Source organism: Canis lupus, chromosome 5 (genome assembly GCF_048164855.1).
Source record: "Canis lupus baileyi chromosome 5, mCanLup2.hap1, whole genome shotgun sequence".
NCBI classification, from domain to species: domain Eukaryota; kingdom Metazoa; phylum Chordata; class Mammalia; order Carnivora; family Canidae; genus Canis; species Canis lupus.
In genome coordinates, this window is record NC_132842.1 from 63,589,969 (window position 1) to 63,878,326 (window position 288,358).

Sequence of the window (288,358 nt, forward strand, 5' to 3'; positions counted from 1 at the left end):
CAAAAGATGTGGATTATGGGGGTGGGGGGTGAGGTATTCTAGGCAGAGGGACCAGCCAGTACAAAGGCCCTGCTTCATTTGCAGGAGCAAACCTGTTTGCTCTGGAAAACAGCTCAAGTGGAAGATTCCAGGAAGATGGCTATCACCTGGGTACTTCTTTCTGCCTTACGGTTATTTATCCCATAGTATAATTTTTTAAGGTTTTTCTCTAATTCCTAGAAATAAAGGTATTTTTCTTTTCCCCCCAAGAGATGGAATTTTGAGTTGGTTCATGATGCCTCCTTGAATAATATACAGTTTGCACTGTAGCAGAAATCCTTTGAATTTGGGGAGGCGGACGGCATCTAAGGTTTAGGGGCTGCTGCTGGGAGGTTGATGGGATGAAAAGAGGGATGTACCCCATATCCCACTGCAGAAGGTCAGGGATGGTGAATACACGGCATGAGTGCCCCGATCCCATGACAGATAACACTTGTTGCTTATGGTGCTTTTTCTTGCCAAGACTAGAGGCCACTTCAGAATCCTTCTTGACACTCCCAGTTAGTCATGATTGGACCCAGATGAAAGCTTTTAGTCATCCCAGATGATGGTTTCTGACAGTATGCACACAAATTGAATGTTTGCCTTAGATCAATGAAACTGCTAATAGGTAACTTTAAAAATATCCTTAAAAATGGAAATTTCGTGTGATTAAGTCTATTACATTGAACTATATACAACTCTGTTTACTGGACCTTTGATAGGAATTCTTTGGTTAAACGGAGATTTCTTGTCCTCTGTGAATGCTTAAACCCTAATACATACCCTACTTTACATATACTGAATTTTCTTAAAATGAGACCCCCTCATTTATTAATATCCTGAACATCTACCTTGGCACTAGCTCAATTTCCAGCTTTTGTCTATTTTTTTCATCTTTTGAGACTATGAGGTGGTTGAGCCCAAAAGAAGGAACCCCCCAAATACCAATAGGCCATAGCTTTTCCCTTTAGCTTCTATGCAATAGCTTGTTTTAGTGTTCCTCCCTGGAAGAGGTTTTTACTTTCCTCACACGTCACTATAGGGTTGTGGTGCATCCCTGTGGGAGAAGTGTACTCCCTACCCCGTTGACATCAGGCTTAGCTGTGTGACTTGCTTTGGTCAATGGAATGGGATGTATGATGCTATGGGCAGAAGCTCTAAAAGGTATTGCATGGATCACTTTTTTGTGCTCTTTCCTTCTGCCATGAGACCTGGATTTTGGGTTGTGAAGATACAGGGAATAGAAGTGCAGAGCCTCACCTTTGCTGGAGGGGATGGAGCCAGTGAGAAACAAACCTTTGTAAGCCACTGAAATATTGGGGATTGTTTGTAACTGTGACCTTACCTAGTCAAAGCTGACTAACACATTCGGGCAGCATTAGATACCATGTTAAGAAACAGCTTTCCTAGGGGCCTATTCTGGGTGAGGGTCATGTAGCTATAGAGTTCTCTTGGGAATGTTTCAGTTTACACACCCTTTAATTTTTTAAAGGAGATTTATTTATTTGAGAGAGAGAGCATGAGTGGGCGGGGCAGAGGGAGAGAGAATCTCAAGTGGACTCCATGCTGAGCACAGAGCTGGACAAGGCGCTTGATCACATGACCCTGAGATTGTGCCTTGGGCTGAAACCAAGAGCTGGACACTTGACTGACTGAACCCCCAGGTGCCCCACCCTGTTGATGGGCATGGAGGGTGTGGGGCCATCCAGTCTTCTGGACACAGCATATGATTCATGTGTCAGAATCTTGTAGTACAATGTATCCAGACCACCTGATCACAGATGCTTTGTGGGGGGAAAAAAGAGAGAAAAAGAGAAAATTTGCCTTCAAGTAAGTTTGGAAACAATGTGTTAAATGAAGTTAAACAGGTTTCTTTCTGGCAAGACTTTTCAAAGCTTTTAATATGCTAGGGTGCATTGTGAGTCTCCAAGGGAAGCGGCATATATAGAATTCATTGTTTTCCAAAATTGTTTGATCATGGAACTCTTTTTTTTTTTTTTTCATAGAGTATTTCATGGGCTTAGTGTTCTGAAAAAAAAAAAAGTAAGAAAGAAAAAAAGAAAAAAAATCTCAGCAAATGCTGCCTCTGGTGGTAGCAGACTTTGTGTATTTCTCTTGTATTTCCCCTCTCCTCCAGCCATCTGTCCTTCCCCCTGTCTCTCTTCTCCTTCGCCATTGTGTGTCTTCTCTGCGCCTTTGCACCTGCTTTTCCATCTCATCATTCTATTTCCCCCATTTCTCTGCCCTCCTTCTGTTCTTTCTTCTCTCCTCTCCTTTTCCCTCCCAGACCCTATTGTCCCCTCCTAGCCCATCCTCCTGGTCACTCTCCTCACCCTTTTCTATCTCTCTCCCCGGCTTTTCAAGAAACCAGAGAGTTTTCTCTGACTAGATGACCCAAGGGAGTGTCCTGCCTGATTGTCAAGTATCAGTCCTGAAAAGGAAAGCCAGCGATGGTGCTGCCCGCGTTTCCCAGGTGTGGTGTTAATTTTAAAGTGATGGGCTTTAACACCACATCAGCCTCCTTAAGGAGAGCTCCTTTGTTCTAGACTCAGACAAAGCAGCACAGTCAGCCTTAAAAGAAAAAAAAAAGCTGTTTCATTTTATATTGGAAAAATACAATGTGACATCTGGAGAATAAATTGTTCAGTCAGCCAGAAATACGCCTCGTAAAAATTGCTTAGGTTTCTGTAACAAGATTATTTACTGCGAGTGTTCACCTATAATACAGCACACTTTTGAAATGGACCTTTTATGAAACACATCAAGAACTGTAGAAATGTATTCAGTGCATTAATCTACAACACTGAACACTTTACCACACTTTTAGAGCAGATTTCAAAACTCAGACCATCTAATGAGATAGAAAAAAGTTATTCTTGTCCTATATTCATTCCAGTCATGTTCTATACAGAGCCCTTGGGATATTTAACATAATGCAATAGGTTTTTCAACATACACACACACACCCACACACAATCACACACACTGTTACACTCTCACACACAAACAAAATATATGACTGCTCAGACAAGTATTCAGTTTAGAATGCACTAGGCCCATATTTCAACAGCCTGTGTGCAAGGCAAAGGCTGGCTATTTTAGATACCAGAACTTTATAAATATTTAAAGATCTTGATTTAATCCAAATGAGAGATCGCTCAGGTGCTGTCAGTTACTTTCCATAACTCCTTCTTTTCTGATCAGGGGGTGACAGTTTGGATAGCAATCTCCTGGCAATTTGAGGAACAGCCTCAGTTAGCATCTGGCAGCTAGGACTGGGCCCGAGGTGGCTGAAGCAGGTGGATCGTGGAGAAGTGGGTCAGGCGGGGGAGGCAGGGAAAAGCATGCCCTATGTTGCCTGCTTCACTGACCTCCACTTTTTCTTTGCCACTCAGATTGCAGAAATGGGCTCTTCCAGATAGGCAGCTCAGGATTGGGTGATCTAGACGCTTCTGCTTCAGAGTCAACTCAACAACTCTCTTGGTTCCACGGTCATCAGTTCTAGAAGATCCAAAACACAGAAGAAACTTATAGAAAGAGTCTTCTATCAACCCAGTGAGTGGGGCTGGACTCTCCAAGTTCACCTTGACCCAGAGATTTTGGAGTTGCTGCTGACAGAATTAAACAAAAGGAAGAGACCAGTGTGGAAATCCTGGGGAGGAAAACAAGAGCTGCTCCAGAATTCTCTCTGGTGCCAAAAGTCACCTAATTTCTCCGCCATCACCTCCTATCCTTTTGGTACCCCCATGTAGTAAAGGCTGCATGGAACCCAAGGTAGAGCCAGGGGCAAGTGCACATCATCTGTGTCTTAGAGGATGGAGGTCTCTGGAGGAGTTGCCATGCTCTACATTCTGAAGGTCTCTCCTCTCAGACACCGAAGCTCTGGAGAATGCTTGCAGGGTTCTGACTGTTCTCAGTGCAGAGGGTGCCATTTCCTTCTACCACTTCTCATTCACTTTGCTGAATTTCAAGCCTCTCTTCTGGCTCACGTCTGCCCTCCTGGTCTGGCAGAGACTAAAGAATGACTTTTTTTTACTGCCTCTGCTCAGCTTTCTCAGATTTTTTTAAAGATTTTATTTATTTATTCATGAGACACACACACAGAGAAGCAGAGACACAGGCAGAGGGAGAAGCAGGCTCCCTGCGGGGAGTCAGATGTAGGACTCGATCCCAGGACCGTGGGGTCATGACCTGAGCCAAAGGCAGATGCTCAACCACTGAGCCACCGAGGTGCCCCTCAGATATTTTTTAATGGGTTTTAGCATTTTCCATTTTAATTTTTGACTAAGTCTCACACTCTAGGTAACTCACAGCCTCCTCGAGAAACTTTCTTCTACTCACTGTTTCCATCCCTTTCGTGGCAATGTTGTCTTTGCTCTCCATGGTCCATCCCAAGACACTTGTCATTCACCAAGCCCTCCATGACCCTCTAGCTCACACCACTTTTTCCCCTGTATCATCTCAACCAATTTATTGAACCATTAACAGTCAATCACGTATGGCCTCGCCTCACTTCATCTAATTTCCCGCTATGTGTTCAGCAGAGACATGGGAAAATGCAAAGACTAGCAGACCCTGGGTTAGAAAACCAGGAATTCTAACTTCATTGCACCATTGTGTATTTATCATGTCAATTTTGGGCAAATGCCTTGACAATTTTGAGCCTCGTGTTCCTTATCTACCAAATTGCCACCTCAAAAAAAAAATGCTGCTAATATTAAAAGAAGTGAGTGAAAGCACTTCGTAAACTGAAAATCCTAGAAATCTCAATAGTATTGAGCTTCTTGTCTTACAGTGGCTTCCATTTTCCCACAGTGGCCAAAAAAAGTGTTGAACACACAGTAGGAAATCAACAGACCTTCATCAAATAGAATGTTTAGCTGTTCTCATCCCCAAGGTGTCTTTATACATGCTAGTTTCTGGAAGTTCTACTATAAAGCATAGAGCAAATCCTAACCAGGATGAAAAGGAGTTGAGTGCCCTGTCTGTGCTTTTCACAAAGATGCAAAAAGCTGAGCTTAGATTGTCCTCTACAATTTTCTAGAAGCTGGGTTGAGAGTTTTGTCATAGAGAACTCTCTGGAATGTTGCTGGCAGAAAACTGAAAGTTTAGCACAAACCAAGATATGATTTTTTTCCCCTCCTTCTTTCAAGAACAGAGAATACTAATAAATTAGGACAGTCATTTGATAGGTCAGAGGTTGCTGAATAATTTCCTGTACGGAAATGAATATATACCTATATTAAGGAAAAGTGAGAAACATAAAGTCTTAGTGAGAGCCCATTTGATTAAGAATTTGGTTGGCTTATTTCTTGGTATTTCTCCCCAAATATCCTTTCCCTTGAGTTCTGAAAATGGCAATGGATTTGGCTGTGGGCAAGAAGGGATACCTTCTTTTCCTTTGTTTAGCTAGTGTCCCAGTGGTGGTGGTCGGGGGAGGTGGTGGAGTGTTGATTCTGGCTCTGACGGGCCAAAGCCACCTAGATACTTAAAGATTCTACCTTTAGGCTGAGTCTTAAAAGAAATGTGTGTTGGGGCACCTGGGTGGCTCAGTTGATTAAGCATCTGATTCTTGATTTTGGCTCAGGTCGTGAGCTCAGGGTCCTAGGATCAAGCCCCAAGTGGAGTTCCACACTTAGCAGGGAATCTGCTTGAGATTCTCCTCTTTCCCTCTCCCTCTGCCTCTCCCCCTCTCCCTGCTCATTCTTACTCTAAATAAATAAATAAATCTATTTCAATTTAAAAGTGTGTGCTATTCGTGGATATAATTTAGCTATTAAGATAGTAAGAGAAGGTGAATCCTTTCAGTCAGCTTCTGTGAGTTCTAGAATCTCTATGTTATTGCAATGGAAAAGGAACAAAGCATGGCCTCTTCCAAAGAGGAGAGACAGCAGCAAGTTTAATAGCCCCCATTAGAGATCCTGGGCTTTGCACCCTGGGTGAAGCAACCTGTTTCTCTTCCCTTATTCCAAAGCATGGAAATGTCTCTAAACTTCAACTTGACCTTAGGGGAAGTTGCAGGCTCTAAACTGTGGTCCTACCCACAGGAATCACTCCATCCCCTTCAAATGGTTTCTAGAAAGGCTTGAGAAAATCATATGTGGACACGGGCCTTGTTCATTGGTGAAAATTTCCCTTTAAAAACATTTTAAAGGCATTAATTGAAAAGCTTTTCAGGTTCAAGATCCTGTGAGGCAAACTGTGAGCTCAATGGAGAAAAGACACAGTCTTTTCAGTCATATACTATGTGCTGAGGAAGACCGAGCTGTACAGAAGCAATGATGGCATCAGATTGACTGTGGAAAGCACTGTAATATGTGTACAAGTGCTCACTGAAAGAGAGGGGAGGAAGACATCTATGTAGGCAGAAGAAGTAAAAAAGAAGAAGACAATCTAACAAGGGCTATCCATTGGTGATCAAACCAGTATCTTCAGCCATGGCTGAACTAAATATGCTTTAGCCATAACTTCAGCACCAGATTGATCAAAGAGGCATTTGTGCAGTCCTTGACATGCCACATTGTAGGAAAGGTTCTAGAAATTCAGCATGTTTAGGCCCTGTAGATGTTGGTTGGTGCATATTGCCACTTGGGATTTTTTTTTTTTTATCTCCTCCTGTATATCTACTTGGTCTTTATGATTCTTGGTGGCCACTAGCAGATGGGGATTTAGGTACTGTCAAAACTATTTGGAGTTCTAAGTAACATAAGCCAATTCAAGAGAGTTCAAGCAAAAAGGGGAAGGGGAATAGAGGATTTACTAAAAACTATGAATATCTCATGGAACCCAGGGGAAGAATATAGTTGGGTTGTAGAACAGAATTACTATCAGAACCTGGAAAAGTTGCTAGGGATCAAGGTAATGCTCCCTCTCTCTCATTTCTGCTTCTCCCTGAGCATCTTTTCTATTCTCTTTATATAGCTATTCCTATGCTTCTCAGTCCATGGAAAAAAATGGGCACCCAGATGTCCATGTATCCATCATATTCCATCATTCACACAAACTGGTTATCTCTGAATTCCTATTTCACATTCCTGGTAGAGAATCTGTCTGAAGTAATTTAAGCCACATGCTTCTCTTTGGTCCAATTAAATTTCTAACACCTAATTTCAAGCAGAAGGGAGGGGTTTCCCCACATATCCAAGGAATTCTCCAGCACCTGTAATAGGTGCCCTACAATTCAGTTCAATTCTGACACTATCTACCTGGAGGTAGCATCAGATTCCAAGGGTTGGCAGCTCAGTTCTACAAGATCACTTTCCTACTTCAGATGCTGATTACAAGTCCAAGTACTTCTTACCGACCACTTGTAAATGAGAGGTCCCCATAATCCCCTTTTCAGTTCACTTAATTTCCTAGAGTACCCCACAGAAATCAAAGAAGCATTTTACTTACTAGATTACCGATTTATTATAAAAGAATATAACTCAGGAACAGCCAAATGGAAGAGATGCATAGGACAAGGTATGGGGATTGGGCCTGGAGCTTCTAAGTCCTCTTCAGGCACACAAATCTTCCAGAATCTCCATGTGTTCAGTAACCCAGAAGCTCTCAGAACCCTACTCTTTTGGGTTTTTATGGAGGTTTCATTACATTGGCATGATGATTAAATCATTGACCATTGGTGATTGAACTCAATCTCTAGCCCCTCTCCCTTCCCTGATGTTGGGGATGGGACTGAAAATACCAACTGCCTCATCACTAGGTTGCTTCTTCTGTCAACCCTGGGTGCTTTCCAAAAGTCACCACATTAACATAACAAGAGAAACCTTTATAGCTCCTATCACAGGAAATTCCAAGAGTTTTAGGAGCTCTGCCAGTAACAGGAAAAGACCAAATATGTATTTCTTCTATAAACCTCAATATTACACCAATCAACTTTGCCTATAGGATTGGTCAAAGAGTAGAAACATAGCTGTCAAGGTCCCATCCTTTGGTAAAAAGAAGCCTCTTTAAAAAGAAGAAAAATGCTTGGAGACTGGGCAGATGGCTTTCCCATCCCCTACCTTTGAAAAATATATAGTATCTATGCCTTTCTAAGTGCCTGTGCAGCAGGAAAATAGCCAGTTTAGGGAAAGCTCATGCATAGGTAGAAATCAGAAGAAAAAAGAGCATTGTAAATTTTAGATGCCATCCTTCAGAAAACAGCGATATGAACCTAATCTTCATGACCTCAAGTTTTGACCATGTCAAGATTGTGTTTCTGGATGTTCCTGTAGTGATTACAAGTCTATTTTGTGGGATCTCAATAACTTTGCTCTTTACAAGGTGTATCATTCTGCATTACAGATGTGTATATGAAGCTTCCAAACAAGGCTGGTTCATGAAGGCCCTAGGAAGTCCAAACTCTTCGGTATTGAACACAACCCTTTAGACTCTGACTCCTGCTACTTCTTCTGTCTCAGCTGTCACCACTCCTGATCTAGCAGTTTATGTTCCAGACGTTTAGAACTCCTTAAGATTCCTGAAACAATGCATGGTCTTTGTGACTCCATGCCCCAGAACAACCTGTTCCTTTTTTCTGAAGCCTCTTTCCCATCACCCATTCATTTCACAAACTCCTATTTACTTGTTAAAAGTGGTTCACAAATAACTCCCTCCAAGAAGCTGTCCTTGAGCACACACACACACACACACACACAGCCCACTAGAATGGGATGATGAATTCACCTAACTCAACAAAAAATGGCACTCCAAGGTTGGATGCATAGCATCATCTCCAATCTTTCTGTTTTTTTCATCCATAAATTGTTCACATATACTAGACACGACTCTAAGCTCCCTTAGAATGGCTCCATTGTATTTATCTTCATATTGATTCCCCTACAAACATATTTTTGCACAAGAAAATAGTATAGCTTGGAGATCAATCACAGGAAATATACTGTCAGATAGACCTGCCTGGGTTCAAATTTTAGCTCTCCTATAACTCTAGGCAAGTTTTCTTATTCTCTTTGTCTCGTTTCCTCACCTATAAATGGGGAATAATCATTAAGACTTATCTGTAAGGGGTATAATAGGGTGATTTGATGAGATAATACATGTGACATAGTAAGCCTTCGACAAATGTTGGAAATTATACAAAAATCTTCTCAAAAGAATTTCTGGGTGGTTTCTTTTTTATAACTTAGAAAGTAGTTCAACAACAACAAAACATCTTGTGTACTTTGGAGACCTTCACTGAGAGTAATGATAAACCATTATTTCTTAAATGGGCCAAAGTACTAGTTACCAGAAAATGCTGATTTATAAATTCAGTTTCATCTCCCGCAGTTAGCTTTGATTCCATTTGCCTTTTCCTAGATGGCAAAGAATTGGAAGGACAGGCTGAGCTTTGATTTCACACTTAGGGATTCTCATCAAGAGTCACGAGGTTATTGAGATAAAATGTCCTTCCTGAGCTCTACCATCCATCCCATCCTTCTCCGGCTTGTCAGCCAAAAGCCTCTATCCAATTCATCCCCAGAAAAGTGTTCCTCTCAGGACAATAGAGGAGTTTTTGTAAAGTTCTAGAACTCTGACTTTCTCAGCCAGAACTCCAGGGGGAATAACTTTTTATTCTGCGAGAGAAAACAGAGACTGGAGGTGGGAGGGAAGCAAAAGAAAAGAAAGAAATTCTCTTTCTTATGCAGGCTCCCCCATGCATGCGTGGACACACACACACACACACACACACACACACACACACACTGTGAGCTGTAGGATTTTTGGATTTGTAAGAAAATACACATATTTTTCTAAGTCTGCTGGTGACAGCTCTTCTTTTCAAATCTTATTGGAGGCTGCTCTGTGTGCCCCGTGTTCAAGATGTGAAGACGAGAGAGTTGGCACGTCCCTGCATTTTGGTACTCACCTTCTCACACTTGCTCCCAACCACTCATGCACTTGATCCCGATTCTTTTTCTTCTTTGGTCTCTTTTCTTTCTGTGTTTCTCCTCTCTCCCTCCCCTCTTCTCCCCTTTGTTCCTCTTTTCCTCCCCCTACCTCTCTCCTCTGTTATTGGAGGAGCATAGTCATTCCTAGTCACATTGTGTTCTCAACTTTAGGAGATGAGATACATTTCCAGCTCCACAAAACCAGTCCCAGGACTGTGCTCATCACGCGTGAGTGCTGCTTTTGTGGGCAGGCACATGCCCGGAGGGATCCTGGCACCTGAACACAGCCAGGCAGCCTCTTGCCTTGCGCTATAGAATGCAGTCACTGTTGCTCCATCCAGAAGAGTCTATGCTTCCAGAGCCACTGCTTTGGCCGCAGCCAAGCTACTCTTTGAGCTCTTTATTTTAAGACCATTTCTTGTTGGATTCTGCTGCAGTCTGTCTCAAAGAACAAAATAAAATAAAATAAAATGCAAACTGCAAAAAGAAATGGACTTATTACCACGCACTGATTGCCTGGACCTGGAACATGATGGATCTCTGGAATGATGCAAATAACTGTTTTAAATCTGCTGCCACTTTTCTAAATATTAACATTGGTATTAAACAGAAATGTCTCCTGCCAAAAAAAGAACACTAGGTTTAGGGCCAAAGGGAGTCAGTTCTGACATTCATTATCATTTAAAAAAAATATTTCAATTTGGAGGAAATGAGATAGGGGATAACTGGGTACAGAAGAGAGTTGTGGGTTTTTTTTTCTTTTCCTTTCCTTTTTTCTTCTTTTGAGAGGGGGTTGGGGCTGAAGCTGTGCATGTCAGAGAATTTACCCAGGAGGATGGCCAACCTGCAGCAGAGTCAATTTAGTTACAAGATCAAAATCTCTTGACTCACAGGAGACAGTGTTAAAAGGTTGGGAACAGCTACAGATCTGTTAAAATCATGCTTTTGCAGCAAAATCAGATTCTGAATTGCTTTACAGGCTCTTCATTTATAAAGCTCCTTTCAAGCTGGCAGATTTTCATCCAAATAGTCAGGATGCTTAGGAAGCTGTTGAACCAAGGCATTGACTTCATACTACCCTCCTCCCCACCCCCACCCCAAAGCCCAGCCCCTACCTAGGTCAAGTCCAGCTGCTTGAGGGACAGGAAGAAACAAGTGAAGTCCCAGACTAGGCCTGGTTTTGCGGTGTTTGTGATCTAGGAAGCCACTGACTGATGCTCTCTTGCTGATCTTAATAACAAACACATTAACAACAACTACTGAGCACTTACTATGTGCCAGACACTGTGCCAAATATTTGTGGACAGAGGTCAGCAAACTACAGTCCATGGACGATTTCCAATCCACCACTTCCTTTTGTGCAGCCTGTGAGCTCAGAATGGTTTTGACATTATAATGGTAAAAAAACAAAACAAAACAAAAAAAAAAACACAACTATTTCATGACTCCTGCAAATTATATGAAAATCCAACTGTAAGTCTACAAGTAAAGTTCTATTGGCTCAGCTCGTGACCATGTCAAATTATTTATGCATTATCTGTGACTGCTTTGGGGTGGCAATGGCTGGGTTAAGCGGTGACAGTAGAAATTGTAAGACCCTCCCCCGCCCACCACCACCACCAAACCTAAAATATTTACTACCTGGCCCTTTACAGAAGTTCATGGACCTGTGTTTTTGGAAATAATCTCATTTTTACTGCAAACTTCCAGAGGAGAGCCTCTGGCTACCCTTATGGCTGTTGGGGGAAAGGGGAAAGAGATGCAGAGAAGTCATTTTACCTATGCATTTGGCATGACTTGCTTTTTTCAAAGTCACTTTTGATGAAATTTCTTTTAAAAGGAGGCACTTCTACAGGTGCTAGGGAGTCAGAGAGGAGTAGCAGGCAGTCACTGACTCTGGAGACTTTTCAGTTAAAAGTGGGAGCTGTATATATGTAGATAGTGTAATTCTTTGAATTCATAAAACACTTTTCTTTCATTTATTTATTTAAGAAACATGTATACAGCAATTGTTATGCGGCAGGTCCTAGTCTGAATGCTTGACAAATATTAACTCATTTAATTCTCTCAGCCACCCTATGAAGTAAATACTAATCCTACTTCCATTTTATAAATGGGGAAACTGGGACACATACAATTAGTTTAGTACTAACTCCTAGTCTTACAATTAGTCAGTGGCAGAAGCAGGCTTTGAACTTGTTGACCCTGGTTGGAATGCCCTTGCTCTGCACCAATGTACCATGCTGTTTTTTTTCTCTTAACATATCATTTGCTCCTATGGCAATCCTATGGGAACAGAAGTGGACCTGCTAGTACCACTTAACAGAGGCAGAAACTGAGGGCCTAAGAGGTTCAATGACCCATGGATGAGCACCTATTTGGTGGCAAAGCCACTCATGCCCTGCCATCCCCTGCCTACTTCACTTCATATCACCCTCTTCTTGCCTTTTTGCCCTTAAACACCATTTTATTTTCTTTGGAGTTCACTTCACAGTTCTTTCCTATGAGGTTCCCTCTTCCTGCAATACCCCTCCCCTGTACTCTTCATGCATGTGATTCCTTTTTATCTTTCAAATAAGGTGATCTTAGCAAAAGTTAGATCCTGCTTCTCCCGTGAAAAGATCCCCAAATAATAGCGTTTATTTCTCTCTCTTGCAAAAGTATGTGTAGACATCAAAGGCTAATAGGCAGTTCCATAATCATGAAGGACCAGGCTCCTTCTTCAACATGGCCCTATCTTAGATTCCAAAAACATTGCTGTAGCTCCTGCCATCACATGTGACTTCCAGTCTGCCCAAAGGAGGAAGAGAGAGTAAAATAATCCACCTCTCTGGCCCACATTCCATAGGCTAGGATTTAGTCAGATGGCCACACCTAACTGCAAGGGAGTTTGGGAAAACCAGTCTTTTTTCTTGAAGGCTTTATGCCCAGTGAGAACGTACAGAGTTCTGGTAATGAGCGAGGAAGGGAGAGCAGGCATGGGAAGACTACTGTTAAAAGTACTTCTTTACCTGTACTTAACAGTACTTCTCCAATTTATAATATGATTTAATTTGTGAGATTATTATTTAATGTCTTTCTTACTAAGCCAAAACTCAGACCTTTTTTTTCTGTCCTGTGTCTGCTATGTCCCCAGCACTTAGTGGAGACCTGGGCACATTGTAGCTGCTCAGGATTTTTTTTTAAGATTTAATTTATTTGTTTACAGAGAGAGTACATGCATGAGCAAGGGGAGGGGCAAAGAGAGAGGGAGAAAGAGAATCTCAAGTAGACTTCTCACTGTGCATGGAGACCGATGTGGGGCTCAGTCCCATAACCCTGAGATCATGACCTGAGCCGAAATCGAGAGTCAGATGCAAAACTGACGGAGCCACCCAGGTGCCCCTGCTCAGTATTTTTTGAATGGGTCCCCAGAAGGTCAGAAGTGGAACTCAGGACACCAATCTCTTGCCTGCTGCTAGAGCTCTATGTCAAGTCAGGCAAAGGATACCTTATCTTTAAACTTTAAGATAAGAGAATTTCAGGGATATTCCAGGGTGGCTCAGCAGTTGAGCATCTGCCTTCAGCTCAGGGTGTAATTCTGGCGTCCTGGGATTGAGTTCTGCATCAGGCTTCTTGTGGGGAGCCTGCTTCTCCCTCTGCCTGTGTCTCTGCCTCTCTCTGTGTGTCTCTCATGAATAAATAAATAAAATCTTAAAAAAAAGAGAATTCCAGGCAAAGAGTATAAAGGTAGGTGCTCTTTTCTTGACCCTCAGGATAAAGAAATATTGTCTGATCAGTGATTCATTGTCCAATTGGTGGGAGTAACACTCAGTGAACATGGGATACGGTGAACACATACACAGGTCAACACTAATGGTCTGACTCAGTAACAAGAGGACTGGTCTCCTGTGTGCAACCCTCTAGGTCATGCTTCCATTTCATGAGCCCCAGAGGATCAGGAATGCAACCATGAGTCCAATACTTGAACACAGTTAGGACCAAGTATCATACTCTCATGAAATTTCTGCTAGCCAAGTTCATTCATATAGCTTTCTCACCAAGGAATATCTTTTGTAGCCACTTAGAGTTTTCATTTTGCAGAACTCTAAGAAGAGATATCATTTGTCAACTGCCTACTATGTGCCTGGAACAACCCATCCCTTGAACATACATGATCAGTAAAAGCACTCAACTGCTATGAGAGATTACCAGTGTAGCCGGCGGAAGCAACAATGTTCTGTGTTCACCAAACTATTTCTTTTTTATCTCTTTAGCTCATAGAAAGGCTACATTTCTTACCTTCTCTTTGATGGGGGATGACTGGGGCAGGTAATCAGATCTGGTCTGGAACGTGGGTAGAAATGACATAAGCTACCTTGGGTCCTTCTTATCTATCTTCCCCTTCCATGGTGTGGAGAGCCATGTGTAAAGATGCTCAAGCTATAATATGGAAGAAGCCTGTACTTCTGAATCCTTGCATCTCCCTGTATGAGACATCACAGATGTACCTTTTTAGATACTCTAGGGTCTCACTTGTACATTATTCCAGCCACTGCGGTGGTGACCAGCACTTCACAGGTTCAAGCCTACAACTCTTATGTACACCATAGCTTCTTTGTAGATGGTTGATGCAGGATAAGTCAGAGGTGTGGGAGTGCAAAAGCCTCAGTGGGGCAAGTTTTGTTTGCTTCTTTGTTTTTTCCAGCTTTGTTGGGAAATAATTACCATACATCACTATATAAATTTAAGCTGTACAGTATGATAATTTGATTTACATATATAGTGGAATGATTATCACAATAGGTTCAGCCAACAGCCATCATCTCATATAGATACAATATAAAGAAAAGGAAGAAGAAAAGAGAAAAAAAATCTTGTGATGATGAGGGCACTTAGGATCTACTCCCTTAACAATTTTCCCATATATCACACGGTGGTATTGGTATAGTCATCACAGGGTACATTACATCTCCAGTGCTTATCTATCTTATAATTGGAAATATGTGCCTTTGACCTCCTTCCTGCAATTCTCCCTCCCCCTAAACCCTCTGCCTCTGGTAACCATGTCTGATCTCTTTTTCTATGAGCTTTTTAAAAAAAATTCCACATATAAATGAGGCCATACAGTATTTGACTTTCTCTATCTGACTTATTTCACTCAGCATAATGCCTTCAAGGTCCACCCATACTGTCACAAATGGTAGGATTTTCTCAATTTGTAAGGCTGAATAATATTCCTGTGTGTGTGTATCTCACAACTTCTTTTTTCCTAAGATTTGGTTGATTGATTGATCACAAGTTAGGGGAGGGGGGAAGCTGGGGGATATAAAGAATCTCAAGAAGACTCCACACTGAGCATAGAATTGAATGCAGGACTGGATACCCAAACCCTGAGATCATGACCTGAGCCAAAATCAAGAGAGTTGGACATTTAACCAACTGAGCCACCAAGGCACCCCTGTATCTGACAACTCCTTTATCCATTCATCCATCAACAGACACTTAGATTGTACTTAGGTTGTTCCTATGTCCTGGCTGTTGTGAACAATGCTACTCTGAACAGGGAGGTGCAGATATCTTTTTGAGTTAGTGTTTTTGTTTCCTTTGGATAGATCTCTAAAAGTGGAATTGCTGGGCCATATGGTAATTCTGTTTTTAATTTTTTGAGGAACCTCCATGTTGGTTTTCATAGTGGCTGCACCAATTTACATTCCCATCAAGAGGGCAGTAGGATTCCTTTTTTTCCACAGCCACACCAGCATTTGTTAGCTTTCTTTTCTTTTTGACAACAGCCATCCTAAGAGATGTGAGATGATAGTTCACTTAGGTTTTATTTATTTTTTAAAAAAAATATTTTATCTATTTATTCGTGAGAGACAGAGAGAGGGGCAGAGACACAGGCAGAGGGAGAAGCAGGCTCCATGAAAGGATTCTGATGTGGGACTCGATCCTGGGAATCCAGGATCACACCCTGAGCCAAAGACAGATGCTCAACCGCTGAGCCACCCAGGCGTCTTGCTCACTGAGGTTTTAATCTGCATTTCCAAAATGGCATTGAGCATCTTTTCAAGCACCTCTTGGCCTTTCATATATCTTCTTTGGAAAAATGTCCTTTCAGGTCTTGGAGCAAACTTTTGATCCATGGGGATGGGAGCCAATGGATAAATGCTTCACCAATTTTCAATCAGATACATACTCATAAGGTGCATTTCATGTCCTTAGATTCTGTTGGGATCACACACCCTGCTGCCCTCAGTGGCCTTACTGAGTCATTGGCTTAGCAAGGCTTCCTTGTACTGACCCTTCCTATTAACCTGCTTCATGCTGCTTGTTTTCACTCCTTCTGCCTGCTGTCATGGTGCCCCATAAAGCATTTGCACATCAACCTTTTGCCCAAGGTTTGCTTTCTGTGGGACCCTATTTAAGATACTCTGCTGGACTGGGAGTTTTTTGGGACAGTCACCCAACTGGGAACATCAATGTTGAATCTTATGTGAGCAAGAATTAAATAGAGATTATACCTAGCTATTGAAAATGGGTTTGCTTATGACAGCAGCAAATGCTAATTACCCTGACTCATATGCTACTCTCCTTTTCCAAATAAGGGAACTGAGTTCAGAAAATTGAAGTAACTTTCCCTAGTCACACAATTTGTATTAGAACTGGGGTTCAAATCGAGGTCCACTTAATTTGCAGTGATTTCTGGGACATCATAATTTACGTGAGCCATTGACAGAGTTTCCACAAACTGGTGATCTTTTAGCATCTTCCTCTTTCTTCCTTCCACCTCATCGAGTCCAATGGGCTAGGATGGTATCGTAGTTGCCTGGATGACCTCAACCCAAAAAGTACTAGTATAGGCAATTTCCCCCTTTCCGTCATTAGCATCCATGCCTACTTCTTTATTTTATTAGGTAGGGGGAGACTTTCTCGGAGGACTATGCGAATATGTGAGTAAGACATTAGAGAGGTCTCAGTTTCTAATTTTCCCCCTTACGATTCTTTAGTCAAGCAATCATCATTTATTATATGAAAAAAGCTTTTGTATGACACTTTGAGGAAAGTAGCAAAAAGAAAGTAAAATCACCTATAATATCAGGAATGAAATGAATTATTCAAAGTGAGAAGGAAAGAATTTTCGCCCTCCAACAAGTCCCCATACTTGACTATTGTCAGACTCACTTCCCAAAGAAGAGCTTTGTTAAGATTTTGGGGTAAAGCTATTCTATCTATCTATCTATCTATCTATCTATCTATCTATCTATCTATCATCTATCTATCTATCTATCTATCTATCTATCTATCTAATCTATCTACCTATCTATCCATCTGTCTATTCACATATATAGTTATGATCATTTTGTCCATATATACAGAGTTAAAAACAAAAAGAAATTGGATGTTATTCCATATGGCTGAAATCTTTCTAATTCTATATGATGAAAATTTTCATTGAGGTAATATTCTACAAATATTCAGCATCATTTATTAGGCAAATATTTACTGATCCCCTGCTGTGTGCTAGGTGCTCTCTTAGGCTCAGGAACATAGCAGTGAATATGCCAAGTTCTGACTACAATGAGTCATGCAATAAAAATTGACCTTATGATGTAATATTCCACTGCATAGAACTATCACATATCACTTAATCAATGACCCAGAGACAGGCATTCTAGATTGTTTCCATTTTATTTGTTGTTACAAAAAATAGTGTAATGAGCATTCTTGAATATATATCTTGACATACTCACGCTAATATTTCTGTGTAATAGAAGCCTAGAAATAGAATTATTAGCTCTCTTTTAGCATTGTAATAGATACTACTAATTTACCATCCAAAATATTGTATCAACATTTTGATAGAGTTTGAATCTGCTCTATTTTCCCTAGCCTCTCCTGCACTTAATGTTATCAGTGTTAGATTTTCTTTCCCTACCTTTAAGCTGAAAATAATATCTCACTATTGCTTTTATGCACTTCTTTAATAGGTGGCAAGGCCAAGCACCATTTCATGTGTTTGCTGGTTGAATGCATTTCTTTTGAGTGGCTGCTCATGTCATTTATCCACTTGTTTATTGTTTGTTTATTTCTTCTCGTGAATTAATGTTGAGATCCTCGTGTTGTGAATATAACAAATTCCTTCAAGGAGCTTCCAGTCCAGCAGGGAAGACAAACCTTGGACAATGGTTAAGATGAAACAGATGCATCCAATAAAAGTGTTGTTTCAGGTTCTGCAGGCACACAAAACAGTGTTGGGTGTGAGTCAGCAAAGAAGGCTTCCAGGTAGAGGAGATATTTATTAGGAGGAAGAATAGGCCATGTGCAAGTGGATAGCAGACTTAAATTCCAGGATAAGGACGCAGCAAGCATGATGCCCTTTAGGATCCTCAGATTTGGCTTTATTATTTACATACATATCTATATAAATACAAGCCCTCATATTCACAGACTGATAAGACCAGGTGATATTAAGTTTACAAAATAATTAGTCCTTAATAATATTAATAATAGTAATGATTAGTCAACATTACTGTCATCTGGTATATTCCAGACACTCCTATGAGCACTGCACATGTATTATCTCATTTAATTCTTTCTTAATCCCCCATATTAGGAACTATTTTATTATTCCCATTTTACTGGTAAAGAAACTGAGGCACAGTCAGGAAGTTGTGAGATCTGTTCTTGGCACTGGGGTAGCAGGTACTCCTTGAGTTAGTCTGTTTCTGTTGTCTTCCCGTTTGTATCCACTTCAAGACCTGGGGATTCACTAGGCTTCCATCCCATGGTTGCTTTGTGATGTTGGGATCACGATTCTGAGCTTCAGATTCTTCTTCTATAAAATAAAAATGGTGATAATGATATTTAACATTGACAGACCACTTTCTGTGTCAGTTAGATAAGTTGGTTACATCTCAGTTAAATAAAATAAAGCTTGTAATCACAAAGGATTATTTCTTGCCCATGCTACACCATAAGATGGCTAGGAGCTCTGCTCCACATCTCCTTTCTCTAGGACTCCATCATGGTGTGAGCGTCCACGGTCCCTGCAGTAGGAGGAAAGGGCATTGTAGTATTACAGTGTCTTCCACTAGCAGCTTCATGCTTTCATTCAGCAGTGGTGCATAGTCTTCCTCTTTCATGTCATTGGCCAAAGCAAATCATGTGGCCACACCTGAGCTCCAGCACCAGGAAAGGCAGTCCAGCCAGGTGCATGAAGGGAAGAATGGGACTGCGGATCAATTACCCTAATCCACGTGCCAACTCTAAGTGTTCTATGTGTTTTGCTGTAACAACTCTGTTTGCCAACAACCTGATGAAGTTACTGATTGCTGTGCCCATTTTAAGGATGAGGAAGTTGAGGCACTTGGCTAGTAAGTGAAAAAGCCAAGTTTCAACCTCCAGTTGTCAGTCCTCCCTGTCCCATAGTCTTAAACCGTCCATTATAGTTACCCTACAGGGTTATTGGGAGGATAATAGATAGAAAGAGACTTGAACAATGCAAATGACCATAAGGAGTATTTGCACTGTTGCTGCTGCTTCTTCGGTGTTCTGGTTTCAGGAAGTCCTTAGGCAAGGAAATTGACTTGACTCAGCCCCTTCTACCAACCTTCTCCCTCTCTACCACCCACCAGAAAGACACAGAGTTTTCAGGAGGCGCTGCTGCCTTTGCCACGAATGAGTCCCGCCCAAACAACCCAGCACACAATCTTTTTCCAGTCCAACTCCCATTAACCTAAAAGTCTCAAGCAAGCGCAGTGAATCAAATGAATAAATATCAGTCACCAAAGGGCCGGCTCTGTGAATAAGTCATGTAGCAGAATGTAAAGTGGGATAACACGTTGTAAATTAATGTTGTTAAAATGAATACTTGATAGTAATCCCAAGGAAGGCTATTTACCATCAGCACTTGAAGCGACAGGAGCAGCGTGGAAGCCAAAGCAATTTGCATCGCATGGAAACACTCAGGTTTGCCACTGCTGATGAATTATCAAACACTTTGGCTATTCTCCATGTGCAGCGCAGTTTAATGTTTACCTAAAAAACAATGGGGCAGGGAGGTGCTATGTGTGCCTTGCAAATGGACAATGATAGAGGTCAGTGGAGATGTGTGAAGCAAAGCTAAGGAAATCTGTTTGAGTAGCCATTCGCCACCCCCAACCCCTGGCTGCACACCTGGCTTTTATCCTCTCTTGAATTGGGTAGGACAGTTCATCCCGAAGCTAGGTAACAAGAGACAGGGCAGCCCCGGTGGCTCAGTGGTTTAGCGCTACCTTCGGCCCAGGGCGTGATCCTGGAGACCCGGGATTGAGTCCCACATCAGGCTCCCTGCATGGAGCCTGCTTCTCCCTCTGCCTGTGTCTCTGCCTCTCAATCTCTCTCTCTCTCTCTCTCTCTGTTTCTCATGAATAAATAAATAAAATAAAATAAAAAGAAACAAGAGACACTGTCAAGACATCACCTCTTTTGTGCTCTCTCTTTCCAGCCTCACTTTCCTGGCTTTGTTCCTCTGATGAGCAGCATCCAACTTTTCAGGTGCTGGGGTTTCCATATGCCTAAGCAGATAGCTAAAGAATGGAATTTTCTATTAGCATAAGTCTTGGGTATAAAAATGATGCATGTCTCTTTGAAAATCATCCAGCCTAGAGCCCCGGGATCCTCACAGTCACCCTGAATGACTTGGGTGCCACATTGAAAACGACACCTGTTACTGACCTTTTCTCCTTCATCAAACATTGCCTTGTACTGCATCTTTCGAGTCCTAACACTGCGTGCACAGCCTACCCACATCATAGGCACACTCATCTCAGGAGAACTCAACTAGAGAGGAGGCAACAAAGAGGAGGAAAAACATAAAGAGGGGCGAATGAGCTCACCCACACTTCCACTTCACAGGAGGCTGAGAGGGAGAATGAGAGCTGGGTAGTCCCGGTTCTTGTGGGCCTCTCCATAACGTGCTTGGCTCTCTCTACTGAACGCAAGGACTAGCTTTATACATACGCAATTTTAGAACGTGGTCCTTGACTTCTTCTTAAGGGATTGTAAGGATAATAACTTGCCTTTTATCTGAAGAGAGAGAACTTGCCTCCCCCCCACCCTTGACTGTAATTGAGGAAATAACAGTAACAAGTTCACACTATTTACACTCGTTCCTTTAAACCTAACTTTCAGCAGACTGAGAGTTGCTCCTTTTGGGACATGTACCAGAAAGGGCAGATGATTCCTTTCCCTGGTGCTCCTTCTCCCTCACCCCACCTTGAGAGGAAATTCATGTAGCGTAGACACAGTGGCCCATCACTTGATTTGTCTTTGGTTGAGAACAGGATTTCCCAAACTTGAGTAAGAGACAGACTTTTTTTAGAGGACAGTAAGCGTCAGGGACCCCAATGAGACTACAAATTGCTTTTATTAAAATGTTAATATACATAAAATGTGTGCTTATGGTTTTAGCCAATTATGAAACCAAAACAAAGTAGAAATTAGACACAAATATCACTGCAGATCCAATAAAATTCAAATTAAAACTATTACATATGATGGATTGTGGGTTTTTTTCCCGCTGGAATGAATCCTCTCATTGTCATACTTTCGTACTTTGGGCATTGGTGCAGGTTCTCCTAGGGTAGAAGACCTTAAAGACCTCTCTTTCTCATCACTTGGCACGAATTTATCATTTCATGTGAATTTGTGCACTGGATCCTTCTCTATTGTTTTCTGCAGAGAACAGAGGTAGTAGTACTCGGAGTGTGCATGGTGGTCAATAAAAATTTCAAAAGTCTTTTCTGAAATGGTGTGGCTGAACTTGATTAAGAAGGTGGTCATCAAAAAGACCCACAATATAGTTCTATTGATTTCTTTTTGCTTGTCATTGGAATTACATGTGACAACAAAAATTTCTTTTAGAGAGAATAAAGTCTGTGGACTCTCAGGGGCTATGAACTCTAATTTGAGCATAGAGGTCTAGACGAATTCTAGATGCTCTAGAATTCTAGATGTTCTAGTGTTGGAGATGGAAAGAATTCCATCTCCCTGCCAGCTATCCTTCTTTGCCCTATCAATCATCAGAATATGTTCGATTTAAAGAATTCAAGTGGACAATCAAGACACTTGGGTTCCAGTTCTAGTTGCAGCCCTAACTAGCTTAGATTCTGGCCAAGTCTCCTCTCAGGATCTCCATCTCTACCACCACCAACTCCTGCCCCCACTGGAATGGCCACCCAATTTGCCTACCTGCTTCCATTCCTGGCCTCTCTCCCACTAACACTTTACTCAGCAGTAGAGGATGGTGTCCTTAAATTATAAATTAATCATGTCATTTCAATGACCTTCCATTGGGGTTCCAATAATACTTAAAATAAAACACATGACCTATCAAGCTGTGTGTGATCTTGCTCTTCCTCTCAAATTCCATCCACATCTCACTCCCTGTCCCCTTCCATGACCCAGCCCCAGAGCTTCATTATAGTTCTTTGAACTGCCTCGACCCTTTAAATCAAGCTTTTAAGGGGGTTTTTTCTCTACGTGGAAGATTCTTGCTGCTTCCACCAATCACCCTTTCCCTCTCTGGTTTCTTATTATTCTCTAGACCCCAGCTCAACTCCCTGCTTTTCCAGGTGGATCTTTCCAGATCATACTGTCTGGATTAAATTCCCACAGACATTCTGTCTTTAACTTAGGTCAAACCTCATCACACTACAATGCAGTTGTGCAACATGGGGGTACTTTCCTCTTTGGGTCTGTCTTCCTCCATTAGGAGGACAGAGATACCATGTTCCCTATAATCTTGGCATTCCCCCATAACTAGGACAACACTGGTATCAAGTAGCTATTAAACTATTTGGTGAATGTTTCTGAAGGAATGAAAACCTTCCATTGGGGTCATTTTTCTGGGCTTCATTTTCTTTTTTTTTTTGAGCTGTAAAGTGGAGCTAATAATATCTGCTTTATTTGACATCATTCACTTAACATAGAAAAACTGATTTTGCAGTCAGACTGTGTGCTAGGTACCAGGGACACAGAGTATCTTGAAAAAGTTCAAGGGATCTTAGAGAGGGTCAAGTGCTGCAGTCTTGGTGTCAAGAGCTGGGTAGATAGAGGATGTATGGAGAGCTTCACCTCTCAGACACTAACAGCCCAGGTGCCTTCTCTCCCCCACTCCTGATGGGGCTGCCTGATTCAGAACAGAGTGTACTTTAGGTGTGTTTATTGAATGATCATGGTCATGTACTCTAAAAACTCTAAGTCTTTCTATTACTTGCCCACTTTGCCTCTTATTTAACATAGCTTCTTATATACCATATCCACATGTTTATTCTGGAGATCATGATGGACTGAATGTCATTTGGTTCATCAGCTCATTCATTCAATGAACACATAGTGAGCACCTACTATGTGCTGAGCTCTGTCCTAGGTGCTTCTGTGTGATTGAGAATTTTGTTTCTGCTGCCTCTTACTCTTATGTAGGTTTGGGATTTGGTGTGCTGGTTATTTTTCTGAAGCATATCTCCCTTACAGAACTCTGACACATAATGACGACGTGGTGAGGTGCAAAGGACACTGGAGCAGGACTTAGGATCTTTCCCTTCTTACCTCATTCTAGATTAACAGTGTGATATTGGGCAGGTCTCTTGATCTCTCTAAATCAAGGACTTCTTATTGTGTCAAACAGGGTTATAAATTCCTGCTCTACCTAGTATTTTTGGTCCCTTCTAGACTTGAAAAAGATAATGAATATAAGGAAGCTAAGATGGAGTACAGAGCAAAATGAAAATAGGATTAACTGAATTATACATTTTGCAACTGAATGGCTATAAAATACTAGGCAGAAGTAAGGAGAAAGAAATTAATGCTGATTACATATTTATGGTGTTACTGAAGCTGTGCTGGGCACTTACATACAACACTGGGACCTTCACACACACAAAAAAATTATGAAGAGGAAACTGGGACTGGGAATGTTTAGGTCACCTTTTAAAGATTGTACAGATTGTGAGCAATGAGGTTGGTCCTCAAACCAGATCTGGGGGACTTTTAAGGCCAGGATTCTCACTGCTCCAGGCAGGCCAAAGCAACCCAAACACAGTGCACCATTGTAGAGGGTCATTCAGCTGCTACTTAAATGCTTCCATATGTTTGTACTCTGGTTTCTTTGAGGTCCTGACCCTAAGGACAGGTAGGATGGATTCAAGGTTGGAACATCTCTCTATTGGTAGCGTTAGATCTTTTGTCCTACCCCCATCCAACTGGAGGTGCCCTCTAGAATTCATGAATTTGCAGGCAATGGGGAAATGTTTGAAAAATAAGTTTCTCCAGACAATCTGGGTTCCTCCAAGTCACTGTGGTGGGCTGTCAGCCTCCCTCTCTGCTGGAAACTCCATTGCATTGACAACTACTTTCTGAATTCTGAGGACAGCTCCTCATTCCATTGGTAATGGACTAATGGGGTCACGGCTGCATCGAGAGAGATGAAGCCTGCGGCAATTTGGTAGCAGCTAACACCCCAAATATCCTGAGCTTCATCTGTATTCATTCTTCCCCAGTGCCGTGGATGGCTTCTGCAGACTCAAGTTTATCTCAGCCTCAAAGCTAATAGAGTTAAACCAGCTGGTCAATTTAAACACGAGCAGAACCAGTGAGATGTTACTGTATTCTGAGGCGGTGCTAATAAACTTTAATAGATTTCAGCTAACAATTTGGTATAAATTAGACATTGCACTGCTGCTGAGGTAATAACTTTTGGCACTAAATAACAGAAAATCAAGCTCTGTGATGTGCTTCAAAAGCACCTTCATCGAGCCTCCCAGATTCAGGCAGATTTCACTATTGATTACCGCTTACTCTTCCCCAAGCTTTAAGAAAACAGTCAAGTGCTCCAAAATACACCCCCAAAGGAGCCCAGACTTTTTCTCCCACTGGTTCAATAGCTAATTTACATGTAGAAGTTTTGGAATCAAAATGGGGGACAAGGTAGCTGGGGGGCCTTTAATGGGTGAGTTAGGAGCCAAGTGGTTAGATATCTTCTCAAGGGCACGCAAACATTTCTTCATACTTTTTTGGAATATTCCAGAATGTTCAGTCTGAATTCATTTCAATTTTATCCTATTTACCAATATAATCTGTAATTAGCAAGTTCTATAATTAACTTGGGTTAGGCACTAGTCAATTGGGTGTGTAGCAAAAGGTCTGGACATGGTATTAGAATTGTTCAGGTTCTGGCTATGACACTAATTATCCATGTGACTTTGGGCAAGTCCTTTAACCCGCAAAACCTAAAGGCATTTAACTTTGCTCACCTACCTGTCTTAAAGCATTGTACTGTGGTGAAAGGAAATGTGAGAATCCCTGTGAAGTTATGTTGCAGGTAGGAAGCCCTATCCAAACAAGCTATGAAATGCAAGAGGCCACATGACCTTATGCAGGAGTTCTGAGGTTCAGTGATGCCATCATTGGTTTCAGAAATTGCTGTAATGTTTCCTGTTACAGATACACTATCCACTACCCACAGTTTCTGACACCCTGCTCTCTCCTTCCACTCTGTGCATGTGGGAACCATGTCATAGTCTTGGAACCATGCTCAAGGCAAACACTGTAACTCCTGTGTTGGTCTTCACAATGGTCAGGAGATTGTCCCAAGAACAGAACTCTGCATGAGATCAGTATTATTGAAACATTTACCACATTTCATTGCATCTAAGACATGCTTTCTTTCAGTTTGATACCCTGGGTTGGGATGTGTCTCTCCATCACTATCAGGTCAGAGTTTAATTAGTATCTTTTTCTTTCTTAGTGGTACACAGTAATGATGCATCTTACAATTGGGGTCATCTTAAATGTGATTATATATGGAATTGTGTGCCTGTTACAAGCAAGACTCTCTTCTGGGTGCTGCAGAGAATAGGGCCTGAGGCAGCATGTTCTTCTCTCAGGGTATTGACATCCTGCCACAGTGGAGAGGAGCAACCCAGAGAGCCGTCATTTGAACAGGAGAATTTCATACAGCATTGTGTTTTGGAAAAACTCAACAGGGAAAAATGATAAAAAAAATGTCTAGGGCCTTGGGCCACTATGGTGGGGATGGCCCATGAAGGTCTCTGAGGAGGTAAAGCTGAGTGCGGGAAAGGAAGTTACATGATCAGATCTGGGACGAGAGTTTTCCATAGTGAGGGAACAGCCAGGTGGACCCTGAAATGAGAACAAGGTTAGTGGGACACTGTTGGTATAGTTGTTCTGGGCATAATTATCTAAATACACGAAAATAGAAATAATCATATATGTTCCCAAAGACCTTGTCTCTCTGTCCTTGATTTGTTTTCACCAATTCCTCCATCTTTACCTTCATCTAGGACTGTATTAGTTTCCCAGGGCTGCTGTAACAGAATACCACAAACTTGGATAGCTTAAAACAAGAGATATTTATTCTCTCTGCGGTTCTAGAGGCTATAAGTCTGAAAACACGGTGTTAGCAGAGCTATGCTCTTTCTCAAGGATCTAGGTGAAAATATGTCCCATGCCTTTCTCTTAGCTGCCCTGACTCATAGACACTGCACTGTAATCTCTGTCTCTGTGATCTAATGGCATTCTCCCTGTGTGTCTGTATCTCTTTTATTCTTATATTGATTCCAGTCACATTGTAGGAGGGCCCATCCGTACAGCAGTATGACCTCATCCCAACTTGATTACATTTGCAAAGACCCTATTTCCAAAGAGGAAGTCATAGTCACAGGTTCTGGGGACTAGTACTTCAACATACCTTTCTGGGGGACACAATTCAACTCAGAGACATTGATGATGCATTTCAAGAAAATGTCTTAATGGAGGCTGGTGCAACTGTGATAACATGGGGATCAAACCTTCCTACCACCAAACAGATCTATATTTTACCTACTAAGGACAAGAACCATGACTACATTTTCAGTGTAAAAAGCTCAAATGCGTGGCTTACCAAGTGGAAAACTTTATTGGTAGAAACAATTTGATGTTTCTACAAACAATCTGATGACCTTCACTAACATCTCTAAATCTAATCATGAGTGGCAAAATTAATGTTCCTACCTTTGGAGTATGGGGATGGCAGCAATAGCAAATATAGAAGTTTCAAATAACTTAGTGGCCAGTTATGATCATTAGTATTGACATAAAAATAGCTAGTTAATTCCTCAGTATATTCCCTCTAGTATTTCCTGGATCTTTTGAAAGTTATCATAAAATAATAACAGCTAACATTGAGTGCTTACCACATTTTAGGGATTATGCCACCCAGTTTAAATGTACTGTAAGCCCATTCAACTCTTACAATAACTCCATGAGTCAGGAACAATTATTATCCTCACTTTACTTAGGAGGACACAGGTTAAGAGAACTTGTATGTCTAATCAATGGTCCCAAGACTGGTGAATGCCAGAGCAAGAGCTAGATAGTCTAGCTCTAAGGCTCATGGATATAACTACTCCTCCTACTTCTCTTCAGTGCAGCTCTCTCATTTCACACCAGAAATGTGAGGTCACACAACTAGGAGATACCAGAACAGGGAGAGGGATCCAGAATCTTGTGATTTCCAGTCCAGTGTTTCCTTTTCTTCCTTTTGTTTTCTCAAACTTTGTCAACATTCACAGGCCAGTGAAATTTTCCAGCTTGGCATCTGACCCTCACCCCAAGAGCAGACCTCAAGAAGTCTAGAGAAACTCTAGTTGTCAAAGGTTTGTCGAGTGATACTGACCCTGCTCAGTGGATATCAGCCCCCAAGAAGCCCAATCATTACTCAGGAGCATCTGGAGCATTGTGGGCACAGAGATGCCCATCTAATCGAAAATTGATATTATGGACCTATATCATTGCCACAGAGGCACATCTGCTCTGTCCCATCTGACCACTGGGTGATCAAGACTGGAGCTGGAAAAATGTTGGTGGACCACTTCTCTGAAATTGAGAGACTAGATTCTGCATGGGATATCATCTCCTGTGCCATGTCCTCTCAAAGCTAGAATATTGTCTGGGCACCCTTGGTCCTAGTCTGGGGAAGGGAACTGAGTGGCTGGGGGTCAGGGACAGGAGGGAGATTTCTCAAGTATAGATTTTAGTATTTTGCACCCTGTGAATGTATTAGATAATAATTTTTTTTAAAAGATCTGAAGCCTTGCTTTGGATTCATGAGAAAATACTGAATACATTGTAATCAATTAGTGGGGTCTCCCAGGCACACAGGATAAAGCAGTGTCTACACATGGGCTGTACTTTTCTTACCTCTAGACACTAGTCATGATATTCATAATTTACACTTCATGATGACAGAATTTCTCATTTCCCAGAAAGAAGATTCCAGGGCAGTTGTCAATGTTTTGCACATTCCCCCATTTTCTCCTCAAAGCTCACCATGACTACATAAGTGTCATAAAATGGGTTTTTCACAGCTTCTCAGTTGTAAGAGGGAGAAATACAGACAAACCCATGGGGTCTTCTTTGTGTTTAACCTCACTCCCTCCAGTTGCCTTCATTGAAAATAGATGTTGGTGTCTTTTTTGCCCCCCTGAGGGGAGTACTTATCCTTGTGCTCTCCTGAGCCACGCCCTTCTCTCTTTTGCAGGAATTAGATAGCAATTGTACAGGCGCCTCCCGGGACTTCAGCCTCCAGCCAGTTTTTAGACAGAAGAGGAGCACAGGTGTGGCGTCTCAGGATGAGCTTGTTTCGATGCTCCTGCCTGGGAAAACTGCCCTCAACAAACACATTTGTTGCTCATACATTATCTGCTGGCTATCTACCCATGTGCCCATCTGTCGAGATGGCAATGAGCCTGATCCCAGGCCCCAAAGCCAGCTCTATTAAACCTAGGTGCCAACCACCAGTGAGCTGGCTACAGGAGACTTCACCCTCTGGAGACCCCTTCTTCTCACCTCCCCCTGAGGATACTGAGCCTCCAGCATACTTCTAACTTTCTCACCTGGTTGCTATCTGGAGGTATGGCCCCCTTTGGAGACTCCAGCTTGGGATGAGAAAGGCCTGCCCCCTGGATGGTGAAACCCAGTCTAAGCTGAGCTGTGAGGAAGGGAAGAGGTGGTAAAATTGAGATGTGGGCATGAGTTGGGTGGGATATTGTCTGCCTGCCCTGGGAGCAGAAGGGGACATAAATGTAGAGTAATTAAAGGTACATCCCTTTCACTGAATCTCATTTGTGTGAGTGTGAGAGTGAGTGAGTGTGTGTGTGTGTGTGTCTGTGTGTGTTTTGGGGATGACTAAATTTACTCACATTGTCAGTAATAAATCAAACGTCTTTATTCCACTCCCTTGTTCCAAAATGGGTTTGAAGAGACAGATAAAATGCCAAATATCTGTAAAACCTGCTAACAAGGGCACATTCCCATCTCCCATGTTACATTTAGACCCCAAAAGGCACCTGGCAGGGAGGAGGAAGATGATTAACTATGGTTTGTGGCTGGCATAATATCAGGCACACTCAAAGAAATATCAGACACTCAAAGAAAGCTGTCGAATGAGTAAATGAATAATAGAGATCCCCTCACAGAGTAGTTGTGTGAATGAAATGTGATGAGTATGTCTACATTAATTTTTGAATGGTTACTATATGCCAGGCACCATACTAGGTTGTGTGGAGGTAGCATCAAGCAAGATAGACAAGATCCCTGCTCCTGTAGAGCCTATCTCCTATCAGGGAACAGACAAAAACAAATTCACAATGCAAACTGCAGAGCTCAATAACGTTTATTTTGCTCCTATGGAAAGCAGAAAAATTAAGAAGACTTGCCCATATGTATGTGATAAGGGCCATTCACTTGTATATGCCAAATGGTTTCCAAAGAAACTCTGCCTCCATAAACACATACTCATGTACATAAACATATAAAGTCATACACACACACACACACACACACACACACACTATCCTCTTGGACTTGGAATGCTCATGAATTTTATATTATTTTTTCCCATAAAATTTGCAAGATACAAACCCATATGACCTCACAGGAGGTCTAGACAAGAATCTAGAGATCTCAGGTTGTTTGAAGCCATTGTCAGGTCACTACTTCAAATCAGAACATACAGGCATTACTTTTAAGTCCTAAAACCTGGGTCTGATTCTGGCCGCATCTGGATCATGGTTTCTGAGTCATGTCCCACTGTGTATCTGCTCTAGAAAACTACAGAAATGGAGAATGACTACAATAGAATCAGGGCTTGTGAAAGATGGACATTGGAGAGATTCTTAGACAGGAGATGGGCTATATTCCATTTCCTCTATGATCCCATCTGCCTTACAAATTGTGGATTCTTAGAACATTCCAGAGCTCTGACCTTCTTAGGCTGATTTGGTGGTAGGAGTTGAAGGGTGGACCATTGTCCATATGGTTGAAGTCATTTGGGTGTCAGAGAGAGAAGGCCACTTCAATTAAGGTGCTACATTTAGGAAAACTTCATCCCTATGAGGTAAAGACTGAGTCTCTTCTCTAGCATATTTGGACCATTATGACAAGTCCAACACCAAAATTACTCACTAGTAGCCCATTGTAGTCTTGCCATAGTGACCGTCTCCCATTATAATCAGCAAGATTAAAAAGACAATATCTGTGAAGATCTCTATGGCTGACAAGTGAGTGCCCGTGGGAGAGAGAAGACCTTCTTCCACAATGTACTGGGATGGAGGCAGATCCTGAGCCCAGAGAGTCAGCCTTATGAATGGTGGCAGGCCAGGGTAATCTTCTCTATGAAAATAGGGATCTTTTCAGTCTTGTCCATCTCTGTACCATCAACAGCTATCACAATGCTGGTACAAAGTAGGTACTCAATAACATTAGATGAATGAATGGCTTCATTAATTAATGGCTGCAACTTTTCTCTTCCCCACAATAAAGTGAGTGTGGTAGGAGTATAAGCAGGACTGCTAACCCTAAAGCAGAGAAACTGGTAGTCTTGGTGGTGGTGATGGAGAGAGGATACTTATCACTAAGAGATAACATTACCATGGGCAGGTTGCAAGAGTCCAGCAAAAGTCCAGCATAAATCAAATTGTCAAAGATTAAAAAAACAGCTGTCATCAATAAACCACTTCCTGCAAGTTTTGTAGAAACATGATTTGGTACCACCTCTCTAGAGAAGAACGTTGGAAGTAAGTTTCAAAAAAATTTAAATAGGGATCCCTGGGTGGCGCAGCGGTTTGGCGCCTGCCTTTGGCCCAGGGCGCGATCCTGGAGACCCGGGATCGAATCCCACGTCGGGCTCCCGGTGCATGGAGCCTGCCTCTCTCTCTGCCTGTGTCTCTGCCTCTCTCTCTCTCTCTCTGTGAGACTATCATAAATAAATAAAAATTTAAAAAAAATTTAAATATATTTTAAATAGAAATAGTGTAGCTGGGCCCAGCCAAACTGGTGTACATAAACTAGTTTAGCAGTTTATCTTAAGGAGATCTCTGAGAATGTGCTTGGATGTTTCATTATTAGAGTGATCACAATGTCTTGTTTAACCTAGAAAAATGTCGGAAATAGCTTAAACATCCTACAGTAATGGGCTGGATGAGTAAGTTGTGCTCTTTCCTTGTCCTGGAATACCATGATGCCTTTTATTTTATTTTATTTTTTTTAAGATTTTATTTATTTATTCATGAGAGACACAGAGAGAGAGAGGCAGAGACACACAGGCAGAGGGAGAAGCAGGCTCCATGTAGGGAGCCCATGTGGGACTCGATCCCGGGACTCCAGGATCACGCCCTGGGCCCAAGGCAGGCACTAAACCGCTGAGCCACCGAGGGATCCCCCATGATGCCTTTTAAATGATGTTGTAGACACATACTTGTCAATACAGAAACTTGTGCATTCATGAGTATTAGGTTAGATTCTAGTAACAGAGACCCAAAAAAGTGTTGTTTTAAGAAATGAAGAGTTAGTTTCTTTCTTTCTTTTTTTTTATAAATTTATTTTTTATTGGTGTTCAATTTGCCAACATATAGAATAATACCCAGTGCTCATCCCATCAAGTGCCCACCTCAGTGCCCGTCACCCAGTCACCCCCACCCCCCCGCCCACCTCCCCTTCCACCACCCCTAGTTCGTTTCCCAGAGTTAGGAGTCTTTCATGTTTTGTCTCCATTTCTGATATTTCCCACTTATTTTTTCTCCTTTCCCCTTTATTCCCTTTCACTATTTTTTATATTCCCCAAATGAATGAGACCATATAATGTTTGTCCTTCTACAATTGACTTAAATTCAAGGCTATGATGAGGCTCTTCAGTCTTCTAGAGTTGAGCTTCCAGATTTCTGCTGTTTCAGGACTCATAAAAATCCTTGGGATTGGGTAGCTATCAAAGAGTTGTAAGTAGCATATGAATTTTCTCCGTACTGGTTGTTCTTTGTAATAATACCTTTATTCTATTCAACAAAATTTGGAGCTGTTCTTGTTTATTTGACTTGTACGAATTCAGTCAGTGCTTATGAAGACTCTAGATAAAGGTGTTGGGAACATGAGACTCCAGATGGTCATGGCTCTGTCTCATTGATTAGGCTACTTTAAATTTGTATTGGCTCTTTTACTTCTATTATATTTTCAATAAATAGCCAAAGTTTCAGGAAAACAATAAATAGGCAAAGTTTGAGGAAATAGTCAAAGTTTGATGCCACAATAGTAAATGAAAGGCATATGTGCACTCTAAGTTGGGCTTATTTTAGCATTTCCCAACCTAGCCCCATGTTTAATTATGTTGGATGATCTCTGAGACACCAAGAAGTGATTGTAAAGGTTTTCTTTATAAGCCCACATTTTCAGCCTTCTATGAAAGAGAGGCAGCATTTGTTCATTAGGATGGACCCTGTAGCAAGGAAAACATCACCAGTTTTACTGGAACACTCAATTCAATCAAATTAGGTGAGAGAGCATTACTTCAATACTAGCTTTGCAACGCCATGGCTCCAAGCCAAAATCACTGGAACTAAGTGTTGACTATGATTACCTCTGGGAGGCAATAGAGTTCTGGGAATCTGGGTGGGATATGGGAATCAGGGGGTCCCAAAGGACTTAAATCAGTGGGGATACAGTGACATGTTAATGATAGGCAGAGTATGAGTTAATGGGTGGGAAAGAATTAGGCACTGGGCCTGATGGAAGCCAGAACAGTTTATCACTTTATACATTTTTTCCAGTTTTATTGAGATATAATTAACACATAATATCATATTAGTTTAAGGTACAAAACAAAATGATTTGGTATATGTATACACTGCAAAATGATCACCAGAATAGGTTTAGTTCACGTTCATCACCTCACATAGTTACAATCATTTTTCTTATGATTCACTTTTCAGGTTTACTGTCTCAGAGGTGTACAAATATACAATACAATATCATTAACCATAGTCACCACAGTATATGTTACATGTTCAGAACTTATTTATCTTATAACTGGAAGTTTGTACATTTTGACCACCTTCATCCATTTCTTCCACTCCCCACCTCCAGTCTCTGCCAACCAACAATCTGTTCTCAGTTTATACATTTTTAAAAAGATTTTATGTATTTATTATTCATGAGACACACAGAGAAAGGCAGAGACATAGGCAGAGGGAGAAGCAGGCTCCCTGCAAGGAGCCTTATGCGGGTCTCCATCCATGAACCTCGGGATCATGACCTGAGCCAAAGGCAGATGTTCAACCATTGAGCCACCCAGGCACCCCTCAGTTTACATTTTTGATAGCACTCCCATTTTACTGATTTTTCATAGATCTCTTACATATGCATTTCAGAGGGGTTTAAGGTTAAAATGAAGATAAGTCAACAATGAGAGTGCTTTACTATATTAAGGGCTCACTGGGTTGCAAGAAATGGCAACCAAATTGAGTGATCTTATGTACAAAAAAACTTCTGTAAAAGAATCAGAAGTATCATGTAAAGCCCGGAGTAAGAAGTATGGGTAAAGGACAAGAGACTGGGACCAGGAATTGTAAAGCCATTAGGAGTCTGGCGAGCTTGACTGACCAGCTCTCTCTGGTTGCTGATGGAGTTTAAGGTCCAAGATGGCAGCCACAAAATGGCTACCCTGGCCACCCTCCAAATCTACAGAATGATGCAGTTTCAGCACCCAAAGTTAACTGATACTGTTTCTTTATGCTCCGATTCAAAAATCTGAAAAAAAAAATAGAATGTAACTGTCCAGCTTAGGTTACGGGTTCATCCATTGACCACTCAGCTGTAGCTGAGGAAGGAGGACTATGTCAGCAAAATATTTGAAAAAAGGTCAAGGGCAGATCCTCTAAGAAGGAATGTGGGGTAGGTAGAAATGATTACCAGCGAAAATGACTTGCATTTCTAATATATTTACCCAGAGGGAGAAACAAAAGTGTTGAGTTCAAAGTCTAGAGGGTAGATTCCTGAGACAGGAGTGCATGCTCTGTTTTCCCTCTTTGTGGCTTCTCCATTTACCTCTCTACCACTTTTCTAATTACTACCAGCAGAGCAATCAATACAAGGTTATCAACAATAGGGACAAGTTAATTAAGATGAGCAAATTAATCAGGTAATTAAGTGGCCTTTCCTGAGAAGGTGAGCCTGTTGAGATGTTAGTGACATTAGGTCATATCAAGTTGTCGTTATGCCATCTCTTAGGAATCATGGTGACTGTGGATCACGCCAGACCCAACCAAAAAATCATCATCCTCCTTAACAGTCACACAATTTCTCTAGTCTTATTCATAATAAGTCCATATTCCAATACTAACTCCCAGAGCCTTAGTCTCATTCTCAGATATGAGCCATTTGTTTCAGTGGTAGACATGAGTAGTTAATAATTCAATCCTTATTCCTGCCTTTGACCCAATAAACAAAACGCCAATCTATCCCTGGTGGCTCAGCATAGGGACTACATTTCCCAGACTCCCTTGTAGCTAAAAAACATCCAGTGAAATTAAATTTGGAAATCATTCAGTGGTTCTTCTGGGGTTCTTTGAAGGTGCTGACCCAGCTGGGAGATAAGCCCTTTCTATCCCTCTGATTGTATTTTTAAGATTATAATTTCTGCTTGTTTTTTCTTTTTTTTTTTTAACTCCTTTTTCTGTGCTGAGATTTTCTGTTGTTTTTCTTAATTTGTTTCAAGAAAACTTGTAGTTGATTGTTGAAACATTTTAATGATGGCTGCTTTCAAATCCTTGTCATATAATTCCAGTATCTGATTCAGCTCAGTGCTGGTTGTCTTTCCTTATTCACATTGTGATTTTCTTGATGCTTGGTATGATGGTTTTTTATTGTATTCTGGACTTTTAGCTGTTATTGTTAAAAGATGCTGGGTCTTATTTATATCTTTTATTTTAGCAGGCTCTTTAGGTTTAGCACGCAGGTCTTGGCAAGAGGTAGAGCTGAGATATGATCCCAGGATGAACATGTTTAAAAGCAATTTAATTTTCAGAGCCTTTGTGGAATTATTTTAATCTGCTTTTTATATCTGGTGGTGTTGGGGCTCCCACTGGTTTCTAGTAGAGCTACTTGAGAGTGCAGAAGGGTGGCACTTGGTGGAGGAGGAGAGTCTCAAGTCCCAGACAAAGAAGGTTCTTGGACTGACCTACTTGTTAGGGCTGGATGTCTCTTAGTGGGTTCAGCGAGTTTCAGGCTCTGTGAGTAAAGAGAGCATTTCTCCTGATTTCTATTTTGGGAGGAGCAAAAAGATAAAAGAAACCTTATTTTACAGATTGGAACCCACCATACCAGCATTGGACTGAACATCTCTGCTCTTTTCTTGTGCAAGAAAGAAAAAATTCTATAAGCCACTGTTATTTGTATTGTATGTAACATACAACAGAAGTTAATCCTAACTGACATAGTATCTAATGGAGAGAAGGATAGAACTGGTGGTCCTCAAAGTTGGCTGGGCTCCAATCCTCCAGACTGAACAATCTGGACCCCATGCCTCTGACCTCCTTGGCCACAGGCATCCTCTCCTCTGAAGAGTACCCTCTTGGGTGAAGGGACTCTGAATCCCAGCTTCATCATTTACTAGCTTGGTAACCTCCTGCAGTCACTTCAGCTACAACTATAAAACAGGGATAAATCCCTGTGATTCAAGGTTCTTGTGAAGATTAGTAAATATAATGCATCTAAGACGCTCAGCCCCATAGTTAATCATTCTCATCACCACTACCACCACCTTCTACCCATAGCAAACATTAAGAGTAATTTTATAAGGCATGAGTCACATGAAATGCAGCGTATCAATAATCAGAGCTAACATTTACAGAGCTCTGATCATGAACCAGACGCTGGATGTACACTTTGGGTTCGCTCATTTAATCTACACAAACTGATGAGGCTACTATCATAATCATAGCCATCATTTTCCTTTAATAAGTTGAAGAGACTGAGGTTCAAAGGCTAAGGAGTTTGCATAACATGGAGGAAGAAATGGAGCTGCGACATGATCCCAGGTCCATCTAACTCCAGAGTGAAAGATTTCATCAAGTGTGGAACCAGAAGAGGAATCTCAGAGTTTGGGGTTTGGACAATTAATTAACTCATTTATTCATTCACTCATTTGTTCAGCAGTTCAGGTACTATTGGTTCTCACGCTGTGCCAGTTCTATATTAGGCTCTAAATATACAAAGAAGGACAATGCATGGCCACGTCCTCAAGGGCTTCTTGTGTGATTGTAAGAGATAGACGTGTAAAGAAATACACACCATAAGAAGCTTTGAGTTGTGATGACATATGTATGTATATAGTGTTCATTTGGGGCACATAGCAGAAAGCAGTCAGTTCTAGGAAAGTGAAGGAATAGTTTAGCCTTCTAGCTCAGAAAGCCCAATTCTGCATTTCCTGAAAGATCTGTTTTCTAATAGAATTTTAAAGGATCTCTATTTTTTTGTTTTGCTTGTGGCAAAGAAGCACAACAGCACTTACCAAATCATACCTGAAAAGGACTTTTGTCAGCTGTGAATGAAAGAAACTGCTTGCTGTTGGTTTGAAGCCAGAAAGCACTAGAAGGTGTTTCAGCAGACATGGTACTTCCCTTCCTAGAGGTCAGAGGAAGTGCCAGAGCAGGTTAGTCTTTGTTTCTGTTTTTGCTATGGCTTCCTGACATCTCACTTGCCTTTTCTGCTCAGAGCTTCTACCAGTAGGTACCAGTTAGTTGAGTTAATGAGGAAAAGTCCATTTGACAAGAGAGATAGAAATCAAGTCAGAAAACTGGAGGCTGAGCTAAAATGGAAATGATCTTGATGATCTTGGTTTCTCACAAAACACCACTGGTCACTTCTTTTTATCAAGAACAAAATAAGTATAAAACCTCTGCTTCTTGAAAGACAGTATGAAGAAAACATGAAGAAAAGCCACAGGCTGGAAGAATATGTTGCAATTCACGTAATTGACAGAGACTTGTATCTAGAATATATAAAGAACTTCTACAACTCAATAATAAAGACAAATTATACAATAAAAAGTGAACAATAGACTTGAAAAGACAGATCACAAAATGAAATATGCAAATGATCAATAAGCACGTTAAAAGATGCTCACATTCTTAGCCATGAGGGAAATGTAAATTTAAACCATAATGACACACCGCTACATATCCTCTGGAATGGCTAAAATTTAAAAGACTGGAAAACCAAGTGTTGGAATAGATGTGGTGAGCAACTGGAATTTCCATCCATTGCTGACAGGGTTGTAAAATGGTATAACCACTTTGGAAACCAGTTTGGCAATTTCTTATAAACATTCACTTCTCTCATGATCCCACAATTCCATTCATGGATATTTACCAAGGCACATGAAAGCATGTCTACAAAAACAAAAACAAAAGCAAAAAAACTTGTGCAAGAATTTTATACTAGCTTTATTCATAATAGCACAAAACTGGAAACAACCTAAGTGTTCATTATCTGGTGGGTGGATAAATAAAATGTGATATAGCCAAATAGTGAAATGCCACCCAGCAATAAAAAGGGATCACCAACAGATTAGAGTAAATAATTGAGTAATCCATAGGTACACAGCACAAAATGAATCTTGAAAACATCAAGGCTGAATCTGTGCGAAAAGAAGCCAAACATCCACACTACACGATTCTATTATACAAAACTTAAAAAAAAAAAACAAAAAACTCTAATGTCTCTACTGGTTTGCTAAGGCTGCCATACCAATACCACAGACTGAGTGGCTTAAACAACAGACATTTATTTTCTCAAAGTTCTGGAGACTTAGTAGTCTGAGAAGGTATCAGCAGGCTTGCTATCTTCTGAGGCCTCTCTCCTTGGCTTGTAGATGGCCGCCTTCTGTCTTCTCTCTGTGCATGTCTGTGTTTTAATGTCGTCTTCTTTTTTCCTTTTCTTTTTAAAATTTTATTTATTTATTTGACAGAGAGAGAGAGAGAGAGAGCACAAGCAAGGGGAGAAGCAGAGAGAGGGAGAAGTAGGCTCTCTGCTGAGCAGGGAGCCCAATGTGGGGCTTGATCCCAGGACCCTGGGCATGACCTAAGCCGAAGGCAGATGCTTAACTGACTGAGCCACCCAGTCACCCCTCTAATGTCTTCTTCTTATAACAGTCTTACTGGGATAAGACCCATCTGTATAACCTCGTCTTACCTTCCTTAATAGCCTCTGGAAGGGCCTTATCTCCTAATACAGTCACATTCTGATATTGGAGGTTGAGACTTGAACATATGAATTTTAGGGGACATGGGTCAGCCCAGAAAGTTGCCTTAGAGCCAAAGGTGAGAAGGAGTTTGACTACAAAGGGACATGAAGGAACTTTTTAGGGTAGAAGTTATATAGGAATTCTATATTTTCATTGTCCTGTGTCTTAATTGTCAGAGACATGGGGCACATGTATTTGTCAAAACTCATTGAAGTGAATATTTAAGCTGAAAGCATTTAGTTGCATATAAATTATACCTTTGAAAATTGATTTAAAATTAAAATCTTCACAATATTTTTAGAATTTTGAATCATAAAAGTAGTTGTTCATGGCAGAGCACTGAGATGATAAAATAAGTAAGAAATAACCCAAATGACAATCACCTATGATTGCACCCCTGTCATAATTTTGTTATATGTCATTGAAATATTACATATGACATATTTGTACATGTATATCTCCTAATAGCAAAATACAACACATATTTTTGGCAAGCTGGCTTTTTCTTTTACTCACCAATATAAGCACCATTCATTGTCATTAAGTTTTATTACTTCAGTTTGAAAAATTTTATAAATTGTGGGCCATCATTTAATTAGCTGGTCTTAATTGTTTGATATTTAGGTCATTTGTGATATTTCTTTTCTTATCATTAGCACAGCCATGCATTCTTATAGTTAAATGTGTGCACAAATCTATAATAATTTTTTTTAAAGATTTACTTATTTGAAAGAGAGATTGAGAGAGCACATACAGGGGGAAGGGGCAGAGGGAGAGGAAGAAAGAAAATATTCAAGCAGACTCTGTACTGAGCATGGAACCCAACGTGAGGCTGGATCTCACCACCTTGAGATGATGACCTGAGCTGAAACCAAGAGTTAGCTGCTCAACTGGCTGAGCCACCCAGGTGCCCCTGTAATTATTTCTTTTTTTTTTTTCCTCCCATAATTATTTCTTAAGATACATTCTGCAAGTAGAATTTCTGGATCAAAGGCTAGACAGATTTGAAGGCTTTTGATACCTGTTTCAAACTAGATAATTGTTATCTATGGTATCACTTATTATTAGAAAAATCTGAACTATAATTGAGTGAGGTATTTAGAAATATTTGCCAATTAAGAGAAGGAAAATAGGATCTCTGTGTTTTAGCTGGTATTTCTTTGAATGCTCCCACCAACCTATCCTTCCAATCTTGGCTCTGAAGAGATTAGACTCACAAATATTACATGACTGAGTTCAAAGGATGGAGAGAGAGCAAAGATGGATGACTTCTGACTCTTCAAATCTCCCTGCCCCAGGGTCAAGCAGCTAATATTGGCTCTGTCGCTAAACAGATCCCTAGGCAAAGGGAATTTCTGAAGCACATTCTTAGTTCAATTACAAGCCTGACCACTGGGTAGGAAAAAATGCCTCAGTGCCCAACCATCCTGGTCCCACTTCAGGCACTTAATACGTAGGAAAAGTGAACTCATTCACACTGAAGGGTCATGAGCTAGTATGGCTGACACCCATCCCATCATCATCTCCTTACCAAGGGTAGACATCTATTAAGGCTTTCATCCAGTTACTGAGCTTTCCCTTGGGGACTCAACCACCACCACCACAACGAAAAGAAAAAGATCAGGACTCAAAAGAGCATCACTCTAAAGTGAAGGGAGAGTGAGACCAAATAAATGCTTTTTTAGTAATTATGGAAAAACAAAGCACTAACTGGTTGGGAGAGGAACAGATCTTTGTTTTCTACAACATTCCAAGCTCTTGCTCTCGCCTCTGACTTTCAGTCCGCTTTCCTGATGAGGGGGAAAGTCTGTTCATCCTCCAGTCTAGAAGAAAACCTTGAGACTGGAAGGCTCCATAAAGGCAGAGCTATTGGTGCTGGTAAAAGAACAATGTTGTATATTGTGAACATGAGAATTGATGAGGTCAGAACCACCCCCGGGACATGAAAATATATATTTATGTAAGAGGCAGTAAAATTTGCCTGCAATTAAGTTTTACCAAAACCCTCAAATCTGTTGTTTGGTTTTAAGCAGATGTTGAAAAGGTTTATCCTGGATTCTGTCTTTATTGATAGGATGTCTTTTGATCTGCAGCCAAATAAGAAATCTGGATGTTATTTTGGATTTGGAAATTTCCTTTAAATAAACATATTAGTTAAGTATGTAAATCTGCTTATCATCACTTTGGGCATATTGCCAGAGTAGGAAACATCTGGGACCTGGTGTCAGCCGACTTATTAATTCACACTTAGAGTATGTTTCACCCACGTTATTGCTGAATAATGTTATCTTGATTGCCTAAGTCAGCTGTGTCTTGACAACAGTTCGTTACAAGTTTGAGGTTTAAATTTTGACTCATGAGAAATCCACCAAGCAAGGCCTGTCTGGGCCCAACGATCTGGGCTTCCAGCTCCCTTCAGGATTGATTTCGGAAATTAATTGTTAACATTTTGGATTATGAATGGTGGAGATCTGTGTTATTTATCTGAACTGGCCAGCATGTAATTCCGGGAAGGGATTATATGACCTCCTCCTGATAAGCACTGAAGTGGGGTCATTAATACAACTTTCTGCCATAAAGCTCTTGCCATTTTATGGAAGTGCCTTTCCCTCCAGTTAAAACGATACTCAATCGACTTCAACCTTTAAGTCTAGAGTGAATCATTTTGTCCAGTGGGCTGGTAGATGATGAATGGCTGCAGCCCAGCATTCTCAGTAATACAGGTAATAGAGCATATAAATCCAAGGAGTGCTATGCTCCTCACACACTTCCAGGCCAGGAAATGAGCACCAGGGGATGGATGTGTTTGGAGATCACCCTAATGAATGAAGACTTTGTGCTCAGCAGAGAAAATGGTTTTAGCCTTTGGTTGATGGAGCAGCTGGAATTCATGTTCCAAGGCCCAGGAGAAATGAATTATGGGAAAAAGGAATTTCAGAGAAGCTGTGATATGTGTGTCTCCTGGTTGATCCTCACAAAACATCTGCAAGACTCCTTTGGTGTATTAGCTAGGGTGGGTAGTACTAGCTACTACAACAAAGACACCTCCAATTGCAACAACAACAAAAAAAAAAAACCTTAAGGGATGCAGCAAAAGCAGTAGTAAGAGGGATGTTTATTGCAGTAAGTGCTTACATTAAAAAAGAAGAAAGATCTCAAATAAAAACCTAACTTTACACTTTGAGGAGCTAGAAGAGTGAACTAAGCCCCAAGTTAGCAGAAAGAAAGAAGGAACATGAACAAGATGATTTTAGCTTGTGTGAAGAACAGTGAAGGAGAACATTCTAGAGTAGTGAGGTAGGAAGTGATGGGCAGCAGCAGGTCTATACTGGAGAAGATGATCAAGGATGACCTCTCAGAGGAGGTAACATTTGAACTGAGACTTGACAGATGGGAAGAGCCGGCCACAACAGGCAAAACAGCCAATGACAAGACGCAGAGGCAGAAACAAGTCTGGCATGTTGGAGGACATTAAAGGTTCATGCAGCTAGGAATAAGGGGAAGCCTTTTTAGGGAAGAGGCTGCTGAGACAGGAGGTGTCAATCACACAAGATCATAAGATGATGTTATGGAGTTTGCATTTTATAATACAGGAAATCGGGCAAGTGACAGGAAATGAAGCTCTTCGCTACTTTCTGCTTTATCACCCTACTTTGCATTATTGCTTCTTAGGTGTTGTCACTTTGCTGTCCCTTAGCTCCAGCTGTTCTCCCTTAGACACACCAGTTTCTCTGTCTCCTCAGAGCTTACCTGCCCCTCACCCCTCCACTCTGTGCATATATTTACCTTCTGAATATCTTCTCTTTGGCATTCGATTTCCCAATACAGTGTTTTCTCTGCTCTGCAGACTCGCAATCTAACAAGGAAGGGAGGTTTGAATGGTCTCCGGCCTCATTCTGACCATTGGCAACCAGCAGACACCACGCCAGTTGTCTAGTTGGAGGAGATGGACCAGTTGAACCAATGTCTTCCTTTTCTCATAAATGGTGTTCACTACTTAGGACTTTCCCTTGAGCCTTTAGGCAAGAGATGAGCCTCTGAGTGAGGAGAAGTGAGAAGGAAGGAAGGAAAGAGTAGGAGCTATCGAGGCCTGAGAGAGTTTAGAGGGAAGGGTAAATGTCAGCCAGAGATGCCCTCGCCTGACTCCTGGATTGAGAGAAGTTATCTCTAGCCACTGAGTATATTTCTCTTTTCTATCCTCAACAGAGTCTTCTTCCTTCTGACCTTTGCCTGTGGATTTGAGAAAAAGCAACCATTTAAGAACTTAAAATGTAAACTCACTTGGGATAGAGAAAGTCTGGTTATCCTCTGATTAAAGAATAAAAATAATGGTGTCCTTTCTCTCTCCCTACACACATGCACACACACACTCACTCATACAGTTTGTCAATAGTTTGTAAGAATTGGTGGGTGGATTCCACTCTGCCATAGACAGGTAGATTCCATCTTTTTACTGGAGTGGAATATGACTCCTCTGAAGTCCCTGCCTTAGTTTTTTTTTTTCCTTTTCTTTTTCTATTTTAAAGAAAATAAGTTATAGGAATAATGCATTAAGTTACAGCAAGGAATGGGTGGAGTCCTAAAGGAAAAGAAGGGCAGGTGGATTTGGGCTTCTTGCCTAGAAAAAGTACCTGCCTTTTATATTAGGAAGAAAAAAATGATACTTACTTTCAGGTTTCTATAGCAAGGAGGATAGAATGAGCCTTGGATTTTTCCAAATTCCCTTGAGGAAGATGGCTCAGGGTGGTTTGTTTCTTAGATACTGAGGATACCTTAGGTAGGTACTCAAGCTTACCTGTTTCCACCTATGGTGATGGTTGGAGAAGACTCATATCTTCCAAATTCCTGCTGAGGAGTTAGGACAAGTTAAGCATGATTCCCATACAGATGACTTTGGAGAATCAAGAACAAAGATACCCTTTGCTCTTCAAAATGTGATTTGAGAACCTGCCAATTATTACACAATCATTAAGAATGTATTGATCACTCACTCACTATTGCATCCCATCAGACAGACAGGATCCCTAGCAATGGTATCTGGTTGGGGAACGGAGCCACATCTTTACTGTACTAGAATTCCTTTCATTTCAAATAATGGAAAACCCAATCCTAACTGACCAAAACAAAAAGATAAATTACTGATTCGCGTTAAGTGAAAAATCCAGAGGAATGGTTGTGTATATTAGTTTTTGGTGTATGATAGCTCACCTCAACATATAGGAGCTTAACATAACTACTTATTTAGCTCAGAATCTGTGGTTCAGTAATTAGAGCTGGGCTCAGCTGGATGGTTCTCTTGGTGTCCACTGGACCCCCTCATTCATCTACTCTTCATTATGGATGGGCTTCTGGCAGGTGACTAGGATGCTTGGCTGTCCTCCACATCATCTCTCACCTTCCAACAAGCTAGCCCAGGCTTTGCTATATGGCAGCAGGATTCTGCAATAGAGTGATAGTGTACAACTTCACTTCCGCTGCATTGCTTTCACCAGAGCAAGTCATGAGACCAGCTCATATTCAAGGGGTAGGAAATAATCCCCATCTCTCGATGCTCTCAGTGAGAGAATGTGCAAAACCACAAAAATTTTGGATGCAGAGAAGTGTAGAAACTTTATAGTTTTCTCCAACCCATCCCATCAAGGTTGGCTTTAGGTAAGGCTATCTTGGGGGCTTGAACAATGTCATCATTCTACTGTGACATTCTTCTGTGGATTTCAACCTCAGGCTCCTCATTTTGGCTCAATAGCTCCAGCTGTCTAGTCTAGTGGAAAAGAACAGCCCATTTTTGATCATTCATTGCATCTCAGTCTTAGAGGTTAACTGACTCATGTGTATATAAATAACCAGTCTCTGGGGCCAGAGGGATGCAGTACATTGATTGGCCCAGGCATGGCCATATGTTCCATCCTTGCAGTGGGAATGGAGCCCCACTGAAAGTGTAAAGCCTTTGAGTAGAAGATGTTGGAACCTCAAAATTGATGGTTCTTGCCAGAAGGAGTAATGAGGGCTGCTGGTGAAAGTGATGATGGTAGAATGAGAACAGACATCCATAAAGTGCCCGTCATGGAACACAACACATTTGCTGAGGCTCCATTTGCTGGTTATATAGGATCATGCAGTAGGTTAGAAATGCATCGCGTTCACATCTGAACCCAGATCTTCAGATACCAAATCCTACATTTTAGCCTGAATTATTTTTCTCCTCGGCACTGGGCATAATTCTACATCATACAAGGAATAGATGCTCTTGCCTGGAGGGGCTTTTACTTTGTAATAGAAACATCACCCTGATGGCAGCCTTGGCTTTTCATGATCATCTTCTACATGTTGTGGGATCAATACACTTTCACATACTTGCCCATTCACTAAAGCATTATCTCCCCAAACTTCTTTGTCCCTGCTTATATTTGTCAACTTTACAATCCTTTTATTACCAGCAAAAGCTTTGGGAAGCAACAAATAAAAGCAGGGATTATAAAAGGATTCTTATTAAAGCATGCTTTCTTTGAGGCACAGAGTACAATGCCCTCCGTTCTCCCCTTGTGAAAAGATGTGTTTTCTTGTTTAATTAGAACAGACCTCCATTCCATTAGAAGAGGACAAGTAGGGCAGCAGGATTGAGACTCCAGGCCCCAAGAAAAAAAAAAGTTTATTTATTTCAGCTCCAGCCAACTTTAAGAGCGTATTGTAACTTTGTGAAATATTCTATCATATTTGGGATGAATGAATACATGTAAAGCACCACATCCCTGCCACATAGTAATTGGTCATAATCTCCATTTTTGTTGTTGGTTTTGTTTTTGTTGTTGTTGTTACTTTGCAATTAAAGCCTGTGTTGGAGAAATGCAAAGCCAAGTGCATCAATTAGGGTCCTAGCAGGAAACAGATGGTACACTCAATTTGGATAATTCGAGGGGAGCTTAGTAAAGGGATTGTTTGCAAAGATGCGAGCAGGGTTAAAGGAAGCCATAAGAGACAGGGTTGTACCCCAGAGTTAGCAGTGTGGGCAACTGTCTCATTTAGAAAGGGGGTTGGCAATCTATGGCCCATGGGCCAAATATGGCCCACTACCTATTTATGAAAATAAAGCTTTATTGAAACACACCTAATGTCTGCCAGTTACTTTCACAGTTCAAAGGCAGAGTTGAATAGTTGCATCAGAGACTGTATGGCCTGCAGCAGCTAAAATATTTACTCTGGCCTGTTACAGAAATATGTTACATCAGGGCCGGGATAATGCATGGACCCAAGGGTCCCAACTTCCTTGACTTTTGCACCTAGCCACTCAACTTGTCTTAGTCTCAGCCAGATTTGCTGATCTTGGATGCAGAGATTAGCTATATAGAAAAGGCTGCCTGGCAGGAGCTGTGACTTTCTGGAAAGAGATGTAACCAATACATGGCAATTCTGCAGATATGGAGATAGTGTATAAACCCTGCAGCCTGCCTCCAAATACTCAAATGGCCTCATCTGCTTGGAAGGCGCAGGGCCAGGGAGCTAGCAGATAGGGTCCATAAAGATCAGCTTCCTGGGGACAGGGTAGGTTGAAGAAGGGTGCAGGGCGTCCTCAGGGGCAAACCTGAGAACAGAAGTGAAGAAGAAGAAATGAAGAAAAGAGGTAAGTGAGAGAACTTGCTTCGAATCCTAAGGGGCCCCAGAATCACAGTCTGGGGCAGGGAAGGAAGATGGCCTCATTCAGCCCAAAGAAACTGATTATCAACACATCAAGTCCGTTTTGATATATACAATTGTTTTGATGTACACGATATACCCAATTTTGGTATGTAAATGGTACCTCAATAAAGCAGGAAGAAAAAAAAAGACATTATATTAAAAATTGCATCCAAGGGAGGAAAGTTCCTGGCTCATTTATTAAACAACACTTATTTTACCCTTCAGAAATAGGAAACCCTGACCAGTTCTGAATTATATGAAGACAAAGTGAACCTTCCTTTCTCCAACAACACATCCCAATTATCATTAAATGATGAATCTTTTGTATTTAAAGTCTGTTTTCCCAAACACTGTGGGCTTTATCATTACCTTGATCTAGCCCCACACCCAGTCCAGTGTGGCATATAGCAATTGTTTAAAAAATGTGTGTTGAATAAGTTCACCAAAGACAGAATATGTGAAATACTTTGCACCTAAAAATAACACAGTATGTCAATGGGATAAAGGGTATATGGGCAAATGGCAAACATGAAAAGCAGCAATGTGAAAGTTCTTTTATCAGAAGCAACTGGGACAAATAGATAAAGTTGAAACTTGGAATGATTAAAAAAAATATTGACCTTAAATATTTAACTTCTTTTTAAAAGACAAAACACATATATTATTTTGCCAAGCATATGATGTAGGATTTGGTCTCTTTTTTTTTTTCCTTTTATGTGGCTGCATCAGATCGCTGAGAATTCTAGATTATCCTTCTTGCGTAAAACTCATTCACAATGCATTATCTATGACTTTCGGTTTCATGTTCTCTAAAACGGTATGTGAAACCTTAGCAGGCTTAAAGAGTATTTTGATGACCGTTCCCGTATAGATCTTCACAATTTTCCTCATTTAAAAAAATATTTTATTTATTTACTCATGAGAGACACACACACACAGAGAGGCAGAGATATAGGCAGAGGGAGAAACAGGCTCCCTGTGGGGATCCCGATGCGGGACTCGATCCCAGGACCCTGGGATCACAGCCTGAGCTGAAGGCAGCTGAGCCACGCAGGTGTGTCTCCTCAATTTTTAATGTACCAACACTCCTTGTAGTGTTTTTTTAAAAAAATATTTTCAAAGCTTCCAATCTAGTTTTCACAGAAACATCCCTTTCCTTTGCTGTTCACATGGTATTAATATACATCATCACAATCACGTGTATAACTAGAAACTAAACAAGTTTGGGAATGGACTTCTAGTAAACACAGCACTCAACAGATGGAAAGCAGGACTAGGAATACACTGAAAAGTAACCCGCTGGCCATGAACTTTCCAGCCACTGGAGGCATGAGAAGTGTGTTTTACAGACAGAAGGGAGAGCGTGGTTAATTTGGTAAATGGACTAAGTAAAAGCTACTGAAGAGAGATTTTACTGTACGTAAATAGCACTAAATATTTCTGAGGTCACCTTACAAAGAATGATCCTGTCATCACTGACGTTTGCCCTTCTATCCTGCAGACAACCCAAAATGATCATAAGAAAGACAAAGCAACACTGCATAGTGGAGTTGCTTGCAGTTAACCACAATAAGGGTATCATTCTGGACTTTGCACGGTTCTTCTGCCCCCAGCACAGACCCAGGGCAGTCATCTGCAGGCAACTGCATGACCTGTTTTCTTTTGGACTGATTTTTGCCCAGTGTTTTGCATTCCCACTGAGTGGGGGATGGAGGGAAGCATGAGTACAGCACTAGATGTACTAACGTGGCCCTTGAGTTGGGGGAGAGGTCAGGGAATGGGGCTCTAGTCCTTTCTTGAAGGAAATGACCTGTGTTGAAAAAGATTAACCAGCAGGTGACCTATGCTCCAACCTGATGCTGCCACTTAGTAACTTGGTGACCTTGGGCAGGGCACTTACACGGCTATGTCTTCCATACATTATTTATAAAATAAATGATAATTAAGAATGATGTCATTAAGAATATCCATGTCTTAACTTCTGTCTTAGGAAGGCTGTGAGTCCTGAGTGGAAAAAAAATGCAGGGTTGTGCACTGAGGAAAGGGCACTTGCAGTGTTAAATGTTTCCCTCCCTCCTGCTTCTTCCAGATCAGCACTTGTAACAGTCAGGATAAGCTTAGTGATGCTGCAGTAACAAACAGCCTCAGATTTCAGCCGCTCAGAAAACAAAGGCTTATTTTTTAACTCACATCACAAGTCCATCACAGATTCGCAGGGGTCTCCAGTGAGTGTACTCGCTCATTCTGAGGTGTTAGCCACCCTCTTGAATATTGCCAATTGCCACAGCAGAGAGGAGGCGGGAGCTCTACAAGGTGCCCATTGGCAATGAAATGTCCGACCTAGAAATGAAACTTGAAACTTCTGCTGGCAGTTCATTAACCAAAACTATCCCCGTGGCCTCTGTCTACTCCCAAAGGGTAGGAAATATAATCCCCCTGATACCTCAGAGAGAGATCTGGAGATGTTTGGTGAGCAGCACTGATGACTACCGCACCACCCTTTGACCTCATGTTGTTCTCCTACCTTCCCTTTCCGGCCCTCCCTGGCCCTCCCCCTCCTTCCCTCATTTCCCCCCTCCCCTTCCTTCCTTCCTTCCTTCCTTCCTTCCTTCCTTCCTTCCTTCCTTCCTTCCTTCCTTCCTCTGACTTTCTTTCTTTCTTTCTTTCTTTCTTTCTTTCTTTCTTTCTTTCTTTTCTTTTTTTTTTAATTTATTTATTTATGATAGTCAGAGAGAGAGAGAGAGAGAGAGAGAGGCAGAGACACAGGCAGAGGGAGAAGCAGGCTCCATGCACCGGGAGCCCGATGTGGGATTCGATCCTGGCACCCTGGGCCAAAGGCAGGCGCCAAACCACTGCGCCACCCAGGGATCCCCTCTTTCTTTCTTCTTTCCCTTTCTTTCTTTCTTTCTTTCTTTCTTTCTTTCTTTCTTTCTTTCTTTCTTTTTCTTTCTTTCTTTCTCTCTCTCTCTCTCTTTTCTTTCTTTCTTTCTTTCTTTCTTTCTTTCTTTCTTTCTTTCCTTTCTCTCTTTCTCTCTCTCCCTTTTTTTTTTGAGGAAATGTCATACAGTGGAAGTGTAAACTTAGAAGTCAAACACAATTTCCTGTCACTTATAGGTGACTTTTGGCACATCACTTAAACCTGTTCTCAGTCATCTCATCTAAACAAGATATGAAGATTAAATGAAATGACACATGGAAAAATCTTCAGGAACAAAGAAGCTTAACACGTGTCCATTTCCTGCCATAGTTCCTCAGTTTCTCCCTTCTCTTTCCTCTCCATTCTTCTAAACTCTGCTTGAAGGCAGGGATGAGGGTTTGGGGGTCAGGTGTGCGACTTCAGAGAGAAACAATTTCTGCTTTTCCTACCTCCAGCTGTATCTTCAGGTGATCGGCCCAGTAGAAGCCAGAGTGAACAATAATCCCTCAAGGGCATCTCAAGGTCATCTCAAATAGTTGCTATGAGAGCTCCAGAAAAGCATCTCTTGGGGGGCACTGGTCCAGGTCTCTCAGCAAAGGCCCTGTGGTATCCAGCAGAGTCCATGTTTTACCAACTTCCACCTGCATCTGAATCATTAAAGAATCTTGGTAGATTCTGATTCTTCAGGTCCAAGGTGCAGTCCAAGACTCTCTACTTCTGACAACCTTTCAGGTGGTGACAACGCTGCTGGTCTTTGGACCATACTTTGAGTAGTGAGATTCCAGTGGGGGAAACATGAGGATATAGGGGCCATGGACTTAATAAGAATCCTGGATCTGCTATGGGTGAATTTCAAAGCTTGGACAAAATGCTTAGCAACTCAAAAAACTCCTTTTCCTCATCCATAAAGCAGCAACACTCATGATGCCACTGTTGTCACAAGACTTAAGTGAGACCATATATGCGAAAAACATTGTCAAATGGAAAGTGCTGTGAAGAGTGAGTTATTGGTAGCTCTTCAGACTCAAAGCACCAGGCTCTCCCTCAACCAGAAGAGAAGCACTCAGTCTAGACCATGTCCATTATATGTGGGCAGGAAGCTTAATGGAAGGGTTGGGAGGTGGCCCCAAAGCTAGGGAAAGTTGGTATGCATGGTCGGCGCATAGGCATCTTCACCAAATAGAACCTGTTAAACCAGGCCACAAGCAGTGAGACCCTATTTCTTCTTATGGGATGCGGTGATAAAGAAATTACATAGTTATTTGAGAGGAACATAAATAAAGATTAATAGGTTAATGAGTTATTTTCCTTTCATTACTACACTATTGTACTTTATTATAATTGCTTTGCACTCATTTAATTAAATTTGAACTGGGGCCAACACAAGATAATTTGTTTTCCCTGTACTGAACAATGAGTATGCAGATTGGATGTACTGAAGCAGTAATCAGCCCTCTGTTTGCAACACTTTTCTACTCTGAGTAGACATTATAATTGATAATTTGATTGTTGCAGCACTCTGTGCAATATATTTTAAAGCAACATTAACATAATGGAAATTATGTTGTGAGCTTAATCTCAGCTTTTCACTGAGCGGCTATCTGGCTCCTTGGTAGAAACCAGTGAGGGTCTGACAGCAGCAGATCTACGTCTGTCTCTCTCTCTCTGTCTCTGGGTCTCTCTCATTCTCTTTTTCTCCCTTCCCGCCTCTCTCCCTCTTTTCCCCTTTCCATTCTCTCCCTTCCTGCTCCTTCCTCTCTTCTTGGCCTCCTCCCCGTTCCCACACTTATTTCATTTCTCCTTCCCTTCCTGTCTTTTCCTTTCCTCCCTCCCCCCATATCACATCCACATCCTTTGCTTACCTGGTCCTTCTAGATCCACCAAAGAAGGCCAAAGGGTGACATAGCAGTGTGGACAGAAACCCCTCCCCAGCCGCATTTCCTAATTTTGAGATCTGGTTCACATCTGGGACATTCAGGAAAAGCCAACAGGGGGCCTTTCCCAGAAACAGCCCAATGAAAAATTATTCAAGGTGGTCAGCGACACAACAGCCAGCCCCGCACTCAGGGCTGTTGATGAACGTGATGGATCGATTCACAACATGGTCATGCGCTCTTCAAGGGCCGTGTTGCAAATTTTGGCAGATGTAGGGGGGAAAGCCACTGACGTTTCCTTTGTCTGAAAGCTATTCTTCCCTCGGAGCTGCAAACACTTTCTTGAGAAGAGACAGCATTTATTCTTATGAATACATTCTGGGAACAAATTCTCTCGGGGCCCCAGGGTTTCCTGTCCCACCATGGAAACTAGGTGTAACATTCTGGCTAATAATCCCAGGGCCAGAGATCTTGAGCACAGGTGGGGGAAGCTCTGAGTCCAGGTGACTTCTGTTGAATTTTCATAACTCTGTAAATATTTGTTTCTGTGTTTGTTTTGGGAGGAAAAACACCTGTGAGTGGTTGGAAATGACCGTGTTGGTTTTGGAAGAGCCTCAGGAGGGGGTTCTGAGTGTTCTGTGTGCTCCTCCAAACTGTCCAGGCCCCGATTTGTTACAAAATTTAAATTTCTTTGAAGGAAAGCTGCTCTTTAATCTCCTTGATTTTTCTAGGGCCTGGGTACCACCCTCTCCCACATTCTGGTCTTCTGTTATATGTTCAAACTCTGGGCCAGTGTGCAAAGGAAGGGTCAAACCGATGGTGTGTTTGTCTGGTGTGGAGTGACTTTCTGGGAGAAGGCACATTTGTCTCCATAATACATTCATTTTCTCCAGTGAATGCTTGAGGGTCAGTGCTGACTCTGAGGGTCTCGTGCGGGTTCCCCGCCTCCCCTTCTCCTTCTGTGTTTTTATTTTGCATGGAAAATTGCGCTAGAACTTGACTTATTCGCACGCCAATTGTGCCGAAGCAGCACTTCTAAATCCTCCCTTCCACCCCACCAACTCCTTATCTGGTCCAGGAGGGCATCTAATAGTCTTTCATTTGCATGAGACAGACTTCTCTCAGCTCAGTTTACTGTTCTAATTATTACGATCATTTATTTATTTTTTTTAATTACGATCTTTTAAAACATTTTTATCTTTTTACTGGGAAGGGGCCAAAGGCTGACATATTTTTCCATTTTTACACCCTATTATAAAGAAGGAGCAAAAGAATGGAGGGAAAGCTCCAATTTGCCTGCATGGAGTGTGCTTCTTCTTGTTCAGTTGCTCGTGTTGACGTGGAGCAGCCTAGAGACACCATCCTGGCTTCTTGCATCAGCCCACCGTGGCTCCTGGCCTCCAGGGACATTGCCAAGGAAGCTCCCAGAAGAGGACCTGTGGGCGGATTCGTGGAGTGCAGATCTCCAGTAGCCAGAGGAATAACAGTTTCCCACTGTGGGAAGCCAGGGCGAAAGGCCTGTCTCCGGGTGTCACCCATGGATTCTTGGCACCTGCAGCCTGTACAGACATCATAGCACTTTGGGGTATTCAGCTGGGCTCTTCGGTTTGTATCTGTCACAATTTGGTTCCTGGGAATAGGATTCAAGTGCAAGTAACTTCTTTGGAGACGATCCCAGGGAACCTCAAGGGGGGAATGGGGACAGGGTGGAAAGGCAATCAATGAATGCTGTGTCATCAAGCCAGTGGGCACCAGGGCTCCCTCCTCTTGGGGATTGCCCGGAGCTGCTCCAGAACGTGCACTGCAGAGTTATCCTGGGGAGCCGGCCCGGTGTTCTCGTCAATCACTGGTTGGGAGCTATTCCTTGGGCGGTGGCAGCGGGGGAGGCCTTTTTTCTCTGAGACGTGTGCCCTGCTGAACACGTGGGCAGAACAGACCCTAGATGCCAGAGAAGGACCCTGGGTGAGGCACAGAAGATGTTGGAAGGTGGGCCATTGGGAAGCACGTGAGCCACAAGGCTAAAGCCTGAGCGAATGTGCTTCACTTCCCTGGGCAGTAGCTCAGGGGGTTCTGTCTTTTTCTAGATTGTACAAAAGTCCCCCCACACACACACTTTCCTGTACTCGCTTCCTGAGGTTTCAGTTACCTGTGGTCAATCGCCGTTCAGAAACAGATGTTGTAGGCAGCCCAGGTGGCCCAGCGGGTAAGCGCAGCCTTTGGCCCAGGGCCTAATCCTGGAGACCCGGGATCAAGTCCTGCATCGGGCTCTGGGCATGAAGCCTGCTTCTCCCTCTGCCTGTGTCTCTGCCTCTCTCTCTCTGTGTGTCTCTCATGAATGAATAAAAATCTTAAAAAAAAAAAAAACAGATATTGCTCCTTTTGACACATATTCAGAAGGTCCAAGATGCATGATGTCAGGATGCCTACAATTCCCCTCACTCCACCTCATCATGTAGGCGTCTCATCGTGTCATATCTCAAGATGAAGAAGGGTGAGGTCAGCATAAGATATTTTGAGAGAGAGACCACATCACATCACTTTTAATTACAGCATAGTGTTACAATTACTCTATCTTCTTTTTTTAAAAAATTAAGATTTTATTTATTTATTCATGAGAAACAGAGACGCAGAGACACAGGCAGAGGGAGAAGCAGGCTCCCTGTAGGGAACCAGAGGTGGGACTCGATCCCAGGACCCCAACCTGAGCTGAAGGCAGATGCTCAACCACTGAGACCCCCAGACACCCCTACTCTATCTTCTTATCATTGTTGTTGACCTCTTGTTGTGCCTGATTGATAAACTACACTTTGGTGTAGCCATGGATGGAGAGGAAAAAACATAAAATATACACAGTTTGGTACTATCCTCAGTTTCAGGCAAACACTGAGGGGCTTGGAACGTATCCCCCAAAGGCTGAGCCCACGCATCGGTCTGGGCAATAACAGGTATCACCCATTCAGCACTCATGGTGCATGGAATGCCAAGCCCCTCACAGGGTCAGCTCTGCCAATCTTCACAACAAACCCACAAGGTAGGTACTGTTATCTACACCTCATGGATGAGGACAGACACACTAGAGTGTCAAGTACCTCGTTGACCTGGTGGATTCAGGATATTCAAACTCAGGCAGGCTGGCGCCAGAACCTACCCTTTGGGGTGCCGGGCTGCACCGCCTCTCACAGCTCTCCGCTGAGACTCTGGAAGCTCTGGAGACCACTGCTCTCCCAACCATCACCGTCATTTGTTGACAACGTCTCGTGTGCCTCATCCTGGGGTAGGTGTTTACCTTCATTATTTTGTTCTGATTGCCTCACTGAGGCTGAGTGGTATGCATTGTTATTCCCATTTCAGAGTTGAGGAAAAGTGAGGTTCAGAGAAGTTACATTGCATGGCCAGTGAGTGGAAGAGTCAGGGTTGAGACAAAGGCAGGGATACCCCAGACGGCTAAGCCAGGACTTCAAGATGATGCGCTTCCTAGCTGGGCCCCTGCAGCAGGTAGCCAGTGAGTGAGTAATGAAGGAAATTCAAGAAAGCTGAATTGACCCCCTGACTTGCCTCAGAGAAGGCAGATCGGTCCAGGGCCAGGCAAGGAAGATCCTCCCCAGACCCCATCCCACATTTTTTTTTTTTTTAGATTTTATTTATTTATTCATGAGAGACACAGAGAGAGAGGGGCAGAGACACAGGCAGAGGGAGAAGCAGGCTCCATGCAGGGAGCCTGATGCGGGACTCAATCCCAGGACCCCGGGAATCACACCCGGAGCCGAAGGCAGACGCTCAACCACTGAGCCACCCAGGTGTCCCCCACCCCAACCAATTTGTATCACGAATAAGGCACACTGAGGTAGGGTGTTTGCTGTTTTTTAATAACCTTTGATAATATCCAAAGTGCTTTACAATCAACTTCCCTTTCACCTAGTACACCGGCAGGGCTTCCAGAACAGATCCAACCAACCCTGCCAGGCTTTCAGAAGCCACTCCTCCAATCCTTCTTTAAAAACTCTTCCCTCAGTGCCTGAGATTAGCAACACAGCAACATGATGTCCCACAAGTTGGACTTTGGGGGTCGCATGCATTTTGCTCTGTGCCCGGGGACAACAGCCATACCTTGTTCAGCATGAATGGGGGTGCTGGAACAAGTGGGAGGAAGGGGTACTTGCCTGTGTTCCTCTGAAAGATGTGCTGGGCACTCACTAGGTGGTGCTAATCAAGGACCTTCCTTCTCTCTTCTCTTTCCTTCCTCCCTCTTTCCTTCTCCCTATTTCTTCTTCTCTTCTTTTATTTCGTTTCTAGAAAAAGGGAAGCCCAGTGTGATAGAATGGGCACTGCCCAGGAACTCAGGAGACCTGGTTGTAGCTAGAAAGAATGAAAGGTGCCTCATCCAAAGCGGGCAGCCCTACCTCTGCGCTTCAGGTGCTGACCAGCCAAGCAAGAAGCCTTCTTCATCTCTCTAGATTTCAGGCCCCAAAGTGTAAACACGGAGCAGGTGCACTAGGTTAGGGTTACAGCCTTTTTGAAAAGACAGTTATTTACAATTATTCACAAATATTTTTGAGCCAGTACTTTTGAGATGGTAGTTTTTGTGTTTTTTAAAAATTCAAGATCATTTGCCTTACTTGAAAAACCAGATCTGGGGGGCACCTGGGTGACTCAGTGGTTGAGCATCTGCTTTTGGCTCAGGTAGTGATCCTGGGATCCTGGGATCGAGTCCTGCATTGGGGTCCCTGCATGGAACCTGCTTCTCCCTCTGCCAATGTCTCTGCCTCTCTCTCAATGGGTCTCTCATAATAAATAAATAAAATCTTAAAAATAAAAGAAAAATAAAAACCAGATCTGGCCACACTGGACTTACACTCCTATCAGTTCTGAGTTCCTTTGCCTCTCCTAGGTGGAGTGTGCATTCGCCGCCCAGAGCTCACGTTCACTTGATCTTACACCCACTCTGAATCTGGGTTGGTTAGAGGCCTCGGATAGATATAACCCACAGGCACCTCTGAGGCTGCTAGAAATGCACATGGTTAGGGGATTCACATGCATTGCTTCACTGTGGAGAAATACTAAAAAGAAAGCAAAACAAAAGGCCAGCAAAAGGTGACACTGGCCTCAGACCGTGGCAGAAAAGGCTGTGTCCTGAGCACACAATTTTCTGGGTGCCTTCACCCACAGGAGCCCGTGGATTTTCCAAGCAGGAGAGGCACAGGTGCCAGGTTCTGCTTCACTCATTGCAGGATGAGGAACCCGAGGTGCGGGGAGGTGAGGTGACTGCCCTAAGTCACAATGCTGCTATTGTCAGTGGCTGAATCAGACTCGGGTTTGCATCACTCCTGCCCCATGCTCCTTCCCTCTACCAGGAAATCTCCTCGTCTCAGTCTAGTACTAGCTGTTTCCCCACCACTCTAACAACTTGGCAGGTGTGTGGGGCAGCTGCTAGTAAGCACACTCCAACAGATGAGACAACTGTAGCCCAGTGGGCATAAAGGAAAGGTAGCAGTTCTCTCCAGCACGATTGGAGAGATAATGGGAGGGATGAGTCTCCTTCCCTCTCTCTCTCCTCCCCTCTCTCTCTCTGGATGGGGAGTGGGGGGCCTTAATATACTCCCCCCACCTCTTTTTCTTGTTTTTTTAGGGGAGACTAAAGGGGTAAGGAAAAGAAAGACCAAAAAGTACCAAATACCAATCTTACCTGCTTTACAAATTTGGAAACCACCATCCTGAGTTCTTTTCTTGTTTTCTCTCCTCCCTTCCTTCTTTTCTTTTCACTATGAAAACAAAAGAGTTATCTAATAGCAGGTTAGAGTTTCAGCACACTACATGGATTTCCTGGCAATTCTTATCAGAATGTATAAAAGGCAGAGTGGAATGAGGACTTCTGTCTCCCACATTAGGATGCTGAATTGGCAAAGGAGCTGACAAGTCCAGTTTCACTCCCTGGTTTAGAATCTAGGCTCAGAGGGAGCCCCAGACCACCTGGGATCTCAGACTGAGCCAAGCTCAGTCTCTCGAAAGAGTTGTTGCTTCGGTTTTGGGAGCATCTACAATGTGCTAGGTATCTGCTGCGTGCTTCGGAGATGAAAATCTCATAAATGCACAACAGATTCCTCAGAAGGCATATTGGTATCTCCTTTTCCCCCCACTGAGGAGTCTGAAGTGGGCCAAAATGTCTAGAATGCTGCCCAAGGTCATCCTACAGACCTGGTTCTGACTCCAAAACACACATTCCCTCTTCTGCACTGAGTTCACGATAGAAAAATAAAAAATCCAAAATGCTCCCACCACCATCACCACCACTAGTCCTATGAGTCATGGCCTTTCCTTAATCCATTTATCCTCAGTGACCCTTCCTGGGTGTTTGGGGGTTTCCTATAGGTCCTCTGGGGCCATCTGAAGCATAGATCACGTTTGGTCCATTTTGCCATCAAAGAAGCTTCAACGATACAATCAAAATCCTACACAGTAGCCAGTAGTGCACTGGAGTCAGCTCTCCATTCCCTACTTGTCTTAGGCTGTCACTTTTCAAGTCCCCCTGGAAGAGAGTAAAGCCAGTTTAAACTGAGTAACGAACATTCAGGAAGCAAAAAGCCCATGCCACACCCTTGACGTGGTGTACTAGGGAGGAGGGAGTAAACATTAACCAGAAAGCAAATACGGAAACATCAGAAATGTGGTGCATGAAGCAAAAAGCAAGGGAGGCTAGGAAACAGTAGCCAAGCTGGTGGACTTGGAAATCAGCCAAAGTCTGGGTTCAAATCCCTCCTTTGATAGTTACTAGCTGCTTGGTATTAGGCAAATTACTTAACTGGTTTTTGCCTTAATTTTCTCCATCAATCTGGGGTGATAATAATACATTCCTCTGGCTCTTGTTGTACAGATTAAATGTTATAACGTATAGAACATGTTTGGGAGAGTGCCTGGCATTATTATGGGCTCAATGATAGCTTTTCTTATATGCAATCCAACTGCAATTAACCTATTTTCAGGCTGTCTCCTCTCAAATTCCTTTGCTATGCTCGTACTTCAAGAAAAAGGCCACATCAGAGTTTTGTTACAGTATTCTTTTTAAACTTCTAGAGCATGCTCTGTGGTCACTACAGATTCAGGCTAAATAGCCCACAATGTGACTCTATCAGCGTTAGCAACAAGAATGGCCCCTGTATGGTAAGCAGGTGAGGCTTTGTAAGAAGAAAGAGAGTGATGTGTCCATCGGACTCTACCTATGGGAGGAAAGTAGGTGGACGGGCAACCAACAGGTCTGAGGAATACATGCAGAACAGACTTGAGGGAGAATGCCAGCCACCCACCCATCCACACCCTGGTCAACTGATAATCATGCAGAAATGGGAACTGGCAGATATTGGAAACAGTAGCCTCAAGACTTGGAGACAAGAAGCCCCTGGTTTATAAGAGTCAGGATGAAAGTGAACACCAGTCCTTCCTGAAAAAGAGAAAACTAGGGTATCTGATAGAACGGTGCATGGTATCTGCAATCAATGCGGTGATTCTGGCTGTGTACAAAGGTCTACTGTGCCATTTGGGATACCCTGTTATGAAAAGGATACTGTGCCATCAGCAAGGCCTGGTGCAATGCAACCCAAGTGACCAGGGGCACAAAGATCCATGGGTATTTGAAAATGGAAGTAAAACTGAACCAGTGCTCTCCAGGAAGGAGAGACTGAGAGATGGGGATTCATGGAGGGACAAGGCATCTTGAAGTGAAAACAGAATAAAAGCTACAAAGGATACTGGAGTTTGTTGTCTCCCTGCCTCTCTTCTGCTTCCTCTGAATCTATGTGAAAGCAGGACCATCCAAAAGTGGTATTTATTAACAAGAGCATTTCATCTATGAGCATTTAAAAAGTACTAAACATTGGGGTGCCTGGGTGGCTCGGTTGGTTAAATGTGGGGAGTCTTGATTTTGGCTCAGGTCATGATCTCATTGGGATCCTGGGATCAAGCCCTGGGTTGGCTCTGAGCTCAGTTAGGGGTCTGCTTGAGATGTTCTCTCTCCCTCTGCCCCTCTGCCCAACTCAGGCACATATGCTCTCTCTCTCTCTCTCTCTCTCTGTCTCTCAAATAAATAAATCTTAAAAAAATACTAGACATTTACCTGGGAACCAAACAGAGAAAAGAGAGAAGGAGAATGCTGAGTTATGGACTTAGGGCAAAAAGTGCCTACAACAAGCATTCCAGTGACTTCAGAAACAGCATCACTTAGGTGGACAAAAGGACAAAGGAAACCGAGAGATATTGAGTGATTGATATGCTCCAGAACTGGCTTTGAAGTCAAGTACCTCAACCATCACTCCATAGCTGGGGGACTTCGGACAAGTCCCTCAACTTCTCTGAGCCTCAAAACCAATGCAACCTTGGACCTCACTGTGTTTTGGGGAACATAAGAAATAACCTAAAATGGGGCCCACCATGGATGGGGCCCCCACAGAGTGATGGTTGTTCTTACAGATATTATCAGTGTTGGTCTACGTAGCGCCCCTGAGGGGAAAGGTTATGTTTTGCATGTGAGGAAATCAAGGCTCAGAGAGGTTAAGTAATTTGCTCAAGGTCACACAGGCAGTAAATGGTGGAGCTTGTCCTTGATCCCTGGCTTGCCTGATACTCCCCCTCCCCATCCTGCTTCATGGTAGCTGATAAAAGGAAACACAAAATCCTTGTTTAATCTCTTTTTACTCCATGTTTCCTTCATAGATGATACATTTTTTCTTGGAACCTAACTCATTAGCACCGTTTATTGTGGTTTCTACACCTCTGGAAAGGCCACAGTAAAAAGTTGAATTGTATTTGGGGATCCTGGGGAAACAAACATCCAAATAAGTGGGGTAAGGGGACTGCACACATTACAAATGGATAAAAATAGCTTTTAAGACAACGGTTTGGAGAGAAAGGGTTCAGTTACTTGGCAAGTGACTATAGAGCATCTCTGAGGATGCCAAAAGCTTCTGTGTGTCTGGACATGTCCCTGCCTTCAGCATGCTTACTGTCTCATACGGGCATCTATATACTCAAGCTGCTGTTCTTCTTTTTTCTTTTTTAATTTTTTATTTAAATTCAACTTTGTTACCATATACTGTGTGATTAGTTTCAGGGATAGAATTTGGTGAGCAAGCTGCACTTCTTATTCTCCATTCTTCCATCCCTGCTTCCCAGCTCAGAGCCTAGGTTTTGTTCAGAACAGTCTAGTTCCAAGAACGGATCGTGCTTAGCCTAAAGCATTCTGGACAACCCATTTTCCTTTGCCAATGATTGGCCACAGATGGGCATGTGTCCCACGTTTAGCCATGAGATGTAAGCAAATGTCTGCAGGAAACTTCTAGACTTTCTTTCTCTGACAGGAGAGACTTGTGAGAAGAACAATTCTCTCATGCCTGCTTTGTTCCTGCTTGGCATGCTGGTGTGGGGATGTGATACTTGGAGCCACAGCAGCTGCCTTGTAGCCATGAGGAGAGACCTTGCTGATACGTTGTGAATGGCAGATCAGGGAGGCAGAAAGCGCCTAAGTTCTTGGTGGCATCATTAAACTGCTGTGCCAATCAATCCTGGAGCCACTAACTTCCATATTCCTTGCTATGTCAGTAAGCTAAGTGTTTTTATTGCCTAAAGGCCTGCTACTTGGAGTTTCTATTACCAGATCAATAATATGAGACTATCTTGGAATGGGACCTGGTTATGTGTACTTTAAATCTTCCCAAATCACCCTAGTAGGTTAGGGTTCAGAACTACTCTTCTATCCCATGGAAAGTTTAAGCATCTTGAGAAGTGTTCAAGCCATTCAGAAGAGGAAGAAACTTATTTCTGGGTGGATTATCAGTGAAAAATTTGGGAGAAGGTAGCATTTGATTTGGCCTGGGCAGAATGGGTAGGCTCTGAGCCTATGAGGACAAGAGAAAATAGTATTGGGGGAAGCAAAGCCCTAAGAAGCACAGGCAATGTATGGGAGGCCAAGTAGCTCAACTTGGCCATATTACAAGGTATGAAAAGTAGATGAGGCCAGAGTAATGGTGTGGGGTCAGAATGGGTGTTGTTGGATGGTGATTTAATGCCATGCTAAGGACTTGGTGCCTAACATTGATCTAGTAGACCATAGACTAGGAAAGAGAAGTGTAAAACCCAGCCTGATTGCTGAGATGCTTCCAAAGCAGTTGGGATGTCAAGGATTACTCATGTGAATCTCTCAGGAAAGCAAATATGCCATATATAATTAAGGTCCCCAGGTGATGGCACAGAGAGAAATAGCCTTATGATGTCAGGGCTGGGACAGAATAGTGTGGGGTAGAACAGGATTGTGAAATTGTAGAATGCTAGAGGTGGAAAGATAGCCACTGGCTCAGAGTCTCACTTTCTAAGTGATATTGGAACTCCATCTATGCCACTCTTGGGACATGAGCCATTGGACTCTGTCTAACCTCTTCTGGGACAAAGATCTCACTAGGCGATATCTATGATTAGGCAACTTCCATGATCACTCAGTTTTGTTTTTTTTTATTACATCATGCCAGAATTGATCTTTTTATAACTATAGCCCACTGACTCTTGTTTTGCTCTACTAGTCTAGGGTGAAATGAGTTGAATTCTTGGTTCTAGTAATCTGTAATGTTAATACATTCAGTCCCTTCCCATGGTCTCATAGTGAATAAAGTATATTTTTCTGACCCTTGACTTTGGGATGGCTTGATCTAAGCAATTGGGATGTTGGTGGATGCAATGCCAGCAGAGGCTCTCAGTGTGTGTGTCCATTTGGGAATGCCCTCTTGTACTCTTCACTCACTATGAGAAAAATGTTCCAATGGGCAACTACTGATTCCCAAAGGAAAGAAAAAAACCCAGATGGAACAAAACTGACCCAAATCATGACCTGGATCCAAGCACAGCGGAGCCTACCTCACATCAGACAAACTGCAGCTCACCTGTAGATACGCAAGAGGCAAATAGATGTGATTATAAGCATTAACGTGGCAATAGCTAAGACATACAGCAAGGTATACTCCCTTTTACACCAGAATGCTCTTCAAATAGATGGAGGCCACTATTATTCTCCCCAAATGTTATCATGTTGTTCTCATATATCCCAGTGCTGATAACCATTCCTCGAGTGACATGCATTCCAAATCCCTCCCGAATGTGATTGCTCACTCTTTCACCCAGAACTGAGCACGCAGTACTCCAGATGTAATATGCCCCTCGCAGAACCTATTAGGATCATCACTGCCCTCAACTGAAAATAATACTTTATTACTGTGCCCAAAATTGCTTTAAATTAAAAAAAAAAAAACAGTTCCGTTGTTGGATCATATGGAGCTTTGGGTTAATTAACCCTCCGATCTTTTTTCACTCCATCACTGTCAATCGGGTTCCTCGAACCTGTACTTACACAGTTGACTTTTTTTTTATGTTAAATAGAGATTCTATTACTCTTAAATTGTATATGGATGTTTTTGACCTTCCAGCCTGGTCTATCAATACAATTTGAATCCTTATTCAGTCATCAAACATATCAACTGTTCCTTCCTTATTTAGGCCATCCATAAATTTGGTAAGTATGCCTGCCATGTCCTCCTCCAAATCACCATAAGAAAGAATATTAAACACAACAGGGGTAAAGACAAGAACCTTATGGCATATCCCTAGAGACTTCCAGATTGCAGATGAGTAGGTTGCTTGAAATCAGTAACAAATCCCCTTTTAACTGTATAGTCATCCTATCTGTGTTTTGACATGTCCACAAGAATATTATGAATGACATGGCCAGAAGCCTTGCTTAGTTCAGTGAAGTAACTTGATCAAAAATGGAAATTGGTTGGAACAACATGATCTGCTCTTAGGGAACTGATAGCAAGTCTCAGTAATTAGCTCTTTCTTTCCTCTGTGCTATCAACATTGTTTAATAATTTCTACCATGTAACTGTCAGGAAGCAACATTGGAATAATGTCTCTAGTCTTGAAAATCTATCTTTAAAAGTTTTTATGTAATTCCTTCTTGATGAAGTGGTACAATTTGGAACAATGTACGCTAAGATGATGTGTCTTATCAGGACACTCACCCCGGGCTTGACCCAGTTTTTCTCACTGCCTCCTGGACTAAAGGCATCGTGCACCACCCCAAATCCAACCTGGCCTTGCCAGTGGTGGGACAGCTCCAACATGGACATGTATTGCTCCCACAGTTATAAAGCCAAGTTCTTACACTTTCTGCTGTGTTATACATGAAACAGCTCCCTGTGGCAGAGCTCCAGATTCAGGATTATCAGGCACTTCATCTCCCCAATCCCACATTATGCATGTCTCATCTCCTGCCCCAAGACTTTCTTATTTCACTGAGGTGCAAGATCACCATGACACTCGCTAGGCGCCTTAACTTCCTCCTTGCAGAGGGACAGGCTGGAGACAAGGCAATTCCCCATGGTCTCCAAGAAGATATCCAGCAAGATGAAGCAATCAGCTTGCCCGGAAGTAATGCACTTCCCTGTATGGCTTCTCTCCCTCACTGCCTCATAGACACATTTGCCACAAGCTTTGCCACCTATGCAAGCAGAAGCTCACACTCCCCTGTATCCCCTTGAGACTCACTTCCTCTATTTGTGGACAACCTCCTACTACCAGCACTTTCTTCTGCACCTCAGCCTACACTTAGGGAAGGCTGGACGCACTGGAGAACCGATGCCACCAGAGAGGGGAGGATAAATCCCTCTGATGCTTCCCACTTAGGTTGGGACAACTCACAAGCAAGTTCTCCCCTGCCTCCCAGAGATCCCCAGTGGCACCAAGCCCCAGCTGCCCATGGTGCTAACCATGGACCACATCTTATTGATTCCCTTCCCTTTCTTGTCTCAATTCCTCACTGCTGTTGTGGTGCTTCTTGGAATTATCCTCCAAATACATGATTTCCGCTGAAATCCTTGCCTTTGGATCTGCTGCTGAGGAGAGCCACCTGAGGCCCTAGAGGACCTGAGACCTTCTCTCATGATGAGAACCTCCTCCACCACTAACAACGTCTCCCATTTTGATGGAATGAGAGATGAGGGACTGCATCAGCCAGGTAGATTTCCAATTTTTTCCTATATTCTTGTATACTGTTTCTTTCTTTTTTTTTTTAAAGTCAGAAGAATCTTTTTTTTTTTTTAAGATTTTTTATTTTATTTACTCATGAGAGATACAGAGCAAGAGAGAGGCAGCGACACAGGCAGAAGGAGAAGCAGGCTCCATGCAGGAAGCTCGACATGGGACTCGATCCTGGGTCTCCAGGGTCACACCCTAGGCTGCAGGCGGCGCTAAACTACTGAGCCACCCAGTATACACCCTCTTGGATACTGTTTCTAAGTAAAACTCAGTCAAAGATTTGCATCATCAACATTAACAGAATAGTGTGTTACCAGTGAATCGCAGCTTGTTATCTGCAACATTATGTTAGTAGACCTCACTTTTCTGTTTCACTTTTGTCAAAAGTGAAAGTGATTCAGTGATTTGAATTAGTAATAAATGGGAACATTTAAATGAGTAAAAAAAATATATGTGCAGAAGGATGAATAGTGAAAATAGGTGTCTCTCCTCTATCTTCAGTCCACTAGTCTGATACTAGTTTCTTATGCATCTTTTCAGAAACATTTTATGCATTAACAGTCACCCACATGTGCGTGTTTGTGCACACCTGCTCACACACAGGTACGTGTACTTTTCTTCCTATAGGGTAGGTGAAATTATGCACTATACTCTATGGACTCTTCTGAAAGTTGCTTTCTCATGTGAGAGTAAATCTTGGTCATCATATCATATCAGTAAACCTAGAGTTGCCCTATTTCTTCAATAGTGGGGCTAGTTCTCCATGATGCATCGGTTTCCAAGGCTATGCATCAGTTTCAATGGTTGTTAGGTAATCTTGCCTTTTAAAAAAGGATTTATTTATTCTAGAGAGAAAGAATGTATGAGCATGGGAAGGGACAGGGGGAAAGGCAGAGAGTCTTAAGCAGATGGACTTCATCCCATGACCCTGGGATCATGATCTGAGCTGAAATCAAGAGCTGGTTGCTTACCTGGCTGAGCCACCAGGAGCCTAGGTAATTTTGCTGCTTTAATATCACCTAGATTCTAACATAATCTAAAACCTAGAAAAAGCTGTTGCATTTGCTCACAATTCTACTATCTGAACTGGGTAATACCTCTGGGTTAGTAATACACCTGGTAATACTTCTGGTCTTGCTTGTGGTTGTCCCTGTGGATGCATTCAGCTGGCAGGTGGGTTTGGGCACCCTGGGATAGCTGGGTCTCTTGCTGTCATTCCGTGTCATCTTAGGGACTCTCTTTTTCCTCATGAGCTCTCATGGCCTCTCTATGTGGTCTCTCCAGCAGGAGAACTGGATTTAGGCAGCTCAGGACTCTGGAAACTGCCCATTGAGTTCCTGTTTTAACAAACATGTATGGTGTACCTGCTATGTTCCAGGCACTGTTCCAGAAGGTCATCATTTCAGGAATGTAGTAATTTTAGCCTAACATAAGTAGTGTGCAGGAGCTGGCTTGAACCATTACATGAGACTGCTTGTGTGCATCCTCAACTCCACATTCAGTGACATCATATTGGTAGCTTGAAATGAGTCATGCTAGGAATATTTGCAGCACAAAATTGAGAAACACTCCAATTCAGGACAGAAGAGGCCACCACCTTTTGATACAGAGCTTATTGCATGGTAGTTGATCAATTAATATTTACTGATTGGGTGTAAATGAATGAAAAGTCAGAGACCTGGAGGTCAGCGAGAGCTGCAGTAAAAAAAACTCTCTTAGCCTGAGAGACAATGTGGTTTAAGACTAAATCCAGGGTATGCTGGTAAATGTTTAACAACCAACTCTTTTGGGAGAATAAAGGTGGAAGCCTCTACTCTTTACCAGATAATTGTCTGCAGGCAGGAAAGTAGGCCTGGTATTGCTAGATTTGCTTTCTTAAGAGAAGCTGGTAACCACGATTTTTGTGTAGAAATGTCCACCTTCTAAATGTGAGTAACAAATTCAAAAAATTTAAACCTAGTGTCTGGGCCAAATGAAGCATGTCTTTAGGTTCTATTTGTATTGAGGGCCACCAGTCTGTAACCTCTATTCTAATCCTCACAGAAGTGTGTGACATGGAGGCCGGAGCCCCTCCACCCCTCCACCTCAGCAGACCACTGGAGTTAAACTACCTGGAAATCCAGGGACACACAGGACACCCCACCTTCTCCCCTATATTTAAAATAACATCCTTTGCTTACAGGTCTTGTGTGGCCACCCTCTAATAACCACTTCTTTAGCTTGACATTTTACTCTCTACTCAGCTACACTGGCCTTCTTTTAGTTTCTTGAACAGCCCACACTGCTATCTGCCACAGGGCCTTTGTACTCGCTGTCTTCACCTCCTGGAACACTGGACTTTCACCTCATCGACTCACCACAGAGACTGTTTTCTCACAGATTCTCTGTTTTCCTAGATGAAATCAAATAGGTCTAATTTATCTGCCTTTACGACCAGAGTGTGCTCTTTTGTAGCATTGTAGTGGCCACAAGAATGCACTTCTTATATCTCTTAGGGAGGGGAGTCTAATTGACCGACAATCCCCGCTGCTCTTCCCTGAATCTACCACCACCCTTCGGCTGGAGCCACATTCCTACAGGCTGCCCCCAGTCCATGACCAAGCACAGCAGAAACTCTGGTCTATTCTTCAGAACATGAGACTCTTCAGATGGATAACTCTGGCCAAGCTGAGACTCCCTTGGAACTACCCTGCAGTCAAGACCACTCATCTCTCTGCTCCCCAGACCTGCTTCATCACCAAATGGCTCTCCAATGTTCTCTAGCCCCCTCCCTACTCTCACAAATGAATCTCCTGGCTTGTTTAGTCCTGTCCTAGTGTCTGCTTCTGGGAGGACCTGAACTAGCCAAAACATCTATTCCAGGGATAAATTTAGATTTATAAGTACAATTATTTGGCGCTTGCTTACCTCCCAGACAAAATTATAAAAGCAGGGATTCGTTCTAAGGTATGCTGGCTGACCGTTAAATCCCAGCTCCTCCCACAGGGCTTGGCACACAGTGGGTACTCAGTCAATGCCTATTTGACAAAAGAATGAAACCACTGAAAATACAGTGAGTTATGAAAATGGAAAGTATGGTCAAATGTCCTAACTTGCTTGTCCTAACTATAGGCAGTACTAATTTCCATGTGGAAACTAGAATTTGGGGGTGTCCCCTAGAGAATAAGGTAAATAAATGTAAGACAAATCAGGCTTGTCCAAGTAGTTCATGTGGTGATTTCAGAACCTAGAATTGGATCACATTTCAAGGTGCTTATAGAAGGAACCTCTGGTTTCTCTCCAAGCCATGACAGTTTGGTAATGGAGAACACACTAGAAGAGTCAATTCCAATACTGTCTGAGATTGACAGCCTCAGAAGTAGCACACTATTGAAAATAGTTGACAAAGGAGTTTTCAGAGCTGAGTAGCTTGAAATCTATAATGACCTGGCTTAACATCTTTGGCAAGTCACTTTTCCTCTCTGGGTGTCGACCTTCCCATCTACACCATGAGTGGAGTGGCCTTGGGACTCTGAAGCTCCTCTAGCTTGGGCAACCCTGGACTCTCAGTGGAGTGGACAGAGGCCAGGGGAGGTATTTCTTCCTTACTGTATTCCCAGTATCTACCCCAGTGCCCAGTACTTAGGAGGCTCTCAATAAATCTTGCTTGAATGAATTAATGAAAACATGAATGGACGACACCTCCTCTCTCCTCTGGGTACACAACGTTTCAGGGGCCCCAATCTGTGCTAGCAGGGAAGGCAGGAAGCAGCTGTTTACCTTTGAGGGAGCGGCTGAGTGATGTGCCTGTGCAAATAGCCATTTACCCAGGTGTCAAGAGGAGGGACACAGAGAGAACACACATTTACTCCTTTCCTCATGGTAATGATCCAGAAATCCCGGCCTGCCCCTCTGCATTTTTTCCAGGCACTGCTGGAGTGGGGGCCTGTTGTTTTCTACCAGGCCTGTGGCCCAGCAAGACTGCCTCACGATTCCCACTTGTACTCCAAGTCACTCCCTTTCTGGTGACTCTACGGGGCAAATATCAGCATCCAGGTTAATCTTTACTATTAGATGTGGTTTTCTGCTTGCTCTCTGTTATTCTCCCGCTGGAATGGAAACACCTTGAGGGTAGATTGTCTTGTTCGTTGCCCTATCTCTGTAGCTGGAGGAGAGTCTTGGACTCAGTGGGCCCGCTCATTAAGTTGATGATGACCTACTGATAGACAGGTGGAAAGTGCTCCAACCCTGGCCTGGTGAAGTCACCAACCTGAAATTCCCACCATTAATGTCACCTCTTTGGGTATGTCAATGTTCTTGACTCAATCATGACATAATCATTCTCACAATTTTTGTTCTACCTCCTACTCTTATTTACTTAGTATATTTCTCTCATTTATCTCTCCTCTGTAATTTAAATACATTTATTTTTTATTTGTTTAAAATACTTTATTTATTTATTTGAAAGAGAGAGAGAGAACATGAGAACTGAAGGAGCAATTAGAGGGAGAGGGAGAAGCAGGTTCCCCGCTGAGCAGGGAGCCCAATGCGGGGCTTGGTCCCAGGACCCCGGGATCATGACCTGATCCAAAGGCAGAGGCTTGACCAATTGAGCCACTTGGATGTCCTGACTTAAAGATAAAATTTTAAATAAATAAATAAAAATAAAAAAATTATTGAAGTATAGCATACTCACAGAAAAATACACACACGAGCATAAAGCTAATGCAAAGTCAAATACCCAACCACCAGCCAGATGAAGAAATAGAATGCTGCCATCAATTCAGATGCCCCACTTGTTTTCCCTACCAGTTACTGTTCTTGCTTTGTCCCCAAAGTGAGCCACTATCCTTGTGTCTAGCATCGAATTAGTTTTCTCTATTTTTTGAACTTAATCTAAATGGAATCATACAGTACATACTTCTTTGGGTATGGATTTTTCCATTCCACGTTACGTTTGTGAAACTCATCTGTGATGTTGCATGTAGAAGTAGTTTTTATTTTCATTTTTGTATAGTATTTTACTTTATGAATATATAACACTTTGTATATTCTATTATTTCCAAACGTTGGCAATTACAAGTAACGCTACTATGGACATTCTTGGATATAATTTTTAGTGCACATATGTGTTCCTTTCTGTTGGGAATATATCTCTGAGTGATATTCCTGGATCATAGGGTACATGTATATCCAATTCTATATGCACTACCAATGAGTTTTTATTTTTTTATTTTTATATTTTTAAAAGATTTTATTTATTCATTCATGAGAGACAGAGAGAGAGAGAGAGAGGCAGAGACACAGGCAGAGGGAAAAGCAGGCCCCGTGCAGGAAGCCGGACGTGGGACTCAATCCTGGGTTTCCAGGATCACGCCCTGGGCCGAAGGTGGCGCTAAACCACTGAGCCACCCAGGCTGCCCTACCAATGAGTTTTTAAAGTGGCTTTTATTAGTTGATTATTCTACCAGCAGAATGAGAATTGCTCTGTATCCTCACTTCACTGAGTATTGACAGTTTTTTTTTCATTTCACTGTTGAACATGCAGTGGTAAGTACTTGTAGCTTCACTGTGCATTTCCCCAGTGACTAATAAGGTTAAACATTTTTCCATGTATTTATTGGTTTGGATATCATTTGGATACCCTCTTTGCGAAGTGCCTGCTTAATCTTTTCCCACTTTTCTATTATTTTTATCTACTTGCAGGAATTTACATGTAATCTGAATATGACTCTTTTAGTTTTAGTATTTCACGTTCACTTATCACTCTCTGATTTGCTTTTCTACTCTCTTAAGGATAGCTTCTTATAGAGCACATCAATTTCTTTATTCTCATGAAGTCCAAAGTACCAATCTTTTCTTTTATAGTGTTTGTTATGTCAAGAAATACTGTCCCAAAAGCATAAAGACATTTTCCTATATTATATTCTGAAAACTCTACTATTATACCTTTCACATACACGTCTATAATCTACTTTGGATGTATAGAATGAGGAATAATTGAAGATTTTTTTTTCTTCATGTGATTTTTTAGAGGGGAGAGGCTGAGGGGGAGGGCGAGACAGAATCTTAAGGAGGCTCCTCATCTAGCGTGGAGCCCAACACAAGGCTTGATCACACAACTCTGAGATCATGACCTGAGCCAGAATCAAGAGATGGACATTTAACTGACTCAGGAACTCAGACACCCTCTTCACATGAATTTTAAGGGTTCAGAACCATTTTCTGAGAAGACCTTTCTTTCTCACTGCTCTACAGTGTTACCTTTTCATAAAATCAGTGTTCATATGTGTGTGGGTCTTCTTCTGGATCCTGTACTATTTCCTTTAATCTATCTTCACATCAATACCACACTATCTTAATTACTATAGCTTTATAATAAGGCTTGATCCCTGATAGTATAACTCCTTCAACTTGTCCTTTTTCAAGATGGTCTTGCTGTTCTTGGATGCCTTCATTTTAATATAAATTTTGAATCAACTTGTCAGTTTCTTTAAAAAGAAACCTGCTGAAATTTTGATTAGTATTGCATTTATCCTGCACAGAAAGTTGGGGAGAGTAGATGTCTTTACAATACTGTAGCATTGTTTTTAGAGCTTTCTTTTTAAAATTTTAGGTTGGTGAATATTTTCTTTCTCCACTTTGAATATATATTATTCCATTGTATAATGATTTCTGTCATTTCATTTAGAATTCATTTGCAAGCCTAATTGTTATGTCTTTAAAGGAAGGATGTTTGCTTTCAGGATTTTTTTTTTAATTTTACTATAATGTGCTAAGTATTCTTTTTTTAAAGATTTTGTTTATTTTAGACAGAGAGAGCATGAGTAGGGGGTAGGCTAGAGGGGGAGGGGCAGAGGTGTAGGAAGAGAGAATCTCAGGCAGACTCTGTGCTGAGTGTGGAGCCTGACTCTGGGCTTGATCTCATGACCCTGAGATCATGACTTGAACCAAATCCAAGAGTCTGATGTTTAACCAACTGAGCCATCCAGGCATCCCAGTGTTATTTATTTATATTTTTCTTGTTTGAGGTTCAAAGTCCTTCTTGGATCTGTGGATTGAAGTATTTTATTTGTTTTGGAAATTTTTGAGCCATTGTTTTCTCATGTGTTATTTCTTCCCCATTTATCTTTTCCTCTTCTGTTGAGAGTCTACATATCTTTCTAGAAAAACCATGTCCATATGATTGCTAGGCTCTTAGCTGCATTCATCCATTTTTCTTCTCTCTTTGCTTTAGCTCAGCTATTTTTTTCTTTAATATTTTTATTTTTAATTAATCTCTAGACCCAATGTGGGGCTCAAACCTGCAACCCCAAGATCAAGAGTGGCATGTTCCACCAACTGAACTAGCCAGGTACCCACTTTAGCTCAGCTGTTTTCTTCTCAATAGCTCCCTGTTCTCTGTGGCTAATCTACTGTCAAATGATTTGATTTGATCTATTGTCAAAATTAATGATTTATTAGTATCAGTGATTTTTCAGTGATAGAATTTCCACTTCATTTTTTAAATAGTTTTCAGTTTTCTGCTGAAATTCCCTCTATTACAAGTCTACTTTTAAGGTATTAATTGTGGATATTTTAAAATCCAGGTCTAGGGGATCCCTGGGTGGCACAGTGGTTTGGCGCCTGCCTTTGGCCCAGGGCGCGATCCTGGAGACCTGGGATCGAATCCCACATCAGGCTCCCAGTGCATGGAGCCTGATTCTCCCTCTGCCTGTGTCTCTGCCTCTCTCTCTCTCTCTGTGGCTATCATAAATAAATAAATTAAAAAAAAATAAAATAAAATCCAGGTCTAATAAGCTCAATACCTGGACACCCTTTAAATGTATCTCTTTCAATTATTTTTTCGATCATGTAGTTTTGTCTTCTAAAGTGACTGCTAGTTTAGAGTTAGATGCAGGTATCATAAGTTGACCTTTGAGCAAAGTAGGGGTTAGGGGCACCTACCTCATGCAGTCAAAACTCCATGTATAACTTTTGAATCCCCCAAAATGTAACTATTAATAGCCTACCACTGACCCAGGGGCCTTACTGATAACATAAGTTTATTAACACATATTTTTATGTTATATGTATTCTATATTGTATTCTTACAATAAAGTAAACTAGAGAAAATAAACTATTATTAAGAAAATCCTATAGAAGAGAAAATACATTTACATTGTACTATATTTATTGAAAAAAAGACTCACAGATAAGAGGACCCACACTGTTCAAACCTGTGTTATTCAAGGGTCAACTGTACATATATCAAAAAATTAAGATCACTTGAGTTTCTGGGTAACTTTATTCTCTTGAAAAGAGACATGCATTTACATCTAGCAATTCGGGTAGAGGCACATCACCTAATCCTACCAGAGACTGAGTTTATTCAAAACTAGTCTTTACTCTTTGTGAGTGTTGGTTTATTTCTGATTCACTGCCACTTCTAGGGTATAGCCTTTGTGGATGCCTATGGAAAACTAGATGTGTGTATCATAGCCTCTTTTCTTTACTGGGTTCTGAATTCCCATTTTCCCCCTCAGTCTGGTAAGACCGCCAGAAACATTGCTCAGCTTGTGAACCAGATAAAGGCCTCAACGAGGAAAAGCAAGATGAATGCTGAACTCACTGTTCTGTACTTGTCATTTCTCCAGAATCTTAGCCCTTCAAGTCCTTGTAGCTTTGGTAGTCCTCTGATACCTCAAACCTAATCAAATACTTTGTCTGGTTTTCCTACTTGTCCTTAGCTGATGAATTAGTATACAGCAAAAATGTCCATAATTATAGGCTCTAGGATGTATGGTTCAATGGGAAAATAAAGTCAAGTTGAATATGTGTGTGATCCCATATTCATTAAAATAAAATCTTGATTAATTGTTAGAATATGCATAGAAATATAATCCTTTTTTAATATTTTATTTATTTATTTTAGAAAGAGAGGATGCACAAGCAGTGGGAGGGGCAAAGGGAGAGGGAGAAGCAGGCTCCCCATTGAGCAGGGAGCTGGACGTGGGGCTTGATCCCAGGACCCTAGGATCACAATCCAGGCGGAAGGCAGATGCTTAACTGACTGAGTCACCCAGGCACCCCAGAAATACAATCTGAAAAAGGAGTAGTCACCTAACTATTTACATTAGTTACATATCATGCAATATTTCATTTTCTACATGACATTTTTTTTAATGTTTGGACTTCAGTATTCAATGAGGATATACTCACATATATGAGGAAAATAATAAGATGATTCCAAAAAATTAAAGAAATAGAATGCATAATAGATACAGCAGCTGGAAAGTGAGCTTTATTTTTGTTCCCTAATTTGGGAAAGCTGAGCTTGCCCAATACTCAGCCATATATAGAGGTCGTGGTTAGACTCACACGCTATATTTTATAGTAGTTTCCCCTTGTTAAGCTCATTATGAGGGGGCTTCTTAGTTCAGGGATTTTCCAGGTTGATGAGTTACCTGTGGGAACCTGAAATTACTTACTGGGTCTTGTCATCTACTTGACCTGCAAATGAAATGGAAAACAAAATTATAGGAACCCTCCAACTTTAGGAAAATACTTACTTAACCAAACTAACTTTAGCATACAACTAATTAAAAAGGACTTTCTTCTTGGGAAGAAAAGACACCAGCTTATCAACTGCTCCAATTTCTAAAAGGGCTCAATTTGAAAACTCCATCCCATTGTTCTGCAGGTGAACACAGAACCCCAAATTTGGAAGTAAATACTAATCAAAGCTAACTTTCATCCTATTCATTACCTGGGTTTCCGGTCTTTCGTGATTGTTTTGAGCCTGAATTTAGTCTCCAACTATATAAAGAATGTTTCCATCATTTTGTCAAATGGAAATTCAGCTGGCATGTGTTCTATGTCCTGACTTAAGTTATTTGTTAAAATGTTGGAAAAATTTAAGAAATCAGAATCAAGGGCAGAATAAAGTCAGACTTTACTAAAGGCTTCTCTGTGGGTTGTCAAGAATAAATCGACACCCTTTTTGTATGATTGCTCAATCTACTTCGAATCCATCTGACTGTAGTGAAAACTTATCCATATTTCCTTTGTTCCACTGGAGTTACCAAATATCTCATTTCCATTCCAATCTTCTCCTTGGAGAACTAACTTAGTCTTAGACCTAAGAGCCAGCCCTTAGGTAGCTGCCCACGTCAGGTTGGACCAAGGGTGAAGTAAGAGAGCCAATCAGATTTTCTATTTCAAGAGCTCCATAAAGATTTGATAAGGGAGTAGATCTTGAAAGTTCTCATCACAATCATCCTCTTTTGCATCTTATACAACTTATACAATATTATATGTCAATTATATCTAAAGAAAACTGGGAGAAGATGAAAAGAGAAGACATGAAGCCTGAGTCTGTAAGTGGTAGGGAGCTAAACAAGAGGGTCGTATGACTTGGGGGCTGAGGACCCCTGGTGGGGCGCCATCATGGGCCAAGTATGCACAGAACAGTCGGGGCTGATCTGTAGGGAGAAAGAAAGAACCAAAGTATACATGCTGAGAGAAACAGAAATTTGAAACCAGAAAGAGAGGAAAAAAAGATGAAGAGAGTAGCTGTCTGTTGGCTTCCCAGTTCCCACGAGGTATCTAACTTTATAACCTGTACTTTGATTCTGTGAGCTTTTCTGTAGTTTTAAAATTAACTCCCTTTTTTGGCTTGAGCAAGTCTTGTAACTTTGTTCCATCCAAAAGTCCTATGCCGAAGCCCTAACCCTCAGGACCTCAGAATGTGACTCTGTTTGGAGGATAGGGCCTTTAAACAAGTGTTGAAGTTAAAATGAGGCTGTTGGAGTGGGCCCTAATCCAATAGGGCTGGTGTCCTTACAAAAAGATATTAGGACAGGAGAGAGTAACCCAAGGATGCATGAGGCCAGAGGGGCAACCACAGGAGAGAGAGCAAGAGGGTCGTCTGGAGAGAAACCAAGACCTGCCAGGATGCTGACCTGGGGGTTCCACCTTGCAGAACTGTGTGAAAATACATCTCTGGGGTTTAAGCCTCCTGTCTGTGATATATTTATTGCATGGCAGCCCTGGCAAACAAATACAGCAAGTTCAAGTGAGTTTCAGTGCTTTTAATTGTATAAACAGAAAACTTAGACTTAATTGGATTCAAGGATAATCACGTGTTATTTCACATAACTAGAAATCAAGAGGAAAAAGCTCCAGGGTTGGTTAATTCAGAGACTCATGACACTGTCAAGGATCTATGTTCTTTGCATGTTTCTGCCTCACCATTCTCTCCTCGTGTGTCAGCTCTGACCTCAGGCTAGATCCCTTCATGTTGACAAGATGGGTGCAACATTGGCAGACATGATATTGTCCGGAAGAAGAAATTATGATGTCTTTTTGAGTGTTTGTTTTTAAGAGCAAGGAAACCCTTCATAAAAGCACTCCTGCACCCTTGTTTATGCCTTGTGGACCAAAAACATGTCATAGCCAATGAAAATGGGCCTGTCATGATAGCATCTACCCTGAGTGAATATGGCCACATGAGAGGATGCGATCTACATAAATCAGAGATAGGGTTACACAAAAAGAAGGAGAATGAATTTGGAGAAGGTAACCAACAGTGTCTTCCCAGAAATTTTTACTAAGATTCTCTAGACAGCAATTGTATGCATGAAATCATCATGGAAAATTTTGACACACGTGTGGCTGAAATACAGATATTTTCTTTACTATCACTCAAACGACTGGAGGTCACATGTCACATGGCTTAAATTAGAGATACAAGGTGGTAACATCATAGGAATCCTGGTCAGATTATGAGGACCTTGGATGTTAGGGGGAGGCATTTGAAACTGAAAAATACATAGTAACGTCTTAATCGGATATGATGCCAAGATATTTCCGGAAGACTGATCGACTACTCATTTCCAAAAATAATTCATAGGTGGCTTAACTAAATAGCTTTCAGAGACCAGACTCCGTTTGGAATTCATTCACTTTCCTTCCACCAATGTCCCCTGAGCATATGCCACGTGGCAGGCCCTGAATTCAGCAACACGGTCAGAGAATGAGCAGGACAGATATACATGGTGTCTTTCCCTGTGTCATTTAAAGTCAGGGGGATCTGTGTAGATCCGGGTGGCCTAGTCTGCAGTAACTAGTAAACACTGACATCTCATGGCTCAACACCATAGCGATATGTCTTTGCTCATGTAAATTCTCAGGCTTGGTTGGCCCTCCTCCATCTTCTACCTATGGTATCTGGAATGCCAAGGGGCACCACAGTAGGGCAAGAGAGGTGCATGGGGAATACAGAGGATGCATACCAGCAATTAGTTGTCCCAGCCTGGAAGAGACACGTGTCTGCTCAGAGTCCATTGGCCAGGCCTGGTTACCTAATGGCAAGACTCGTTGGGAAATATGTGATGGGGGTGGGTGGCAGCACAGGAACATTTGGTAAACAGCAACTGTCTCTGCCGCAGGATTTTATAATAAAGACCTCAGGTAAAGCCTTGTTTCTTTATTCACTTATGACGTTGTACTATGCAAGGAGGGGTTATAGAAACATCATGTTAATGACAACTTCTGCTTGAGGAGAAAAAAGTATCATATTAACCTCGCTTTCAGACAGTGGGTATAGGGAGACATAAGGGATAACGAGCCAGTACTAAAGCAAGGTGACACTTTTATTTCTTTGCCCTGCAGTGATGAAGCGAAAGAAGAGACCTCAATTTGCATCCCAGCTCCTGTGTGCCACTTTTGTGTCCTTAAGCAAGTCATTTAACCTCTGTGAGCCCACTTCTTCAACTAAAAGAGAATACGATCTATCTCACAGAGATGTCATGAGGATTAAAATACTATATGTATATATATATGTACACATATACTATGCATATGCATATATACATATAGTATATACATACACCTATGCAAACATCACAGCTGGCACAGGATATAAACTAATAAAATGTTAATGCATCTGCTGTAGATGAGTTAAAGCAAACTGGAGATCAGAGCAGCCAGCCATGCTTTCCGTGTCATTCTTCATGTAGCGACCCACATCAAATCTAACTCAGCTGCCCGGCCTTGGAAACTCCACAGCACTTCTCTTCTCTGGCCCTCACTTCCCCCCACAACTTCTTGGCATCTTCTCTCACCAACCTCTTCAACACTCACTCACTGCTCAGCTAAACAATTTTACTATTTGTCTGAGACTTTTGCTAAGTGGCTAAAACAACAACGGCAACAGCAGCAGCAACAACAGCAACAACAAACTCTCCCTGTGTCACTGACTGCATTATTGCACAATACAGGCCATTCCCTCCAGGATGATCATCCCTTCTGCCCCCTTGGGATAAGGCTTGGCCATCTGACTGGCTCTGACCAGTGAAGTGAGTGGAAGGGATGTGAGCAGGAGCTCGGGACGCCATAGTATGCTTCCACTCTCTCTTCTTCCTCTGTCACAAGATGACTTCAATCCTGGGGTGTAAGTGTGGAGCACAGTGGCAGCTGGTTGCTGGTAGACAGAAAGGTGGATGAGCAACAGCCCTTTGTGGTGGCAAACCCACTAAGGTATTTGGAGTTGTTTGTGACTGTAGCATAAACTATCCAAGAAATGGCCGATAGAACCTCTTGTCCCTACCACACAAATGACCTCTTCTCTTTAGTAACTGTTCGAAACCTCTCTCCCCCTAGCCACTTTCCATCTCTCTTGCCTCCCCTAAATGCTTTCTACTTTCAACTGTCCTCTCCAGGCAGCTTCTCCTGATCTTCCTAGTCATAAATGATCTCTCTCTTCTCTAAGCAACATGTTATCCATAATACTTGTAAATAAATGTTTATAAATAAATACCTGCTGACTCTATCAGGGAGGGGATGCTCTTCCCATGACACTGATGAGAAAATTTCATTATTATAATACTTCCCCTGTGTCTTAAAATCTTCAGGGTGGACAGTGATCATGCTCCTCACCCCCCAATTTCTAGAACCTGAGCACCACATACTTACAAAAGCAGAGAGAGAATTTGTTGAATAGTTAAGTGACATGAGTTTTAGTTTTGGGTAAGATGGAATAATCACAGGCTACCCTGTGCCTCCCCCCTGAAATCAGCTATAACACCTGGTACTTCAAGCATATAGTGGGAACTCATCTGGTGGTGCTTCTAGATTGTGGGAGCCTAGTCTTTCAGTGAAAGAATAACTGGCTTGTAGCTTTGAGTTGCGGAATGGGTTTCTTTAAAACCAATTATTATTATTTTAAAGATTTTATTTATTTTTTCATGAGAGACACAGCAGAGAGGCAGAGACATAGGCAGAGGGAAAAGCAGACTCCCTGCGGAAAGCCCGATGTAGGACTTGATCCCAGGACCCCAGGATCATGACCTGCACCAAAGGTAGGTGTTCAACCACTGAGCCACCCAGGTGCCACTTTTTAGACCAATTAAATGCAAAAACTTCTTTCTCTGGGCCTGAGAATTGGCCAGTCCCACGGGTGTTAGCTACAAGGTTGGACCTTTCATGGCTATAGTTTTGTTGTTGTGTGAGTATGTGGAGTGACCAACAAGGCTTTGTAGCAATCCCTCCAGATTTATGGCTGCAGCATCCCCAGTGAAAGGTGGGGACAGGCACATGATGAAGGACCCCAGGGCATTAGAAGGAAAAGAAAAGGTGAGGAGGGATGGTCCATAATAGTGTCTGCATACCTCATGAAATTGGCTTCATTTGACAGTGAAAAAGATATTTTCTAGGAATGGTAGAGAGTTCTTCCCGAGAAAACCCTTACTTATTCCTGGGGAAAAATAAAACAGTTAACAGCCACCTGGGTGGCTTAGTGGTTGAGTGTCTCAGGGCATGATCCTGGGGTCTGGGATCAAGTCCCACATTGGGCTCCTTGAGGGAGCCTGCTTCTCCCTCTGCCTGTCTCTTTGCCTCTCTCTCTCTGTGTTTCTCATGAATAAATAAAACCTTTTTAAAAGTTAAAATAAATAAAATAAAATAAAACAGTTAAAGACATAGTAGCACCAGACAGACAGGACAGTAAATAAATAACTTGAGGAGGAAAAATCAATCAGATTTAGATTTTCATGTAAGGACTAGAAGAATCCAGAACACTTGTGGAATGCATTGTAGGTGAATGAAGGAGGGATCCAAAAGGGGAGAAAGAAGGCAGTAGGTGGTAGCAGAGGCCAGCCTTAGGACCAGCCACACAGGTTGTGAGGGTATCAGGTGTGACCAGTGATCCTACCTGAAGATCTTTCAGTCAGGTAGGTGCTGGTTCTGAAGAGTCTTTCACCATTGTGATCTCTCTGTCCTGCCTGGGTTTCCAGACTGCGTGGGTTCAGGTGAGTGGGCATTGGGGGGGGGCGAGGTGACTGGGGGTGGGCATGGCAGCGCTACTCCAGTGCACAACTCTGGGGGGCACCATCCAACACTGCATTTATGTAACCAGAGGAAGGTGCACCTCCTTCCCCGCCAGTAGCCTCCACAACAAGGAAGCGTGAGGTTTTCCCTGCGCCACTTGCCAAGACCACCTCTCCACTTGAGTCCTATTACATATTTAAGAATTCCTTGATTCCCAAAGCTCTAGTTCACACTTTTTAATATTTTCCTTTTCTTCAACATGTTGTTGACACAGGACACGCTGAGTAGATAAAACTAAGTGATTTTACCTGCTAACCTTACAAAGACAAGCTCTTTGGCTCACTTCTGTAAACACGCTTTTTTTGAGGAGCGCAAATCCTCTAATCTAACTCGTAACACATTTTAATATTTTGGATATACGGCTTTAATGACCAGCCAAAAGTCAGGCCGGCTGGACAAAAGGGAGCTGCTGGAGTATTATTCATCCTTCACAAAGCCATGAGGTGGCTTTTTCTCCCGGGTCAAGAGGTCAAGCTCCACAGCATTAATTTCGCTGAGTTTCTTTGTTATAAATAACAAACAAGGTCATTTATTTTCATTTTCTTGTTTCTAATTGCATGCATGTACTCCCGAGGATGAACTCCATAAACAGGTGGCTGGAATGCTGGGGAGAAAGCTTGAAACTGTTCCAGAAAAGAGGGCCTGTCCCACTCTGGCGAAACAGTTTGATGAGTTAGAGATTTCGTCACTGCAGGATACGCACCTGCACTATTACTCGAAAAGCAAACACTCATCTGTTTGGCACGCACAGATCTATGTAAATTAGGGGAGATTATTTTGCTGCTAGTCCTTGGCTGTTCTGTGATCAAATGCAATTGTTTCCCATTTCTTAAGAAACAGAAGCTTTTTCCTTTTTTTTGAAGATTTTATTTATTTGACAGCACACAAGCAGGGGATGCAGGAGAGGGAGAAGCAGACTCCCCGCTGAGCAAGGAGCCCCATGTGGGACTCCGTCCCAGGACCCCAGGATCACGACCCAAGCCGAAGGCAGATGCCTAACGGACTGAGCCACCTAGGCACCCAAGAAACAGAATCTTTATTTGACTCCATTCTTTTCTTGGTTATTTTGACAAATTTTATTTTTCCGCGGTTATTAATAATAATACGCCATATAAATTACACCTACAAACATGGGTGCCTAACAAAGAAAGGATGTCATTAGGAGCTCCAACTAGGAGAGATACATATGAGCAATGGTATACAGATCTGTCGTGGAAGGGCTTAATTAATATCTGCTTACTGATTTTCTTTCCTTAATGCTCTTTTAGCTGCCTCTTGGTGAAGAATGAAACATGGACTGACCCCCACCAACTGCTAAGAGAGTCCTGGCCCTTAGCTTTCATTGTTTGGCGGTGGTCTTTGTGGGCAACACTGCAGGTCCCCTCCTGCTGGAAAACCTCTGAGCTTCCTGAATTTTACTCCTGTATAAACCTCCTCCCCCATCACTACTTTTGTCTCTTTGGGGGAGAAAAAAAGTCTTTTCACTTGAGCAAAATAAAAACTACCCTGTATTTGTTTCTGGAGTGTAATTATAAACTTCATTGTACATTCTTCCTGGCTTTGATGCTTATCTTGAAGGGTTCAGTGAAAATAAATTGTTTTTATGAAAGCAGAGAAACCATTTGATAAACACGCTGTCTCTGAAAATTGTTCCTGCAAAAGAGGTCATTCTTTCACTTTAAAAGAAATAGAATATATTTCAGAAAACAGGCAGGACAACAGTTTAGGATTTCTGTGAATACAGGATATTTTTTTTAAGGCAGAGTGTAAACACACTGAAAATTGCACACCTCCTGATTGTGTCGAGTGTATTGGTTTTTAAAATAGCTTTATTGAAGAGCTACTTAGGTCACAAGCAAATAGTTGCTGCATTTTATATTTCTGGGAATGAATTCTCGGCTCAGTACTTTTTTGCTACTAGGGGTTTGGGGGGGTTACTGTTCCATAATTACTATATATCTGTCAGAACCTATGGGTGTATCTATTCTTAGTAAAAGTAATGGTCAACTGGGAAAATGATTGGTTTTCTAGAGTGGTTCTTGTGCCTGGTAGCACAGAGACCAATAGGGCCAAAGTTGGTTGCAGTAATGTAAGAAGCAATCTCATGCACACAAACGTATATATCTCATGCACACACATATATGTGTGTATACATATATGTATGCATATATATACACATACATACACGTAAACATGTGTGAAAAGTGAGCTTATTTTTTCCCCCAATTTGCTCATGTTTCCGTATTTTTTGACTTAAGTAAAAATATCAAGATGGCTCATATTTCCAGACCTGAAAAGTTTGGATTCACTGAAAATTGAAGCTAACAATGATGATGCTTGGGGATTTTTTTCACACTACATTCCTATGTGGAACTCTCCCCTGGTGATTAGTTTTAGCGTCTGCACAGGGGATTTGTATTGAGGGCCCAGGGTCGGAATGCTTCCTCTATACTGTGTGTGTACATGCGCTGTCGCGAGAGCCTTGCTAGATCTCGACTTGATTTTATCTGCATGTGATTTAGACTGTGAATGTGAAGTGGTGAATCTCTGACATGGAACTCTAAATTTCATGGAGATGAGTTATACAGATACAAAGAATCCATGTTGGATAGAAATGCTATGCTTTATGACATGAAGCCAAATTCAGACGTAAAACCGAATATAAAATGTTTTACCAATATAATACATTAGCTGTTACTATGGGAATCGGAGGAGAAGAAATTCAACTCGCTCTGGCCTTGTTAATTTCCATTTGGAGCTGCTGTTAATTTGGCTACATTACATACTGCAAACAAGGATCATAATATTTGGATATGACTTTTCATGACCAAAAACTCTGGAAAATTAAACTGTATATAATGTTTAATAGTAGTCTCATCTCATCTGGGCAAGCACTTCACAGAGAGGTTAAATCACCGCTCACAGATTCCCTAAAAGCTAGGGTCTCAGGAAGATCTTTGGGTATAAAATTCGGCAGGTTTAGTGCAGTCCTCACGGGAACTTTTTTGCTTAATTTGGAGACAGAATAGAGAAATACAGCTTTTGGATTCTGTCAAGATGTAAGATAGTTTTCCCGTCATGGTTTCTCTGCTTTCATAAAAACGATTTATTTTCACTGAACCTCTTAAAGCTTTTTTTTTTTTTTTTTTTTTTTTGAGATTCTTGGATCATACGTACTGTTCAATTGGAAACATCAAGCTAATAAGACTGATCATTTTGACTCAAATCATACAAAAACCTTACGGGATTTTTCTTATGCTCAGAAGTTGTATTTTCTGTATAACTGACTCTAGTGCTGTCCTTCTACATCAGTAACTGTTAGCACTGTTCAGCATAAAATCAAAGCATGTTTAAGATATGTTCTTGGAGAAGTTTCTTCAAACTCAAGGCTAACCTAGTACAAAGGAAACCTTTGTCTGTGGCATTTCAGAAACAAATGCTGACAGCCTGAAAAAGGTGACACCCTTAAGATGACAAATAGCATGGCAGCTACAATTGCATTAATGTTTTAAAAGGCATCATTCTCAAGTTTTTAATGGATGGGCTTCAGATCCACCAGAACCCTTAAAATTAGGCAGTATTCTGAATGCAACAGGGAGGTGGATCAGATCAGCTCTAAAAGAAAAAACACAGAATTCTGGTTTTGTTGTATACAAGAGATCTAAAGCAGCAGAGTGCAAAAGAGCCCCCATCCCCACCCCACCTCAGGTAGATTGTTCCTATATATCCACATGAGAGGTCTTGGGTTCACTCTTCTCAAGTCTTACCTTGACGGATTCCCTTGGGAATGCTTTTCCACTATTAAAACATCTGTTTGCCCTCCCCCTCTTTCCGCTTCTCCCCCTCTCTCTCCTTGCCTTTCTTTCTTCTCGTTGTTCTTGCTTAAATGGATATTAATTTATTGCAACCCCCCTGAGTACCAAGCACGGTGCAAGGTTCTTGGGATACAGCCACGATCCAGCTCGGGCTCTTGAGCAAGCATGTTCAGCACTGAGCTTTCTTTTACAAATACCATGAAGGTGCAGAGCCAGGCATCCCTCCTACTCTATGTGAATTTGTTTATCAGATTGCTTCTCTCCATAGCGCCGGTAGCTGTGTCAGGACAGGTGAGTGGATGGAACAGGGCATGAGTACATGTGTGTCCACAGATGTGTGTGTGTGAAGGACTGTGACGGGTCCAAACCACAGCGGGTTTGGAGGATTTCCACCCGTGTCCTTTGGGGACCCTCTTTCTCATTCATGCGTGCCTTAAAACAGTGTCTGGCACAGCGAACAAGTAGCTGCTGAGTGCCTGGAGACTGTGGGCAAAGCCCTGAGGTCAGCAGCCTTCCAGAATGACCTGTTTCTGTTCCAGCAAATTTTTATTTCATTCTAAATGCTTTAACATACAGATCTTCAGACCCCCTCAGTTTCTTTTTCCTCTCCTCTCTTTAATCACGGTCTACACTCAGAAATCACTTACCTTGCCTCCTAAATCATCATCATAATAAAATAGTGACTGATGAATATCAGTCCCTTCCCAAATATCCCTTCCCAAAGGTATTTGCATCATAACAGGGAGAGGGATTTTCAAAACAAGGGCCAAGAGGTGGTACTGGATGTGACCCAGCATTCCTAACTCCTGGGAGCCTCCTGGGACAAGGTTGTCACTTCAGTCTCCAGTGTCTACTGGAAAGGCTCAGGGCTCCATGCAACACATGAGCCCGCATGCAATTCCCATTCTCGCAGCTAGTGGGGTTTCCACGGTGAATATTTGTATTCTTGATCCTCGAGTTCTGATTACAGCGTCAGGTTGAGCCTCTCCGTAACTTTGATTATACTTCCCTTCATCCTGTGTAATCAAGCTCAGATTGCTCCAGATGCACAACAGAACAAGCACAAGCACAAGGTGGGCAATGTACACGTGCGATGAAAAACTCTGCTTCCCAGCCTTTTGGGCTCCTGTTAACAACTATCTGGGAAAAATATATAATTTCTTTTTTGGTACCTCGGATCAGCAGGCTGCCCCTCTCCTGCGGCCAGATGCTGCACTATATATGCCATTGTTAAATACTAATAGTGAAACTTAAAAGATGTTCTCTTGCGAGACAACAGGTGGCCACTGCAACCTCCAGCTCTGATTGGTGGAAAGGCCACAGGCGCCCAGTGGCCCAGAGAAAGGGCCTCCACTTCTGCGTTTCAAGAACCTGCTCAATGGGGTGTTGTCCTGATAATATCTCAGCTCGCTGCCAATTTGTGCAACCCGCTGGGCCATTAGGGAGCGCCGCTGGGTTGTCAACGTTAAATGGAGACCGGGAAGAGAGGACCTAAGCTTTTTCGGGAGGGGGGATTGGAGTCAACCCAGGGACAATGTGAACAGTTGTTCCTTCCCTGAATACACACCGCTCTCTCCGGCGGTATCCAAACACACGTTTCGGCTAAGAGAAGAGCAAATACACACACATTCACCTAATTGACGTTTATTTTTCCTGCTTGGTTCCAGAAACGTAATCTTGGGTGAAGGTACATACGCAGGTGTCACCACGCTGGAGAGCCTACTTTGGAGAACAGAAGAAGTGAAAAGCAACCCATTCGGTGCTTGTCTGAAAAAGTTCAGGCCGCGGGCCAGCAAAGTGTGCTCGGGAGACGAAAGTGTTCGTGAGTGTCCGCTAAGATATTGGAGAATTTCTCCCTTCCGGTTAAAGCAGCTTCCAGATCACCAAATTGGGGAGGGGGGCTAACTCTCACCGCCTCTCCCTAACGTTCTCGTCTGGCAATAAAGTCACTTCCCTTCGCCAAGGCTGAGGGCCAAACTCTCAAATTAACCCAAAGCAATAAAGGGGGGGGGGGTGGAGGGAAGGAGGGGGAGGGAGACACACACACACACACACACACACACACACACACGAGATGTAGCTTAAAGAAAGAGAAAGAAATAAAGAGGAGGTGGGTGAGTGCAGTTTGAGGAAGTTAATCACCCAGAACCTTTTAGGAAAATGGGGACATTTTCTCTCCGAGAGCAGTGAATGATCCGCCTAGATCCAGTTACTCAAATGCCTTCCGAATACAAACAAGAGCAAAGGAAACACGAAGAGAACCGACACGAGGCTTAACCCGGGAAGCCTCGAGTCTGCCTACCTGTGAAAGGTCAGGCCCCAACACCCCTCCTGGAGAACACCACAGGTGTACCTGGGGGCCCGGCCCCGGCCCCCGGGAGGCCCTCCCGCGGGCTGGCTGCCGGGGAGGTGCCGCCGAGCAGGGGCCATTCGCGCGGGAGGGCGGCGGAGGGCAGGCGGGCCGGGGGCCGGCCCCACGAGGGACAAACGGGGCGAGGGGCGGCAAGGGAGCGGACGGCGAGGGGACGCCGCGACGGGAGCCGGGGGCCGGGCGCCGCGGGGCGCGGCAGGGGGGCTGGGAGGGCCACACCGGGCACCGGGCCGGCGGCCGAGGCTTGGAAGGGAGCGAGGAGCGCTCCGAGGCATCGGGGACAAAGAGGACCGGGAGGGAGGGAGGGGGGCGAGGTGGGGAGCAGAGGGGCCCGGGAGGGGGAGCCGCGGCGCGCGCGACGGGCGCTGCCGGGCTGCGCGGGGCGCGGGGCGCGGGGCGCGGGGCGCGGGGCAGGGGCCGCGGCGGGGCGGGGCGGGCCGGGGCGGGCCGGGGCGGGGTCGGCGCGCCCGGGGGCGGGCCGGGCCGGGGAGCGCACCGGCGGGGCGGGCGGCGCGCCAGCTGCCCGCGGTGGGAGGGGCGGAGCGGCGGCGGCGCGGGGAGGGGACCGGCGGCGGAGCAGGAGGGGGGAAGGAGGGGAGGGGCCGGGCCCCTTGTCTCCGCCGCTCCTCTGCTCAGTCCGCCCGGGAGGAGGAGGAGGAGCGGGGCCAGCCGCCGCCGCCGCCGTCCCAGCCTCGCCCCGCGCACCTGAACTCGCCGCGCCGCCCGGGCCCCCGCGCCGCGCCCCGCGCCCCGGGCGCACGGCCCGCGCGCAGCGCTGCCTCGGTGCCCCGGCGGGGCGCGTCCCCCGGGCCGCCTCCCGCTCTCCCGCGGCTCGCGTGGCCGCGCCTTTGTGTGCGGCGGCCGCGGCTCCCGGGCTCCCCGGGCTCCCCGGGCTCCCCGGGCTCGGGTCGCGGCGCCCCTCCGGCCGCAAGCCCCTCACGCGCCGCCCGCGGGCAGCCCCGGCCGGGCGCCCCCGACGGTGGATCTAGCGGCTGCGAGGAGGCGGGCAGCGGCCCCGGCGAGCCCCAGCCCCGGCCCCCCGGCCCCCCGGCCCCGGGCCCGGCTCCGGCATGGATGTGAGGTTCTACCCCGCGGCGGCCGGGGACCCCGGCGGCCTGGACTTCGCGCAGTGCCTGGGGTACTACGGCTACAGCAAGGTGACCGACCGGGCCGGGGCCGGGGAGCCGGGGGGCCGGGGGGCCGGGGGGCCGGGGGGCGGGGGCGGGGGCCACCTCCCCATCCCGGGCGCGGGCGCGCCCCGCTCTCCAGCCCCCGCCCGCTGCACTTTTCTCTCCCGCTCCGCTCCTTTGCCTCTGCGCCCTCGTCCCTGTCCAACTCTCCCACTCCACTCTTTCTGCCCCCTTCCCCCCCCCCCCCCTTTTTGTCCCTCTGCCGGCGCTCGGCGCTCCCTCCCCGCGCGCCCCCACCGCCAGCCCCGCCGACTCCCCTTTGCTGCCCCAAAGAAGCGAAGAGCAGCCCAAGGACCGAAGGAGGGGACACGCTTGTGATTCTTTGTTGTTGTTATTAGTAAACACGGTCCCAGCGCCCCTGAGTTGGGGAGGGGGGTGCGACGCAGGAGTCCCCGATCTCGTGGTCCGACGACCTCGCCGCCCCCTCCCCCCTCCCCGCCCCTCTTACCTTCCCCGCGCACTCGAGAGCTGGACCCGGGGCCGCTCGGGGGAGGAAAGGAACAAACTTTTGAGCGTGCCCTGGATTGGGCGGGGGGCGGGGGGGGGCGAAGTGTTGGGACCCCCGCAGGTGGCCTCTGCTGCCCTCTGGCTCGGGCGCTTCGGACCGCGGGACGGAGGTGCCGGCCCCTCCCTGGTTAGCGCGAGCGGCTTCTCATCTTTCATTTTTTGGGGAGGGGTAAGTTTTGCATTTCGGGGAGATCGGGTTTGGAGACGTCCACACCACGCGCGGGGTCACCCCACCTCCACCCGGTCCGCCCCGCCCCCAGCCCCCGCGCCAACTTCGAGGACCGCGCGTCTCAGGTGGGCGAAGGTGGGTCTCGCCAGGGCAGCGGGCGCAGCTCGGACCCGGCGAGTCGGTGCGGGAGGCGCAGCCCTGCGGCCGGGGCGGCGCGGACTCCCCTTCCCGGTCCTTCCTGAAGCCCCCGCGGCCAGGCTTTGGAGGAAACATCACCCCGAGGGCGATGTTCAGAGAAAGAGCTGTGCTCTGGATGGCCTGTGCCTTTTGAATGTGGTTTTTCTTTCTCCTTCCCCCCTGCTCCTCCCTCCTCCCCCCCCCTTTTCTTTCAAATCGTAGTTTGTTTATGATTGCTTGGATAACAGAGGAGGAAATAAGGAGCCGCTGAAAGAAAGGTGCTATACAAAACTAATGAATAAATAACAGGAAGAGGAGGAATTGTATCTAGAGAGTGAGGAACAGTTTGCTGTGCCCCGTGGCTGATGGAGGCTCGTGTTCCTTTCTATTTGTTTATACTCCGTTCCCAACTCCAGTGGTGAAGTTTGTGAAAGACCATTGGGGTCTCTGTGCCTCACCCCTGTGTCCCCGTCCCCCAGCCCCGCGCCTGGCACCGCGGGCCTCCCCACCCCCCCACACACACCAAGTATACAACGGAGGGACATTATTCAGGGTGATTTAACCCTTTGGTGGTGCTGGGGGGCGGGGGCCGGGAGGAGGGAGTTCATTCTCTCAAAATTCCCAGAGTGGTAGGTTAAGCGTTGAAAGAGAAGCAAGAAAAGGCCTATGGCAGGGGCCTGGGTGAAGGTTTTCGTTTCTGTCCTCTGATTTTGGATTTACTCAGGTTATTAAATGCGTTAAAAAGTCCCCCTTGTATGCTCAGTTAGGGACTTAGGCAGCCTAATTAAGTATGTCGTGTTTCTGAGAATCCACCTAATTGTTCCAGTGGGGTATTATTTATCTCCTTACAACTTGGCCTGTGTATGCAAGCCTTGGAGAACCGGGCATGCTCTTATTTTTGGAAGCCATTACCTTGCTTAATGTAACTACTTCTTTCCCTGATTTAAGATCAGCAACACTCGAATGACACCAAAATAGAAACCTTTTGTACTAATCCAGTCACTGCAGTGCATGGCAAATCTCTCTGTTCGCTGAGATCCCAAGGGTACTTCAAGGGACCAGAGGAAATTGTGGGTGTTTTGTGTGTGTCTCTTTTTATTTATTTATTTATTTATTTATTTATTTATTTATTTATTTATTTATTTTTTTGAGAAAAGCTATTTTGAGTCCATTTAAAGTCAGAACATTTCCTTCAGGAGGGTATAGAAAGCTCGAAACCTGCCGTTGTTTATTGAGATGCTTGTTCAACTTCAGGAGTGAGGATGCAAGTTGGTTTACTGTCATATTTTCTTGATGTAGCTTTTTGCCTGAAATAATCTGGTTTCTTAGTAATTCAGCAGTCTGGTGGTCGTACGTGCTGCGTGTACACCAGATTTACAAAAGTCAGGCACAGCACTTAATATTGGTAGAAATTAAATTGTACTTAGTCTAAGGGGTGTTTGCATTTAATTCCTTGCAGGTAAAAATACAATAATCTTTCATTCAAGTCCCAATACTTTATCTTCCTACTCTTAATTTCAGCAGTGAAAAACCCAATTTTATTCCCGGTAATTTTTCTTTATAGGGAGAAAGTAGTAGAAGAGGAAGTATTAACTTTATGGGTATAAAGCAGCAAGTGCTAATTAACGGTTTATAGCATTTTGTTTCACAGCTAACTTGTGTGTCTGAAGTGGTACTATTCAATGCAGATCTGTATAGAAAATGTAAAAACTAGCATACCAGGACATGCATCTATTTTGTTTGGAAATACCTGTAATTATTAATCTCTGAAGTCTTAACTTTCGATGACATGTATTATCATTCTGGAAATGATGGGTTTCAAAGCAAGTATGTTTCTGCCCTTTCTTGTTTTAATGACCATCTGGGAAACTTTCGAAGAAGAAATACAGAACCCTCTGCTCCAGGCTTAACAAGTGAAAAGTTAGTGCTTATCTTTAAATTTATTTACAAACCGTGAATAATAGGGTTTCATTCATTTCTGTCTTTAACAAACGACCAGAGTCCTTTGTATAAATTATATGTATGTATTATCTTTATATTCTGTGAGTATATGGATCCTTTTTAAATGTCAGCGTGCAGAAAGTGTACTGTCTATGGAGAATGGATGAAAGAGTTTTGAGGGTTCAAAAGTCGTTGAAAGTAGGAGAATAACTTCAAATAAAATATAGCCAGGATCATTAAAATCAGTTAATAATTCATGAACCAGCCACTGATGTATAAACTTACAGTCATCTCTGCTTTCTAAGGGCTAATTTCCATTTTAATTTCAAGTGGAAAATCTACTGTTTGAACATTTCTTTTTCTGATGTGGCTAACAAACTAACACCTATATTTAAAAAAGGGGGATTGGGCTTATGTTGCTCAAGTGCATTAGGGACCCACTCTGTATATACCTGGAAATTTTTCTTTCCCGGGGTCCTTTCACCTGTAAGAAGATAATATGCATCGTATCAATAAGCATGTAGTTGTCAGAAGTCGGCCACCCCAAAATAAACTATTGTGTTGAAGGCGGGTGTGAGCCAGGTGAAATCACACAGTGTGGGTTACTAATGACCAAACTCTAGTTACTAGCTTTTCCTGCATATTCTTAGGTTGTTTTTTTTTTTTTTTTTTTTTTTCAAAATCTGGCAATTGACTTCTTATCCTATGCAGAATAGTCTTTTTGTTGGTTTTGCTCCATCAGTCCCAAAGCTTGCTTTCTAAATACTATATGTGTTATTGATCACTCTGCTTAATTAAGATGTTCTGATGTGAGTGCTTTTACCCTAACCCTACCTCCTTAGGGTTGGCCTCTCTACCTTGGTTGGCTTGAAGATGAGAAGACCTGAAGGGTCATTTGTCATTTGTCTATCTTATTGGAGACCATGGTTCGCATTGAGAACACACTGAGAGGGGGATTTGACTGAAACTCTTCTTAAGTTGATACCTTGCTCTGGCGTGAAAACCAATGATTTCATATCTAGGGCCTTGGTGTCTGGAGGTGTTGAATTTTGAGAGCAGATGGAGAGATTTTCATATGAGGTCTTCCAATGAGATATTGAAGCCATGTTGTGAAAGAGATGTAAGAGATGTAAGGTTTTTCTAAGGCCCATAGAGAAGGGGTCATAAAAGCAAAATGCCTCTAGGGACATCCAGTTAACCTATCCGAAGATAGGATTTGTGGTCAAGTGGAGAACATGGCCCATTTAAAGAGGTAGCCTTGTTCAGCACTTGCAGATTGTTGCCATGCCAACGTTCGGGCCCAGTATCCACATTTTGCAGTTATTTTTCCAAGAGAATGATAATCTGAGTTTTTATGTGAAATATCCTGAATTTTAAATGTTGGCAGCAAATTAACATATTATTGAAATCCTTATGTGGGACCCTTAAAACATGCTTGTGCACTGCTTCTTTACAGTTTTTGCAAACTCCTATGCAGATGAGGTTTGGAAAGTCATGTTTTAATAGGTCATTTATGGTTTATGTTCAACTATGTGGACAGTTCCACACTCCATGTCCCAACTACATGGACAATTTAGTTGAATGAGTGAAGGATGTAAATCTGACCACTTTTGATGTAGTTCTCATTGAATAATTTGAATTCCGTCATTCATTAATTTTAGGTCTGCAGTGGAATAGTTCTAGGTCAGGGGTTGGCAAACTGTGGCTCACGGGTCCCACTGGCCCGGTGCCAGTGTTCCTGTTTAGTTTAGAGTGAAGAATGGTTTTTACATTTTTAAATGGCAGAAAATCAAAAGAAATGACATTTCATCACTGTGAAAATTACACAACACTCACATTTGTGTTCATAAATAAAGTTTTATCAGAACGCAGCCCCACTCATTTGTTTATATATCATCCGTGGCCACAGTGTCAGAGTTGAATAGTTGTGACAGAGACTGCATAGCTTGCAGAGCCTGAAACATTTAGTATTTGTCCTTTTACAGAAACAGTTTGCTGACCTCTGTTCTAGATAATCAGAACACTTGATGGTACCAGGATCTTCCTTTGTTCAAAGACTTGACAGTAGAAAGAAAATCTAGTTAACAAGATGGTGTAACTGGGAGATTGCTATTCCAGAGACTGTTTTCCTGAATGTTTCTAAAATGTTTCTAAAATGGCTAGACTCTAGCTATGGTAGGAGTGGCGATGGAGGATTCTCAGGCTCACAGCATTACCCCAGACTAGTTCAGTAAGAGTCTTCCAGGATGGAAACCAGGTGGCAGTGTTTTTAAAGCTCCCTAGGTGATTCCAATGTGCGGCCATGGTTGAAAACTTTGTTTTTAGGCTGAGGATCCTCCTTTGGAGTAAGCAACCTTGAGGGGCAGTAGAAATAGGTAAGGAGATTGGTGATTGCTCTAAAGTAGACAAGACTAACAACAGAGTCATTGGTTCCAGGTTGAGAATCAGGGCCTTTTCAGGACCTCAGCAGGTCCCAAGCACTGTTGATGTGGTTCCCCTCCACATCATATCAGACGTTAAAATGGCTGTATCCACATCCTGCATTTACTGTGCTATGACATACTAGTAATATACCCTGTTGGAGCTGATGCTCATTAGTTGACTTATATTTACATTTTGTAGGCATCTGTTAGTTTTAATTTTGTAGTGTGTGTGTGTGTGTGTGTGTGTGTGTGTGTGTGGTGTGGCCAATTAACTTTTTCTCTCACGTTTTAAACATTTTCATAGGCCCCTGAGAAGCTCATACTTATAAGTGTCTAGTCTTCACCAACTAATGGATAAAATAGTCCTTCCAACACTAACTTGAAGGTTCATAAACTGACTATTTGCCACCCATTTTGCAAACAGGGAATAAATATTGATGAATACCCTGTGTCCACTAGAGGCTAATACATAATAAGCCATAGAAAATTAATTTTAGGCTTTTAAGATAAAGTCAATGAATGTATGTGGCCACAACATTTAAAGTAAGGTGTAGATATTTTAAGAACTATCTATTTTGGGTCACAGCTGTCAGGGGGATGCTAAATACTTGAGGACTTATTTTATCTAATATGTACCAGTAGTTTAAAAAGTTCCATTAGTTGTCTCTCTCTAAAAATCTTTGCATGTAAATCTAGATTTTCAGCCTTTTCCCTCCCTCCCTCCCTCCCTCCCTCCCTCCTTCCTTCCTTCCTTCTTTTCTTTCTTTTCTTTTTCTTCTTTCTTTCTTTCTTTCTTTCTTTCTTTCTTTCTTTCTTTCTTCTTTTCTTTCTTTTTTCTTTCTTTTCTTTTCTTTCTTTCTTTTCTTTCTTTCTTTCTTTCTTTCTTTCTTTCTTTCTTTCTTCCTTTCTTTTCTTTCTTTCTTTCTTCCTTTCTTTCCTTTCTTTCTTTCTTTCTTTCTTTCTTTCTTTCTTTCTTTCTTTTCTTTCTTTCTTTCTTTCTTCCTTTCTTTCCTTTCTTTCCTTTCTTTCTTTTCTTCTCTCTCTTTCTTTCCAGACATAATCATAAATCTGGCAGTCCTGGGCCTGTTCCCTTGCATGGCAACATGTTCCTCTCCACTCTGACTTTCTCATACTCCCTTGGAGTTCCTCTCAAGTCCCAGGAGGCCTTGAGCTTGAAAACTTTAAGAAGAGGTAGAGTTAAACAAGTGACAGATGTGATGCTCAAACCTAGCGAAGTGGGGTTGCCTTCACTGGAGAAATACAGACCCCAGTATTCCTTACAGTATATAGGGTAGTAGGTGAATGGAAAAAAGTAATTTGTTATCATATTACAGAGCAGTGTTTCTCAAACTTCAGTGTGCTCAAGAATCATCTAGAGAGCTTTTTTAGAACACAGACTGTTAGACCTTACCCCTAGAGATTCTGAATCCTGGGGTCTAAGCTGGGGCTCCCACGTGATGCTGGTGTTGTGTTGTGAGTAGCATGGCACAGAGGACTTCCCAGTGGTAAGGTAAAGAGTTTGTTCTAAGGGTTTGTCAGAATGTTTTGGGCTGGGATGCCTGGGTGGCTCAGTGGTTGAGTGCCTGCCTTTGGCTCTGGGTATGATCCTGGGTCCGGGGATCAAGTCCCGCATCAGGCTCCCCATAGGGAGCTTGCTCTTCCCTCTGCCTGTGTCTCTGCCTCTTCCTCTCTCTATCTCTGTCTCTCATGAATAAGTAAATAAAATCTTAATAAAAAAAAGAATGCTTTGGGCTGTAGGTAACAGAACACCCAACAAACACTGGCAGATAGCATTAGGATTTTTGTTTACTGATAAAGAAGTCTTTAGGTAGGCAGTCTCAGGTTGTTTTGGTTGAAGGCAATCACGTCTTCAAGGACCCTCTTTTTCTTTTTATTCTGCCATTCCTGAAGTTTCAGCAGCCTCCTCATGGTCACAAGTTCGCTGCCACAGCTCCAGACATCATGTCCTCACATGATAGCATGGAACATGGAAAGCAAGGTCATGGTGGGGGTGGGAGTGATAGCAAACCTCTGTATATCTCTTAATAAAGAGTAGCTTTCCTGGGAACAGTTCTATTGGGCTCTTTTATTTATTTATGAGAAATGGATCACATGACCACTCTAGGCCAGTCATTGACAAGAAGATTGCCATGATCAGCTTAGACTAATCTCATGTCATTCCCTGGGGGCCAGGCACATTGTCACATGAGCATCAATACTCTTATGCTCTATTAGCAAGAAAGAAGGCCTTTGGAAAGACAATGGCTCTACTACTGAGCACACATGAAGACTTTGGAGTGGGCCAACGGTTTGGTTGGAGTGAGTAAGAATCTGAGCTTTTGCCTAGATTAGGGTGGAGCCCGAAAAGAGGTTGGGGGTGGGGGGACCAGGGAGGATGCCACAACCAATGGAGTGGTGTGAGAGAATTTGAACTAAGATGTGAAACATGGATGGAAAGGAGGGGTGTGCACGGGCATTAAGTAGTGCATCTCCCTAACTTAGGAGGGAGACAGAGGAGCCAAGGTGACTCAGAGTGAACTGGAGCCTTGGATAAATGGTAGGACCTGAAGCAGAAGCAGTGAGGTGAGAGGAGAAGCTAGTTTTGAAGGAAAGCTAACGCTGACATTGGATATTTTGATGGAATATTCCCACAGAGACATCATGTAGGCACTTGCACCAGTGCACTGGAGTTCAAGAGAGCACTCAAGGCCCAGGAACCAAAATGGGAGTCTTCCTGTATATAGTAGAGCAATAGAAATGCAGGTGACTCCCTGCCTACCCGAGTTTCCAGATTCACCTCCCCACCTGGTGGGGCAGTGTGTCAGGAAGTAATGTGTGAAACTCAGAAAACTTGCAAATCCTGCTGTCTCATTACAATAATGGTATAAAAAAGGAATATTTGTGTGTGTACCCGTGCACATGTGTGCATGCACACATGATGGTATATTTTTTCTATCTCAATAGTTGTTTGGGAAGAAACATTTTTAAACTGTTGTTAAGTGGAGATGATGGAAAATTTATAAGAATAACAATTTAAACTGTATCAGCCATTTATGAATGAAAACATTTCCTGTCTTTTCTTTATGTAAGGGGTACAATTTCAAATTGGATTTCATGATGTTAGCAAAGTCATGAATATCTTGGAGCATCTGTTTTGAGTGTGCTTGATGAGGAAGAACAGGATTTTTGCGAAGTATTCTTATAGATAAATGTATTTGGAAGATGGATTGATTGAACTCTTAAAAAAAAAAAAAAAACCCAAACTCTGTTTAAACATAAGCAGAGGCTTTTATTCAAGGTCTGCATGAGCTTGATAGGCTTTATCTTCACCCTTCGTAGTAGATTATTTTCTTTGTTTCCTAGGTTTGTATCCTTAATCCCTTCCTCAAGGAGGCCATGTTCTCTTAAATATGTTCTATGCTTATATGAAGCACATCAAACATGGGGAAATGGCCCTTCTCTTATGACCAACATTCTGTCTTTAATCTTAATTTGATTTTATTTCGTTTATAAAAGAATAATTTGAATGTCTTGGTAATCCAGCAGTTAAAACAAACTGGCTGATACTAGGAAGTATTTGGATTTTCTCTAAATACATATTTGAATGATACGATTTCCTTCTCTTAGAGATGCATTTTAAGGTAGGCCTTTTCTATTTTGCAAGTTGACTGTGGCCTTTTCCACACTGACTGGACTGTTTATATAGAAGAATTGTATTAGGGGTGCCTGGGTGGCTCAGTCGGTTAAGCAGCTGCCTTTGGCTCAGGTCATGATCTCAGGGTCCTGGGATCAAGCTCTGCATTGGGCTTCCTGCTCACTGGGGAGCCTGCTTCTCCTTTTCCCTCTGCTGCTCCCTTGCTTGTGCGCTTTCTGTGTCAAATAAATAAAATCTTTTTTAAAAAAAGAACTATATTAAACGTGGTGATGGAGGTGAGTTTTTTTTAAATATTCCAAATTGATGTGATGTCAGTGACAGTACCATATTGTGAAAATTTGCAGCGATTTGCCCTCTACTTTGTAACGAGCGAGGGATTTGTTGTACTGTAGAATAATAACAATTTTACCCTTTCTTTTAAAAATTTTCTTAGTATAAGAGGTAGAAGTCCCAAATGCTGACTGAATAGAAAACTTTTATGAAGTATGTATGATTGGTTGGAAGTTGATTTCCTGGGAAAAAAATGAGGTAAACTTTACTAGAAATATTGGATACTCAAGCATACTCAGTAGATCTGTCTTGCTCCTCCTTCGTGCCTGTTTGTCTTTAATGAGAAACTCGACCCTTATTGTTTGGCTTTTATATAAATTCTGATAAAAATGTTTAATCAAGAGGTAGTTAAAACTGTTGTATTTGATTGAAAATCCTTTTGATTGCAAATGGGAAAAAATCCTTAAACTTTTAATTCAATAGAAAAGGGATAGTGAATTTTGTCTCCGGTCTGGCTGGACCGAGTTTCCAGGGATGTTATCACCACTTCCTTCTGTTAGCTCTGCTTTCATCAGCTTGGCTTCCCTGGCAGACTCCATTCAGGTAGTAGGAGGGTGTCCAGAAGTAGCTCCAAGGCACGTCCCCATAGCTCAGCCTCCCTGAGGGACAGATTCTTTCCTATTTGCTCGAGAAACTTCTCTGGATGTAGGCTCATTGGACAGACTTGGGTCCTCTGCCCATGCCCAAAGTCACATACCTCTCTCAGGAGCAGAGACAGGTACTATCCCCATGGGGATCGCTATCCCCATGGAAACCACGTGGGCTGAGAGTCTGGAGCAGTGCTTCCCCAAAGGGAGAGCAAAGTTTCTGCCTCATTGGGAGGGGAAGTGGAGGCGGGTAGGAAAGAAAGTCCATTTAAATGCTTAGTGAAGTAAAGCCTGCCAATTTTGAAGATTTCTGAGGACTTGAGTTGTCCATGCTTATTATTATTCTTTGTGGAAACCAGAAATAGCCTGTGTTTATTGAATAAGATACAAAGATTGTCACTTTTTAAGTATTTATTAGGAATGTGCTTCTTGTTAGGGGCTGACATTGGATGTGGTTCACCTTAAGAAACCTCTAGTTTAATAGGAGAGCAGGTGTGTGCATGTGAGCATTCATGAAATGTGTGTGTGTGTGTGTGTGTATGTGTATGTGTATGAGAGAAAGATGGGGGGGAGTGCAGAATATAAGTGAACCTAAGGAGATACTCTAGTAGGTAGAAGAGCTCCAGGAACAGATTGGTTAAGAGAAATGGCTTCTGAAGGGTGTTGTGGTCAAGTACAAGAATTCACAGAGGCTATCAGGTTTGGAATAGGCAAGTAGGAAAAGGAGATGTTAGAGAAGAGAAGGCCAGAGAAGGAATTCTAGGCAGGACTTCTGCATGAACATGACAGGCTAGCCAGGGTCCCTCTGGAGACTTTTGTAGGATGGTCCCATGGGACAATGCATTTCATCTGTGTAGAAGTATCCTTTGGTGGGAGATGTGGGTGTGGAGGCATGAGCTTCTGTGGTCAAAGATCTGAGGTTTCACCAAACAGATCTAGTTAAGGATGTGTGCCTGTATGGGGGGGGGGGGTACATCTGCTTGCGCGTATAGGTGTGTGTTTCCATATGTGTATGTATGCAAGTTTGTGGTGTATTTGTATGCAGAGGATGGCCGTTTGAACGGAGTGGGGGGGAGGAAAATGAGAGTGTATTTTCAATACTGTACCTGAGAACATTTGAAGGAGAAATTAAAAACTCACAAACAGAGAGTGATTTAATGATGGTCTGTTGGTGTTGGAATGAAGGCTGTTGATAGAGGGAGATTAGCCTTGAAAGTCGGGTAACCCTTTCTTTGAGCTAGTCGAGCAGGAGAGGTTGGTTGAAGATTCAGATACACATTTTAGTGGAAAAGACATGGGGATGGAGAGACACAGGGACAGAATGAGAAGGAGGGAAGGAAGAAGGGAGAGAGGGAGATGAGAATGTGAGGGGGAATGGGTGGGGGAGTTGTGTGACAAGCCCAAGATCCACCCTGCCTATTTCTACCTGGGATCTGGCCACTACTCCCTCTACTTAAGGACTGACCGCTTAAGACCATCTGAATATCTAAAATCTACCGCTGCCCCGCCCCAGCCTCCTCTCACTGTTTCATCACTTAATTCATAGCATGTATCCCTGTTTTTAATAAACGAATTTTTCGTTTATTCATTTATTCATCTATTTCCCATTTGCCTTTTTCCACTAGCATGTAAAACTCCGTGAGGGTAGGGACATTTGGTGATCACTGTATGCCTGGCATCTAGAAGAGTGCTTACTTAGCATGTAAAGGAACATGTGATATGATGCGAGCTAGAGATAAGTAAGAATACAGTTGAGTAGATCTGGTGATAGTTTAAACTTTGGATAAACGCATGTTGGACCTACTATGCACCGGATACTTGGAGACAGTGGGAGTGCAGTGGTGAGGAGTCACCTGTCCTGTTCTTGAGGAGCTGGCCTGTGGTTGTACTGATAATCTCTGAGAGACGTTTTTAAGCTTAAATTTTATTTCCAATTTCCCCTTTCAGTAGTTCCTGCGCTGCTGACAGGGAAGGAATGATGGGTGGTGAGGATGGGGTGGTGAATCTTGTTTACGCAGGAATGAGAGAGATACAGGGGTTGAGAGAAGGGGAATTTGAAAGGACTTTTCTCAATCCAAGTGTTCAGGCTGGTCAGGGAAGATCAAATGGTCAAGGACAGCGAGACTTCAGTAAAAGGCCAAGAAGAGTGTGCTAGTTAGGATTGGCCAGCAGAAAAACAAAAAAACCAAAAAACAAAAAAAAACTTGAGTAGCAATGGCTTGAATGAGGTAGACATCACCTCTCTTTCCTCTAGTGAACTTCAGAGGTAAGTAGTCCAGAGCTGTTGCCACATCATAGACAACTGGGTGCCAACCTACCTCTGCCTTTCATGTGACCCTTGCTTGACCCTTCAGGGTAGAGCTCCAGTTGGCATCCATGGTTCAACATGGAGGGAGGTGATGGAGGGAAAAGGAAGGTTTCCAGGAGCTGTCACATGACACTTGCTTATTTCTCACTGGCCAGAACTGAAATGCATGACCACACCTCTGCCTTTAAGGTATCCAGGAAGTGTGGTCTGTATTGTGGCTGAGCCATGTGCCCAGCTACGTACGTCATTGCTGTGGAAGAAGAGATGAGTGGACAGAGACAAAGTATATACTTCAGCAGGTGCTTGGGAGCGAATGATGGGTGAGGTCCAAGAAACCCTTCTTGGGTATCTTCATGTTTGAGATTTTTATGTAACAAGTACAGCACTATATTTTGGTAACCTTTTTCAATATTTTAGTTTTCATCTGCTCTCTGGAGGGCCCCCTTTTGGTGATGCACCATGACAAGATAGCTTTTCAGTACTTTCTTCACTCGGGGTTCGTATTTGGGACATGCTTAAAATACCCAATGATTTATGTTCTTCTTTGCAGAAACTGCAGATCCTTATGTCCTGATGTCCTGATTTTAATTGATTACCCGTATTTCAGGCCCACATTTCTCTTCTTTTTAAAAATACCTCTTGAATTTTTATACTGCCATCTCTTCGGTCCTCACTGTTTTGAGTAGTTTTGAGTATGGGTCAATCTGCAATCAACGTTTTTTAAACTAGATTTTTTTTTTTTAATTGATGCTTTTTTTTTTTTTTTTTAATCAAACCCAGCCTACCTCCAACTTCACTGGGTCTCCTTCCCTAGAAACCTGAGTTCTTTATGCTCTTTATGCTCTTCCTCCTTGGTTCCACCACTGGCCAATTTTGTTAGTCCTTGACTGGTGTCCAATGTTGGCTATAAAGACATGTCCTTTGTCCTTGGCACCACCAACACCCTCAGTCCCTCCTCCTTTTGCTGTGTATGTTGTATCAGCCCCCAGGCAGCAGCATTTTTCACCTTGAGGGTGACTGAACTCAAGTTAATACCGTCCATTTCCTTGCTAATGACGGATTACTTGGGTCCTTGATGGGTTATGGTTTTGTTCATCCATTGATTCTCTAGGACATTCTCTACCACGGAGAGTCCAATACTTCTACCATTGCAGTCCAGCCTGTGCTATTCTCATTTTTAGAAGGGAACTCTGATCTTTCACTTTATGTGGAACATTGCTACTTTGCTCTCCCCTCTTGTCTGGGAACCAGACTGTGGTTGATTTTTCCAGACCCCGGGGCAGGGTTTGGGGGAGTGGGGAGGGAGAAGAGCTGTTCTGCTGTTTGGGATAAATGCTTCCCACAGTGCTAATCCCTTTCTGACTGTTACATATTCTTGGTTTTACAGGCAGCTCCCTTCTCTCCCGTTTCCTTCCCACCAGTGCCCCAAGTATCTTCTAAGTGCCCCCCCAACTATGGATTTTCCAGGTTTCAGTTTCTCACCTCCCTTGTGATGGCTTTTGCTCGCTTCTCATTCCATCCACATTCTGATACGCTTCACATTTTTGTTTAACGCAGGTTTTCCCCCCCTCAGATAAATGTGAAATGAAGACCACTACAAATGGAAAACCCTATCACTTTTTTCACATAGAAGAAAATCCTGAAAATAAACACAAGGGGAGTAAACACCATTATCAAAAGCTTACTGGAGACCTTGCTTGCCTAAGGCTTTGCCCTCTGTTTGTTGAAAAGGGAGATTTGCAAGTGTGAGGAAGGTGTTGAAGACCCGTTAGCACCAAACTGAGACTCTGTCTTTGATTTCAGGAGTGCGGTGGGGAGAGCTTGAAAGGAAATTCAAAACAGAATGACTTTCTCAAGATGTAATTAAAGGCTCTCTTGGTTTGTTGTCTCTGTACCTCCCAGAGCTGTGTTTCTCCTACTGGGACCCATATGCAAGTCAACTAGGCCTCTGGATGAAGTGCAGAGCCACTGGTCTGGGGTGAGCCTGAAAATTGGCATTGCTTGTACGTTCCCAGGGGATGCAGGCCACTGGGCCCACTTGGAGTTGTAGAGTCCCAAGAGAAAGGACCATGCACATTCACTCGTTCACCTGACTCAGTGGGCCCCTGTTAAAACACCTCTCTGAACAGTTCCTCAAACCAGAAATCTTTACCAAGGGTTCCACGTCGTTCTACCCAGACCCTCCTTAACACCCTGCAGGCTACTTCTATTACATTACCAAAACTATCTTTCCACTCTTTCCCAGGGAGCTCCGCCTTGCCAGATCTCACTGCATTCATTCATGCAAGAATATGGAGTGTCTGCTCAGGCTAGATACTGCCCTAAGCCCTGCGGTTACACTTTTCTGATGACTTCTTGAACTCCCCTCTTCCCACCCTATTCATTTGTTTCCCCTAACCTCCCATGTCCTGGTTCTCTACAACTGTATATTTGGATGCCTCTGATTGCGTTTGCTCTGTCATCTTGTCTGCCTTCCTGCCTCTTCCCATGCACTTGGGGGAATACCTTCCCAAAGCTTGATGTCTTATTACCCTTTTGCCTCTTTATTCTTTCTGCTTTGTATGCGAATCTTGTTTTCTGCCTTTAGCTACTCGGTCTCTGGTACTGTTTGTATCAGTTACCTATTGCTGTGAAACAAATTAAACTTTGAGGCTTAAAACAAACAAGCAAGAAACTTGCCTCCTTCATGCTGCTGCCAGTCTGCAGTGTAGGCTGGGTTCCCTTCTGTGTTTGCAGTCAACTGCAGGTTTGACTTCGCTTCTAGAGGTTGACTAGCTCCAGCGGGGGCCTCTCCTTTCTCCTGCATGGAGTCGCTGTCCTCCAATATGCTGGGGTATACTCAGGAGCCCTCCCGGTGACAGCATTCTCAGGAAGACTTGAGCACTTGAGCCCGCAGACCTGTCGCAATGTTGCTTCTACCACATTCTGCTGTCCTGAGCGAGTGGAGAGGCTGCCTCGCTGCCTCGACTCAAGGGGAAAGGAAATAGATTTCCTTTTCTTCAGGAGAGGAGCTTCAACAATCACATCACAAAGGGGTGCAGATACAGGAAAGTGTGGAGAATTGTGGCGCTTTTTTGCACTTTTCCCCAAGACCTCAAATCCCCACACCTACCTTGATCTGCTTCTCTTACCTCTTGGATGGTGGGCAGCTTTCTCCAGGCTTCTACCCTTTCATGGTCTGCTGTTGGTTCAAGTCCAGTATGAGCCGTGGGACAACCTGCTTCCCCACCCCCACCCCCCCATCTTTTTTTAAACAAGATTTTATTTTCGTTATTCATGAGAGACACACAGAGGCAGAGACACAGGCAGAGGGAGAAGCAGGCTCCCTGTGGGGAGCCCGATGTGGGACTGGATCCTAGGACCCCCAGATCATGAATTGAGCCAAAGGCAGATGCTCAACCACTGAGCCACCCAGGCATCCCCTCTATGTCCCACTTCTGGTTTAATCCTCAGAAGGATATCTTTCTATGCTGTCATTTTCCTCCTGAAAACATTTCCAGTCTCTGGTCTTTGTTCATAGCTTTCTCAGACTTCCCACCTTTATTGAGGCCACATTGACCTACCATTGGTATTACTATTGATGTGAATTTTTTAATATTGACTCATTTTTATGTATTTTTTCTTTTTTATGTTTTTGAAATAATTTATTTATTTATTTGATGGGGTGGAAAGAGGAGCAGAGGGAGAGAATCTCAAGCAGACTCTCTGCTGATTGCAGAGGATGTCATGGGGCTCCATCTCACAACCCTGAGATTGTGACCTGAGCCGAAACCAAGAGTCAGGCACTTATCTGACTGGGCCACCCAGGCACCCCTACACTGACTCATTTTTAAATTTATACCACTATTGCCTAAGGCAACCTTGTATAACTTGTAACATGAAAATACCCGTACAATAAATGCATAATTATGAACATTTTACAAATTTATTTATATACCAATTAAATTAGTCCCATATGAGTAATAGATATTGAGAGAACTGGCTACAGGATAAATCACTATGTCTTCAACCTGACATGAGAGACCTTCCATATCTAGCACCAAAGTTACTGCATTAAGGAGAAACAAAATTCCTTAGAAAAAAAGCTGGTGGGAAAAAAAAAGAAAGAAAAGAAAAATGCTGGTGAATTTTCTTAAATTCTGCTCAGGGTCATTGTAGTGGTTATATATCAGCACCACAAAGTAGGATTGCCTGTCTTAATATTTTTAAATAGTGCATAGACATATTAGTTGTTTTGAAAATAGTAATTTGAAATAGCTATTTTTCCTGTCCCTCAAAGCCCAGTGTTCATAATAAATAACTTTCTTGGTAGCATAATAGCCTTGCCTTGTCTTCATTAATACATTTTGCAAGTATCCTCTTCAATTCTGGCTTGACTTAACAGGTTTCTAACTGCCAGTGGGCCAAAATCATATACTATGTATTCTTACTTTTATGGCTTGTCTCTATCTCAGATTCCTAGAAAACTCTGTAATCATGACATATACTGCTTTGATCATCTGAGCTTGTCTTCATAGTTAGGCATTTTGATGGGGTAAGATGGTGGATTGCAGTTACTTTTCCCCTTCCTCCACATTTCTTCAGCCTGCATGGTTATTAGGGAGAAACTTGTGGAAGTTCAAGGCACAAACCCAAATAGAGTTCAAGGGATTCTGATGTAATGAGAAATGATTCTAGAGTAATGAGAAGAGTAAGAATAGTGCTAATAGAAGACAAGAAGAGTGACAATAGAGGAGAATGATCTAGAAGATTCTTATGTAAGGGAGAAAGACAAAACAAAAACGGTGTCCAGTTGTGAAGAGAAAAAAAAAGAGATGGTGTATTTTTAAAACATGAGGCCAATTCAGCCTGAAGTTTGCAGATACTTTGAGAGACAGCACCACATCATTGCTTGATTATAGTTAACTAAAATTTCCTACCGTGACATAACCCATACAGGTTAGAATTCAACATTTGGGAAATTTTTTTCTGATGATAAATTTTGCCATCATGCTTAGTGATTGACACAGTATTTTTGTCCTTTGGTTTCTTATCAGAAATTATGGTCTTGAAGTAGGCTGCTCAATCTTTAGTAAAGCTCTGTTGTAAGAAATAATATATTTATGGCAAATGGGCTGAAGAGGACTCCGTGCCTCCATTCAGATAGGTATCCAGATAACCTGATCTGATGGGGGGCTCAGGATGGTGCACTGTTGTGAAGGCCCCCCCCAACAGTTGACTTCACTGGGTGTCTGTCGTGTATGGAATTAGCACCTTCACTTTGCATTGAGTAGAATTATGAACAATATTTTAGTGAACATTCTGTTTTTGGACTCTAGAGTATAGCCTATTACATATCAGAGTGTCCATTTTTATAGTGATTTACCAGAGAGTTTTCTTAGGTTGCTATATCAGGAAGAGCTGAAAAAAGTCACTTAGTTTTATCTTATGAGGATTATTAATCTTGTCATTCTCGTTTCTTTCCTGGCATTAGCTTCCAAGAAGCTGGGGTCCCAACATGAAACCAACATGTAACTGACCACAGTAGTACCTGCATTCCTGTGTACTGGCCATCCTGGCTTTAGTAATAACTTTCTTAATTTTATCTTTTCTTTGCCTTGATTCTTATAAATATTACCCCTCCTTTTAGAAGCAAAAATGCTTTTGAAAGTCACCCCCAGGTCCTTTGTGGAGAAAAGCAGGTTGTGAATAAATACTTAAAGTACTTATAATTGCAATGAATATGTTTGTATAGTGTCAAGAATACTTACCTTTCTACGAGAGAAATTTCCACTTAAAAAAATGAAAGTCTACTTGTGTCAGTGTCATAAAACTAAAAAGCATGTCCCCTTTTGGTCTTTTTTATAAGGATGAATGCAATTCTCAATTTATAGATAGCACTTCTTAGAATTTGTTTCTTATGGGTTGTTTCTGCCAAAATTATGGAATCTATTGAAATGATGAAAATGGGGAAATTGGTACATTCCCTGAGCCATTAAAGTTTGAGCTCTCTTATTATTTAAAAAATAGTGAATTCCTGCAAGTTCCTATCATGTCACAATTAGTATCTGTTTTGATTGAGGAAAATGTGGTTTTACCAAGACTGTGCTAAGATTAGCCAAGCATTGGGGGTCCATTGGACCAATTGTCAAGTGTTAACTGGTCTACACTTGTATCCCATGACCTATGAGTTGGTTTCCTAATGGTTGGGAAGAGTTTCCATCCTCACTGGGGACATTTGTCCTTTGAGAAAGCACTGCTGACTTGGCATAGGGAAACCTGCCTGGTGCTTTGTGAGCCCTGCTCAAATTAAAAGAAGCAGTTAACTTGTTGTAAAACCAGCCACCCTCTTAGATTGATTTCAAGTGACTCATGGCAATGCAAATGCACTTCACCATTGTCTTGGGGTCACTGTTTTGTTTAATCAGCTTCCTGAAAAGTGGAAAATTTTATTTTGGTAACTTTGGAAAGCAGCCTGATTGATTCCTGCTTAGGTTGCTGTTGGTTTTATTTATCTAAGGTTAGGCCTCAGAGGTCCTTTGGATTTTGATGACTTCAAATATCGAGCAGTTGGCAGGCTGGCAGGGTGTGAGGGCGGAAGTCTGATTTGAACCCATTTCCACCACTTTTTGGTGCTGTGATCTCCAGCACATTCCTCAGCCTCTTGGTGTCTTCATCTCTTAAAAATGGGTATTTTCCTCTGCTGGGTGCTGGATAAACAGTGGGGAATGAAACCGAGAAAGTCCGGGATGCCTGAGTGGCTCAGTGGTTGAGCATCTGCCTTTTGCTCAGGGTGTGATCTTGGGATCCAGGATCGAATCTCACATCGGGCTCCCTGCATGAGCCTGCTTCTCCCTCTGCCTGTGTCTCTTCCTCTCTCTCTGTGTCTCTCATGAATAAATAAATCTTAAAAAAAAAGAAAGAAACAGAGAAAGTCCTGCCCCATCACATTTAGATTCTGAGGACTTATAAACCCACTTACCACCTAGGGTTATTGTGGGTAAGAAACTAACTGTGTGGACAATCCTAGCAGTATTTACAGCATAGAATTGTTGTAAATATTGACTATAACTCTATATGAAGCACTTTATTAGTGTTAGCTGTTGTCATCATTGTTATTGTAAGATACTGTTATTATCCTAAGATCGGGTAAATTTCTTAACATATAGATAGATTGCCGAACATAGACAGTGGGAGAAGAATCTTGCCACAGAATATTCCGATGTTTTAACAGAACTCTTTGGAGGACTTCACACTTTGAGCACAGATAGGTAGACCCTCTGTTCTTAACATATAACTTGTGCAAAGTTTCTCAGCTTCGGCACTATTGATGCTGTGGGGCTTTCCTGGGATTGGCGTATGTTTAGCAGCACCCCTGGCCTCTACTTACCAGATGCCAATAGCACCCGCAGTTATAACAACCCAAAAGGTTTCTAGGCATTGCCAGATGTTCTTGGGGGGAGGGGCGGTATGTGCAAAATTGCTCCTGCTTGAGAACCACTGAGCTTGAGGAATATTTCAGAAAACTTTCTAGTTTTGCCATTTAGAGAGTGCTAACTGGGATGAGTTACTCCTTTGTTACAAAGGGCATCTGTCTAAATATAAGGCAGTTATTTCTCTAGGGCCCTGGTGGAACTTAAAGGAGCCTCCATCGTGGTGTGTTCCTCAGAATGGCTAAGAAGGCCAGCGTCCACTCCGAGGAGTGGGTGGCCACCCGAGAAGGAGGCTCCAGGGCCAAGCGAAAGAATCTACACACCTGTCTTGGCACCTGTAACTGTTTCCTTTCATTTTGCATCTCTCGAATTCTTTTTGGGAGATAGTAAAAAGGTCTTGACTTTTTAAAGCTGTGTGATCTAGAGGATTGAGAAGAGAAAGCCTGTGTTCATTAGAGAGAATAATTGACCATAAACTGGGGAATTGGCTCAATCCGTTAGGGTCTACCCGTGTCTCTAGGTGCTTGAACTAAGTCAGTCACAAAACTATTTGGGATGAATTGTGAAAACACTGATTACTAGCTGGTGACTAGTTCTGTGCAATGACTGTATTAGAATACTAGATAGCACCTGGCTATCAAGAATATCAGTTTCTCATCCTGTTTCTTTTCATTTGGGGACACACGGAAGTTGATTATTTCCTGTGTCTGGTCAATCCCAGTTTATCTGCTGCTTATTTTTTATTTTATTTTATTTTATTTTATTTTATTTTATTTTATTTTATTTTAATTTTAGCCTTGAGTCATATGAACCCTAAGGTCAGAAGTCTTTTCTTCATTTATTCCTCAAATATTTCTGGAATGGCTACCCTGTATGGTGTGGCTTGCATAGAAATTTAAGAAATCATCTTGGCCTTCCAAACTGGCTTCCAGAGAGCAGTGACCATATCTGTTTTGTTCTCTGCTCTGTCTACAGCATCTGGCACCGTGCCTGGTGTGTAGGAAAATTTCAACAGGTAACTAATTATAAGATTTCATGCTAATATTCAGCGACCCTCGCTTAAAGATTTCATAGGCTGACCACTTTACAAACTTTTTGAACCATTGGCAGGATGGCTCAAGGAAGCTGTAGCATTACATTTAAAAGGACGAATTCTAAGAGCATGTATGGTGGTGGTCCAGCATTATTTCCCAAGCAGTAAATTGCAAAGTGTACCTGGTTGATCTTTTCCAAAGCAGTTGTCGCCATGACCCTTCCCTCTCCATCATGCCTGGAATTCCCAAAGGAAAGGGGGAGTGCTTGCAGACAACAATGTCCCCTCTCTGGCTGTGATCAGGGTTTTATTGTCAGGAAATCCCCCTTTTCAGGGACTTCATTGTCCGCATCCTCTACTAGCTCTCTCCCATCCCCCCCATCCTCTGCCAGCCAGCGATTTCAAGGCTTTATGGAAATGAAAAGTTGCTCTTCTTCACAAAAAAGATTGGAGGAGATAAAGTGATTAACACTTATTTTGTTCGGGAATCCATCCGAGCTACCATCCTTGAACAGTCATTTTGGCTTGTTGGAAGGGTAATCTCTTTCAGAAACATTGGACAGAATTGACCAATTCATTATGTATGTAAGTCTGCTTAAGAATGTTTAATTCAGTGAGCCCTCGTCTCCTGGCTTCTTAATCTCCTGCCTTGGCTATTCTGTTCTCTTTGAGTTTCTGCAACTCATTTCTCCCCTGATTATTGAATCTTTCCCTGGACATTCCAGGCTTGGTAGACTCTCAATGAATAGATTTATGGTGGGGGGGGGGAGTCCATACTCTCTTAGATGGTTGTCGACTGAATTGTTCTGGGGTAATTAAATTGGGGGAACTACAAATTTAGGCAGTAAAGTATGAGAGAATGCCTAAGCTAGTGGGAATGTTGGAGAAGGTTTTTGCGGCAGTGGGAGATTTTATTTTATAAAAAGTAGCTGCCTTGGACCTCACGGGCAGCTTCTGTACAGCCAATTTTGGAAGATGTAAGTGAAAGCAAATGGGCATTTGTTTCGTTATGGCAGACCAAGATCTTTGCCACTTACAAGTAGGAACGTGTAATTCAAATAATTGAATTTGGGGGGTAGCTTTCAATGGGAAATAGTACGTGTTTTTAAAGTTTCTCTTTCTTTTGCGTTTACCTGGCAGGTGTGTATTACAGTATTGCTGCCCTTATCCCCAGTAGAGAAGAAGGGAGTGGGCAAAATATAAAAATGCTGGAAAACATGAGGGTGTGTGTGTGTGTGTGTGTGTGTGTGCGCCTGCACTCCATGGGACTCACATAGACTTCCAGCAGGAGGGAAAGGAACCTGAAAAGAGGTCCTTTCTTTGGTTGCTGCCTTTGTGATTCATGGCTCTACTATCTTCTGATAGCAAAGAAGCCATGAGATAAATTCATAAATGTTGGACAGTAGCCACTGATTTGAAATTAGTGTGTGCCCCTCTAGGTGTAGCTGATAAAGTTACTGGTGGCAGGATGCACGCTTGCTAGCAAGTGACCAGGAAGCCTGAAGTAGAATTTGATTTATTATTTTATTTTGCTGGTGCTATACTGTCTTAGTAATTTAGGTAGGTACCCTGGGCTCAAGATAAGTTTTCTTTCCGTTTCCTTTCCAGTAGGAGGGCTTCAGGGAAAGGACAAAAGAAATTTCAAGGAAAGGAAGAAACAACTCCACAAAAGTACTCAAGTCTATTACATCATAATCCACAGATAACCCATCCCCCAGACATCAACTTCACACATCAGAAAGATTTTCCAATCACCTTATTTACTGTATCTGCGTAGGTGCTGTGGGATCAGCACACACACTCCCAGTTAGGTTTTGCAATTTTATTTAAAACACACACACACACACACACACATATACATGAGCACCTGGGTGGCTCAGTCCCTTAAGCATCTGCCTTTGGCTCAGGTCATGATCTCAGGGTCCTGGGATTGAGTTGCACTTTGGGCTCCCTGCTCAGTGGGGAGCCTGCTTTTCCTTCTCCCTCTGCCCCTCCCCTTGCTTGTGCTCATGGGTGCTCTCTCTCTGTCAAATAGATAAATAAAATCTTTAAAAAGAAATTAAAAAAATTTAAAACCCCTCCACCAACCTTTTTTCCCTTAAATATTTTCCTTTTTAGATTTTTGAAACCAGAATAGGACAAAGTAGACTTTTTTTCTTTATAATGGTCACCCCAGCTCAAGAAACCGATTTGGGGGAATTTTACCTCAGTGGAAGAACTTCGGGGCACATGCACTAAGGGGTAAAAGGATCATGCAAGGCATGTGGTCAGGAAAAGCAAAAATGGGGATTCTCAGAGAGGAGATGGGGGAAGAAAGTTGAGGGCAGATTTTGGAAGGTTCTGGGCTGTCATACTTCAGAGTGTGGGTTTTATCTTTTAGGTACCTAGTAGCTCAATGGGCATAAAGGGACATGCTGAGATTTCTGTTTTGGAAGACTAGAGCTGGCATGAAGGGGCCCACCTGGGAGAGGAGGGGAGAGAGGAGTAGCCAAGTGTTCTGGTCCAAGAGCCTAGTCCCTTTCAGCCCTCTGCGGGAGGAGGAAAGGCCTGGAAGCCTCTGTTGCCTTTATGTCTTCTTCAGTGAATGCTGAAGTCTTCTGAAATCTCATTAGGAGACTTTGTAATCATGCACACGTACCCGTGGTGATTTGAAATCATTTGCATTTACTGCTCCATACATGTAAATCATAGTAATTTTAGGAAGAAAAAAAATCACAAACATCTAAAAAATTCATTTGAATTCATTTCTCAAATTCCATCCTTAATATACTCTTTTCTTTCAGACAATCTAATGTCCTACCAGAATTAAAAAACAACAACAACAACAACAAAAAAAAAAACCCCTGAACTAGACCACTTTTAGGCCCTATTGGATTCAGCAAGTTATTAAATTTCACATCTTCCAGGGTTTTATTTTTTTCTGATGCCATAGTTCAAGATAATGTTTTTTTAATACTACATGCAGAATTCCAGAGATTCATAATAGCTTATGACATCTTAATGTCCACAGTGACATTCCACTGGTCATATCCAACTGTGATAAACAGCTCTATACTCCTCCATAAAGACGACAGTCACTGAGTAAAATGCAGGAAGATGCAAACAGTCCCTCAATCTTATGAATAATGTTACAGATCCTGAATGTTAATTTTGAGGAAAACACATGCTTAAATTTAAACTTTATGCCTTCAATTCATAGTCCTTTTATTCTTCCAGGGGAAAAAAATATCAAGCAGCTATACTTTAAATGAATTTAATGAACTGCAAAGACTGACATTTTCACTATAAAAGTCACACTTCATTTAATGAGTAGTTAAATATTGATGCTATATTAAAATACAGGCAGAATAAAAATGGCACAATGGATTTGAAAATAGGAATTCAGGATTCTTTTATGTTGAAAATTTCATGAACGGAAAAAAAAAAGTATCGTTCATCAGAATGTCTTCATAAACACAAATAGCCTAGTAGCCTGCGGTGCATAAATCCCAGTGGTGCATAAATTCCAGTGGGGGAAACTGAGGTCAGACTTTCTTTTCAACTTCCTGATTCTCTGTCAATCTTTGTTGCTTAAGGACCCCATGATATTAAATGTGGTTCCTGTTTTTAAGGGGAGTGTTGCTGAAACTATAAGCGGTAGAACCTACCTTTCTTGAACTGACTTGGATATGAAGAGAAAGCAACTGTATATTGGTGACTGTTCTAGAAAAGGAAATGAGCCAGCTACCATCACTCCTATTGCTCCTGTGCTCAGAGCTCTCCAGTGGTTCTGATTCATTCACTGTAAGAGTCAGAGTCCACATGCAGGCTTGCGCTGCCTTAACTTGGTGACCGCCATGATGTCCTTGACCATGACATTTCTAGGCATGGCTCACTCTGCTCCTGCCACAGATGGCCTCTTGGTTATCACTGGAAACTTTAGGCGCACTTCCCCACCTCAGGGCCTTCGGTTTACCTCCCTCTGCCCCAAACCTTCTTCAGATACGTCCATGTCTTCCTTCTTCATCTTCTCAGGATCTTCTGGGAAGCCTTGTATGACCTACCCTGTCTGAAATTGAATCTTCTTACTTCCCCATTGATGTTCTCCATGCCTCTCCCCTGCTTCATTTTTCTACAACTGTTTGGTCTTAAAACCTACTCTGTATTTATTTTATTGATTGCCTGTCTCCCCCCATGTTGGACATAACGTTGTGAGGACAGAGGTCCTTGTTTCTTTTCTTCATTGCTTTGTCCCCGTTGCCCAGATCTGTACCTGCCATAGAGGAGACATTTAGCAAGTGTTTGCAGAATGCAAAAGATGAATGGAGAAAAGTGATTTTTGAGGCAAAAGTGGGATTTGCAAGGGAACTGTTCCCCACGATAGTTGGAAGTGAGGACCAGAGTGGCAGGAGGGATACCTGGAATATAGATCTGGTAACCATAGCATGGATGGGGTGACTGCTATGTTCCAGGTTTCCTGGGACTCTCCCAGTTTTAGCATGAAAGAGCCATGTCCAGAAAACACTTTTGGTCTTGGGCAGGCTGGGACAGTTGGTCACTATATGCATAGGGACTTATGGAAAATGTTAGAGTTTGCAGGAGGATAGGGCTCACAAGCCCACTGGTCATGGACACCAGGAATCATCCTGGCTGCACCTGACCTGCTTGTATATGGCTGGGGGCTGTGTTGAACAGGAGAACATCGACACTTCTGAAGGTAGTGGTTGCAATTCTGGCCAACAGCAGCTCTGGGGAGTTGTAGGCTGGTGTTCTCTGAGCTCTGATTTTTCAAGGGGAACAAGAAATTTTCATTCTGTGATAGTTTTTAATTTGTAAATGTTGGCAGCTAATCTGAAACTGTCTAAGGATTACATATGGCCTGTGGGCTGTCATTTGGCTACTTCTGCTGAAGTAGACCCAGACTTCAATTCATTAGGAGAGAGGGCCTGTGAATCTTAATTTCTAAGTGGTAAATGAAGAACATGGTGTTAACATGTATTGTTTGGAGAAAATAAATATCATTATTAGCTGTAGGTAAAGGTTTTGTGTAGCTTACATGGAATAATGTTAATATTTATGGAACATTTCCAGGATCTCTTCTGATCTCTACTGTACATGTATTAGTAAATTGAACCCTCAACAACTCTGAGGCAAGTTCTCTTATTATCCCATTTTACAGATGAAGAAATTGAGACTTGGCTAGATTAAATAACTCATTCACGGTCATAGGCTAAGAAGTTAAAGATCTGGGATTTAAACCGAACCTTTCCAGGACCTACGTTTTCTGCCACCTCCACCCCACCCCTCCTCCTCCTTGCTTCTCAAGTTTTAATGAGCATCAGAATAACCTGGGGGGGCTGGTAAAACTCCAGATCACTGGGTCCCACACTCAAAGGTTTTGATTCAGTTGGTCTGGGGTGGGGCCCAAGAATTTGCATTTCTAACAGGTTCCCAGGTGATGGGATGCTGTTGTACTGATCTCAGTTTGAGTACCACTGCTCTGAACCATCCTGAGGCCTCTAAGGGGACAAGAGATTATTGCAGAGAAGATAATGGTGTCCACCAGAGCTGTGTGCATGCAGTTGTCCTCAGCTGTCACACTCGCGTCCTCTGGCGATTACAATGTCTTCTGCAGCAGGCCTAGACACAGGCAAAGCATATTTAACTGTCATCAGATGTGTTTTATGGGAAATGAAGCACTTCCTGGACCCTTGTGGTCTTAGATAGCTTCAGTTTCCTTTCCTGAATACTGGGGACCTGTTTCCAAACATCTGATGGAGAAGGTAGGGCTGGCCAGGGTCATGAGCAGACACAGGGATGCATTGGTCTAGGGCAGGAGGAAACTAGGTTGTGGTAAGCTTTTACCCTCAGTAGGATGTGATTTGATGTTTAACCACAAGGATGTGTCATCCAGCCATGTTGAATTACGTAGGAAGTGTTTTCTTTCCATTTCCCTTCTGTTCCCTCTGTTATTACATCAACGAGAAAAATCTCAGTTTAGTGACAATATATGTCTTTAACACTTAACACTTGCTAATCTCTTTTTTAAAGAGAGATTGAGAGAGGGAGAGAGAAGAAACAGAGAGAGGGATAAGGAAAGGAGAGAGCATGTCACTTAGTTACAGAACCCTTCTGTAGCTAGAAGTTTGCTAGAACGAAATAGCTTAGCTTATTTTACTTTTGTTGTACTGCTTTTGTTGATTATGCTCTATTTATGGCCAAGAATACAGCTTTTCCCCCCCCACTTAGGATATCAAGTTTCTTTTTGTTAATAAAAAAAAAACACAATTGTTTTTATTCAAATGGCTGACTTAAAGAGAAATAAAGGTTCATGATACTTTATCCATGACTCCAAAATTCTAAAAGCTCTGAAAAACAAAATATTTAAAAAAATAAGTTTATGGCAATATGTTTGCAGCAAAACCAGAGCTGAGCTCACGTGAGACTGTCTTCGTTCTGTATTTATCCCCCTTTGTGTGATATTAAGACATTTTGCTGCAGAAATATTTGCGGGTTAGGAGGTACTGCCTCAGTCCACTAGAGGTATTATATAAATGATGGAATATGCCCTGTATTACTTTTCTAAATCTTAAAAATTCTCAACTGTAAAACATATCCCAGACCTAAAGTTTTAGGGATAAAGAAGAATGTGGCAGTGCTTTTAAATGGCAAAATGCATAAAGGTATTACACAAATAATTGAAATTTGGCAGACACTGATCTAAGCTGAAGAGCTGTGATTTCAGGTGAATATATTAACATGAATGGAACAAACATGACATGTGATAGAGGTCTCAGCTTTTGCATGCTATAAACATTGCATATAAAAATTGGTAGTGGTTGCATCCCTATTTGTTCTGTCTTCTTCATAAGATAAGGTGCTAGTCCTGCTGCTAAACTGATCTTAAAATAAAAGCTTTCCAGGGGAATTATAGTATGAAAAAATTATACCACGTTCTTTGGAAAACTGAAGACATCCAACCAAGAGCCAGTTTTTAAATAGATTTAGAGGTACAATCTCAAGATTCTTTTTAATTCACTGATTACTCTAATGGATTTATTTTCTATATTTGGATTTTATACACCAGTACTTCATACATTTGGGTTTATCTGACATGTGATACCTGCATCCATATTTCAGTTTCCATTGGCCATTGACCATTGTATTTGTAGGTCATTTTATTGAGTAAGAAGTACTGTTGGGTGTTTAAGCGTGTCTTCTCACCAGAGAAGAAAAATGGCTGATTGCCCAACCATCTCTTCCTGCCTGCACTTGGTGAGCCAGAATTCACTTCTTTTACCCAACCCAGGCCAGCAGAAGGACAAAAGAGGCAGAAGTGGTAGAGAAGAAAGACACAGATGCTCACAGAAGATATAGGGAGGGGGTGATTGCCTAGCTCAGGGAGCAGAGCATGTTGACATGAGGCTTGGTTACCTGATAACCACCTATCTGATAGTTAAGACCTAATCTTCTGGTAAGGTTGACTAATGGATCTTGGTGGGCCAAGTGGCAGTGTGTTTTATAAGTTTGTGTGATGAATGAACTAGCCCTTACATTTCTAGTCTAAAGAAGATGAAAGTGATTGGGAGTAACAAGGTATAAATTTCAATATAACATGAGGGAGCTCATGTCGATTTCACGGGCTTTAAACCGTTTGTAGCCTCCAAAATATTTGTAGATAACTCAAGACAGCTTAGCCCATCCATCTGCCATGGAAGGTCATTCAGTGCTAGAAGAGGTTGGTTTTACATGCCTTGAGTGATACTGTTTCCCTTTGATCTTGTGATAGTTGTTCTCACTGTGAGGAAGGATTTCCTGATAACTGACATTTTGCCCCTCTGTACCTTCTTCTCATTCCTAAATCCAGGCTCACCAGTCATTGTCCTTTGTGTTTACACTCAAGTGTAAATTATGGTAGACAAAAATGGAAATGATTAACTCAACCACAGAATATTAATGATCATTGAAATAGGATTCAAATCAGAAACATCCCACCATGGAAGAGGATGTTTGGAGAAGCGATTATTCATCATGCTTGAAATCTGTGAGAAATATATCAAATAAAGTAGTTGTTCTTTTAATTTATATTATTCAGGTGAACCTTAAGCATTCTAAATTACTATAAAATACTCTTCATCTCTGTGCAATATAGCATTGCTACCATTGCATTTTATTAGAGTAAATGTAGATATTTAAGAAATATGTTGCTGACAATTCTTGTAAATATTAGAATTCTGTGTGGGAATATTGATATTAAAGCTGTATTAGGACTGATACCATTAGCAGCAATATAGAGAAGATGTTTTATTAAATACTAATTTCATATGTTATTTAACAAGTAGCCGGCTTTGAACACATTAATCTCTCTTTTTAATTCAAGGTTGATGGTCTGGGTCTTACATATTGTATCCCTGAATAGGCCATTCAATAACTATGCAAAATATCTATTTCTCCCATGGGTATTTGTGCTTTGATATATTCTGATCCTTATTAAATTTAAACAGGATCAAATTTATACAGCTCTGGCAGAGATTTATTAAAATACACTGAATGGACAGCTTGTGGGAGTGCAGTGTACTGTAATAACATATGCCTTTTACCAGAGAATAGTAATTATTGAGAATCAAATAAATCTGTAGGAGGTTAAGTATATATGGAAAAGATATCAATTGCAGATCTTCAAAACTAGCCTGAAATATTATTTGAAGATGTGTTACTGTGCAAAATAACGACCCTCATCCCTTCAGACTCTAAATATTTAGCAATATTTGAAATGCAGGTTTTTAGGGCTATTGTAAATTCCAAAAGCAGGGTGGGGGGTGGGGGTGGGGATTCAGAATTATCAGGGGTTACATGTGTTTAGCATATTCCATCTGTAGAGGCACCTGCATTTTACTTCACCCTACTTTTTATTAAATAAAATTGAAAGCACATGTATTATACCATTTGTAAAAAAAAAAAAAAAAAGCCACGTATTTTTTGGAAGCTGAAATGTGTGTCTCCTTTGCTTGGGGGTTTGAGAGAGATTGCAGATGGACTAAATACAAATGTTTTCATACTTCCAGTAGTTTATATCTTTTAAGTATAATGATAATGGTCTGTGACTTTTGTGTTTTCCTACATACTTCCAAACTGGCCTTGACATGTTCACTCTGACCAAAAAGACCATGGCATTCCCAGTGTATTAGTTTGCATGGTATAATGGTCCTGCAGAGGACAGTTAGGTTTTTAAAGACTGAGCCTCTCTGTTCTTGCAGCGCTCCCCTGGCTCTAATATTTTATCCTTCATCAATTATTTAATTATGTTACATTAGCCATTATTCGTGCTTTTCTCTTCTCTCTATTTATAGATCCTCTTGGGGCCTGGCCCAGGGCACCCCCGAGGAGAAGGGAGCTATCGGTGTGGCAAGAGGAGGTTTTGCCATAACAAACCTGGCTGACCACTAGATCTTTTTCTTTCCAATATTTGAATTTCTTTCTCTGCCTGATTCTTACTGGTGTAGAGTTAGAGGCCTAGATGGAGGTGAGCCACTCTTCTTTCCTGATTAAAATAATTCTGAGCATCAAGTGAGAGGCTAGACCAAAGTGTCTTGCAATGAGGGAAACCTTTCAGGGGTGGGTATCTAGAGGAAGTGAGTCGAGACGCTTCCAGAAGTTCTCCTAATTCTACCCCACACGAGACTGAGTAGAATTAAGGGATAGTTAGGGCAGGGGCTGGGAAATCTGTTTTCTGCTCTGTATAGTGGTACCTAGCTTAATTTCTGTACTTCTTATTCCTTAATGTGTAGTGTGTGTACGGTTGTCTAGGAGAACACCATTTACCTTATGCATGTTTTGTGATATTATGTTGGGTCATAGTATTTGTGTGCACGTGATGTTCGAGATAGGTACTCCATAGAAATTATTCTTAGGAGTCATGGTACATCAGGGTTTGGAATTTTTTTTTTTTTTTTTTTTTTGCAGGGGAGGAGGATTCAGATTTATTGAGGTATAATTTATGTAACATTTGCCAATTCTAAGTGTGTAGTTTGACAAGTTTTGATAAATATGATAGTTGTGAACAACCACCACTGTGATGATAGAACATTTCTATTATCTCAAAGTTTCCTTGTGCCCCTTTGTACAACTTTCCCCTAAGCACTCATATGCTCTGTTGCTATAGTGGTTATGATATACATTTATATTTAAGGCAACTAATTTAGGCCAATAAGTATGTAAATGTTTAAATATATCCATATTTGTAAAACCTCTATGGATAAGCATGTGTCTGTTCTATTTCTTCAGTCTCTTGCTACTTTTGGTAATGTTGAGTCATTATCAGAAAAAAGGAATGGAGGCAGCCTGGGTGGCTCAGCGATTTAGTGCCGCCTTCAGCCCAGGGCGTGATCCTGGAGACCCAGGATTGAGTCCCACTTTGGGCTCCCTGCATGGAGCCTGCTTCTCCTTCTGCCTGTGTCTCTGCTTCTCTCTCTCGCTGTGTCTCTCATGAATAAATAAATAAGATCTTTACAAAAAAAGAAAAAGGAACATCAGAAATTTTAGTGAAGAGTTTCTATCAATTATAGCAAAAAAGCTTTTTAAATACCTTAAATTATTTGCTTCTTAAAAATTATAATTGTCTCTGTTACCAACCTTTCTATTTCATTGTTGCTGATCAATGAGATAGATTCTTTTTTTAAAGTAGGTTCCATGCCCAGCGTGGAGCCCACTGTGGGGCTTGAACTCATGACCTTGAGATCAAGACCTGAGCTGAGATCAAGATTCGGATGCTTAACTGACTAAGCCACCCAGGCACCCTTGAGATAGATTTTTCTAAAAGTATATAGGTGATGCATCCAGGTCCTTTTCTCTTATAATTATGAATTTTCATTTATACATTTACATTTATACTGGGAAAATATTATAATTTTTCTTTTATAGTGTGTTGTACAGGGCTATATAGATCTAGTTCCTGAAATTTGAAAACTAATTTAAAATATTAAATGAGATGATTTTATAATCTAAATGTATTAATGTTAATCTTTGTTTGGCTGATTTTCTTAACTGTTACAACCATGACCATGTTACATATCTATGTGAAATTTGAAAGTCAGTTTGCATTTGAGATCATTTGTAACACCAAGAGTTTGGACTAGATGAGCTTAAATGCCCTTCACTTCTGAAATATATAATTCTTGGAGGGTCCCTCCAACCCCGCCAAATATATGTGTATGCATTACATTTGTGTGTGTGTATGTGTATGTGTGTGAGTGTATAGAGATGTGTCTATACTGACCCTCCCCCCATGTGAATAATAAATGAAAAAGAAAAAAGAAAAACCCAAAGTATTGTGCTGTTGGTATTTTAGCATTATTAGTTCAGAAGATTGATTATAACAATAATTTAAATAATTTAAAAACATTCTAGATGTTGATTGTGTTGATGAGAAAGTGAAGAAAATGGAAAAGCTAATAGAGTTTTTTTTATAGTTATCTTTAATACCAAGGAAAAGGAAATTACAAGAGCAAAAAAAAAAAAAATAAGCTTCAGCTGGTTTTCTGTTTTACCTCCTTCAAATTGAGAGTAACATGATCACTAGCTTCATGAATGCCAAGCTCTTAAATCCTTTGCAGTAACAAGGGCATGTTTTACTGTTGTCAGAACTTTTGTTTGCACCTGGTGTTACACTTGATCACTGAATAATTGAGTGATAATGACTGTTATTTTTAAACTAAAGTATAACATCAGGGGAGGATGAGAAACACATAACGCCCAACTTCCCAAAGAGAGTAGGGAAAATATTTATAAGTGGAGCATGATAGAACTGTTGAGAGTATAGGCAGCCAGCAATGCAAATTCAGAACACAAAGCAGGGAATGATTTGCTCTGCAGCTCAAAAAATCAGACTCATTTCTTTATTCCATAAATATGAAAATTCTGACAAGGAAAAACTCATAGAAACTGGACACCAGTGAACAGGGAATTAGAAAACTCCTATTGAACCAAACACAACTATTCAGGACCAAGGACAGGGACGCGGGCATGCCTCTCCCCACTTAAAAAAAATATTTTTTTAAAATAAACTCTACATATCTATACTTTTAAGTTATCCATTAGCTTCATTTATTTATTCAGCCACACCTAGTTAGTATCTACTGTGTGACAAAAAAAAAAGATCAAAACTCTGCTCTCATGGAACTGTTTTCTCTTGTGTCCCTTTATAAAAGTTGGTTCCTTTCTATGTAGTTATGTGCTCTTTATCTTCCTCTGGGTCTTAGCTCTTTCAAGATAATTCCTTTCTCCCAAATAAATACCTGCTCTTAGATTCTCAGCCTACTTGTCTTCTTCTAGTATACCCATCCTCTCTCATAGGCTTCTGGAGTCTTCTATATCCAGCTCTATTGAGCTTGCTAGAACTTTCCTCATCTCACTTTTACAACCGTACTGTCAAAACAGTAACTATTTCCCCCTTTGTAAAATGCCTGTTCCAAAGTTGAATAAAGTGTGCTATGAGTAGTTTAGGGATTAAGTATCAGGATCTTACAGAAGACTGATCATATGGAGTTAAATTAGGAAGTACTGGTTCTTGATTTATGGCTGCAATGACACCCAGAAACGCAAAAGGAAGATGTAAAGTGTTTAATAAAAAAGATATTTATTTAGGTCACACTGATTTGGAATTTATTAAATTTGTATACCAGAGGGGCAATCTGATATAGTGGGAAAACACCTAAATTTGGAGCCTAAAAACCTTCTGTTTGACTCCCACAGTTGCCATTAATTGGCTTTGTGCCTTTGTTGACATTACTTAATATCTCTGAATCATGATTTTTTTTTCTTCAGCAATAAGGAGATTGTAATACCCATCTCCGTTCCATTGGGAGATTTAATGTATGTAAAGCATCGAGAAAAATAGATATAACTTCCCTGTCCTTCTTCTAAGTAGTTTTAATGAACCAAATAACTTATTTTCAAAATTCTATATTTTAGACTTTTTTTTAAAGATTTTATTTATTTATTCATGAGAGACACACAGAGAGAGGCAGAGGGAGAAGCAGGCTCCCTGCGGGAAGCCCGGTGGGACCCGGTCCTGGGACTCTAGGATCATGCCCTGGGCCGAAGGCAGACACTCAACCACTGAGCCACCCAGGCGTCCCTAGACTTTTTCAATTGACCTTTCCATTGCAGTTCTAGATCACTCTACTTTTACTAAGTAGAGTTAGCTTTAGAGCTAGAGTAGAAGCAATACTGAAAAAAACATGTTGCTTTTATTTTGGAAAGGAAATAACATTTACTGAACTATTATAGGATCCGAGGTACTCTGCTAGTAGCTTTGTGTTTTTTATCCTATTTTAACTACAGGAGAAATAGTTTTCAGTGTATTTTCAAGTTCTGTCTCATCTAAGCTTCTGTGATTTTCAGTCATGCCTTTATTCTTATAACAGCTCCAGTTTATGTGAATGTTTGGGAAGTATGGGCCTGGTCCTAGATACTTCTTTACATTGAGTGTGAAAGAAGAGATGGTTATTTATCATCCTTGTAACAAATATCCCATAAATCTCCCACTATCATAATATAGATTGTTTCTAGGACACAGGTTACATTGTGTATCTGATTGCTTGGAAGGTTACTGGTAGTAATGGCTCTCAGTGGGCATGAGTGAAATGGAAAACCAGTTGCCTTTTCTACAGTATACAACTTCCTTAGCAGTGTTTGTTGGGTAGGGCTGTGATCTGTTCAGCATTTTGTATTGGTGTTTTTAAAACTCCTAAAAGAATCCATTGCTGTCTATTTGCATTCTAGCCATTCTTACCTTTTGAAGGTAAGAATGCTATTGTACACTGCTGTTGTGCACAATGTGAGATTGTGTACCTGACATGATGTTTGGAACTGCAGAAAGAAAATTGATCAACTTTTGGATGTTAAGAGTGATATTATTTATTCTTTTTGCTTACCTTGCTTACATTATGTTCTTTAGTTCTTTCCTTCCCGTCCAAGCTCAAGTCATAATACTCCCTGGCATTCAACTTTGCTGAAGCCATTTTAGTGTGATTGCTTGCTTGCTTGCTTTTTTTCTTCTTTATTCACCTCCCCACCCCTCCCCTCTTCTCTTCTCCTTTTCTTTTCTCTTCTCCCTCCCCTCTCCCCACGCATCCCCCTCCCCTCTTCTCCCATCTCTTCCCTTCCTCTTGCCTCCTTTCCTTTTCCCTCTCCTCTTCCCTTGGGTCCCCTCCCTCCTTTCTTTTCCCTTCTTCTCTCTCTCTCTCTCCTTCCTCTCCCCCTCCTTTTTCCTTCCTCCTCCTCCCCCCTCCCCCAGGCACATTCATTCTTAACTCTGGGCTTTCCTACTCTTTCTTCTGCTAGGCATTCTTTCCCCAATTCTTGGTTAAGGCTGTCCCCTCATTGTATGTGTCTCAGTTCACAGTGTCACCTCCTCCAAGGAGCTTTTCCTGTTTCCCTTTTAAAAGCAGCCTTCTACTAAGTCATTTTAAGTAACACAATCTTGTATTTTCTTTATCTGCGGTTCTTATTGATTTGTCCTCTATCTTTGCCTTTCCCCATATGTCAGGCTCCGGGACTTTGTTCTCTTTTGTTGCTAGCTACATCTTAAGCACATAGAAGAGCACCTGGCATCTGTTGTATAAATGGGCATATTGAGCGGTAACTATGCTCTGGGTAAATAACAGAACAGAGGCTCATGTTGGCTGGAATATTCCCAGAGTAAAGCTCTGGGTTATAGAGCGTTTGGGGTTGGAATCACTTTGAGGAGGTTGATCGCAGTCAGCTTTGTAGTTTTTCCTTCCAGAACTTTCCTGGCACTTTAGCAACTGTTCCTGGGGCAAATTTTTATTCCTTTGATTCAGTCAAAAGAAAATCAACTGGAACTAATATTTGTCTTTTCCAGAATGAGTCCTGATTTCTAAACTATGGTAATAAAAAATGACTTACTCTTTTCATAGTCAAACTATCTTAACGATGAACCAACAAATGCAATCAAACAAATCCAAGGCACAGGGATTGTCACTTTCAATGCATTATTGCACAGTTGATCGTCTCATTTTCTCTGAGGGGGAGGAATGGCAGGCATTAAGGTTTTTTTAAGTTGGGAAATAGGCAACATGGTGTTTGAACCTGGAATTCTCTGATTCCAGATTTGGATCTCCACTGTGTTCTGCTGCCTCCCTCAGGAGTTCTGTATTTCTCCAGGTAGGCAGTAGCTCTTTTGCTGGCTTTTAAATATTCTTTGAAATTATAAAGTCAAGTGGGATTTTATACTGAAGACTTCTTTTTGAAGGGTGCTAAATTTTTTAGTCATGAGAAGATGGACTTAGAGGTCTCAAACTTTTTGACTCTTTTAAGATAATTCTTACAACAGTTGCTGGAAACCTTCCTGTTTTCTCAGAGTATATTTTACTTTTCTGGAACTATTTGGATTACTCAGAGTTCCCGATTCATTCTTTCGTACATACAACCTAGTGATAAATGCAGATCTGTACTTTATTAGAAGGCAAATGCTTAATAGGAAAAACAAAACACCCCAATCTGAGTATTTCACCACCAATTAAAATTTATTTTAAAATATCTTCTCACACTCACTGTGCTTTTGTATTGCAAATAACCTTTTTTGGTGTACTTTACATTAAGTTTTTTATTTTAGCATCCTGAACTCAGAGCTTTTTATAAGATGCACTAGTTCTGGTTAATTATACTCCATATTCTCATGTTCACTCTCAGAGGGCCATAGCGTTGACATCTGGGACTTCCTCTGTGACCCTGTCACCATCACCCCTGGACACTCCTGAAAGTATTTTTGTTTTCTGAGAACCACAAGAAGTACAAGTCAATCTTGATTTTCTCCTATTCCAACACTTGGAATTCACTATTTTCCAAGGAGCTCTGATTATTTTAGTGGAGAATAGTATTAAGAGTCTAAAGTTTGGCTACCGTTCCATGTAAATACTCTGGAAGGGAGAAACTCCATTAGGTCATTTTAAGGAGAAAGCTAAAGAGAGAATTTTTTGTTAAGGCCATGAGTTCAAATAGCTATTTTCAATTTAAATCCAGTTTTACTAAATCCAGTTTTATTTTGTTCCAATATAAATTTTTAGATGTATTTCTATTCAACATACCTACTCTAGATCTTTCAAGCCTTCATGCTAAGTATGAACTTTTTGTTCTTTCTCTACTTGAATCTTTATGTCTCGTGCATCACTTTACTGACACAGATATTTTGAGATTATCTAAGCTTGTCATTAGAGAAAGGGGAACGATAAGTAAAGAAGACCTTGCATTTTATCTTGTAAGCGGCATCATTTTTTACCAAGGCTTGTATCTTTGTTCTTTCTTTCTTTCTTTTGAAATGCAACATGTATTTTTTGAGGCAGGAGGAGAGGAGGTGGGTTTCTAGGGGTTGGAGGAATATAGCTGATTTTGTACTTAGAAGCTCTTTCCTCCCCATTACAGATCCAAATATCTCTGGTTTCTGGGAGGTGGGATTGGAGGCTCCTTTTAGATTTGTAGATTTATCTCACAAATATTATGACTCACCATTATATCATGAGCTTGAGAACCACAACTATGGATGTCAGACTTTGGATTTGCCAATTCACATTCGGAGGTTAATTATATTAGTAGAACTGCTACTATCAACCATTGTGTTCAATATATAATAAAATAGTATGCTAAAAATCTGTTCAACCAGCCTAGCAGTTACTGTGTTTCGATGTATTTAAGCATTGTGTGTGTTTGTGTGTACATAGGTAAAAACATATACACATACACAGTAGGCCACATTGCATCATCTGGAGGAATTGTGAGTGGGTGCGTGTGATTGGCAAGTGTGAAATTGAATTTAATATGAGATTCTCTGTCTTAGGTAAAATATTTGAAAGAACATTGATAGCAAAAAGCTGCCTAGCTCTGGAAAAATGGCTTATGTGTTTTGGGAGCAAGAGATCGAATGTTAGAATTTCATTTAAATGGCAAAACACTTCGAGGACTAACTGAAGAATTTGGCTTTAGTGGGAAAACTTTAATTTGCCTGTAACATGAGGTACAAGTTATTAATTGCACCAAAGATAACACACTAATTAAAAGGTTCATGTATAGTTGTCAGAGGTTAACAGTGCACACTGTCAGACTTGGAATAGAAACTAATTATATTATGTTCTCTAAATGGAGTATTTTTACCCACTAATGTAAGATACCTTATTATAGTACTGTTTTTTTCTTAGCTTGGAAAGAAATCTTTTAGATGTTCTTTGTAATAAAACTGCAATGATAAGCATTCAAACCAATGATGAGCTATATAAATAGCTTCGCTTGCAACATTAGCTTCAAGCATAGTTATAGAGATAATTCCAAGTAAACATTTATTCATACTTGTAGCTTAGAAGAAAAATACACAAAGTGGAACTTTCCTTTGGCTGTCCTGGGTTGCAGGAATGTCACAGCAACCAGGACTCTTGGCAATATACTTATGCTTCTTTTTGAGTTACTTTATTAATAACTGTCATCTTTTGATTATTCATATGTCAGATATTTAGGCTTATTCATTCTAGTATTGCATTTTAAGCCTCTTAATTGTTGTCTATGTAACATATACACGTATATAAAACTATATATGTGGATTAAAATGATGAAATATATTTTATATATGAGTATGATTAATGAGAACATTTAAAGAATAATAATAAAATGATCACCTAGTTACTCAACACCCGACTTAATTGAATGTTATCACTGGTTTTGAAGCTCCCCGCAGGGTCCTTTCCAGTTAAAACTCCCTCCATCCCCAGCCCCAGAGGTAGTCATCCTCCTGAATTTATTATTTCCTTGTTTTTCTTTATGGTTTTGCCATACATTTAGTTATTCCCCAACTATATATTGTTCAGTTTTACGTACTTCTCATCTCTGTAGCAGTGGGATTATGCTGTACATTTTCTTCTGTGACTTGCTATTTTCCCCCTCAATGTTATTTTTGTGATACTCCTCTCAGGAGATGCATATGGCTGTACATCTTTTGTTTTCACTGCTCTGTAGTATTCCATTGTACGAATACACCACCTCTGTCAGTGGACATTTGATGTGTTCCGAACATCCTGCAATTAGGAACAGTATCCCTACAAACATCTGAGTGTCTGTGCCCCAGAGCAACATGCAAGAGTTCCTTTCATCTGTTTACCAACTTAGGTTTTTGGGTAGGATAAGGCGCTTGACTAAGTCATGGTGAACTGTTGTCCAGAGTGGTTATGCTAATTTATACTCCTACCCAGAATGTATCTGTGCTGCACATCTTGACAAAATCAGTCTCCATAATAATGTCTCCCGATATTCATTGGCTTGCCTAATTGTCTAGTGAAATCAAAGGAAACTTCCTACAGAGTGAAAACTTGGAGGAGTTCTGCTTTGATGGCATATTTCTTTGCTTACCTTGCTTTGTCAAAAGCATTCAATATTTTTGATCAAATATTAAACATGCTCTGTAACTAACCTGAAACTTACAATGTTGTTGTAGGTATGCAAACTCCTTAGCTTGGTTGGGATGTAGCTGAGTTATCTGATTTACTTTCACTGTTTCCTGGGCTTTCTTCTGCTACCCAACATGGTCAGAAGTCATTATTTTCGAATAATATAATCCAGATACCAAAAAGAGGGGAAAAAGATATTAGCCTTCGTAAAATGTAATTAAGATCAAAGATAAACTGTGAAAAATCTGGTGTATTTCATTTCTTAGCATATGACTTCTGGACTTGAGTACCAGTTTTGGACTAACTGATCTCTTGGGGTTATCTGTGGCATTCCTTTGCTCCATTAACAGGTACATATTGAGTATATGTCATTTTCCTTAAAAACAGTCTTGGACAGAATATTTTCCTATTTCTTTCCTTGTTTGTGGCCTCTTTTGCTTACTAGAATATGTGCAAACAGTTCAGCCTAAGTGTTGAAATGAAGATGTCAATGACTTCTGAAAGATTCACCGTCCTAAACTTTATCACAGAAGCACACCTGATGGCAAAGAAGGTAGAGAACTCCTATTCTTCAAAGTCACGTAGCTTCAATAACTCTTTGGAGTTCCTTGTTTTATTTTTCTAATGCAGATTTTGTATTCTTTTATATAGCATCTCCATGTTTGCTATAATATCTAAGTCACAATTCCCTTTCTCTCCCCATTTTTTGAATAAAATTGATAGATAATCAATCACATGCAGTAAGTTTCCCCCAGTTTCCCCCAGATGGGGAAACTATCACTTTCACTCCATAACTTGGAAAATGTGTTATATGTATCTCAGGTATCTGTGTGCCCTAGTGATGGGGTGCCACACACCACAGATTTTAATAATAAATACAGGTTCTATGAGTCTCATCATCTTGAGGGTCAATGACCACTTTTTGGGAGCTGTGAACACAGTAGAATTCACACCTCTGTGAATAGCTTCCAGCTACTTACAGTCTCCATGATAACCTCCTTTGAGAATTTGACACAAACAATACTACATTCTAAATGGTAGCACTTCTTAGGTGAAGTAGGTCTAGAAGGACATTCTAAGGAAAGGCAGAGTTCTAAGGAGGAGAGTGTTAAGATGGGATTTAGTCATGTTTTTTAATCTTCACAATGATTGTAAATAGTTTCTCATCATTGGAGGCCTCTCCAGCCCTGTTCTCTTACCCCAATAATAGTCTTTTTTCCTGTATCTTGTCTGTACCCTCTAACCGGTCCTTAATTACTTAATGCACCTGACCAATATGCTTATGGTAATGAGTATCTTATAGTTGGGGGCTGGCCCCATGAGCCTGTAGTTATACTATAACACTGTCCAGAAACCGTCCTTCTTCAAAAGAAGGGCTATGAATTCACAACTTCTATTGTATTCAGCAGATACTTTATAAAGCCTCTAATTTGTCTACAATCCCATTTGATATATTACTTGATGGGTTAGGTTGAGATGACTTTGTGTTCTATCCTCTTTCTTCACCTTAGACTTGGCTTCCACCAGTTGGGAAAAATGTACCTCTTTATCTGCTCTGTGTATTTTTGTTTTTTGGTAGCTGGACCTTAGGGTGCATGGGTATTAGAGCTTGGGCATTTTGTGTGTTTCAGGCATATGTCTAGTAAGACCTGAAGTACTTTTTTGCATTGTTTTTAGCATGAGAAGTTTTAATTACACCGCACCCTAAATTCTTGGTTGTAAACAAAATAGCCAAAGAGTTTAATGCTGAGACCCTTCTCCTACAGTGATTGTAATTTTGACTAGAAGTGTCAATTCAGGGCTAAGTTAATAAAATTTATCACTGAGATTTCAAATAGGCTTAGATAAAAATTGAGACCTTCCTAGAGATTCTAAATTCGTATTGTGATATAAATTTATTAGCTCGTTGAATGTGATTTTGACTGTTTTGCATTCTCTAGAAGGAACTTGGGGCTTATCCATGAGGCCATTCTCTGGACGCCAAAGCAGTTAGTGATTTTTGTGACAAAATCCAGTCATCAGCTTCATGAAAACCCAATCTAGTTATATTGTCTAGCATAATCTGTAATTATTCCCATGCTTCCAAATTATCAATCAATTTGTTTAATGCTTAGTTTGGAGACCCTGGCACTCAGAATTTATTATAGCTAAAGAAACAAGCAAATAAGTAATCCCTCTGAAGCAATAGATTAGCCAGATGATTATTATTTGAACAAGAGATTAATAAAATCAAAACTATTGGTGGCATAAATTAGTCATCATATCTTAACCATATCCATGACTAAAATGACAGTAGTGACGAAATGGTAAGGTTCAGAGATTCCTAGCTAGGCCTTTTGTTTCTGATCTATTGTCTTCCTTACCTGATCTTTACTATCCTGCTTTGTAAAAAGTTTTTCTTCTTTTAATACATCACCAGAGACTGCTGTTCCATCGGATGGTCTTTATCTCCTCTTCCCATTTCCCTAGAGGGAGCCCCCACCCTGCCTTTCTGTCTGTCATGCTTGATTCTTTACTTGCCCATCCCAGTAGATGTTCAAGAGCCTCCTTTATTCGCTCAGTGAAACAAACCACATCTCTTCCTTTCTTTGAATCTCCCCTGTGCTTTGAAATGTTGTCATGTGAGCAAGAGAAAATGTAGACCTAACCACACTCTCCAGCTAATGTGTATATGTGGGAGTATGTGTGCACAGAGACATGTCCTCATGCTCCCCGTTTTAGAATGGGAGCTTCTTAAGGGAACATGGTGGACTTTTTCATCATTTCTCAACAACAGAATTTATTGCACAACTTGGTTGGCCTACGCTGCCCTCCTGTTCAATTTTGCCAAAAGAAATGACTTAATCCCTGTATTTTCCTGACCTATTATTTGTTAAATATCTCATCTCCTGCTGTCGTGGGTAATCAGGCAGTGGTTCTGTTGGTTCTGTTGGTGTTCTCTGACAAATACCAGCATATGACCACTTGATTTTAAAAACAACAACAAAGCCGGCTTTGGAGTGATGTGTTATTGTTGGGCACATTTGCTCTTGAAGTATTGTTGTATGTCATTCCCATGAATGCATCCTTTGCCTCAAGTCATACTGGAGATAGCAGCTCTTTTCTTTTACTTTTTATGTCTTCTTCGGGAGTTTGAGAAAAAGCATATGAAATATTCTCTAGAAAAACTATCGATGTATATTTAACATTAACTATAACTTTCTGTTGCCTTTCTCTTTCGGAAAACATTAGGTGTTTCAGGTTTTATTTTAACTTGGAAGCTAAGGTCAAAATTTGCCAACTCCCTCCATCCTTTTATTGTTTTCATTTGCTCATTCTGAGCATATGAGTATGCCCTACTTGGTTACGTTGGCATCGTGCTGGGTGTTTTGTTTTTAATATCATCAGATAAATTAGAAGGAAGTTGATAGCAATAGTTGTGATAGAGCAAGTGGTGGGTTTATGCTTTATGTACATTCACTTGTCTGGTCCTCACTGTCCATGACATCCTAAAGTCAGGACAGTCTTTATCTTGATTTTGTAAGTGAAGAAACTGACACTTTGAGATGGTTGGTCACTTGCCCAGAGTTAACACAGCTGGTGTGGAACCTTGCCCTTGTATGACATCCTAGTCCAGCTTTTTTCCTTCATTCTGCATTTTTATCCTTTCCAAATGTCTTTAATGAATAAATACAATTTTTATGATGAGAAACGCCTGATAAATATTAATTGTTAAAAGAAACTAAATAGATACAAATAATAATTTAAAGCATGGGTCAGCCAACTATGGCCCATGGGCTGGTTCCCCTGATTTTGTCAATAAAGTTTTATTGGAATGCAGCCATACTCATTCATTTATATACTGTCTTCTGTGCTTGCTTTCAGGCTACCTCAGGCAGAGCTGATAGCCCACAGAGCCTAAAATATTTATGATCTGGTCCTTTAAAAAAAAGTTTGCTGACCCCTGTTTTAAAATATTTTTTAAAATGCACTCTTATTTTTATTAGCAGTATTAGTACCAGCAAGTTATAATGCAAGAAACAATATTATTTGACAGTGTTTTCAAATTCCCAGAAACTGAATTACTGAGATTAGTCTTCAGTAGGATATCATGGAATTTTATGTTAGTTTCTCAGAAAAAAATTTGAAATTATTGTAAAAATACTTCCTTTGCTCTTATTTTTGTTAAGTGACATTTGAGGGATCTTTGTGTAGTTCTTCATTTTGACTACAATGTAATTAATTTTTTGGGTCAAACTTCAATACTAAAGATTTTATTAGAAGCCTTACTGTTGTTCATTAGACATGGCAGCGTGGATCTGAAAACTGTTTTCCTTTTCTTGAAGATCTGTTCTTGTAGGTTTGATTTGCATTGTATTTATTGCTGCTTATCATACTGGAAACTGGCTTTCTGGCTAATACATAAGGGAAGACATTTTAGAAATAAAGATTAAACTTGAAGCATGGGAGAGTGGGGCTTTTTCCAATGTTAGATTTTCCTCTTAGTTTTGACTGTGAATGCTTGTTCCCGATTGACTGTAGCTTTTATTTTTGTGTTCCTGGTACTGCACATGGGCTGGCTAACAGTAGGTACTCAAGAGATGCTTGTTTATATTATTATTGGAGCATTGGAAGGAACTTTAAGGAAGAAATGGACTTGCAGTGTCTCAGGATAGCATGTGTTGATAAGCCACCTGGGGGATGGTTTCTCCTTTTCCCCTATTGACCTGGCCCAAGTTTTATTTGGTGGATATTCAAATGACAGGAAGCCACAGTATTCCCCTTCCCTTTTCTGTTGCTTCCTTCCCTCGAGTAATTGTAAGACTTAATTGAGAAGAATCCATGCTACCCCAGGAAGGAAGGTCGATGGATCCTTAGTTGGTGGCATGATTGTCTCTTTTAGATCATTCTAGATAGGGAGAATTGTCCAAAGGAATCTGTTTCGGTTAGTGGCTTGGGGCAGTGGTTTCCCTACTATGGTTTCCAGAGCTCAGGGGGAGTGACCTTTATGACTAGAGAAAATACTAGTAATTCTATATTTTCAGTCCTTTCTTATTACAATTTTTGATGCTTTCAAATATGCAACTTTGTCAGATGGTAGCAATTGTGTATGTAATTTATAAATAAGTCAATCTGCATATGTTGGGGGTGGATGCTCATTTTTTAGAGAGACAGTACAGCGGCTCAAGAACGTGGGCTGTGGAGCCTGCTTGTCTGCATCAACCATGTAGCCTTGGTCAAAGTGCTCAGTTTGTTCTTCTATGGAATGGGTATAGCGATGATACCAATGTCTTAGGTTGTTATGATGAATTAATGAGGTAACACATGAAAAGGCTTTGGACTGTGTTTGGCACCATGGCAAGTAGCAGAAAAGTGTTAACTCTTATTATTTCTATGAACGTCTTTAGTAGAGGCATGTAATAAAAGTAACTGGAGACTACTTATGTAGAATTTAAGACCTCAGAATCCAACTGCTCTTAGTTTGAGTCCAGATTTTCCTGGTATGTGATTGTGAACAGGTTACCTAACCTCTCTGAGCTTTGAACTCTGAGCCTTTGTGCAAATGGAGATAGTAGTAGTAGTAGTAGTAGTAGTAGTAGTAGTAGTAATAACAATAATACCATATTTCATTGACTGAGGCACACATTTTCTCCCCATTGTAACATGTCTGTACTTGGATTTTATCTTACAATGTAGTGTCTTAGATTTTGTGAAATGTGATAGTTTATAGCTCCTAAGATAGTTGTACAGGATAAATGAGATAACGGGATGTGATTAGCATAATACCCAGTATCCAGAAGATGCTCAGTAGATATTGTTATTAAGACACATTGGCATATAGTTTATTCAAAACAGGAGATACCAATACAAAATGCAGTTGCACAAAGTGCAGAGTTTTGGAGATCAGCCCTTAGTATCTAGTAAGAGTGTCACCGTCTGCCTTCCCAAGTCTTGGAAATGCTTCTCTGGTGCCCTGCTTAAGAAACTTGGCAGCATCTTAATGTTCTGGAATTCTTTGTGAAGCATTCCAGTGTAATACCATTGGTTCATATGATCAAATGCTGCTGAGGTGGTACCAGTACTGGTCAATGAGCAGGGAACTTTTGATGACAAGGCTGTGTCAAGAGTTATGGCCTGTGCTGAGGGGGTGGATGTGTGTGGGATGTACCTGTTTTATTTACATAATCCTTGGTTTTTGTTCACCGCATAGTGCACTTCCTTCCATAACAGATGTTGAAACACTAGAGGAAATATTCAGATACAGGGTAAAATTTGATGTGCTTCCTTTGCCCATGGAACATTAACGAGTTGTTTCTCTTAGGTCCCTTAAATATAGCAGAATGTCTTTTATTTGGAGAGGGAAACCATGTCCTACAAATAATAGAAAATCTTTTACCAGTTCTAGAATGTCCTGTCTTTGCCAAGGTGGAACACTTTTGGGCTGCAAAAAAATATCCATTCCTACATTGGGTCAGAAGCAAAAATTTACAGTTGTCACTTTGAAGCCGGGGACTCTTGTGTTTAAGGCAAAGATTGATGCTTGCCATGGTTTTGGCTTCTCTTAGACATCACCTACATCCTCAGAAACTAGAAGAGAACTGACTTGGAAGGAGCTTCTGTAAAGGGCCTTGCATCTTTACCTCTTACCTGGGGGGGACCTAGAGATGTTGTCCAGCAGCTTCTGTGCTCATGACCACCACCTGTCCAGGCAGGTCTGTGTTTGAAGCGAGAGGGAAAGTGTATTTTCAGCTTGGTAGCACCTCAGGTGCCAGGCGCATACTCTGCCTGTTGAATGGATCCTGCGGTGGGTCTTACTTAGATCCTTCCAAGACTGCTAGGGAGGAGATTGGTTTAGAAATAATCACGAGGTTTACATTGTTTTTGTTTTATTTATTTATCTTTTCATTCTTTTTATTTGGGATGCAGGACCAGGATAAAAGAGGGATTTTGACCAAAATCCCCAGGCAGTTTTACTTCTATCATTCCATTTATTATGGATTTTTAGAATCCATCTGGTCCTAAAAATCTGGTTCCGGAAAAAGTGATGGATTCTTCATACTTTGTCTAGCATTCTTTCATTTATGGCTTTCTTTGAATCAGAAAACCTTGCCTTACTCGAGCACGGCTTTAGTTAACATTATGAGTATTTGGAACACATGCCATAAAGACAAACGAAAGGACTACCTCTCAAATAATTCACACGGACTGGGTTTTGTATGTCATTCGAAGTAAATACCGCCTGGCTTCATTTGAGCAGCTGCCTGCATTGCTAAGACTGGTGTGGGAACACCTAATTCCCTTCTTGCCTACTGGCTTTCTAATTTTTCCCCTGTGATCATAGTTATAAAACCTAATTTCCAGGGGGTCTTGTGAATCATATTAGTAGCTTTGTGTTATAATAGCAATTTTATATTGCATTGGTATTCATTTTCACTATTATGGAATAATCAAATCAGCACCCCTCTTATTATGCCGTTGAAATAGAAAATAATGGGACTGCAATGTAAAACCGCTAATGTGATGACACCCGCTCATTGTGCGAGGGTAAGAATGTCCTCCTTTCTTGTTCCAGCTCACTTGAAACTGTGATTGAGGAAGGAAATGGAAAGCATTTCTACATCTGTGATAAAGCCCCGCATATATCCTTCATTTGAATACCTAATTGTCTTTGTACGGCTCAGGGGGTGCATGTTGGCCACCCCCCCCAGGCTTCCCCTGCCACCCTGGCGATGCGCTGGCGAGCAGGGGGCTGCACGGACCCGTTTCATACCACAGTTTCCCTTTTAATCATGAGTAACATTTGATGTCTCTTTGCATCCAGAGGAATTGTTCACACTCTCTTTCATGCTCATTGAGGCCTTCTTCTGGCTTTTTTTTTTTTTTTAAATGAAGAGCACATTTAGGCTACATTGTGAGAAAGTACAACAAGCCCCCCAAAGGTTCTGATTTGACAGGGATGTCGGGAGGCAGGTCAAGTGGCTGCCTAATGAAGATGAATGAAGAAAATTGCTGGTACCAGGATCACGCGGGGGCTCCGGCCCAGATTGTTGAAAGTGTGATGGAATCTCATCGCTCCATTTATCAGTGTCATATTTGGGCTAAAAGTGAGCAGTATTGTTCTCATTTCTCCCAGATGGATAGGTCAACTTTAATATTTATTGCTCTTGTAGAACATTTGTTTGATGTATTTCCATTAGCTAGGCAATAATAGAAAAGCAGTGGAGAGAAACATAAAACAGTTCTCTTCCTATTCAGTTGAAATACAACATACACTAATGTGTAACTATGGCTTGAAGTGCCATTGGTTTCACCCCTTTTGGTTGATGACATGATTGTATATATTAAAGATTCGTGTGAAAATAATGGGGAGGCAGCATGAATGTAATATATATTGAGAGCAGCTGGTGGGGTATAAATTGTGTTGTCTTTTGATTTTCATGATTTGGCCATATAATTGGTGCATTTCTCTTGGCTATATATTAAATTCTTAGCCCACTATCATATTTTAGAATTGGGAATGATGTGCAATAGATCACATCATCCTCTGGGTTCTATGGTGAATCTCAATAAAGCCAGAATTTTCTTCACATTACAGAGCAAATTGTTTTCGCTCGCTGAATAATGTTGATTTTTTCTTTATCTCTTTGGAGGTGAAGACTATGTTGTCATAAAAAGTATTTTCTCCCATGTTTTGAATATATTAGAGAGAAGACCCTAAACATCCAAAAGGATTGGCTCCACAAGGACCTCTGGCTCCCAATTTATTAGCTGATGTTCACATTCTGCAGGAATCTGAACACGGGGCTATGATTTTATATCGTGGAGCAAACCTAGCTCTTCGTGAGGAAGGTGTTGTCTTAAGTGCAAAGCAAACATCCTAGCCATATGTTTCTATAATTTAAATTAATTTGGTACAGTCATACTGTTAATCTTTAGTGACTTGTTGATTGGCATTTTGCAGACATATTTCTGGAAGGCTCCCAATACCATTTTCTGCAGCCTTTCTGGCAGTAGCAAAGAGCAACATTTCCACAAATTGGAATCTTGTACAGTACTGGGAAGCGAGCCAAGATTTAAATTAGACAATCACCTCTGCTCTGTATATAGCTTCTATTCTTCGGCTGGAGGCAGAGTGATTTGTTTAATACAGTCAGCCCTGTAGCATATAATAGACTGATATATGAGTCACTCCTTGGCAATGTGTGTTTCTTAAATTTATATAGATTGAACAACTGGTTGGTAATGTACTTGGTTACAGTTGTACAAACAATAACTATTAGCAGGGCTGAAACGGGACCTGGAAACGCTGAACCGGGCCGGTGTTCGTGAGGATCCTGAAGCATTGGCAAATTTCAGAATAATTCCCCTTTTGAGGCTAAGGGAGACTCTATTTCATAAACATGAGTGCGCTTTTTTAGCGAAGTAGCCATAAAAGTTTTATGTGAGAGTTTTCTGTTTCTCATTTTCTATTTGTTTAAAATTGAATTGGGGAACCTCATTTGCTTCAAAAATTAAACTCAACATCCATCCGCGCTTGGGGCAGAATAATGTGGTTGCCAGGTTTGTGTGTTTGTGCCTCTGTGTGCGTTTCTGTGCGTGTGCGTGTGTGTGTGTGTGTGTGTAATATTCGCTGTTTCTTTTAAAAGGACATTGGTAGAAATACAGATTTTCTTTTTTTCCCCCCAGGTTAGGTTGTCGCTGGCATTAACTGTTCCTAGGTTGAAAGAGATCTTTCTGAACAACAAAGATCTTTTCTTAAGGGAAAAAGCCTGTGCTCCAAGTTCAGTTCATGTTTATTTAAAAGATTAAAATCATTAGACCAGATCTCACTTTTTTGGTCCCAAAGAAAATTGATTTTGCTCCCCATAAAAGTGGGATCTGAAAGAGGATATTCAGGAATACGCAAATAGAGGCGATGTAGAAATCTGTTTGTGCAGCTGAACAAAGCAATTCTGTTTTTACCGCTGAACATTTACTTAGCCTTGGTGTGAAGATTTCTGAACAGAATCGTCACCTGTCTTTAGAGAGCACTTCTTTTGTGAGGCCAAGGAGATCGTTTTGATCTGAAATGTTTTAATGTCTTTTTTTTTTTTTACTTATGCCAACTTGAGCATTTATAAAATAACACACCCTGTAAATATTGCACAATACAAAGACATCTTTCAAAACAGTTTATAGTATGTTGCGTGTGCTCGGTGGAAGCCAAGCAGTAGTTAGTGGCAAATGATATGCCAATCAAAAATTATTATTGCAAGTATAACCTGGTATAATGCAGTATCTTATCTGGAAGTGTCAACTTGATATAAGCCAACTCTTTGTCTTTTAAAGTTAAGCTCTTGTTTGCCCTCAGTTAATTCTGTTTCCCAAAGGCTCATTTGAATTGCATAAAGGATAATCTACTTGACAGTTTTATACATTTAAACAATCTTGATTATATGGTATTTTCCATGTTTTTTTAAGCTCCCAGTTACTATTTTATGTAGGCTTTTAAGTCTTTAGTTAAAGAGAATGAGAAAAAAACTCACAGGTAGAATTTGATACTCTTTTTGTGAATAGCATTTGGTAAAACTGGATAGAGCGCCTCTTTTCACCAGCCTGTGGTTCACAATGGTAGTATTTGATCATTGTCGATGATGGGGTGGGGGTTATTGTCAAACTTTCTCAGATTGACTTGACTGAGAATAAATGGAAGCAAATGGGGTCCTTGAGTTTCACGATACTGAAATAAGGATTTGTGGATAATCTTCTGCCTTCCCCCCCCCCCACGATAATTCGGTGGATTTCTAGATGACTTTGGGGGGAAATTTTAGGATCCAGTGCCTTTCTGCAAGAATTTGGAGATTATGTATGTGCCAGCTGGGCTCTGGAAGGGCAGGGGTGTATATAAACACTGCGGTGGTTGTTAAGAGCACACCATCTGGCAACGACTCCCTTCAAATCCTGTGTCCACCACATGTGCATGTACTGTGTGACTTTTGAACAAGATACTAAACTTCTCTGAGAATCAGCTGCATCTGCAACCAGAGGAGACAAAAGTACATCCCTCACTGGATTAAGGTCAGGGTACGGTGTCCTGAAATTTGCGAAAGAATGTTGCTGTTCCTATGGTCTCTTAGATGTTTCAGAGTGGAAAGGCTGACTCAGAACGCTAAATTTGGGACCTAGCTTTCCTTTCACTGCCAAATTATTTGATAATTATTAGTGAAAAGTCATATGACTATTCTCCACCTCTCCAAAGAATCTACTCTTCAGATTCATCTCTAGTGAATTTTGAAGGGAAGTAAGGCATCAGGGAATTACATTTCGAGGAATAGGAAGATCTTCTCTGTTTCCAAAAAGCACTTTTGGAACTCTTGACTCTTTCTTTGGAAGCTGGTATTCTGATATCTTCAAGGTACAAGGGGTTACATCTCTCCATCAGCTGATGGAGAACAGTCTTACAAAGCCAATGTCAGTATTACTCCCTTGTATAGATGAAGAAGTGGGAGCTCAGAGGATTTAAGGAACTTGTGGAGAGCTTCTATCACCCCAGCTGGTGGGTGGGATTTGAACTCCCATCCCCTGGACTGCAAACCCATGCCCTTTGCCACCACAGCAGGCACTATTCCTATTTTTAGGAGTCCTTCATGGAGGATTTATTAACCACCCCTCCTTGGAAGGTACTAAGGGGAGGGGGTGTTGTCATAAATAAGCTAATTAAACCCTTGTTGGCCAATTGACATAAACTCTTGTACTCACTGGCATGTGACACAGGTGGATGACTTGTCACAAGAAACCAGGCAAACTAAAAAAACCTTCTTCCTCTTCCAGAATCCTATGAGCATGTTGGCAAAAACTTTGCATATCTGATGTTAAAAGTTCTGAAAAAATATTTACTGAGTGTGGGGGGGGAGGGGATTGAAAGACTGATGCAACCAGATGCAAGTGAATGCTAAAGTAAACAATCTGTATGTCCAGAGGATGATTTTTGGTGGAAGTTTTTGTTAGAGGGATGAACTTGGTCAGCGATTTGAAGGATATGAAAGACACAGGATGATCTAAGTAATGTAGAACCATTGAGATGGCCTCAGAAGTATGAGCAGTGTGAGTAAACAGGAGACGGTTGCCCAGTGAGAATAGCCTAATGGGTCTAACAAGTAGGCCCCAAATGTGAAATGAGGTGCATGTAGTAGAAATGAGGTGCATTTCTTGTTCACCTGTACAGTTCAGGGGTCATCTGGTTAGCAGTGAACCTAAGCCAATGGAGACTGCTCTCTCCCTTTTAAGTGCCAGTAGCCAGCTGGGATAAGACTTGAGAAAGCGACCCTCACTTCTCAACTCCTTTGGCCCAGAAGTGACGCCCATCCATTCTGCTCACGCTGCAGTGGCAGGAGCATGCCTGAGAGCTGGTTGCATGGCCTCACCACAGTGCAAGGGGTTTGCCAGTCATGCTACCCAACGGAAAGAGGAGCCTGGCTTTCAGAAAACAATGAGCTGGGCAGCTGGAGTGGCTCAGCGGTTTAGCGCCACCTTCAGCCCAGGGCATGATCCCGGAGACTTGGGGTCGAGTCCCGAGTCAGGCTCCCTGCATGGAGCCTGCTTCTCCCTCTGCCTGTGTCTCTGCCTCTCTCTCTCTGTGTGCCTCTCATGAATAAATAAATAAAATCTTAAAAAAAGAAAGAAAGAAAAGAAAACAATGAGCTGCAGCCACAAATGACAAGCAGATTTGTTTGCCAGGATGGGAGGATTCTTTTTGGGAGTTGGAAGAAGAGGTTGTAAAATTATTCCTAAACTTATGGGTGGAAAGGTTACGAGGGGGAGTTTTGGATGATCAGTCAGAAACGGCCTGCTCTCCTAAGATATAAAATTCAAGCTTTTCAATGTTGGTGAAGATAAACGTTTAAAGAGCACGTATCTGCAGGGAACACTCGAAAAGCATCTGTAGTCCTGACATTGAACATAAGGGTGTGGCGGTGACAAGAGCTGTGTGGGTAATTATGCACTTTAATGGATGGGAGTTCGGGAAATAATCTACTCCCTTTCTTCCAAATAAATTGTGCGTGGGGGGTACTTTGTAGGAATAGAATGGTGGGGGCTCAAGAGGTAGAAGCAAAGGCACTGGATGTTTGGAGAAGGCAAACAAGGCATAGTTGTTAAAGAAGATTCTGCGAGACAGACTGAGGTGAAAATAAAACATTGAGGACATTTCCTGGGGAGACACAGTGGGGTCGAGAAGGACAAAGACAGTATTTTGGGTTGTCAAACATTTATAACCAATTGTCTCTTTATTCCTGCCAGTAAGTAATTCTCTTCAGATGAGATTTGGTATAAAAAGTGCTTTATTGCTTTTCATCACCCTGTCATTTATTTATACATTTATTTTTTAACCTCTCCTGGGAACTCACCATTACTACTTTTATTTTATGGCCCAATTTATGGATATGCTGAACCTGAGTAAAAACCATAGCTCTCACTATTCCAAAGAGCTGGTTTCTGAGAGGAAGCGGGTCAATGTGCATGTATGTGTGTGTATGTGGCTGAGTGGGGGGTGCCCAAGGTTAAATATTTCTTGACATTTCCTTACATTTATTTCTCCCTTGCACTTTATTCTGCACAAGTTGTTTGCAATTCTGCTTCCGAATTCCTGTTCCCTTTGCCCCAGTGATAAGTCACCGGCGTAAGTCTCCTTTTCCTTTGCAAGACAGGAGTCCTTTGCAGATGTGATTATTTAACGAAGCCTGGAGAAGCTAGGTTCTGTCCACTTGTTCTGTGTTCAGTGAAAGTACAAAGTACATATTTGTTTCACTTCTAAGTATAAAGGGGAAAAACCCACCTGTTTTGCCTTCAGAAAAATTCTTTTGATCTGACTGTTCTCAGAACGAAAGCTGGGGTGAACTTTTTTTTTCAGTTAGGTTTTCTGATCTACCTTGTGCCTCTCATGAAAACAAAATTGAGAGTTGAAAGACTCCACTCTTGAGGAAAAAAAAAATGAAGACGCTTTTCATCATTCTGCAAATCAGAAGCAAAGATACGGCCTTTTATTTTTCTTGTCATATCTGATAACACCTGGTAATGTTGGGAGCCCCGACTCAGTTGGAAAGGGGAAGAGGGACTTGGTTTTGATTGGCCATCTGTCTTAGGTCCCAGAGACAGTATATTGAAAACGCAGCTTCTCGGGAATGTTCTACATAAAAGGAAAGCTAAGGAATTTTTTTGGTAGTTTTAAAAGTGACTGGCATCAGTAGCTCCATTAAACAATCTCCACAATATTGCCAAAATAATTTGACACCAAAATCCACTGTGCAGATCCATTTTGAGAAATGGATCTAATGTATAAAGCCGGGAACAACTGAGGGAGTCTTTTTCAAGGTCAGCCTTTGTCATGTCAAGGGGGCCTAGCTGAGCTGTTCAGATGGGAGTCCTTCAAAAGCCGAACTTCCTATTGCTCCTGGCGATGCGGCATACAGCCCTGAGCACAGCCTGGCATATGGCCGTGGGTGTCTTCTTTCATGAGAGACCAGAAACATTCAGAAAAGTTGCTAGGGGATGTTGAAACCATACTGACGCATCGTCTGATTTTTGATGTGAAACCCCAACCACAGTGTTTGTGCTTCAGTTTCCACTCTTTAAGGATGAAGATTACACTGTTAATGACCTTGCAGGGTCATTTGTTCACAGATGCAGGAAACATTTATTTAGAACCTACCAGGTTCCAACGAGTATGTCCAATACTCAGATAGTGAACTGAGAGGGAAGTAGTTGCCTTGAGACATTTCCAGCCCATGGGGAGGTCGAGTAGGTCAGGCAGATAATTATCCAAATGCATGTAAGATGGCACCTCTGAAGCTCAGACAACTTGGCACATGGCACATACTTAAATTCAACAAATTTGAGCTCTTGTTATATTAAGCATTGCATAGTAAGTTCTGTACTGGTGACACACCCAAATGAACACCATTGTCCCCACTTACTTAACACAAATTTGAGGGGCTGCTAGGAGTCCTGAGCTATGAGAGACCAATGTGTCTCACAGAGCGGCTCACAGACTAATAAGGGAAAAGGACAAAGAGTCTTACTCAGTGTGAAAGGCAGCCCAGGTGTCTTGACAGCAAAACCTGTCACAATTGGATAGTAGGAGGAGAGAGCACTTCTAGGAGAAGTGAAGGATCATGGGAGTAGAGGGGGTGAGGTTGACAGCGAGGGAGGGGAAAGGTAGGGAATGAGCCTGTATAGATAAGGTGAGGTCCATTTGTTGAATGACCTTTTTGCCCTACTGAGGAAGAGCTTGTGATCAGTAAGCTGTGGGCAGCATTTGAAGGACTTTAAGCCCCACAAGGACACATGTGATGAGATTTCCATTCTGGAAGGCTAACCCTACTGAGCACCAATGATGTGAATTATGCCATGCCCATGCCTTGGCACACCATGTGGCTATTAAAAATCACATCTTAGAAGGTAACAGTGAGGAAAATGGTTGAGGAATATCTTTCAGCTTAGAAAGTATTAAATATCCACTTTGGTCCCAATTTTTATTTTAAAGACTTACACCATAGAGAGGAAAGACAGAAAAAGATGAGAAAGCATTATGCGAAAATATTGAAATGGTGTATAAGGTGGGGGTGAGAAATGCTTTTTCTGTTAGCCATACTATTCAGTATTATCCATTTGGTTTTACAATGTAATAAAAAGGTTATTTGGAAGATAAATTGAAAGAAAGGTTAACTCCAGACATGGATTAGAGGGAATCAAATCTGAACTGGAATTCAAGGGCTGCCTGGGATTGGCAATACCATTAGAAGAACAATGTGAAAGGTGTGTGTATGTGTTTGTAGCTGGCCAGATGACTAGCTGAATGACCTTTCATGGAAGTTGAGAGAAAGGATCATATTTTGGATAGAAAATATAACTGATAGTGAGTGGTGGGGTTCTTTGAGGGGAACTTGTCTGCAACTGATACAGAAAAGCAGAGGATTGATAAAGAAAAGCTGAGTTGGGTCTGTTGACTTGGAGTTGTTGGTAAGACACGCATGGTGATAATGCAGAAGGAGTTGGAAAATTGTAACTCAGTGCAATGACTGCTATTTAGACTGGAGAGCTAGTGGTGGTTGACACATCGGACGTGATGAATTATCAGAGCATGTGTGAAGAAGAAACTGAGAAGTCTTCAGGGGGATAAGAAAACTGTCTGAGAGTAACTGTTTCCAAGTGAAAATACTCTTTTTGTAAAAAGGAATGGTTGAAAGTGTCAGAGGAGGAAAAGTGATCATCTGAGACTGGGACACTGTGGGGAAGTGTCAATGGGATTTGGTAATTAGGAGTCCGCGGTGGACTTAATGACAGCGGTTCATTAAACAGAAGACTGATTGCAAGAGGGTTAGGGGGCGAATGAAAGCTCAAGGTGGGAGAATGGAGCCAGTGAGTAGGGATGGGGGATGGAGGTGATAACTAATTTCGGAGGGACTCACTGGTCTCAGTGTTTTTCCCCCACTTCCCCCCATTCCCAGAATGAACAGGGTTGGAACATTTCTGTAAGTTGAGGGAGAAAGCAGTGGGCTGAGAAAGGTGAATTGATGGAGCACATGTAGATGGGGGTGGGATTTAGAGTAGCAGTTGGAAGAACATGTTTTTCTTGGCAAAGGGAAGGAGAAGGATGATTTAAGGTGCTGATTTTGGGGTGACAGGTGAAGAATTCAACTGATGGCCTTTGTATTTCTCAGTAAGGAGCTAAGTTCTTTAGAGGAGGATGGGAGAGAATGCTGGAGGAAAGAGGGGAGGGGACGGAGGGGAGGTTTGGTAGAGCTGTGCTAGGAAATGAATAGGAAGAGTTACTAGGGATTGCTGAGTGCTCATAGGGGCTCTGCTGAGATCAGAAACCTAATAATAAAGAGATAGATCATGCCTGTTGGGACATACATATTATTGGTGCTCATGTCTCCAAGGCTTATTTTAATCCTTTGTGTGTACATCTATGTGTGTGTGTATCTATTTATATATTCCATAATGAAAGCTCGGTACACCTTTGTTGAATAATTGAGTCAATTGTTGTAGATTTGCAGACCATTGAAAGGGGGGGGTCTATTTCCTGGAATCCAGATAATATAATGTTAAGACTTGAATCCCTCTTCCTTGTTATGTTTTACTTTCATGACCTTCATTTTTTTTTTTTTTTTTTGTCTTCAGCTGGTATTTCCTCTAACACTTAAAAAAAAAAAAGGTTCATGGAGAATGAAAAGATAAATCCAAACACTTAACTGTGGCCCTTCTGTGGATAGTTAGTCCTGCAAAAAGAGTTCTGTGGGACAAGATGGTCCTTGCCCTTAAGAAGCTTCCAGTGTGGTGGGGGATGTGGGTGGTGGGGTGAAGCATAGGAGGAATTCCGTATTATCAGCACATGCTGAGTGCCATAAAAGAGATAGGAAGGAAGGGCTTTGAAGATGCGAAAGAAGGAGACAGCAACCCTGGTGGCCTGAGCTGAGAAGGGTGTCTGCCTGAGGAGGTGTTTGCTCTGCACCAGGATGAATGAAAGGAATTGCGACTGGAGGCCCTTAGCTGTGGGCAAGGGTGTGTAGGAATGGGGGTGGGAAGAAGCATTTCAGATGGGGAGTAGGTGGGGGTATGTTCTAGGCAGAAAATATATCCCAGGAGGCCACAATAGAGAAAGTTTAGTTAGTTGCTCAAGTCTGGGGACGTGGAAGTTTATCTTCTGCTTACTAGATAGAGCTGACATCAGAATGGGGAGGGTGGAATTCACTTTTCCCTGTTAATCATCAATTTTTTCTTTTTCCTTTGAGAATTTATTTCCATATTTTCTTAGCTATTAAGTCTTTGGTTCTAAAAATTGTAGACTTGTAAGAATTCACTTTGCCTCCCAGACAGTTTAAAAGAGCCCCGACATCAACATTCACCAAAACCAAATTGCTTTGTGAGGAATGGTTTCAGATTTTATGAGAAATTTCCTCAAATGTCCAGTTACTATTTCCTGCCTTAACTTGAACTATAAAAGCTAGTCTGATCCTCTTGTTTTTAAAACAATGTTGAGAAGACACCTGACAGTGGCAGTTTCTAGCTTACAGGTGTCCCAAAGACAGAGACTGTGCTTTTAATCCTGTTTCTTCTAGTGGTTATCGTTTTTCTCTGAACACATCTGGAAGTTCCTCATACTTAAAGTGTGGGTGTCAGTAAAACTGGAGAAGAGAGATTTCTTATTCAGTACATGGGTGTTTAATTTTGAATTGTTCCCTAGATTAGAATTCAGTCTTGAGGTTGGAGTCTACCTGTAATACCTTTTAGTATATATGTCCTTTTCCTACCAGTGAAAGGGTACTGGGAAGGCTGGTTTAACTCTCTTTTGCACCATTCATGATGAAGGGGATGTCCTTTTCTTTTTCTTTTTTTGTGATCTGTAACTCAGCTGGTTCAATGGCCCCTGATGATTCAGGCGTTGGGGAAGGAGGGAGGGATATGAGGTAGAGGTGTGACCACTGTGTGGCCCTGTGCTTACTACCACCAGAAACCAACCGGTTTCTGGAACATTTAGCACTCAGTTCATAGGCGAGTGAGGCCATTTCACTAATCCCAAAAGGTACATCTCTGCGTTAAGAAAATCTTTTCGTCCATTTGTTCTAAGGAAGCTTCCTTTACAGAGATTTTTCAACTTTTGTTTATTTATTGTGGGATAATTTATACGTGAAGGGCCGTAATTGCTTACTATCTTTTCTTCCATAATCAACAGGAACTCAAGATGGGTATTCACATTTTGTTTATACAGTTGACCCTGAAACAATGTAAGTTTGAATTTCATGGGTCCACGTATATGTGGATGTTCTGGGTAAATAAATGTATTTTCTCTTCCTTATGATTTTCCTAGTAACATTTTCTTTTCTCTAGCTTGCTGTGTATTGTAAGAATATGTAATAGCGGTGACATGCAAATATGTGCTTATGTTGTCAGTAAGCCTTCTGGTCAACAGTAAGCTGTCAGTAGTTAAACTTTTGGGGGGAATTAAAGTTATACATGGATTTTTGACAGCATGGAGGCCACTGCCCCTAAACCCCCATATTGTTCAGGGGCCACCTGTATGTGTCATTTGTCCCTAGCCACAGAATGCCTTTTTGCTCCTCCACTTTTCTCTTCTCCCAACAAACCTGGAGTTCAGTATCTGAGGTTTTTTTGGATATGATTCTGTGTTGCAAGTCTGTCTGTCTGTCTGTCTTTCACTATTCCTTGAGGGCCTAGAGTCCTGTCCCTCTCTTTGATTGGTTTCGGTTCTGGGCTTTGTGTGAATGGAGAAGTGTCTTGGTGTCACTAACACAAACAGATGCACTTCAGCCTCCTCGTACTTTGAGTGTCTCAATATTTAACATCACTCATCCCCATCTTCTTCCTGGAGTCTTCTCCTGACATGAGGAGTACTGCCCTCTCTAAGCTGCTTCTACAATCCTTGTCACTTTAACAAGCTCCTTTACTGGATCTACATCCAGGTTATTTAACACTCCAGTTCCTCCGGGCTCTGCCTTTGGCCTCCACTGGCCCCACCCTGTAGGGTCTCTCTCCTTCGTCTCATTCATGTTCCTGGCTTCATTGAACATCTGCACATCTCTCTCTCTCTCTCTCTCTCTCTCTCTCTCACGCACACACACACACAATCTCTATTCTACACCTTTCCCTGAAACTACAGGCATCTCTTGGTGCCTCAATCCCAAAACATTTAAAATGGGCCCATGATTCAGCCCCTTTCCCCCAAGACAATGAATGACATTGCCTTGTATCAAGTTTTGCAAGCTCCAAATCTAGCTGTCTTCCTTGATAGCCCCTATTCGCTCTCCCCTCTCAATTCTTCAAGTCTAGGGTCAAAATCCTGGGACTCTATTCACTCCTTAATTTTCTCCTCACCCCTGCCATTATCTCCTTAGTTCAGGCTGCCATCATCTCTCATCTGGTCCATTGGATTATTTTCCTAGCTGTGTTACCAGCACCTATTCTAATCCATTCCGCACCCTATGTCTTTCTTCATGGCAAACTTCACAGGTGACATTTCACCACATCTTTCTTTGTTTCTTTCATTCATTCATTTTTAGAGAAGGAGAGAGAGGGGTGGGGAAGGGCAGAAAGAAAATCTTAAGCAAAGTCCACACACAGCACAGGGCTCAGTCTCAAAACCCACAAGATCATGACCTGAGCCAAAATCAAGAGTTGGATGTTTAACCAACTGAGCTACTCAGGTGCCCCTCACCATATATTTCTATAATCATTTGATTACTCTCTTATTTCCCTGCTCAGGGCTATGTGCTCCATGAAGACAGGGACTTTTTTTGGCTCATATTGTATATTTAATACTTCAGCAGGCTGCCTGGCAATGTAGATATTATCGGAATATATTTGTTGTTAGAATGAGTATAAATGAATGAACAGTAAAAATTGATCATTGCTGTTTTTTTATTTTTCAGGATTTTTATTTACTTACATGCTTTAGGCTGATAGGGATTAGGGAAATCCTGTGCAGTTCCATTGTAAATGTGTTTTTCTGATTACAGAACTAGTAGGTACTAATTTTAGAAGGCTTACAAAAATAAAAGAAGAAAAATTATATCATGCTGTGTGTGGTTTTGAATCATGGTGTTTATATCATGCCCATTTTCCGATGTCATTAAAACCACTTCAGAACTGTTTAAAATAAAATCAATAAATTTGAGACATCCAACCTTTCTAGAATGTTTATATTTGACGCAGTTAAACTCTTAGAAAGACCTCGCCTAGTACGTGAAGTTTCTCTGCAGATTCCTGGAGTCCATAAGATTTGATGAAAGTTAGGCTCCATTTAAAATCTATTACGTTGTGTTTCATGTCAGAGATACATTTTCCACTTCAGAACTACTGCTACTTAGTGAAGGTCCCTGTTATTATCTGAACCTTTCATTAATCACATTTCTCAAGAGCAGGATGAGGATTCCTTGGTCAATATTTGTCAGAGTGACGCTTTATAGAGTTCCAGGTGACCACATAAAGCATGAACTTCGGGTTCTGCCAGTAGAAATGGAATCTTGTCTCTTTGGTTAAGTCACTTTTCTTGTTTTCAAAAATGCCCTGACCAGTAGAGGAAGCCACTTTAAAATCAACTTTGAAAAAATAAAATAAAATTAAATTAAATTAAAATAAAATAAAATAATAAAATAAAATAAAATAATAAAATAAAATAAAATAATCAACTTTGCCCAGCAAGAGATGCATAGGCACGTGGAGATTTCCTCATTTTCACAAGGTATACGAGGCAAGTTTGTAATTATTTGAGGCTGGAAAGAGATGAACCCTCTGTATTTGATCTGCTCTTCTCTTCTGGTCATTGCCAGAGTCAAGAACTTTGACTTAATATATTTCCTGTTATCCGGAGGGTTTATTTTCCCATTGGGGAAATCTGATCTTTTACATTGAATTTTCTTCTGTATGTACTTCCTCCCCTCCCAGTTGTTCATTAGGATATTCAGCTTCATCTCTTTATCACCTTATGAAAGTTATTAAAACCTAAGAGTGAAACAGTTTGGGCAATAAGCATGGCTTTTGAGGGCATGGTCTTTCTGTGAGCGCTTATTTTTGGTATGGAGTGTTTCCACAGCCCGATGGGGAAGGGAATAGCTTATGGCCAGTAGCAGATGGACACCCCTCATGGAATCTGTTACTTATCCCAGGGGGCCCTATTATACAGGGTTTGTTTTCAATATTAATCTTGATATGAAAGCAGCTGCAGTTCTTTAAAAAAAAAAAAAAAAGATCATACCTCTAACATTTTTATGAAGGCCGAAGAAATTTATAGATAGGTTTTATAGATGGATCTTACTTTTTCCCTCAGTTATTAACCAGCACTGGGAAATGTGTAGCAATTTTTCCTTTGTGCCATATATATTCTTCCACTAGTAGCAATGAGGAAAAAAAATCTCTTTCTAGGAATAAATGGAGTCAGTACAGGTTGGTAATGTGTGCACTTTGTAGAAGAGTCACTATAAAAAGGCGCTAACATTTTATTTTAAAGCTAAAGGGTTTGTCCTTTTGTAGTAAAGTTCCTAAGCAAAAATTTCCTCCCCAGATACGTTGCATTTTAACTGGAGTGTATCAAGAGGGTGGGGCAGTTTTTTAGAAAGTATTCATAAACTGTCTTTAGCTTAAAAAGCAGCCTCACTAATATCCTTTTATGATGGTTTTAAGAATTTTTTGCATCTGTTTTCCCTCATTTTTGGTCACTTTTGCATTTACAGCTTCATACAATTTTTCCTTCATATCGTTGAGTCACTCCACTGGAATAGAATTGAGATTTTGCTGAAGTGCGTAAAATTTGATATATGTTTTAAGAAGAGCTGCTTACAAATTGCTGTATAATCACATCTCTTTAAATTCATGCAAGGAAATGTTAAGGTAATCTTGACTGTATTAATATACAGCGACTTTGTGGGCTTCTAAGAATAAAATGCCTCCTTTATTTAGGAATACTTAAATTCATGATTATTTTATATAAAATGCTAAAATAAGCTTGAGCTATACACCAGATTAACATTGACATCTTGACTGAGTTCCGTTATTTGTCTTCAAGATGAAAGTCAACAGCCACCACTTTGAAGGTTTTTTTTTTTTAATTTTATGGTTATGTTTAAGAAACCATTAGCCTCATACTCAAAGTAATTAAAAATATAGGTCTAGGGGGGAAAAAACCCCTCTCTTTTTAAAGTAAACACATTATGAAATCTTAAATTACAGATTTTGGAATAGCTGGTTAGAAGGAATGAAAATTTTCCTCCCTCCTGCCCCAAGACCTTATCAGAAGTGGGATTTAGAGTCTTGTGTGAGCCCTCTCCTAGTAAAAGATTTTAGATTAAAAAAACAAACATAGCAGGTAGGATACAGAAAACCAATGAAAGCTGTATGATCACCCATCTGGTAAAAGTTGTCCCCACAGAATTCGGGCAATCATAAAATCATAGAAAGATGTATGTAGTCGAGATTTTCTTGCAGTATGAGCAAAAGCTCTCTGCCACCATGCTATAAAACTCTAGCCCAGCCATGCATCAGTAGCCAGGACAGTGCCAGTAGTTTCTTATATTCTCATTCTTAACAAGTAGTTGAGACTTTTCCTTAAACTTTTGGAAATAATAGATGTGAGTTAATAGATATGAATCATTAAAATGATTGTATATTATATCTGTTTGAGGTCTTCTTATCACTGATGGTTTTTGAGTTAAGTAGGCTTGCAGCATTTGGTTTATCAAATATGATTGAGACTGGAAAACAAACACATGAACTCACAATTCTTCAGGAAGGATATATGGTTTTGTTACTCTTTTTTATTTTTTTTTTATTTTTTATTTTCAAGATTTATTTATTTATTCATTCAGAGAGAGCGAGAGAGAGGCAGAGACACAGGCAGAGGGAGAAGCAGGCTCCATGCAGGAAGCCCAATGCGGGACTGGATCCGGGGTCTCCAGGATCACACCCCAGGCTGCAGGCGGCACTAAACCTCTGCGCCACCGGGGCTGCCCTGTTACTCTTTTTTAAATGCTTGCCTTAGAATAACATGTTACACTCTTTCTACTTCTTGATTTATTTGCAACAGGAACAACAACAAAAAGCAACTGAGTATTTATGTACATGGAAAAGCTTCCTAGCTGACAACCAACTAGTTGATACATATTTGAAACACATTTAAGTGATCCTTGATGGCAGGCAGTAATCTTGTAAGTAGATCTATCCAAAGTCAGCATAATGCCCTCCTGAAGAAAGACCACTGATGGTGTTTGGATAGTGCAGAAACAATAATCCTGTAATATTTATTTTTAAAATACTTGGAATATCTTTTGTTTATGCTTAATGTACAGATTGATCTATATCAGGGTTTCTCAGTCTTGGTACTGTTGACGTTTTGGACAGGTTAATTCTTTATTGTGAGAGCTGCCGTGTGCATGGTAGGAAGTGTAGCAACATCCCTGGCTTTTACCCACCAGATGCCAGAAGCACCCTCTAGTCATGACAGCTAAAACTCTCTTCAGGCATTATCAAATGTCCCTTGAGGGGCAGAATTGCTTGTGGTTGAGAGTCTGTGATCTGCATACCACTGCTTCTATCTGCATATCCACATCTATGGCTTTATCTGCATGTCTGTGTTAGCATATTTGTTATAGGCACCTGAACACGATATACTTTAAGAGCACAACATTTTATACTTTAGAGATCAAAGAACAGAAGACCCATTATAAAGTCATGGATGTTTTGAAAGAATTCATGATAAAAAAAAAAAAGAAAGAATTCATGATAAATCATAATTACGGGACCAATTGAATTTAGAGAGTGTGTGTTTTACCATTGGTCAGTAGAATTTAGTTATTGAACTCAAGAAATGCTGTCATTGGTTAAAACATTTTCATTTAAAAAAACTGAGAGGTATTTGGCTTCATTTGTTGTTCCTTTTTTACATTTGAAATTTCATATGGTGTGCAAGGAGTGCAGCCCAGGAGACTTACTAAGGGTATTCGGTATAAATAGGTCACATCATTAGAGACCTTAAAGTTTGTTTTCAGTGGAAAGTCTCTGAGGTCCTTAGTCATTTGCAGCGTGAACCACAGAATCTGGAAGTAGGAGGAAAATAACTCTTGATTTTATCTTCTCTGATTTTCCCTTTCTGTTTTGTTTTAAGACTTGGCGGTACTTCGGCAAACCGTAACAGTGGTTCACCTGAATTCAATGTGGACTGTATCATGTGTACAGAAAAATAACTGGCTTAGTTACACATTTTGAAACCCACTCAAGCTGCCAATCGGAAGTACCCCCGATCTTGCCCCCGAAGCACTGCCTCATCAGTTGAGTACCTACTATGTGCCTGGCTATGGTGCTGCAGTGGCCAATGAGACTTTTACAGCCTCTGCCCTCAAGGGAGATGGATGTAGAAGTAGATCACTTGAGCACAGTGCAGAGTGATGCGTAGACTGCCTTGTTGCTTGATGCAGGGGAACTCAGCGCAGCTGGCAGGGTGGGGAGGAGGTGTAGGGGCAGAGGCAGGGGCAGGTGGTGCCAAGAAAGACTTTTCCAAGGCACTTCCTGACCATCCTTGCAGATGATACCCACTGTGCACATCAGTGGATCTATTTCCTATAGACGAATTCACACCAAAGTGCCCATGACAAGGGAGAGCTAAGTTGTTATTCCTCCCAAGGATATTAGAACTTACCGGGCAGCCCTGGTGGCTCAGCAGTTTAGTGCCGCCTTCGGCTTGGGGTGTGATCTTGGAGACCTGGGATCGAGTCCCACGTTGGGCTCCCTGCATGGAGCCTGCTTCTCCCTCTGCCTGTGTCTCTGCCTCTCTGTCTCTCTCTCTCTCTGTGTATGTCATGAATAAATAAATAAAATCTTAAAAAAAAAAAAAGAACTTACCATGAGACCCAACCCTTTCTAAACCCCGGTGATGTGCTACTGGTCCTAGAAATCTGCATGTGACTGTTGAAACTTTGGGGGCCAGGGTCTTTCTGGTTCTCATGCTGACACCAAAGAAAGTGGCCACCTTTCCCATCCAGAGTAATAACTCCTCTTAGCTATCATTTCAGTGATTTTTCAAGAAACCAGAAAAGACCGAGCATATCTGTTTTACAAGTTGTTGTCATGATATAAAAGATGCCCACAGTTTGCCGGAAACAATAGAAAATACACAGAACAGACATTAGTCTTACTTTCTGGAAGTTATACTCTGACTCTTATCTTCTGCTTATTGTTAGCTGACCTTCCCTCACTTTTGTGTTTGGCCTTCCCTCCCCCGACAAACATGTGCGAGTCTCCTTTTATCCCTACAGCATGTTCGAGCCAAAACTCTCCAAAGTATACTCTACTTGCTGCCTCCTGTTTCAACCTCCTTCTGCCCTCTCTGCCAAGAAGGCTTGGCTCTCCATCTTGTGGTTGGCCAGCCCACTTCTATGACATTAGGCCTTTGCCCAAGTAGTTTTCTCTACCATGATGGTCTTGTCTCACAGGCAAGCTCCTACATATCCTCCAAGGCCCCACTCAAATGGCTCCTCTTCTCTGAAATCTTCTGCTGACTTTTCATGGGGAATGCTTTGCATATTTCCATATACAGTAGCACCTGTCATGTGGAGTCTGCGTCTTACATATTTTTTTTACCAGTATCCATCATTATCTCTTTTGTATTATAGGCACTTAATAAATACTACATAAAATACTTCCGTGACCCATTTATTTTTCTCAGATTATCAAATTCCTAGCTTTCCAGGCTCCTCACTCTCAAACTTTATGACATCTACCAAGTGCCTCTTCCATAGAAGACCATTTGTGGGTCGAGGGGGGAAGGACTGTGTCATCTCACTTTTTACACAGCCCAGTCCCCCAGAGCTCTATTCTTCAGTCCTCAGAAATAAATAAAAACAAAAACAAAAACAAAAAACCCAGAAATTCAGAGTGGTAACATGCAGCAACTTACCGGATCATATCCAGCTTATAAGTAACAGAACTGGAATTTGAACTCGGATCTCTCTGGTTCCTTCCTTCACTCACACAGTCAACAAATATTTACTGAGTACCTCCATACCACAGACCACCCGTTGTCCTAGGGCCAGAGGAAACCACATGTGACCAGTCATTAAGCAGAAACCTACATAAAGTAAGGAGAGAGGGGAGAGTGGCCAGGTCAGGAGGACAGTAGGTACAAAGGCCCAGAGAAGAAAGTGAGGAGTAGTCAGGGGCATGTGGTTGGGACTTAGTGAGGAGGGAGTTTGGAGAAGCAACTGGCAGCCAGATCACACAGAAACTTGGGTTGTGCTCTAAATAGCAGTGAGAAGCCATTGGAGCTCTTTGAAGAGTAAAACTCTCCTGCTCTTCAGGGCTCTCCAGAGCCCGGCTGCCCATTACGTCCCCCAGCCTACCTCCCCCTCTCTCAGTAATGGCACCTACCTGCAGCCACAAGGTCTCTTCTTTGTTCTTTGAATGAAGCCTGTGCATACTTAGGTCTGCAGCTTTGCACACTCTGTTCCCTCCACCAGGGACATCCCCTCCTCCTTTCTCCTTCCTTGATTCGAGACTTGTTCTCAGAGTGGCCATTCCCACGTGGTTCTTCCAAATGTGCGTATCATTTGTCAGCATTGCTCCGTGACTTGGCCCTTATGTTTAGAAATGATTTTTCTCGATCACCCTAACTGGGTTGACAGCCCTTAAAAACAACAGGAGTATCTTCTATCTCTTGCTGTCTTTGGAAAGGTTAGGTATATTCCCCACATGTATCCTATTAGTTGGCATCTAATTGGCGCTGGGTTTGGGGTTTGTAAGGCTTTTGGGGGGAAGGAGAAAGAAACCAGAATTACACCAAAGATGCGGCCCCTTAGCCACATATGTATTACCACTGGCTTATTTCTGTTGGTGTGCGTTTAAGACAAATCGGGTCTTTCTTTCCTCATTCTTTGAATACTGGTGATGCTGGGCCAGTCCCAAAGATTGCTCCATTTTTGTTAAAAAGAAAACTTAATTTGGGAAGCTTAGGATCCTCTCCTCTGCTTTATTTGTTTTTCTGATATTAAACAAGTGCAGTTGGGTTTGAGAGGGTGTTGTGGGTTTTTTTTTTTCCTTGCCACCTCTAACTAGTCCAGATGGTTATGCAATTTACAGACTCAAATGTGTCCAGATCATGAAAATCCAAAGGCCTCCGTGTTTGGGTAGAGTCCATATGTTTAGGCATTGTTGTTCCTTGTGTGGGTCCACAGAACTTGTTGAGAAAACTAATAGTGGAACTTGTATTCCCTAATTGGTCCAACCTAAGATGTTCCCATCCTTCCTTCTAGAACATGAGGGTGGGAGAGGGGCTGATGGTCACCTCACGGACATTTACAGTTTCCTGTAAGTGACAATGGTAAGAAGAGATTGGAAATAATTGAGCCGAGGCTTTATTGCTCTAAATAAAACAGCTCATGCTACATCAGCATTTCAATGAGATCATCATTGGGCGTATGGAAAGGTTTGTTTAAAAAAAAAAGAAACCTCCATGTTAGTCTAAAATAACAAGGCTGGTAGTTTTCAAATATTAGTGTCTCCTTGAGTTCCTGAGAACCTAGTTAAAAATACCAGATTTTTAGGGCCCCACTGCCTAGAGATTCTGACACAGTAAACTTTGGGGAATCAAATAATCTTCATTTTTAACAGGCATCTGGTTAATGACTGGTCCCTAGCACCACACTTTGAAGAACTCTGGCCCAGCCTATAAAGCAAACACTTTTTTAAAAAAAAACAACAGTATTTTAAATTAGAAAAAAAAATCAGCTGTCAAATTGAATACTCAGATTCTTGCCCCCTTGATGTAAGATTATTAGCTTTCTCTTCTCTGGACTCTACATCTACAGGCCAGAATCAGTATGGTTCCTGCAGCGTGTTTTCAACCACAAGGCACCCCTACTTCACACTCCAACCTCACCCACCCAGGCCTCTATATCTTCTATAAAAGGGTTAGTGCATTTTCTAGAATAAAGCATTTTTTTTTCAAGCTAAGCATCCCTAACATTTAAAATATTAATTTTATTAGCATATAGAATTCTTTCTTATTACCACTTCTCTCCCAGAGGTGTAGTTCTTCACGCTAGGACCTGTGGTGATAGATGCTTGGTTTCTCCTTTTGGCTTAAAGTTCAAGTGTGTATACTGTGCTTGGAGAGCAGTTCTGCATAGCAGCATTTCCCATTCCAGAAATTAGTTTATTTGTTCTTTCACTCAATACAGATTTGTTGAACACCTACTATTTATCAAGCTTTCTTCTTGGCACTGGGACGTCAATGTAAACAGTGTAACACATGCTTATCCTCATTAAATTTACATTCTAGTTGGGGGAGAAAGACAATAAATATGTTACGTGGAAAAGTGTTACCGAAAAAAATCAAAACGGGGAGGAGCAGTAGAAAGTGCTGGAGGAGGAAGAGGGCTGCAAAGACATTTTATAGGGTAGACAGAAGGTGACAACTGAGTAAAGGCCCCAAAGGAGAGAAGTGAGCGAGCCCTGAGGAGGTGGCCGAGAATGACAGTTCAGGTAGAGGAACCAGCTGGTACGAAAGCCCTGCAGTTGAAATGTGTCTGAGGTCTTCGAGGAGCAATGGAAGCTAGCAGGGTTAGGGTAGGATAAGCAGGGATGGAAACATTGGCCAAGGGTCAGAGAAGAAACCAGGGCCATTGTGAGTCTTGGCTTCTTCCCTGAGAGAATAGAAGGCCACAGAAAGTTTTATGCAGATGAGAGATGGGATATGACCTGGGTTTTCAAGGGATCTCTTCAGGTCTGTGCTGAGAAGAGACTGGTGGACAGCATGGTAGAGCCAGCAGGACTGCTAGGAGGTGACCACGGTGACCCAGGAGGGGATGGGTGAGTTGGGCCTGGGTGACAAAATGATCAGCTGTGGGGGCGTAACTTAAGATGAGCCAATGGAATCTTTGATGATTTGACGGGGGAAGGGAGGAGGAGTGGATTCCAGAATGATTTTTTGGCCTGAATCACCCGGAAGTGAGTCATCTCTCCAATCAAAGGAGATGGGGAAGACTGTGGGTGGAGCGGGTCTGGGGAGAAGCTGAGGAATTCAGTTTTGTGCATATGATCGAGCCGCCTATTGACATCCAAATGCAAATGCTGTAGGCAGTTGGATAGAGGAGTCTGGCACGGGGGAGATAATTATCTAGGAGTTTTTAGCATATGGAAAGGCAAATAATATTTTTGAAAGTTTATTTTCTTAAAAGAAATCCTGCTTTATATTTGAACCTGTTAATATATGTGCGCATATGTATATGTATGTGTATAATTACACATATGTGTGTACATAATCCTCTCTTTGTATATAATTGTATATACGTAATTAGCAGAAGTATGTGTGTGCGGGTATCTTCTGCTAATTATATGTCCTAGTCCACTGTTTGCAGTTTGTTTCCAGGCTGTTGTCGAACCCATAACCTTTGGTACAGACTGTCTTTACTCACGACATCATTCTTTGTTCCCGATGTGGCACTCCAGATCGACCCCTGAGAATCCCCAGTATCCCCAGTATTGTCACCTGCTATCCTGGGCTTGCATTCACTCTTTTGGGCTCTATATCTTGAAACAGATTACCACTGCTGAACATGGTTAAAACTTGATTATCGCTGGTAAGTTCTTTTCCATGGGGTAGTTAGCAGAGCCTTTGAGAGTGTGTGAACTTTGCGGCATGGCCTTCTTACCATGTGACCATGCTTGGCACACTTGATCCATGATGGCACAGTTCATTTGTGTAAGCAACTTGACAGATGTCCTTACTGAGGCATCAAATTAGATGGTGTCTGCTAACAAATCTAATGGGAAAAAAGAAAAGAGTATTCGAGGGATTATCTTTTTTTTAAGGATTAAATTTGTGCCATTTAGCTGTTTGATACCTTGTAGTTAATGCTGCTTTATTAGAAGCCTATACAATTCTTCACATGGGTGTCAAAATAATTTCAGTGAAAATGATGTTGTGTGGATTCATCAAGCTGAAGTATTCGTCTTGTGATTACAGATGGGTTTTTGTCTGTGCTGCTCTACTTTCTTCCAAGCCTTTTGCTGGACAAGCTAGAATTAACAATCTCCATTAATTTACTTTGGCACTTCACACGGTTAGACAGGCCATGAACACGATGGTCTTTAATAAATTTTTTTAGAAATCCTGCAATGCTCCTTTTTAATTGATGTCCTTCATAAATTGTATTTGCCAAAGCTGTAATTATTCATCAAGCAGCAAAAGCAAATCTACCTCTAAGTACAATGAAGATGTTCTTTTGTGAAATTATTAAGATACAGAAGTTCGACATGCAGAGTAATTTAGTTCTGCTTTATAATTATATCTTTGGGGATTATATCTTTGGGGATCACATCTATTAGAGCCTATCAAAGTGGAAAGGACCGATCATCACCAGTGTACTTATAAATGCCCCTGCCTCGTAGTGACCATTCCCCCAATATATAAGCTCTTTGAAACAGTTGGAATTGGCCTCTTTCTTTCATAATGTCTTTATATGCTCTTTGCGCTAGGTAAACTCTTTCACCCGATGTTCATTGATTGTTTTGAAATACTTTGTTTCAATTCCTGAAATCACATTAAAAACCATATATTGGTCGAGTTAGGGGATCTTCGAAGGAACATCAGTGGAGAGCTACCATCTAGAAAGTTTAGAAATTAGCCAAATTAAGATGACCCAAATGCTTAATTTAGAAATTCTTATTTAGGTGAATTGCCAAATGTGTAAACTTTACCTTGGTACAAAATGAGGATACTGACTTTGGTAAGGATTCAGGGGAAATAAAGGAACATTGTCAATAAAGGCTGTGGAACAAGGTTTTCCAGAGTGTTCCCATAGACTGCTGTGGGGGAAACCCAAAGAAGTGTCCCATGGCAACTCTAGGGGGAAGAGGGAGGTTTACTATCTCCCACTTAAAGAAAAATGTAAACTCTATCCAGATAGGAACTTTGCCATCTTTCTTACCATTTTGTGGTCAGTGCCTAGCACAGTGCCTTTCACACAGTAGGTGCATAAATAAATGTTTGCCGAATGAATGAGCTGCAGGACTTCTCAGAACATTTAACTGAGTGCAGCAGGCTCTGTAACTCATCAAAGAGGGGAGGTGGTCTTCAGCCTTTCTCAAACTTATGGGCCTTGAAATTCTTTTTCTTTCTTTTTTTTTTTTTTTGAAATTCTTTTTCTTGAGAAGCATTCTCCTAGTCTGAGGTACCTGGAAATACCTCCTGTGAAATTCTAGCCTTGGGTCAGATTGATAAAAATAGTCTTAACATTGAATTGATCACTGAGTGAAATAATCAAGGTTTTATGGTTATCAGAACATAGTGATACATATTGTGAGGCAAGAGGGATGCCAGGCTCCCATGTTTACATCTATGATATGGGGCATTAACCCCTAGAAGCCTCAGTCTGTTTATCTATAAAATAGGGATAATAATGATTTTTTTTTTCTAACTTGTTCTGGGGGAAAATAAATTACATTTAGTCATAGTTGGAAAAGGTAAATAATTTCTCAGGGTTTATAATTATTACTATCATTATCATTCTTGATATCATCTAAAAAAAGAAGTGACAAAATTGTTCCAGTTAAGATGTGTGATTACAAGACACTGAAGTTACAAATGGGATCAACCTTTTTAACCCCTCCCCCCACTTCAACAAACGTTGGAGTGCTCATAATATGCCCGGCATTGTTGTTGGTTTTGGGGGAGACAGCAGTGAACACAATTAAAGTCCGTTGCCCTCATGGAGCTGGGGATTTTTTGTAATATATTGTGTTTACCGATGTCACTGTCTCTCAGAACATAAAGCAAATTTAATTGTACACAATTCAGTTAAAGTTAATTGTTCTGAGGTCATTATATTAGAGATCTGCCCCAAAGGATCACTTTTTCTCTCAGAATCAGATCTGTTCGTACACAAAACGAGTAAAGGAGGATTCATAGGTCACATTTTAAAATAAAACAAATTAAATTAAGCTAGCGTTACCAGCTAAGGTAAATCAAATGGAAAGTGGCATCCCTTTCATCCTGATCCATTTAACCACGCTGCCAAAGTTAGCAAGTAAAAACACACCATACCCAGTTGTAGTTGAACCACAGATAAATAGAGAATGCTCTTTTTTAAAGGATAAGTATATCCCAAATAGTGTGTGGGACATACTTATACTTGAAACAAAGTTGTTTATTTGAAATTTAACTGGACACCCTACATCTTATCTAGCTACCCCTCCCACACTACACCAGAGGCCCAACCACCTGTGCAGGGAGAAAAGACTGTTCCCCACGCAAGTCAATATTTGAGGCCACCTTTGAAGGGCATATTTTTACCCCCAACTGCACAGAAACCTTGGCTTCTATTTGAAATGATTTATAACTGTTCCCGCCTGATCACCAAGTGTTTCCAAATTAAAAGCCATTAATTAAGGCCTGATATAGATACAAAAGATATGCAAGGAGTGCTTTGTAATTCCAGCTCGGTACTTCAGGTGAGAGCTTTTCAAATTACGTGGACCACTGGAGCCACCTGCTTGACTAAATGCAGCGCGGCGGGCGCGTGGCTCATCAGCGCACTGCGGTGCCAGCGTTGTTACTGATTTTTCTCATTTCTCCAGGGCAAATACTAATTAATGGATACAATTCACAGCTGATTAGCTGTAGTTTCTTCAGTAATTACATTCGCATACTAACTGTTCAGAAGAGGATTTCTAACCCAGTTCTTATTTCACTCTAAGCTTAATTTGTTTTTTGAATTGTTTAGGCCCTTACTTTAATAGCCATTTTATTTTTCTTTGTTGTTTTAGGTGCTATTAGATAATAAGTGAGTTTAATCTTAAAAAAATACTCTCTGATAATGAGCTTCTTTCCTTAAATGGATTTCTAATTCACCAACAAAACCTACATTTAAATAACGCTAACGCTGGGATGCAGGCTGCCCAGGCATTTTGGGGAGGCAGGGTGGGTGCCCGGAATGCACAGCATGACCCAGGTTCTCATAAGTACCCAAAAACAACATTCGGAATGGAGACCTGAGATTTTTATCCTAGAATCATTCATTCACAGAAAATTCCGAGACAGAAACCTATGCTTTTTCTTACATATAATGAACATTGTAGAAAAATGGAGAAAATATGTGTATGTGGGCCTTGCCCATGCGTGTGCACCTGCTCACATATGTATCTTGCTTAATTTTAAAATTATTTTTAGGAGCGCCTGGGTGGCTCAGTGGTTGAGCCTCTGCCTTCAGCTCAGGTAGTGATCCCGGGATCCTGGGATCGAGTCTCACATCAGGCTCCTCGAAGGGAGCCTGCTTCTCCCTCTGCCTGTGTCTCTGCCTCTGTGTGTATCTCTCATGAATATGTAAATCTTTTTAAAATAAAAACTTTTAAACCATTTTAGTGGGATATGATGGTGTACAACACACTGTACATATATCACGTTTGCACCTTGATGAGTTCAGAGATAAGTGTACATTGGTGAAACCACCCCCACACGTCTTTTTTCTATCACATACCTTCAGAGAAACTAGATACAGGTCTTTCTCAAGTGCTAACAAATACATCTTTCAGAAATCCTTATAAAGATGTTTATCCAAATGAATCTGAGGGCTCATTGTGTGAGTATGTATTTAGGGGTCGTTTTACAGGGTGGGATTTTGCTTCTGTAGACCATAGCCGCACTCCGGAGCCATTAGAGCCTTTCGTGTAAATCCTGCTCAGTTCTTGGATCCCTGACATGATAAAGTGTAGCATGTCAGTCCCACTTCTGTGCACGAATCTTACAGGTTCAGAGTCAGGGGCCGAGAGCCCCCTGGAAATGAGTGTTGTGTTTGCTGAGAGGAGGATTATGTGGGTCTTCCATATCTATGTGTCTATGTTTATTCTCTGCATTTGTCTGTCTGTGTATCTGTATTTCTCTCACTCTCTCTCTCCTTGGGAAAGTTATGCCTTTTACTTTAAATAATTAACTAGCTCTATTTATATTAGAGAATGGATATATACATTTCACCCTTTGGAGACCAAAGCTGTGTGTCATTTGATGCACTGAAGGAAGGAAACAATACACATTATAAAAAGAAGGGCATTCGTTTACCATTTAAAAATGGTGAAAATAATACAGCTCCAAATAATTATGCTCACAGAGCCCTTCCATATTGCCAGACTGATAACAAAATGTTTAAAGCAACAAAATGTGCCTACATATACCATCTGAACCTGAAAATACATTTCTGGCAAAATCCAAGTTTTACATTTTGATAACAGGTCTGTAGCAGTAAAGAGCTTATGTCTGAAATGCTGATACAGTCTTATTTGTGATGGTATGAATGGGCTATTGTGTTAGGGAATTAAATAAAAATTGCCGTGTTCATTGGATCCTGCTTATTTTTTAAACCTCTTTGCACTTAATGTTACATTGGGAGATTAAATATCACTGTTTTCAACAGCTCTGATGGATATAGATATCGTTTTCAACTCTGTTTGGAGATTTAAAAAAATATTCTTTAGTCTCATTATTTATTTATATTCATGCCACACCCCATTCACGAGAAAATAGAATTTGAGTCCTGAGAATTGAATTCCATTCCCTTTATTTCACATTTTAACCTCCCCACACTTGTGACATCTGTTCCTGGAAAGTACGCTATGAAATCCCAACATGCTCTAAAAAATGTGTCAAGGTGATTTTCTTGGGAACTTGGCCTTCCACCTTCTGACAAATGCCAGTTGAACAAACCACACCCACACGTGACCAGTTGGCCAACTGTTTGTAATTGTCTCCCTTTGTTGCCAGTCTTGATGAGAAACACCACCATTTTCCAGAATTATCAAGTTAGCTTAACTCTGTGCTCTGTTTTCTGAAAGAAGCAGCCGACAGCATGTAGCACAAACCTCTGTCACAGTTCACGTTTGGTCTGAGGAAAACCACTCTTTTATCTCATGACACCAGCATTCTTGCCAAATCCCATTCCAGTATTAAGTAAACCACCAGGATTCTTGATCTTTCTGCATATTAACATAAAACAATCTGTTTTCTTTCAGTTTGGGAGTAACAATAATTACATGAACATGGCTGAGGCAAACAATGCTTTCTTTGCAGCCAGTGAGGTAGGTGTCTATCTTCATATGTCGGTTCATGTTTTGTGTGTCGTTTAGATCATTTTAAAAGGCTTGAAGGGAAAAGCAAAGCATCGAATTTATCTCTCTTATGTGGTGCAAGGTAACGACTCTGGAGGAGAAATGAGAAAAACCTTTTGGAAAAGAAAATGACCTGACAAGTCTATCACTTGTCTGGAGGCTGTTACAAACTGTTAGTAATTCACACACGTCTCTTAATGGAAAGAGATATGTATGCAAACGAAAGTAAATATGTAAGAAAATACATAAAATCCATCTAGCCAAATTGGTATCTGAGCAAACTGAGTGGTTATTTTTAAAGCTGGGGTGGAAGTGACTTTCAATAGAAAATATTTCAACTTCACCTAGCTCTGGGGATACTTTCATTAAGATGCCATGGTTTGGGAGATAAGGTGGCAAAATAGTATTATAGTTTCTTGGGTCTTCAGTGACAGTGATGTGAAGTGAGTGTTTTGTTTTCTTGTTAGATCCCCACAGCTTGTTACAGTGCCCGGCACATAGTAGGTGTTCAATGAATATAATACAGAACGAATGAATGAGAGGATATGCTCCAAGGCTTGGTTGGCATGGCAGGGAAAACTGGGGGGTGGACTCCAGAGGCAGCATCACCTGGGCCCTGGGTCGGTCTACAGTGTCCCGGCACAGATGGAACAAAGGTCTTGTTGCTGTTTCTACTACATTCCCTGTTTACTGACTTTAACGGCTGTGGCCCGGGCTCATTGGCCTGCCCTTCAGAAAAACCCTGATCTTGATTAGATGAGGAAAACAGTTTCCTTAAAAAAAAAAAGGCAAACCGTGAGATTTCAGATTTTAAAACAAGAACACACAGGTGAAATTGGTCCAAATGGGATATTTCCTCTTGGGGTTCCCGTAATCAAAAGTCTTCATTTTCCAAATACATTCAAATATAGGAAACTGAACTAGCTTGACCCCAGAGGATGAAAATCATAATGGCTTTGTAAATGATCTTGGTACAGGGAAGCAAGTGGTACGAAAGAAATTAACTTTGAGAAATTATTAGAAAAAATGAGGAATCAAGAATTAAGGGTATTCGTAGATTAATCATTTTTACAGTGACCATCCTCTCTCTCACCAAGAAGACGGCTTAGATAAGGGATATTGTCTGGCACTAGCTGCTGTGTTGTTTGTGATAATGAACACAAACCCCATCTGTAAGGACAACATGATGTTTCATTCTGTAGGATTTTTTCCCTACATTTGAATCAAACATTGATGAAAGCTCTACTGCCAGCAGCTGTTCAGAGACAATTTAATTCCAGCTGTGATAATTCACCGTGTCAGACATTGGCTGTTATATGTTGATACAACAGTTCTCCAGATTTGCATTTTTATCAAAAGGAACAAATGTTTTGAACATTTCAGTACAGATGGTATTTAACCATGTACATACTATTTTAACATGTTCAAGGTAAACACTGAAGAGTCAATATCTGTAAAAAGTAATCATTATAGACTCTAAATGATTAACCTGATATTGGTCGTATGCCAGAGTTGCAAAAAGTCTGTGTATTTTTTTGTTGGTGGTGCCATATGTGGTTATTTTATAATCTCAGATATATCCAGTGTTTGGGGTTACTTTTTTCTCTAAGGAATGCTTAACTTTATAGTTCATATATTACCTCTCTTTAAAAGTGGTTTAAGATTTTAGCATTCTCTTGGTTATTTATTAGAATGTTTTATTGTTTTATTAGGTTATGCTATAGTAACATACTCGATTCTTCCCTTAAAATTAATTTGTTTTTTAAAAAAATTACACCATAGGGACCTATTATACATAAGACATCTCTCTGCTCCTTAACAAAAATAAAATCGAAAGCCTCCTTAGTTTTGACCGCCTAGCATAAGACCTGCTTTATGGTAGAGTTTAAGAGCTAATCTTACACAATGATTTTGCCGTACATCTTTTCTTGAACAAAAAATAAAGCCCAAGTAAATGTTAATGCACCACATTATAGCATGTGCCTAATTTCCCAATCATTGCATTAAAAGTAAATTTATTTGGTTTTTTAACATTTTAATGAGTGCAAACTAATTCAGGAAGACTTTAGGTTTGAATGCTGTAAAGTCGAAATTGTGCCTGAAACCAATTCCCTTCACATAGATATTGCCCTGTAGATAACACCACGGGGACTAGGATACTCTGAGTTTGAAATTCACACATTTGCTTTATGTTTTCTGTCTGTGTCATGATTACCCTGACCATTTTTAAAGTACTTTAAATATTTATTGAAATAATATTTCAAGTGTTAATTACAGTGGTAATGAAAACAGCCAAATGCCACATATCAAGAATGAGTGTTTATCCGTATTGTTAATGTGATATGTTAGATTTCATTAAGCAGTAATGGGGTAGCAAATGAGTCACAAATTACAGTTGCATCTGTTACTAGACCACATTAGTGCCAAAGTAACGGCAAATGCAGCCATAGGGTTATGTTCATTAGCCAACCATGTTTGTGGCCAATCCATCCCTTTGTGTTTGAGAACTTGGGGTACCATCATAAGACATTGACATCTTTTGGGGGTCAGGATTAGAATAAATATGTCAAAGAATCTAATACTTCATTCTAGCTTTTAAATATGTTTTTATGCTATAATGTTTTGCATATATTGAATCTGCTAGGAACTTCAAGATGTTCACTGGTCCCACCATAGCCAGCCATAACTTGTGACCTCTTTATTTCTGGTAAGATGCAATTAGCAGTTGACAGGTTCTAGATACAAGGAATGGTTTGTTTGTTTTGTTTTGTTTTTCTTTCTCTGAGTTTGTTTCTATTCTCTCGCAAGTGGTTATTAAGTTATAGCATCATTAATAGTTTGAAGAATGATGGTTTGTAGTTCTTAATTCATTCTCTTAACCAATTGTAGCAGGTTCAAATTACCTTGCACCAGTTAATTCTTTAAAAAATGCTACTAATAATGCACTATAACTTTGATCCTCTGAGCTAGAACAAAAAAATATGACTCCTTCATCTCACTAGAATATCCTAGATATTGACCTGCTCTCTCCCCAAAATCCAAGTTCTATTTTAAGAAAGGTGGTTAGTGTAGTAGAACATGGCGGCCCTGATTTACATCCAAGTAGTACATTATTTACTTAGGTCTTGAGAAGTAACACTTGTCTAAGTAAGTGAGCAACATCAATGGAGTTACTAGTACATCTCTATCAGTGTATCTCTGTGCTCATTCTGTAGATAGTCTTTTGTTGTGGTTTGGTTTGGTTTTAAGTGGGCTCCACAGTAGGTGGGGCTTGAACTCAAGACCTTGAGATCAAGACCTGAGCTAAGATCAAGAGTTGGACACTTAACCCACTGAGCCACCCAGGCGCCCCTGTGGATAGTCTTTCAGAGTTGAAGACTGCCAGAAGTGTTCTGATAAATACGTATTAAGATCGTCATAAAAGAAAATAACTCTCCTTATAGTTTAAATAAAAACACTGGGACCTTTTAATATATGCACTGATACTCCTTATATAAAATTTTGTATTACAAACCGTAACAATTTCCATAGAAGCGTTCACTGCACTTGGGAATATACCGATAAGGAAATTAAAAAAGCAAACTACAAATTTAATATTACTTGTTTTATATGTTGTGGCAGAAAGTAAATATGTGTAATGTTCACTTCTGGATTAATGTTGTGTGTGTGCACCACAAAATCGTCAGCATTTTATGAAGCATGTGGATAATGTAAGCGGTTTGAGCTGTTTCGCTAACATATCAATAAAGTGGCAATTTGTTATATAGCCAAATCTAATGTCGCTGATGCTCCAACTAACAACAAAGACAGATGTTGCTAATTAAGTACGCATTAAAAAACTGTTAATACTGATACTCCATTAAAACCATATGATAATGAGACTTAAATCTTTAATCAGAATGATCAGCAAAACTTTATATATGGAAATCTGTGTTTAAGATGTTTTCATTTGAGAAATAAATATTTGGTGTAGCTATGCAGTGTTTTTATGCAAAATCTTTCTTTTTCCCTCCAAGGAGAAATAAAACAGAGGAACAGAATATGAAAATAACTATATTTTGTTTCCTTTTAGCAGACATTCCATACACCAAGCCTCGGGGATGAGGAGTTTGAAATTCCCCCTATCACACCTCCTCCAGAATCAGACCCTGCCTTGGGCATGCCCGATGTTCTTCTGCCCTTTCAAGGCCTCAGCGATCCATTGCCTTCCCAAGGAAGTGAATTCACACCCCAGTTTCCCCCTCAAAGCCTGGATCTTCCTTCCATTACAATCTCAAGAAATCTTGTGGAACAAGATGGTGTGCTTCATAGCAGTGGATTGCATATGGTAGGCACTACATTTATTGCTTGAAAGTGTTTTTTTAATCATTTGCACTTCTTATGGTAAAGACCTGAGAATTCGTGGTCCGGAATGGGCTTCTCCCCTATTTACCGATGGACCTGAGGATTGTTCGTCCTCGTGCCATTTAAATGCAGGGAGAAGAGGGTTATGGGTTGGTTGATGACCATCAGCAACCCCGTTGGAGGATGGATGACCCAATAAGATCCTTCTGATTTGAAATAATTGTCAACAAACCTGAATCATTGATTTGGAAGTAGCCAATCTTCTCTTGGCTTTGGTTTAACACAAAGATGTACTTGAGTGGAAAGTTTGCCCAGGAGAGATTTTAGAAATGGAGGCCCTTACTGGGTACCTAGGTCTTTTGCATTTGTTGGATTATAACATAATGTCTATGATACATGATTTGCTCCTACTTCAAATGAAATATCAAACTGTGATACGGAGAAAGGGAAAAAAGAATAATTGCTCCTAGCCAGCAGAGGAAAATAGAGAGTGGGTTATTGTGTGAAATATACCTAATTGTGTTATTTATTGTCATAAACATGGAATAAGGCACTCTAGAGAGCCAAGATCACTAATGCAATAATTTTGGTTCTATTTTTCTTAGTGTGCAATTATAGTCAGCAATCACCAGAGTAAATCTGCTTAAGTATTTTAAAGTCTTCTGCTGGGATTGTTTTTTTTTCCCCCATCATAGTATATAATACATTTGTGTCTATCTAGGTGAGGTATAAGCAGACATCTTAAAACAAGATTAATAGTTTATAGGGTTTTTTTTTTTAACCCTGATAAAATGAAACAGATGTGTTGGTATAACAAAAAACAAATCCTATTGCTTGTTTACATATTTCTCTGCACATTAGGACCATGCCAGTGATGTTTATTGGTTTCATTGTTAATTCCCCAGATAACAACAGATGATTGCAAAATATGTAGTGGATTAGCGGTGCAAAGATTCAGCGTGCTCTCTGAAATATAAGATTACTTTCCCAAATAGGATTGTGGCAACATAATTTTCTTTGCTTGTGATCTTTTGTGTTGGAGCTGAACATCAGGGATTTTATTTTTACTTTTTTTTTTTTTGTCAGAAAAGAATGCAGTGAACAGTCGGGAAATGGTCATTAAGTATTCATAAATGTTCCTCACCATCACAAATAATTGTTTCCTGTGGACTTTCTTACATTTTTGTCCCTTTGACACTGGAATGAAGGGTTCTGTCCTCTGTTTCTCCAAGTCAGGCTTGCAGCGTTGTGCCTAGAAAAGCATAAAAATAAAAAGGATATTTAGTCACCAGGGGAGTTTATCAGGGTTCACCATTATTCATAGATGCTCAGCGAGCTCATTGAAGTTGCAGAAATAGTTAAAAGACCATATAATGCATGCTAAAATGTGTTTTTATTAAATTGGTAAATATTTATTAATAATATAAGAATCTGCCTTTAAATTAAACATCTGATGAATTACCTTGCCTTAAAGCTATAAAACTGTTATTGCTGCTATAAAAAAGTGTAAAGGAGGCATTTTGACTATGAAATTTCATTTCATGGTCAATTGAATTTACTATATTGGAAAGAACTAAAGATGGAATCATAAAATAATTATGATATTCACATACACTTAACAATGCTTTCACGGACTGGCCTTGGGAGAGAGGACTCAATTTTTAATGCTTCTTTTGTAATGTATTGCTAATCACTAAAGCAGTTGAATTATTTCATTGATTTTTAAAAGTATAAGTGCTTTAGCTAAGTGCAGGCTGTTGTCATGGTATTTACGTGGACCTCATCACATTTATTGGGTGCCTTTCTGAAGTTTTGCTGAACCTGAGTGATATTTATTTTGGCTTGAAACAAACTAATCTTGTTGAAAATCCTAGTAGAATTTCACCTTGAAGAAATGTCATGGGATTTTAAATCACAAATGTTAGAAAAAATAAAATGTACTTGGACAGAATTATGATGAATACAATGTGTCGTTGGCTTTGTTCTATGTACTACCTGACATGTTCACCTATAAACTTGAATTCAGAATCGCCAGAGGCATGGTTAAAAATAGGCTATGTCAAGGTTCTTCTATATCTCCCTCCGGGTACCGAGTTGGCTGGCTACATCATAATACTCCACAGCAGCTCCTCGGAGATTTCCCTCAGGAAAGTCACCAGAAAAATAATAAATAATACTTTATACATCATGCATTCAGCTTCCCAGTGTGCATTGGACATTTCAGACCTTATGCAAGTAAGAAGTTTTATTATCCAAATGAATATGGCTGTCTGTTAAGGATTGCTGTGGTGAATTAAGACTATCCTAGAAGGAGAAAAGCCAGCTTGTTTATGTTGTATTGAACCAGCTTTTCTTCAGAGCTTCATTGGTTTTCCTTTGGAAAGACTGACAATTTTGTCACATTACCGATTAGCTGCATTTTTGTTGGCAACAAGCACAACCGTGTTTAACTTCCTTAAATTTATGCCACTATATTTAAAAACAGAGAGCAGGAACAAAAAGGACAGGTTAAAAAGAGTCCGATGATTAGCATTCACATCTCAAAATATGCAAATAATGCCCTCGTAGTCAAAAGCAAATTGTTGAAAAATTGAATGTCGAGGCATTTGTGACTTCAAAGAACAACCTTGATTTGTGTGTGCTGGATGTGTATATTTTAAAACAAGATGCGACTGGCCAGTCCAAACCAGCAGTATATGTGGGTTAAAAAATCTTTACCTCTAATCATTATTGTCAGTTCAGATGCTCATCTGGAAATTATTTTAATCTCCAAATGATTGCGATTCTAAAAATCTACTACATGCGCTCCAAAGGGTTTGGGGTGTGTGTGTGCGTGTGCGTGTGTGTGTGTGTGTTTTAACACCTCTCTATAATCTGCCCAGCCTGCTGAGTAGCATTGACATCAGTAGTACATCAATTTCAGAAAGTGGATTATTTTTACTAGACAGCTATTGTGACATATTGGGTCAGTCATAAATGAAAGATATTCATGCAAGCATGCAATACTTGTAATGAAGTCTCACTCTGACCTTCTGTATGATTGATTCTGTAATTTAGTTTTCTGAGGCAGTGCCTGAAATGAAATGAAATCATGTTGAACAAGTTTTGAATACCCACAGTGCACCAGGAGAAGAAAAATCTGCAGCCCTAGAGGCTTGAGAGAGCAGCTGAACGATTTATCTCTGTGCTATTATAGCCTTTGCCAGCGTTCAACATTTCTTTTTTTTTTTTTTTTTTTCTTATTTGGCTTAAGTACTTAATTCTGCAGGTAGCTGTAAATGGGAAAATAAAATGCTGTTCAGATTTAAAATGACAGGACAGGAGTATGTGCAGGGGACTGATAAAATATCTTGAATAGAACTGACCTTTCATGTAGCTGAAAGTTACTGGGGGATTCATCCTCATAATTACCATATAGATTATTTTTATTTCTTTCCTGCAATGAAACATTTCAGAGAGCAGTAGTGCTGATTGAATGAAAATTGAACTTGTTAACATTCTTTTCAGCTTAGCCTGTTGTACATAACAGAAGGTTAGCTTTGATGAATTTCAAAATTCTCTTTGATATCCAAGAAACAGACAGTAAAATAATTGTCTCTAGTCTGATATTTTGTATGCCCCCCAAAAGAGAATTTATAAAACACACTGATAATTCACATACTTTTTCTTCATACATTATATTTCATGTTTAGAGGACTGACATTTTTCTGTTTGATATTGCTTTGGATTTAATTGTGATACCACATATTTATAGAAAATGAATGCTACTCTGGTTGCTCTGGTAATATCAAACATGGTGTTAGGAAATTGAAAAGGCAGGAAGTAAGGGAGGCATATTTGAGTGTGGAAGTTTCTGTACCAGTTAAAGAGAAAGAAAAGGAGAGATAAAAGTCCTATAGAAGACATGCATGCAGAGAAGAAAATTAAAAGCTTTTAAAATATTCATAAGACTCTTAAGTCACACTCTGGACAGATACCACTTTTAACCAGAGAAATGGGAATATAGCAGAATAATACATTGAAAACTACCGGGCTTATTTTCAAAGTTTTTCTCACAGTCATTTGTTATGGCTTTGTTTTCAAAGTTGAATTATTTTCGTTTTCACAAAACAACTTTCATGCCATTTTTATACTTTAAAAAAATCTTACATTTAGAGAAATAGCAGACTTTCAATTAATACATTGTTTTAGCAATGTTGCTTAATGTGTTACAGATAAAACAGTTATTTCATGGATCATTAATGTGTTTAATGCGTGGAACGTTCTATTAAAACAAGCCCTTATTATTGTTATGAACATGTTCATTGCCATTGTCAATAGAGTCTGCCGAGCTACATTCCACAGGACAATTGCCACATAGCCATTGGAGGTACCAACAGTCTCATACAAATTGAATGATTACTTCAGTTAGATTTATTTTTGGTCAGAGTATGGTAAAAAAAAAATAATTTTATTCTGAGTTAACAGTAGAAAAGACACAAGTTACATAAGCAAAACACCCACTTTGGGTGGAACGGGACCCATATGTTTCAAGTCCAAATCATAAAATTGAAATGGTATGAACCTTTACCAAATATTTGCTGAGACCAATAATGTGTCGTACGTTGTTCTTAACAGGTAGAGAGTGTTTATATATACTGTTTACAAAGTTGCTTTCATGAATACCAGTGTCTCTTCCATGTCATACAAAAACTCGGAGGCTGATGACTGCTTTAGAGATGTTTATTGTCCACTGTCACTTTTAATTTAGCAGTTACTACACCTGGACAATTGCATACCCAAAACACACAGGCCGCAGACATTTTTATGAGCTGCCTTTTCTTGTAGAGCAAAGAGCTTTCCTTGTACCATGTGTAGCTTAAATAAGTATTCTTTCTTCTCGATCTGTAAATACCTATTCGTCCTGAACATATGAGTGCTGTGTTTAAGGCTGAGTTGGTGTTAGGGTCATCTATTAAAAGGGGAGCATGTTTTAGACTTCTGTTAAACCCAATGAGCTTTGTGTGAAGTGTGACATGTGATCACTTGCTTGATTTATAACATTCAAGGAAAAGTGGAGTTAGAAAGTTATGATTTCCCCGTATCTTGTTTTTGACATAATCATCTGTAGTTACCTACTATCTGGTGATACCATTAGCACTTCCTAGGGTGTCAGGGACAGTAGAGATACCATATTACGTCCTTCGGATTGTCAAATGAAACTGGCTTGAGGCTCATTTTTTTTAGAGGGGTGAGCATTACATCTGTGCTCTTGCCCCATTTCCTTTTATTCATGTCACCTGTTGCTCTTTGAAATGGCCTTCTTTGCTCTTACACAACCTGTCCCCTCCTCTGGCCTGTCTCAGGGGATGCTGTCAGGCTCACGCCTAGAACAGCACCTGGGATGGAATATACTAGGCTCTCAATAAATATTTTATTTGTTGAACATACGAATAAATGAAAGAATGTGTATTTGCCATTAAGAACATACCTTGACTACTAACTAAAAATGAGGAAGAAGGGGTTTGAAGTATAAACAGCTGTAAAAAATGGAATTCGTCTTTTCACTTTTCATTGAGGCTTGAATAAAATAAGCATGGAGCTGACTCCTTGGTAAAACGAAGGAGTTACAGGGTCTTATGAGGGAAATACCATTAAGTGTTTTATGGTAAACTCTTGGAAATTTTATTTTGCTAAGAAACTATTAATTAACTTTTGGGAAGACTGTTTTTCACAAAACAGTCATGTGTAGGTATGTTTGATTATAACCCTGAGAGTAGCTATTAAGTAAAAATTATCTATTTCAGTGCAGATATTTTGATGAAGTTAAAGTTTGTGGTATGTAGGTCTATAATTATCATTGGTATGCATTTGTCCTAACTGTTTGTTTCAGGGTTTAGTGCGGTTAGGAATACCCTAGCTGTGCATGACAGTTGATTATTGTTCACTTGGAGACAAAATTTTAACGTTGCTATAGGACGTAGATTAAATAATTGAGCATAAAATTACCGACCTGAATTTCATACTTGTAGTTCTCTGATCTTTATTAATACAAAGCAGTTTTTATTACTGATAATTGTTTAATTGCTCCATTTCTCAAGAAATATTGATTAAAAACACCCCAGTGCAAATGTGTTTAGTCACACTCGCTAATATATTTGGATTATTTGCTTCTTAATTAGATGCTATCCTCTATTATGAAAATCTACCATTGGATCGTTATGGAGAATAATCATTTATAAACGTGCACGGAAGGTGCATATTAGATGTTTAAAAATCCTTTATGGTAAAATCAGCCCAGATGGAAGTAAGTACCACTGTCATAAGAAAAAAGAAGTAAAATACGATAATAATGTGCCATATCTCAAATAAGATGTCAATTGGAAAGCCTCTCTCTCGCATTTGCAAAAGAAACCAAGACCCAGTACTCAACAATGCCATTATGTACTACTAAGCATGCAGCACAAAGATATTATAATAAGTGCCACGGGTGGGAGGGAGGGCAGTCCTAGTCATGTACTGAGAAGATGTCATAGAAGACCGGTCTCTTGCTCCAGGCCTGATAGAATGAGTGAAAACAGATTATAATATGTAGAGGAGGTTGAAATTTGTTGCCTAAGAAAGTGAGAGCAAACTGCCCATTTCCCACCAGACACCCCCTCCCGGAATCCCCACATATCTTTATATGAAGCATGGCCGAGGTGGTACCCCATTGTGATTTACACAGTGAGGATATTTTTCACCTTGCCAATTTCTTTCAATCTTGATTAAGTCCAGGAGAAAGTCTCAGTTTGGGGCTAATAAGTCTTTCACACCTCTTTTATCCTTTTTAAATAAGAGAAAGCAGAGGTCTGGCTCAGAGCCTTAGGCAGGCCCCATATTTAGACAGACTACAACAGTGTTGTTTCCTTTTCTTGGTCTTTATTTGGCATTCTGTTGATCCAGGTGTCCCCTGTTTTTAATTTGTGCTAGTGATCCAAAGTTTCCTTTTTAGCATAAAATTATTCAGATTTTAATAGTTTACTCAAATGCTTAATGTTCAGTGATAGACTGGATTTCAGCCAATTGAAGAAAATGAAGGACTGCTATCAGAAATATCCATTCCATGGTTTCCTTTTTTAAAACAAAGACAAAGGGGCTCTTTTATTAGGTGGAGAGAGAAGCTGGCCTCAGGTGAGCACTCTTCACAGCAAGACCTACACAAACCATTAAGGCTTTGTTGAATTGTACTGATAGGCAAAGACAAGGCAGTGTGCATCCTGTTATTTTGTGAAGTCCATGGCCTGCCCATTTAGAAAGACTTGGGTACTCTTCAAAACGTAGGTTAGTGTTAGGGTACGGATTTATATTTATATCGTTTATATTATAATCCAATTGTCCTGCCATTGATTTAGATGAGTTGCCCTTGAGGTGTGATCAGTTAAGATCTATTGGAATAAATAACCCCACTAGATAGGTATCCAGCCTTTATAGCTACTGTGACATCCTTCTACACTGTGAATAGAATGCAGACTTACTAGGATAGAATACAAGACTTGTCATTTTATGGCCATTCCTTGCATCTCCAGCTTCCTAACCAGACTTGCTTTTCCTGGCCTGGTAACACTGCCCTTTCCTTTATTTACTCGTGTGCCAGGCCTTTGCACATATTCTCTGCCTTGGATGCTCTTCCCTCTTTTCTAACTTAATAGCTTTTACTCTCCTTTTATACCTCAGCTCTAGTGGGTTACCTCCTCAGGAAGCTTTCCCTGATTACCCCACCTTGCACAATTCAGCTCATTCCCACTTCTCCCATCCACTCCATTTCATTTATCCTCTCATCTATACCGACATCCTTTCCATTTCTCAGGCATGCCAAGCTCTCTTCCACCTCAGACTTTGCACATGCTGTTTCCTCTGCCTGGAACACGATTTCCTTCCCTTCCTTTTCTTGTTGGCTCCTCCGCATCCTCCACAATCCATCTTCCTAAGATGTTTTCCATTATATTTGTCTAATAAGGTCATTCTCAAATGAGGGGGATTTTACCCTCCACCCCCAGTGGACATTCGCCAATGTCTAGAGACATTTTGCTTGTCACAACCAGGTTGGGGAGGGGAGGTTCCTGGCATCTAGTGTGGCAGAAGCTAGAGATGCTGCTAAGCAGTCAACAATGCACAAGATACTCCTCTCTCAACAGAGAATTATCCAGACCACAGTGTCAATCCTGCTGAGGTTGGGAAACTCTTACCTAATAACATCAGAGGACAGAATGAGGCCAAAAAGGGACCATGAGTTTTTCCCAAAGGATGAACAGTTTAGGAAATGATACAAGTAAACTCTAGGTATAAAATATAATTGTGAAAGCTACCAGTGTTCAGCTCTTATGTTGGATATAATCATGGCAATCTGTTATAACCCACTAGTTGCTTTGATCATTGGTAACTCTTTTAAGACTGAATTTTAATAAGTGAGAGGTAATGATTTTCAAAAATGCATTAAATTTCCTAGGGCTTTATCTATGACTCTATATTTCCTTATGGTGTCGTGACTACTGGGAGAAATTGCAAGCTATTTTTGAGGAGTATATATGAATTATTCTTGCCTACGCTTTGTCAGAGTAAATTTATTAGTCCATTCTAAATTAGGTTTAATTTGGGTAATGTCGAAAGAATCATGTGCTAGTTTTCTAGTTTTTAAGGATTTGAGCATTGGTATATTCCTTTCTCTGGCTTGGCACATAGCAGGTGCTCAGTAAATACTTTTAAACTGAGTTAACATCTTTCTTTAAGTGGGAGTCCTAAGATCAAAGTAAGTGTCTTTCAAAGGTTACCTTTTGTATGGAAAATGATTAGAGCTGTTAAGAATCACCAACTTCACCAAAGTGAGTTGTTAATAATTGGCAGCCCTAAAGGAACTTGAATTTGTAAAGAGTCCCTTTTACCATTAATCTTCTACTGTAATCCTCACACATAGGAAGTTTTTATGGGCTAGCTGGAGACCATGGCAAATGCTAACACATTTTGATGCATCAATTATGTGGTTCAGGAGTTACTTGAAAATACTTGTGAGATCTTTGGTCTATTGTCCTATAGGAGATAAGAAAGATGGGGCCAGCTTGATTGCAGATGTGAAGGCTATGTGTGGATGGCTCGAAGTTTGGAGATGGCCTAGGCCCCACCACCAGTATGCTTCAGGAATGGTCTTCACTCTGTCCCCACTTCAGAAAATCCCCATTAGTTCTCTCTCTTTTTTAAGTGAAGTGTTATGAGCACTCTTGATTTATAAAGTAAATGAATACAGAGTGCTTTCACTGAAGGGGGGCGGGGGTGATGGTGGTAGAGAGCCCGGGGCCCCATTCATCTCTCTCTGTCAACATTTGCCTTCACTGTTGGGCCATGGCTCCCTAGAGCATAGTTTTCCCATCAAACTAGCTCTGTGGCATTGCAGGTAGAATTTACAGAGCTGATGAAGCCAAGAAAACTTACTTCTTGGCCTTTTGTTTGACCATGAGCTCCATCTGGAATGCTGTAGATGGGATAAGTCAAACAACTATCTGTATGTGCTGATTTTCATAGGTATTGGAGCAAAGCAACTTCTGTGTTAATGAGAAAGTTGTGTAAATCAGATCATCCTATTTCATGGTCATGCCAGTCAATTTATTCTTTTACAGTCAGAATTAAAATACTTAATTCAAATGGACTTTGGAGTTTCCTTCTAAATACTTAAAACATCCAGATTTAAATAAGTCTGAAAGGACTTTTAAAATGTATTCTGAAGAACATAGATGGAGTGTAGAATTAAAAATAAGATAGCTGGGATCCCTGGGTGGCGCAGCTGTTTGGCGCCTGCCTTTGGCCCAGGGCGCGATCCTGGAGACCCGGGATCGAATCCCACGTTGGGCTCCAGGTGCATGGGGCCTGCTTCTCCCTCTGCCTATGTCTCTGCCTCTCTCTCTCTCTCTCTCTGTGACTATCATAAATAAAAAAAAATTAAAAAAATATATTAAAAAAAAAGATAGCTTAAGGGGGGCAGCCCAGGTGGCTCGGTGGTGTAGCACCTGCCTTCGGCCCAGGGCGTGATCCTGGAGACCCGGGATCAAGTCCCACATCAGGCTCCCTGCATGGAGTCTGCTTCTCCCTCTGCCTCTCTCTCTCTCTCTCTCTCTCTCTCTGTCTCTCATGAATAAATAAATAAAATCTTACAAAAAAAAAAAAAAGATAGCTTAAGGGGCACCTGGCTGGCTCAGTCAGTAGAGCACATGACTCTTCAATTCAGGGTCGTGAGTTCAAGCTCCACGTTGGGAATGGAGCCCACTTAAAAAATAATAACACAACTTAGAAAAAATAAAAAGAAGAAGATAGCTTAATTTCCAGCAGTTGGAGGGTGGAAGTGATGTAAGCAAACAATGGTGGAACTTAAAAAGAACATGGAAGAGTAGACAGCTCAAATTTTTGAGGAGAAAAGGCTAAATGAGTGGTAGAATGCTAATCAAAAAAAAAAAATAGAACAAACTGATAACATAAAACCCACTTCTGTGATACAAGTTTGCAGAGGGACACCTGCCAATAGAATGTGATATTTTAGGAACATTGGAAGAGGATATGGTTATTGTCAGCGAGACAAGAAAGAGTGGGAGTGTTCTGGTACATGTGACACATTTCCTTAGGGATGCCACAGCAATTTAATAACTCAAATTATTAAGAAATTGGATGTTTATATATTTAAGATGAAACCCTAGCAATTAGATACATGATTTTAACTACTCATTGGTCTTCTTAGCTTTTCCTGACTAAAGTGTGTTTTTTATTCATTTTGTGTTTTTATAAATGGAAACATTTAAGATGCTCTCCTCTTTGCCCTTCCAGTTCTACCCCTTATAATGTAACCACTGTTAAGTTTAGATACTCCTTTTTTTAAAAAAGAGGGGGTTAGGGCAGCCCGGTGGCTCAGCAGTTTAGCGTCTGCCTTAGACCCAGGGCCTGACCCTGGAGACCTGGGATCGAGTCCTGCATCGGGCTCCCTGCATGGAGCCTTCTTCTCCCCCTGCCTGTGTCTCTCCCTCTCTCTCTATTTCTCATGAATAAATAAATAAAATCTTTTAAAAATTAAAAGAGGGGGCTATGCTCTGTAATTACTTTACAATTTGTTTTTTCAATTATGGTATCTTGGCTATCACACTAGGTTACTAGTTCTCAGGTGGAAAATTTTTGTCCCTCAAGGAACAATGCGTGAAAGGTATTTTTGATTGTCATGACTGCTGGGGTGTGGGAAGTTGCTGTTGGCATCTGGTAGAGGCCAGGGTTGCTGTAAACCTCCTACAATGCAAAGGACAGCCCTACAACAGAGAATTATCTGGTTCAAAATGTCAATAGAGCCAAGATTGGAAACTCTGTTCTAAGTCAATACACATAAATCTAATTCATTATTTTAAAATGCTACATAATACTTTGTAGGACAGTAGGTCATAATTTATTCAACTAGTTTCCTATTGATAGCTAGGGCTTCTTATTTAGCGGCATTTATATATTTAATATTAAGAAACCAAATGCTCCATTTTAGATATTTACAACTCATTTGTTTCTTTAAAGAGCAAAAATATATCTTATCAGAAAGACTCAAAAAGAAGAACACTTAAAAATTTTTAGGCTTGTGTATAAAATTAGATTCTGGGTCGCTGTGAGTCAAGAGAATTTGGTTTCAGTAAAAATCACAGACTCACACTAAATGACAAGTCTTAAAGTAAGTTGTTTAAAAGCATGTCTTCATTTTTTGATTCTTTGGAATTAAAACAAGAAAGGCAACAACTCTAAAGCCTTTATATGACTGCCAAAAACAGAAGGCCACTTTTGAAAGGGACTATAGTAACTTTCAGAGAAGCCCATTCTGATGATCACTACCTCCTCCTTATACATATTTTTAAAAATCCATTAATCCATTAAATCATGGTGGGTTGAACGAAAGAAAACAAAGCAGGTTTAAGAAGAAGAAAGTGATATCCAATCCTAAAGACATTGAATGACTTCCAGATGCTACTGACAATGTAATTCAGAATTGGAATGACCCTCTGGTTAACCGCAGAGGGTTTTAGAAAAAGGGTGCCCTGAAGCAAACAGATGTTGGCTCTGTGCCTCCCTAAGCCCATCCTCTGTACATGGTCAGATGCACTTCCGGAAGGATAAAATAAAGAACGGATTCGCCTTCCCTCACAGAGCTGGGTAAAGGGGAATGGAACCAGAATGTGTGTGTAAGAAGGATGAGGACCCACTGGTGAGCCAGAAAGGACTGAACCTCTGCTTCAGCCGTTTCTTCCTGGTCCGTTTCCTCAATAAGCAAGAAGAGTTGGAAGTTTTCTTTCTTTGCCAATAGTCTTTTATTATTATTATTATTATTTTTAAGTCATCTGCGGACAGTTCCAGAGCAAAATAGCTAGGCTGGATAATTTGGGTTTTGTGTTTTTGACTTTCAGTTTTGGGGCACAAGTCCTTATAGTTCATGAATAGGACCATCATCCTGGAGACCTATCTAAGGAACTAATGCTAACATTTTCAGCTTGTTGATATTTGGGAAAACTAAGAGTTTCTCACCCCACCCTTGTTGTCTGTTGCCTTTTTAGGACCAGAGCCACACACAAGTGCCCCAGTATCGTCAGGATCACTCCTTGATCATGAGGTCCATCGTCCATATGACTGATGCTGCTCGCTCTGGAATCATGCCTCCCACTCAGCTCACCACCATCAACCAGTCTCAGCTCAGTGCCCAGTTGGGGTTGAATTTGGGAGGTGCCAGTATGCCACACACGTCTCCTTCACCACCAGCAAGCAAATCGGCAACCCCATCCCCTTCCAGCTCCATCAATGAAGAGGATGCTGATGAATCCAACAGAGTAAGTTGACTGCCTTAGTTATATCACCTACTGGAGAATTTGGAATCACCCCATGCTGTGTCTTTGAATTTCACTCATGGTATTATCTTCTTTCTCTTTGTGGATTTGGCTATCATTTAAATTCATGATGGTTTAATTTTTTTCTTCACTCTTTTACTTACTCATTTTCTGTTGAAAGGTATATTCCACTGGACATTGGGAGATCTGGCTTCTTCTACTGGTTGCAAGGCTTTGAACATGTCACTTAACTCTTGTAGGCATGATTTTCCTGTTCTGTGAAGGGAGAGTTTACACTAGATCCCCCAGGAATTCTGAAGTGCTCTGCTTCTAAGTTAATGTTCGTGTGGATAAGTTTCATCCAGTTAGTTGGCCGAGTCACTGTCATATTGACAGCCTTGCACCTTCTATGATGTGTATCACTTAGTAAGTTCTCATCATTCCACATCTCTGCTTTTGTCGCGGAGATGACATACATGGTTTGTAAAAATTTAGTTGCTGGGAGGACTTTTCTGAATGCTTAGAAAGGTATTCTGTTTCATTAAAGTTACTTATCCTTGGCATACAATTATGCATTCCTTACTTGTAATATTTTGTACACCTACTCTGTGCTGGGCCTTTTACCTGGTTCTGGGGATATAAAGATTTAAAGAGAATTACTAGCTGTGGGTTTCTGCACTGGGGATGAAAAGCAATGTTTAATACTAGCTCCAGATGTGATTAGAGGTATAATTGATGTATCTGGTGTGCTACGATTGTAATCGATTCTGCTTGGGGAAGTGATTTGAGGAAGACTTTATTGAGAAGGTGATATTTGAATTAGGTCTAAGAGGATACATAAAAGTTTGTGAGGCAGAAGAGAGAGGCCAGCATTCTGGTCGAGGGAGCAATGGAAGTACATGTCAATTTATGAGTATCATGAACAGTTTGATATGAGGAGGAAAGAAATAGGAATTGAAGAAAGCAGTAGCTGAAATGTGGTAGCCTTTCTCCTGCAGGTAGTTGAGAACTGATTAATTATTTGGATAGAGGAGTAGCATAAGCAACTTAATGCTTTAGAAAGATGGCTTTGGCTCTAGAGGGAATGCATTACAAAGGGAGGAACAGGAGGACAGGAAACGGATCAACACTTGTTATGAAGTGTTTCCTTTTAGCACAGGAGTGAATGGACAGGAAGTACCAGATTAGTTGAGACTTGTAAGAGGGAGAACCATGCAGTTGTGGTAATCTACTGGGATTTGAAGGAATGAAGGATAAGTGGGATTTTAGTATGAGAGCAAGCATGGACATTAAGTACATGAGAGAATCAGTGCAGAAAGAGGAGTGTTAACTTTTTCTCCCATGAAGAAGATGAGAGTTTGGCATAGTATGGGTTGAATTCAAAGCACCCACATTTGAGTCTAGAACTCAGTTCAGTGGAGGTGGTACTGCAGATCTGAGGATCATCAGCACAGAGATGTGAAGACATGGAAGAAATCAGCATTTCTCAGAGTGTGTAAGGAGCAAGTCAGGGCCAGAGCCCTGAGCATCATTTATTTTTAGGTAGCAAATGGAAGAAGAGGAAGTAGAGAAGGCTGAGAGTGAGGAGGAGGAGGGGAAGGGAGGTTAGAATATACTGCAGGGATTTGAAGATGGAGGGTTTGATCTGTCCCAACATGGTTAGCACGCCACCAGGCATCTTAGTACCCCACTGGACATGTTAGCACCTCACTGGAAATGCTAGCACTTCATTGATGTGTTAGCATCCTACTGGACACAGATTGGGTAAATGCACTAACAGTTACTGTTCACACTCACAGGGATTTCTGTTAAGGTGAAGTGAGAAACAATAATTATAAAGAAACTCGAGATGTGAATGAATAAGGCCCAGCTGAGTTACAACCGGCCATAACACAATTCAAATGGATTCCTTCCATTTCACTCACCATTCCCACTCATCTTCTACTCCCTTTTGTCCCACGCTGAAATTGTCCTGGCCAAGGAGAAACATCTGGGACTCCTTGCTTCCTCCATTTTAAGCAGAGGTCTAGGTTTTGTGTAAAGGCAAAGAATCCAGTTTGTTATCTTTGAAGCAACTGAGCTGAGAAAGAAAGATTAAAATGATCGTTGATGGTGTCTCTTCGGGAGAAAACTCTTTCTCCACCTTTCCCGACTCTCTTCGGTCAGTTACATACAGGTTTCTTTAGAAAATTAATTCTGAGCTTTTGTTTAAACTGGGAGATTCTTCATTTCGGGTTTATTCTTAAAAGGTAATGATGATTAGGGAAAGTCATGGTTGTCCAAGGGAACTATCAAAGGTTGTCACCCCTGGAATGCTGTTTGCAGAGAGCGTGAGACCGAGCTCTTCTTCTTTTGAAAAGGCTGCCCTGGAAATGACTTTCACCTTGCCATCGGTCAGGGCATTGTTGGTGAAAACAGTGCCAGCTTGTCTTCCAGGAAAACAATATTAGTTGTTTGACTCAATTAGAAAAATCTTGTGTCTCTGGATTTTTTTTCGTGGGGCTAAAGCAGTCTTTTTTCACTGAAGGAAACGGTGGCCCCCATTGAAGCTCTAATTGAAAAGCATCTGAGTCCCTTACAAGTTCAGATTCTTTAGGTAGAATTAAACAAGTCTTGCTTATGCTGAGAATTTAGGGAAAAAAGTCCATTGAAAGTTACTGAATTCTTCGTGTGAGCTAATGAAAGATGGCATTTTGGAGAAGAGCTGAGATGTGGCTCACCACCCTGTGAAGTGTGAGAACTACTTGTATGAATTACATATGTTATCACTCAGGTGGAGCATGTGATCAGCCCACCGAGAGGTGGACTCTCAGGGTTCCCCAACACTCTGAGGGTCCAGAGCTCTCAGAGACCAGTTACTTCTCAGTTTTCTAAGAATTTTAGTAATTGGATTATGTTCCAAATGACTCTCATTCAGAAAGTAATGATGCTCTTGGAAAGTTTGAATTTAGGATTCGAGACTCAAGGCCATTAAAAACCTATCTGTTAGTAACTGGAGTCTCTCTGTTGATCTTCCTCATGGGCTGGCTTTTAAAACCGATTTTGTCAAACATTTCAGCACTCTCGATGGAAGTTAACTTCAGTACAGTCATATTGTAATCAACGAGGATACCACAAGGCTGATCCATCTTTTTTCCTACTTCTCTAATAAGTATATTATATGATCATGGAAATTAGATGATGGGAGTAGCAGGTGAATCTGGAGCTCAGTGGTAGATAAATGTGGGGAGCTATACCCGTGTCATTCCTGTGGCTTTGAGCTCAGAGAGTTAAGGTAAATATATGTGAGGTATTTACTGTCCCTACGGCAGTGTGCTTCTGAACAGAGTTACTTTCCATATGACTATTTTCTTAGCAGTCTTCTTTTTAGTTTTGGTGATTTTAAGTATCAGTGATTGCTCTTGTACAGGTTTTTAATTTTATTTATTTTTTTAAGATTTTATTTATTAATTCATGATAGACATAGAGAGAGAGAGGTAGAGACACAGGCAGAGGGAGAAGCAGGCTCCATGCCGGGAGCCCGACGCGGGACTCGATCCCGGGACTCCAGGATTACGCCCTGGGCCAAAGGCAGGCGCTAAACCGCTGAGCCACCCAGGGATCCCCAGGTTTTTAATTTTAATGAAGAATATTAGTTTCTTCTTTATCTCCAGCTAAAGGAGTTTTGCATTTTTTATATTTCTTGTTATCCTGTTCTTTTGAAAGTTATCATTACTTAAAGAAATAAAGATGACCTTTCTTTTATTGTACAGACTTAAGGATTGTAGCTAATTTCCATTGGAGTCTCCATTCTGGAGACCCATGAGCAAGGTAGCATTCTGGTAAAATAAAAAAAAAAAAAAAAAAAATGAAGCTTCGAAAAATTGATTCAAACTGATCATGTATATATATATGGCATGTGACTATGGCAAGGTTCCTCATTTAAAATATCTGAATATGCTCATATCCCAGATTACTTAGATTTACTTCTAAAACTTCTGAAAATATAAAATATTGTATATGTACACATTAATGCATATATATATATACACATATGCACACACTTCATTGCCTGGTACAGAGTGTTCTGTTTCTCATTACTCATAATTGCTATTTAGAGCATATGTTGTGAAGATATTGAAGATACTTCTGGGTCTCATTAATCAATGCTCTAAATGCTAATCTCTGCTGTCCAGTTAACTCAAAGAAAACTCACCCCTCCCCTGCTTTTGCCAGGGATTGGTCTGTTGATGAATCTGCTGACTAAAACCTTAAAAGAACAGTGGCGGACCTGGGTAGGTCTTGCCACCTTCTCTGCAGATGTACATTCTAGGCAGTGAATTTTCTTCCTGCTTTGCAGGCCATTGGAGAGAAAAGAGCTGCTCCAGATTCTGGCAAGAAGCCCAAGACTCCAAAGAAAAAGAAAAAGAAAGACCCCAACGAGCCCCAGAAGCCAGTGTCTGCATATGCCCTGTTTTTCAGGGACACACAGGCTGCAATTAAAGGGCAAAACCCCAATGCAACCTTTGGAGAGGTCTCAAAAATTGTCGCATCTATGTGGGATAGCCTTGGGGAAGAGCAAAAGCAGGTGAGGTGAAGAAGATCCAGCACACGTCTGTATATGAAAAGGTTTCCAGAGTATTTCATACACCTTTTTTTTTCTTTTTTTAAAAAAGATTTTATTTATTTGAGAGAGAATGTGAGGGGGGTAAGGTGGGCAGAGGGGTTGAGAGAAGCAGGCTCAGGGCTCCATCCCAGGACTCTAGGATTGTGCCCTGAGCCGAAAGTAGATGCTTCACCGACTGAGCCACCCAGGCTCCCCTCATACTTTTTCTGAGTGAACTTTCACTTAATCTGACTGTTTCTCATCAGGACCTTTCTAAGCTATGGAATTTAGAAACACAGTTGTATAAATCCAAGCCCCTCCCAGCTATATAGATTTCTCTGCCCCCCATCTTAAGAGTATGTGTTCAGAACCCATTCAGAGGAGAAATGGGGAAATTTGGGCAGCATCCTGCACACATGAACTTTTGAAGATCATCTTTTCATTTTAAATAATGAGGAATTTGCCCTCTTTATTCAGAAAGGGCACTACAAAGGGATTAGGTCCATCCCCCACCCCTTGCCTTTTCTTTGATCATCTGTCTGGACCCTTGTGCTGTCCTGGTGGGTTTCCAAACTTTGAAGACCAACCCTCCCCCCCCCCCGCCCCCCCACGAGTCTCATTATTGTGACTGGGCATTTGAAATTTTATTCCAAGTTCATTTGAAAGCTCGACCATATGAGAGGTATGGGGAGACTAGCCAAGCTGGTGGGAGATAACTTCCTTAGGGGCCTTGACTCCTGGGCCTCCCCTTGGGGTCCTCCGCACAAATGAAGAGGAAGAAGGGGTTCCTTGCTCCTTGCATGAAACTCCCAATGACCATTTGTAGGAGTGGACGTTATATGTCCTCAGTCAGGACATATATTACCTATCTTAGTAATAAAATAGAATAACCATCTCAGGAATGAAACGTGGAAGAAAACTCTTGATTTTTCTTTACAAATCATGACCTCATTCCTACTAGCTTGGGATGATGCAGCTATAGAACTTGCCCATTTGCTGTGAGCTTATTGTTGTATGTGGCACAGTGATTTTCTGCCCCAGAAATGTAATCCTCAGGGACTGGCAAACTGCTACATCTTTTAACTCTGGAGAGAAAGATGGTTGCGCTTTGGTCTAACACACAGCCATCAGACACCATTAAGAAAAGGAAGCGCACATCACGTTTAACAAATTGGGATTTGTTTATGTAACTCATTGACCTCACTAATGGAAATTTCTTATCTTTTAACTATTTCTGGCTTTTTTTTTTCTTCAAAAGAAAACCAAGGTGTTTTCATCTTTTTCTCTTGTGTTTTAACACACCGTACCTGTTGTTGGTTTTTTAATCCTCTGATTCAGTGCCAGTGAGAAATATGGATAAGGGAAAGAAGACACTGATGGAGAAACTCGTGATTTTCTGTAATTTGAACCATTTGTAGCCAATTTGACTCTTCTTGCAACCTTATCTGCTGCCTGAGCATGAGGCCCTCAGCTGTTTCTCTCAAGGCATTTGTGCTACAACCGGAAATCTTTTTTCATTTATAATCGTAAACATCAAAATTGTGCTCCCAGTGGGGATAGCAGGGTTTTAATATTTCTGTGTGTGAGTGTGTGTGTGTGTGTGTTCATATTTAAAACTCAAAGCCACAGAGACCAGTGATTTAGGTGAGTTATGTTGTGACCTCATTTGTGCAGCCGTCATTTTGTGGCTGAGAATTTGTATGCTAGAGGTGGTGCTAATTGTGGTCTTTTTTATAGGTTTATAAACGGAAAACAGAAGCTGCCAAAAAGGAATACCTGAAGGCCTTGGCTGCATACCGGGCCAGCCTCGTTTCAAAGGTAAACCTGTGCAGGGAAAGCCAGTCTCTGAGTCACCATGTTGAAAACAAGCACCCTCCATCCCCCCCAACACACCAAGCATTGAAAACATAAAGGCAGCTCCCTTTGGAGTTGACCCAAAAAAGGGATCTTGAACAACTCATAAACCTAACTTGTTTCCATTAGAGATGACCACAGTGATGGCACACAAAAAAAATAGGAGTTAGTTTAAGCTGCTGAGTCTCAAATGTTTCCAGAAGATTCACTGCTGTCTCTTTCTGTGTGTTGAAACTATTTAACAAACACCAATATGAAAGACGAATCTTCAGTAGCCTCTTATTTTTACTCTTTGTCCGGGATTGAGATATGTGAGAATGTCCTCTATTTCAACCGGGGGTTGTTTGGTCCTATTTGGGACATCCTATCATAAATTCTCCAATTTATTGTATTACTGTAATAGGGGATGTTGCATTTTGACCAAACTGTTCCACATCATATAAATAAATAAACCTCATGATTATTTAAAATAAAATTATGCTCCAAGTACTTAAAAAAAAGACGTGTATATGTATTATACATAGAGTATAAAATGGACCCTGATGTATTATAAAATGCGCCAGTATCCCAAAGCAAATGTCAGCCTAGATTATTATTACCTTGATCCAAAAGGAGCATGAGCTATTAGGTTATATTTTAACATTTAATTAACTTTGTCTTTAGCCTTCCTAGAATTTAGAGAGGCTTTGGGGAGAATAATTTGAACTAATGTTTTTGTTCTTGATGTATTTCCTCTGGCAACTGGGGATCCCATTCCATTGTCATGCTTATTGCCTCAAGTACCACATTGGGCTACAGGGCATCATCCCTGTTGCTGGCAAAGCCATTTAAACAGAGTTTAATTCCTTTTTTTCTCTCTTCACCTGAGCTCTTTCTTTATATTAAGATCTACCCCTGGCAGCTGCTCAAGTCAGATCAGGAGAGGTCCTTTTTTTTTTTTCCTGTCAGCAGTGAGGACACTTTCCCCTTCGTTAGAAACAGAAACATTCATCAGGTCAATAGCAAAACCTTTTTCTGAGATGCTGAAAGACACACATTATAAGATGTACCAGTTCTGGCCTCAGATTTGCATATTGGCAGCAAATGGCCAGATGTGTGGGCTACAGATGTTAAGAATGGAGGTATATAGTTGGCTGATTAGATAGGGTGACACAAATAGAGGAACAGTGTGCATGTACTTCCTAAGTGGATCATTTATTCATTCATTTACCCAGAAGTAGGAATAGGTGATCTTGGTGCATTAGAGCATGAAATATTGACCACACATGGATTTCAGCCAAGAGCCAGTATCTCAAAAGGCACTCGGGAAAGAGCAACCACGATTGGGCTAATTGAGCCTATGACTGATATGGAAGGGATACCTTTAAAAGTTATACACTGGGTACCAGAATCGGGATTCAAAAGTATCACCAAATGGAATTCAGCGGTTCCCGAAAACCAAGAGGATAGAATTTTAAAGAGTTTTAAATTGAAAAGGATGAAAAAGAAAAGAAAAGAAAAGGATGTTTGTTGGGGGGCTTTTGGTTTTTTTGTTTTGTTTTGGTTTGTTTTCATTAAGTTAGTGTAGTTTGAGAGCATCCTTAATTGATACTCAGAGCCCTGGCAGGTAACTAAAATAGTCCTTGAAGCATAAGCGCAAAGTAATTTCAGTCTGAGCCAAAAGTGTAAAATAGCTTCTAATGTGGTGATCTCACAGGAAGTAGAATCTAATTGTACAGTGTGATGATTAGACCACATCTGAAGAATTGGTTCCATTCTGGAGCCCATGATTTAAAGAGAGATGGTAACCAACAGAAAGCCCATCTGGAGGGTTGCCTCCATGATGGTGAGGACTGAAAATCAGACCATATTCAAATAATTAAATGGATCAGGGATACAAGGATTCGAGGGCATGTGATCTTGGTCCTCAAGTGAAGGGCCATCATGTGGGAAGCCTAAGTTTGAACTCTGTGCCCCAGATAGAAGATCTCATCCATTAAGTGAGGTCTCATCCAGGAGGTGAGGTCTCGTCCAAGAGGTAAGGTCTTGTCCAAGCAGTGAGGTCATAGGCAGCAAAATTTCAGCCTTCATTAGAATCATAAATAGGGTTGCATTATATTTGCACTTAACTTATGCCCCTACATTCAGAGCCTAGGCCCCTTCTCTTAAAATGTGTCTCTGCTATTACTTTTAATCTTCCCAACAACCAACAAAAATTAGTAAGAGCTTAATATTAAAACATAAGGGAGTAAATGGAGCAGGCAAGCAGGGCCTCTTTCCACTCATCTGCTCATTTCTATTTGCTTCTAGGGTGGCATCTTAAGGGCACACTGGGGTGATTGCCCAGGGGCCTAAATGTGGACTTCCATAGTAGTTTCATCCTTAAGACTACCTGGGTAATTTTTAACATTAGAGTATATAAGAATTATTTTCATGTTTGTACGGATGACCCTGTGTATTTTACCTGATGGGTGATTTAACTTTTTTTAAAGGTGATCAGTGAGTCTTTGCAGGGTTTCTTCCTACCTTAGACTTAAAATGTACCCCTCCAGTAGGAATGCAATCCCACCAAACCTCTGCACAAAACCATCGCTGTCCACCGATAGATGGTGCTTCCCAAAGATAGTGTGTTCAAACAGAAGCCATCAACAATGGCTTCTCCTACATGAAGTGATTTTCAATACAAGATCACCCTTCAGTTTCCTTCTAATGGTAGATTTTTTAAATGTGAGTAATAAAAATCTGGAAATAAATAGTATCCTTGAAGAGAGTGACTATCAGCTGGATGCCTCCAAGGTGCTCCCACTAACCCCCTCCCAAAGCACCCAATTTTATGAAGAATAAGAGAAAAAAAATAGAGCAATCATGGCAATCATTGTTGTATGAGTAAAAGTTTTTATTTTTGTGGAGATAATTATAATTATTTAAAAATAAATAATTATTTTTAGCACAGAATTAATAGGTCATTTCTCTCTATGTTAAGCCTCAAATCAGATCACTTGTTTATCTTATGACAGCTTATTCATCAGCCAAGTGTTGAAATCTGGAGATCTTTGAAAATATTGGATAAACTAAAACTTTTCTTAGGTTGTAAAATACTCTCATTTAATATCTCTGAGGAATTCAGTTACATTTTTCTTATATTCAGGTGAGCACTTGTCATACACAGCCATGTAAGTACAGAGCCTTGATGTTTTTGAGTAGTGGTTTTCTGGTCACAGTAATTGTTAATTCATGAAAATTGCTAACATTTACTAAATGCTTCTGTGGGCCAGGCACTATTCTAAATTCTTAACAAACATGAGTTAGTTTAATTCTCGCAACCTCTGTATAAGGCAAAAGCCATAAAACCCCATTTTATGGGTAAGGAAACTGAGGAACAGATGGGTGTATTAACTTGTCCAGAGTCACAGAGTTGTTAAGTGGTAGAGTGGGATTTGAACTCAGGCAGTTGCTACTCTGTTGTCTTTCAATATGATTCTTAGTGATGAGAGTTAGCTCAGACTTAACTGCTGAAGACATGTTGTTCTTGAACATGTGTATCAGTTACCTTTGCTACATCATGCTGTGTAACAACCATCCCCAAAGCCCAGTGACTTAAACAGAACAGCATTTACCTCAGAGGGGGCCAGGGAACTGGCCCAGGCCCGGCCAACCTCCATGCAGACCAACGAGCAGGACTAGTGGATTCTGGCCTGCTCGTTGGTCTGCATGGAGGTTGGCCGGGCCTGGGCTTGTTCACGTATGTGGCAGTTAGCTGGCTGGCTTTTGAGTGGTGACTGGGCCACGTGCCCCTTTATCTCGCACATGGTGATGGCAGATTCCCAGAGCGACTGCAAGAGCTCAGGGCCAGCCCAGATCCCAGGAGTAGGGAATTTGATGCTACCTCTGGGGGAGGGGAAGCTAAAAAGTCACATGACAAGAGACTCTAGTACAGGGAAGAACGAATTTTGGCAGTCGCTTTTTAAAATCCATTTACAATACTTAAAAACATTTAAATAACAGCCAGTCCTTGGGTATCTTAATATTTGGGGATTTTCTCCTCCATGATGCAGGCTGCTGCTGAATCCGCAGAAGCCCAGACCATCCGCTCTGTCCAGCAGACCCTGGCGTCCACCAATCTGACATCCTCGCTCCTCCTCAACCCTCCGCTGTCACAACACGGAACCGTGTCAGCCTCCCCTCAGACTCTCCAACAATCACTCCCTAGGTCGATCGCCCCCAAACCCCTAACCATGAGACTCCCCATGAACCAGATTGTCACATCGGTCACCATCGCAGCCAACATGCCATCGAACATTGGGGCCCCGCTGATAAGCTCCATGGGAACGACCCTGGTGGGCTCAACGTCCTCCACCCAAGTAAGCCCTTCCGTGCAAACCCAACAGCATCAGCTGCAGCAGCTGCAGCAGCAGCAGCAGCAGCAGCAACAACAGCAGCAGCAGCAGATGCAGCAGATGCAGCAGCAGCAACTGCAGCAGCACCAGATGCATCAGCAGATCCAGCAGCAGATGCAACAACAGCATTTCCAGCACCACATGCAGCAGCACCTGCAGCAGCAGCAGCATCTCCAGCAGCAGATCAGCCAGCAGCAGCAGCTGCAGCAGCAGCTACAGCAGCACATCCAGCTGCAGCAGCTGCAGCACCTGCAGCACCCGTCCCAGCCTTCGCCCCGGCAGCACTCCCCCGCCACCTCCCAGATGACATCGCCCCTCCCCGCCATCGGGAGCCCCCAGCCGGCCTCCCAGCAGCACCAGTCGCAAATACAGGCCCAGACACAGACTCAAGTACTGTCACAGGTCAGTATTTTCTGAAGACGGCCCGCGGCGGGCAGGTGCAGGTGCATTCAGAGGCGGGCGCCCGGAGGAGGCGGTGGAGGAGGGCTCGCCCGCCGTCCGCCGCAGCCTGTAAGTTGCTGTTGGCGATGCCGAAATGTGTAACAGATCACATGGTCCTCTCAAGTGTCTATTAGATAGGCAATAAGAACACAGTGTAGCTGAGTACCATCTCCTAGCTGACTATAAATCACTTTGTTCCTAAACAAGAGAAGCTGTGCTCTTTTATGTGATGCCTTTTTTTTATTTATTCAGGCTATATACCTACAATATGTGAATCAAACCGTTTAATGAATCCTGGGACATACTGAGGACTGTAACCTGGCCTCTCTGAGTCATAGAAAATGGCCTTATTTCCCCAGAAGTGAATAAACCACACTTCGAGGCTATTCGAACTTCCGGAGCCCTAAAAATAAAAAGCACAGTCGTAATTACCTGAAATACGGAGATCCAGTTTCATACAAACATTTGTATGACGTGAATAGTTGATGGCATTTTTTTGTCATGAAAAAAAAAAATAATGTAAATCACAGACTTTTGCCAAAGCTCTTATTTTTTTTTCCTAAATCTCTCCAGAAAAGAAAAAAAAAATGCAAGTGATTAGATTCCATTACTGACTCATTTCCACTTTTTTTAACCCATGACTTCTCCAAATCAAACCACAGTATATGTTGTAACGATATCTATGGCCACTGTTAGCCCATCATACTCATTCCAATTAGAAGAAAAGAATGTGAATATTATATTCTGTGTTTTGAGTGACAAGTTTCGAAAAATAAAAACACTGTATTTTTAAAAAGGGAAATGCACTTAAATGAAAACAGTTATTACAAAAAGTTAAGATTTAAAAAAAAATGCAAGAGTTTTTATTATGATGTGATACCGGTAGAATATTTAAAAGACGCACCACATCTGAATAATCAATGTAAATATTTTCTTTCAAAGTTGTAAGTTTTCATATCATGTGTTGTAAAGTTTTCATAAACGAGGCTTTAACGTAAACACTGGTGACATAAACCATTCATTGCTACGTTGCTTATTGTGTTTTTATGCTGTTTTATACTTTTTTATGAGTTATGATAGCAGCAATTAAGTTGTTTGTATTTTGCTTAACTAAAACAAAAATGCTTTTATCTTGCTATAGAATAAACACATTTCAGTAAAAACCGTGGACTGTATTTTGATGCAACAACCAGGAAAATGTTCACTTTTCAAATAAAATGATATGTCAAATTTCACTTTGGGTTCCTTGAATACGTATATGATGGGAAAAGACGCCACATACACACCAGCTTTTACTCGGGCCAAAGCATCATCCTCTGTGTTCATTTGGAAATAGGATGTTCGTTGCTAAGAATTTGGATTGTATGGCCCAAGCCCAGGACCTTTTAAAAAAATCAGAAATATTTTTTTAATGATCCTTTTGTTAAGATGCAAGTGGCAAGGTAAGTACAGAGGAAGAAGCAATTGTCTTCTGTTTGGGCCTAGAACTAGCCGGCATTGTGTTGTTATTGCTATTAAAAAGGACGGTGAAAATAATTATTTCAGTGTTCATTTCTTCCCCCCCTTTTCTTGCTCTGTAGTGGCTCCTCTTTGAGAACAGTGTGACCACTATCCCCAGTTGTCTTGCATGATTAATTACAGCATCTGTCCTGTCAGAAGCTATAATGAAGAGGTCTTGATAAAAATTGCAAATTACCACTGGCAACAGTCTTAAACTGCTTATGATAAAATGAAAATTAAAAACAGCAAGTGTCAACCCTGACCAGAATCCTAATCTGGCAAAAATGAAGGTGTGGGTTATGGTGTCCATAGCTCCCGTGTGCAAGGCATTCAGAAATAATGGGATATAGATTCCTCAAAGTTGTTGTTGTATTTCAAAGAATATTTACTGTATGTTGTGGGCTATGAATAATGAATTTGGCTTTCAATATTTCATAATCCTCTCGTACTCTGTATTATGTACAAATATTGAACAGCAAGAGATTCTAATTATAAATTTATAGATTTCTTGCTGCAGAAAAATTTATGTCTAAATTGAAGCTTTTCATAAGATGTATTAGTTGACAGGTATCAGTGTTCAAACAGTCTTAGAATGATGCCTAATCACATCTACAAGGAGGCAATTGTGTTCCACAAAGAAATGATCTGCTTGCCTCAGACCCATCAGAAGCCGAGCTGATGGTAAGAGATTTTCTGTGAATTGAAACTAACATTACATAACAATAAGAACCATTTTATATTCTGTTGTGAAACCTTTAGACAAATGTCTTCAAAATTAATTGCTAAACTACATGTGACAGTAATTGTGTATTAGTTCTGTCATTGTCATTTTGAAAACCCATGAAGTATTGCTTGGAAAAAAATGTCACTAGTGATAAGACTTAATTGCAAGCGAAGTCTGTTTTCAACTGTTTGCAGTTAGAGGCAGGTGTTGTAACATCTCTTAAATGATTTTATAAATCTTGGGTTTTATCACATTTGATTAAATGCTGCTAAGCCGCTGACGGTCAATTTCAAGGAAAAAAAATAGTTTAATTACTACAGTTTAAGAAAATTAATCATCAGGCAAAACTGTATGTTTAAAATGTCAAAAGGCTTGAATCATGAAAACAATTCTCCAACCCTGTCACCAGATTATGTTTCTCAGGATTCGCCAAAGCATATTATGAATCAACTTGCATTTCAGTGTATACATGGGACTGATTCCTATTCCTGAGACCATCAGTAAGTACCTGCTGTACTTCTTTTTTTGTTGTTACAGGTCAGAAATAAGTCAGGGCAATGAAAAATAGGCATGAGAAATGTCGTATCTGATTAGTGGGCTTTCTAAATGGTGTAACTACCTTTCCTCTTAAATGGTCTCGAGACATTAACAAAGCGCCGGTGCACCGCCCACCTCTACCGAGCACACCTTTCCTCTCCCCCTGCCTGGTGCCCATTATTTTATTACTCCGGCTAAACATGTTCCCTTTTTTGCATTAACCTGTACTGCCGTATGACGGAGGAGCATAAGGAGTTTTCATTTTTAGCTGACACGGGGTCATTAGTTCTCAACTCAAAGAGCAAAAGCTTAAATGCCTTCGTGCAGCATAATTTCTGCCATATATTACCACCTGACGGAGGTTTGAAGGCGTTCTGGACAGATGGATTAATATCTCAAGTTTAAGTAGAAGTCCTCCGCTGTGTCCATTCAGCAGGCTTCAGACCTCTGAATGGTTTCTTTCCCGTAACTCACTTCATGGAGCATTTTTCAGCACTGGACTTCAATCTAACCTTTCCTTCCCCCCCCCCCACCCCCTTTGTTTGGCTTTTGTTTTGCAACAGCTGTTATTATCGGTTTTGGTCAGCTGTGATTGCTGGAGGCAAAATAGGACCAGATGGTGTTTTGCTATGCATGAATGGCGAGTTAGAGGCGTTGAGATTGAATAGGCCAAGTTTGAATGGTGTCTGTGCACCACCTGCCTGCCTGGGCTGTGGCATACACATCACAGTAGCATGATCCGCCACCGATCTACTAGAATCGGATGGGAAAGTGGGGCGCTGGGGTGGATTTTCCCCATATTTATTGATCTTCCATGCACTCACAGAATAATGCACTGTACAGTCAATTTGAGTTAATTGGATATGACACAGCGTGGGCATGTAATCTATCACTCCAGAATTCTGGTTTGCTTTAAGGATTTCATTGCTCACACAGACACACGCAGTAATAGCAGAAATTAATGGGCTAAGTAGACAAGTTTTTAAAAAAAATGTCTAAAATTGTAGGCTTAAGAGCTGGAGGTTGAGGTTTTGGGAAGGGGAGGACATGGCATAATGATACCTGTGTCAACTAACAATGCAAGGTAAAGAAAAGCTATGACCCTGGTATGTTTAGACAGCCCTCCTATCTGGCATTTATAGGAAATGTGCCTTAGCAGGAAAACTACACAGATTCACAACCAGATTCATATTCTCTTATTTTCTAAAATATTCCTAGATAAAATTTTCTTCTCATCTCATCAAATATGGTTAGCTTCACCGACTATCTGAAGTAACCTTAAAGACAAATATTTTCCCTGAGTGTGAGTCAATGAATGGTTCAACCCATGTTGCTTGTGATCCTACAGGTGTGAAGGTTATGAATATGGAGGGGAAAAGCTTAACCACCCACGAAACCTGGAGTTAGATATGCAGACAGGCAGCCCCATTTGCCTACGGCCCTAATTACTTAAATTTAGCTCTGCTACATGTAAAACATGGCAATAGGTCCCAAAGGACACACAAAAATAAACAAGACCTTCTGTTTACTTTGTATATACTTGAGATTTTCCATAACAGAGGTTCAAAAAATAAAATAGTAAGCCATCTTCAACATCAGGAGCTTTTTATTTTTTGTATTGTAGTGGAGAAATATACCCACCAGACAGAATGATGAGTGTATTAACAAGAAACAAAGCAAATTTTTCTGAGTAGGATTTGTGGGGTGTATTTTGTTTTGTTTTGGTGGGCTGGTTTTTTTTGTTTGTTTTTTGGGGTTTTTTGGTAGTCTAAGAAATTGAAAAATTTTTTTAAAAAGGGAAGAGATTGCAATTGGTCAGGGGTATTAGGGAAGGCTGCATGGAATCATGGTCATTTAAGATGTGCCTCGAAGGTTGGGTGGGATTTCAGCAGGCCACGATGGTAGTCAAGCAGGAGATGTCTCCAGACAAGGGGAGCAGGAGAAAAGCCGTTCATGTCAAAAGCACAAGCGCCATCAAAACAGCAGCAGACAGCATAGCAAACTGGACACACAGTGCTACTGGGAAGGTGAGCAGGAGAAGGTACTAGAAAGGAAGTTAGGAGTTAGGTTTGTAGGAGGTCTTATAAGCCCAGCAAGGAGGACTTTGGCTTAGCTCAGAAAGGACTAAAGTCCAAATGAGGAAGATATGATCAAGATTGATTAAATGCACAAAGGATTTTATCAACTGACTTCTGAGAAGGGGGAAATCCAGTTGGCGATAAAGCAGAAAGAAAAATGGAACAAGATTCCCATTTGAAAATGTGTCTCTATATTTTAATTATTCACATACCTAAATAAAGCTGTCACTTCATGCTCCCCTAGCCTCACCCCACTCCCACCTTCCCAGTGCAAGAACACACCAACCACAAAGCCAAAGTAAGGCATTTTTTGGCAACAACTGTAGAGTCAGCCTTATCCCTACATTAGCATCAAGAGGGAGATCATTTTTCTGTGTTTCTGCTGTGAAAAGAAAGCTATTTTCACCACTGGTGAAAAGTACCTCTCAGTGCTTGAACTCAAATGTGATGAATGATGAAAAGAAGCCTGTGCTTTGTTGCTGAGTAAAATCTCAGGCAGGCAGCACTGGGAGGGATGTTGGTGATGGTCTCGATTTAATTTCAAAGAAGAACCTTCATAGAAAACGTGAATGTGGATGTACACTTCTTAGCAGAGGAATAATGCTCTTTTGTAAAACATCTCATTATCCCGAGCATTTGTAGCGTGCTCTGCACTTTTCAAAGCAGTTCTCTCTCTAGATAGGGCAGGTGTTAACCTCATGTAACAAATTAAGAAACTGAGGCACAGAGCGGGTTGTAACGGGTTCCAGTATCTCTGCTTATAAGAGGCACAGTCAGAACTGGAATGGAAATATTCTCATTGTAGCTTTCCTGTTATTTCATCTTCTGACACTTGTATATGAACAGCATATCTAGGACATGTATTTAGATCTGTTATGGATTCAGTATACAGGACATGTGAATAAATACGCGTGTGAATAGAGGATAGATGTAGATAGACAGCGAGGGATAGGTAGGTACACACATGCAGACCTGGATGACAGAAATGCATCAATACAGAAGAGAATAATAATCCATGTTTTCCTTATGGCCGGACAGGCAGTAAACCAGAGCGAAAGCCACCTCGTCTGTGTTCTCCATGGGGCATAGTGCCACATGGCAGTTTTTCCAGTGTGAATAGTTTCCAGTCTGATTGTTTTCTCTACCGAGGTCTCTCTGTGATTATTTTGTATTTGGGCAAACAGCTTTGACCTGTGGTGGTCAAGTGTTAAGGCTTAGATGTACCGCAAAAGTGCCAACGCGTGATACCGCACTACATGTGAAAAAAGAAGGGAAAAAAAATCAGGTTTTAGGGAAGATTTAGATGAGTGAACATCAGGTAGCTGTGCATTGTTATGCATTATTTAAGGCATCCAGTGAATCAATACTGAGCATGAGAAATCAATGACCATATAGGGAATGCATCTCCTTAGGGATTATGCAGCAGCGGCCCTACCTACTGCTTTGTGTGTTCCCGCCCCATTTCCGAGATGACAGCCCCCTGGCCAAATGGGCTGTGTTCCACCACAGGCCACCACTTGTTAAAGGAAATACGGAGGTGAGGACCTCGCTGATCCTTTGTCCCCTGTCTGCAAGATTTGATTATTGCCATAACCGTAAATGAACAGAGCTCTAAAGCTACCTTGCAAGCAAGTCACTTGCTAAGATTGACCAGAAATGAATGACATTTCTAACTTCCTCACCCTGAACACAAGGCAGGAGCATTCTGGGGAGTGAATATTCGGGGCCTTTCATATGCAAGATGTCTGAGTGACTTACACCGAGTCAACAGGGTCCTGGCTATTTTGAGATCCAGGGCTCATGCTTCTTTTCAGATTTTTGGCCTACTTTTTCTTTCTGGTCAGTTGTCTTGCATCCAAGAACCTATTGTTACCAAGTAAGATTCTTTTTGATAACAGTCCTTGTGATATGTCATCCCTCTGACATGCAGAGAGAGTCTTAATTTTCACTTTGTCACAATAAGAGAAAGTGATGCCGTGTTCTAAACCTGCCTTAATTGGTAATTTGCAAATTTGATACAAGATCTTAGTCCAAATCATTCAGGCCTGCTGTTCCACCCTCAGCCCTCTCTGCTCATTCTTAATCCTCTCCTCTGTAATTGCTATTGAATATGTTGAATCCCAGGGGACAAATAATAGCATCTGAGGAAATTACCTACATGTAGCACAACCTCGTGTGTGCTTTTTTGGATGCCAAATTAAGACATCCATCTTTGCATGTTTGGACAGTTACCTGGAAGGACCAGCACCATTTACTCCATAATAACATTTTTATAAATTGTGTCCAAATGCTGGCATACCTAGCATGGGACTTTTTAATGATGTTCAGAATATTTTGGCCAACAAATGTGAGGAGGGCTATCGCTCTCTTCAAAGCAGAACGTAATTCCATGGGGGAAATGCACTACCCTTTCATATGCAGAAAATGAAATCCTTGCTTAAGCTATCTGGAGGTAGAGATTTCTTACCCGGAAAAATGTATGTTTTCTCACAGTTTAAATCCTAGAATCTTAGTGAGCAAAAGAGATTGGGACTATTACCAGAGAAAATTTTCAGGATTGAAATAGGCCAAGAAAAGGTGGCAATGATACTTGCTTCTAGATCATCAAGAGCCCCCAAATGTGCTGCTTGGCCTCAGGCAACTAGAAGACACAAGCAACTAGTCAAAGCAGAGTGACTTTAGAATAGGTGCAAGTGATCTTTTTTGGATTGGGTTTTCTTCTTTTTTTGTTTTTGTTTTTAAGATGTATTTATTTTAGACAAAGAGAACATGAGCAGGAGGGGCACAGGGAGAGGGGAGAGAATCTCAGGCAGGCTCCCCACTGAGCAGGAAGCCAGAATGGGGCTCCATCTCACAACCCATGAGATCATGACCTGAGCTGAAACCAACAGTTGGACGCTTAACGGACTGAGCCACCCAGCACCCTGGATTGGGTTTACTTCTGTGAAGAAATGTATTTGTCAGTTATGCCTGAAGTTTGCTTATTGCTGAGGAACATATTATTTGTCTACTGGGGACAAAATACGTGCTTTGTTTATATTTTGAACCAAATAGGAAGGTCAGACTCTTGAGAAGGTAACTTTCTACAGAGGTTTAAATTCTTGAACCAAAACTGTTCCAAAATCAGAGTCACTTTTTTTTTTTAAGCTGTTCTCTGTAATTGCTAAAAATTTTTACAAAGTGAGGGGCTTCTTCTGGGGGAAACCTTCATTTGGGGGTTTCTGGAGGAGAAGGCTGGCACCCCAGGACCTCACTAGCACTTCCTCAAGGGAAATTCAGGAGGCACCATTTGGTCGACTTTGGATACTTATATCACTGCCCCAGTTGCAGGGAATGAACACAACTCTGACGAGCATATTAAGCATATTCAGTGCTACACAAAAACTCTGCAGAAGCGTGTCAGCGGTCTGCACACTTTGGCCAGGATTCCTGCAAAAAGCCTGAGCTTACAGGTAAGTAGGCTGTATGTCAATGAAACAGAACGCAGCCCAGGAAGGAGGAGATCTTTGGATTCCTGTGGTTTGTGGGGACCCGAGCAACAGCCATGAAACTGCTTGGCCCCAGAACTAATAAGCTGCATTTTGTAAGTCTGTATTCTTAGAACAACTAAGAGTTTTATGTTTGATACAGATGGTGTTTATGTGGAGTATACGAGCTCAGCGTGAGAAGTAGTCATAAAACAGACTGGGGTTTGGTATAATTATTCACAATTACTATTGTATAATTGGATGCCATAACTATTATATAAAAAATATTTTAAGAAGTAGACTCTGCTCATACTTTCATAATAGTTCTTAACAATAAGAGACATATGCTGTAAACATCGTAACATATTTTATGGTGTTTACAAACTTCTACAAGGTTTGGCAAAGTTGCAAATATAAAAGGCCAGGTTCTCTTTCTTGCATCCTTAGCAGAACCAGTTCCCCTTACTCGCTTCCACTAGCAAGCCACCTGGGACTTGAGGAGCCAACTGCTGCAGGCCACTTACATGAATGGATAGTTGTAGATATATCAATATTTTAGCAGTTAAAAAAAAAAAGGAAAAAATGGGTCTGTGCTGTTGAAAGCACCCAGTTCTTCAGTTTTTTCCAAGCAAAGTTCTGTTATGCCACATTGTGACAACTGGCGCATCGGCATAATGCTTATTTTAATGTTTCTGGATAGAATTAGTGAATCTACAGACATCAGATCATTATACACATAAACTCTTATGTCTTCTAATAGGAAGAAAAGATGAGCCTGTGTCCCTATCACCCCCAAGCTACAAAACAGGCACAAAGAAAAATTCATTAGGGGTTTAAGCGAAACTTCATTTCCTTTTAATTGCATTTACAAAGCAGGTCCGTTTCCGTGAGCGCAGCAGCGCTTCTGGCCGGGAACCGCAGAGCATGGGAAGTAAACTTCAGAACAAACGACTTCAGTGATAGTCTTAGGTGTAAAGGACATTGAAATCGATGCAGCTCTCTCCGGTTGCCCCCCTCACTCCTACTCGTGGGTGGCATTCACTGCTGAACTTTTGCCTGATTCTTGAGGGTAATCACTGCACTTTGATGACTAGAGTCTTTTTCACAGTAATATCGGGGTTTTCCAATGTTCCTGTGTTATCATCAAGAAGTGAGAAGCATCTTTACCGTCTGGACACCTCTCATTTCCGCGATTCCTAATACGGAGGAGTGAGTGCCAGGCTGGAGACTATTACTCACATAAGCTCACCTCCTGTGGCTATGATGACTCTGCCCTTGCCTATTTATCTGCCAGGTAACAACAAGCATGGTGTCTTATGCCTCAGCAGCCAGGAAGAGTGAGAATAAGCTCCCTCTTTGTGACAGAGGCCCATACTTAATGTTCCAAACCTAGATCGAAACAACCTGTGTCAGGCGTGGTTTCCAAGAGGACTGCTTCCAGTTGTCCTCCTTGGCCCTGGAGGAGGCAGGCAGTGAAGCACAGCTTTGGTACCCCGCTGCATCACGCCTAGGTGTACTGCTCCAGCCTTCCAGAGATTCTCAACTGGCCTGCTGTTTCCTGCGCCTGGAAGATGGCCAAGGATCTTCCTGACTCAATGAGAGCAGCAACACGTACAATAAACTCTGGGATCAGGTTCTCCTGCAAGAGAGAATATGAATGCTCAGCAAGCAAGGATGCCTAGGATTTTGCCTGCTTGGACCTACACGGGCACACACTTTTTTTTCTTTTTTAATAGAGATCAGATAAATGTGCATATGCATGTATGGACTGCCAGGCTTAACCAACATATCACAACTGTTTCTTTTATTTAACTATATGGGACCCCTTTTTACCAACCTGGCTTAATTCTATAGTACAAGCGGCCCAAGGGACGGTTAATGAAGAGAACAGTTGTTCCTTCTGAAGTTAGCCTCGGGGTTTAGGATTTTATTTCCAGCACCCGAGCTTCCATTAACAGCTCGCTGTGAATGTACTACCTATTAATTATTCTCACCTTTTCATGTTTACAAATTTTACAGTTTTTCTCTGAGCTTTATGAAATGGAGTATCTATTGATTTGACTTCTTATGTTTTATCCCATCATCTTATTGGCTTATGTGTAGGCATATTAATAATAGTATTATCATTCATGCATGCATTTGTTCAGCAAATAATGACATAGTGCCTTTGCTCATGGAGTTCTATTCTGATAGGGAATATTGTTTTATTAATTCAGTAAGTATTGGGGTACTCACTAAAGTGCAATGGAGAAAAATAAGCAGGGAAGGGGGATAGGGAGGATGTGAAGGGGTGGGTCGAAGATGGACTTCAAGTTTGAATAATCCAGGAAAGCCTTACTGAGGGAGTGACAGTGGGCAAGGGAAGGGCTCTGTGTCCCCCTAGGATACAAGCATCCATGAAGATAGAAGAGCAGAATAGTGAACCCAAAGACTCAAGGCAGCCAATATGGCTGGAGGGGAATGAGGGTGAGAGAAAGTAGATGAGATACAAGTGGGAAGCAGAAAGACAGCTGCATAGGGTGGTGATTCTCAATCATCACAGTGGGTCACAATAGCCATCATTTTTTTTCCTTAGGTGTGATCATAATATGGTGGTTATGTTGAAAAAAAAAGACAGAGTTCAACTTTCCAAGCTTCATACTGATATATTTGTGGAAAAGATGGGATGATGTCTTCAATTTATTTGCTCTGTAATAGTGTAAGATGGGGGAAGTGGATGGGGATATGGAGGGAACGGCATCGGATGTGGGTTGAGAGATGTGGGATCTGGGTGCTGGGCATATGGAGGTTAATGTACCATTTTGCCTAATTTGTGTATGTTCAAAGTTCATCATAATCCTGATAGAAAAAAGAATCACTTGGGGAACCTTTAAATGTAATAGCTCCAGGAATTGGTATAAATGATTTTAGGTGCAGCATCTACATTGTTTTGTTTTGTTTGTTTGTTTTAAGCCTCCCCAGGCTGTGTTAATTTCTTGTTCATGTGAGAACCACTGGTATGGGAACATTATTAGGATATAGGCTTTTATTCTGAGAGAGGGAGCAAAGATTTCCTATATCAAAGCAGATCATTCTGGCTGCTGGGTTGAGAATAAACTAAAGGGTGGCAAGGGCTGAAGCAAAGCAATCCAGGTGTTTATGGACAAAAGTACAAGATGGTAAGGTGAGGGCCGTGACAGAATGTGGGGCACATAGAAGAGTGGAAAGGACATACATATTTTCACTCCATCCAACCATTTCTAGACAAAGAAGGACATTTGAAAATACACTAGGATATCATACTAAGGGAGGCTGATGGTATTTCAGGTTTTAGATGGAATACAGTGAGTGAGAGAGATGGCCCAGGGAAAGACACACAGCTGGGCAACATCACTTGCCCTTTAGGACTTTCGACTTCCTTTTCCTGAACCAGCTGTGTTTCAGTCACTTGCCCAATCTTTGCCTTGACTGGTTTTTTAATGGGCAGGGCAGAGCTGGAAAAGTTAGAAAGAAGAAGGACTCTCAGGGTCCAACACACAGGAACTTAGCATCTCCTAAACCATCTTTCACTCACTTGTGAACGTACAGAAGGCCTTGGAAGGCCAGCCAAACCAATCGACCAGCCTTTCAGTGACAGTTCTGGCATGTTTTCCCATATGATGGAAACTTATAAGTAGAAGTGGGGCATTCCCCACCTCCCTGGCCTGTATCTTCCAAATATTTCTCTGAGATATCCTCTTCAGCAAACGTTGTTTAATCCACAACTATATATTGAATATGCCTTCTGTAAGGCTCCATATTGAACTTAGTGGGAAAATTGCCCAAGATGTGAATTGTCCTCATTCTGATCCCCTCCTCTTCTTGAACCAACCACTACACTTGATATATACAAATAAACACAATATAAAAATAAACACTTGACAATTATCTAGTGTGTTGTGTAGGTTGCTACTGACTCTGAAGTTCATGGAATATAAGATCTTACATAGAAGCATTCACATTCCCTCACCACCAAGGAAAGTGCTCAGTCCACAATGGATCCCTAAAGATGTTGGTTGACTGATTTTTAGATAATTTTCATGTGAAATCAATAAAAGGACTTTATTGGCTTCAAATAAAAGAGTTCTTAACTTTTAATCAATATCAACTTTATTAATAATTCTTCAGTTTAAGAGTAGTGCATTCATAACGGTTATTGCAGGGGGATGCAAGATGACTTCAAATGATCTGACCCAGCCTCTGGAGCACTGGGATAGTTTCCCAAATCCAGGTTAACAAAAAGCATGTGTAAAGGGAAGTTGAGTTGGTTAGATTTTCCCTTGGCACCTAAGAATTTCCCAAAGTTGACCACGACTCTTAGTGCTATCTCAAGCTTAAACCCTTTGGCCCATGCCCATCTGGCTAAGCAGAGGGCGATGCCAAATTGACATTGAGTCAGCTTATCTCACCTCCGAGAAAACCCAACTTCTGCCTTCCACGGTGATATGTCTCTTTGCATCACCTCAACCCTTATAAATAACACTTGCTACACAACACTTAACCCTTTTAATTGTTTTACATAGAAGTGATTCTGTACCTTATGTGCATATGAACATTGTCTCTTTCTTTGTCAACTAAGCCACTTTTGGTGGAAGGACAATGCTTCCTACTTCTTTAGAAGCCCCACAGCAGGTGCTCAATAGATAGTTTTTAAAGAAATAGAATTAACAAAATGCATTATTGTGTTCATTCCTGTTTTAATTAGGACTCTCAATTGTGGGAGATTAAAAACCCAAATCAAATTGGCTTTGGGGAAATAAGGGAATTTATTTGCTTATATAACTGAAAAGTCCAGGGACAGAACTGGCTTCAGGCACAGCTGGTGCTAAGAACACAGACAAGTCATTAGGGCTCATTTTCTCTGCCATCTACTGTGTTATCTTCATCCTCTGGTTCCACTCATTGACTCCTGGAAGCACCGGCTTCCAATATCCTTACTGCTGGCATTCCCAGCAGAAAGGGGAATGTCCTCTCGAACCAACTCAGTAAAATCTCCTTGCGTTAGGTTGGTTCTGATTGGGTCTTGTGTTCAAGCATAACCAATCACGGTGGACTAGGGTAAGGTACTCCTCTGATTGGCTAGGCTCAAGTCACCTGTTCATCCCCAGAGAGGCTGGATTTAGCTCCTCTAGAAGTACTTGGAGTAAGGACAGTGAACTATTCCCTCTGGAAAATAAGAAAATTATTGCCAGAAGAAGAGCAAGTGGATTCTTTGTGGCATTAACAGTACACGTAACATACTTTCTGCAAAAAGAAGCCCTCTCAGAGAGTTGGCTGACACAAAGCATCTAACAGGAGTCTGGGAAAAGGGTAAACTTGCCTTTGGTGTGTGCCAGCATAATTAGTTTTGTGGCTTTGGGAATGTGTTCGCTCTTGCTCCCAGCCTGTCTTTTAAGTGAGGGCATTGCCCAGAGTCAACCCATAGAGTCCATCCCATAAAGTGAGGCCGTGTGACCTGCCTATTGTTCAGAATCCCTGTCTGGGGTTTTATGTATCTAAAATAAGGAAATAAGGAGATTCTTCAATGCAAAACCCACCAAAACATCCAAGCTCACTTGTCTCTTCTCTTTCGTTTCCCTGTGTGACTGTTGAATAAATGATTGAACATGGGACAGCACTTATCTTCCTAACAATAGGCCTGCAAACATCCAACACTGTCAGATGCTTTTCTGGCATTTGAAAGTACGCCTGCAGCAAAACCATCTATTGAATGTTCACTGTGACTAAGACCTTGTGGACAAAGAAGGCTGTCTGTAAAGATGCCATCATTTGGCAAAATCCCTCTCTGTGGGGCCTCCTGGGGGAGGAAAAGCAGAAGACTTGGTAGGTAACCCCCCAAAGCAGGCCAAAGACGGGGGTGCTGGGGATTTCCCAAGCTTTTACACTGCCTTGATGCATTATGTAGAGCACAACTGGGATGGGGTCCAATTCAAGGACATTTCAGGGTGCGATCCTGGGAGTTGGGAAGTGGCATTGGCCCCCTACAGTGTAAGTGGTGTCCTGGATGTTTCATATGTCACTGGAAGGCTCCGTGTCTTGAGTTCTTTCTACTTTATGCAAACTCCTGTTCCAGACTGGATTTGCCAGTGGGACATTTCCTCAGTACAGCTATGTCTCATAATTTTAAAAACTGCTGAGATGATATTTCAGACCTCAAAATGAATTGTAAAGATCTGGTCATGAATTCTACACAGCTTTGGCTTATTTTATTGCTCAGAGGCACCTCTTAGTGGTGGTTTCCCTTTTCTTTGTGATTTCTCCTTCTCTGGCACTATCTCTTGATACATTGGACAGGGTCCTCTGACACAGCCTTTCTGGCCAGAGCTGATGGACCAGGGACACCTGTCCTTCAGTGAGCCAATCAGATTAGCCCTTCCCAGAACTTGCCAATTGGAGGAGAGCCCGGGGGCCGATGGAGTGGAATTAATGTTAGTGCTTTGCAGTATTTCTGTCTTTTCTGTTTAGTATGCAGATTCTAGGCTACCCCCTGAAAAACTCTGATTTGGCATGTTTGGAATGGAACCAGGAATCAGTTTTAGCAGCACTTCCAGGTGATTCTTACCCTCCCATTGATTTGAAAAATACTTGGAAGTCTAAGAATTTCTGCTCTTGTTGCTTCATGGTAGGTTGGTTCTTCCTTCCCAAGTTCTTGAGCGTGTTCAACTCTTTATTCTATAAATAAACTTAACACATTGTCTTTTTTCTTTTAAATTGGCTAGAGTTAGTTTCTATTGCTTACAACGAAAAGACTACTAATTTGGAAATATATCATTCCTTGAGGGACCAGCCAAAGGGCATTGCATGTTGTAATCAGAAGGAGCTACAGATGAATATGGAAGAAGTAGGTGAGTTAATTAAATAAAGCCGCCAGCTGGTGGAAGAAGATTCTATGCCATGGTATGCCCTACATTCATTTGTCTCAGAAAAGAGAAAAACATAGTAAATGAGGGACTCTGACCCTTTGAGCAAATGAACAAACTGTAGCTATTGCTTTTGGAGACCTCTGTGACCTATTATTACATGTCTGATGCCTTCTTTTGCTTTCTATCATTTTATTTTCAGAAAGTCCCAACACCCCCAGGCTTTTCTGATCAATATCCCCTTTGTGTGGGAATTAAGTGTTCATTTTTAGATGTAACATTGATATATGAGATAAACATGTGGCTAAATTGGAAATGCACCAGGATGCCCTGTTTGACAGCTGGATCATGAAAGGCCAGTAGGCCAAAAGCATTTTCCTTGAGCACATAGTCAGAGAGTTCTATTTTTGTGCAAAGTCTCTTAATTCCCAGGCACTGGTAGGGAGTTTCCACCTGTTCAAGCAAGGTGAGTCTGTTAAGTGCACGTGGATGTTCTTGCCAAAGGGCCAAACTCTAGCGGTCATGTTACATGGCTGGTTTATTACTGAGCCAGAAATCTCTAACTAAACTTTAGTCTTTAGCACTTGGGGGTTTGCAGCTCAGTGCTCTCCAAATTAATAGCGATGCAATGGGGACACCTGGGTGGTTCAGTGGTTGAGCTTCTGCCTTTGGAGTGATCCCATGTCCAGGGATCGAGTCCCACATCAGGCTCCCTGTGGGGAGTCTGCTTTTCCCTCTGCCTGTATCTCTGCCTTTCTCTGTGTCTCTCATGAATAAATAAAACATTTAAAAAATAACAATGCAACAACCCACGATTTCCAAAATGGGTATTCTTCATAAGAAGGAATCTCTTTTCATATGGGATGTATGTATGCATATTTTAGGGTCCCAGAGTAAGGGATGTGTGCAAAAAAAAAGACAGCCATGTCTTGAGTTCTACAGCACTAGTATACTTTTCTCTTTCCTCTGTTCCCAAGAGCTAAACCTTACAAAGAGCTTTCACTACCCCTTTCCCCAATATTTGGTTTGTGGGTGGGATCCCGGGTCACTCTAGATTTCCCTAAAAGTACCGGTTTGGATTTGCAGCCTGAGATAACTTGATATAGACTAACAGTGTCCACTATAGTACATCAAACCTTTCTTCTTATTTCTCAATCTTGAACTGCCTTCTCGTCCCCTCACACTGACAGCCTGCTATCAATTCCAGCTGGGAGAACATAGCCTGGATATTTGGCAGGTAATTAGTTGGCTATATATCAGCAAGAGCTGGTCATTTTATTAAGCATGTTCACATCTTGTTAGCAGTTCCTCACCAGGGCCCATCAGCATTGTGGCAGCTTTAGTTCGCTCATCTAATATTAAGTCCCCTGGGTAAGGAAGAATTGAGAAAGAACATTCCAATGGAATGGTGTCTGGTGTTCTTATTTTGGCCTTGCACCTCAGTATCTAATAGCAGCTGTATGACCCCACTGTCAGGAAGAAGTGCCATCTGATTTTATTGTGAGTCCCTACCCTACTCCCCATAAGTGTCGTCAATTAAAGTTGCTCACAAAATACCAGAGTGAAACTGACACCGTGAGTTCTGAAAAGCTTCAAACCTTTGATTCCTCCTCTGCTATAGCGAGACTACCTGTAGAGCCACGCTTATGGCTTCCTCCAGCTTTGCTGCTGGTTTGACAAGGTTGATGTGTGCCTTAAACTTTGTTAGGACTTATCTATTGCTCATGTGTTAAATAAGGATATCACTTATGGACAAGGCCAGCTTGAATTTTGGGGTCCATCTTCTCCTCTTCCCCATATTCATAGTGAAGTAAAATCTGTAGAGTTGTTTGCTTGCCTAGTGTCCATTCCTCTTACTTTGGTATCTGGATCCTGTTTCTCCTTCGTCTGTGTGGCGTGGGTGCTGCCGACTATACTTGGCCCAAAGTTAGACATGTGAACCTGGCCTGGCCAATTGGAGCATCGTATCTTACAGGCCATGGGAATCAATTTAGAGGCAGGCATGGGATTCAGTCACAGTCTAGGTCTCTAGGCAAGGGAAAATCTCTATTTGTTACTTAGCTTGCTCAGGAGCAAACATAAGGTTATCACAACTAACTCTAGGAGAGATACTCCCATCAGGGAAGATGGCATCCAACAGAGGATGGTGAAGCCAAGAGTTGCAAGAGTAAACCTGAGTGTGGTGATATGACTGAGGTCTTGGGACCCAGTTGGGCCTGCGGCATAAACAGGACATCTCAATTATTTATGCCAATCAATTTCCTTTTCTACTGAAGTCACGGAGTTGGGGTTTTGCCACTGGTAGCATGAATCCTGACTAACACCCATACCTCTTTTCATCCTATTTCATAGGCCAGCTTTTCCTTCCTTTCCCCACCCCATTATATGCATCTCTGACAAAATCTGCTCATCCTTTCACAGGCACCTGCTTCCAAAACTGATTTTCTGATACCCCAGTGGAAATGAATTGCTTGCTTCTCTCTTTTTCCACCTAAAATTCCCTATGGCATTTTGCATACTCACAATTCATATGCACATTTCCACTTATTGGAAGCTTTCTGGTAGTACGGTGTCTTGCACACTTTATTCAGTAATATATGGAATTGAAATGAGTTTCTTTGGAAGTTGTGAGGAAATATTAGGTGATGAGTGATGAGTCCCCAACACAGCATTTCCCAAACTGATCTGTGGAATACTGGTGTACTTTGAGATACTTGAGTAACAGGTGCTCTTCTATAAACAGGTCTCATGGTCCAATAAACCTAGAAAACTTTGTTGAGCAAAATTGAAATTTGATGCTTTTTGGAGCCTCTATCACCCTAGTAGAACTATGAAACTCCAGGCGGGATATGAGGGATGCGGATATAAAATGGTAGAAATACCACTCAGGGTCCAGACAGGAGACAGCAGTCATATAGTAGTTCAGACTGGGAAGGCTTAATGTAAAATAATTATTTGTTTATTTGTTTATTTATTTATTTATTTATTTGAGAGACAGTGAGTGAGCAGGAGGGGTAGAGAGAGAGGAAGAGAGAATCTCCAGCAGATTTTCCACTGAGCACAGAGCCAGGCTTCATCTCACGACCCTGAGATCACGACCTAAGTGAAACCAAGAGTTGGACACTTAAACAACTAAGCACCCAGGCGCCCCAATGTAGGAAAATTATTAACTAGTACCAGAGGACTGGCTACCAAGGGATAGAGAGAACTCTAAAAAATACAGGAAGGAGTAAATTTGGGAGAGGGCTCCCCTGGGACTGAGATTCACAGCTCACTACAGGCAGTACGGCTCAGCCCACTGCATGAAAGAGAAGTTCATGGAAGGGCCACAGCCCAAGCCTGCAAGCAGGAAACCACCCACTGAGATGCCAACAGATCTTACCTGGAAAGTGCCCAGTGGGTAGTCTTGAATCGCACCTCAGGTCACCTGTCCCAAGGAAAGAAACCCTTTATAGTCTTACTTTGAAAATGGACATGTCTTAATCTTTCTTGTTTCAGATGTCTGAGCATAGACAACCATCAGTAAATATTTTAAGTTGCCTGAAGGCAGTGAACATGTCTAATTTTTTTTCCTCTCTGGGTCTCACAGTGCCTTGAAGAGTGCCTTGTATCTCTTTTCTTCTTTTCCAACTTTACACTGAGTTAGTTATATTTCTTAAAGGCACTAATTATAGCTTACCTTGCATGAATTGTGTTAGAAGTTCAACAAAAATTCTAGTTTAAATGCTATTTATTCTATTAAGACTTCCAAGACTCACCCAGCTGGACATTTTACTTCTTACTTGTGATTAAATTTTACAATTTTTATTTAAATGTCATTGCTTTTTGTATACATTCCTTAGCCTTCTGTTCTAGGGTAGTCATAGGAATAGCTGACTGACTTGACATCTTGGTAGTCTTGATGGTGTCTGAATGATCACAGCTAATACTTGGAGAATATTCCACTCCCATAGGATTTAAAAAGGAAAATGTTTGCTTCCGCTGTGTAATAACAAGTCTGCAGGTCAGGAGTTCCATGGCTAGCTTTGCTGTTTAAAAAATGCAAGTAGAACCCTAGCTCGTTCTGTTCACCTACTCCATCATCTGCAGTTTCTCGGTTTTCATACTCAGATTTGTCACCTCGAATTCACAGATGACCATTCTAGGCTAAGGATCAAGTCTTCATATAAGAATATCCAAAGAAAAAAAGAAGGGAAAAATGAAAGTCTCTTACCTCAGATCCAGATCACATGATCATGCCTGGCTGCCAAGGAGCCTGGGCGGTTAGGGAATGGGCACTTGTAGCTCTGCCATGGGAAGGGAGAGGGGGCGGGGAGATTGCAGTGCCAGTCGAAAGGCAACCCATGGTGTATGCTAGAGTAGATGCTCACTAAACATTTGCTGAGTGAGCGAATGTTTTTAGCGTGCGCTTCTTTTTCACTGAAGTATAGTTGACATAAAATGTTATATTATATATTAGTTTCAGGTATACAACAGTGATCTGACAATTCTTTAAATTTAATTAAGTAACATATAATGTATTATTAGTTTCAGAGATAGAGTTCAGTGAGTCATCAGTTGCATATAACACATCACATCATGTGACCTCCTGAATGCCCATCACCCAGTTATCCCATCCCCCCACCCGCTTCCCCTCTAGCAACCATCAGTGCATTTCCTACAGTTAAGAGTCTTATGGTTTGTCTCCCTCTCTGATTTTGTCTCATTTAATTTTTTCTTCCCTTCCCCTATGATCCTGTTTTGATTCTTAAATTATCATATGATAATTATCTTTCTCTGATTGCCTTATTTCGCTCAGCATAATACCCTCCAGCTCCATTCACATCATTGCAAATGGTAAGATCTCATTTTTTGATGGCTGAGTAACATTCCACTGCATATATATGTCACATCTTCTTTATTCATTCATCTGTCAATGGACAACTGGGCTCTTTTTCATATTTTGGCTACTATAGACATTGCTGCTATAAACATTGGGGTGCAGGTACCCCTTCGGGTGACTTGACTATGCTATGCATTGTACAATACTCACCATGATAAGTGTAGTTACCATCTGTCACCATACGAGGTTATTACAATATTACCTACTATATTTCCTATGCTGTACTTTCCATCCATGTAACTTATTTATTTTATAAGTGGATGTTTGTATCTCTTAATACCCTTCAGCTGCTTCACCCATTCCCTTTCTCTACCAACTACTAGTTTATTCTCTGTATTATTTTTAATGATTTTATTTATTTATTCATGAGAGACACACAGAGAGAGGCAGAGACATGGGCAGAAGGAGAAGGAGGCTCCCCATGGGGAGCCCAATGCATGACTCGATCCCAGCATCCCAAGATCACGCCCCGAGCCGATGGCAGACATTCAACCACTGAGCCACCCAGGCGTCCCTATTCTCAGTAGTTATGAGTATGTTTCTGTTTGTTTGTTTCTTTTTTTCTTTTGTTTTTTAAATTCCACATATAAACAAAATCATATGGTACTTGTTGTTCTGTGCCTGACTTATTTCATTTAGTATAATACCCTTGAGGCCCATCCATATTGTCACGAAAGGCAAGATTTCATTCTTTTTTGTGGCTGAGGGATAATCCATCACACACACACACACACACACACACACACACACACCTTCTTTATCTATTCATCTATCAATGGGCACTTAGTTTGCTTCCATACTTTACTTCTTGTAAATAATGCTGTGATAGACAGAAAGGTGCATATATATTTTCAAATTAGTGTTTCATGTTCTTGGGGTGAATACCCAGTAGTTGAATTAATCAAAGGTGTGTATTTCTTACATTCCTGTTATTCACAGAATCTCCACTCTAAGTAAGATGTGCTGGATGAGCCAGATGTGGGTTCTACTCTCCAGTTTCTTGTTCTTTAGCAAATTGCTGTCTTCACTTGTTTCCTCATTTTTCTGTCACTGAAACAGGATGCTACTAATACTTAACTGGTATGAGTAAGAGTCAGAGGCAACAATGGGAAAACTGATCTAGTGACATTTTATGCGTGTGAGATTCTTTATTTTTTCACTAAGCATTCCACAAACCTCTTTATTCTTCATACATGACTCAATCATCATTCACATTATTATTTTTCACAAATATACACTGGGTCGATGTGGGAACACTTAACAAATTAATCTCGCTGTGTATTGTGAATATTCTGGCTCTGCCAGGTAAGGATTTTTAGTACCGTGATTTATTTTAATTTACTGGCGTTCTTTAAAACTTTCATTTTTATTATTTTTGCCTGTGATATTTAATAGATACATTTACTTTTTTTCATGGAAATGGTAACAAGGGAGGATCGTAAGCACTGTGGAAGGCTTTGGGGAAAAGTAATTTGGGTTTTATTATGCCACATAGATAATGACTCCATTAGAATGTAAGCTTCGTAAAAAGAGATTTTTGCTGTTCTATCCACCATTGTTTTCCCCAGTATCTATAACCATAGTGACTACTCAATAAATCTTTGAGTGGATAAATGAGTAAATAATGGTTTGATAACACCTGCTCATCAGAGGTTCCCACTAAGGTTATCTAGGAAAGCTGTTCCCCAGGGAGAATTAGTAAGAAGTCATTTCAAACAATTATTAAGCAGAAAAAGGGGGTGAGATAAAAAATGTACACAAACGTTTGACACAGACTTTATGAAGTATCCCACTATCCACTACCGATAAACATTCTTAGGTATTTGTTGAAGGCAACAATATGGTAAATGTGCGTATTAATCCTTTTAATATTTCTGAGAAACTAATAAAATGCAGACCATGGGACTCAGTCTAGGGTGGTGGGCAGTTTCTGACTTTGGAACTGGATGCACTGAAATTAGAATCTGAAACTTGCCTTCATTAGTTACTAGGTCTGTGATCTTGCTCAGGGCTTGTTATTTCCTTATCTTTAAAAGGCAATGATCATTTTTTCTTGGCAAGGAGACTGTACAATAATGGAAATGTAGTGTGTCAGGCACAATGCTTTGCTCATAAGGGTCCACTGGACCCTTGGTCTCATTATTTTAATGAGATCAAGTCTTCCTTCTGCTGTATTAAAACCTCATGCAGCCTAACACTCTAATTCCTTCTAATGACCTAAAAGACTTTATATACTCTGGCCCTTGACTCCCTCTCTGTTCTGACTTACTACCCTTCTCTCCTCACTCACTGAAGGGGCCATGTTGGCCTACTTTTTATTCTTCCCATATGCTAAGCTTGTCCCTGCCTCAGGGCCTTTGCACTTGCGACTCCCTCTGCAAATTGTGCTCTCTGAAAAACTGGCTCCTATTCAGCTAAAATGTCATCCCCTTAAAGAAGCCTTCCTTGACTTCTCAAATGAAATCCCCATCCCACATCACTTTCTATTAAATCACTCTATTTTATTTTCTTCATGCAACTTAGCACTCTCTGAAATGACCCCATTCATTTATTTGTTCACTGGATATTGCCTGTCTCTTTCCACTAAAATGTGAGCTCCCCCAAAACATAAGCGATACTCGTTTTAGTTTCTGCTGAAGCCGTAGTATGTGGAATAGCACCTGGCACATAACATAGGGCCAGGGAATATTTATGGAGTGGATGCATTGTAATTAGTCATCATCTTCCCTTTCTGACTATTTGAACAAACATAACTAAATCAGGCTCAGTTTTTGTTGAGATTTGAGTGTAAAATGGAGATTTTTGCAGGGCCCACCTGATTACACTGAAAATTAAAGAGATAGAGATGCTCAGAAAGAGGGAAAGTCTTGAAGAAAAAATATCCAAACTCCTTTTTCCCCAAAGTAGTGCAACTAATTTTCAATGTTTACTTCGGGGTTCCTTTTCCGCATTCATTTTTTTCCCCTCCATCATCAATCATTGTCAATTTGAAAAAGTACAATACTTAGGGTCATTTATCTAGACCTATTGGAGTCTAAAATTATGCAGCTTCAGTCAAATATATGTGAATAAAGACTGTCATTTCTGATTAATGACATGTGACTTGAATGTCTCACAAAATCATTTGTGCCATCCAAGCTTTACAGAAAGGTTATTATGTAAGGTCTTCCCCTAATGTTTCTGCTTTTCCCTCTAAGAATCCTAGAGGATCCAATTTCTCAGTAGGAGTAAAAGCAAATGTTTAATGATTTCAGTTACAATTGTTCCTCAGGTCCCTGGTTTGCTGGACCAAAAGTATTTTTTCAAGTTGAAAATTCTCTTCCACTGGATGGTTAGGCAAGCTTATGATGTTGCTGTTTTGCAATTTTTGTTGCCAACATAGCCTTCTCTATTATTGAAAAAATAATCCATGTAAGACACTAATCTTATTCAGTTGATGCAGAAAAAAAAAAGAGTTGGAAAACATGCCAATTCTTTGTCGATTACACGTGCCATGATTCATCAACTCTCTTCTTGAAGCATAAAATTCCACTTCAGCGTAGACCCAAAAACATGGAAAAGAAACATTTAGAGAGCAAACTTTGAAGGAGAAAAATCCAGGGCTGAAATAATAAAGAGAGAGAGAGAAAGAGAGAGAGAAAGAAATGTCCTCTGAAGTGACATTGTATCACCTACCTCTCCTCAATGGTATCACACAGTCCTCAGACCATTTCCACAAAATCTCTTCGAGAATTCTTTTCTGTCACCAGGAGTGTAAGAGGAGACCATTAGCAACCAGCAGTTACATGCTCCTAAGGTTTGACCGAGGTAAGTGGCCAGGAGCATGTGTTGAGGGATGGGAATGCTTCTTCCCTACCCATTACAGGTGGAAGGATCACCTCAGATGTGGCATTTCTGGTTTTCTTCTCCTCATCCTTTCCTTGGGGAGACAGAGGGACTTTTTTTTTTTTTTTAAGATTTTATTTATTTATTTGAGAGACCCAGAGAGAGAGGGAGCACTAGCGGGGTGAGGGGCAGAGGGAGAAGCAGACTGCTGCTGAGCAGGGAGCCTGATGTGGGGCTCTATCCTGGAACTCCAGGATCATGACCTGAACCCAAGGCAGATGCTTAACTGACTGAGCCACCCAGGCTCCCAGAGAGTGACATATTTGATTGTAAATACGAGGGAATAGCTGAGAATGGTAGACTCAGATCTGACCTTATTTCTCTTGGAAGTGAGCCATCCACAAGGGATGTGATTTCTCTGCTTCCCCTTTCACTCTGGGGGAAGCATCTCTGGTCCAGTGCTGCGGAGACTAGGTAATTAACTCTTCCTGATGTGAGCTCTGGTATTAGTAAACTCAGGTGGCTACCCTTCCAGACAGCTCACCTTCCACCTTAATTCCTATTCTTTTAATAAGTTGAACTTGGCCTTCATCTTTTTTCTTTGTTTCTTCAACTTCCACAGAATCCAAGTGTGGTTGGGGGATGCTCTGTTTTCAAGGACCTCCCTCAAAGATTGTATCAGGGTGTGGCCCCCTTGGGTCATAGACAGGAGAGTGACAGAAACTCACAACACTTGTATTAAAAAGTCCATTAGCATCTTGGTCCCATTGTAAGAACCCTCTGCATAATAAACATCTCCAATTCTTCTTCTTCTTCTTTTTTTTTTTTCTTTGAGAAATGTCATACAATAAATTAAAGAGTCCCTACTATGTGCTAAGCTCTGTTTCAGGTTTTGACATGAATGCAAAAGAACCATGAAACATAGATGGGCTTTGCTTACAATATTGTACTTTGGGGGGATTCCTGGGTGGCTCAGCGGTTTGGCGCCTGCCTTTGGCCCAGGGCGCGATCTTGGAGTCCCGGGATCAAGTCCTGCGTTGGGCTCCTGGCATGGAGCCTGCTTCTCCCTCTCCTCTGCCTGTGTCTCTGCCTCTCTCTCTCTATGTCTATCATAAATAAATAAAAATAAGTTTAAAAAAATATTGTACTTTGGGTTAAATAGTTAAAACTTTTAAAAAGGCACACTACTTCATAAAAAGCTGAAAGTGCTTATGGCTTGAGTGCTGTGTGTTTAGGAGAAAGGGGACAATGTGAAGACTAGGGTGGATGGGGAAGACTCCTGGGAAGAGATGGCACTAAGCCTTTAAGGATGAAGAGAATCAGAATAATGGAGGAGTCACATTGGCCATGGCGCTCTTGGTTGCAAGTGACAAAAATCAAATTCAGGCTGGTGTAAATAAAAAAGGGAATGCCTTCGCTCACATCTGAAATGCCCAGAGGTAGCACTGTGTTTAGGCACACAGGATCCAGGGAATCCGGTGGTATTCTTTGAGTTTGGTCTCTTGATTTATATCTGCTTTACCTTATATTGGCTTTATTCCCAGGAGGGCTGTCTCTTTGGTAGCAGGATGTCTTCCAGGATTTCCAGATTTAAATCTCATCAGCAACCCCAGCAAAAAGTAAATTCTTTCTGCCAAACGGTTCCAAAAGTCCTGGAATCCAGGCCCATGGACTCTGTCTGATTAGGTCATATGTCCATCCCTGAAATAGTCATTGTGGCTGCCTGACCCTGTCAAGCAGAGGTTAAAGTCATGTGGGTTGCAAGTGGGAGAGGTACTTCTTCATGGAAATTTGGGGTGCCATCAGCAAGATGCACATATGAACAGGTGTTAGCTAGACAAGTGTAAGACGTGGCTGTAAGAGGTAAACCAACAAGTATATGGGGGGAAATGCTGCTTAAAAAATGTTCTAGAGGGGGTCCTGGGTGACTCAATTGATTAAGCATCTGCCTTCAGCTCAGGTCGTGATCCCAGGGTCCTGGGATCGAGTCCTGCTTAACAGGGAATCTGCTTCTCCCTCTCCCTTTGCCCACCTCCTGCTTGTGTTGTCTCTCTCACTCTGTCTCTTTCAAATCAATAAAAATAAAATCTTTAAAAAAATGTTCTATAAACATGAGCAAGTATGGGGCTCGGTACTGGAGTGGGAGTTGAAGTAAACCTTGATTAGAAGGACATCATGAGAGGGGGAAATGCATTCATGAAAGAAGGGAGGAGAATAAAGACTAACTAGGATGTAAAATTAAAGCTAGAGAAGCAGAGTGGACCACAAGATAGAGGGACCAGAAGTTATCTAGAGCTAGCTTTTGTGCAGTACGGGAAATCAACTGGCCACTGAGAGATGTTAAATATATCTTCTTTAAACATTGCACACACTGCTTTCTATGTCATCTACTAAAGAAACCTCCCTATCTGTTTTCCTTTTTGGAGCAAAAGGCAGTGGACTTACCAGGATGCATTCATGCATTCCTCCTGAGTACTGTGGGGTAAACCAACCAGGATGAGCCCTCTTCCTTGTCCAGGGACTGGGGCAGGGGTGGGCATGGGACCCAACTCTTCTCCTGCCAGGTGAAAAGTCTGTCAGAGGAATTTCTGCAGAAAACGTTCTCTTTCCCTAGAAAAAGACTGTTCTTCCCTAGGCTGAGGATAAAGCCAACTCTGGGAAGACGTGAGAACCTAGATCCTTCATGTCACTGTCAGGCTGGCCAAAGTCCTACAGTATACTCTACTTTGGGCTTTCTGTTCTGTGGCATGATAAATATCTTTGTTGTTTCAGCCCAATTCAAGTTGGATTTTCTGTTATTTGCTGAAAATATGGACAAGGCTATTTATTATAAGGCATTTATTTATTCCTTTATTATCCACACGATAGGATCTTCATTAAAATACAAAAGGAAAAGTTTCATTATCACGCACAGGGTATATATTGGTACCACAGTCTCACGGAGAAAAAAGACTAGAAGGAAATTGAACAATATCTTATTAGGACCCTTTTAGGGATCTAAGTATGGATGGTGTGATTTTTTTTTTCTTTGTGTTTTTTTTTCAAATGTTATATTAGAGAACTTGTTACTTTTATAAAAATTAGATGTAAGTTTATTTCTTCATGACCAACTCAAATTCAATTAATCTGAATTTTGAGTAATGGACTATTTTTGATATTTTAATTTTTGAGCAATTCAGAACCCTTTTGATTTCAAAAGGTTGTGATTAGACATCATTCTGAAATGTATGAGTCACTTTTCTCTCTTTTAAATCGTGTAGTAACCGGATGTGATTTTTCTTTACTGATGGCAAATGTCTCAGACTTCAGGTCATTTTCTGAAGGTCAAGGCCTGGAGATACAGGCTGAGCTGGTGTTAGAAATTAAGCTTAATGTATACTGACTGAGTACTGCCCTGGAAATTGCCTTCCTGCCCTGGCCTGCAAATGAGTTCCTCAGAGTCACTTGTACTCTATTATTTGAATGATTTCATATTTCTTTTTAAATCAGTTTCCTTTCTTTTTAGGAAAAATCAAGTAAAAAGAAAATGTAAATCACTGTCCTACTATGAAAACTGGTGTCATTTGGGATAAATAGAAAGCAACCCCTAGGGATAGCCCAGATAAAATTTAATGATACTGATCATATCCTATCTTGCTACTGTCGAATGCTAAAGGTTCTAGCTTAGATCCTGGTCTGTCTTTATTTAAAAGGGAGATGATCACAAGTTAGAGAGATGAGATGGTGAAAAGTCTGTTAGTGTGAAACTGAGTCTTCTTGGGAAGTGAGAAGGGTTAAAAAGGATGAACTTTCTTGCTAAGAGATTCAGTGATTTAAAATTGCATTCCAGTGCCATTTAAAATCACGTTCTCCAGACCACCCAAAGCGAGTCATCTACCACTTAATGTGTGTCACCAGTCTACCTGCTGCATGCCACATTTTAGGAAACAATGAAGTACATCGCTGGCTGCATATTCAAAGCAGCCAGAGGGGATCCGCTGCCCGTGCTTGCACACACAGGCGCACGCACGCGCACACCCAAGGTTCTCAAACACCACTGTGCATCAGATTCACTGGTAGGGCTTGTTGAATCACACAGTTTCTGACTCCCCAGGTTAGGCATAGCGCCTCAAAATCTGCATTTCTAATGAGATCCTGGGTAACACTAACACTGACACCAAAGACCACACTTTGGAGGACCTGTGTGCTCAGTGAGGGAAGAGCCAACGTATTACTAACTTCAGCACAACGTTGCCTCCTTTGTTTTGTTGAAGCCGGTACGTGCGGGTGTGTAAGCAGAGGACTAGAGCAGAGTCGAAATCCAGATGAATTAAAATGCACATCGTTTTTAACCTTTACTCCCGCTAGGAGTACATCAGTTCCTACAAGTTGATCTGCAGCATAAAGTAAATAGATCTGCTTGGAGGAAAGGTCAGTACACATGTTCTGCTACAATGTAATTTCAGTCTATTGCCCTGTGCCCTATTACTCAGTCTGGTGCAAGAGATACAATGGTGAAAAGCTTGAATTTAATTGTCTTTTCTCTACTAAAAGCCTCTCAGGCTCACAGAATATTCATGAGAGCTAAGTAGATGAGCTGAAGAAGAGACAAGCCTGCCCAGCTCCAGGGTCACACACGGCGCCCCTCGGAGGCTGCTGCTCCTGGAGGCCCTCGTGGGCCTTGGAGAGGCCTCCCTGTACATCTGGAAGCAGCCCCCAACTCTGTCCTCCTGCCTCTTCCCTCGCTGCACCATTACCGAGAACCCCATCCTAGGAATTCTTGCAGAAGGAAGCTCTGAACCCTCCTTCCTGCGGGCTGCTAGCTATTTGCCAGCCCTTCTGCCGATTATGGAACTGTATTTGGTTTCTATGACTTAATCATTACTTTAATTTCCCTTCATACTGTTCTGAAGAACTCTTTTTGAATGAAGGACACTCAGCATACTCCTAGCGCTCGCCCGGAACAGACACAGCTAATCAGAATGTGTAGAATTAAATAAAAGAGCAATTATGGGAGGCTGTGATGTGTTATAACAGATGTACCAAACAAGACTAGATCAACTCATTGCTCGGAAGAGAAATAATTTATTAAGGCCGTTTTGGTACAGATCTTACAAGCACAAGTGGAAGCATTTAACAGGGTAGAGGAGGAGAAAAAAAAAAAAAACCTAAAGACTTGAAGCATGGAACTTCATAAAATGATTCCAGATATTACATTTATCCCGTGTACTAATTTCCGTTCGGGTGCATGTTTTTCCAGATTCTTCATTGTTCAGTGCTTTCTTGAATTACCTGTCCATGGGAGCTAGGTCCCTCCTTGGTTCAAATGACCATGAAGGAAAGGTCGCTAAGGATAGAATTGAATCCACTGGGAGATAGCCCCAACTTTGAGAACCTGGGGTAAGCCTCTGGTCAAGTTACTCACCTCTCCCTGTTTTTTGGGGTGATTCATGGTGTGCTAGGTGGGAAACCCAAAGTGAGAGCCCATGAGCATCTGCTATTGGCAGTAGCTTGAATTCAAGGCATCTTGCTTCCCCACTTGCTCTCAGGGCCCCATCCACTTCTAAGGGATGCCAGCCTCTCTCTCAGGGAATGTTTTCTCTAAACACTGCCTGGGTAAAGCAGCTGGGTACTTAGGGCTCATTAGCTAAATTAGATTTATTTCGATACCAGTTTTATAGAACTTAGCTTTTGCTCTGGATACAAACTCTTGCTAGGCAATGCGAGGAGGGGAAGAAAAGGTAGAAAGCAAGTTTTATGTCCTCCAGAGGCTTATGATTAACTAGTAAAGACAAGACAAGCCCATACATTTCCAAATTTGAGAACAGTTCCAGTATGTCACTAATTGCTATTTAAAAAAAAAAAAAAAGATCTAATTAATTGTTCATGAACAGCTTACAGGCGAGCATTTATGATGCTTTTAGGAGGAGATTACTTAAGTAAATAAATATATACATAAAATAAGAATTTTTATAAAACCTTGCAAAAGTGTATATGATTTTTTTCTCCAGGTTATTCTGCGTCCACAACGAGACATCACGCTTTTTGAAGATGAGGAATACTCCTCCTTCTTCTGTGTCCCTTACCAGGGTGTTTAGGACAAAGTTTTCTTCCATAGAAACAATAAATCTGCTGATTTAATATAATGGCATACAAAAGCCTTGGCTGTCTAGATCAGAAGTAGCACAAATCTCAAGTATGGATAATGAGCAAAGGCTTCTTTCATTTATTTTTTCTTCTTTTTAATAGTTGGACTGGCACAGAATGAGGTCAGAGGGTGTGTGAGGGATGTTACAGTCCTAAGCGGAGTCCAGGCACAACAAGCCACACCAGAACAGACCTGGTTTTCAGTCCAAAGAGTCAGACTCCAAACCCCTGAGACTGATACCAGGTTGAGTTCTAGAAACCCTTAACCACTTGGGTTGCCAGGATCCCCCTCCATAAAACAGGCCCGACAATAGTCCTTACCCTCGTTCCGCACGTGGATTTGGTGATCAAATAATATGCGAGAAACATAAATAGAAGTTCTGATCCTGTACAAATAAATAGAAACTGTTGTTTATGATAATAAAATGGAGAGAACGGAGCACACATTTAAACCAGCATAAACCAGTTTGATCAAGTCCGGACAGTTTGGCAGTTTCAATAAATCTCACGGTTTTGTGAAGTTTCTATTGTTTACTTGAAAAATCATAACATTTTCCAAAAAAACAAATACAGGCTCTTTAATTTGGGCTGCCTCGCGGAATGAGGCGTGCAGATGGTTAGCAAATGGGCCGCTGGATTACCGAGAGGCAGCTGGATTAATCGTCCTTTTCATCAGGCTGGGCGATCTTGGCTGGGGAAAACAGGGTTGTCCCGTACTTGCCCTGTACCTGCGTGTGCCTGTCGAATGCCACAGGCATGAGGGGATCTAGAATCTGCCCTCAGCTCTGCTTTCTGCTCCAAACCAAGCCCTAATGAAAGCTTGGAAAAGGTGAGCCATCTGCTGTGGGGTTTCGCCTCCCTGACATCTCTTCCCTTCCAGGACCTCCCAGCTCTCAGCCCAGGGAAGGTCATGCGACCTTGGTCTGGCCAATCAGAAGATTCTATTGTTCAGGCCCTTGGAGGCACCTCACCCAGGGCAGGCGGTCCAGGGCCAAAGGGACGCAGTTCCAGAACTTGCATCCAAAGCCCTCCTTCTGTTCGCGCTAGAAGGGTGCAAGATTGGAACTCCCAGGGGCCAGGCATGTGGGAGGCTTGCCGGAGAATGGGGCTGGTGCTCAGGGAGGCAAAACCAGAGATAAGGACACCTAACTGGCTGTGGTGTTAGGCATCCGGATGTGGCCACTCATCAGCAGGTCCATCCTTGGAGTTCACATGACAGTAGAGCCACCACACACTGCTCAGAGGCAAGAGGACACCAGGTGGTGGAGAGGCCCTATACACTGGGATGTGCTTTATCCTCCTCTGAGAAGACAGCCTCCCCCACTCCCTGTGGCCCCTCCCTTCTGATTGGAACCAGACAGTTCTAAATTGTTTGCTGTTTGCTCTTGAGGTCATTTGGCATCTGAGTTTGGACTCCCTGGCAGACTGACTTATCCCTGAGGGCAGGGCCTTTGGGGGGACTTGTTTTGTTTCTTCCCTGGCCTACAGAGCTGCCTCAAGAGTACAGCCTCAAGATTTATCTCTGCTGGGATGACTCTAGGAATGGGGACATCTATGCAACTCTGAGAGGACAGCGGCTTCTTCCTGGGGCCTGTGGGTAAGCCAGAGCGGACAGTTTGCTTGAGGTTAGCCAAGATCCTTAGCTTACCAGCCACAGCAGACACAGTGAGGAAACTCTGCCTGAGTTTCTTGGGGCATCCCAGATCCGAGGGCAGGGGGCAGAGGGGTCTCCTACTTCCTTCTGCCTTTGCCATCTTGTCAAGAGTTACATCACCACCTCTGCTTCATAAAATGTAACCCCACGAGACTGCCAGTGCTGCCCTGTGTGCGTGAAGAAGCGGGTCAGAGAAGACAGGACCCCTCCACAACCTCATCTTCTCAGCTCTGGATCAGGATGTTCACCCAAGAGTCATGGAGTCATGGGTCATTTGGTTTCTCCCTATTTCTCTTTCTATGGGGCCCTCAGTCAGATCATTCAGGCTGACAAAGGGTCAGAGGCTCTGTCATCACTCCGTTACCAGGGCTTCTTTCTCCTCTTCCCACCCCCACCCCCACCCCTGAATCACTTCCTCTTCCTGTAGCCAAAAAGCAAGAGTTCTGTTCACGGTCAGGGATCCTCCAGTGGATGCAACCAAGTCCCAGGGTCACCCTAGCCAGGGCATTGGTATCTTAACAACCAGTAAAAAATGGACCTTAATTATTGCTTTATAAAATGTCTCACATGGATAGCTTTGTTCATGCTTTATAATGCTGTGGCGAGTCGGGAGTCTGTGAATGGTATCTGTGATCAAAAAGTTTGTAAGGGGCAGAAGCAAGTTTAGAAAACACATCTCCATAAAATCATCTTTCTTGCCATAGCATCACCTTCTGCGCCAAAAGATAGATACCAAGCTCATGCTTCCCTAATCCTCTGCAGAGCTTTCTTCTTTAGCTTCTCTGGGTGGCTACACGGCCCACTCCTACCCTGGTCCATCTGTGGAACTTGGAGCCATTTGGGCTAGAAATGCAGCTTGATCTCTCCTAGGTGCATGAGCAGGGCCTCTAAGGTCTCTCAGTACCAACCCTAAAGGTTCCAAGGACTCCAGGAAAGGGTTATGGTGGGGATGGGACCCCTGGAGCAGCATTCCTCTCTCGCCAGATGAGTTGTGATTATTACGAATGATAAAGAGGTTCAGTGCCTTATTATTTTTACTTTTAAAAATTGTGAAGCAAATGTTTCTCTCTGCACCATAACTGATCATTTTAATTTCCTTGCTTTTGCTATAATAAAAATTGACGTTAAAGGATGCCCGAGGCAGGGTAATGAGAAAATGAAATTAGTTTTTCAGTTGACTGATCAAAAGCATTTTATATGTGATAATAAACAGTTTATTTTACTCTTTTGCTTATGACATAATTAATGGCAAAAATATTTTCCTGAAATTCATATTGTCTGCTGAACTCTCCTTCCAAGTTTCAGGAAAATAATATTTTTGTAATTCTCTAGACTGGATAAAAAAATAAAATAAACTTTACCATTCCCTGCTGAGGAGAGTTTATAATCTTTGTTTAACCCTTCATGATTTGTGGCTTCTATTGGGCCAATCGGATCAGGGAAGATGCTTGTCTGCTATATTTCCTTCTCAGGGGACAGGAATATTTTTCTTTTGAAAGTGGAGTCAGCCCTCCGCAGTGGTATTTCGTTGGATTGCTCTTCCTTAAAGCCTGACAAGCTCAGGTTTGTTAGGATTAAAAGGCACAGGTTTTAAAAAAAATGTAGACAGGTTGTAACCCAGTGAACTGATTTGGAACTTCTCTGGTTTTTGGTTTTGAAAAATGTGTTGCTTTTCTCCACTTAGCAAGAGAAGACAAAGATGGATTTGAATGAATGGTGAATTGGGATTTGAAGGCGTGACTACTAATCAATCCCAAATATCTCCTTCCCCATGCGTAAGATTGGTATTCAAGTTTAATTTAGCTGTATCTCAGTTTCCTCATCTGGACAACTTCCTAATTTGTCTTGACAACAGTAAAAGTACCAATAACTAGGACCTTGCTATGTGCCAGATGAGCCAAGATGTAAATGCCAAGACATTTCTTAAATCATGGCTTGTACGAAAATTGCAGTCAACCTGTATCGTTAGCTTTTACTGCCTAACACCTACTCCAAAATGCAGTGGCGTAAAACAATAACCAATTTATTTAGCTCATGATTCTGAGTTGGCCGGGTGGTCTTTCTGGTCTTGACAGATTTGGCTGATCTCTGTGTGGCTCTCTCACATTTGCCAGTATTTTGGCTTACAGCTGGATGGTCTGGGGTGGTACCCTCAACTTTCTGGTCGTCAGCAGGCTGGATGATCAGCTGGGACAGCCACTCTCTGTTCCATGTGTCTCTTCCCCTCTCGCAAGTTAGCCTGAGCAAATTCACATGGTGTTCTCAGGGTTCTAAGTGTGGCAAGAGAGAGAAGACCCCGGGGTACAAGATTTTTAAGTATCCACTTGACTCAACATTTGCTGTAATCCCATTGGCCAAAGCAAGCCAAGTAGCCTACCCCAGAGTCCATATAGTAAGACTACCCAAGAGAAGGGCAACCCGGCAGCCTCTTTCACAGAAGTGCTACCACATAACCTAAATAACCATCAATACCCAGAACAGTTGATTCAATTAGGATTCATATTTACTCTTGGCATAGTCCCTGAATATGCTGTCCTTTTTGTTTGGAATGCCGCTCGAGACCGCTTCCTTGATTTTTTGAAACCTATCTCTAAATCCTATCTCTAAAGCTCTCAGAATGCTGTGTACCTTCCTCTGGAACCCTTCCTACATTGGCAAGACAATGTTAATTTGCACAGTTATCTTTTTTAAAATTTTTATTTAAATTCAATTTGCCAACATAGAGTATAACACCCAAGGCTCATCTCATCATGTGCCTTCCTTTTTTTTTTTTTTTAAGGTTTATTTATTTATTTATTCATGAGAGGCAGAGACACAGGCAGAGGGAGAAGCAGGCACCTTCCAGGGACCTCGAGGTGGGACTCAATCCCTGACTCAGGTCAGGGATCACGACCTGAGCCGAAGGCAGGCGCCCAACTACTGAGCCACCCAGGCGTCCCATGTGCCTTCCTTAATGCATGGTTAGCTAAAGGGTATTGGTGATCCCACCAGACTGCAAGCTCAAGAATACAGGGACTGCACCTTATTTTTACCTAACACTTTATCCTCTGCCTGCCAGGGCATGTGGCATAGAACATAAAAGTTTTGGGACGTCTGGGTGGCTCAGCGGTTGAGCGTCTGTCTTTGGCTCAGGACATGATCCTGGAGTCCTGGGATCTAGTTCCACATTGGGCTCCCTGCATGGAGCCTGCTTCTCCCTCTGCCTATGTCTGTGCCTCTCTCTTTGTGTCTTAAAAGTTTTGTTAAATAATTGTTTTAGATTGTCTTTAATTTCTCTCAGTGTCATGTAGTTGTCACCAAAGAAGGCTAACATATCTTTCATTAGATTTATTACAAAGTAAAAAAAAAAATTATTACAAAGTGCTTGATGTTTTCAGTAGATTTTTAAAAATTCATCTTTTTCTTTGTTTTTGGTAGATCGTAATACAATTGCGTTGTGTGGCAACCTTGTAAACAAAGACCTTGCTAAATTCACTAATTGCAATACTTTGTAGATTCTTTTTTTCTTTATATGAAGTTATATCATCTATGAATAATGACTATTTTATCTCTTCTTTTTATTTTCTTATTATTGTGCCCATGACCCTCATTACCATGTTCAGTAGAAGTGATCTTGAGCATCTTTATTTTGTTGATGATCTCAGAGAAAAGTATTCAGTGATTTGCCACTAGAATGAGGTCTGTTAAGTATTTCTTCTAAAATTCTATAGCCAAGTAGAAAAAATAGTATTAGAAGCTCCATGTGCCATCACCAGGCTATGACAATTGGCAATATATTGCCACTCTTATCTATAATCCCACATTTTTCTCTGCTCATAAAATAGTTAAGTATATTTTGAATAAGTAATGAATTCAATGGCATTCTATGTAACCATTACATATATAGTAGATCAATCTGTATGGACATTGAAATGTGTCTACCACATGGTAAATAAAAAAAAAATATATATATATATATATATATTTATACACACACATACACCCACACATATCCTATGTTTTCCTTAAAGCTACGTATGTATATCTCCCTTTAGGTGTATATGCATAGAAAAAAGAAGGATATTCATCAAGCTAGTAACAGAGGTTACCTCTGGGAAGTGAGAGTGGTAGGAGAGGATAGACATTGTTTCTTTTTCTTTATACACTTCTGTGTTATTAGAATTTCTTTCAATGAACATGCACTGCTTTTTTAATTTAAGAAAGCCAATAAAGGAAAAAATATATTATTAACCAGCTATTTTGAGAGCATTGAGTAAAGAATGCAATGATCCAGGAGCTAACAAGCTATACAAAATTAATTTCACTTCTTCCTCTTTTTAAAAAACATTATAATACTCATAGTTTAAGGGAGGGCAGTAAGTTAGTATATCTTAACATCCTTTAACCTGGTTCCTTGTGATGTCCTTTTGGGCAAGCTGGAGACTTGAAGGCTGAGGACTGTTTGATCATCCATCAAACTGAGAATATAGCAGGCACTCTTCTAGGATCTGGAGTAGAGCACTAAACAAGTCAGACAAGATCCCTGTCCTCAAAAATCTTCCATTCTAATTGAGGGGACAAGTCAGTATATAAATGAACAATTGCTCATCAATAAGCCATCCCTTCTAAAAGTATTAAAGTGGAGAATGAGATGGAAAGCAATGAATTGGCTACTGGGTGGTCAAGGAAAGTCTGAAAAAATAACTTTAAAAAAAGATATATATATTTTTTTATTTTAGAGAGAGAGAGAGAGAGCACTTGAGCAGTGGAAGGGGCAAAAGGAGGGGGAGATAAGCAGACTCCCTGCTGAATGGGGAGCCTTACCTGGGGCTCAATCCCAGGACCCTGAGATCATGACCTGAGCTGAAACCAAGAGTCAGCGGCTTAACCAACTGAGCCATGCAGGTATCCCCCCAGAGAATGATTTTTAAGCTGAGATCTGAGAGTTAAGAACAACCATCCCCGGGGGGTGGGGGGAATGGGAGGAAACCTACATTGAGAGCCCAGGTGGTGCAAAGGCCAGAAGTAGGGAATGAGCACAGTGGGCTTGAGGAACAGCATGGAAATCAAGGAGGAAGCATAATAAAAAACAGAGTGGGGAATAGAGGGGCGTCTGGGAGGCTCAGGCAGTTGAGCGTCCAGCTCTTGATTTGGGCTCAGGTCATGATCTCGGGGTTCTGAGATCTAGCCCTGGGTTGGGCTCCATGATGGGTGTGGAGCCTATAGGAGATTCTCTCCCTTGCCCTCTGCCCCTCCCTCTCTCAATCTCTATCTCTAAAAAACAAAATGAAAAACAAACAAACAACACCAAAGTGAGGAGCGGAAAAAGGAGATGAGGGCAGAGAAGGAGGCAGGTTTCAAGTTAGGTTGGGCTGTGAAACCAAGGTAAAGACCTGCATTTTGATCTAATTGCAAATGGATAGCACTAAAGGATTTTAGTCAAAGAAGTGACATTATCATATGGCTTTTGTTTGTTTGCTTGTTTTGTTTTGTTTTGTTTTAATCACACTGGTAGCTGTGTTGAGAATGCATTAGAGTGGGCGTAAAGGAAGAGATACAGAGAGGGTGCTATTCCAAGGGAAAGAAGATACTATTTGGGGCTAGAGTGGTGGTTAGAAGAGTTGAATCTGTGATACATGTTGGGGGGACAGAATTTCCCAGGTCATATTAATGGGTTGAATTAGATTAAGAAAAGAGAGGAATCGAGGGTGACTTCCAGTTTTTTGGCTTAGGAAAATGGCAGGAATATCTTTTATTGAGATAGAGAAGATGTGAGGTTTGTGACCGTGTTAAGTTTGAGATACCTTTCTAATATCCAAGTGGAAATATCAAATAGATAGCTTGATATACAAACCTGGAATCTCCAGAGGAGGCCAAGATTTGATGTAGATTTGGGACTCTTTGGAAATGGCTGGTATTTAAAATCAGTGGTGTCATCATTCCATTGAAAAATCTGCCCCTGAATAGTATGGATTAACCCAGGACTCTGCAATTGTTCTCTTTCCTGTTCCACACATTTAATGACCTGAGAGAAGGAGGAGTACTTGTTCTGTTCATATCTGTGGCCAGAGCTCTGCTTGGAGGAGAGCCTAGTCCACTAGAGGAAAGAGTGAAGAGATGGAAGTAGCAATGGGAGGCCTGACTCAAGGTCACAGGAATATGCATTAACTTTATTTCCAGTTCCCCAGCTCAGAGGAGGACTTAACTAACTAGGTTTGTCTTTCTTGTGGAGAATGAGCCTGGCTGTCCATAGGTTTAATATGTACCAAGTATTTTAGAAAATTTGGACCCATGACTAGGACCGGGCCAAAACATATGGGTCTCTAAACAAGCTAATGGGGAGAATCTCTTTGACGCTGTGGCATGTGGGTGCAGACATAATGGAGGCCAAAGGGGACGCCACACAGGTGTTTGAGAGAAGAGACTTTCAGGTACCAGAAACAGTAAGTGTAAAGAGGTGGAACCTTACCATTCTTGATTATGCCACATGCCCAGCTCACAGAGGTTGCCAGGTACATAATAAATGACAGGCGTTTAATAAATGTTTTTTGAATGTAAAAAATGCATATTTATTGACATCCACATGGATCATGATAAATAGGGAAGGCAAGGCAACTCCCATTCTTTCTAGTTTTTTCTTTATCCCTTCCCACACTGAGATTCTCTGAGCCTCCCGCGTGACATTACCATCCAAAAGACATTCTTGAGTTCTTAACTGCAAATGGGGCAGTACTGAAAAATGCACAAAAAGAACCATGTAGACCTTTCTAATTGTAGAATCTAAAATCTACTGTTGTAGTTTGGTTGAAGAATGCACGTGAAATTGTGTAGCACATGCTTGGAAGGTAACAGCTGCCCAGAAAGCAAGGACTGGAAGCTGAGTCTCTTGTAGAAACAAAACAACAACAACAACAACAGCAAAGGATGGTGAGTAGTCAGATACCATCCAGGTAAAAGATAAATGTATTGAATGTTAAATTCTGTTTTCTTCTCTACGTATTCATGGAGTGATTATTATGTGTTTGGAGTTTGGCTAAAGGAAGTGAAAAGAAGTCAGATGTTAGTGCTTAGTATGTGTCAGGAATGATACCAGATGTCTTATGTCTCAGTTAGTCTTAAAACAATCATAGGAGATGGTAGTAGCCTAATTTTCAATCGTGAAAATATTGTAGTTCAGAGAATCTGGATCATTTGCTTATGGAAACAATCTTTTTCCTCTTTGGGAGCCTTAGCAATTGGCTAATCCTGTATACTCTTAATTTCTGAATCAAGTAAGGATCATTTGAAAAAACCCTCTTGCATTTTGACCTTTTATTTTTAAGAAGTTTGCTAGAGGGTATATGTTATTTTCTTCACCTCAGCAAGTCCAGAGGACTTTCTACGTCCTCTGTAGAAAACCTAGGGTCTTATAAGGTTGTATGTCTACATTCTACACGTCATTTTTTTAAAGCAATTGAAGTCTATAGAAAGCTTTTAAATCCACCATTTTAACCTGATAATCTAAGTATATTTATTGGAAACAAATAATGAATAACAGATTCAACAATAAAACACTAGATAATGCCAATAAAATCGAGAGTAAGATAAAGATGTTGACAATCACCACCATCATTTAACATTTTGGAGTCTTAGCCAATAAAGCAAGACATGAACTAGAAAATGAGAGATAAATATTGGAAAGAATATAGTCATCATTTTTATAGGACATGATTGTCTACATATAAAGTCTCAAAAATAAATCAAATGAAAAACTGCCAAGACCAATAACAGAGTTCAATAAAAGTATCAGACTAGTATAGAAATAGTGCTTTCCTAAATATCAGAAGCAATCAGTTTAAATAACAACAACAATCCACATTAACACGAATATAAAAACCAAAAATAAAGTAATAAATTATTTTGGTTGAAATGTGACCTGCATGAAACTTTAGAAAACCACAGAAAATAATTTTATCGAAATTGCTTTACGTTGGTCAGCTGTTTTAGAAGAGGAAAAAAAAAAAAAAACAAACTTCCCTGCAATACTGTTTGAAATTGTCTTGATTTTTCAGCAATTTAAACTCTATCTAATGTAGTCCTGTGTAGAGAATGTCACCAGAGCTTTAAGTGTATACGTGTGTGGGTGCTGATAATTTTGTATTGTTTTGGGGTTGGAAAAGGCAAACAATTCAAGCTGAGAAAATTATTCTTGAATATCCATTTTTAAAAATTTTATTAAAGGATTTTTTAAATCACTGTCACAAAATGCAAGAGCTCTACAGGGAAACTGTACAATTTCATAGCATAGCAACTTTATAGCTTAGAAAAGATCTGAATAAATGGAATAGCATACCTAACCCTATAATGAGAAGAATCAATATAGTTCAATTTCTTCCACATCAACGCATTGCATGCAATTTCAATGAAAATGCCATTAAGATCTTTTGGTGGGTATCTTTTTGGGGAGGAGAAATTCAAGCTGATATTAAACAATATTGGGAGGAATAAACATATAAGGACAGCTCTTTCAATTTTTGAAAAGGAAGCCTCATTAAGGGGAAGACATAGTTTAGCAGATTTCAGAATTATGTTAAAGATAGCAGAATAAATAAAGAACAGTAACTGACCAAGGTCCCACTCTGTGATCACCACTGAGCCAATATGATAGGATTGTGATGTCCCATCATTAACCTATCTTCAAAGGCAAGGTGATCAGCTTCTACTTCCTTGGTTCTCTGAGCACCCTTGTTTAGTTTTAAATCTTTTGTTTGGGGACACCTGGGTCGCTCAGTGGTTGAGTGTGTCTGCCTTTGGCTCAGCTTGTGCTCCCGGGGTCCTGGGATAAGTCAGGCATCGAGCTCCCAACAGGCAGCCTGCTTCTCCCTCTGCCTGTGTCTCTGCCTCTCTCTGTGTCTCTCATGAATAAATAAATAAAATCCTAAAAATAATAATAATAAATCTCTTGTTTGGGAACAAATTATATTGATCTGCTTCTAACTTGCTTCCTTAGTGGCAGAAATTTTGTCTTGTTCATGTTTTATTGATGGATACAGCACATTTTTTTAATTCAACTTAACTGGAGCATTATTGTACCTTGGGATAAGGAGCAATTTGAATGTCCATTAGATTGCTTTCTCTTCTTTTCTCTGATTAATCCAGAAGGGCTTCCTGCATGAGGTTAGAGTCTAAGAGCTCTTTGAAAGATAATTTAGACTAAGAGAGAAGGGAGGGCATCTAATTATACTGTGCTCTTCCGGAGAAGCTCAGTGGGGGCTGGGGGCTGCTTGTGTTTCTGGAGAAGTGGCCACAGTATGGGAAACACTGAGAAATGGGTGACTAGTTGATGCTGTCCTATCCCTGCATATTCATGTGCCCAGGAATGACAACAATCATTATACACATAAGGGAGAAGGGAGGAGCCCCACTGCTTGTTTGGGAGAATCTGTGGCCCCGGCACACCTCTTCTGATGGTTTGGTAGTGGATCGGGCTCCTTCTGCCCATCATTTCTCATGGGTTCCTGACTTGGTACAATGCCCAGTGGTCAGAATATGTGGAGCAATTACTCCGTTATCCAAAGTCCATCCCATCCAGCCCGCCATCACTGTCACAGAGAGAAGTGCAGGTGATTTGTTGTGAGGTAGGCACTTGTATTTTTTCCCTATTGGGCAGTACAGTCATCGAGTTGGGAAGGGGACTTGGGGGAGGAGAGTGGTGACCTTACATTCTGATTTATTTTCATAACTACAAAGACAGGTTGAAATGTTGAATAGTTTATTATTCATGTGGATAAGGAATGTGTGAATAGGAACTGGGGCTGAGGCACAGGCAGGAGGGTGATCCCAGCTCAGTCTGTGATGATGAATTTGGCCTGTCTCCAGTACTTACAGCCCTCATCCGGCAGGTAGCGTGGCCACTGATGGTAGGGGTCTTTGGGCCCTGGAGCTCTTTCATGCAGATGGGCCAGGGATCCCTCTTCCTCCCCAGCTCACCATCATGGGGGCACACATGATGATCCAGAGGACCTGGATGTGCCCGCAGTGCCAAATGAGTAGTACTGACTTGTCTTTATGTGTCTCTGGAGGTTAGTTGGTAAACTATTCTTACAATAATAACTAAATATAAGTGGAAGTTGCAGGCAGGCAAATTTCAGCCAGAATTCTCCAGCATTAAAATTCCTCCTGCTAATGGAGGCATCTAGAAGAACCAGTCTAACACCACCAAGAGACATTACAAACTGGGTTATTTTACTCTCAGGGACCCTGCCAGTCTGAGATCCTGGAGGCAATGGGAAAGCAGAGAAGAAAAGCCAGGAAGCTGGGGTCAGGAACTTGGGGTGTGCTCCTAAGTGGGTCACTTCCCCTCTCTGGCATCAGTGTCATTGTGGAATGAAGAATGACCCAGGCAAATACAGTATCAGAGTTTTCTTTAAAAAAAAAAAAAAAAAGATTTTATTTTATTTATTCATGAGTGACACACAGAGAGAGGCAGAGACACAGGCAGAGGGAGAAGTGGGCTCCATCCAGGGATCCCGATGTGGGACTCCATCCCAGGACTCCAGGATCAGGCCCCCGGCTGAATGCAGACGCTAAACCACTGAGCCACCAAGGCGTCCCCAGTATCAGGATTCTCTCCAGAAACTGACATTTCTTTGGAGTTCCTGGGTTTTCTAAGGATGCCACTTCATGGCACAAGAAGGACACAGACTAGAGTTCTTTGGCTCCCTACACCCATGTCTACCAGAGTAACTCTGCTTCAATCTGTTTTATATTCATGAGGTCTCTATCAAGATTTTGTCTGGGAAAAAGGAAAGTTCCATTTTTTAATTTTCTTTTAAAGCTTTTACTTATTTATTTATGAGAGACACACACACACACAGAAGAGACATAGGCAGAGGGAGAAGCAGGCTCCCTGTGGGGAGCCTGATGTGTGACTCAATCCAGGACCTGGGATCATGACCTGAGCCAAAGGCAGACGCTCAGCCACTGAGCCACCCAGGTGTCCCCCATTTTTCTTAAATCTAAACTAAACTAAATCAAATTCCCTGACATAATGATGGTTAACATATACTGAGGGCTAGCCACTCTTCCAAGTATATTCCAGATATTATATCTTCTAACTCTTACCATAACCTTCTTATGTACCTACCATTATTTTTGTAATTCAAGTATAATTAACAGACAGTATTGTATTAGTTACAGGTATACGATATAGAGATTCCACAATTCTATATATTAGTCAGTGCTCATCTTGATCAGTGCACCCTTAATCCCCCTCACCTATCTCACCTATCCTTCCATGCACCTGTACCTACCACTGTTATTCACATTTCACAGACGGGAAGACTGAGTCTTAGAGGAGGGTGGTCTCTCACTCAGAGTCAGACTTTCTGTATCTGCTTCCAGAGTCTGGCTTTGATGCTGCATTTGCCTCCAAAAGGAAGGTGGGAACCCAGATAATTTCCAAATCCTTCCGATTCAGAAGTTTGTGTCTGTGTTTGCTATTCTAAATATATTAAATTCATGCCATTCAACATTCATTAATTCAGTCATTTAAGGAATAACTTTCGAGCACTTTTTATGGGCCAGGGTCTGGAAGCCAGAGGCAGAGTGCGCCCCTTGTCCTCATGCAGCATCCGCCTGCTAAGTGAGCTGTGCCCACTGCCCAGGAAGCTGGGGCAGCTGTGAACAGAGCCGGGGGGTGTCCCATGGGCTCTGCTTTAAACGAGCCGGCTCCTCATCCTTCAGTGACCACATTGCACGATTCTGTAAAGCACAATTAATTTTTACTCCCTGACTGCTGTTAAGTGTCATCTGTCACGGAGACCACCATACCACTTTGATGGGCTGCAGAAGCTCTGGGCCAGCTCCGAGGAGGTCAAAGATCCTGTTAGGGCAGGGTTTCTGCTTGGGGGTAAAGACAAAATGATTTGAAACTCACAGGAACAAGTAAAATGGACAAGGACTGGTGGTCAGGGAAGGGGGACTAAAATTTAAAATCTTTTGAAAATGTCAACAGATCCATTAAACTCTCCCCAGCTCCGGTTTCTTTGAGATTCACCTGGAAGGAGATAATCAATTCCAGAAACATCAGGGATCACCAGGTACTCAACATAGATAAATATAGGTTAATGAGGCACATTTAGTTAGATGATTTCAGAAGCAGTGCTATGCAGATATATTGATGGGGAGGAAAAAAAAAAAAAACACAGTTAAGCTCTGGTTGGAAAGAATTCTCCCCCTGTGTGTATGCCCCAGCTTTACTCAGTAGTTTGAAAAAAGGAAATCTGATGAAATGTAAAATTACTCCGTTTAATCTGAGTTTCTCATGCAATGCGTGTTAATATTTGTCTTTCTTTTTTTTTTTTTTACTTAAGTGGCTCAATCGTTACCTTTTCAATCACATAGGCACTGAATATGCAAGATATAAACCACAGGCAATTAAATGATAGCTTAGGTAGTAGGGCTGACTTGATTAGGTTGGGGTGTTATTAAGATTATAAACACAGCCCAGCCCAGCCACTGAATAAAATATATCTTGGCTGAGGGTCCCTCTTCCAAGAGACAGCTCCTAGAGCCTTGGGTGCTGGCAGACGGGAGCGTTTCTGGAGTTTGAAAGGCATCCCCCCCAAATTTCTCCCAGCCATGGGCTACTTCTGCTCTCAGCATTAAGTTTCCTGGAGACACCAATTAAAATATAAATTGGTTATGAAGGACAGAGCAAGCATCACAGGCATGACACCTTGGAGTCCCCTCTTTTACTTCTTGCCTCATTGATGGCTCCTTTTCCATGTGCTTCCAGAAATCTTTGTCTTCTGTCTAAATCCTAAATGTAGGGGCTCCCTAATTTGCATTAATTCCCCCTCTCTTGCTCAGCAGTGAGAGGTTGATACTCGGGCTCCACTCAGGAAATAGAAGGAGTGCCAGACAGTCCAACAGAGGAGTCGGGGCAACTGGTGGTAAGAGGGCTGGGAGGGCGACAAAGCCACGAGCCCGCACCGCTCCTAGGGTGGGAGCAACAAGGGGAGCAGATGGCAGGACCTGAGCCCAAAAAGCCAGGGCTGCTCCTAAGTAGGGGTCACGGCAGAGGCCCCCGGACTGGGAGCTGGAGCCGCAGGTGGACAGGCAAGTGATGCTGAGAGGCCCTGAAAATCAGTAGAGGCAGCGGGGCGGCTGCGGGGAGGCCAGGCCTCTGCCCTCTGGGCCCCGGTGGGCCCTGTCGAGGGCTCTGCGCTCTGCAGCCTCCCCCTTCTCCCGCTCCTGCGCTCTCTCTTTCAATCTCTCTCTCAAATCAATAAGTAAAATCTAAAGAAGAAAAAAAAAAAAAAAACAAGTAGAGGCAGCAAATACCCTGGCTTTCCCTTCTCTGCCTTCCTGTCCCCCTCCTGTCCTTCCACCGGGTGAGGCCAGGCCCAAGCCCCAGGAGCCCACGACACCCGGGGAATAGTCTACAGCCAGCAGGTCGGTGCAGCGCTGGACCTAAGATTAAACAGGAAAACCAATAATTTCTCCACTTTAGGGGATCTTACTTCTGTAGGCTGGTGACTCCCCTTTTCCAGCCTGGACCTCTTTACTGAGCTTCAGACACCGCCCCCCCCCACCCTGTCCCCTTGCCCCCATTCACTGGACATCTCCAGCTGGATCTGCCCAAGTATTTCCAAGTCACATGCCCAGGACTAACTCATTATTTCCCACTTGCCATTTTTTATTATATGTATTTGCATCCTCCCCATCCCGCCCACCCCCCATCCCCCAGGCCCTTTTATTTATTTATTTTTTAAGATTTTATTTATTTATCCATGAGAATACAGAGAGAGAGAGAGACAGGCAGAGGGAGAAGCAGGCTCCATGCAGGGAGCCTGATGTGGGACTCGCCCCCGGCCTCCAGGATCACCACCTGGGCCGAAGACAGGCGCTAAACTGCGGAGCCACCCAGGGATCCCCCCCAACCCCAGGCCCTTTTTGTTCTGAATTGTTTGTTAAAAAAAATTTTTTTTTTGAAAGGAAACAATACTTTGATTTACTTATTGATTTCACTGTGTTTGGGGGCTTTATCTTAATTATACTTTTACCTTTATTATTTCTATTCTTCTGCTTTCTTTTTTATTTAGTTGCATTCCTACTTTTATTGATGTGGGGCTTTGTTTTCATGGCATCACTTAATTATTTTATTTTTTTATGGCATCACTTTATTGATATAAATATTTAAGGCTCTAAATTTTCCTCTGATCACCATTTTTATTATACCCCCAGAGATTCTGACATGTATTATTTTCTATAATTCTCTTTTAGAAAGAAATTTCTGTTTATAGTTAACCCTTCACCTGGGAATGTTGAGTGTTGAGAGGTTTTTTTAAAAATTTAAAAAATTTTAGAGCCAAGGACTTGTTTTTACTTTACTGTTAATTTCTTGTTTTATTGGGAGAACATCTGAGAATGTTATTTGTATCTTTTTATTTTATGGAATCTATTATGGCTTCTTCTGTGAAACTCTGTATCTTCAGTTGTCATGAATGATTCATTGTGTGCTTGAAAGGAAAGAAAAATTCTCCCTTATTGGGGTGTACATTTCAATGTTTACCCTCAAGATCTGATCTTCCTTATGCTGTTCAAATCTCTTGTATCATAACTTACTTTAGTAAGTCTACTTGACCACTGGGATTGGTCTTTTAAAGTCTTTTATTATTGGTTTCTATCTATTTTTACTTACAACGCTAGCATGGAAAACTTGAAAGAAAACACTCCCTTACTGTTGGGCATTTAGGCTACATAAATTATGACATCTATTCTATGGGACATGGTACAGCCATGAGACATAATGATGAAGAAAACTGTTTATTGTACAAAATATACTATGGAGAGGGACAGACATTATATTATATGGTCAACATTTTGTTAGAAAGCTTCCACACAACGTTAAAAAAAAAACCACTACATTGCTTAAATTTTCTGTAAGGAACATGTATTGCCCATTTAATTAAAGAAAGGAAAATAAAAACTTGAAACAAAGGCAATCATAGCTGAGTTGAATTCTACGATATTTATTGTCTAGAAAAAATGAGCCAGGTGTGGCACAAGGGTGAATGAAACACAATTCCTGCCTTTTAAGAAAGTCACATTCCAGGGGACACCTGGGTGGCTCAGGGGTTTAAGTGATGGACTCTTGGTTTTGGCTCAGGTCATGATCTCAGGGTTGTGATGTCCAACTCTGCATCAGGCTCCATGCTGAGTGCAGAGAATGCTGACTGAAGACTCTCTCCCTCTTCCTCTGCCCCTCCACCCCTGCTCTCACATACTCTCTCTCTCTCTCTCTCTCTCTCTCAAAAAAGTCACATTCTAATGCTGAAGACAGACTCTTTTTTTAAACAACTGTAGCATACAACAATGGAATAAATGAACAAATTGTTATCCAGAAGAGAAAGTGATTAATTCTTAATAGGCTACTGAATGAGGAGCCTTTCATAGAGAAGATACCTGATTAATCAAACTGGAAGGGTGTAAATATGCATATTTCTAGCTTTAGAGCATACATGTATATTTGAGTACAAAGCAAGCTGACAGTATGGTGATCCTTTAATTTTCGAGTGGGAAGATTGAAATAGTTTTATAGCTAACTTAAATTTATAAACTTTTAGAATTATCTAGAAATAGTCAAATGTTATAGTATGAACATACTATATATTCATGTTCTTAGTCTAGACACACATTTTTAAAATCGTGACTTCATGGAATAATTAACTATTTAGAAGTATTGTGTTTTACACGCACATTTCAAGAGATATTTATTCTAATTCTTCACTTAATTTTCACTTCAATGTTTTATCATCTCTATAACCACAATCTGAGATGTCTAAAATAATTTTTAGACCACTATACTCACTCCTGTCTAAGCTGTTTGAGATATAGCACCCTCAGGCGTTGAATTGTATTTTGAGCCCAAATTTATGTGTTGAAATCCTAACCTCCACTACCTCAGAATGTGAGATTATTTGGAAATGGGTCTTTATAAAGGTAATCAAGTTAAAAGTAGGTCATTAAGGTGGGTCCTAATCCAATATGACTGATGTCCTTACCAAAAGAGGAAATTTGGCGATAGACAAGCATTCTAGAAGAAAGCATGTGAACATGCAGATGGCTACCTTTGGGCTGAGGAGAGAACTGCCATAGATCCTTCCCTCACAGCCTCAGAGAGAACCAACCCTGCTTGCTTCTACCCTCCAAAACTATGAGACAATAAATTCTTATTGTTTCAATCACCTAGGTTATGGTACTCTGTTATGGCAGCCCTAGCAAACTAATGCAAACACTTCTCTTTCCTTCCTGAAAAAAAGTTATTTGTACATCAAGTACAGACTCACTCTTACTCCTCAGTTTGTGGTGTCCTATAATCTCTACTTTCTGAAAAAATAGTTGTATTTTTACTGTACTTTTTATTATTTCCTGCATCAGTTTGCATCTCTAGTCCCACGCTCCCTTTCTCTATAGATGTCCATGCTAGTGTCTTAAATACACAAAATTCCAATTCACCCTTCATTTGTTTATATGTATATAGCCTGCATCCTTGAAATAGAATAGTGTTGTTTCCTGTGCGTTGGTTTTAAATTTGCATCATGATATTGTTGGATGAATCTTATTCTACTTCTAACTTGGTTTGCTCAATGCTAGGATTCTGAAGTGTGTTGCTGTATCACTAGAGTTCCTTATTTCAGAGCACCGTGTTGTATTCCATCATCTACTATCACACTTTACCCATCTCCCTATTAAATTATGGTTACCTAGGACACATCCAGCTCCTTGCTAACACTAATAATATGATGAAACTTTTTTTTTTTAATTTCTTCTTTCTAGAAAGAAATTTCTGTTTATAGTTAACCCTTCACCTGGGAATGTTAAGATGTTAAATGTTTCTTTCTGCAAAAGAAAGAAAGAAAGAAAGAAAGAAAGAAAGAAAGAAAGAAAGAAAAGCAGATGAGCGGGGGAGAGGCAGAGGAAAAGAGAGAATCCCAAGCAAACCCTGCACTGAGCACAGAGCCTGACACGGAGCTCAATCCCTCAACCCTGATGTCATGGCCTGAGCCGAAATCAAAGGTCAGACACTCAACTGACTGAGCCACCCAGGACCCCCATGATGAAGCACTTTTGAACCCATGCATGACCCTGTTGCTAAATATGCTTTGCTTAGGAACCCTCCCAAATAATGTTTTAGTGAAATAATTCCTTTTGTTCAGATGAGATATTCTTTCTGCCCAGATGTCTTCATGTTTTTCACACCCCACATCAGTGTTTCATACACTGATCATTCTGAGAATGTGGGTGCGGATGAAATTATCGAGCTTATTCCACAGATGAGTACTCAGGGTCAGAGATCTGGAGATGTTCAAGGCATCCTACATGGTCGGCAGGTGAAAATGGAATCCAGATCTTTTCTCTTCTAGATGTTGGTGATGGTCAAGTTGGCATATGGGGAAAGTTGGAACGTGAATATGAAAACTGGAATGTGTGTGTGTGTGTGCACATGCACATGCACATGTGTGCACATATTCCCATGATTTAGCTACATTTTTTATGAGTGGGGGAAAATAGTCTTTAAAAATAGGTAGATAAAGAAGAATATTTATTTAAAGAATTACTTTGTGTACATCTCTTAAAACAGCTCCTGTTCTGATCCCTTTGCAATTTTGGTGTGGAGATTTGGCCATTTTAGCACCTGACATTAATTACTGCAGTATCAGGTCTAGAGGGGGAATGTGTACAGGTCAATGGGATCTACTGACATTTGAGACTGACCTTCCTGTTTTTTGAAGGTGGAGGCAGTGCCTGGCTGCAGATCATGTTATACCAGCAGGGTTGGCTGATACCTGTTGTAGAGATATTAGTTTTTATCTGGTTTTTTCAACAAATGTATATTGCTCATTCTCCATGCTCCTGGCTGTGTGCTGAATTGTAGAGATACGCTGGTGAAGATGAAAGATTTTCTCTCCTGAATGTGCTCTCTATCCAGAAGCCTGTGGGATAGACTGTTGGCTCCTCGGTTTTGGAGAGTAAAAGATGTGACAGGGCCACAGACATGGGGACAAAGCCCTGTCTTCAAGACTCTTTGTCCCAACCCCATGTAACCATACTTTCTTCTTCCTTCTAATTTCTTGGAATTTGAGGTAGCATATGAAAATTAAGCCCTCATTGTCCCCAGGAACAGTGAAATCTATATTTGTGTTTTGAATATTTTGGTCTTTAGGCTTAATGAACTAACAAAGTTTATCATGAAAGGGACAAAAGAAGGGATGTGTTAGCAAAAAGGTGAAAAGCTGTGGGGACATGGGAGGAAAGGAGGGCTATTCTTCTGGCTTTGGAAAAGAGGACAGACCTATGGATATACTGAGAAGCTTGACCCAAGGGAAACTTGGGCCAGTACCCTGAAGAGGTGGCTAGGCTCCAGAGAGGAGATTCCCATAGTCTAAGTCAGGAAGAGGGGTTCTCAGGCAGTATGCAGCTTTCCCACACTTCTCATGGCATGGAAATAGGTAGTAGCAAGACTCCAAGGGACCGATGGAAAAGCAAAGAAGTAACCAGTAGAAAACATAGTAGACTGGAGTCTAGAAGGCTTCCCCTCCTCTTGTTCTGCATTCTGAATTTCAGTACAACTCCAATAAAGACTGAGAAAAGATTGCCCATCAACCTCTTGCAATGGAGGCTTAAAGGAAAAATTCAGTTGAATAAAGAAAAAAAATCAAAACTTGTGATAATTATTGCCTGTCTGTGTCTTAAGACAGCTTCCAGCCTGCGATGGGTGCATTTGATGGTAGCACTATTGAGGAAGAGCCATCGCCTCTGGCCACATGCTCTGCTGTGATGGTTTTCCAGCTAAAACCTTCTTGAAGGATGTCCTATGTTTTCTTCATTCACATGAGAATTCCTGGTCCCCCTGCCACCTTTCCCCACAGTTTATTCAGGAATTCCAGGTGCTCCCATTGGTGGCTTCCAATGAGAAAGGCAAATTTTAAAGCCTTAGGCTCTTCACCCAGGGTGCCTGTGCACTAGAGTCTGACTCTCTGGCAGGAGTTACAATGCTACCATCCCATTACTGGGTAATATGCGCAGGGATAGGTTAGATTGCTTCCATTATTCAAGGAGCTCCATGTGCCTGGTAGCAACAATTACCAAGACGCATAAATACAACAAAGTTAATTAAAATGTTAGCTGATATAAATAACCTAAGGTTATTGAACATTGTTCCATTTTAAATTAATAAGTACGCAAAGGTAATGTTTATAATTAAAGCTATAATTTATCTTCATGCTCTGTTTATTTAATAGCAGTGGTAATATAACGCTACATGCAGAAATGTAGTAATAGATTTGTTTAGCACTGACATTATAAACAAATGTCTCAGTCTATTTATTCTAAGTTATGATACAGATTCTTTTCACATGCATCTGATGGCCTTTAAACTATTTAAAATGAACTGCATTAACGTAATCTAATCTTGATACCGAACATAACATTTCAGTTTGAATTATCCTGAATCCATGATCCATTTTATTACTCACAAAGCACTTTATACATTTATGATAATGGCAAACCTTGCTCTGTTATTTAAATCCCATTTCAAAAGGGATGTTATTTTTTTTCCTTAAAAAAAAAAAAAATAAACCCCACACATTTGGGGTAGTAAAGTACAAATAAGGAAAAGTCAATGCCCAGCAAGCCCTTTAACAAAGCAAACAATTCAGATTTTTATGACATTAGCAAGTAATAAAGGGAAGAACTGACATTTACAGTTGATGAAATTTTATGTTATAACAGATGAGGAAAATGGAATGAAAATCACATGGAAAAATTTGTCCACGAGGTTCAGCCATTCTGGGGAAATCTCTACCTGTGGACTGTCTTTGGGGACACTTGTCTGACTTCAACCTTTATTCAAGCCTTGAGGAGGTCCCAGGTTTACCCCAAGTGTGAGGTTTGTGCTGACAGCTGGGCAGGGGCTGGCCTTTCTTTCTCCACGTGCTCCCTCTCCCCTTCAGCTTTCCCTGCTCCCCCCCTGCCCGGCCCTTCCATTCAGGGAACATTTACTCTCCACCCTCTAATTTAAATTATAATAAGCAGCCAGCCTGCTCTCTCCTCTGCTCCCGGGGAGGTGTCCAGAGAGAGGAAGAGGCTTTGGTAGTCCTTCCTTGTGTGCTTTTGCTTCTTTTCCTTAACATAGCTCCTTGTTTCTCTCCCTTCTAAATCCTTTTTAAAATAAATGTTTCTTCTGGGTTTCTTTGCAGTCACTGAAAGAAGTTTCACTTGGGTTTAGTAGGACTATTTCATTGGCTGTCTTAAAAAAACAGTTGCCTCCTAAGTCAAATAAACAACAACAACTATATATATATATATATATGTATATATATATATATATATATATATATTTTTTTTTTTTTAAAGCATTTCTTTCATTCTTTTAAAGGAAGTTAAAAATGTAGCAAGCCTATTTTTTGGAGAAAGAATGGGCCGGAGAGGTTTTTTTTTTTTTTAACTCTAAACAGATTACACACTTTGAAAAATCCTAAAAGGATTTTGATACTGGAACCTCTGAAAGTCAGGAAGGATTTAAATTTAGGATTATAAGCTATCCCACCGCAAAATCCTTCTGTGATCAAATATCACATTTTAGGAGACGAGTGTCTTTGTAGCTGCCACTCAGGCTGGTTCTTCTCGTTATGTGCAGTATTAATAAAACAGGAGGACTGTGGGGCTCAGGGCAAACTTTGCAGAGCTGGGGCTGCCGGCTGGCCTGCTGTCAAAGGCTCAGGCTTCAGAAATAAGTCAGAGGGCTCCAGTCCTCCTCAGAGGCTCAGAGGGCTGGGGGAAGCTGAAACGGTTGCTTGCATTGGTAGATCTAGGCTGCAAGCAAGTTCTGAGCCAAAAGGCACGGGCTTGGATCAGGGGAGGCCGTGGTTATGGACAGCAGAGGTGGTCAAAACCCCAGCCTCGCCCTCCTGCTGCTGCCTCCTTACACATCCTGCAAATTCTGGTCTTCCTAGAATGCTGGATTTTTTTCCCTTTTTCCTTGGCGTTGAATATATAAAGTGAAGGAGGATTGGGTTGGCATGCTCCCCCAAGAGATGGCACATTGGCATGTGAACTATTTGAAGCTGAAGGAATTTGAGAAATGACAGGTATAGGAAGGACTTTCTGACCTTCCCCTGGAGCAGGTCATAACACCCTCATGTGGGAAGTGCTCACCCTATACCTGGGGAAAAGAGCGTCCTTATCTCTGGAGGCAGAGGGACACTGAGAGGAATCAGAAGGAACAGTCTTGCTGAATTTCCCTGGGTTACTACTCTAAGTTTATACTTTTTTTTTTGTCTTATCACTTTTTTCTATAACTCTCCATTCTTCATCAAAACAAGTATAAAGGGATGGGTGGGTGGTGTAGACAGTTAAGCCTCTTCACTCTTTTCTGCTCAGGTTGTGATCTCAGGGTCCTGAGATTGAGCCCCGGTTTGGCTCCCTGCCCAGCGTGGAGTCCGCTTGAGATTCTCTCTCTCTCTTCCTCTGCCCCTCCCCACCCTCGTGCACACTTGCTCTCTGTCTCTCAAATAAGTAAATCTTAAAAAAAAAAAAAAAGAAAAAGGAAACAAACCCAATACTTAAAATGGTTTCTTCAGGTCTGATTTTCTTCTGAAGGCCCCAGTCACTTGAAATTTAACTGAAATACCCAGGTATGTTTTTCTCTCATTAATCTGTCTTTCCTTGGGGTGGGGGTGGGGGGCCAGCTGGGAATTTGAAAGGTAGAGGAATCAGCTACTTTTCATCCCCCCCAGGGTCAAATCCTTGCCCTCTTTCACTGGCTTCTAGTGGCCATTAAAATATTTTTGCACAGAAAATTAGCTCTACATTAAAGATTTTTCTAGAATATTTGAATCAGAAGTTTCCTTGATGTTATCTGGTCTAGAGATTTTAAAACTTTAATAACATTATACATACCGACAAAGATTCTTCCCTTAACCAGACTTTAGTCAGGCTCCTGAATATTCTCCTGGGCCCATAGATACATTTCCTTGTAAAACCTAGTTTTAACAAGAATCCTGCTAAGTCAGTGTAACCGAAACCCCCACCCTAGAGATCTGATAACTCTTGAGATGTTATCAGATTCCTCATCCTCCACCAACGTGATGTCTGATCACCCTGGCCAGAGTTCGGTAAGAATCCTGTTAGGTTGGTTTAGCTAGAACCCCCATACTCCTGATACTTTCTTTTAGCCATCTTCTGTCCACTGACCCCCACCTTGCTCCTTGACTACACATCCCCATTGCCCTTGCTGTACTCAGACTTTGAGCCAATCTCTCTCTCCACCACTGGAAACTCCCACTGCAGGGGTTATTCCTACAGAGATCACCCCTACCCTCCTTGAGTAAACTTCCTTACACATGTCATTGAGGGTTTTTTTTTTCTTTAAGAACAACAATAGATACACACACATACTTGATGCTGAAACTTTGGGGTGCAGAGGAAATTTAACCCAGAAGCCCAATATGAAGAATAGGTAAGAGAAAAACTCTATTGACTTAGCATTTGAGCATCAGGCTGAAGCTGCTCATCTCACGTTTTCTCTTGTCTCCCAAGGTGATGCCTACAGTACCTCTATTAAACTCTAAAAATCCATAAAACACTTGAAAGATCCTTAATTGGGCCCACCTCCTTCTTTCTTCTGCTCTCCTACTGAAAGTCAAACAAGGAAGCCTTGCCCATGGAGAGCAGGGGTGGGACCTGATGGCACCTAGTGGCCCAACAGGGGATCTGGGTGCCAAACCCATTTGCCCCTACTCTAATCTTAAATCCTTTTCTCTAAGGTTCCTTGAGGCATGGCTCAGTTTTGCCTTCTGTATGTACTGTAATAAACAGCGAACCCCATTTGGGCCTAAACTTGTCTAATAAATTTGGCGATCAATTTCAGAGCCAGGAAATTTGATGGGGTGGTAGAAATATGTAGTTTATGTAGTGATGGGGCAGTAGAAATATGTAGTTGAGGGTATTGATCCTTAGAAGACAGGTCACTGATTTCAACAGGAAGGATCAAAATCATTGCACGGATTTGGTAGGGAATGCCCCAGAAACCAGAGGCAGGATGAGTAATGATCCTAAAGGTAGAATTCTACAGCTCACTTTGGCCTCACGTTACCACCTCTTCATGAACTTGTCTTAGCATGGATCCCCTACCCCTGTGATGCTCTAGGGCAATGGTTCTCAACTGGGGTGATTTTGGCCACCAGAGGATATCTGGCAATATTTGAGATATCTTTGATGCTGCTAAATATCCTACAGTGCATGGGAGATTCACCCAAAACAAAGAATTGTCTGGCCCCACATCTCAATAGTACCCAGGTTGAGATAACCTGCTTCAGAATTCCACAGTCATTCCCCAATATGTGGTCTCGTAACTATCCAACTAAATCTCTACCCTCACTAGGATTCCCAGTATAATTCAAACAGCACTAAATTGGACAATAAGCCACAAGTAGATACAGCAAACATGGTGAAGAGCTCCAGTCTTTTGGGGTCCTGTTAACCATGGGAGACGTGGGCGGACAGGTTGGTAGAAGTGACTGTGTCACAGGCAGGAGGAAAGAAGAGACAAGGGGGGTCTGCATCTCTGGCTTTTTCCCTGTGTGGGAGGGGTGAATGGTACGTGTGCCAAGTTTCTTTGTTGACTTTTGCTGGGGATCAGATGAGTCAGATAATTGCTCGCTTGTGATGCAGGGGTAAGAGAGAGACAGAGAGGTAAAAGAGAGGGAGCAAACCCATCTAGTTACTTAGGGCCAGCATGGAATAAAAAAAGGCAGAGCCCCAAGGAAAACAGATGGGGAGAAAGGTTCAGGGGTAACCTGGCCAGTCCTCTGTTAAAGGTACAGACCAGTTAGGAGCAGCCTGTCCTGTGGGACCATCATCATGTTAAAAAAAAAAAAAAAGAAAGAAAGAAAGAAAAAAAAAAAAGGACTCCCAACATCAGCTCTCTTGTTGGATCATATTTCCTTTTTTTTTCTTTTAAGATTTTGTTTATTTATTCATGAGAGACAGAGAGAGGCAGAGACACAGGCAGAGGGAGAAGCAGGCTCCTCAAGGGGAGCCTGGTGTGGGACTCGATCCCAGGATCCCGGGACCATGCCCTAAGCTGAAGGCAGCCGCTCAACTGCTGAGCCACCCGGGCGTCCCTGGATCCTATTTTCTGAAAGCACTGCCCATTGCCTTGAAAAAAGAGCTTCCTCCTCTGCCAGCCCAGGAGACAAAGAGCAATGCTTTACAAAATCCATAAAACAAAAGACTCCAACAGTGTCAGGCCTCTTTAAACAATCACTTGTGCTATGAGGCAAAACAACTGAGACATCCGGATAAGCACTGTGGTGGTATTTTTCATGTTGATTGCAATAACACCATCAAAGCCATGCACATTCTGTGTAAAATCAATGTCTCCTTGTTGAAGGGGGGTGGTTGGGGAGAGGCCTGGGGATTTTATCTTGTAAGTCAGCTTTGCAGATAATCGCATGCCTCGGGCTTGGAAAAAATTGATGTTGGATCAATGGTCAGGAGCATGAACTGGGCTCATTTGTGACTGTACAGTGCCCAGTATTAGCTTGGAAGCTGGGGGGACTGGGACACTACTCTTGAGTGGGCTGGTAAGGGCTTGGCATTATCTGCAAGGTGGCTAGGAGGCTCACTCGGGGAGGGTGCAGGCATTAGAGAAGATGACCCCTAGTGGGAGAAAATGTTCAGGGGTTGTAGGATGATCCTATCCAATAAGGAATACCTGTGTGTGTGTGTGTGTGTGTGTGTGTGTGTGTGTGTATTTGCACAAGCAGCCCTTATACCCATGGGGAGGACAGACTTGGGTTTGTGTCAAGGAAACTTTTACAAATTACTTATGTCCTGGTCAAGGGTATCTGTTGGTTCCTTTGTTTTATGGAACAGATGAGTACACTGGCTCAAGTAGGTTGAATTGTGGGTCCAATTTGATACCAGGCTCTTTGTGATTTAACTGATGGGGTACCTACAGCTCTTCTTTATTGGTGGGTATGTTTAGGAGAGGGGGGGATAGAAAGAGGGAAGGAAGGAAGGAAGGAAGGTAGGAAGGAAGGAAGGAAGGAAGGAAGGAAGGAAGGAAGGAAGGAAGGGAGGAAGGGAGGAAGGAAGGGAGGAAGGAAGGAAGTCAGCTCCAGATAAGGTTCCTATAGGAAAGGACACATTTCCCCCAAATTCCCCACCACCATGGTCTCTTTTCTCTTCCATTGATGGCAGAAGAGAGAGTGAGGTGCCTCCTCCTTTTTTTTTTTTTTTTTTTTTTTGATCCCTGTTGAGGATGAAACGAGTTCTTTCTTTCACAAAGAAGAGTTAATGCTACTAAATACAAATTTTGACTACTATGTTTTCATTGTTTTTGCTGCCTGCCCCTCACAACAACCAACAAAGGTTCACAGAGCTCTTCACTTAGTATTTCTGGGGATAAAAATCCAGATGTTACAGAGTCAAAATGGGGTGGAAGAGGGGAAGCAATAGAAGCCAAAAAAACTTGTCCGTGGTGTGGTGCTTGCACTTCTCTACGCCTCAAGGTCACTGTGGCCTCACAGTGATCTTGGGCCTGGGTATCCCTGTGGATTCCTCCCACTACCCCTTCTCTTCCCTCCTTACTTCTGTCCTTTGAGCCTTCACTTTTCTAGAATTCTCCACTTTCTCCAATTTGTCCTCTTCTCTGGCTTTCCCCCAGATATCATAAACCCCAATCCTCTTCTAGTAGTCTATCATTCTTCCAGCCTCATGTTGACACATTTCTCTTTCCAAGGGCCCTTTTTAAATTTTGTGTGGGTTTTTTTAGAGAGGGGGAGGGAGAGAGGAAGAATCTCAGAGAGAATCCCAAGCAGGCTCCACGCCCAGCACGGGGCTGGATCTCACGACCTGAGCCAAAACCAAGAGTTGGACGCTTAACCCACTGAGCCACCCAGGTGCCTCTCTAGGGGGTGTATTTTAAGCCCCAATTATAGAAGAGGCAGAAAGTAAGTTGAAGACAAGTCTCCACTTCAGATGCGCAGTTGACTATTTTCCTTCATCATCTCCAAGAATGTGGAAAAGGAATTCATCATGTCTGACTGCTTAATGTCCTATTTGAGCCTGTACGTGCAATCCCAACTAGTAGAATATTCTTAGCCTTATAACACACTTGTCCTTTTTATGTCCTTCGGGTATACAACAAAATTATCTTGAATGAACCCAATGCTAGAAGACAGCTTTTTACTAAAACAGAATGTGAGATGCAGTTGCTACTGGCGAAGTAGAAAATATGCTCCTACTGGGTTATAGTTGGTGCTCACTTAATTGGAGGCCTGACCTAACTTGGCTATCTCAACTCACACTGATAGCCCTCTCTTCTCTGAAATAATGGTACCTTGTTGACATACTGTCTTGCATCACTTGTTGATTTGTTGCTGTGTTTTGTATTTCACTCCTCAACTAGATTGTAAACACCCGAGGACAGTGGCTCTATGTCATCTTCTTGGATGTCCCACAGGGTGCCTGGCACAGTTCGGGGCTCATGGTGAGCTCCAACACACAGCTTGCTACTGTGTGAGGGAGCTTCACCACTTCAAAATTGTTGGTGAAATTTACGAGTGATTTCATTTAATACCTTTTTTTCTATCCTGTTAAGCCTTTCTTTCTTGAGGCCTGAGACCCCATTAAAGCTTATCTACCCAGCCCTGCCATCCCCAATGCTATTTCTCATTGCTTCTCCTAATTTAATTATTGGAAAACCATGCTCTAAAGCCATTTTATTTCCAAATGAGATCATTTACCATCTCTGAGATCAGGACTCATGTGCCCTCTCGGAAGCCAGATTCTCTTTGTTTTTAATAATAATCACCACTAAATATGTTGGTCTTCAGAGGGGAATTCTTGAAAAATTAGGTCCTGAGGGGGAGAGATCAGGCCATTCTGGGGAGTGGTGTGAGTTACACAGTCATTAATTACAAATCTCAAACTAGAGGGAATCCCTGGTTCAGCACAGGTCTCCAGGAAGGTTCTGTTTGGTTCATTTTTGAAAGTAGATACAAAGAAGTGAGGCTGTGGGGTTTGTGTCCCAGAAGACTTAAAGCCAAAGTACATGAAACATTAGCTTCTGCATAGGGCTTGGACCCTAACAGAGCATGAAGAGTCAGCCAGTTATGGTCTTAAGTATATCTATCCAATGGAAGCTGGCTGCCCAGTGGAGAAAGGGGCTCAAGAGACGAGCTTTGGCTTTAACCTCAGCCCTCAGGTGACTCAGCTGTGGGACAGGGGGAAAGTCACATGGTTTCTCTGAGTCTCACTTTTATCAGTATATAAATACAATGGGATTAAGATTGGACTTTCGAAAGTAAGTGACCTATAAAATACTTTCATTGGGAACTGTTAAAAATGTATGCTCAGCTGAACTTTGAGAGGACAATGTGATACAAGGCTTCTGTTAGAACTTTGACTCTAGTTACTACATGTTTTCATGGAGAATCCTTGGTTGTGAGAAAGAGAAAATATATTATTTGTGGATCCCTTACTGTAAGACTGCATTAGAAGTTTCCCAAGCTCTTATAAGGCAGTGTTCTTAAATTTGGAGGATCAGAGATCTTTTTGAGAGTTAAGAACCACGGATCCTCTGTCCAGAACACACTTTTTCACATAACTTTAGGGGAGTTTGTAGACTTTGGAGAGGCTGCTGACCCCTTGTAGAACCTTTGTTAAGAGTGCCTGCTCAAAGGTGAATAAGAAAGTGGGCTGGATATAAGGACATTCTCCTTTCTGTTAGGGTACATTGTTTCTCTAGGTCTCTGCGTTTGGACTGGACCGATCTAATTCAGCCTCTTCCTTCAGTGATAAGAGGTAGAACATGAGCAAAGGAGGAAGTTAAGGAAGTCTGTACTTGTTCTCACTCTTCAGTGACCTTTCAGAATTGCCCAGAACAGGACTTGTCCAAGTTACTAAGCCTCAGCTTTTTTATCACCAAAATGGGGATAACTGTATTTATGTCATAGGATGGTTGTAAAATTATCCAGGGAGCAACTAGGATGAGGAGCTGAGGAATTTAAGGGGGGATTTAAGGGAATTTAAGAGGGTACCAAACACTCAGTAACCAAGATAAACAATATATGAATGCAATATTTTTTAAAATTTAAATTAATGCAAACAATCCATGATGAGCAAAATATCACAATTTTAAGTAAAGGCAGGACTAGTGTCACCAGTTTTTCCTTTTGCCCTGTGTTCCAATATGGCGGGGCAGAGCATTATTACTAATCCTAAGAATTTGGTGGGTAAAAAAGTATCTGGATATGGCTAGTCTGATCTAATTTTCATCTGGACCTTAATCTTGTCTAAAGCACATGGCTCTCTAGTTTCCCTGGCATATGACTGGGGACAGAGCTAAACTCCTCTGAAGGCCCACAGTTCTGTGACAGGTCTCCCAGAATTTCATTCTTGTGGGTCTAATTTCCTCCAGGATAAGCATCCCATGTTTTTCAGCTGCTTTTCACAGGACATAGTGTCAAGCCAAGAGGTCATAAAGTTGGCTAATGTCCGGCCTAAAGCTGGACCCTAGAACTCAGCCACTTTTGTGTGATCTGAGGGGATCCTGGACAGATAGATCCAGGTATATGGGGGGTTAGAAATAGCCAGACTTGTCTTCTCCTTCCTTGCAAAGCTTAAAAGTTTGCTTAGGGAAGCCACATCTTCGAGACAGTGTAGCTGATGAGTTTTTTCCTCCTGTGCCTACCTTTGCGACATACCTAGACAGTCATATATAGGTAATTATGATGTGAAGTGAGTATAAATTATGGTTCTCGAGGATACGTCCTTGTGATTTGTTGCAATATAAATAACGGTGATTTATGGTGGCTTCACCAACTGCTCTGTTGGTGATGGATCATAATAGTAGATCATGATAATTATGAACTCAGCACAGAGCTGTTTTCCCTTGTAATGCAACCGTAACACGGCCGGCGAGGCTGCTGAACATCACAGCCTGTCTGCTGGATGCTGGATTGTGTTCAAGGGGGGGCACTTGGTCTTTCATGTAATTCACAGCAGTTCATCTCTAATAATTGTCCAGGTGGTTGTCATATTACAGGCTGATGGCATTTTACTTGTAGATTTTTATTCTGGATGCAAATTAAAATTCCAGAGTTTGTCATTGCTAGACCAGAGGAATGAACAGAGAAATGCTGAAGGTTGGGGGCGAGGGGAGGGAGGTGGCGAGCAGGTGACAGACTCCAGATTCCTGTCCTGCCTTTTCTGCTGGAGCCCCTTCTCTAATTCAGGCCTGGGCTATGTCATACAGACTGTGTCACCATGTTTATTAATTTTTCTGAATTACACGGAAGAACTTTTTCTCCAAAGAACACGTGATACCTGTCATTTGGACTCTGCTTTCAGCAACTCTGATCTATAAAAATCTGCTTCATTTAGAATAATCATTTCTCAAACTGAGAGCAAGAATGTGAGATCCAGGGGTTCTGTAAAAAAAGAAAAAAGAGTACTTGTGGTCAGCTAACTTTGGAAGATGCCTGGTTAGTATGAATGAAAAATATGTACAGTCATATATAAATGAAAGATCCAGCTTTTAAAATTAAAATTAAAATACATTTCTTGAGTAATCTCGGCACCCAACAAGGAGCTCGAACTCATAACACTGAGATCCAGGGTTGCATGCTCAACAGACTGAGCCAGCCAAGTGCCTCACAAAAGATACATTTTCTAAAAGATAAGTGAAACCATGTTTCTCATGGCAGGACTTTGGTAATGGGCACAGTGAATGGGACCTGTCGCTTCACTTTCTCAATGTCATCTCTAAAACACTCAACACCTCAGAGACTGGTTATGAGTCTCAAGGGAGGTAGTGCGCAGGGAAGAACCTTGTGAATAAGATGTACCACATCCGGAGACATTTAACTGGTTAAATCCATTGATGGTAATTCAGAAACTTATGGAAAAGACACGGCACACAACAGCCCCGAACCTCTGTGTGGTGGATGAAGACGGTCATCTACTCTTCACCAATCCTCCCATTACCAGGTTGGGTCTGGTTTCCCTACCCTTGAATTTGGGATGGCCTCATGACTTGTTTTCACCAATAGGATGTGGCAGGAGTGAAAGTGTAATTTCAAGGCCATGTTTACAAGATCTGAAGCTCCCATCTCTTTCTTTAGGAACACCCCTTGCAACCTGACCACCAGGCTGACCAAGTTCAAGTAGCCTCCTAGAAGCACCTGTGTGGATGAGAACTTAGCCAGCCGTGTGACTGAGGTCACTTTGGACCTTCGAGCCAACCCAGCACCCCTGTCAATACCATGGGAATTGGAAGAACAGTCTAGTCAACCAACAGAATTGGGAGAAATAATAAGTTGTTGCTATTTTAAGACACTGAATTTTGAGGTAATTTATTATACACAAGAAATAACTGAAACATGCAGCTTCTTCTTCCTTATTTTTTATTAGATCCTATTCTTTTTTTTTTTTTGCAGAATTTTGTACAATTTGTTTGGTGTTCTTCCCTGCTGTAAGCTCTCCAAGTGCAGCATTCGTGTTTATTTTGTTTGCCTCTGTATCCCCCCATCTAGCACAGTGACTGGCACAGGCTTGACCTTCAGTAAAGCACATTGAATGAATGAGCATCTTTTGGAAGACAGTTTCTAAAACACTAGTCCAGTATATAGACAGAATTAGAGGATGACTAATTATATAACAGAAAGATCTTTGCTAAAGCAGAGATTAACAAAGGCTCCCTTAAATATTGAGACTGCATGGTACATCAAAAATAGGATTCAATGTGGAAAAGCCCAAATTACTGAAAATTCACTAGCAACATGAACTTGACCTAAAGACAATCATGTGGCATTCACATCAGAAACAGCAACATTCCTACTCATATGCCTTCCTTTTCATCCCTTCTCGGGGGAAACAATATTCTGAGGTTGTTGAGTATCACTGCCAAGATGCTTTTATTCTTTTAGTAGATAGGCATATGAATGGAAAAACACAGAATAAACACCAGATATTGTATTACACGCTTCTTATCCATTTGCATTTTGTTTTATTCACTCTCAGGTTTTAAAGCTAAGTACCTTAGTATATGTTTTCCTAGTTTGTTCATTTTAACTGAGGTACATTCTTCCATTTTATGACTAAACATCAGTCTATCATTCACTCTCCTACTGATGGATAATTAAATTGTTTCCCATGTTTATTATGGTAAACCAGGCTACCATGGACATCTTCATATACATCTCCCTGTGCATGGCAAGAGTTCACTGTTCCCTTTTCTAGATAAGGAACTTGAGGTTCATAGCACGTGGGTGATTTGTCTTATGTCAGAAGGTTAATCAGGTTAGGGCCAGAATTCAAATTCAGACCATGTGTTTCATTTGCTGCCCTTAGCCTCCCAAGAGGCAGAAAAGTCTTCCAGACAAGGGGTGTGCTGCTTGGAGTCAGATCTGAGGAAGGAAGTTTCATGGTTACCTCATGAGATTGAGCTGAGACTAGCATCAGCTTTCCTGCTACCAGTCACGGAGCAAACTTGATGAGGAGGAGACAGTACAGGATGGGTGATCCGAATCATAGGATCAAGACCCAGCTTTGCCACTTCTATGGGACTTGCGGCCTGTCGCTTCACTTTTCTCAATGTCATCTCTACAACACTCAACACTTCAGAGACTGGTTGTGAGTCTCAAGGGAGGTAGTGCACAGGGAAGAACTTTGTGAATAAAATGTGCCACATTCATAGACATTTAACTGGTTAAATCTATTGATGGAAATTCAGAAAATGTCACTCAGTTTTTGGCTCTTGACAGTTTGTCTGAGAGAATAAGTTGCATTTAAGGTCAGAAGTGCTCTAGTTGCCTCGAGGAGGCAGAGCCTGAGGTCTGAGAGCAGGAAAAGTGTTTTCTTGGAGACGGGTAAACTGGAGTTCCTTGAGGTACAAGCTGATAGCTAATGTTCTGGAGACCTCTGGTCTGGCCTGTGTTAGAACTCCACTCCAGCCAGCACAGGATTATCTAACTTTGCAGATTAAGTGATCAAGATTCTGGGCTTTTCTAATGAAGTGAATGTGAGTCCTTGTTTCTTAGCTTTAAGAAAGGGGCTTAAAGAAAGTAAATCCATTTACCAATGGTCTAGGCCTGGGTTCTGGAATATGTGAGAGGTGGGCTGGTCAGTTAATAACAGAGGGGAAAATGTGCTAGGGATGCTGAAGTGGTGATGGGAATTTGGGGGGCCAAATGTATCCAGAGCCACAAAGTGGTTTTAGCTCCATTGAACTTAGGTTAAGGATAAATGCTGTATGGTGTGTGCAGACCATCCAGCACCAACATGGTGACTTTCACTCTTGTTTTTCTCTTGTTCTCCTCCAAATTCCACAATTTGATTCTGAATCCCTGCTCTGTTCCCCCTTAGCTGGATGCAGTAACAGTTTAGTGAATCCCTTAGCATCTTCATTTTTCTAATTGGAATAGACTTGGCCTTGGGAGCCACTTGTATCCAACACCTGCAATAACATTGGAACTTCAGATGGTCAGAATTGGAAGAGACTCAGAGACCCTCAGAATACCTCCCTCATTTGGCAGATGAAAGTGATGAAAGTATAAGGACCAGAGGGAGAGAAAGAGACTCATGATCTCAGAGGCACTGAACAGTGTACAGAGAATCAGAACCAGGTAGTAGTGCTCTCTTCATCTTTTGTGTTGACTCCTGCAGACACTGTCCAACCTGGCCCTTCACCTGGAACTGACTCTTTATGTCTTGCCAACGGCCAGTACTTTGGTGTCTCCCTGGGTAGGGTGGGGTCAGTTAGGAGTTCTGAGTGTCTCTCTGAAGTCTGGCCAAGGGAGAAAGAGGTTACTCATCTACAGCTTCCTCTATCCCATTGGCCCAGTTTGGAAAAGGCTATTATTTACATGAGTTGATGATCTCAACGCACTCACTTTAGCCAGCCCTTTCCTCCTACCAGAGATAGCAATGATTGGGAATGCCTACTGCAAGAACCCTGTTGAGAATGATTCAGAGGCCGAAGTGATCTGTGATCCGTTATTGCTGTCTGCCATGAGTGTGGGCGTGGGAAGTGGTGGTAGATGGGGCATGTGTTTACATTCCTCCTTACTTGACATCTCCAGAGTTCTCCTAAAATCCCGAGAGGGGCAAAAATGGGCACATGCAACCTTGCAGTGGTTGTTACAGAAACCATCACTCACATGAGGAATTTCTTCATCAACACCAGGGTGCACACGGAGCAGGCTATGTACCCTCTTGCCTGTCTGCTCCCCCCCACCTAGAGCAGCTGACCCAGCTTCTGCTACTGAGATCCTGACTAATTGTCATCCCCTCCAAGCAGACCTTCCCTGAACTCTGGAAGCAGAAAGACTCAAAAAGAAAAGCAAGAAATAAAAGAGCTGTCAGAAAGAATCTACATAGAAGCCTGAAGTTGTGTTTTCATAACTGAATAAATAACTCCTTGAGCAATAATTTGTTTGCAAGCTGTTAATTAGCAGCATAATTAATTTCTGCAGATTATAAATAACAGAGCACAAAGTGGCATTCCCAGGAGAACCAATGAAAAATTACCTAAACCATTTTCAGAACCAAAAATAGTTCACAATGTAACAGATTTAAATGAGCTCTAGAATCTGGATGGTGCCACTTTCTTTTTCCTTTCAGTTAAAAAAAATAAAAGAAAGAAAGGGAAAGAAAATTCTCAGAAAACTCAGCAACTATGAGTTCGTGTCTGAAGTCAGAAATTTATTGGCAAAAGGCAGTTTCATTAATCACTGTGTTCTCTCTTATGCCTGGCGTGTCAAGAAGGAAAAAAAAAATTCTGTTTATCTCTGCTTCAAACAAACAGCCGAATAAGTAGATTATTCCCAATAGAAGGATTTTTTTCCCTATACTCTAATCTCAGTGCAATCATTCACTGCTCTAAATGAGTAGTTACTTAAAATGTTAGAAAGGGATGCTAATTAGCTCAAGGAGAGCCCTGCCAAGTATTTAATTTTCAGAAAGCAAAAGAAAGATAGGGAAGGCCTTTCAACCTTCTACAATGAGAAGCCATTGTTTTATATTCATCATGTACCTTGGGCACCTTCCTAGTTATAGCATCTAGACTATGGGATGCTGGCTGAGTGGTACGAGTTGATCTCTAGGTTGAAAAACTTGAGCAAAGACTGTTTTTGGAATTTGAGGAGAAAGATCCTTAATTGGATTTATAACCTGGAATCTCTTCCAAAAGGATTTAAGGGATCCACAGAAAACCCACTAAAGACACAAAGGCATAAAATTAGTCTAAGGAAGACAAAGGTGGATGGATGCTGGAAGAAAATTGACCTAAGAAGAATGAAATTGATACTCCAGAAATAGCAGTCCACAGATGCTATGGTTCAGCAGCATTTAGCTCTGAGCTTCCCAGTAGCCAAGGTGAGGAGGGCAATATGGTGCTAAAGAGCTCCTCTTATCTGGAGGCAGGGCAGGTGAGAAGCTGAGAGGTATGGCATTTAAGCAGTGTAACTGAGGTCAAGGCCTGGGCTCCCGAACCAGGTGAACAGTGGTTCACATTGACCTCTTAGTATACAAACTTTGTAGTCTGGGCAAGCTGTTTAGCCTCCCTGTGTCCCAGGACTCTTCTTTATTGAAAAAGAAAACAACCATTATTTTATCTGAAATAATTGTAAACCCACAAGGAATTGTAGGAATAGTACAATAGCTCTCTTTCATGCTCCCCCAGTGATAACGTATTAGATTCAATAGATTCGATGATCAATACCAGGAAACAGATATCAATGCTATGCCATCAGCCAAAGTACAGGCCATATTCAGATTTTGCCAGTCCCAGGTTTGGCTTTAAAAAATATATATGAAAAAAAATAATAATAATAATAACAACATGTAGTCACAGGATTTTTGGTTTTTGTAAAGACTACATAGCATAACACATGTGTTTCACCGAAGTGACCACGTAATAGGCACTCAATAAATGGTAGCTCCCACCTTCCACTTCATTACTATATATGGATTAATGAGAAGGTCATTAGCCATAGCAGCTATGTAATGTGTCCTAGACACTAAATGTGTCTAATCTTTGGTTGTTGATACCGACTTCAGTGGAAAGAGATATGTTTGCTCAAGTATGACAAGGCTCTGACCAGAAGGAAGGTATGTGTAAGAATGAGGAAATGCAGACTGGCACATTGAATCAGGGTTCTGGTGCAAAATGGAAAAAATCGAAGGATCTTCATTTCTGTTTCAGACAGTGGGTTTATTTTCTGCTTCCCCAGCCACCCAGAAAGTAAGAGCTCCTTTCTCATCCCTCGGATATAAAAAGAACAAAATGCCTAATTATAGAGAGTGCTTTTCTAAGATCTGAGCCAATGTTGCAGAGGAAGCGGGTATGAGTTTGCAGTTTTATTGTTGCCTCTGTGTGTGTTTGAACATTTCTGCAGACGCTTGTGCTATTCCATTCAATTCCATTTGACATAGCTAAGCCCTTATTATATATGTGCATTTCATGGTGCTTGCTAGGCACTGCAGGAAGCACAAGATTGAAAAAGAGATGACTTTTACCCCCAAGGAGCTTATAATCTAGTGAGGATATGACGGATACACACTTTAATATTATTTCTCATTGAATTTCTGTAGTGCCAGCTATTTTGTTCAACTCTTGAAAATACTGTATCAGGCTCAGAAAGCTGACTGTAAAAGGAATATATCTGCTTTAGAAAGTGTTGCCCTGAAGCTTCTAATATTTTTGGAGGAAAAGGGAAGCAATTACTTATTTATTTATTAAATATTTATTGAGCATGTACTACGTGCTAGGTAATTTTCTATGTGTTAGCAGTTCAGCAATGAACAGAAAGACAGTATTTCTGCTCTCAGGGAGTGTATCCTCCTGTAGAGGAGGAACGTGGAAAATTGGCTAAGTCAACGATGAAAGGAGATTGAAGAATAACTGGTGGAGGGGGTGGGAGGCAGTATGTAATTGCCAGATAATGACAAAGGAAGACCTCTCTGCAGAGGCAACACTTGATTTGACACCTGCATAGCGGGAAGGATCCAATCATGTGAAGTTGCTAGATGGGTGGGAAAACGTGCCAGACAGAGGGACCTGCAAATGCAAAGACCCAAGCGCAACCCGCAACCCTATGTGATATGATTATAATGCTTCATGCAACATTGAAAGACACAATCCTTACGTGCTGACTGATGGAAGTGCCAATGAGCATGTGCAGAAGGTTGGAGACAAGAGGTGGTTCTTAGGTGATGAGAGTGAGCTTCTCGGAAGAAGGAGACATTTAGGTCGGCTTTGAAGATGAAATCTTCTGGATGGATGGAGAAAGGATGGCCTTTGCCTGGGAATTGCCATGAACAAAAGCCCTTCTGTGGAAGGTCTTATTTGGGAGAATGGAAAGATGGGTTAGAAAAGTGGTGGGCATAATTATGGAGGCTAAAAAGCATCTATGACCATTATCATGATGATGATGATGATGATTTATAATAGGAATTACTCCTACTCATTGCTTATTAGTCTTAGTATTAAAGTTTTTAATAATATTAAACATTTATTAAAAGTTGACTATGTGCCAAGGACTGTGATAAATATTGTACCTTCCTCGTCTCATTATTGTCCGCATTTCATTTTACAGTTGAAGAAATTGAGGGTCGGAGAAGTTAAGTAGCTTGCCTGAGGTCACATAATTAAGTGACAGAGGCAGGACATGAACCCACATCTGTCTGACTCCAGAGATCCTGCCACATTATGTGAAAATACAATTTTTGAATATGCACTGTTGAATTTGTGTCCCCGAGTCATGCTCTCTGAGATCCCAGAGGAACTGGCAAATGCTAACTAAATCTATGGAACAGCGAAAGAGTACAGTGTCTGTTAGTTAGATGACTTTAGTACCATCATCAGTGGCCATGATGTCATTTCATATCTATGCCATTATCTTGCCCAGTGGCAGTGGTGGTGGTGGTAGTAATGGGGTGTGTCAGGGAGGGCTGATTGATATCTGGTAGAGGAGATAGGTTGACTGAGGCTCTCATTTTTTTACTTGGCTCCTTCTGTGATAAAGGTAGTGCCTGGCTATGATAGGAAAGCTCAGTACTTGCCATTGATACACTGTGGTCCTGGAGTGAGTTTTTCTGTGCCAAGCAAATGGTGCTTATACAAGACTGAAGTTGTCAACTGATAAAGCAAGGCAGATGCCTTTAAGAGTGCCATGCTCTCTGGGCACAGATCCAAAGTCATAATGCTAAAGGAAAGTGTCTGATTAGAGCACAGGGGTAAAAATAGCAAGACTGTGGCTTTCGTCACACTGCACCCATGACCTAATTAATGCCACTTAGCCCATAGCCATAGTTATAGCCATGATCTTGGCACTTTGTCACATAGACCTGTGCTGTTGTCCATAAAGGACACTGATCAAGAGAATAACTGATTCAGCACACTCACAAGACCTGAATTCTGTTCCAAAATAACATGTGCAAAGCCGCAAGCACAATGCCTCAGTGAACATGGCACAAATGCACTCAATAAATTGAATTCCTTGTCCTTTTCCAACCCTCTCCCTGGCTCTGGTGCTTACTTCTTTCGCGCTATCAGACAACTCATTTCCCTCTCTGAGCCATCCGTTTATCATCTCTAGAAAAAGGTTGGACAGCTAGGCAAATGGTGTTAATTTCTCATACCAATTTGGATATATTTTTAAGGAGCATTGAAGCATTTTACAGCTATGTCCATACTCAAAAGGAAAGAGTTCTGTAATTGATTGGTGATGTCCGCCATGGATGTAAGAAAAGAGAACATGTGTATGTACAAACATACTGTGTATTGACCTTGTTGGTTTCTTTCTGCCATATTTAAAGTTAGATTAAATTTTGTTAAATTATATATCTATGTTTCAACAGCTCATCGTAAGACAGGAGACCCATCTATACTGCTCTTTTGGGATGGATCAGTAAAATCATCCTTATCTTTAAGGGTCGCGTCTTGTTATATCAACCTGAACAAGGTAAGAAAAATGCAAGGCTTGGCAGCTGTAGGAGGGAGTGGGCCAGGCTCTCAGAGTCATCCCAAACCCTTTTGTCCTGGAACTCTGGTCTTCTGGCATCTGTGAGGACCACAAAGGCACTCTACCTTTTAGGTGTGCTGTGGAAAAGCACATAAGTAAAGATCCGGTCCTCTGCATGATGTGGCTGATGAGACGCCCCCGCTGTGGTTAAAACTAGTGAACAGCATGGGAGGCACACAAAAGGTGGGTGGAGGGCGACCTTTATAAGGCTCTGATTCACTCCCACCCTTGACTCGAAGCCTGGGCAGTGCAGTCCTGCCCTGACTCATTATTATTTAAAGCTGCAACCTCTTCTTTCCTCTTCACTTTTTTCAGTTCACATTTTCCGTGATATTTTCCCATTTGGAATGAATAAAAATTCCTCTTCTCCACTAGGCTATTTTTTGGATTCCCCATTCTTCTCAGGTATGCTATGTATGTGGTGGGGGGGATGGGGTGGTTATAGACTTCTGAGCAAGTCAATCAGCTTTTTCATGCCTCTCCATGACATGTTCCATCATCTGAGGGTAAAAGTTTGAACTCAAAGACCTTCTTAGAGTATTACAGAGTATTATAGATAGTAACCATCATATATATACATATATATATGCCATCATATATATATAATCATATACATATATATACACATATATATATTATATATATGTTGCAGATTTTCCTGAAAGAGTATGTATCTTGTGTTTCTGTAGATTGCATCTTGGGCATCATCAACTTGATAATATAAAATATAACTCAATAGAGTTATTTATAGAAGTTTTACAGAAGAGGGAATCCAAATGGTCAATAAGCAGATGAAAAGATGCTTAACCTCACTGATAATCAGTAACTTTTTTTTTTTTTAATAGGCTCCACATCCAAGTTGGGCCTTGAACTCACGACATGATCAAGAGTCACATGCTCTACTGACTGAGCCAGCCAGGTGCCCTCCCCCGCCCAGCAACATTTCTAATAGAAGATAAAATACAAATATTTTAAGTATATTATCACCCAGTGCTAGTGGTGTGCCAAGGGAAAGGAGGCTCACATTCAAACTCCTTTCCTCCACATCCCAGTCCATATTCCCTTGCCTTCAGTCAGCATCCATCTTGTTGGGGTGCATCTGGTGGGTCATTCATTTCTAGAGGTTTGAGCTTTGGTAGGATTACCAATTTGGTGTTTCTGGCATCTTTCATTAATTTTTACCACTGGAAAAGGCAGCACCAGGAAGCTTCGGGTTCTGCTATTACATCCATTATGTGAAAGACCCTCTTCATAGCAAAGACTGATCATCTTAGCCGACACTTTCTTTTGAAGAACATGAGGTAGCCAGTAAGGAATCTCAAATTCATATTCAATGGAAGAATTGTGTCCATAGTGGAAGAAAGCATTTCCTCCTGGAATACGAAGACCCGCTAAATCAGCAAAGTCCAGAATTACGGAAATAAAAAGGAATACTTTTTTAGATGGTTTGTTATTAGTTGAGATATTAGATATTAGTTATTAGTTGAGATAGTCAGGGAAGCCACTAATCCTCTCATTCAGATTTCCTGCTCCCTTATATTCTGTCTATAAGAGAAATGACACCATAATATTGGCCTCTGATTAGCTCGGGGCATAGATTTTAGGTTATAGGATAGTTATTTAGTCTCTCAAGATACTGTCTCCAGTAGGTGATAATTCAGTAGGTCACTCTATCTTTTGGCAAGACTAACTCTTTATGGATGATGCGGTACATGGACAGATAAGTAAACCCTATGAACATTAGGAACTACCTTATTTCTTTTGCATAAAGTGAAGAGACAGTGTTGTATGTGATACCGTGATCTCAAACAAAGCTTTCAGTGATTCCATGCCTGGTGGGACTGCCAGAACAAGGAATACAAAACCATGTAAAAAATTCCACTAAGGACATTTCAGTAAGGACAAATTTTGTCCCTTCATGAAGGAAGGGTTCCAATATAATCAGTTGCTACCAGATAGCAGTCTGGTCCTCAGACAATAATTCAGTATTCACGACACTGGTGCACTGAGCAGAGTGGTAACCAGATTAATTTTGTTATTAAACCTGTGCGTTACTTCATCCTTTGACACCATGACCACATTGTCCATGAACCTACTCACTAGTGTCTGGAGAGAGATTGCCAGACATCCACAGGGGTATAATTTGTAACATGATTATTTAGAACTTCCTACACAGTGAGGCCCTTTTCTGAACACTCGCATGGGACCAACCACTCTCTTATGCTAAGCCCATTTAGAATTGCTCATCCTTCATTAAAACCTTGTTACCAATAATCTAATCTTATTCTTTCTAAATGCCTGGACCTTGCATCACAAGACTAACTGCTTGAAATCCTACCTATTGGAAAATTCTCCCTTCCTGCATTATTCTTCAAGGCTATTCTTGAGTGAGACTGAAATGCCACAGTAATCCATTTCTCACAGGCACCATAAATCGGGTTTGATTTTCCTCCTCACTCAACTGATCATAAGGACTCCTTAGGAGTTTTAGGACTGAAGTGTGGCAGGAGTAGCTATGCTTGGAGTGTGGGGCTCTGGTAAATAGCTTACATCTTAAAGATTTGCTCAGACCTAATTCTGTTTATATCCTATCTCCTTGATGATGGACTGATGCAGGACCTGCCTGAATTTATGGCTTGGTGGATCAGACAACTCCCACTTCATGATGAACTGTTCAGTTTTCATGGATTCTTGGCATTCAGGTACATTGAGAAAGAGCTGTTTCTTAAAAAGAGAAAAGAGCATAGCTTTCCTACCAATCTCAAAGGTATGCAGCTATGATTCTCCTAACGCTTCTTTCCTCAAGCCTAGCAATTTGATCAATTACAAATCAAACTTCATTGGGTCTGAGGTATCACAAAGGCCAACGGGATGAGTTGGGATAGCTGGAGAACCTTCCCTTGCTCTGAACTGCCTCTAACTTGGCAGGCTTGTGGTTACCTAATAATTACTTCTGGTATTTTCTGCAAATCGGGATAGAGAAAAATGCATTAGGCAGATCAATATCTGCACACTAGGTGCCAGAGCCTGTATTGATTTACTTCACTGAGAAGACTACATCTGGAATAGTAGCTGCAATTGAAGTCAAACCTAATTAAACTTAGAATAAGCCATTGTAATTCTCCCAAGATCCGTCCATCTTCTGCACAGATTAAATAGGCAAACAAAATAAGATTGTGATGGTATTGGGGTGATGGGGTGATTCTCCAAGACTTTGTAGCAAAAATCTTTTTATTTTTATAGGAATTATTATTGTTTTTGGTGTACTATTTTTATATGGAGGAAAGCTCCATGAGCTTCCCCTTGACTGAACTTAGGAACTGGGGAAATAACCAGCATGTATTCACTGAACCACAGGCTTTAGATGGCTCAAGCCTAAACTCTCCTATCAGCTCCACTTCAACCTTTGATCCATGATTGTGTTGTAAGGTCCCAGGACTTAATGGTAACTCAGAAAAATGCAGTCTAATGATGCCATAAAGATCTGTATATGTCACTTTTCCCACTGCACAGTTACAATGACATAGGGCCAAGTTTCCTTTAGGGAAGACTAGGGAGGGAGATTTGTGAGATTTTTGTAGGCTCTTTTCTTGGTGGTACTGAGTTTGCCTTTTTTTTTTTTTTTTTTTTCAAGGAATTCTGAGTCAGTGCTGAAATTCAGGCCTCAGAATTGGATTGGACCATGATCCCTTGTCATGCTGATGCAAATCAAACTTCTCCTTACTAGATTGAATCTTTCAAGATATGGGTCAGGTTGGACCTTGGTTAGGACCTTGGTCTTCAGGACCCCCAAGATAGAGACCGTTATAGGTCAAACCATTCTGATTATCTTTTCCACCATGTGGCCTGTTACAGTATTCATGCTCACTTTGCCTCTGGTGTTTGTGCCAGCCTATCAACACCACTGAAAGCCTCTTGCATTTCACTTTTAACTTAGAATACAGCCACTACAGTGCTTTTCAAAGATTTGCCACTCCTCTCATCAATGTATTTCTCACTGCTTTGCTAAGGGAGTGTTTTTGAACCCTCTCAAAAGAGGAGAATGAGTGGATTATGACAAATTTACTCCAACATTCTTTTCTCCCTACATTACACCAAGGGATTACATGAATGTTGACTTTATTTACAGTAGGCCACCACTGAGTCAAGATTCCTATCAACCATTTAGAACCCACTTCCAGCTCCCTGGGTGAACCAGTTGATATTATTTATTTTTTAAAAAAATATTTATTACTTTGGTGAAAACCTTGTGTTCTTTATGGTTCAAGCTTGTTTCAAGAAGGTGCAACATTTTTATTTATAGTTTGAAATAGACTTTCAGCCATATTAAAAGATGGACGGATAAACTGGTTCCTTAACCAAAGTTAAATGAAGCAGATTCAAGTCCAGGGTTAAATCACAGGTGTTTCCTACCACACCTATACCCAACTTTCCAGAACTTGGTGCTGGAGGAAAGAACTCCAACAGGGAAGTGATTCGGGTCAGGGAGGGGGCAGAGGCTACCTGAGTGACAAAGGGCCTATAATTTTCCACAGCCTGATTCTACCCATTTTCTAAGCAATCCTAGGAAACAGAGTAGATGAATTACAATATTGTATAGGTCTCTTAGTGTTTTCCTAAATATCTAACATAGTAAATTACTACTCTGAACATGGAGTATTCAATGTGGGGTCAGAGAAGCAAATGCTAGATCAATTTCTCAGGATTGTGGACCACTCCCATCTGAATAATCTAGGAACCCAGTCTCCATTTGGAACATTCCTTGTGATCCCTATAGACCAAGAGCCCAAAGATACAATTTAGAGGGATAAAACAACAACAACAAAAGCCCATGGACAGAACCCATGGCTTAATAGGAGGCAACTTCAGCCCATAGGTTAAGCACACTGCCAAGGGCTGAGTCAATGTCTTCCATGTGAAGGTCCTACTCCTCTTCCTATTAATAACCAGTGGGAGCAGTATAGGCTGGAATGCTAGCCTATATCTGCTCCTCTCAGGAGCAGAAGATTCAGTCCTGGTTAGAGGACCTACTGTCATGTGTTTTAAGTACTCAAGAGATCTGAATAAGATTTACGGTTTTGGAGGTAGATAGAATGCATATCTTGGTCTGTGGTGTGGAAAAAATGACTACCCATCATTAAGTGCCAGAAATTGCAGTCATTAGCACAGTGCTATGTGTTCACAATGTCAGCTCACAAAACACGTCCCTCTCCCTAGTCACAGGCAGACAGGTAATGGTAGCACTAGGGTTTTTTAAACTGTGCCTTAGTACAGGTGCTGGGGTTGCCCATAGAGCTCTTGATGCATAAAGCCTGGACATTCTGCCAATTTTTCTTGAGCAATGACACCAGGAAATTAATAGCTAAGTGGATGTTGTACACGAGCTCATCATCTGTCATCTTTACGTGGCCAGTGGCCAAGGCCAGACACATCACCTTCTTCATCTGGAATTTGATCATGGACTTCACTTCATCCACTTTGGCCACCATGCTCTCATTGTGGGTCAGCAAGGAAGGGAACTTGTCAGCCTTAGTCAGGCCTGGGCCCAGAATTCATAGGATTTTCTAGATCAGAGATTCTGAAGCCAAAAAGACATCATTCTTTTTGGCCAGCTTCTTGACTTTTTTTTTTTTTTTTTGAAGATTTTACCTATTTATTCATGAGAGACACACAGAGAGAGGCAGAGACACAGGCAGAGGGAGAAGCAGGCTTTTCACAGGGAGCCCAATGCAGGACTCAATCCTAGGACTCTGAGCACGCCCTGAGTGGAAGGATACACTCAACCGCTGAGCCACTCAGACCTCCCTCTTGACTAATTTTTTATTCTTGTTGAGTTTCTTCAGTACCTCAACATCCATACGGGAAATAGCCACAGCCTTGGCCTCATCGCAGAGCTGCTGGTGCCCCAAAACACATATGGAGAACTTGAGGTGGGGAGTGGACTTAAGCCTGATGGTGCCCAGGAAGCATTTCTCCTTCTGAAAGTCAGAGTTCTTCAAGCCAATCTGCAGGTTCTCTCCAAAAACTTTGGGTGCTTGCTCTGGTTCCCATGCAAGACTTCTCACACCATCTTGTACGGGTTGTTGTGGGAGACTTTGCTGCTCATGGTGCCATGCGCCGCAATAATTAGAAAAGAGAGTTGTGAGTCCATTGATTATAGAATCTCTGGTAAATAAAGTTGTATCACTAAATTCAGCTTCATTCAGAACTATATTACTCTCTATATAATCTATGATCTTCTCACATATGTTCCTCAAGTTTTGCTGACATAATTTAGCAAAATCTTGTGTTCTTTGCATGTGCCCCTTCTTTCATGGTTTTACTCTATAACTGATGCCCCAGGGCATGTTGAGATCTGACTGTAGTTTTAAAGAAATTTTTTTTTAAATTTTATTTATTTATGATAGTCACAGGGAGAGAGAGAGAGAGGCAGAGACATAGGCAGAGGGAGAAGCAGGCTCCATGCACCGGGAGCCCGACGTGGGATTCGATCCAGGGTCTCCAGGATCGCGCCCTGGGCCAAAGGCAGGTGCTAAGCTGCTGCGCCACCCAGGGTTCCCCTGACTGTAGTTTTAGGCCTGGAGCCTCTCAAAGGTAGGACTTTGAGGTGAGAGAATAATGATATTTCTGTGATGATAACTACCTTAGATGATGTCTTTATTGGTTGTTCTAGTGGGCAGGGCCGGCCTCATCAGATAGAGGAAGAAGGGCTAATCCCATTGGCAATATGGAAGGTTAGGTGGCCTCGGAATCATTCAAATCCTCTCAAATGTCACCATTTTTATTCTTAACATCCTATTCTTTCCAAGTCAGTGCTCTAACTTGTACAGAAGAGATCCAGTGAGGATGTTTATTCAACCTATGCTGAATTTTGAGCAGCCCAACAGAACGAGACTCAGCATCTTATTTTTTGTAGCTACCTTCTTTTACAGCAGTTCTCTATGTCTTGAATAGAGAATTTAAATTTTCAACTTGTCATTTTATTTTTAAAGTTTGCCAGTACAGTTGGAAGTAGCCAATTATTTTGGTTATCTATTGCTGTGTAACAAACCACTTTGACACTTAGTGAGTTAAAACAACAACCCGGTGGTTATCTCTCACTGTTCTGCGAATTGACAGTGTTTAGTGGTACTGATGAGATGACAATCATCAGAGAGTTAACAGGGCCTGGGACATTCAAAATATGACCAATATGTCTGGTAGTTGATGCTGGATGTTGGTTGGAGATTCAGCTGGAATTATTGGCTACATATACCTTGGTTCTATTCCCTATAGCCTGTCTTCATGGTTGCTTTGGATTCCCCATAGCATGGTGGTTGAATCCCAATAAGGAGTGTTTCAAGAGATAGAGGCAGACATTGTAGATCTAAGATCCAGCCTCTGAAGTTCACAGGATTATTTTTGTTATATTTCCATTCATTGAATGAAATAACAAGGATGGCCTATGTTCAAGGGAAAGGGAGGGAACACATGGATGAGTGACAAAACATTTGTGACCATCTTTAATCTCCCATACCAATCCACTTCCCATACAGGAGCAGCCACTTAGTCCTCCAAAGCCTACGAGAGTTCCACCTTCTAATGCTAACTAAATCTGCATTGATTTCTAACTATAATCAATCTCACATTCCCATCTTCTTGAAGATTGATTGCCTATAATCACTTACTGTATTACTTAGGATCCTTAACTGCAGGCCAAATAATGCACTCTAACTAGTTTAAGCAGAAAAGGATTTATTATAGGCCATGAAGTCACTTACAAGAATGTCTAGGAGGACCAGAGAAACAAAATTGAATGCTATGCAAGTAGGAGCAAATAAGCCAAGAGAAAAACCCAGTCAAACATGGAGTATTTCCAGTGGAAACCTTGTTGCTGCTCAGGCTTGCCATTCAGAATCTAAGGACCAGAGCCTCCACCCAGAGCCCCACAGTGGCAGAAGAATGAAACAAACACCTCTGCCAGTGAGTTTACAGGAGGATTTTAAAACTGTGGTCACATAGCTCTCACTTCTGCTTTCCAGCTGAGCACATGTGGAAGTCTAGCTGCAAAGATACCTTGGAAATATGATCTTGTTTTCCAGCTTCTGGATCAGGGTTCCTAACTTTGACATTATTGACATTTTAAGCCAGGTGCTTTGTTGGCGGACAGGGAACATCCTATACATCCCTGGCCTTTATCCACCACATGCCAATAGCACTGGCCCATACCTCCTCACACTTCTTCAGGTTGTGATAGTCAAAAAACATTTCCAGTCATTGCCAAATGTCCCCCGGGGAGGGGCAAAACTGCCTCCCGTTGAGAATAGTACTCTTGGGATTATAAATATAATCTCATGACATGATAGAGGGGAGTAGGATTGGTACTGAACAAGCTGTCACAAAATAAATTAATGGGACATTAGCGTAGGAGAAAAAGAAATTCCATGATATCTCAAGATCAATGATACATGTAGAAATTAATCAGAATGGAATGAAAGGATCCGACTAGGTTGTGGTGAATGAGATGGAGGTCAAAGCCACGCCATGTTTTTCAGTGATGTTGACAATTAGAGTTTAGAATAGGAAAAAGCTCTTTGAGTGTGGTTTAGACCCTCCAGGCTTGAGGTTCTGTTAACCTGGCAGGATGGTTCTTATTGTCCATGTGAGGGCCGAGTGCCATTAATCTATCTGTGTTTTTCACCATCTAACTCTCTTGAAAAATCTATGACAACTCCATAAACTCAATATTAACATCAATACCATCAGTTCTCCACGTTCTTTTCCTCACAATTTTTATTCCTTGAATCTGGGTGTTACTGGGGTGATTTTCTAAAAAGTGGCAATAGGAAACTGATAGACTAGAGGAGGGAGGGAAGATTCTTTACATTATTGTGGATAAGGATTTTTTGTTCTGTGCAGCTATAAGGATGTCAGTCTCATGGGAAATTGCTTTTGATACAGAATCCCTGGAGAGACAGATGTGGAAGAGGCAGTCATGTTATGTTGTGTGACAGCAGAGGGTGAGGATGCAATTGGTCAGCCAGCTCTAATCTTTACATTAAAACAAGTATTGTGATGGGATAGAAAATTGAGTTAGCAGGTTTTAATCTGCTTGTTCCTGATACATTGGTTGGTGCCAGTTTTATTTATTAAGCACTCCCCATGAGCTCAGCCCTGTGAAGGATAAAAGGAAAGTAGAAGACACTGACTTGCCATTAACAACCATTATCAATTATTCATCATTGTTTCCATGTAGTGAGAACTCACAACATGTCAAACATTGGTTGAACTGCTTTACATGTGTTACTTCATTAAATATTTGAAATAACCCCTATAGGGATATGCCTTTATTATTTCCATTTTACTTGGTAATATGTTGTGATCAAAGTCTTATGATTGAGCTACACTTTGAAATCAGGTATATGTACCTAACTACTGTGTTTACTGCATACCGGAGCCAAAAGAGTCTAAACTCTCTTTAATCCTTAGGTAGTAGTTCCATAGTTTCCAGACATACCCCCACCAACTTCAAGTCCAGCACAGAGAGGGAGGTTCTCTTAAGAACCCTATATTTCCCAATTGTCTCCATGAAACCCTAATACTGAGTTACCTTGCATTGATTTCAATCCTGTCTCAAACAAAGCACTGGTGAGGGGGTCGCAAATTACAGTGTTTGGCAAACTCCAATGGTGAGGGGAGTCTCTATCCCCATCTAGCCTCATGGAGCATGAACAGGCAGTATAAATTGGAGCTAGTCTGCACTTCACTTTCCCTGATCCTGGAGGTCAGTGGGGTTTAGTGGAGAGCTGAATTTCCCCCTCCAACACACAGCAAAGAGATTGAAAGAAGCAGTATAAAGCAGTGCTACTCAGCACTCTACTTTCTGCACCTCTCTTTTGGTTGCCACCCCCAACTGGCATTAACAGGTAGAATGAGATAACAGGAGGTAGAGATAATTGACCCTTGACTCCCCACTCTTTATGAGTAGGGACCAGGAGGGAGATGAACTTCCACCCCTACCCTGCAGCAACAAAATGATATGTCAGCCCCCCACCTTGTAGCCCTCACCCCCACCACATCAGTAGGGAGCTGAGCTTACACCACTGCTTTAAGATAATGAGCTGATTTGAATTGGTGCCTCACTTTTGCAGGAAATATATCAATGGGCTACGGATGGAGCTGAACTTTTACCCCATCTATGTGCAACAAGGTGATGTGATGTAAATCATTGTTCCACTTTTTGGAGGTGTTGTCAGTGAAGCCCAGCAGGAAGCTAAGCAAACACACTCAGTCCTCACACTACTTCCAAAAAGGAGGATTTCTTGCTTAAATAGGGAAGATTCAATCAAATCCAGAGCCTCATAATATATCTAAAATGTCCAGGTTACAATTAAAAAAATCACTCCCTAATACTAAGAAACAGGAAGATCACAAATTGTATGAGAAAAGAATCAGAGACACTAACATCAAGATTAAGTAGAGTAATCTGACAAGGATTTTAAAGCAGCCATCTTAAAAATGTTTCGTCCGTAAGCAATTACAAATTCTTTTGAAACAAATGCAAAAGCCCAAAAGCTCAGCAAAAAGAAAAGACGTTACAAAAAGAACAAAGTGGAAATTACAGCACTTAAAAATAAAGTAACTGAAATAAAAAATTTCACTGAATGAGCTCAGTGGTAGAGATGACAAAGGATCAAATCAGTAAACTTGAAGATCGACCAATTAAGTTTATGCTATTCTGTTAAACGAGAGAAAAATAGGTCTCTTCATGTCTTCTACCCATTTTTTTAACTGAATTTTTTGGGTTTTGGGTATTGAGTTTTAAAAGCTCTTTATGTATTTTGAATACCAACCTTTTATCAGGTATGTCACTTGCAAATATCTTCTCTCATTCTGAAGGTTGCCTCTTAGTTTTGTTGATTGTTTCCTTCACTATGCAGAAGCTTTTTATCATGATGAGGTCCCAGTAGTTCATTTTTGCTTTTGTTTCCCTTGCCTCAGGTGACATTTAGTAAGAAGCTGCTAAGGCTGATGTCAAAGAGGTTACTGCCTCTTCTTTTGATGTTTTCGTGTCTCACAGTTAGGTCTTTCAACCATTTTGAATTTTTGTATATGGTGTTACGAAAGTGGTCCAGAGTTATTCTTTTGCATATTGCTGTTCGGTTTTCCAAATATCATTTGTTGAAGAGACGTTTTCCCATTGGATATTCTTTCCTGCATTGTCTAAGATTAGTTGACCATAGAGTTGTGGGTCCATTTCTGGGTTTTCTATTCTGTGCTATTGATCTATGTGTCTGTTTTTGTGCCAAGACCATACTGTCTTGACCACTATAGCTTTGAAATAAACAGGGAGAAAATAGGCTATAAAAAAAGTGAACAAAGTCTCAGAAACCTGTGGGAAAATAACAAAAGAGCTGACATCTGTGTTATTGGCATCCCAGAAGGAGAGTAAAAAGAAAGTATTGACATGCTTGAAGAAAAGTGTCTGAAAACTTTATAAATTTGGCCAAAGTCATAAACCTACCTATTCAAGGAAACTAGGCTAACCTAACATAGGATAAATACAAACAAGGCCATACAAAGACATATCATAATTTAACTCCTGAAAACACAACATAAAGAAGACATTTTCTTTCTTGAAAGAAGCCACAAAGAAACTAGGCATTACTTACAGACAAACATTAATTCAGATGATAGTGGATTTCTCACTTGAAACCATAGAGGCCAAAAAGAAGTGGGGTAACATTTTTCAAGTATTAAGACAAAATAACTGTCAACCATGAGTTCTAAAACCATCAAATTACATGGACGTAGAGAGAGGGAAAGGGAGTTACACACAAAAATTTTGTTAACAGTAGAAGGGTACCTGGCTACTAGAGAGACCAAATGAACACGTCACCTCAAATGCAATGGATAATTGAAGCCATTTTCCACATCAACTGATTTTTTTTTTTTTGCTTCTCTTACTCTGTGATTATGAGTCTTTGTATATCCTTTTAGAAAGAATATTGAATGTCTTCCACTGCTGACAAATCTTAAAATATTTACCATTCTGCTTTCACTTCCCAGAGTGTAAAATTATCTTTGCTTCTACTAGGGAATAGTTCTGACCCAGGCCAAGTAGGCAAGACTGGTTTAGGAATGAGTGTCTCTTCATGGCACCATTCTAGCCATTTTTTGGATGAAATCCTTAACCTAACTTTGCTTTGGACACCAGGGATTACTTTAGCTAACTACATTTCTCTGAAAAAGAGGTTGGATTGAATTGGGTCAGTATTCATAACGCTGATATCAAATTATTGACAAAATTAGACCTGTGCCATTCAGCGGGAATAGGTCTTTGGTGATTGAAAACACACAAAAAAGTTGGCTAATTTGCTTCCCCTAGTGCAAGGACTTTAACAGATGGGCCTAGAGGGAGGAAGGTAGAGCCTCAGAAAGCAGAGGTGAGGAAGAAGTCTAGAAACATTAACCAGTAGGAAAGGCAGGAAGCTCTGCCATTTCAGCTCAGTTTAAAAGGCTCCACCCATGCCTGAATTCTCTTCCTGGAAGTTTTAAGCACCTTTGACCATGCCAAATTTTATTTAGTAAACTTAATCTCATTTAATATTCTTTATATTCCTTAAATAGATGGGCCATGTATGATTGTACCCATTTCTTAGATGAGGAAATCATTGCACGAATTTTACATGGTACAGGTAGCTGGCATCTTGACCTGGAAGCTATTTCCATATCCTACCTACTATTACTGTACCAGAGACCTGTGCTATGGATTTAAATCTCCATGTGACTTAAGTAATTCCCTCCATTCCAGTCCCTCACTGACAAGTGGACTCCAAATAGACTTTGCCACTCAGTGATGAGGAGGTAATTCTGTTATGACTAAGCGGATCCTGCAAAGAATCATTGAGGAGAGGCCCCTTTCACTTGGGAAACCACAGCTTGAAGGCTCAAAGCTGTGAAAGATAAATTAACCTTCCCTCGGACTTTGTCCAACCTGCCAAGCAAACTGGAAGTAATTATTTTATGTGGAATGCTTATTGCCATTATAGTGGCAGGGACTTGATTTCACCATTTAGCAGACCCATCTGTTCCTTCCTTGGCAGGCACTGTGATCGCATGTCACCTGGGGCCCTGGCACTCTTGGGCCTTGATTGCAGGGCATGTCCAAGGCTAAGATGTGGGGTAGATAGTGAGAAGACCTTGCTTCCATCCTCAGTCTAGCTGGGGAGGTGGGAATAAATGTGAGATGATAAATACCCTTGGAGACTTGTTATTACCAAAAGAGTTGATCAGATAGTTCATATTTCAAAAGTTAGCAATAATGCACTGTGGTCACAGCCCAGGCAATGGTCTACCACCTGTTAACTCTGTGATCTTGGGCAAGTTACATAATCTCTGTATTCCTCAATTTTCTCAATTACAAATGAACATAATAGTGTTTACCTCATTGAGCATTGAATGAAAGTGGCATAAAGTGCTTAGCACATACAAATATTTGGTACATGTTAGCTTTCATGAGATTATTCACAAGAGAGAGAAAGCTTTGGGGTTGATGAAAAACAGTGCTTTGTCTTTTCTGCCCCACTCCTGCCGCATTTCACTGTTGTGTCTGCCTCGCTGGCCACTCTGGGCTGGTCTGAGCATGGTCATCAGACCAAGGGAGAGCCAAAACGTGTTCTTCCTCAGAAGTGGACGGGGGCAGCCTGGGTGGCTCAGTGGTTTAGCACTGCCTCCAGCCCAGGGCTGATCCTGGAGACCCGGGATCAAGTCCCACATCGGGCTCCCTGCATGGAGCCTGCTTCTCCCTCTGCCTGTGTCTCTGCCTCTCTCTCTCTCTGTGTCTCTCATGAATAAATAAATAAAATCTTAAAAAAAAAAAAAAGAAAATGTAGAAGTGGAAAAGTCAACATCCCCCAGGGTGGCTGAGACTGTAAGAAATAAAATTGGGGGAGATGGTGGCCGAGCTTCTGGCTATATGGGCCACAGAAGTCAGGATGGGGAACACTTTGAGTCCCAACTAAGATTGTTGTTTTTCACTTGGTGTAAAAACAAACAAACCAAAACTAAATACCCCGGCATTGGTGGGAGTCTCTAGGCAAAGACATGAAACCTGAATATCAGCATTTTAGGGAGGCCTAGATCTTCTTGTTCAGTCCTGAGTACACTGTTTCCTAGAAAATCCTTGCTTTTTAATGATGCTGAAATTTAGCACTAACTCTAGATGCTGTCAAAGTTTGTACTCAAGGTTTAGTAACATTAGTAGTCTCCAGCTTCTAGCACAACAGCAGTATTTTTCCTTTATCAGGAAGTTTCTGCAGTCCTTGTCGTGCCTTAATTACCTTTCTGATTGACCCAATCTAATTTTTCAGACTAGATAATTACCTCTCATTTCCTTATGGGGAGACATTGCCAACGATTTTTATTTAGATCAGGCGCCATTTGGTGTCAGGTACCACACGGCTGCAAGGAATGATGAGCACCTATGAACCATCACTTAAGTTCTTGCTGAGATGGTTTTGTTGTCATGGTGGGGAATACGCATGAAAAACACACCCTTACATCTCCATAAACAACAAACCGGTTGTGACAAATGGCATGCCGCTGTGTTCCTGGAACTCTGATTTCTGACAGAGTCCCCAAAGAGAAGAAACGGTGCGACCATTCTTCTGACTTCTCTGTGCCAGGTAGCCTGGCCCTTGTAGCCAGTCAGCTTTGGCTGGGACACCATTGCTCTATCTATCTCTTAATAAGCGCTGGGAAGATTAGTGGGTGGATGGCATCAGGAAAGGGCCTGGCACAGGGTAAATACTTGATAAATGACAGGAATTAGTATTATTTTTAGTGATAGCTCTCCAGAATTTGCCAATTCTGTCCTTTTAGCTAGATCACAAATCTTAAGCAGGGGTGGATAACACGTTGGCATCTTCTGAAGTCTTGGATTATTGATCCTGTACCATTTATTTTATTCCCTTTTTTGTGTGCCTTTAAAAGTTGGCGTGTGTGGGAGGGGAGCCTGGGTGGCTCATCTGGCTAAGTGTCCAGCTCTTGATTTCAGCAAGGTCACAATTTCAGGGTCGTGAGATCCCCTCCATGGTGCGCTCCATGCTGGATGGGCAGCCTGCTTAAGATTCTCTCCTCTCTCTCTCTCCCCCACTGCTCATCTCTCTCTCTTTCTCAAAAAAAAAAAAAAAAAAAAGGAAACAAGTGTTAACAAGTGTGTGTGTGTGTGTGTGTGTGTGTGAGTGTGTGTAGTTTGGTGAGTTTTTTTTAACACATTCATAAAATCATGCAACCACCACCACAATCAGAATTCTTTCACCTCCCAGAAGTCCCTTTACAATGATCTTTTGCAGTTAAATCCTCCCTCCAGCCTTGGCAACCACTGATCGTTTTCCATCCCTATACTTCTGCTTTTTTCAGAATGTCATATGAATGGAAACATATAAATGTAAGTTTTGAGATTTATGAGTTCATCGCTCTACTCTCAAGTCTATTCTACTTATCTGTATGCCTATCCTTAAGCTAGTACCATACAAGCATGATTAGTGTCACTTTATAGTTAAGTTTTGAAATCAGGAAATATGAGTCCTCCAACTGGCCTCCTTTTTTTTTAAAGATTTTATTTTTTAATTTTTTTATTCATTTGTGAGAGACACACAGAGAGAGGCAGAGACACAGGCAGAGGGAGAAGCAGGCTCCCCATAGGGAGCCCGATGTGGGACTCCATCCCAGGACCCCAGGATCACGCCCTGAGCCAAAGGCAGGTGCTCAACTGCTGAGCCCCCCAGGGATCCCCAACTGGCCTCTTCTAAATCCCTTGCATTTTCATATGAATTTTAAGGTCAGTTTGCCAATTTCTGCTAAGAAGTGATCTGAGATCTTGAATCTGCAGATCAATTTGGGAGTGTTGACATCTTAAAAAAATTACATCTTCCAATCTATGATCATAGAATGTCTTTCCACTTACTTATATTTTCTTTAATTCCTTTCAACAATATTTTATAGTTTTCAGTGAAAGAGTTTTGTATTTCTCTTGTTAATTTGTAAGCACTTCATTCTTTTTGATGCTATTGTAAATGAAATTGTCTTCTTGATTCTATTTTCATATTGTTCATCGCTGATGTATGGAAATACACTTGGTTTTTTAAAAAAATATTGAACTGACATCTTGTAATTTGCTGAACTCATGTATTCGTGCTAAGATTTTTGTGTGTTGGTTTTTTAATAAAAGATTATGCCATCTGTAAATAGAATCTTTTACATCTTCCTTTCCAATCTGGATGCTATTTCTTTCTTTTATTTTTGCCTAATTGTTCTGGCTACAACCTCCAGCACCATGTCAAATAGAAGTAAGTGGTAAGAACAGCCATCCTTGCCTTGTTCCTTATCCTAGAAGGGAAGTTTTTTGTCTTTTACAACATCTTTTACAACAGTGATATCAGCTGTGGGTTTTGTCACAAAATGCCATTTGTCTGTTAAGGGAGTTCCCTTCTAGCTCTAGTTTTCTGAGAATTTTTATCATGCAAGGGTATTGGACTTGGGAAGCAAAATGCTTTCTTACCAAACTTCAGCCACCTTTACTTAATTTTTGTATAAGATGTGGGATTTAGGTTAACATCAATTTTTGGTACCTGAATGTCCAATTATTCCAACACCATTTGTTGAAGAGCCTATCCTTCCTCCATTGAGTTGCCTTTCCAAGTCTGTTTAAAGTCGACTGGCCATATTTGTGTGGGTGTCTTTATAAATGTTGTATTGCCATTTACTGTGCCTTTCCTTTTACTGGTACCACACAGTATTGATTAATATAGCTTTATAGCAGTCTTAAAATTGGATAGTGTAACTCCTCTCATCTAAATTATTTTTCAAAAATATTTTTGGCTATTGCATTTCCTTTACCTTTTCATACAGATTTTATAATCTATATGTATACATCACATATAAATACCTATATCTATACTACCCCCAAATCCCAACAGGTGTTTGTTTGGAATAGCATCAAATCTATAGATCTGTTTGGTGACAATACACATCTCAACTACACTGAGGGTTCCAATCCATTCATATGGCCTGTCTCTGCTTTTATTCAGTTTCTTTTATTTCACAAGTATTTTGCAGTTCTCAGCACATAGGGTTTGCACATATGGGTGTATACTTGACATCTCATATTTTGGAGCTATTTTAAATCATGTTATTATTTAGTTGTTATTGTTATTGTTGTTTAAATAGACAGATATGTCACCTGTAAATAGGACCAGTTTAATTTCTTTTTTCCAATCTGTATGCCTTTTAATTTTGCTTGACTTATTGTACTGAGTAGGACGTTCAGTATAATATTGAATAAGAGTGGTGAGAGTTGACATCCTTGTCTGTCCGTGATTTTAGGAAAAGGAGCATTCAGTCTTTGTCCAATATGTTGTCAGCAATATGTCTTTTTGGACACCTTTTATCATATCATGGATGATTCTATCATCCAAGTTTGATAGGAGCTTTTATTTGAAATGAATATTAATCTTTTGACTTTTCTGCATAATTTTATATGTTTGTGTGGGGGTTTTTTGTTGTTGTTCTTTAGTCTATTAGCATGGTGGATTTCATTAAATTATTTTCGTATGTTAAACTAGCTTTACATTCCTGGGATTAACCCCATTTGTCATGGTGCATTATTCTTTTTACGTAATGCTGGATTTGATTTGCTAATATTTGGTTAAGGATTTTTCCTATGCTCATGAGGTATATTGGTTTGTGGTTTTCTTTTACTGTCTGTCTGGCTTTGGTATGGTAATGCTAGTCTCGTAAATGAATCTGGAAGTATCTCTTCCTTTCTTTTTTAATGTCTGTGGTTCTGTAATGATAGTCCATATTTCATTCCTGGTATTGAAAATTTATTTCTTTTCTCTCTCTTTCTTTCTCTCTTTTGCCAGTCTTGTGTCAATCAAATTAATAGGTCTTTTCAAATAATAAACTTTAGTTTTTTATTGATTTTTTTATTGGTTTATCATTTTAATTTTACTGATTTCTGCTGTTTATTTCCTTTCTTCTGCTTGCTTTGGGTTTATTTTGCTCTTCCTTTTAAAATTCCATAGGGTGGAAGAATGGACTGTTGACTTGAGATTTTTCTTATTTCCTAATGCAAACAATGAACCATTAGCAGTACTCTAAATCTTGCATTAGCTGTTTCCCACAGATTTTGGTATGTTGCATTTTCGTTTTTTAAAATACTTTCCAATTCCTCTTGTTATTTACCCATATGTTATTTAGAAGTATATTGTGGGGAAATCGAGCTCCAATAAAAAAATACAAAAAAAAATAGAAGTGTATTGTGTAACTTTCATGTGTTGGGAGATTTCCAGTTATTGTTCCATTATTTATTTCTAATTTAATTCCATTATGATCAGAGAATATATTTTATATGATTTCAAGTTTTTGAAATCTGTTAAGGTCTGTTTTATGACCTAAATATAGTCTTATGTTAGTGATGATTCCATAGATGCTTGACAAGAATGTGTATTCTGCTGTTTGGTGTAACATTCTATAAATATTGATTTGTTCCAATTTGCTAACAGTGTTGTTTGGTTCTTCTATATACTGGTTGGTTTTTCTGTCTACTTGTTTTATTGATTACCAATAGAGGAATGTGGAAATTTCCAACTATAGTTGTGGGTTTGGCCATTTCTTCTTTCAACTGTGTAAGTTTTTGCTTCATGTACTTTGAGTCCTTATTGTTAAATACATCCACATTTAAGATTGCTGTGTCTTCTTGGTGACTTAATGCTTTTTCTTTTATAATGTCCCTTTTTATCCTTGGTAATTTTTATTGCCATAAAGTTTTCTCTGCCTTACATTAATTAGACCCTCCAGACTTATTTAGCAAAAACTTAGTTTTTGCATGTCATTTCTTTTTCCATCATTTTACTTATAACCTGGTTATTATATTTAAAGGAAGTTTCTTATGGACAACATATAGTTGGGCCTTGCTTTTCTTTTATCCATTCTGGCAATCTATGGTTTTTAATTTGTGCATTTAGACCACTTACATTTAATGTAATTATTAATATGTTTGGATTCAGTTCTATCATGGTATTATTTGTTTATGTTTGTTTCTTCTATTTTTATTTCTCTATTTTCCCATTCCTGTCCTCTTTAGATTATTTAAATATTCTTAGTATTCCATTTTAGTTTAATTTATTGAGCTTAGAACCATAACTTTGTATAGTTTGTAATGGTTCCTTCAGGAATTAAAATATATATACTTTACTTCTTATAGACTACTCAGAATTAATATTTTCCTACTTTAAGTGGAATGTATAAACCTTACTACTATATAAAACACTATCTTCTTTCATTTAAGACCTCCCTCCATTTAAGCTGTATTTCTCCTATGTTACAATTTTTGCTTTCAACTGTCATGTCTATTTTTAAAAGTTTAAAAGGAAAAACATAATCTATTCCATTTACCCAGATATTTACCACTTTTGTTGCTCTTCTTTCACTCCTGGTGTTCCATATGTCCCTCTGGGATCAATTTCTTTTATTCTGAAGAACTTCCTTTAGTTCTTTAAGAGATCTTCTGAAGACATTTTTTTTTTTTTGATCTTCTTTCACCTCAAGATTTCATTCTTTCATCTTTATTTCTAATTTCTAAAAAATAAAATGGATATAAAACTTTGAGGCTGACAAGTTTTTTCTTTCAGCAATTTAAATATGTTGTTCCATTGTTTTCTGGCTTCGATGGTGTCAGATGAGAAACTGTATTTATTTAAATAAGTATGCCTTTATATGCAATCCCTTGTGTTTTTTTCTGGCTGTTTTCATTGTCATTAACCTCCAGCATTTTGATTACAATGTATCCAAGTATCCTTCCTTCCTTCCTTCTTTCCTTCCTTCCTTCTGCTCTCTCTCTTTCTTTCTTTCTTGGTTTGTTGAGCTTCTTAAATCTGTTCATTAATGTTTCTCACCAAATTTACAGTTCTTAACTATAATTTGTTTATTTTATTTTATTTTTATTTTGCACTACATTCTTTATCATCTTGTGGAATTCTAATGACATGAATGTTAGACCACTTGCTAATGTCCCACAAGTCTCTGTAACTCTGTCATTCTTTTTTCCTCAAATTTTTTTCCTTTCTATTATTTAGATTCAATATTTCTTTGATCTATCTTTAAGTTCACTAACTCTTTCTTCTCTGATCTCCATTCCTCTATCCAGCCCATCAAGAAAATGTTTTATTTCAGTTATTGTGTTTTTTTAGTTGTAATATTTATATTTGGTTCTTTAAAAATCTATTATAACTTCTATTTACCTGCTGAAACTTTCTATCTTTTCATTTTTTAAAGACTATTCACTCTTACTGTTTGGAGCATGATTACATACTTGATTTAATACCTATATCTACTAATTCCAGCATCTGTATCATCTTTAGATTAATATTTGTTAATTGTCTTTTCTATTTTCAGATGTTCAGATTTTTCTGGTTATTTGTATGTAGGTTAATTTTGAATTGTATCTTGGACTTTTTGAATATTATGTTAGAGTACTCTTGCTTTTGCTAAATCATGTGGAGAAGGTTATTTATTTATCAGGCAGTCAACCAGATTTTGTTCAGGTTGCAAATTCCTACTTGCCTCCCCTGAGCTATTGTCCCTGTGTCAGTCAAGTTTCAATGTCTTTGGAGTGTGATTTTGGTCTATCCCATGTGAGCATCATTCAGGTGCCAGTTTGGGGATGAGGCAGTGGCTCATTATACAGTTGAGTTCTTAAAGTTCTTAGCATATTGTTTGGCATTAGGATCCATGTATGCATAGCTCAGGGTGAGTGAAGGAGTTCATACAAAATATTTTAACATCACTTTCATAAACTCTTTATTCTGTGACCTCCCAGACACTCACTGGCTCACAATAATTCCTTTCTTGGTCTTTTGATTTAGAACACTGTGACTTAATTCCTCCTCTCTGCCATGTCTTTCACTCAACATTTCTGCTTTTGGGGCTAAGTGGCAAGAGGACACATAGAGAAAAAGTGATAGGCATTATCCTATGTCCTTGGCATCAGTTTCTATGGTCCAAAAGAAAGATTCCTCCCTCTGAATCTGAGCACCTGCTCACTGTCTGCTGCCATCATTATCACTACCACAGTGTGATTGCGTGGGGGTTTGGGTGAGAGAAAAATGGTGAAAATGGGATGTTTTCCAACTCTCCTTTATCCCGAGGGCCCCTTTTTTTCTTAAACCATAAGTTGAGCTTTCTTTCTTTCTTCTTTTTCTTTCTAAGATTTATTTATTTATTTGAAAGAGAGAGAAAGAGTGTGTACATGTGTGAGCCTTGAAGGAGGGGCAGAGGAGGTGGGAAAGGAAGACTCCAGCAGACTCTTCTGAGAACAGAGCCCAGTGTGGGGCTCTTTGTGGGGCTCTATGAAGGGCTTGATCTCCAGACCCTGAGATCGTGGCCTGAGCTGAAACCAAGAGTCAGACACTTAATCAACTGTGCCACCCAGGTGCCACCAGAAGTTGAGCTCTCTTGAAGCTCTTTGTCTGTTTTCCATACGCAGTTCTAGGTTTCAAGATGCCTGTGAATTTAGGTGAGAAATTACTGGAAGAGGAAAACCTAGGAGCTTACCACTAGTGTAGTATTACTTAGAGGTTTGGAGGGGTTTTTTTCTCCTAAACTGCTATTTGCTTTTCAGAATCCCTAGCTAGCTGTTCCATGCATTTTGTCCAGGGTTTTTAGTTCCCTTGAATGGGTAACACAGATGGAATGTGCCTACTCCATTTTGAACACAAACCTGAACTCTCCCTTCATAGAGAAAAACAAGACCTTCTGAGGCTTTAGCTAAGCTCTGGTCTTTTTTTTTTTTAATTATAAAAATTACCTAGAGTGGTAGCAAAACACCTGGGCTTTGAAGCCATATGCTTGGGTTCAAATTGATTCTATCACTCTGTAGAAGTACAACCTTCAGTGAGGTACTTGATCTCTGTGATTCAAAGAGATATCTTTGATAATAATAGAAGCTACTTCATAGAGTTAATATTACACAAGTTAATATTTTATAAAGCATTAGAACTGTTCTTGGCACCTAGTAAGTGATATCCAAGTGTTTGTTATATAAACTAATGTTTATGGGCTCCATAGTAGTGTCTTCTAAGAAGGGAGTTATCTCTTCTGTATTACCCAATTTCCTTAGTGTCTAACTTATCCTTTTGCTTGCAGAAGGTTACAGGATAGAATAAAAGGTCCATGGGGTATTAGAATCAGGATGACCTGAATATAAATCAAGTGTAAAATATCTAGCCCAGTATCAGTTACATGTGCAGAAAAATGTAAATATTCCCTTCTCCCTAATTTAAAGAAAACTGCACTGTGCGGGCCATCCACCTTTATCTATTATTACCCCAGTTCTCCTTTCACCCATCCTTTCACCCATCAATTCACCCATCCTTTCACCCATCAATTCATTTCTTCATTCTTTTATCGATTAATTAATTAATTAATTAATTAATTTCTATAAAATGCCTGAAGTACCAACTTCACACCAGGGCAGGTGCTAGGTACCAGAGAAATAATGGCGAGCAAAATATACATGGTTTCTGCTATTATGGAACTTATATCCATCAAAGAATCACCTAAACATATATATTTACAAATTATAGTGGGTATATTGAAGAAAAAGTACATGGTGCTTTCTGAACATGTAACAAAGGATCTAGCCTAATTGTGGGAGATGAGAGAAGAAGGTGATCAATAAAGACTTGAGCCAAGATTTGAATAAGTGAGAATTCAACTGGTCAGCTAGTGGGGTATGGCAGGGTAGAGGAAGTGAAGAGGGTCCCTGGTAGAGAGGACAGCATCTCTTATGGCCCTGTGGTGAGATGAGATGGCATGTTAAGGAATGACTGATATGCTGGATAACGTGGTTGATGAGGGAGTTCAGAGAATGGCACCAGAAGTGGAGACAAAACAAAATGGAGAATTAGGTTGGGCCAGTCTCTTAAGCTTTGTGAAAGACTGTATTTTAAGAACAAGATAAGGATTGGGACCCTGGGTGGCTCAGTGGTGGAGCATCTCCCTTCGACTCAGGATGGCGTGATCCTGGAGTCCCGGGATCGAGTCCCACATGAGGCTTTCTGCCTTCTGTCTCTGCCTCTTTCTCTCTGTGTCTCTCATGAATACATAAATAAAATATTAAAAAAATAAGAACAAGATAAGGAAATTGATTTTTTTTTTAATGGGGAGAGTGATATAGGAGGGACATTTCCAAAGTTACTCTGGAAAATGATACAAATGACTGCCTCCATTTTAAGAACAGTTTAAGGCATACAGTTATTTTTCCAAATCTAAGTTAGCTTAGACAGAATGTCCTCCATGATTGCTTCTTCTGGGCACTCAAGAAGCATTACCAACCTCTTCAGGATGAAAAGTCAAAAAGCTTGAGGTGGGCATTCAGAAATACAAGTTGGTGATACACCCACTGTCTAAGGTTCTTTCCACACCTTCTGAATGCATTTTGTTGGGTTAGGCAAATCATTTTCCTCTGGAAACTAACATCAAAACCGCAGGTGTGAGTTCTTCGTGTGAAAAAAAAAAAAAAAAAGAAACAGACCCATCAAGAGAGGTACAAATGGGAAGTGAGAGTCCCTATGATATTTGAGTTTCTGGATCCAGTCAATCCTGAAACCACTTCCACTCCTATTTTTTCCATGGCTTGGGTTTCCTGGGTCAACACATTTCTTTCTGTGCTTGCACCAACTTGCAACTGAAAGAGTTCTATCTAATGCATTTTTTTTTTTTTGAGAAGTTCTCAGGGACCAGGTTTTTCTTTGTGTGCTAATTAAACTCAAGAATTAGCTGGGCTCACCCTGTCCTCTGGATTTAAATAAAGTTTGGTACAAACTCTCATGGCAAATGCAGAGGGAAAAGGCAATGTTTTCCCTTCATGTTTGTTGTGTGTGGTGGTTTTGGGGGGTCACGAGTAAGGGGATGGAGGTGGAGGAGTTGTGTGAAAACTCTCTGGTAGCTGGTTCTGTCCTCAGTGAACTCCCAACCATCTTCCGTTCTCACATCTGACTGCTGTTCTCCTTCTCTGCCTCTCAGATCAGGAACTAGTACCATTGGCTTGAATACCCTAAACCATTCTTCCCAGGCATCAGTGCATTGGGTATGTCTTGCTCCGAGTCTGGATGGCAGAGATGTTGACATTTCAAAATTGCACACAACTTGAAAGTACACCTTAGATATCAAATCTTCGAAAATGATGGAGTTTCTCCATGATCTCTCTTAGTGATACATTTCTACCTGTTATCACGCTGTTCTCAACTTACCCCTTCCTACATTGCCTTAAATTCTTTTAAACTTCCTATGCAGACAAGTTTCTTATCTTTGGACTCCACTGTCTCCTTTTTCTCTTTTTTAAAGATTTTATTTATTAATTCATGAGAAATACAGAGAGAGAGAGAGGCAGAGACATAGGCAGAGAGAGAGAAGCAGGCTCCATGCAAGGAGCCCGATGTGGGACTCAATCCTGGGACTCCAGGATAATGCCCTGGGCCAAAGGCAGGCACTAAACCACTGAGCCACCCAGGCGTCCCTCCACTGTCTCCTTATAGAACCTCCCTCACTGAGTGGCCTGGAGACACATGCCACTGATGAATGCAGTCCCCTCCTTATGGGAAATCTCTTTTGGCTGTTAAATGAAGGGATGTTTTTTTGTTTTGTTTTGTTTTGTTTTTTGTTTTTTTTTTTTTTATTCCACTACATGATCTCCACTCTGTTTTTCACCTTTTTAATACCTCCTTTACTTTCATTTGTTTTTGCCCCTTCCTCCCCAAACAGCAAAAAAACAAGCAAAAACCTCTTGGCATGATTCCTAATGGTGTGCTTTGCTCTCATTGAACAAATGGCTTTGAAAGGATCACTTTCACTCATCTGCTGGGATCTGGGGAGAGGCCCCAACACCCCCCCCCCTCCGGGACCCTCAGCTCCTGCAACTCACTAATTCTAAGGCAGCAAGTTGGCAAGGGCTCTGGGCTGTCTCTTTTGTGTCAGGCAACCCTTCCCCACCTCTCCCTCCCTCCATGCCCAATAGGAGCTTTGGCAAAAAAAAAAAAAGAAAGAAAACCAACCTGAGTGGGTTCCAGCTCTTCTCTGGCTTTTTTCCCCTCCCAGGTCTCAAGTTACTTGAATGAGCGGCTCTCTGCCGATTGAACCTCAGGACAGCTGACAGCTTCTCTTTCTTCTGCCATGAGAAAGCTTCTGGGGTTGCAGACGTGTTACCTCTTCCCGGCAGGGAGGCGGGACAATGGTCCTGCTTAGGTTGGCCTCGGAAGTATGGGATCGCTCAGCCTCTGACCCCGCAGGAGCTGGCCCTGGCACCACTGGCCCTTGGCCATCTGCTCAAGCACCCTTCCAGGAAGCACCTATGCTGGTGGATGATCTTTCCTCTCAGGCAAGTTTTCTTCTGCTTGGACACAGGAGAGGGAAACCCAGAGAGGACAGAGCAGTGGCATGTGCCTTCTGTGGCACAAACACATGGCCATGCTATGTCAGTGGTCAAATAGATTTGCTGAACAGCTACAGCCAGGAAGAGTGACTGTAGGAAACTGAATACGTCTGTAGGGGTGTCTGGGTGGCTCAGTCGGTTAAGCCTCTGACTCTTGGGCTCAGGTCATGATCTCACGGTCCTGGGATGGCTCCCTGCATTGATCTCTACATTGGGCTTCGTGGGGAGTCTGCTTGAGATCCTCTCTCCTTCTCCCTCTGCCCCTCCTCCTGTCACACATACATTCTCTAAATAAATAAATAAAATCGTTAAAAAAGAAAGAAATATGTAAATGCCCTCTCTACCTTTCCTTCTTCCTTTTAAACTATAAACTGTAAAGTGCCAGTGTTATGCATTATTCTTGCATGCCATTCGGCTCCTAGTCCTTCTGTTCCACGTGTAGATCCTTAAAAATATTAAATCTCATGTAAAAGGTGAACCGATGTCAGGTGTCATGAATAATGTGAATTCTCACAATTGACCATTGCTGACACTGTCCCTACTTATCGAGCACTTCATTATATGCCAAGTACCGGGCTGTGCCCTTCATGTGGAAGGTCTCACTGGGTCCTCTCAACAACCCTGTGAGTCAGAGTTGATCATTCTCTTCAGCTTATAGACAGGGACAGAGAGGCTAAGCCATGAGCCCCAGAGCACCTCATTGCACACTGCATTTATGCGTGTTGTGTGTGAGGAAAGTGGTTCTTGGTTTTTGCTGGGTATTTTACAGATGTTGATGAGAAAATTAATATTTTTAAAAAATTCTATTTATTTATTCATGAGAGACACAGAAAGAGAGGCAGAGACACAGGCAGAGGGAGAAGCAGGCTCCCTGGGGGGAGGCTGATGCAGGACTCTATCCTAGGACCCCAGGATCACACCCTGAGCCAAAGGCAGACGTTCAACCACTGAGTCACCCAGGCATCCCAGAAAATTCATATCTATGCAAGAAAAAGTAAAGGGCCTTTTTTTCCTTTGGATGTTTTTTTATTTGTTCCCCTATTCATCCATATCAGGCTTTCTTGGATGATTTCAGCTGCTGACCCTCTGAGGTTAATAGACTTGAGGAATTCAGATTCTCTGAGAAGTATCTCTGACGCTAAACCAGAAGCTTAGAGTCTCATTCTCTCATCCCGTACACTGCGTAAGTGTTTTAAAGGAACAGGAAATGCAGAGCTTTGGTGTGCAATAAAAAGATGCAAAGCAGAGAGCTATGGAAATGTCCAGAGTTTGGATTTTTATCTGGTATTATAGATTTTTAAAAGGCTTGGTGACTCCTTACTGCAGAAGGAATTTGTAACTCTCTCTTTTAACCAATTGCCTGTGACCGTGGGCCAGGCCCTGTCCGTGGGCTAAGTATTGACAGCAGATAGCACAGCATGACAGCCTGGTCCTGGCCCCCTGGGGCTTACATCTTATCCTAGTGCAGGTAGATAGATGGAAATAGACTAATGTGGTAGTTTCAGGTAGTGGATAGATCAGGGCCAGGCAGAGAGTAAAGCAGTGTATCGGGATACACACTGGCTAGCTCAAGTCATCAGGGAACGCCTCTTAGACGAGGGGATATTTGAGCCGAGGACCCTTTGGACCAAAAAAGCCAGACGTGTGAGGAAAGAGCGGGAATGCAGAAATCACAAAGGTGAGAAGCCAGGGATGAGCTTGACGTGCTTGAGAAACAGAAGGTGAGAATGACTGGAGAGGAACAGAGGAAGAAAGTAGTGAAGAGACAAGAGGCCGGGCTGGATGGAGCGGGGCTTTGTAGGGAAGCATTGAAAGTTTTACTGCAGGAGACTGACTTGGTCCAATTTACATTTTTATTTTTTTTTAAGATTGTATTTATTTATTCATGAGAGACACAGAGAGAGAGAGGCAGAGACACAGGCAGAGGGAGAAGCAGCCTCCATGAGGGGAACCTGATGTGGGACTTGATCCCAGGACCCAGGATCACGCCCTGGGCTGAAGGTAGAAGCTCAACCATTGAGCCACCCAGGCAGCTCTAATTTACATTTTTAAATGAAGATTCTGGCTGCTGTTGGGAGAATAGATTGCCGTGGGGCTATCTCAGAGGCTGAACAGTAACAGCCTTTCAGATCTGGGCTTGAAGAAATGAAAGACACTCAGAGTAGGGAAATTGCAGCGGGGATACAGAGGAGAGGACAGATATAAGGCCTTTTGCCATTTTTTTCATTGGGTTGCTTGTTATTTTCTTATTGCTTTCTGAGAGCTCTTTATTTCTTCTGGACATATATCCTTTGTCACATATCCGGTTGCAAATATATTCTCCCAGCCAGTAGTTTTTTCCTCAATTCTCTTTAACAATGAGCGTCCTTTGAACAGTAGAGATTTGTAATTTGAGGAAATCAACTTACCAACTTTCCCTTTAATGAATTGCATTTTTAGTATCACAGCTAAGAAATCCTTGTCTAACTTAGAGTTGCAAAGATTTTCCCCTCTATTTTTTTTTTCTTTCTGGAAGCTCTATAACTTTAGCTTTTATATAATCAGTCTATGACGTGCTTTGAGTTAATTTTTATATATGGTGTGAAGTATGGATTGACCTAATTTTTTTGCATATGAATATCTAATTGATAAAGCACCATTTGTAGAAGACTGACTTCCATCTACTGAAGTATGTTTATACCTTTCTCAAAATTCAATAGCCCATACATGTGTGGGTCTATTACTGGACTCCATTTTGTTCTATGGTTTGTCTAGCTTTATGCCAATGCCACACTGTCTTGATAACTATAGCTTTATAAAAATTCTTTTATTTTTATTTTTTAAAAGATTTTATTTATTTATTCATGAGAGACACACAGAGACGCAGAGACACAGGCAGAGGGAGAAGCAGGCTCCCTGCAAAGAGCCCGATATGGGACTCGATCCTGGGGCTCCAGGATCACGCCCTGGGCTGAAGGCAGGTGCTAAACTGCTGAGCCACCTGGGCTCCTGCTTTATAAAAATTCTTAAAGATAAGTAGGGCTAGTCTCTCTCTCTCTCTGTATTTTTTTAGAGAGGGGAGAGAGAGTGTAGAGGAAGGGCAGAGACAGAGGGAGAGAGAGAATCTTGAGCAGTCTCCACCCCAGCGAGGAGCCCGACATGTGGCTCCATCTCACAACCCTGAGGTCATAACCAGAGTGAAAATCAAGAGTTGGATGCTTAACTGACTGAGCCACCCAGGTACCTCAGGTTAGTCTCTCTTTTTAACTGACTTAAATAATAAAAAAGTATATTTATTAATATTGTTACCATTCCTAGCATTCATTATTTCTTTGTGTAGATCTGTTTTTCTACCTGGTATCATTTTTCTTTCTGCCTGTAGGGCTTTCTTTAACATGTCTG

General features: G+C 41.2%; 1 protein-coding gene, 4 long non-coding RNA genes and 1 pseudogene across 12 annotated transcripts; 2 read left to right on the forward strand and 4 right to left on the reverse strand.

Moving 5' to 3' along the window:
• Positions 1-1,531: 1,531 nt before the first annotated feature.
• Positions 1,532-9,511, reverse strand: LOC140633908 (uncharacterized). The gene is made up of 3 exons (XR_012031497.1): positions 9,254-9,511; positions 3,393-3,522; positions 1,532-1,805 (listed from the first exon to the last, which is right to left on the reverse strand). It is a non-coding gene; the product is annotated as an uncharacterized lncRNA (long non-coding RNA).
• Positions 9,512-25,656: 16,145 nt separating this feature from the next.
• LOC140633910 (uncharacterized) lies at positions 25,657-30,301 on the reverse strand. The gene is made up of 3 exons (XR_012031499.1): positions 30,184-30,301; positions 28,814-28,908; positions 25,657-26,060 (listed from the first exon to the last, which is right to left on the reverse strand). It is a non-coding gene; the product is annotated as an uncharacterized lncRNA (long non-coding RNA).
• Positions 30,302-30,381: 80 nt separating this feature from the next.
• Positions 30,382-42,819, forward strand: LOC140633909 (uncharacterized). The gene is made up of 3 exons (XR_012031498.1): positions 30,382-30,662; positions 36,739-36,897; positions 42,697-42,819. It is a non-coding gene; the product is annotated as an uncharacterized lncRNA (long non-coding RNA).
• A 9,281-nt stretch (positions 42,820-52,100) lies between these two features.
• On the reverse strand, positions 52,101-57,514 carry LOC140633021 (uncharacterized). 3 transcript variants are annotated; one of them, XR_012030652.1, is made up of 3 exons: positions 57,406-57,514; positions 56,639-56,714; positions 52,101-52,893 (listed from the first exon to the last, which is right to left on the reverse strand). It is a non-coding gene; the product is annotated as an uncharacterized lncRNA (long non-coding RNA). The 3 variants fall into 3 exon arrangements; XR_012030653.1 differs by lacking the exon at positions 52,101-52,893 and adding an exon at positions 52,922-53,302; XR_012030651.1 differs by lacking the exon at positions 52,101-52,893 and adding an exon at positions 54,030-54,224.
• Positions 57,515-85,273: 27,759 nt separating this feature from the next.
• Positions 85,274-191,004, forward strand: TOX3 (TOX high mobility group box family member 3). 6 transcript variants are annotated; one of them, XM_072827083.1, is made up of 8 exons: positions 85,274-85,494; positions 161,235-161,300; positions 165,403-165,657; positions 178,247-178,516; positions 182,853-183,080; positions 184,836-184,916; positions 188,987-189,730; positions 190,022-191,004. In XM_072827083.1, exons 2-8 carry the CDS (start codon positions 161,256-161,258, stop codon positions 190,055-190,057), a joined length of 1,659 nt encoding a protein of 552 aa, XP_072683184.1. In that variant the 5' UTR covers positions 85,274-85,494; positions 161,235-161,255; the 3' UTR covers positions 190,058-191,004. The 6 variants fall into 6 exon arrangements, with proteins under 6 accessions (XP_072683184.1, XP_072683185.1, XP_072683180.1 ...); XM_072827084.1 differs by having other exon boundaries at positions 85,275-85,494; positions 165,406-165,657; XM_072827079.1 differs by lacking the exon at positions 85,274-85,494 and adding an exon at positions 86,564-86,711.
• A 73,742-nt stretch (positions 191,005-264,746) lies between these two features.
• Positions 264,747-265,609, reverse strand: LOC140634487 (large ribosomal subunit protein uL1 pseudogene; annotated as a pseudogene).
• Between the last annotated feature and the right edge of the window lie 22,749 nt (positions 265,610-288,358).

Coding starts and splice junctions, on each gene's coding strand:
- TOX3 (XM_072827079.1), top strand. CDS start 86,625: ATGGATGTGAGGTTCTACCCCGCGGCGGCCGGGGACCCCGGCGGCCTG. Junction 86,712..161,234: donor GGTACTACGGCTACAGCAAG/GTGACCGACCGG, acceptor GTTTTCTTTCAG/TTTGGGAGTAACAATAATTA. Junction 184,917..188,986: donor GGGCCAGCCTCGTTTCAAAG/GTAAACCTGTGC, acceptor TCCATGATGCAG/GCTGCTGCTGAATCCGCAGA.